This window comes from Capra hircus, chromosome 1 (assembly GCF_001704415.2).
Source record: "Capra hircus breed San Clemente chromosome 1, ASM170441v1, whole genome shotgun sequence".
NCBI lineage: Eukaryota > Metazoa > Chordata > Mammalia > Artiodactyla > Bovidae > Capra > Capra hircus.
In genome coordinates, this window is record NC_030808.1 from 126,757,951 (window position 1) to 127,001,743 (window position 243,793).

At 40.3% G+C, this 243,793-nt stretch overlaps 1 protein-coding gene and 1 pseudogene across 2 annotated transcripts; one reads left to right on the plus strand and one right to left on the minus strand.

Annotated features, from left to right (window-relative positions):
• Positions 111,993-236,245, minus strand: RASA2 (RAS p21 protein activator 2). 2 transcript variants are annotated; one of them, XM_018049720.1, is made up of 24 exons: positions 236,033-236,245; positions 208,735-208,852; positions 203,821-203,924; positions 194,403-194,497; positions 184,827-184,903; positions 165,147-165,230; positions 163,480-163,552; positions 159,986-160,062; positions 158,042-158,143; positions 147,838-147,994; positions 145,175-145,323; positions 142,961-143,075; positions 142,396-142,470; positions 141,831-141,954; positions 138,913-139,019; positions 135,452-135,535; positions 134,918-134,995; positions 130,814-130,887; positions 130,174-130,280; positions 119,338-119,420; positions 118,274-118,482; positions 117,464-117,567; positions 116,931-117,120; positions 111,993-115,069 (listed from the first exon to the last, which is right to left on the minus strand). In XM_018049720.1, exons 1-24 carry the CDS (start codon positions 236,163-236,165, stop codon positions 115,042-115,044), a joined length of 2,547 nt encoding a protein of 848 aa, XP_017905209.1. In that variant the 5' UTR covers positions 236,166-236,245; the 3' UTR covers positions 111,993-115,041. The 2 variants fall into 2 exon arrangements, with proteins under 2 accessions (XP_017905209.1, XP_017905201.1); XM_018049712.1 differs by having other exon boundaries at positions 130,171-130,280.
• On the plus strand, positions 240,774-241,406 carry LOC102188634 (annotated as a pseudogene).

Below are 243,793 nucleotides of genomic sequence, written 5' to 3' on the forward strand. Positions count from 1 at the left end.
TGTCACCCTCATTCAGTGCTCACCAAATGAATATGTGCTCTTCTTATCTGTGTCTTATGTAAGGAGAAACTGAGGCACAGTGAGGGTAACCGACCTGCCCAAGGTCACCTGAAAAGCAGCAGGTTTCCACAGAGAATTTTGGTTTCATTTTAATTGCCCAATCTATGCTTTTTATCCCTGCAACATGTACAGTTTAACAAACCCAATTTATCATCAATATATCGATCCATGACACCTCTTCCATTTCCCATGGAGCTGTCTGAAACTCTAATGCAGGTACAGGTTGCAGTAAGCGGAGGTTTCCTCATTTGGGGTAAGATCCCTGTTGTTAGAGATGTTGTCTTTCAGAAAGTGGTTATTATTTCCCAAATTCCTGTTGTTCCCAACCATAGATATATTTATGAAAGAAGATTTTTTTCTTTTCTGGATAAAGATCATGACTTCCTTCAAGTTATAAGCTTCACATGCACAAGAGCCCCAGAGAAGAATTCCACTTGTTTTTACTAAGACCTCTTTGTGAAACCCACATTTTAGAAAATGATAAGCATGATAAGACTAACGCTATTCTGAACTTTCATAAAAGAGTCTTATCAAATTTTAGAACTTGAAAAGGGCTTGGTTACAGTGATACTTGGTTACAAGCAATATTTTTCCAGGCACATCTCGTTGTCCATGGAAATAGATAGAATCCATATGGATACATGGCATTCGTATTCAGTTTTTAGCCTGTGAAGAAATGAACAGGAAATCATAATTAGAAAAAAAGAAAAAGGAAGTTCAACTTCATACAGTAGAGAGGAAGCATATGTAAATCATTATCCGCCCTAAGAGGCAGAATGCTGAAGACTGAAGAATTGGTGCTTTTGAACTGTGGTGCTAGAGAAGACTCTTGAGAGTCCTTTGGACAGCAAGGTGATCAAACCAATCAATCCTAAAGGAAATAACCCTGAATATTTGTTGGAAGGACTGATGTTGAAGCTGAAGCCCCAATATTTATTTTGGCCATCTGAGGAGAAGAGCCAACTCACTGGAAAAGACCCTGATGTTGGGAAAGATTGAAGGCAGAGGGAGAGGGGGTCTCAAAGGATGAAATAGTTGGATGACGTCATCGTCTCAATGGGCATGAGTCTGAGCAAACTCTGGGAGATGGTGAAGGACAGGGAAGCCTGGCGTGCTGTAGCCCATGGGGTCACAGAGTCAGACACAACTTACTGACTGAACAACAAAAAGAGGCAACACAGCACAGCTTCATAAAGAATTTAGATAAATTCACCGCTTCAGACCCACAGCAGGCTGACGGGAACCAGAATGTGTGTGTGTGTGTGTGTGTGTGTGTGTGTGTGTATGTGTGTTGGGGTTGGTGGGGAAAGTTCAAAGAGAGAAGGCAGAGTTTGCACTAATCTGTGAGAGAACTGTGCTGTTCTCCTCCTTCTTGTCCTACAGTTATCATCCATCAGGGTGCAATGATGGCTTAGGGGAGTGTGGCTTCGAACTCAAATGCTCATGCTCTCAGGAAGCCCATGCGCTGCTCACCGCACCATCTACCCCAACAGAGAACCCAGGCTCCATACAGTGCCCCCTGGTGGCTGCTACTCGCATAGATAGCCAAAAGCATACCTTTTTCTTCTTTTTATGGGTAATACTAGATTTCTTGCTGTTTTTCCAAATAGATCTGAAGGTGTCTGAAGAGATCTGGGGAGTGACTGTAATTTTTAAAACTGGCAGTTTACCTGAGAGGAGGAAGAACATAATAGTGATGGGTAGGCTATCTCACAATTCCATGATGGACTGGGTCTTAGCATTCTGAGCAGGGCATCCTCCCACATTTTATTAACTGGGCAACTTTCCTTTTACCTAATACCTTTTCCTTATATCTCCTTGATGTGAGTGATCATAATAATTTCTGTAATAATTTCTTGTACTAGTCCTTTCTTTTTCTATTCCACTGTCATATCCTTTACCTGGATCATTCTAGTTGCCTTCTAACTAGTCCTAACCTCAGACTTCCACAATCCCAAGTCCATCCTGGACCGTTTCCAGATTAATCATCCAAAAGCAAAATTCTGATCTTTTAGTTCATCAGCTTTGATAACATTATTGACTCTCTGTCTTTAGCAGATATCTCTTATTTGTGCTTGCCAAGCCTCCACTGTGGCTTCTTGGTGGAACAGAACATTGAGTTTCCTTTGGGGTTCCACTCCCCCGCCCTCCAGGGTTGGGTATATAACTCAGACCTGGCCGATTCATGCATTTCTTCTCCCTGGCAGTGACTGGTCAATGGCTGTACATGTAGCTTGTGGTGGTCCAATGAATGTGAAGAGAAAGGATCTTTCTTAAGATTAAACAGGCAGAATGTAAACTCCTGGCTAGTGCTTCCCTACTTGCCACTGTGCGGAAAGAATCTGCCTAAGAATAAAGTCAGCCTAGAAGCAGGACTTCCAGGAGGTGGGAGTAGATGGCATCATTTGAATCCCTGACTCTAAGGGAAACTGTAAGCTAGAACCAACTCTGGACTTTCCATTATATGAGCCAATAAAATTCTTTTGTAATGAAATCACTTTGAATTGATTTCATATAACTTAAAACCAAGATTTCTCACTGATTTTCCTATCTAGACCTGCGATATTGGTGGCATTGGTAAAGAACCTGCCTGCCAATGCAAGTAGACTTAAGAGATGTGGGTTCAGTCCCTGGGTCAGAAAGATCCCCTGGAGGAGGGCATGGCAACCCACTCAAGTATTTTTGCCTGGAGAATCCCACGGACAGAGGACCCTGGCAGGCTGCAATCCATAGGGTCGCAGAGAGTCTGACATGACTGAAGTAACTTAGCATGCACACATTATGATTTATAAGAAATATATTTGGTCATTCAGGTGACCAAATATATATGAGAAATATACATTTCTTGTGGTATTTGTCCATGGTTCCTGGCTCACAGCTCCCACAACCCTTGGAATTTCCTGAGAGATAAGAGTAATGGGAATAGCTTGTATTATATTTGGTCTCAAGTCCTGAAAACCGTTCAAAGCCATCAAGGTGAAATTAGTGTCTTTTTATTCATAACAGGCCCCTTCTTACCACGGGCTGGGGCTATGTTAATAAAGTCACTTTCAGAAATTCCCTAAAGAGTGGGACTGCTTGCCAAGGGAACCAACCTGGATTGGAGCTTTGGAAATTTCAGTCTCTGATTTCCAGGGAGGGGAGGCTGGTGGTTAATGGCCACCAATGGCCAACAATTTAACCAACCATGCCTATGTGATGTGGAGAAGGCAATGGCAACCCACTCCAGTACTCTAGCTTGGAAAATCCCGTGGGCAGAGGAGCCTGGTAGGCTGCAGTCCATGGGGTCGCGAAGAGTCGGACACGACTGAATTGACTTAGCAGCAGCCGCAGCCTATGTGATGAAGCCTTCGTAAGAACCAAAAGGATGAGGTTCAGAGAGTGTTTAAGCTGGGGAAACAGGATGCTTCCATGTGTCACTGTGCTGGGTACCAGACTCCAGGAGGACAGAAGCACCTTTGGGACCTCACCCTGTGTACGTCTTCAGCTGGCTGTTGATGCATAGCCTTTAATGTCCTTTGCAATAAACTGACAATTCGTGAGTAAACTGGTTTCCTGTATCCTAATTGAACCTAAGGAGGGGCTCGTGAGAGACTCTGATTTATAGTCAGTTGGTCAGAAGTACAAGTAACAAAGGGCTTCCCAGGTGGCACTAGTGGTCGAGAACCCGCCTGCAATGCAGGAGACGTAAGAGACAAGGGTTCTATCCTTGGGTCGGGACGATGCCCTGGAGGAGGATACGGCAACCCACCCCAGTATTCTTGCCTGGAGAAACCCCGTGGACAGAGGAGCCTGGCAGGCTACAGTCCACAGGGTCACAAAGAGTTGGACACAACTGAAGTGACTCAGCACAGCAGCACGGCACACAGGTAACCACCTGGATTTGAACTGAGGTTGAAACTTGAAGATGTCTTTAGAAGAGTGGGATGAGGTCAGGCTGGGCACAGTAAAGGGTGGTGCAGGGCAAGGGGCTTGGAACTGTAAGGCAGTATGGTTTATAATTTCAGGACTTGGAAAGGGCCAGAACCTGGGTCACTGAGGGTCTGGGTGGTGACAATGTGCCTGGGAGAGAAAGGAGTCAGTATCCTGGCTGGATGATTTCCCCTGGTAATCGATGGTTATCGGTACTTGGGTCCTTTCATACTATGGCTCATAGGGAAAATCAGGGTGCGTGTTAATGTGGTGGGGGTCTGCTCTGATGCCCCGCAGTGGGGTTTGTCCAGGACAAAATCTAAGGTAATCATCTTCCAGGGGCATGCCTGTATTGGAAGAGCATGCAGTAGCCCCTTGTATTTCCTAGGTCTATTTTTTAGTTAATTGATTTAATTAATTAAAACTTTAAACTGAGTAACTTAAAAATTAAAAGTCAATTTAAAATTTAATTAATTTTGCTGTGTTGAGTCTTAGTTGTGGCTTGCGGGGTCTTCCTTGCACCAAGTGGGATCTTTCGTTGCAGTGCACAGACTCGCTAGTTGTGGCGTGGGGTCTTGGTTGCACTGTGGCATGTGGGATCATAGTTCCCCAACCAGGGATCCAACCTGAGTCCCCTGTGTTGGAAGGTAGATTCTTAACCATGGGACCACCAGGGAAGTCCCTTCTTGGGTCCACTTTGGCCCAGGAGTGTGTCTTCTACGTTCCCTGTTAGAGCAGGTTATACAGATGCGCGTCTGCTAGGTGACTCGAGGGGCCATGCCGAATGTCTAATAAAGAGCCTGGTTTCTCACTTGGGCCACTCTGAAGGGGTCGCTGGCTTCAAGGGCCTTTGACAAAGGACTGGCTGACTGATCTATAGCAATCTAAGAGTCTGAGGCAAAGACAGCCACCTCCCTGCTTGATCTCTTTGCTCCTCTTCTAAAAGAACTTTTTTTTTAAGTGTAAAAATGTACCCAGCTATTAAAAAAATCTATTTTCCAGTCCTCCTGGGCATTAAGTGTGGGCATGTGACATACTTCTCACCAACTAGACGTAAGCAGAACTATTCCTGGGGATTTCAGAGATTTTCCTCATATAGGTGTCCACAATTTCTCCTTGTCCCTTCCTTCTTTTGGTGTGGAATAGAAATGGGAGGCTACAGGTGAAGCAGCCACTTTGCAACCACGAGGATAAACCTTGAGGATAACCTTGCTGAGGTTAATGGTGAAGAAAGAGAGGGAACCTGGGATGTGAATGACATGGTGGAGTGTCTCTTACCTCCCCTGTCTACCTTATTAAACCACTGTAGCTGGTTCTTTTCCACACAGCCAAGCATCATCTCAATAGGTGTGAATCATAGTCATGGAGAGAAACAAAACTCAGAGTTTAAAAGAAAGAAACAGGATAGGTCCAAAGTAGAGGAAAACAAGGTCTTCAATAGGAGAAGAAGGTCCAACGTCATGATCACTGAGAAAGGCAGGAGAGTGTGGGATTCATGGCTCTGGCTGAAAAGAGTTATGGGGGTTGGAGACCATTCAAAATAGGGCCAGCAGTATGGTTTGGGGGCCAGCCTGAAGCCTCAGAGTGTTGGTATAGCACCCAAACCCACAAAAGACTGTCATGTTCCCTGAACATATTTTTGGTCATCAATTTCTTCTCCTTATAAAGTTCTACCCATTCTTCAATGCTCCAAGTCCTTAGCAGAAGCTGAGATGACTTAAGATGGTATTAGATACTGAGATGGAATTATATAATGGTGACTGGCATGATGAGAAAGCTATGCCCTGTTCAATTCTCTAAAAATATTTCAGTCAAAATAATACATACATATAACTAAATAATTAAGTATCTATTTGAAATAGTCCCCTTAATTTCTTTTATTTCTCACATAGCTATCATTATTTCTTTCAAAATACTTGAGCATTTCGAATCTCCTATTAATTCAGTTTTTAATGCAATATTCCCCCTTTTTAAAGTCCTCCATTTTTCTGACCTCAACCATCATCTGGGACTCCCTTTTCTACAGTTCTTCTGATTTCTGCATTCTGTATTCTTTGTCTATGTGATTTATTCCCTCACTTTGCTCCAGTATATCCTCTGGAAGCTTTCTGAGAATGGATACAGAGGAGGTACAGAGTTTGAGTCCTTTCAAGCTACAAACATCTCTAGTTTCCACTCACACTTGGTTAGGAGTTAGGAATGTGTAGAGTTCTCACGGAGTTGTCATGGCAGAGCTCCTTTGCCTCTAGTTTTCAGTTACGAAGTCTATGATTTTCCTGGCTTCCAGTCCTTTGTAGGCAATCTTTCTTTCTCTTCTTATATAGTGTTGCGTGTGCTAGTCACTCAGTCGTGTCCAACTCTTTACGACCCCATGGTCTGTCCATGGAGTTCTCTAGGCAAGGATACTGAAGTGGGTTGCCATTCCCTTCTCCAGGGGATCTTCCTGACCCAGGGATCGAACCTGGGTCTCCTGCACTGCAGGCAAATTCTTTACCAGGTGAGCTAGCAGGGAAGCCCTGTATGTTGTTAGGATCTACCTTTTATTCCTAGCATTCTGCAAGCCATGATTGTCATGCACTCTGCTGAGCACTCAGTGGGCTCTTTCAATATGCAGATTTATGTCCCTTGGTTCTGGGAAAGTTCTTGGTTTATTCCTTTGATAATTCCCTTCTCTCACTTCTTTCTTTTCTTTCTGAAATTATGAGTTAGCTACTGGTGCTCTTAGACTGATCCTCTCGCTCATATTTTCTCACCAATTTTTCATCTCCCTATTTTTTGGTCTACTTTTGAAGACTTTCTTGACTTCATTTTTCAACATTTGTTTGAAGTTTTTATTTTCACTTTCTAAGAACCTTTTTTTTTCTAATCTTTTTTCATAGCATCCTGTTCTTGTTTCATAGATGCAAGATTTTCTGTTTCACCGAGAGTGTTATAACTTATTTCTTCTTAAAGTTTTTCACATAGTCTCTATATCTTCAGGGCTCTTTTATTCTCTTTGTTTCAGGCATGGTTTCCTGTGTTGGAGATTCTGAGATTTCTGTTCACAGTGAAGCAAGAGGCATCCAAAGGCTGATGGGAAACTCCTGTGTATGTACAGGGCTTCTTTGAATGGTGAGGGAGTGTCCAGCTCTCAGCATCTGGAGTTCCTTTCTTTGGGGCTGTTCAGTTTTTCAAAGAATACCCCAGTCTTCTACATGCCTATCAGCCTTCTGGAAGCAAGGCAGACAAAGATAGCTTGGGTGAAGAGAAAGCCTGAATCCCAGATGTTCAATGTATAGAATTTTCCTTACTCCTCCTATTTCTAGCTTCTCACCTCAAGCTCATTGCTGGGTGTCCTGGGACTGTTGAAAGGCTGTTTCATTTGTCCAGAGAAAACTCCCTAAGTGTTCTCTTTGCTTCTACTCTTGCCCCACCGCCACCCCCACCCCGAATCTGTTTCAATTTAGAGCTGGAATGATCCTGTTAAAATGTGGGTCAGATCAGGTCACAACTCAGCTTAAAATTCTCAGGTGCTTTTCCATCTCAATAGAGTTAAAAACTAAAGTTCTTGTAATTGTCTAGAAGGCCCCCCACCCTCCAAACTTACTTCTTGGAATTGTTACCTTATTGCCTTCCCGTTCTCTCTCACCCCATTCCAGCCCTGCTGGCTGCCTTTCTGGCACTGGAACACACCAGGTAGGCGCCTGCTTTATGGCCACTGTGCTTGCTACTCATTTACCTGGAATGTGCATCTCACAGATATTTACATGGCTTGCTCACTTCCTCCTTTGGGTCTTTATTCAAATGTCTTTTTCCCCTGGCAGCCTCCAGCCCCTGACATATACACACTATCACCTTTTCTTGCTTTATTTTTCTTTGAAGTATAATCTCCATATGATACACAATCATATTTTCCTTCTTTTTGAAGTAGCTGATTTAATGTCTGTCATTCTCCACTAGGAAGTAAGCCCCATGAAGGCAGGAATTCATTGCTTAATTACCAGCATTGAGAATAGGGCCTGGCACACAAAAGGCATTTAATAAATGTATGTGAAAGAAATAAGTATGAATAAATAAACAAAGTGATCCTGAAGTATTCTGGTTCTTTTTTAAAGAAAATATTAGTCAAAAAACAGTGCTGTGAGATGTGGATAGAGACTTGTCTTTCTGTTAAATTTTTTTAAAACACATGAAGTTGATGTTTCTGAGGAAACATTGTTATTGCGTATATTCCATCGTTAAAATAGGTCATTAAGAACTCCTTGGCTGGCAAATAAATAGCCTTAGGCTATTAATTTGGATTTCATGAGAGAAGGAGAATTAGAATTAAAAATTAGCTTAATAACTTATTAATTACAAGAACGCAGAAGCAATCAGAAGAACATTAGTTCTCTAACCAGTAATATTACTAATTGCTTTTAATGTTTAAAATGATGTCATATTAGGGCTAAATGTCAAGATATTTTCCCTGTAGAATCCACCCAAGTAACCTTGGTTTGAAGAGTCTTTTCTGGTATTCAAACTAACAAATCTGATTGAACTTCTCCAGCAGAAATATCTCATAATTATTTGGTTCAGAAGATGAATGCATTCAAACTATTCATATGTACACTACATTTGGGAAAAGCTGATTTCTTGAATTAGAAGGGACATTTTAATGCTTTTTAAATGAATATTTTCAAGCAGGTATTTCATGATCATCTTCCTACTTATGCAAATTGAACCATTTACCAAGCAAGCACTATGTTTTGCAGCTCCAAATACATACTCAGTGATAATTATTTTCCATCAACCATCTGAGACCACCCATCATTAGCACCCACTGCAGCCTTATAATGTCTTCTGGCGCAGTGTGTAATGAGAAAGTTGCTACAGTGCCAAGAAAAAGCAAATGAAATCATTAACCTGCCTTCTGTTTATTAAGCCTAAATTAAAGTTAAATTTAAATTAATTTTAACAGAATAAATCTGTTTAGTTTAAATTCAACTTAAATGGACTAGGAAGTAGATGTTCTGTTTCTCTGAAAATAAAGGGATGATCTTAAAATCCTGGAATCATTTGATTGACTGTTAAATGGCAATGCAGTAATTTCAGTTTAAAAATGACAGTGGGAAAAAAAAGTGACAGTGAAGTAAACAGTAATATTATAATTCTCTCTAAAGCTGCCGGTGTTAAAAAAAAAAAAAAACCTGCTGTGTGGAATTATGTCATGTCTCTAATAAGACTTTTATTGTAAAAATGATAGAAGACTGGATGCTTATATCATTTCATTCTCTCCACATAATCTACCAGATAGTGTACCAAGATGTGTCCCGTGTTTTATTAACACTGAGTTTGGATTTTCAAATGTGTCTATGCTGTCTTTCATTGAGCTTTATTGAAAATGACCTGTCTTTGTACACACTGCTATTTTTAAAATGGATAACCAATAAAAAACCTACTGTATAGCACATGGAACTCTGCTCAATGTTATGTGACAGCCTGGATGGGAGGGGGATTTGGGGGAGAATGGACATACATGTATGGCTGAGTCCCTTCACTGTTCATCTGAAATTATCACAACATTGCTAATAAGCTATACCCCAGTGCAAAATGTTTTGGTGTTACAAAAAAAGAGATAAATACAATTTAAAAATAAAATGACCTTTCCTCATTTTTCCACCAGCAGTAAGAGCGGCTATCATTAATTCTGGACATGTGTATAGTGAAGGAGAGGACAGGTGTGGCCAGTGCTAAACAGCTGGTTCAATATGTGAGCCTTTCACTTTCAAAGGATTTTTGTTGTTGCTCAGTGGTCCAGTTGTGTCCAACTCTTTGCGACTCTATGGACTGCAGCCCACCAGGCCTCCCTGTCCCTCACCATCTCCCGAAGTTTGCCTAAGTTCATGTCCATTGCATTGGTGATGCCATCCAGCCATCTCATTCTCTGATGCCCTCTTCTCCTTTTGCCCTCAATCTTTCCCAGTATCAGGGACTTTTCCAATGAATCAGCTGTTTACTGCAGATGACCAAAATATTGGAGCTTCAGCTTTAGCATCAGTTCTTCCAATGAGTATTCAGGGTTGATTTCCCTTAAGACTGACTGGTTTGATCTGCTTGCCATCCAAGGAGCCCTCAGGAGTCTTCTCCAGCACCATAGTTCAAAGGCATCAATTCTTTGGCATGCTGTCTTCTTTATGGTCCAGTTCTCACAACTGTACATGACCACTGGGAAGACCATAGCCTTGACTGTGTAGACCTTTGTTGGCAGAGTAAATGTCTCTTCTTTTCAATATACTGTCTAGGTTTTTCATAGCTATCCTGCCAAGAAGCAAATGACTTCTGATTTCATGGCTGCAGTCACCATCTGCAGTGGTTTTAGAGTCCAAGAAGAGGAAGTCTGTCACTACTTCCACCTTTTCCCCCTCTATTTGCCATGAAGTGATGGGGCTGGATGCCACGATCTTAGTTTTTTTAATATTTAGTTTTAAGCTGACTCTTTCACTTTCCTCCTTCACCCTCATCAAGGGTTCTTTAGTCCCTCCTCGCTTTCTGCCATTAGAGTGGTATCATCTGCATATCTGAAGCTGTTGATGTTTCTCCTGTCTATCTTGATACCAGCTTGTAACTCATCCAGCCTGGCATTTCTCATGATGTGCTCAGCATATAGGTTCAATAAACAGGGTGACAGCAGACAGCTCTGTCATACTTGTTTCTCAATCTTGAACCAGTCAGTTGTTCCAACAGGGTTCTAACTGTTGCTTCTTGACCCCATACAGGTTTCTTAGGAGATGGGTAAGGCAGTCTGATATTCCCATCTCTTTTAGAGCTTTCCACAGTTTATTATGATCCACACAGTTAAAGGCTTTGGCATAGTCGATGAAAGAGATGTAGATGTTTTTCTGGAATTCCCTAGCTTTCTCTATGATCCAGCGAATGTTGGCAATTTGATCTCTGGTTCCTCTGCCTTTTCTAAACCTTGCTTGCACATCTGGAATTTCTTAGTTTGCATAATGCTGAAGCCTAGCATGCAAGATTTTAAACATAACCTTACTAGCATGGGAGATGAATGCAACTGTCTGATGGTTAGAACATTCTTTAGTACTACCCTTCTTGGGAACTGGGATGAAGCTTGACCTTTTCCAGGCCTGTGGCCACTGCTGGGTCTTCCAGATTTGCTAACATAATGAATGCAACACCTTGATGACATCATCCATTAGGGTTTTGAAGAGCTCTACTGGAATTTCATCACATCCACTAGCTTTATCAACAGCAGTGCTTCCTAAGGCCCACTTGACTTCACTCCACAATGTCTGGCTCTGGATTACAAAAGGATTACATGATAAAAAAATACCCTAATGCTCTCTCTGTACCTATCACACTCGAGCCATTCTTTGATGATCCAGGAAGCACATCAGAATCTTATGAGGGCTGTTACTTTAGTTTTCCGGTTGATACCTGGAGAAATCTTTGCAGGTCAGGTTGGGAGAAAGAATAGAGAACAGGAGACAAGTCCTCAGAGAATAGGTGAGGATAAGAATACAGGGCTTCCCTGGTGACTCAGATGGTAAAGAATCTGTCTGCAATGCGGGAGACCCAGGTTCGATCCGTAGGGAAGATCCCCTGGAGAAGGGAATGGCAACCCACTCTGGTATTCTTGTTTGGAGAATTCATGGACAGAGGAGCCTGGTGGGCTACAGTACATGGGGTCACAAAGAGTCAGACACGACTGAGTGACTAACACTTTCACTTTTCAAGAGCACAGGAGAAAAGAAAGAGCAATAGCGAAAATTTCGTTTCAACAACATTTATCACCTAGATCAAAGACTACATATCACATCCTAAGAGCACTTGAACTTAATGCAAATCACAGGCCACACGATGGTGGCCAGCCTGTGACAGCCAGTTATTCAGTGGAAAAAGTGGAGCAAGTTGTGAGTGGTGCAGCATTTGGGAAGGAGTGGATGTGGACAGGTGAAGGGAAACACAGACTGCAAACACCTACCTGTCTTTCTGGCTCTCAGTGCTTCAAGTAGGTCAACAGCAGCCTTTTCTCCCAGGGCATTGTTTCCAAGGTCAATCTCTTCTAAGTGGGCAGAGTATTTGATCAGGCTGACCAGAGAAAGTGACAAAACAAAATGGTGTGGTACCAAGCATGGTTACGCAAAGAAACGCAATCCAGTTATTTTGGAGTGTGCTCTTTTTTCTTCTTTTTTAAGGTTCTCTCCACCGCCCCCTCCTCTCCCTCCCAAAGATGCGGCACTGACCCAGTTTGAAACTGAAGACATCCTGAATACAGTTTCCCCCTCAATTTAATCTCTCTAGCTTGGGTGCCTTTCCTAAGTAAGCTGGTATGATAAGGATTTTAGTTGCCTTCAATATTCCATGCATTTATTTATTCAAAAGATACGGCATGTTATTGCACAGTGCATCTCAGTCTTTTAGATTTTACACACCAGTAAAAGGTCAGATAACTGGGGGGCGGGGGGGGGGGGACAGACAAGCATCACTTTGGCAACTTTTGGTATGTCTAATAACTTTCACCTAGAACAATATAGAAGAACATATATTTTAATATAAAATTAGGAAGAGTACAGTCTCACAATAAAGGAAAATTTATTTTTAAATTGAGTTTTTGAAAACGTTTATTTATTTGGTTGTATTGGGTCTTGGTTGCGGCGTGCAGGGTCTTCCGTTGAGGCACACAGAGCCTCTAGCTGTGGTGCGTGGGTTCAGTACTTGCAGCGTGTGGGCTCTCTAGTTGTGGAACATGGGCTCCAGAGCACATGGGCTCAGTAGCTGCAGCGCATGGGTTTAGCTGCTGTGTAGCCTGTAGGATCTTAGCTCTCCCACCAGGGACTGAACCTGTATCCCCAGCATTGCAAGGTGGATTCCTAACCACTGGACCACCAGGGAAGCCCCCAAGGTTAGCTTTTTAAATGAAGTAAGGTTAGCTTTGTGAAAAATGAACACTCTACCTATCTTTATGTTTCTAGTCTCTTTGAGGATCGTTGAAACTTCATTCATTTCCTGGCCTTGGCCTCCCACGTGGACTTCGAGAATCTCTGGCATTGTAAGTGAGCATGGAATCTGGGTGAGGTCCTAGGTTCTGAAGTCCTAGGCTCTGGATCAGCTTTTATGTTTTGTCAGCTCTGTGATCATGGGCAGGCCACATGCCGCATTGGGTCTTATCTTCCTCATCTGTAAATTTGGCCTCAAAAGGGTGAGTTTGCCTATTTCACAAAGTTGTGAAAGATAGAACGAAGCCACTTTTATGAAAGCATCTTCCAAAATGCAATACCAGTGATGCTATTAATTCTGGGAGCATAGTTACTAAGTGCACATTAAGTGCCTGACATTGCAGGGGCTAAAAGCAATTTAACACATGGTCTTGGGACTTCCCTGGGATTCTGGTGAATAAGAATCCCCTTCAGCTGCCAATGCAGGGAACACAGGTTTGACCCCTGATCCAGGAAGATTCCACACGCCATGGAGCAACTAAGCCCATGTGCCACAACTACTGAGCATGTGCTCCTCAACGATAGAAGCCACCATGGTGAGAAGCCCGCACGCTGCAACCAGAGAGTAGTTCCCACTTGCTGTAACTAGAGAAAGCAGGAAGGAAGACCCAGCACAGCCAAAAATAAATCAATAAGTAAATAAATAAAATAAAAACAACCCATGGCCTGTGCTCTGAAAGAAATTATCATAACTATCAATAAAACAACTTTAAGCCTTTACCATGTGCTGGGGATATGAAATTTCAGTTAGGGTCAGTAGTGAATACAAAGCCATTCTCTTGTTTCCTGTACACATTTTCTATTGATTGAGGAGCCAGAATTCAAAGCCAGGGCTGAATGGCCCTGCCAGACTCTGCCTCTCGAATATCTCACTCCCAAGAAAACAGTCCGCCTAATCAGGACTTGACAAGCTTTGGCTTCCTGAACTGCCTGACTGTGTCCAGTTCCTTCAGAGAAGATGAGGGAGAGCTGGGATGCCTCAAGGAGGAAACGGAGAAAGAGAAGCACCAAAGGAGAATGGAGGGTGTCGAAGACAAATTTTACAACTCAACCATTCTATATCTAGGTCTGATTCCGGATGCCGTGGATTTAACCACTATGCTACACAGGCCTCACAAGAGCTTTGGATTTACGGAGCACTCACTATGCATCAGATGTGATCATGGCCACCCACATGTTTAAGTACTGTGCTTGGCACAAAGGGGCGTTCCAAGGGTATGAGTAGGGCTGAAAGCCAGCCAAGGTCTGTTTGCCAAGTCCTGGGCATGAAGCATAGACCTGGAAGGGATAACTTCCTCTGACTCATTGGTGAGAGGAAGTGCCTTTTAATTCCTCTACCCAAAGGGGCTCTTTTTCTAACTCATATAGAGGTGCTAGTTGGAGCCTTAGGCACTATATTTAGCACCTCCTATATGATCTCATTTACCCTACAACAATCTCTTTAGTTAGACATTGTTATCATCCCCGATTTTACAAATGAGGGACTGAAATACAGAGAAGTTATTTAACTTGCCTGAGATTAAACTGTGACGCAGGGATGTGAACGTAGGCAGTTTGCTTGAAAATAACCATGAAGTATGATTCAAATATACCAAGAAAATGTTTTAATTTTCAGTAGTTCTTAATATTTACCATTTAAAAGAGAGAACAAAGAGATCTAAGTATTTAGTGTCTGAACTTAAAAAAAAACATGCAAAAGGAATTCCTGGTCCTGGTGCACATTGTTAAGTTGTATGAATAACCCTGTCACACACGGCCAGCAGCTGCACAGGACCCTGTGCTCAGAAGGGCTCCTCACTTGGTTTAGTGCTCTGCCATCCTCTTGAAATTCTTAATAATATTTGAACAAGGGCCCATGAGTTTCCGTTTGCATGGGGTCCCTGCAAATTCTGTAGTCAGTTCCTGTTGTCATGTTTAGTGTGGTCAGAGCAGAAAGTAAAATCTGACAGTCAGCTTTAAGTAATTGTATTGTTCGGTCAGCCCTGTAGACCACTGTTAGAGGAATCCTGGTCAGAGGGAGGTGTGGTTCATGAGATGGGGAATGAGCAGGGTTCCTGCAGGCAAAGCAGCATTTGAGTTTCTGCCTTGAAGTCAAATCCTCTGATACTGCCTGTTGGGGAAGGCTTAAGCAGCAGAGCTCAGTAAAGACTTATTACACATAAAAGGCATGATATCTCTTGACCCTGGATCAGTTAATCTGAAGGTGAGGCTAGACCCAGGTGCTACCAAGGGTGCATAGTGCCAGCAGGCAGGCAGTTGGTTAGTGCCCCATAATCTCCATCACCAAATCTTACCCCAACATAAATGCATATGCATAAGCCACTCCAAGTGAACATTTAATTAAGCAGACCCATGGAGCTGATTTTGCTAGCAGGCCCCCTGGCAAGTCCCTTGCCTCCTCATTCATCCACTGAGCTCCTCCTTTGTAAATCCCCAGGACATTCAATGATAAAAGGTGAGGAGCCATAAGTCTGTTCTCCAAAGTGCTCCTGGAGCCTGTTTGCTCATCCTCCAACTTGCTCTAGAGCTGGCCCAGAACTGGACTTGCCAGAGTGCGGGTGGAGGGTTGTGAAGATGGTGCTTCTACTTCCAGGGCACCAGCCTGTCAGAACCCGCAGAGGTGAAGAAGGAGAATGAGTGTTAGACGTGCAGCTGTAGAAATAGGCAGGGGAGCTATCCTTGAGGCGACTATGCAGCTCACTTCAGAAGTCACACCAGAAAATAACCCATGAGATAGAGTGAGGATAAAAAGCCCCAGAGAAGAGGAATGATACAAAGGCCATGGATATTAAGTTTGGGCTAAGCTGTCTTTATGAGTTGATGTTGTAGGTCACTAGAGAAGTAAAGAGAAAGTCTTAAAAGCAGCTAAAGAAAAAGACAAATTATGTTCAAGAGAAAAAAGATAAAAGTAACTGCAGACTTCTTTTCAGAAACAATGCAAGCAGAAGACAGTGGAGCAACATCTTGAAAGTATTAACTGTCAGCCAAGTATTCTATATCCAGGAAAAAAAGTCTTGAAAAATGAAGGCAAACATACCACACATACTAAAACTCAGAGAAGTCACCACAAGTAGGTCAGGACTAGAAGAAATCTATAAAGAAAGTCCTTCAGATAAAAGGAAAATGATACTAGTGTTGTCTTTGGCAACACATATACTAAAATTGGAACAATAGAGGTTAGCATGGCCCCTGCACAAAGATGAGGCACAAATACATAAAATGTTTAAAAAACAGGGAAAATGATACTAGAGAGAAATTTGGATACATCCAAAGGAATGAAGAAGACTAGAAATGGTAAACATGTGAATAACTGCTTAAAACAAATATAATCATAATATGTTTGGGGATTTATAACATTTATAGTAGTAAAATATATGATAGCAGTAAAACAAAGAATGAGAGGGAATGGAAATGTACTGTTGTAAGATTCTTAAACTATGAGTGAAATCATATATTATTTGAAGGTAAATTGTGATAAACTAAAATGAATAGTGTTAACATTTGAGCAACCACTAAAAAAGAAAATATAGCTAAAGGAACAATAAAAGAGATAAAAATAGAATTATAAATATTACTCAACCCCCAAACAGGCAGAAACATAGTTTAAATTGAACAAAAAAAATGAGAAAAAAAATAACATGATTGTATGTTAAAATCTAGTCATATTGATAATCATATTAAATATAGTTGTCTAGATAAAAAACAGTTAAAAGACAGAGATTGTCCAAATAGGTTTTTTAAAAATGTTTCTTGGAAGGAAAGCTGTGACAAACCTAGACAGTGTATTAAAAAGCAGAGACATCACTTTGCCAACAAACGTCCATATAGTTAAAGCTATGGTTTTTCCAGTAGTTATGTACGGATGTAAGAGCTGGATCATAAAGAAGGCTGAGCACCAAAGAATTGATGCTTTTGAATTGTAGTGCTGGAGGACTTTAAGAGTCCCGTGTTGTTTATAAGAATTTAGATTAAAAATATAGATAGGCAAAAAGTAAAAGGACAGAGACAGATATATCATGCTGCTGCTGCTGCTAAGTCACTTCAGTCGTGTCCGACTCTGTGTGACCCCATAGACGGCAGCGCACCAGGCTCCCCCGTCCCTGGGATTCTCCAGGCAAGAACACTGGAGTGGGTGGCCATTTCCTTCTCCAATGCATGAAAGTGAAAAGTGAAAGTGAAGTTGCTCAGTCGTGTCCGATTCTTAGCAACCCCATGGACTGCAGCCCACCAGGCTTCTCTGCCCATGGGATTCTCCAGGCAAGAGTACTGGAGTGGGGTGCCATTGCCTTCTCCAATATATCATGCTAATATCAATCAAAAGAAGATTGGAGTGGATATATTAATATTAGTCAAGTTAGATTTCAGAGACGGGAATAAGACCAGAGATAAGAGAAAAATATTACTAGGGATTTCATAATGATAATGAGGGTCAATTCTGCAAGAGACTTAAGAACCCTGAAAGTTCAAGCACCTAATAACAGTGATTCAAAATTCATAAAGTAAAATTGATTAAACCGCAAGGAGATATTTGTTGTTGTTCAGTCTCTAAGTCATGTCCGACTCTTTGCAATCTCATAGACTGCAGCATGCTAGGCTCCTCTGTCCTCCACTATCTCCTGGAGTTTGCTCAAATTCATGTTCATTGAGTCGGTGATGCTATCTAACCATCTTATCCTCTGCTGTTCTATTCTCCTTTTGCCTTCAATGTTTCCCAGCATCAGGGGCTTTTCCAATGAATCAGCTCTGTGTATCGGGTGGCCAAAGTACTGGAGCTTCAGCATCAGTCTTTCCAATGAATATTCAGGGTTGATTTCCTAGAGAATTGACTGGTCTGACCTCCTTGAAGTCCAAGGGACTCTTAAGAGTCCTCCAGCACCACAATTCAAAAGCATCAATTCTTTGGCGCTCAGCCTTTATGATCCAGCTCATACATCCATACATAACTACTGGAAAAACCATAGCTTTAACTATATAGACCCTTGTTGGCAAAGTGATGTCTCTGCTTTTTAATACACTGTCTAGGTTTGTCACAGCTTTCCTTCCAAGGAACAAGTGTCTTTTAATCTTGTGGCTGCAGACACTGTCTGCAGTGATTTTGGAGCCCAAGAGAAAAAAATCTGTCACTGTTTCCACTTTTCTCCCTTCTGTTTGCCATAAAGTGATGGAACCAGATGCCCAGATCTTAGCTTTTATTAATGTTGAGTTTCAAGCCATCTTTTTCACTGTCCTCTTTCAGCCTCATCAAGAGGCTCTTTAGTTCCTCTTCACTTTCTACCGTTAAAGTGTATCATCTGCATATCTAAGATTGTTGATATTTCTTCCAGCAATCTTGATTCCACCTTGTGATTCATCCAGCCTCGCATTTTGTATGATGTTCTCTGCAAATAAGTTAAATGAACAGGGTGACAATATACAACCTTGTGGTACTCCTTTCCCATTTTAAACCAGTCAGTTGTTTCATGTCCAGTTCTAACTGTTCCTTCTTGACCCACATATAGGTTTCTCACAACACAGATAAGGTGGTCTGGTACTCCCATGTCTTTAAGAATTCTCCAGTTTGTTGTGATCCACACAGTCAAAGGCTTATCACAGTCAATGACACAGAAGTAGATGTTTTTCTGGAACTTCCTTGCTTTCTTAATGATCCAAGGAATGTTGGCAATTTGATCTCTGATTCCTCCGCCACTTTGAAGCCCAGCTTGCACATCTGGAAGTTCTTGGTTCACACATTGCTCAAGCCTAGCTTGAAGGATTTTGAGCATAACCTTGCTAGCATATGAAATGAGCACAATTGTATGGTAGTATGAACATTCTTTGACATTGTCCTTCTTTGGTATTGGAACAAAAACTGACCTTTTTCAGTACTTTGGCCACTGCCGAGCTTTCCAAATTTGCTGATATATTGATATTTAAAAAATCACAATTATCTCTATCTCAATAATTGATAGAGCAAGTTAACAGAAAATTTGTAAAGATATAGCAGACGTTACAACACTTGAGCAACACTGCTGACCAGCTTGACCTAACTGATATTTATGGAATATTTTCCTCCAATAATAGCAGAGTACACATTCTTTTCAAGCGCACATGGAAGATTTACGAAAATTGATCATAAATTTTGATCAATTGGGCCATAAAACTGGTATGTTTTCCATCCACAGCAGAATTTACTTAGAAATCAACCAAAGAAAAATATATGAAAATTTAACAAATATGTGAAAACTAAACAGCACTCTTCTAAATAATCCATAGGTCAAAGAAGAAATCAAGAGGGCAATTAGAAAGTAGCTTGAGTTGAATGACAATAAAGATACAATATATCAAAATTTGTAGGATGCAACAAAAGAATACTTCAGTTCAGCCCCTAGGTTGTGTCCGACTCATTGAGACCCCATGAGTTGCAGCATGTCAGGCCTTCCTGTCCATCACCAACTCCTGGAGTTTACCCAAACTCTTGTCCATTGAGTCGGTGATGCCATCCAACCATCTCATCCTCCATCATCCCCTTCTCCTTCTGCCCTCAATCTTTCCCAGCATCAAGGTCTTTTCAAATGAGTCAGCTCTTCTCATCAGGTGGCCAAAGTATTGGAGTTTCAGCTTCAACATCAGTCCTTCTGATGAACACCCAAGATTGGTCTCCTTTAGGATGGACTGGTTGGATCTCCTTGCAGTCCAAGGGACTCTCAAGAGTCTTCTCCCATACCTCAGTTCAAAAGCATCAATTCTTTGGCACTCAGCTTTCTCACGCAGAGTTTCTGTCCAACTCTCACATCCATACTTGACTACTGGAAAAACCATAGCCTTGACTATACAGACCTTTGTTGGCAAAGTAATGTCTGCTTTTTAATATGCTATCTAGGTTGGTAATAACTTTTCTTCCAAGGAGTAAGCGTCTTTTAATTTCATGGCTGCAGTCACTATCTGCAGTGATTTTGGAGCCCAGAAAAAAAGTCAGCCACTCTTTCCACTGTTTCCCCATCTATTTCCCATGAAGTGATGGGATCAGATGCCATTATCTTAGTTCTCTGAATGTTGAGCTTTAAGCCAAATTTTTCACTCTCCTCTTTCACGTTCATCAAGAGGCTCTTTAGTTCTTCTTCACTTTCTGCCATAAGGGTGGTGTCATCTGCATATCTGGGGTTATTGATATTTCTCCCGGCAACCTTGATTCCAGCTTGTGCTTCTGCCAGCCCAGCGTTTCTCATGATGTATTCTGCATATAAGTTAAATAAAGCAGGGTGACAATATACAGCCTTGACATACTCCTTTCCCGATTTGGAACCAATCTGTTGTTCCATATCCAGTCCTAACTGTTGCTTCCTGACCTGCATGCAGATTTCTCAAGAGGCAGGTCAGGTGGTCTGCTTTTCCCGTCTCTGTCAGAACTTTCCACAGTTTATTGTGATCCACACAGTCAAAGGCTTTGGCATATTCAATAAAGCAGAAATAGTTGTTTTTCTGGAACTCTTTTGCTTTTTCAATGATCCAGCAGATGTTGGCAATTTGATCTTTGGTTCTTCTGCCTTTTCTAAATCCAGCTTGAACATCTGGAAGTTCACAGTTCATGTATTGCTGAAGGCTTGCTTGGAGAATTTTGAGCATTACTTTACTAGCGTGTGAGATGAATGTAACTGTGCAGTAGTTTGAGCATTCTTTGGCATTGCCTTTCTTTGGGATTGGGATGAAAACTGACCTTTTCCAGTCCCGTGGCCACTGCTGAGTTTTCCAAATTTGCTGGCATATTGAGTATACTTAGCATTAATATAAATATTTATATTAGAATTAAAAAGGTTTAAAGTCAATAACTTAAACTTCTACCTTAATAAACTAGAAAGAGAGGGGAGCATATTATACCCAAGGTAAGCAGGATAAAAGAAATGATAAAAAAGAATAAATCAAGGAAATTAAATAAAGATTAACATTAGAAAAAGCCAGAAGTTGTTTTTTGTAAAGATCAATAAAACTGACAAATTTCCAATCAGATTAATTGGAAAGGAGAAAACAAATCAACAATCTCAAACATGGAAGAAGAGATATCACTACAGATTCTACATGAAAAAGATTATAAGAAAAGATATGAATAACTTGATACCAATAAATTTGAAAACTTAAATGACATGAACAAATTTCTTGAAAAGACACAAAGTTTTACTCAAAAAAGAAAAATCAGAATAGCAGTCTGTCAATTAAAAAATTGAAGTTGTAGTTTAAATATCTTTCCATAAAGAAGAAAGTCCAGATATCTTCATCACTGAATTCTAGCAAATATTTAGAGATGAAATAATGCCAATTCTACACAACTTATTTCATTAAGTAGAAGAGGAAGAAACACTTCCTACTCATTCTGTGAGGCCAGAATTACCCTGATCCCCAATCCCAGCTGAAGACATTACAAGAAAAGTATAGACTAACATCCTTCATGAACATAAATACAAAAGTTATTTTCTTTTTTTAATTAAAAACATATTTTCATTGCTGTACATGGGCTTTTCTCCAGTTGCGGTGAGCAGGGGCTGGTCTTTGCCACAGCATAAGGGCTTCTCATCATGGTGGCCTCTCTTTTTGCGGAGCACGTGCCCTAGAGTGTGGGCTCAGTAGTTATGGCACATGGGCTTAGCTGCCCCATAGAACACGGAATCTTCCCAGACCAGGGATTGAACCTGTTGTCTCCTGCATTGGCAGGCAGATTCTTAACCACTAGAGCGCCAGGGAAGTCCAATGCAAAAACGGCTTAACAAAATGTTAGCAATACACTCAAAGGATAATACATTAGCAATATAGTAAATCTAGTGTTGTATTATGGGTTAACAAAACTGTTTATTAATATATTTACTATAAACAATACTAGCAAAGTTATCCAAGTTGTAAATCTTCTCATCCTTCCTGAATAAGGAAATACATTAGAGAAGGAATTTATTACTTTATAAATAGGGACTTCCCTGGTGGTTCAGTGGTTAAGAATTAGCCTGCCAACACAGCGGATGTGGGTTGGCTCCTTCGTCTGGGAACCAACATCCCATGGGGCAACTAAACCCCTGCACCACAACTTCTGAGACTGAGCTCTAGAGCCTGTAAATCACAACTATTGAAGCCTGTGCACAGCAACGAAGAGTGACTGCAGACAAAAATAAATAAATATACAAATAATTATTTTTTAAAAATAGCCTTCAATCAAGCCCTCAAGCCCCAAATCTTGGCTAGGCTCTATTGCCCTTGATTGCCCCAAGATGCTACAAATACTGATGTCCTAAGATGGTGTAGCCTAGAGCCAATCCAGAAAGCTTTCCCACAGGGCTACACATGCTCACTTACGGCTTGGCCTACTGGGTATGCATTTTCAGGAGAGTGGACAGGGAGACAATCAAGGATGGGAAGGTAAAAGGGGCAAGGAAATATTCTGTTTTCTAGAAGCTTCCAAGAATAGCTCTCCTTTTAAGTAGGTTGGGACAACTTTGTAATCAAACACAAAGGAATATTCACTCTTGAGTAGGCTGCCTTTCTTCCTCATGCCACATTGCTTAGATTTACATTATATCCTGACCATAGAGAAGAAAAATCTGGGAGTCATACCTCTTGCCTTTCCTTAGTTGTCAACTTTTTAAAATGGGGCTTCTAATGAGGTCTTCAAGACCCATTGAGGGCTAACATATAACTATCTGCCATGCCATTTTTATGATTTCAGGCCTTTCCACAGATCAGGTACCAATGACAAGATGGATCACTGCTTTCCTCTCAGCTGAAAACCTCACCTGGCACCACTAACAAGCTGTAATTAAATGACTGTCCCCATGATTTAACCCAAGCACCTCGTTTTGGAAGGTGAACAAATAAAGAATTTTAGTTTTCTACTCACCATGTTAGTATTTGAGTGAATTCCAACAAGTCATTTTCTCCTTCTTTTCCCTTTCCATCTATGCCATTATCTGCCAAATACAACTTCACTAACCAAGGACCAGTTTCAATCAAATCTTTAATTTCTTTCTTGATTCCTGTAGAAAGATCAGAGTATTTGATTATTTTTAGACAATAGTTCTCCCATTTCACCACCTTTTTTGATTTTAATTTTTAAGATTATACTGATCTAACTTGTGTCGGAGAAGGCAATGGCAACCCACTCCAGTGTTCTTGCCTGGAGAATCCCAGGGACGGGGAAGCCTGGTGGGCTGCCGTCTGTGGGGTCGCACAGAGTCGCACATTACTGAAGCGACTTAGCAGCAACTTGTGTGAGTAGATGCATTTAGCAACATAGTCAAGGAGATGCATATAACTTAAGAAGTCCTTTAAAAAATAATCATAATATCCTTTTTCTTTATAACAGCAAGCTCTCTATGAACGAAAAATCTCATTTAAGATTTAAATTGTTGCCTTTACTTTGGCTAAAGAGAAAATCAACGTCTCTGGAAATTTTTCAGTAGAAGGTGTTGTCTGTTGATTCTGGAGAAGTGGTAGCCCTTTTATCAGGTTGGTGAAAACATAACTGCAGTTTTGGACCATAAATTTTAAGTCATTATAACTAGGCTCAAACACATCTTTATTAACAAAATAGGAACCATGATAAAATCAACACATTTTTGCCAACGAGAAATAAGTTTGCTCATTCCTGTAGCATAAAAATCTGTGCCTCAGGATTTGATGAACTCTTTCTTGGAAAGCATCTTCTATCTCCTGCTGGTTGTGGAAGCATTTGCCCTGCAAAAAGTTGTCTAGATGCTTGAAGAAGTGGTAGTCGGTTGGCGAGAGGTCAGGTGACTATGGAGGATGAAGCAAAACCTCGTGGCCCAATTTGTTCAATGTTTGAAGCATTGGTTGTGCAACATTTGGTTGGGCATTTTCGTGAAGAACTGGGCCCTTTCTGTTGACCAGTGCCATTTTGCAAGGGTTGCAGCTTTTGGTGTATCTCTTCGATTTGCTGAGCATACTTCTCAGCTGGGATTCAGACAGCGGTAGTGGATCAGACAGGCAGCAGACCACCAAACAGTGACCATGACCGTTCTTTGGGTGCAGGTTTGGTTTTGGCAAGTGCTTTGGAGCTGCTTCTTGGTCCAACCACTGATGTAGTCATTGCTGATTGTATACGATCCACTTTTCGTCACGCATCACAATCCCATTGAGAAACGGTTCATTATTGTTGTGTAGAATAAGGGATGACTCTTCAAAATGATGACGTTTTGATTTGTAGTCAGCTCATGAGGCACCAACTTATCAAGCTTTTTCACCTTTCAAATTTGCTTCAAATGCTGAATGACTGTGTAGAATGGTTGACGCTGAGTTCTTTGACAATTTCTCATGTAGTTGTAAGAGGATCAGCTTCGATGGTCCTCTCGGTCGCTGTCAATTTCCAATGGCCAGTCACTATGTTCCTCATCTTCAAGGCTCTCGTCTCCTTTGCAAAAGTTCTTGAATACTGTATGTTAGTGGTTCCTGAGCCAAATGTGTTGTTGATGTTGTGACTTGTCTCCGCTACTTTATGATTCATTTTGAACTTGAATAAGAAAATCATTCAAATTTGTTTTTTGTCTAACATAATTTCCATAGTCTAAAATAAATATAAAATGAACAGCTAGTAATAAGTCATTGGCAAATAAACAAAAAGAAAGAAATACACATTAAAATGATGTATAACATAACCACATTTATTTAAGAATGTATTCCAATATGAACTGGCAAATTTCAACAATGTAAAACTGAAATTACTTTTGCACCAACTTCATACAAGGATTCAGCCCTCTAAAAGAGCCTGCAAAGTTATCACATTTTTTGAGTTCTAGAAGGACAAATTTGGAGGAAGAACCATCCTGCCTGAGTTCAGTGGTCCTGGAGCCTGGTTCACCCTCCTTCTATACAGCTTTCACAAAATCCACATTTTGGGGGGATATTTAATTTTTATTGGAGTGCAGTTGATTCACAGTATCATATTCACATTTGACTTATAAGTTTAGGAGTTTGGTAAAGGAAAAAAAAAAAACAGGCAGGAGATGGAGAAAGAGAAAAGAGTTACAGATATAATGCTGGTTTATCCACTCATAAGTGTGAGATGAAAGAGCTAAATCTCCAGTTAGGAAGCTGATCGCTTTCCCTGGGGCCTCCAAGAGTTTGTAGGTAAGCTTTGTATGCACCGTGACCTTGGGAATCACAGCCAACTACTTCACGAGAGGCTTGACTAAACACCAGTGACCTGTTCCAAAGTCAGGAAGAAAATGCATGGAACTTAGGGATAACATATATCTATATATTGTTTTGTGTTGGCAGTTCAAAGGATTATAAAGGCTCATTTAGGGACTTTCCTGGTGGTCTGGTGGTTAAGACCCTGTGCTTCCAATGCAGGGGGTATGGGTTGGATCCCTGGTGGGGAAACTAAGATTCCCACATGCCACCTGACCGAAAAAAAAGAATGAATGAATAAACAAAAAGGGAGATTTTAAAGGCTTATTTAAGGAATTTCCTGGCACTCTAGTGGTTAGGACTCAGTGTTTTCATTGCCATGGCCTGGGGTTCAATTCCTAGTCAGGAACTAAGATCCCACAAGCTGGGCATCCAAAAAAAAAAAAAAAAAAAGCTCATTTAGCTACACACTAATTTTGCCTGACATACTGACTTTAGAATCTAACCTCAGGGCTGGATGAGACCCTTCTGTTCTTGAATTCATTCAGCTTTCAACAAATATTTTTGACCTCCTATTATGTGCCAGCCACAGTTCTAGCTGCTGGGAATTTAAGTAAGTAAGTAAGCGAAGTCACTCAGCCGTGTCTGACTCTTTGCAACCCCGTGGACTGTAGCCTGCCAGGCTCCTGTGTCCATGGGATTCTCCAGGCAAGAATACTGGAGTGGGGTACCATTGCCTTCTCCAGGGGATCTTCCCGACCCAAGGATGGAACCCGGGTCTCCCGCATTGGAGGCAGCTGCTTTAACCTTTGAGCCACCAGGGAAGATTCCTTCCCTGGGAATTTAACTGGGAGCAGAAGAGACAGAACTTCCTGCCCTCTTGAAGCTGAGGCAGTACATTACCTAGTGTGTGGGAAGAGCAAGGAAGAGAAGATAGTGGATGATAACTCAGGGTACATTTTCAAGTCATGAAAGATAACTGACCTTTTAGGGAAACATGACAAATTTGGACATTGGATCATTCTAGCTTGCCAATTTAAAAATAAAAGCATGCTTTTAGAAAAGATCCAATTGGTTTATTTGGAAATGAATGTAATCTGCTGAGTTACTAAAGGAAATAGGATTTATTTTCCTTCAAAACATAGTTGGAGGGATGGCAACTAGCCTATCCTTTAGTTTTACTGAAGATGAGCCTGACTGGTCCACACCTCATTTGTCCTTACATTCAGGGTATGAGAATGATCGCTAATGACAGGCATTATGAATAATATAACAGTGCCAATGTCCTAGCACAGTATCCGGCACACCATAGGTATTTAATAACTGTTTCTTGAATAAATGATTGAATCAATGAATAAGTGTAATCATGTTGTAGAAAATTTTATCTCACCATTCATTGTATTTCCAAGCCTGGTGTATGTAGTTAATAATGCCTTGAGACAACTTGTGAACATGAACAAAGTATGATTTTTCTGGTTTTGATATCTCTTCACAAATATAAATGCCTTTGAGAAGTTAACTACCCAGAATGATTAACAATGTGGATACTGATTGCAGGTGGCACTCATTTCTGTTTGCCCCCTCCTGGCATGCCAGAAAGCAGCAGTGAGGAAGCATGAGGCCAAAGGGGCCAAGGCCAAAGGCCAAATTCCTGTGCAGCTGCTCTGCTTTGCAAGGAAAGAAATGAAATGGTCTCAGCCAGTCATCATTCTGCACTGAGCCAGCATGGCATAAATGTGTGCAGTTGGAGAGGAAGGAGGCTCCCAAGCTTGTGATTGTCCTGGTCCAGCTTGCATCCCCATGGATAAAACAATCCAAATCTCACTCCAACTGGTAAGAGAGGTCATAATGTCATCTGGGCCCATGAAAAATAACCAGTTTAGAAAGGGCTAGTCCAAGGCACTCTCCAGAATTTAGACCTCTAGGGAGTCCCATATGCCCTGTTAGAGGGTAGGAAGGCTAATGCTGCCTTAGGTCAGGGACTTCCTGCTCCAAGACCCTAACTAAATTTCAAGCAGAATCAAATTCTCTTCTTTGAATGGGAAACAAATTTCTTGGAGTAAGAGTGAGTCCATGCTCAGCTCCTGGTAATATTTGATCCACCCCAGCTGTATTCACTCCAACCTAGTTTTACCTAATCTTACACTTTTTAAATAAAAACAAGCTCACCAACCATGACCACTGTAATTGACCCTCCTCTGTCTCAGAGACCTTAATAGTGGAATAGCGATGCCTGCTGTGCCTGCGACAGAGTGGTGTGCTGAAATAAGAATCTCCAGGTTTGAAACCTCTCTGAAAAATGCTGTGTGACTCCCCAGAAAGTCTCTTAACTTCTCTGAACCTAAATGTCCCCATTGCTGACATATAGATCATAATTCTCATACCCTGGGCTTTCCAGTTGGCACTAGTGGTAAAGAACCTGCCTGCCAACGCCGGAGACATAGAGACGTAGGTTCGATCCCTGGGTTGGGAAGATCCCTTAGAGGAGGGCATGGCAACCCACTCCAGTATTCTTCCTGGAGAATCCCATGGACAGAGGAGCCTGGCGGGCTACAGTCCATAGGGTTGCAAAGAGACACAACTGAAGTGACTTAGAACACACAAACATACTCATCTTCTAAATGCATTGTGAAAACTGACTGGGAAGCATGGTGGAATAAGATTGCAGGGTCATGTAGTGCACAGCAAATATTACTGCCTCACTTTCCAGCTTCATTTCTGGACTGTGTATCATTGAAATCCTGGGATGGGTCCAATCTGATGGAGAACCTCCAGGTATAAAATGTCCTCACTTCTGCCAGTGCCTCCCCGAGGATCAGATACATGTTTCTGACAACTGCATGCCTCACCAGGGAGCCATACCACAGATCCAATGTAGACTTGCCCTGCCTTGAGCTTCCTCCCATTTTCTCTTCAATTAATCTCTGAGATTCCCCAGCTATTCCTGATTTCAGAACCTTTCTTATGCTCTCACTGCTGCTGCTACTAAGTCGCTTCAGTCGTGTCCGACTCTGTGCGACCCCATAGACAGCAGCCCACCAGGCTCGCCCGTCCCTGGGATTCTCCAGGCAAGAACACTGGAGTGGGTTGCCATTTCCTTCTCCAATGCATGAAAGTGAAAAGTGAAAGTGAAATCACTCAGTCCTGTCTGACCCTTAGCGACCCCATGGACTGCAGCCTACCAGGCTCCTCCGTCCATGGGATTTTCCAGGCAAGAGTACTGGAGTGGGCTGCCATCGCCTTCTCCAACCACCCTCACTAGGTCCTGTCAATTCTCCTTCCTAAATATATCTAGACTCTATATTTCCATCACTGCAGTCTGTTCTGCCTTCTATCTTCTTTTGCCTGATCTACCGTAAAAACCTCTAAACTAGTCTCCCATTGTCCCAATGTCCACCTCTAAAACAAGTGCTGCAAAGCTGCTGGAGGTTCTTTTTAAAAATCCAGCTCTTATTATGTCACTGTCTTGTTTCAAATGCATCATGGCTCCCCCTCTGCACACAGAAGAAAGTCCTGTTCCTTAACAACATTTGTGGCTTTTGGCCATATGTGTCCACTGGCCTCCAGCCCTCTCCCCATGATCACTCTGCAGTGAATGTCACACTTTCCAGATGCTGGACACTCCAGGCACTTCACCCCCTGAGCCTTTTCTCACCCAGTTCCCTTTGCCTAGAATGCTCTCTCTTTCACAGTTGATGAACCTCTTCTCATTCCTTCCAGCTGCTGTGCTGTGCTGTGCTAAGTCGCTTCAGCTGTGTCCGACTCTTTGTGACCCTGTGCACTGTAGCTTGCCAGGCTCCTCTGTCCGTGGACTTCTCCAGGCAAGAATACTAGAGTGGGCTGCCATGTCTTCCTCCAGGGCATCTTCCCCACCCAGGGATCAAACCTGTGTCTCTTTCTTCTCCTGCTTTGGCAGGCAGGTTCTTTACCACTAGCACCACCTGGGAAGCCTCATTCCATCCAGAGAGAGCTCTGTTTCCCATATGAGCCCACACCCAAAGATCAAGTGTAAATTTTCATGGAGCCAGAAACTCCCATCTGGCCTCTTCTGAGACCAGCAGGTGGGTATCACACATTCTGGTGGGCATCAGAATGTAAACCATTACTCAATGTTCATCTGTGGATGCCAGGTCCCGGTAGGACCTTCTTGAAGTTGGCTTTTGTTTTTTAACTTATTAAAACAGCTTCTTTCCATCAACAAGGAGCATGTGTGATTTTCCGTGTATTACCAGAGGTTTATCAGCCAGAATATAAATCCTATTGATTGCAGGACTTAAGGAAGCAAAGTGTAATTAGTGTTGGGTGATTCACACCTTGGACCTTGGAATCTGTCCACAAATATTCCATTGTCTAGCTATCACTCAGGATAAAATCTTGAGTAAAACAATTTCTGGATTATAACCAGTAATTTCCTGACTTGGAACTAATAAAGCTGTTTTGAAGATTACATCTTGACTTTTGAACTTGACCCTTGCATTCGTTAAAGCCACTAGCATTCCTATGCTCTGTGGCAATGATATAAACACTAATAGTTTATTTGGGGAAGTGAATTTGCCACCTGAGTGACTTTAGTACTGTAGTAAGGGTCTGTCTGGAATAGAAAATGGCAACCTACTCCAGTATTCTTGCCTGGAAAATTTCATGGATAGAGGAGCCTGGTGGGCTACAGTCCATAGGGGTGCAAAGAATCGGATACAACTGAAAGCACATGCAAGCTTGGGGACTGAGCATGTGTCAGATTTTGCTCCCTGAACACATCTAAGCCATATGCTGGGGCTCCCAGTTCTAAATCCTTGAGAGTTAAGACAATCCTGGAAACTATGGTGTGGGGCTTGGGTTGGGAAATAGAGCAGACCCGGGGGACAGAGCACTCCTAAGTCCTTGCTGGGTCTTCTGAACTTTGAGGGCCTTGAGGTGACATGACAAGTCAAGCTGAATGGGGCACAGGGAAGCTGTCTTATCTTCAGATGGCTGTTTCTGATGACCTCTCAGTGATTTTCAGTGTTCAGCCATCCTCTGGCTCCTTATGGACCTGACAAGTGTGTGGCTAGGGTGGGCCAAGCCAGACCTCACCCACGTGAGTGCTGGTGTTGTCAAGTTCCTGTAATCATTCATTTGGAAGGAATAGAAAGGGTGTCAGGCTTCTGAATGGGGTATTGACTCGTATAGTAGAGTTCAACTTTCCAAGCAGCAGACCAAAAGCCTCTTGTCCACAAAGGGCCGAGCATAAAAATAGTTTGGCTGTTTCCAATTGGGACCAAATGGAAACCATCTGGACTCCTCATCCAGGAGGTTGATGTTAATCAGCTCAATCTGACTCTTATTTTGAAACATGTAGAACTCTTCTACCAAAGACCAAACTCATCCTCAGACAAATAAACACCTTATGACTGTGAAAGTAATTGTCCAGTATAGGAAGCTGTTTTTTAATTTGCTTTGTGAAGTCTGGATAGCATGGAAATGCTCTACTTTGACAAGAGGCTAGAAAGTAAATAAATATTAGATACAAAGTGGTTTCTATTGATTCCAGGCACAGAATTCCTTGGGAGACAAAAGACTTTAATGGTTCCCATTGCCTATTGGATTAAGTCCAAACTCTTGGCCTGGCATGCAATCCTCCTAATGTGACCCACCCCTCTTGCCATGTCTACCCTCTCATGTACTCTTGTTCCAGCTAAGATTATAGGCTTGTGGCTTGCATTGCTTTTTTTTTTTACTTTTAAAATTTATTTATTTGTGTGTGTGCTGAGCCTTCATCACCGCTGTATGGGCTCTTCTCTGGTTGTGGTGAGCGGGGGCTCCTCCCTAGTTTCGGTGCCTGGGCTTCTCACTGCCGTAGCTTCTCTTGCTGCAGAGCACGGCCGTGGAGCGCGAGGGCTTCAGTTGTGGTTCCTGGGCCCCAAAGCACAGGCTCAGTAGCTGTGGTGCACAGGTTTAGTTCTTTCTCCGAATATGGGATCTTCCTGGATCAGGGATTGAACCCATGTCTCCTGCATCGGCAGGTGGATTCTTTACCCCTGTGAGTTGCCAGGGAAGTCCTGCATTGTTTTTTAGTTAAAAAATTTTTTTAATAGTGCTAGTGGATTTTGGAAAATCTATTAAAGAGGGAAAGAGGAAGAGGAAAGAGGAAGGAGGAAGAGAAGGAGGAGGAGCGCCATACTCGGTTATCATTTGTTTTAGACAGTTGCCATTTGGGAATATTTTCAACCAAGAACGCTCTCAGAAGAGTTGGCTGGGGTTCCTCTGGGGATGAGGAGGGTCAGTGTGTCCAAGCCAGGTCGCCGTCCAGAGGACAGTCCTTACACTGGGCTGGATGACATCTGAGGGGATAGGACTTGAGCTGAGTCACTGTTCAGCAGAGACTGTATTCACATCAGACAACAGAGCCAGGGCCTGATTAATGTTCTGACTTTACCTTTTCATCTGGCTTTTTTAGATCACTAAATTATACATCCCATCCCTCTAGGCTGTCACAGAGTGCCAGGCTGGGCTTCCTGTGTTAATCAGCAGCTTCCTGCTAGTTGGCTATTCTTCACATGATAGTATATATATGTCAATGCTGCTCTCAATTTGCCCTATCCACGCCTTCCCCTGCTATGTCCAGCAGACTGTTTTTCTAGATTCCATATATATGTGTGTGCGTGTGTATTAATATACAATATTCATTTTTCTCTTTCTGACTTACTTCACTCTGGATAACAGGCTCTAGGGTCATCCACCTCACTACAACTGACTCAAATTTGTTCCTTTTTATGGCCGAGTAATATTCCATCGTATATATGTATGACAGCCTCTTTATCCATTCATCTGTCGATGGACATCTAGGCTGCTTCCGTGTCCTGGCTATTGCGAATAGCACTGCAATAAACATTGGGGTGCATGTGCCATTTTGGATTGCGGTTTTCTCAAGGTATATGCTCCATTTCTACCTCTAAGGAATGAACATAGGAAAAGAGTTTCCAACCTGAATATATCAGGCCTGCTGTTTATTGCAGAATATTCCCATAATTTTTTTTTTTTTTGGACTTGTTGAATGTGGCAGAGTCAGATTCCTCTGGTGGTTATAGTTCTGGTGGGTATGGCTAAGCTGTTCAGTACTAGGTTTATATGAAGCCATCAGACACTTTTTCTCCCCTTGAGTTTTTCTCTCTGTTTGGGGTAATTACTTTAGTAATTACACACAGCCTATGAAAGGAGGAAGTGATTTACAAGATGAAGGAAGTAAGAGGAACAGTTTAAACAACCAAAAATACCTTTTTTTCTCTTCTTCCCTGAGGTAGGTTTCACTGTTACAGCCCTGGATGACTCTGTAATCTGGTTCAAAGGTGAACTTCCTCTTTGGCTGGCTGTATGAAAAAAATTAAAAGATTAAAAAAATAATAATTAAATGTTGCATGCATGGATTTTTGACCCTTTTTAATATCATTTATTGCCTTCATTTTATGTATACTTTGGGCAGTCATAAAAGAGAATTATCTTACCCACTGACTTCACTTCTGTCCTATCTTTTTGATGTTTCTCCCCTCAAAGCCTTGAAGAAAGCATGCAATCAGGCAGCACCTGAAGAACCAACCTGAGGGCCGTGTGTAAATCTTCTTTCAGTTCCACAGTTGCCCTCTATACCAGTGGCTCCATTCTCAGGAATTAGTAAGAACGTAGCAGAGAACACATTTTTGGCATATTTAAATACGTATACTGGAGACAACCCTAGTGGCCCAGTGGTTAAGAATCCAATTTCCAAAGCCAGGGACACAGGTTTGATTCCTGGTCCAGAAAGATTCCACATGCCGTGGAGAAACTAAGCCCATTCACTACAACTAGTGAGCCTGTGCACCCTAGAGCTCCACAGTTTCTCAAGGGAAGCCACTGCAATGAGATGCCCTCACACTGCAACTAGAGAGTAACCACCACCTGCTGCAGCCAGAGAAAGCCTACACGCAGCAGCAGAGACCTGGCACAGTCAAAAATAAAAATAAATAAATGGATACAATTATGAAATAAATAAGTATACATTCTGATGTATTATCATCCTAGGGTCATTCTGGACCCTTCTTTCCCTCTCTCTCTCACCCCACATCCCATCCACCAGAAGCAGTGTAGACGTAGAGCATCGTCTGCTGCCGTCCTTGTTACACCTGGGTGGAACCCTCTCGCCTCTCACCCCCGCCGCTCATCTGAGTGACAACAGCCTCCCAGAAGGTCTCTGTGCCCCCACCCACACCAAGTCTGTTTGCCACACAGACTGAGTGGTCCTTCTCCAACCTAAGTCCCGACTCAGTCCTGATTCCTCTGTGCTTTCCTAGCTAACAAGGCAGGCACGTGACTCCTGGCCCCTGGGACTGCCCAGGCACCTGCTGCTCCTTGTGTGCAGGCCTTGGGGTGTTCCTGGAACACTCCTCATTTATCTGCAGGCTTGCTTCCTCCCCTCCTGTGTCTGTTCACAAAGGCCACCTCTTCAAGGAAGCCTGTACTCAACCGTCTATTTAAAGTCACTCTAGGGACTTCCCTGGTGGTCCAGGGGTTAAGAATCTGCCTTGCAATGCAGGTGATGCAGGTTCGATTCCTGGTCGGGAGATTAAGATCCCACATGCCAGGGGTTAACTAAGCTCCTGCGTTACAACTACTGAGTCCACACACTCTGAAGCTCATGTGACACAATGAAAGATCACGCAACAAAGATCCTGAGTTCTGCAACTAAGACCCAACACAGCCAAATAAATAAATGCTAAGATAAAACTAAAGTCACTAAATTCACATGCCTTTCGGCCCTATAATTCCACTTCTAAGAATTTTCCGTATTGCTATATTTGCACCTGAAACTGTGTGTGTGTGTGTGTGTGTGTGTGTTAGCAAACTATAAAGCTATTTGCATTTGAGGATAAAAATAAAATAAAATCACACCCCAACCATTTTTTCCTTCCCCAGGTTCCCAAACTTACTTACCTTGATTGTTTTTTTCCTTTTTTCCACAGCAGTTATCATCTTATAGTAAACTATAGCTGGTATACATTTGTTATGCTTTTTAAGAGTTGTCTGAGTCCCCCTTCCCCTCATACACACACACGTAGACAAGCACACTGTGTTCCCAGCCCTCTCCTCAGGGGCAGGGATCTTTGTTTTATGCTCTAATGTGTGTAAGGAAAGACACAGGTGAATACACACACATACATATGAAGAAGGAAGGAAGGAGCGTTATTCCTAAAATTGCACTTTATACATTATAACAAGTAATTAAGAAAGCAAACTTGTCATTGGATAGTGAGGCAGTCATGCCTCCTTGGTGGTCGGCAGCAGAAAGCTTCTGTGCCCACCTCTGGCAAGAAGCTACTAGGAGCCTGGGAGCAGCTGACAGAGCAGGAAAGGAAATCAAACATTTGGGCCTTACGAAGCATTGTCCTCTAGACAGTTTTGCCTTCAGTAACATCCTAGACGGAAATGGAAAAGTTATAAACAATCTTGTAACCTTTTAGTTCGGTATCTACACTTGTTCATCATAAGTTTTTAAAATTTCAAAGGATGAAATTTCTAACACATAGAAAATATTGACATTTAAAAATAAAATCTAGGGTGAGGAGAGGGATAAATTAGGAGTTTGGGATTAACATATACATACTACTATATATAAAATAGATAACCAAGAACCTCCTGTATAGTACAGGAAACTATAATAAATATTTTGTAATAACCTATTAAGGAAAAAAAATCTGAAAAAATTATATATGTATATGTAACTGAATCACTTTACAGGATTCCATTTTTTCCTGTGTTTTTACTGGTATTGTCATTTTAATAATTCGATAGAATTTTATATTTGAAAGTCATTTATTGGTCATCCTAGAATACTTCTTTGTAAAAAAAAAAGCTTCATTTACAAATATTTAAATTTTAAAAGTTTGCTGTGATCATAAGCCTCTAAAGTATTAAAAAGTCTTCTGTAGTTATTACTCAATGTTTCAGTTCAGTTCAGTCGTTCAGTCGTGTCCGAATCTTTGCGACTCCGTGAATCGCAGCACGCCAGGCCTCCCTGTCCATCACCAACTCCCGGAGTTCACTGAAACTCACGTCCATCAAGTCGGTGATGCCGTCCAGCCAACTCATCCTCTGTCGTCCCCTTTTCCTCCTGCCCCCAAACCCTCCCAGCATCAGAGTCTTTTCCAATGAGTCAACTCTTCGCCTGAGGTGGCCAAAGTACTGGAGCTTCAGCTTTAGCATCATTCCTTCCAAAGAACACCCAGGGCTGATCTCCTTTAGGATGGACTGGTTGGATCTCCTTGCAGTCCAAGGGACTCTCAAGAGTCTTCTCCAACACCACAGTTCAAAAGCATCAATTCTTCGGCACTCAGCCTTCTTCACAGTCCAACTCTCACATCCATACGTGACTATTGGAAAAACCATAGCCTTGACTAGACGGACCTTTGTTGGCAAAGTAATGTCTCTGCTTTTCAATATGCTATCTAGGTTGGTCATAATTTTCCTTCCAAGGAGTAAGCATCTTTTAATTTCATGGCTGCAGTCACCATCTGCAGTGATTTTGGAGCCCCCCAAAATAAAGTCTGACACTGTTTCCACTGTTTCCCCACCTATTTCCCATGAAGTGATGGGACCAGATGCCATGATCTTAGTTTTCTGAATGTTGAGCTTTAAGCTAACCTTTTCGCTCTCCTCTTTCACTTTCACCAAGAGGCTTTTTAGTTCCTCTTCACTTTCTGCCATAAGGGTGGTGTCATCTGCATACCTGAGGTGATTGATATTTCTCCTGGCAATCTTGATTCCAGCTTGTGTTTCTTCCAGCCCAGTGTCTCTCATGATGTACTCTGCATATAAGTTAAATAAGCAGGGTGACAATATACAGCCTTGATGTATTCCTTTTCCTATTTGGAACCAGTCTGTTGTTCCATGTCCAGTTCTAACTGTTGCTTCCTGACCTGCATACAGGTTTCTCAAGAGGCAGGTCAGGTGGTCTGGTATTCCCATCTCTTGCAGAATTTTCCACAGTTTATTGTTATCCACACAGTATGCAATTGATGAATACAATATATTTATTTATTTTAATCAATCCTAAAAATAAAATTTTACTGGCCGCTTCTCTCAAAGAGATGGATGGTGCTGTTTTATTTATTTTTATAATTAACTCATGTATTTGTTAAAGAATATCACTGCTAAAATGAAGTAGACTTCAGCATCAGTGCTTTTTCTCCTTTTTATTGCTGTAGTTGTAACTGCTGAGAAATCTTATTCATATGGATGGGAATGGAATAATAGGATTGGCAGGTTTACTCTCTCTTGTCCTCCAAATACAGGACACCCAGTTCAATTTAAATGTCAGATAAACAAAGAATAATCATTTTAAGTGTATCCAAAACATTGCATGGAACATACTTATAGTTAATTATTTCCATCTAAAATTCAAATAAATCCCAAGAGTTTTATCACAGCAGTATTATTCAATTCTTTGAACTCCTGTGTGTGTGTCAATCGCTCAGTCACTTCTGACTCTTTGCAGCCCCATGGACTGTAGCCCACCAGGCTCCTCTGTCCACAGGGTTTTTCAGGCAAGAATACTGGAGTGGGTTGCCATTTCCTCCTCCAGGTGATGTTCTTGACCAAGGGATGGAACCTGCATCCCCTGTGTCTCCTGCATTGCAGGGGGATTCTTTACCTGCTGAGCCATCAGGGAAGCCCTTGAACTCCTGATAGGCTAAAAATTATATAGTGATTGACCAAAAAAAATTCTTTTAATGATCTCTCTGTTTATAACTGAAGTCTTCCTTCAATTTTGTTAAAAGCAAAAATTGGAAGCCATGTGACCTGTAAAACATGATTCATTGCTGAGTTATTAGAGTCATTCATTTTTAAAAAAAAACACTCACACTCATATTTTGAACTATCTCTGTTTCTGAACCCTAGGGGAGATGCTCTGCTCAGATACTTGATGGGGGACAGGTGTGCCTTTCTTTCACAAAGTAGAATGATGACTGTGACCAGTGATACCAACCACAGGTACTGGGTCATTATGAAGGGTGAGAATCTGGACATTTTAAGAAACCATCCACATTCCCACAAACATTGCTACTGGGAAGTTTGTGTATACTCTTTGTCTTAATGTGTTTGGGCTGTTATAACAGAACACCATAGACTGGGTGGCTTATAAACAATAATTATTTTTCACAGTTCGGAAGAGGCTGGGAAGTCCAAGATCCAGATACCAGTAGATTCAGTGTCTGGTGAGAGCCTGCGTCCTGGTTCACAGATGGCTGTCTTCTTGCCATAATCCCACAAGGTGAAACAGTAAGGGAACTCTGGGGTCTCTCTCTTTATTTTTGGCTGCGCTGGGTCGTCAGTGGGCTTCCCTTATGGCTCAGCTGGTAAAGAATCTGCCTGCAATGCGGAAGACCTGCGTTCGATCCTTGGGTTGGGAAGATCCCCTGGAGAAGGGAAAGGCTACCCACTCCAGTATTCTGGCCTGGAGAATTCCACGGACTGCACAGTCCAGGGGGCCTGTGTACAGGTTTTCTCTAGTTGCAGAGAGCAGGGGCTACTCTCTAATTGCAATGCTTTCGCTTCTCATCCTGGTGGCTTCTCTTGGTGTGGAGCATAGACTCTAGAGCACACGGGCTTCATCAGTTGCAGCTCGTGGGCTCAGTTGCCCTGCAGCATGTGGAATCTTTCCGTGTCTCCTGCATTGGCAGGTGGATTTTTAACCACTCGGCCACCAGGGAAGCCCACGATTAGTGTGCTTGTCAGAAACCAGACAGCTTGCTCTGTCTGCCTTCACACACCTAGGAAAGGCCCTGTGAGGACAAAGCAAGAGGGGGGCCATCAGCTGGCCAGGAAGAGAGCTCTTATCTGGAACCAAAGCAGTTGTAACAGATGACCACAAACTTAGTGGCTTAAAATAGTACATGTGTATCATTTTACAGTTCTGGGGATCAGAGTCCAAAATGGCTCCTATAGGCAAAGTCAAGGTGTCAGTGGACCTGCATTCCTTTCGGAGGCTCTGAAAAGAACTCGTTTCCTTGTCCCTTCTAGCTCCTACAGGCCACCAGGGCTTATGAACCCTACCTCACGTCACTCCAACCTCTCCTTCCATTGTCACACTTCCTTCTAACTGCCTGCCTCCCTCTTACAACGATCTTTTGGCCATGTGAGCAAACATAGTCACAGGTTCTGAAGATTAGGACAAAGACATTTTTGGGGACCTGTTATTCTGTCCACACACATTCTAAGGAAGAAGAATCTCCATGGATCACTGGGAAGGTCACCTTTAATTGCAAAACAAAGGTTCCATCTTTTCAGTTCAGTTCAGTTGCTCAGTCGTGTCTGACTCTTTGCGACCCCATGAATTGCAGCACACCAGGCCTCCCTGTCTATCACCAACCCCCGGAGTTTACTCAGACTCACGTCCATCGAGTCAGTGATGCCATCCAGCTATCTCATCCTCTGTCATCCCCTTCTCCTCCTGCCCCCCAATCCCTCCCAGCCCCAAATGAACCTAGGACCAAGTTTCCCACAGCTTACCTTGGAGCAGTTGAGGGAGGTTCCTGGTGTCTGGTGAGGAAGTGGCCAGTTGGTCTTTCCCCTGCATCTCTGCATACTCTGCCAGGGGTCTGAGGAGACCCAGAGCTCCAGAACATTGCAGGTAATTGCCACCGAGGTGTAGCTCACTGGGGAAGGGGCGAAATACACTGTTCATTAGACATTTTTTCCGCTCTGTCAAATTTAGATTTGAGGTCTTCACCTCATAAAATAATAGACCTAGTTACAAAATAATACATAAATAATCATAATAAATAATAATAGACCATGTCATAAAAAATAGACCTAGTAACCGCATCAGCTGGCCAAAATGTGCATTTAGCACAACACCCTTGATTCTCAAACATAACTAAAGGATCTTTCTATTATAATTAAGAAAAGAAAAACAAAATAACGAGAGGAGAAAAAATGATGAAAAACATAATAAAAAATCTAAGACCTCATGGGTTAGCAGGCTCTGTACGTAAGTGTTTATATAACTCAAGACACAACAGTGGCAAGATGTGACTGGGCAGGGGTAGCAGGGAGCAGGGGACCCTCTCACCGAATGGCACTGTGGCATACGATGGAGCCCAGCCTCGGTCCATTCTGTGGCCCCAGACCACAGTAGCGCAGACTGAGGCTTTGAAGCCTTTCGTTGTTCTCCAGGCCTGAGAGAATACTCTCAATTTCTTCATGTGTAAATCTAAAAAGAAATGATAGGAACTTTAAAATGTATGTTACCCATTGGATTATTAATGTTAAATACTTCCAAGGCAGTGAGCAGCACTTTTGCTGGTCCTCAGTTTAGGCTTCCTGGGCTAGGGCTGGCTGTGGGGGCGGGCTGGGATGATTGAGGGGGGCAGCCTGCAAGTGGAGGAAAGGGGACCCAGAGTCTGCCTCCTGGGCAAAGAGAGCAGAGGACCGTTTGAAGTACCCATTTAAGGGAGCAGATGGAGAGCAAGTTGTGAATCCTGAAGATGAGAGAGGTGGCCCAGTTGGCAGTCTGGGAAGACTCAGTGGTACCAGGACTCTATAAGGAGAATCCTCTTAAGCCATGTCCACAGCAGGTTCAGGAAAGTTCAACCTCTCAGCCTTCCTTGGCCCTGAGGTCCTCTTGCCTTAATCTGCACAATCTCTAGAGTTTCAAAGTGAAATCACACCCATCATCTCATTCATGCCAGCAACAGCCTCTGGGGGTAGGTAGGGATTAGGTCAAGAAACTGAGGCCCAGCAACACGTTTGGGGAATTTGCAAAGTCAAGGCTTGAACTTTAAAATAAAGTGAGAACTTGCCTGGTGGCACAGGGCTTGCCAGGCGGCTCAGATGGTTAAGAATCTGCCTGCAACATGGGAGACCTGGGTTGGATCCCTGGGCTGGGAAGATCCTCTGGTGGAGAGTATGGCAACCCACTCCAGTATTTTTGCCTGGAGTATCCCATGGGCAGAGGAGCCTGGCAGGCTACAGTCCATGGGGTCACAGAGTCAGACATGACTGAATGACTAAACTCATACATACTCCCTGGTGGCACAGTGGATAAGAATGTACTAATGCAGGGGACACGAGTTCAATCCCTGGTCCAAAAAGATCCCACATGCCACAGAACAGCTAGTGAAGCCCACATGCCCAGAGCCCATGCTCTGCAGCCACCGTGATGAGAAGCCCCTGCCCATCAATGAAGAGTAGCCCTTGCTCTCCCCAATTAGAGAAAGCCCTCACAAAAGAAATGAAGACCTAGCACAGCCAAAAATAAAAATAAATAAAAATTTTAAAAAGTGAAGTGAACAGTACTGACAGAAATAACTTGAAAATTTATAAATGTATTCAACAAATAATTATTGAGGACCACAGTGGCTGAGGGGATGCGCTGTGTATGAGAAAGAGGGGCATCCTGCCTGTTGGACTTCATAGTCTATCAGGGAAGACGCTGAGGACGGAGCTCCAGTCCTCAGAGGGCAGTGACCTGCAATCTGTCCATGTTCAGGTCTCGGTGCAGACTCCCAGCTACCCAGCCCTGACAGCTCTAGGTGTCTTAGCAGCAGCAGTATTTCCACTGACAATTGAAACAAGCTGTTTCTTAAAGATGGGAGTTCCTTCTTTCTTCCCCGCAGTGCAGGTCCCTGGGTCCAGCATAGCAACTGGAGTCTAGAGGGTCTCCTAGCAGTGGGGTTGGTTCTCCTTGGTCCATTTTGGGAACTCTGTGGCTGCTCCTGAATCACTGTATGGTGTCCCGAGGACCCTGTCCTTCTGCTGCCCTGAATTAGGAGACCCTAAGGCTCCTGGTGGCTCAGTGGTAAAGAATCTGCCCGCAATGCAGGAGACATAAGAGATACAGGTTCGATCCCTGGGTCAGGAAGGTCCCCTGGAGGAGAGCATGGTAGCCCACTTCAGTATTCTTGCCTAGAGAATCCCACAGACAGAGAAGCCTTGCCAGGCTACAGTCTGTAGGTTTGCACAGAGTCAGACGTGACTGAATTGACAGCACAAGGCTCCTCCCAGCATTTCAGAAACGTGGAGAATCTCCACGGAATACTGACTTTCCCCAGCTTGTGCTGATGGACTTGTTCTCTGTCACCACCAGGGCCCTAGTAAGATCCCAGTCCTTTAATGGGGTCTTTGCATCACTGAGGTACCACTTCTCAGGCATGACTTCACAGCCCAACTGGCCTTTTGAGTACAGGGCACCACCTGGCTCCATGGCAAGAGTCACAGAATCATAGACTTGGGAAGTGGAAGAGATCAGCTCATAGATCAGAGAGATGGCACGACCAACCCCAGATCACATAAGCAGTTTGAACTCTTTTATGGATTGTAAATTAAGACCCCAGTAATCTAGTATCATCGATCAAAGGTGGATTCTGAATCAGACACCTGAATTTACATCTAGTCTCCATCCCTAAGAACCAAATGGCCTTGAACAAGCCAGTTAATCCCCCTGAGTTTTTCCTAACCTATAGTCAAGGGTTAGAAACAGTATATATCTATCATTATACATCATACATCTCTATGTAATGGTATATATTTATACATATCTACTGTTGGGAGAAAAAAATGAGAAAATCCATGTACTGTGCTTGGCATGCAGTAATAACCATTAGCAGGTATTGTTGTTATTTGTATTATTGACCTTGACCTCCCCTGACCACTCGGAGTCCAGCCCTCTGAAGGACTTGCTCTGCTCTTGTCTGGCACCATACCTTTCCTCCCACCTTCTCTCCTAGTGAACACTGACCATCTCTATGCAACTGCAGTTTCCCTTATCCAAACTACTGCTAAAATGTATATCAACAACTTCTGTGATATTCAGACTTTCCGCCTTGTGCTTTACATAATCAAGAGCATGTTTCCTTCCTCTATACACTGAGGACTCCCTTGAACAGTGGCAGTGCCTTAAGTACACTTATATCTTCCTTAGCAACAAGCACCATGCCTTGTACAAACTAGCCTTTGACAAATATTTGTTGAAAGAATAAACAAATGACTAGAGACTCTTTTTGAGAACCCTAACATTTACTAGGAACATGAACTCTAAGGAAGCTTTAGGTGTCCTTTGCAGCAATGACTTGATTAGACACAAGGAACTAGGACATTTCCCTCCCCTGACTTTGCCTCCCCCAGCTGCCAGCGGGGTCGGGGGAAGGCGTGGGGAACTTTGAAGGATCTGCATTCCAGCCTTACTTGCAGTAGTCGAGGACAAGAACATGCAGACTGCTGAGACGCAAAGCCTGCCCAAGCCTCCCCAGAGACCATGGATCCATCTTGCAGTCAATGAGTTCCAGGGTGGTAAACGGGCAGCGGGTGTGCCCCTTCGATTCTAGAAGCAAAGCCTGGGAATGCAAGGTTAAAAGTGCAGACACAATGAAAACAAACATGACCTGTGTTTGTTCTTTTATATTCGAGTTTATTCTTCATTTAACTTTTAAACACTACTATGGTTGAATATGATCTGTGTTTTTATAAATTACTTCAAAGTCACTTATGTTAATTATTCAATATTTTGGCCTCTAAGATAACTTTCTAGTTACCCAAAGAGAAAGTGGCATGAAAACAAAATAATTTCCATTTAAAATGAAGACTCACTAGGAATTCCCTGGCTGTCCAGTGGTTAGGACTCCATGCTTTCACTGCCAAGGTTTCAATCCCTGGTTGGGGGACTAAGATCCCACAAGCCGCTTGGCATGGCAAAATAAATAAATAAATAAATATTTAAAATGAAAGATAAAATGAAGACTCATTGAAGAATTGCACAGGAAACATCAAACTTTATGATGAGAGAAAATATACGGTAGTACAATATAAGCACAAGTCTAAGGCAAGGTCATTTCTTGCTATAACAAAGGATCCCAATGATAGCGAAATTCCAAACTGATGGGAAAAAGTATTTAAAGCTAAAAAACATGAAAGCTGCCTTTTTAGCAATTAGAATCACCACGACCTGAGGATTCCCTCAATTCAGAATTTAAGCCTGAAAGTGACTTTGGTAAGGTTTGGAGCATGTAGGGTTTTGTGAGGTAATGACATGTGGGTCAGAGACAGGATTCCAAATTACAGCTTGGTTGAGAATAAAAGAGCCCTTGCGATCTTAACTACAGAGCTGGTGCCTGAGGCTTCTTTAATGAGAGAAAGTCTAGTTTGAGTGCTGGATCAGATTTCTCAAGCTGTATTTCTGACAGAGGAGGCCATGTGGCACATCCCTGCTGATGTCAATGTTGGTCTGTGCAAAATAAACTCTGGACCAGGTCCTAAAGATCTCAACCAGTGGTTTGCAGGGTCACCCGCCCTGCTGTGGGCAAGACCATGGCTGTCTGATAGAATTTCTCAGCAGCCTTCAGCTGACCAAGAAAGTGAAAAAGTAAAAATGTTAGTTGCTCAGCTGTGTTCAACTCTTTGTGATCCCATGGACTATAACCCCCCAGGCTCCTCTGTCCATGGGATTCTCCAGGTAAGAATACTGGAATGGGCAGCCATTCTCTTCTCCAGGGGATCTTCCCCACTCAGGCATCAAACTCAGGAATCTCCTGCATTGTAGGCAAATTCTTTACTGTCTGAGCCACCAGGGAAGCCTGTAGATTACCAAGAGGGCTACATTTTAAGGAACTGCTAAGGGTCACTTTTAACATGCATGAATAGCATTCTCTTTCCAATTTGAATGGACTGAGCCTCTGAATAAAAAAAAAAAAAGAAAAATTCTGTTTATATATTTAAAATATCTTTTTAAAAGTTCATTTTAAAAGTATAGTCAAAAACATAAAATTTACCATTTTAATAACTTTTAAGTGTACAACTCCGTGGCTTTAAGTGTATTCACACTGTTGTGCAAGCCCCATCACCATTCCTCTCCTGAATGTTTTCCATCTGTCAAAACTGAAACTCTGTACCCATTCAACAAAAGCTCCCATTGTCCCCAGCCCCCAGCCCCTGGCAACTGCCAATTCTACTGTCTGCTCTATGAATTTGACTACTCTAGGTACCTCATATAAGTGAAACAGTATCTTTTTGTTTCTGACTTATTTCACTCACTTCAAGGTTCATCCATGTTGTAGCATGTGTCAGAATTTCCTTCCTGTTTAAGGCTGGATAATATCCCACTGTATGTATATACCATGTTTTGTTTACCCATTGGTCTGTCGGTAGATACTCAGTTTGCTTCCATCTTTGGCTATTGTGAATAATGCTGCTATGAATATGAATGTATCAATATCTCTTTGAGACCCTTCTTTTAATTCCCTTGGGTACGTACTCAGAAGTGGAATTGCTGGATGACATAGTAGTTCTATTTTTAATTTTTGGAGGAGCCGCCATACTATTTTCCATAGTGGCACCATTTTACATTTCCATCAATAGTGCATAAGGGTTCCAGTTTCTCTGCATCCTCATCAACACTTTATTTTCTGCTTTTTTGAATAGTAACCATCCTAGTTGACATGGAGTGGTATCTCATGGTGGTTTTGATTTGCATTTCTCTAATGATTGATTGGAGAAGGCGATGGCACCCCACTCCAGTACTCTTGTCTGGAAAATTCCATGGACGGAGGAGCCTGGTGGGCTGCAGTCCATTGGGTCGTTAAGAGTCGGACACGACTGAGCGACTTCACTTTCACTTACTCTCATGCATTGGAGAAGGAAATGGCAACCCACTCCAGTGTTCTTGCCTGGAGAATCCCAGGGACAGGCGAGCCTGGTGGGCTGCCGTCTATGGGGTTGCACAGAGTCGGACACGACTGAAGTGACTTAGCAGCAGCAGTAGCAATGATTGATGGTGTTGAAAATCTTTTCAGGTTCTTCTTGGTCATTTGTATATCTTCTTCAGAGAATGTCTATTCAAGTCCTTTGACCATTTTAAAATCAGGTTGCTTATTTTTTGTTGTTGAGTTACATGAGTTCTTTATACATTCTGGATATTAACCCCTTATCAGATATATGCTTTGCAGTTATTTTCTCCCTTTTCACTCGGTTGATTGTGTCCTTTGAAGCACAGAAGTTTTTCATTTTTATGAGGTCCAATTCACTTAACGAGTGTGTATGTTGCTTGTGCTTTCAGTGTATATCTAAGAAATCATTGCCAAATCTAACATTTTGAAGCTTTTCTTCTATGCATTTTTCTAAGAGTTTTAAACATGTCTTTTTAAAATGTGTTGATTGACAGGCAGGTTAGGGAGGAATACCCAAAGGTCAATGAATGAGAAGAAAATGACCCAGAGAGGTATGCAGGGCACTGAAGCCAGCTTTCCCTTTGACAGCATCATTAAAGTAGTATATTTGAGCTTTGATTTTAATGGATCATACAGTCCAGGGGACAAGGTGAGCAGTCCAACAGGAAATCCTGAATAGAGGTGTGGCTCAAAACATAAAGTGGATTGTAGTGCTATGTCCCTAGAGTAACAAAGAACTAGAAATAAACCCAACTCTTCCCTTCCCCAAAGGATCCCAGGGAAAATGGCCCATCTCAAACTGAGTATATGGAAAAAAAATACATCCCCTGAGAACTCACAAAACTAGCCTTAGCACAGGTCTGCAACTTGAATTAACATCACCAGAATGGTTCAAAGAAACCTTGAAAGTGAAAGTGTTAGTCACTCAGTAACGTCTGATTCTTTCCATCCCATGGACTGTAGCCTGCCAGGCTTCTCTATCCATGGAATTCTCCAGGTTAGAATACTGGAGTAGGTCGTCATTCATTTCTCCAGGGGATTTTCCCAACCCAGAGACTGAACCTAGGTCTCCTGCATTGCAGGCAGATTCTTTTCCATCTGAGCCACCAGGGAAGCCCCAAAGAAACCTTAGATTAAGAACTTAATTTCGGGACTTCCCTGGCAGTACAGTAGTTAAGACTGCATTTCCACTGCAGGGGACACAAGTTCAATCCTTGGTTGGGAAACGAATCCCAAATGCCATGTGGCACAGCCAAAAAAAAAAAAAAAAAAACCAAAGGGAGAAAAAAAAGACCAATTTAACAGCTCTGAGTGTGTGGCAGAAAAAACTGTGAATCTTCTCTGGAGAGAGCTATCTGCAAATCAGAGCTCAAGGAATTGCCATAACTATTTTTGTCCCCACAAAATATGAATTTACAGTAAAAAAAAAAAAAAAAGAAATCACAAAAACATATAAAGGAATGTCCTCATAAGTACGAACCAGTAGAAGCAAGAGTCAGAAATGTCAGACTCCAAAATAATTCAGATAATTGGAATTATTAGACACAGATTATAAGTTTAAACATTCAGAGAAATAAGGGACTTTCAAAAAGGCTAGAAACCAGAAAAATTAGTGTTTTTTATGTTCTGTTTGAGTTTTTCTCCACTCCAGAATCATGATTCTGGTGTTGTCCCATACTATCTTCTAGAAACCTTATTGTTTTGCCTTAAATAATATATAATCCATCTGAATTGATTCTGGGGTATGATGTGAAGTAGAAATCAAGCTTCTTTATCTCCCATATTGTGTATTTTAGCTTATCTTTTTGTCCTCAGTGAAAGGATTTACCTGAATTACCTGATTTGCCCTTGCCAGAAGTAAAGTCCTATATATAACTTATGACTCACTATAAAGGAAGTTCAATATAAAAAGTAATAATATTTAATCTATAAGTGTGTTTTCAACAAACCATCATTCAAGAATGAAGGCCATGTGTTATACAATAGCAGTCAAAATTAATAAACATGGAGAAATCTTGACAACATAATGTGAGTAAAAGAGGAAGTCATAAAACCACACACAAAGTACAATTCACGTAGGTAAGTAGAAACATACATGCATATGTAATAAAAGCATAAAAACATGCATGGGGTTGAAACACATCAACCCTAGGCTAGTGGTACCTCTGGGAAGTAGATGGGGAAGAAGGAGAAAGATGGCACTTTAGCTCTTGTATTTGTAAATGTCTTCGATATCCATTCCTTAAAAAGTATATTATGCAACGATGAGTACATAGATGTCAGTTCTATTATTTTTTGCACTTTTATATGTCTGAAATATTTCACTAAAAATACTTTAAAAAACGAATACTTTGGAGCATATCAGTCAACAACCAAATAAACTATAGCTGGAACACATGATAATATGCTTACATTCAATTTTAAGGTTAAATGGAGAGCTATTTTTAAAATGCATGACTCACAAGTCTGGCCATCTCTTGGTTGCTCAGTTGAAAGCCCCAGATGCAGATCTCTCTCCCCAGCATGTAACACTCATCCTGAACAGTCATGAGCAAAGGTTCCAAGGAAATTGGTAGGATGCCTGGTGGGGAGTCATCAGGTCTTACCAGCACAAACTAGAATGTTAAAAAAAACTACAGGTGGGCATCATAAACGGAGGTTCATGTATCCAAATATGTAGAGAAAGAATAGCATCATTAGACAACATTAGAAGGACATTACTTATTAACTTTGGATCAAGTGTGCATTGGGGTGATAGTTCAACACAAACTTAGGGAGTTCCTGCCTAAGCTTCATGAAAAGTCCCTCAAGGCAGAGATTTTTCCAGCAGGTTACTGTCCATACTGGGTCAGGAAATCAATTTAGTGGGTTGTTACCAGCTTTTTCTTTATTTCTTTAATGAAACAGAAAAGAAGGGAAATTATCTGAGTATATAAGGATCTGAGTATGCAGTAAGGAATAACTGTTTCATGACACTTTTATTTTAGTGATGTTCAAAATCAAAATGGAGACCCAACCAAAGCAACCCAACATAAACAGCTCTTAGGGTCATACTGATTCCAGTACTTATATACTGGGTCATAATGTTAATTATATTTCTGATGGTGATTGTAATTAAAAATATTTGGAAAATACTGCTGACATGATTATACATTTGAATAAAATTTATGATTAACCCTATGATTAAGTAGTGCAGCCTAATTATAAATCTACAACAGGAAAAAATGAATTAGGCCAATGCAGGAGACACAGGAGACTTGGGTTCGATCCCTGGGTCAGGAAGATCCCCCGGAGGAGGGCACTGTAACCCATTCCAGTATTCCTGCCTGGAGAATCCCATGGACAGAGGAGCCTGGTGGGCTACAGTCCATGGAATTGCAGAGTCGGACCCGACTAAAGCGACTGAGCATGCGCATGAGCGCAGGTCGGGAAGAGGAGAAGCGGAGAGTGAAAGCCTGAAGGAACATAGTGGGGGCGTGCAGCTGCCCTGAGAATGGGAGTTCAGAAAGAGAGAGAGATTTAGACAGCAGCTGTGGGAGGGTCTCTCTGTGGAGGGTGCAATGTAATCACCCTCCCAACTCCAGAAACATTCAGGAAAAATATGGGTGGAATGGATTTGTGTCAAAGTCTTAAGTAATGATATTTAAAGTACCCATCTCTATCTAATTATTTTGTTTAATTTGTTGTCTTGCTTAACACTCAGCATTTTATGAAATCAGTAGGTATGTGGTTATTAAAACACAGGCTGTCTTTCTGGGCTGGTGATAGAGAAGCTGCGAAGCTGGATCGTCCGTCTTTGGGTGCCAGGCTCCCCCTTCTGGTCTCTCAGGAGCCCCTTCCTGAGCTGACCAGTTATGCTGGCCTCTCTTCCTCCCCGCTGACATTCAACTAGTAGATTTAATCTCAGAAAAGATGCGACATCAGGTTTTTTCCCCCTGAAATCCAAATGATATACTCTCTTACTCCAAGTGAGATGAGAGGGGTTGCGGGTATTTGCAGGTCTGGCCTGATGGCTTGGACGCATATGATGTCAAGACAAGGAGACATTTTGGAGGGTCGGGAATGCCGGGGAGGGAGGTTCTGCAATGATGACTAAAGGGATGCTTTCGAGCTGGACTCTCCAGACATAGAGTGGGAGGAGGGGCAGGCTGGCCGTTCCAGAGATGAAGGGGGGTGAGAACAGGCAGAGCTGCTCAGGATGAAGGACGGGAATGGGGCAGACTGGGAGGGAGGTGTGGGAAGGTAGGAGGAGCGCCGAGCAGACTTTGGTGCCAGGGTCAGGCTCTGGATGGCATGCAGGCAGGAACGCAGAGCGGGAGACCCCACCAATTCTGGGCTTGAAGGGATTGAGGAACCATGTTCCTTGGTTCCCTGAGAGGATACACTCACCTTCCTGAGAATCCGTTCATGGTTGATGCTGGCTTTCAAGTCCCTTTTGATGGCTGGACACACAGACGTCTGAGTCTGTACACAACTCTTCTCGTATGTTTTCAGGAACTTTTGAAGAGCGGAAACAATGGGCAGGGGTGCTCCTTTAGTTTTTCGTTTTTCTTGCCTTTCTCTTGGCATTGTTTCATAGTGTTAGATTCCACTTGGATTCTGAAAACTGTAACTTGCCCTGAAACCCAACACACATATCTTTTTAAGAAGGAGATCACACTTTCCTCACTAAAAATGAGCAAATATTGCTGCACATCTTCTCTGAAAATCATAAAGTACTTCACTAATCCTAAAATGAGAGTGGAGAATCAGAGCAGAAAATTTCAATTTGCAAGGACTATACTCATGGAAATGGATTCTTTCTTTTAGATTGTTTAAAACGGGGAAGTTCATGGAATTCAATTATAAAGGAACACAATTAACATTAATAGTGGGCTCTAAATACTTCCATGTTCATATTGATTTAAAAGTGGCATAATTTTCTTTTAGACATAATTCCTGCCAGGCAGTAATTATAGTGGTTAAGAATGTGGGCTTTGGAAGGTAACAGACTTGGATTTTAGTCTTATCTCCACTACTTGATTTACTGTGTGGCCTTAGAGAAATTATAAACTCTTCAAGCCTCCATTTCCCAATCTGTAAAATGGGTGATGGTGTCATAAAGGTTAAATGAGATGAGTTTATAAAGCACTACATAATGCCTGGCATGTAGTGATGAGGAAACATTTTTATTATTATTGATGTTATTATTATTACTGATGTTATTTTTATTCTGCTGGCTGCAAGAATCAGTTCTAATTTTTGTCAGTGGGATTGCTGGATCATATGGAATTTTTCGTTTTTTAAGGAACCTCTATGCTGTTTTCCATAGTGGCTGCACCAATTTACATTCCCACCAACAGTGTAGGAGGGTTCCCTTTTCTCCACACCTTCTGTATCACTTATTAATTTGTAGCACAAATTTTTGTTTTATATATTTTGGCACTATGGTATTAATATTGCTGCTGCTGCTAAGTCGCTTCAGTCGTGTCCAACTCTGTGCGACCCCATAGATGGCAGCCCACCAGGCTCCCCCGTCCCTGGGATTCTCCAGGCAAGAACACTGGAGTGGGTACTTACAAATTTAGAACTGATAAATTTTCCTAGGAGATGTACTCTTTTGACATTACTTAACGTCCCTTTTTGTCTCTAGAAATGCTTCATGTCTCAGAGTCACAGATCCCAAAATATACTGAGATGCGTGGAGGCACTGCACACTTATAGGGCACTTGGGGATATTTTAAATTTTCAAGGGAAAGTTAGCGTCATCTGTTAGGTACCATACGAACTACTGGGGGTAGTTCACATTTTCAATTTAGGTCATACTTGCATTAGTATCCTATTGCTAGAAATTAGCCCATCACAAGTGAAAAACATTCTAAAAAGGGAGAGTAAACCCAGTAGAATGTAGAGACACAGGTACTGGGGTAAGGGAAAATCATATTCTTAATAGCTCTGGTTGGGACTTTATCTAATCCATGTAAGCCATCACTAGGATGACCAACTGTCTCAGGACTTTAAGTGCTAAAACCAGGAAAATACTGGGCAAACCAAAATGGCTCTTCACCCTACCACTCACCCGACCCATGGCCAGCACCCAGTTGTAGCTCCAGCATTCTGCTCATAGCTCTGCTCCAGCAGCTCCTGCAGAGCAACCAGACTTGGCAGCTACCCAAAACCTACTTTTCATCTTGGGGCTGGTCTAACTTCTTCTTTTACATGGAAAAAAACAAGGCCCAGGAAGGGAGAGAAGGGATTTGCTCTGGCTGAAAACAGAACTGAGTGTACTGATTTCCAAGATCATTAAAAAAATTTTATTGGCATCTAGTTGCTTTACAAAGTTGTGTTAGTTTCTACTGTACAGCAAAGTGAATCACGTTCAATCAGCTATATATATATATATCCCCTCTTTTTTGGATTAGGAAATCCCATTTAGGTTACCACCAGGCACTGAGTTCCCTGTGCCATACAGTAGGTTCTCGTTAGTTATTTTATTTTATACATAGTAGTGTATATGTGTCTGTCAGGAAGCACTTAACAGGAGGCTTCCTGTTGCTGTTTTGGATCTGTCAGGAATTCTCTGTTCCTTATTAATTCCTGAATATTCAGGAATTAAGAGGAGAGGCAAGCCTCTCCTGGGGGCTGAGGAATCCAGGCATTTCCTTCATTAGTTTTTCCGTACAGTGATAAGTATCCTCTTCCTTTTTATGAACCATATGGTAAAAGTGATTATTTACAACTCGCTCTCTCTTTAATATGGATCGCCTATGTTTTGTAAGTCTGCAATTTTAATCTTTATCTTTGCAGAGAATAACTACAGTATATATGCCCACACTATGTTGATTAAAACACCTTTGCTCCATCAGAGCTTTGGTCCCTGTGTCTTGCTTTCTTTCTCTCTCTCTCTCAGGCTATTTCTTTGGAGCACAGAGGTCCTCTGTGTTCACTTTCCCGCCCGGGCTTCTAAGACCCTCTCGAGAAGGTGCTCTGTGCTTTCACCCCATCGAGAAGGCGCCTGAGGCCTTTGTGAACAGAGCAAGCCCCGTGCAGGGGCTTTATTGGCTTTCTGCATAAACCAAGGAATCAGTTCAGTTCAGTTCAGTCGCTCAGTCGTGTCCGACTCTTTCCGACCCCATGAATCGCAGCACGCCAGGCCTCCCTGTCCATCACCAACTCCCGGGGTTCACTCAGATTCACGTCCATCAAGTCAGTGATGCCATCTAGCCATCTCATCCTCTGTCGTCCCCTTCTCCTCCTGCCCCCAATCCCTCCCAGCATCACAGTCTTTTCCAATGAGTCAACTCTTCGCATGAGGTGGCCAAAGTACTGGAGTTTTAGCTTTAGCATCATTCCTTCCAAAGAAATCCCAGGGCTGATATCCTTCAGAATGGACTAGTTGGATCTCCTTGCAGTCCAAGGGACTCTCAAGAGTCTTCTCCAACACCACAGTTCAAAAGCATCAATTCTTCGGCGCTCAGCCTTCTTCACAGTCCAACTCTCACATCCATACATGACTACTGGAAAAACCATAGCCTCGACTAGACGGACCTTAGTCGGCAAAGTAATGTCTCTGCTTTTGAGTATGCTATCTAGGTTGATCATAGCTTTCCTTCCAAGGAGTAAGCATCTTTTAATTTCATGGCTTCAGTCACCATCTGCAGTGATTTTGGAGCCCCAAAAAATAAAGTCTGACACTGTTTCCCCATCTATTTCCCATGAAGTGATGGGACTGGATGCCATGATCTTCATTTTCTGAATGTTGAGCTTTAAGCCAACTTTTTCACTCTCCTCTTTCACTTTCATCAAGAGGCTTCTTTCTCTCTCCTTTACTTTCTTATCGGTCGACTCCGGACCACCAGGTTCCAGCCAGTGATTCAGCAGTAAAGTATCTGCCTGCAATGCAAGAGCCGCAGGAGACTTAGGTTTGATCCCTGGGTTAGGAAATTCCCCTGGAGGAGGGCATGGCTACCCATTCCAGTATTCTTGCCTGGAGAATCCCATGGACAGAGGAACCTGGCAGGGTATTCCATGGGGTTCCAAGAGTCAGACACGACTGAAGTGACTTAGCATGCACACAGTGTATATATGTCAATCCCAATCTCCCAGTTCCTCCCACCTCCCTCTCCCCCTTGGTATCTACACACTTGTTTTCCTACTTCTGCTTTCTAAATAAGAAGGTTTATAGCAATTTTTTCGAATTCCCCACACATAAATATGTGGTATTTGTTTTTCTCTTTCTGACCTACTTCACTCTGGATGACAGTCTCTAGGTCCATCCATGCTAAGACCATTTTTGGAAAGCATCTCGAGTGCTGCTTGTGTGTGACAGCATTGTGTGTGAAGTCGCTCAGTTGTGTCCTACTCTTTGCAACCCTGTGGACTGTAGCCCACCAGGCTCCTCTATCCACGGGATTCTCCAAGCAAGAATACTGGAGTGGGTTGCCATTTCCTTCTCCAGGGGAATCTTCCCAACCCAGGGATTGAACCCAGGTCTCCCATATTAGAGGCAGACGCTTTAACCTCTGAGCCACCAGGGAAACCTATCATCAGGCAATTGGCAAACACTGCATAGCACCATGGGAGACTGTGTGGGTGGGGAGGGGGTGGCCCAGGTCACCGGAACAGGTTTTAATCCTGTTTCTGTCCATTACTAGCAGGGTGATCGTGGGTAATCAACTTCTCTTCCTTGAACCTCATTTTCTTCATCTGTAAACATGGTGGGAATATTAACTCTTTGACATTTGTGAGGATTATATGAGATAACAATTGTGAAGAATTTTTTCATCAGTAAGATGGAGATGATGGTGACAAAGAAGTGTTATGAGGAATAAAGAGTTAGTACATGACAAATGCTGAGAACAGAACCTGACACAGAGCGGATGCTAAGGAGGGAACCTGAGGCATACTGAGTTTAGGTGATTTGCCTAAGGGCAGACACTGGTAAATGGTGTAGTTGGGATTCACATTTAGACAATCTAGATCCACAGCCCCAATTTGTAACCACTTGTACCATTTGTTAGAAACTGTTATGTATTGAATGTTTTCACCTCCCCTCCCCCTCAAATTCAAATGGTGAATCCCCAGTGTGGTGATATGGGTCCTTTGGAAGGTAATTACGGTTAGATAAGGTCATGAGGGTGGGGCCCTAAAGAAGGGATTAAGAAGAAGACACCAGAGCTCATCTCCAACCCATCTACCCCCAAGCTGTTGAATCGGCCATCACCTACAAACCAAGGGGGGCTGCCCTGGTGGCTCAGATGGTTAAGAATCTGCCTGCAGTGCAGAAGACCTGGGTTCAATCCCTCAGTTGGGAAGATCCCCTGGAGAAGGGAATGGCTATTCACTCCAGTATTCTTGCCTGGAGAATTCCATGGACAGAGGAGCCCTGTGACCATGGGGTCACAAAGAGTCAGACACAGTTGAGCGACTAACACTTTCTTTCCTTTACAAACCAAGAGAACAGGCTTCAAAATGAAATCTATCTTATTAGTATTTTCATCTTGGATTTCCTGTAGAACTTGGATTTCACTGTAGAACTTGGATTTCACAGCCTGTAGAACTGTGAAAAACAGATTTCTGTTGTCATTGGTATTCTATTATGGAAATGGCAATCCACTCCAGTACTATTGCCTGGAAAATCCCATAGACAGAGGAGCCTGGTAGGCTGCAGTCCATGGGTCTCAAAGAGTCAGACACAACTGAATGACTTCACTTCAAGCTGACTAAGATGGTACTATCCAATATTGTTTGTTCAGTCGCCAAGTCATGTCTGACTCTTTGTGACCCCATGGACTGCAGCATGTCAGGCTTGCCTAGCCCTTACCATTTCCAGAGTTTGCCCAAGTTCATGCCCATTTAATTGATGATGCCATCCAACCGTCTCATCCTCTGTCACACTCTTCTCCTTCGGTCTTCAATCTTTCTCAGCATCAGGGTCTTTTCTAAATGAGTCCACTCTTTGCATCAGGTGGCCAAAGTATTGGAGCTTCAGCTTCAGCATCAGTATTTCCAGTAAGTATTCAGAACTGATTTCCTTTACGATTGACTGGTTTGATCTGCTTGATGTGCACAGGACTCTCAAAAGTCTTCTCCAGCACCACAGTTTGAAAGCATCAATTCTTCGGCATTCAGCCTTCTTTATGGTCCAACTCACATCTGTACATGACTAGCCTTGACTGTTTGGATTTTGTCGGCAAAGTAATGTCTGCTTTTTAACCCACTGTCTAGGTTTGTCATAGCTTTCCTGCCAAGAAGCAATCATCTTCTAATTTCATGGCTGTGGTCACCATCTGCAGTGATTTCAAAGCCTAAGAGGAGGAAATCTGTCACTGCTTCCACCTTTTCCCCTTCTATTTGCCATGAAGTGATGAGACTGGGTGCCATGATCTTAGTTTTTTTAATATCAAAATTTAAGCTGATTTTTTCACTCTACTCTTTCACCCTCATCAAGAGGCTCTTTAGTTTCTCTTCTGCTATTAGAGTGGTTTCATCTCATACCTGAGGTTGTTTTTACTTCTCTAGGCAATCTTGATTCAAGCTTGTAATTAGGGGAGGGAATGGCAAACCACTCCAGTATACTTACCACGAGAACCCCACTATACAGTACTACTGTTCACAATATCAAGTATTTCTCATGAGCCTCTTCTGGGTATATACACATATATTCGATAAATATTCTACTTAGACCCTCTTAAATCTTGAGTTTTTCACTTTCTATTTTAGTATGAGTATTTCTTTCTGTCATTTCTATAAGTGTGTGGCCCAGGTTAGCAATTACCTAGGTGATTGGCTGGTATGTTAATGAATATTTATTGGAGTTTTCAGGAGTGGATACCCCATGGATGCTAGATTTTCTCATCTTGTCTGGTTGTGATTCTCCTGGAAATGAAAAGTGGGGATGGGGGGTGAGCGGGTGAGAGTAGGGGCCTGAGGGTTTTGCTGTCTGGAGAACATTTCTGAGTTCCCTGACCACCCAGCTCCAGCAGCGTCTGGCCGAATACATGGAGAGGCCTGGAGGGGCTGCCTTTTGCTGCCTTCTTCAAAACCCCTGATGCATATTTCAAAAGATCCCGGGAAGAATTTCCACTACCCACCGATGCCGGAAATCCCTACCCTGGGGATGTCTGGGTGGGGAGGCCTGTGTCCCTGGGGGGAGAGGCGCAAACCAAGCCCAGGTCCCAGCGTGCCTGGAGCACCTAATCCCGGTTCGGAGTGCCGGAGCAACCTCGCCCTCACCCCGCGCGCTGCTGGCACCTGGCCCGCGCCCCGCACTCACTCACGCGCCGGCTCCCTGCCTCCCTCCACCGCCGCCGGGTGGCTTCCCGCGTCCGGTGTGCACCATGGAGACGGCTGCCCGGGGGCGGTAGCGGCTAGGGGCGGAGGCCGGAGGAAATCGGTGACCCGCGGGGGCCAGAGCGCCAGGAGGAGAGGAGGAACAACAGGAGGAGGGAAAGAGGAGCAGCAGGAAATAGCGTTCCAGGGTTCGCGGGGGCTCTGCCCGAGACCGGGAGAACTCCAGGTGCCCTTGCTGCGGATCTGGGTCCTGGCAGCTGATGGCGCTGCAAGGGACGAGGTCTAGGAGGGAACAGAGCAGGGGACCCGTGTCTCTAGTTATCAGTGGGGCATTGGGGGCGAGGAGCAGACGTCTCCAAAGAGTAGATGCCTCGGCCTATTTCCCTCCCGAGCGATGTCAGCTGTGGACCCTACCGGAGCCCCTAACTGGGTTTTTCAAAGAAACCGAGTTATAAATGGTGGTTACAGCCCACAGCAATAAGCAGAAACCAAGGTGAGAGGACTGGCCTGCGCACTAGTGAGGTTTCCTTTTGCGACATTTTGTCTCCCCGCTCCCAGGAGGAAGGGGGCGCCAGGATAAAGGAGGCCGCTCAGGGGCTGGGCCTGGGAGTTTTTCTGGGGAAAATGGAGGACAGAGGTGCAAAGCAGTTGGAGCTTTGGGAAGAAGTGGTTGGGGGATGAAAAGGGTTGTTTTTTTTTTTTTTTTTTTTTTTTTTTCAAGATTTTGGTTTTTTTCTTTTTGTTTGTGCCCTATGAGTTGCGGTATCTTCCCCTACCAGGGATTGAACCCATGTTCTCTGCAGTAGAAGCATGGAATCCTAACCACTGGACGGCCAGGAAAGTCCCAGAAAAGAGATTTTTAAGATTTCTTGCTGTGGGCAGTGGCTTTGGGGCTTGCAAATGTAAGGCCCCCAAATAAAGCTATGCCCCAATCCTGGAAACCTATGAATATGGTACCTTACATGGCAAAAGGGACTTTGTAGATGTGATTAAAGTTATAGACCTTGAGATGGGACTGCTATCCTGCTATTCCCTGGGTGGGGCCAATCTAAGTCTGAGAACTTGAAGTAGGGAAACTTTCGCTGCTGTGCTAGAGATGAGTGATGAAAAGAAATGTCAGAGAGATGTAATGAGAAGCACTCAACTGGCTGTTGCTGGGTTTAAAGATGGTAAAAGAGCCAAGGAATGTGGGCAGTTTCTAGGGGCTCAGAAGAAGTGGAAATGAATTCTCTCAAACCCGCATAGAAGAACTCAGCTGTCCTGACTCCTCGCTTCTAGTCCAGTGATACCCATCCAGGACTTTGACCTCCAGAACTATCAGATAATAAGTTATCTGTATCTATCTGTTTATCTGTGTCTCTCACGTAGGGTATAGAATAGGCTCTTAGTAAATGTTTAATGAAACAATAAACAATGAAATAAATTGGATTAAACAAATTCATAGTAAACGGCAAGTGGAAAATAGTCCCACAACTCCTCCACACTGACTATTTTTAAGTGTATATTTTAAACCCAAATGGATCTAAGTAGGCCCAAAGTAAAACTGAAGCTGTGGGGAAGGTCAAGAAAGGCAGGGAGAGATTCTGTTTGGACAGATTGGACTGTCCAGTGAGCTGCCCCCTAAAAGTTGTCACCCCTAGGTCATTTCTGCTCTGTGCTGCCTCTTCCTTTCCCCTGCTGGGCCCTAGTCCAGGCTTCCTACAATGTAGCCAGAAGGACAGTGCGAGAAGAGGAGTCTGGAGTGGGATGAGAGAGTGCACTTACATTTCATAGACCAGGACCCAAAAGCAGATGCTTAGGAAACAGAAAATGATCAGGAAGGTCAGAGCCCATGAGGACAGGACAGAGAAAAGTCAGAACCTAGACAGGCCATCAGAGAGGAGATGAGGAGTCCCTGTGCACAGTGGGCAGGTTTGTAACAGACATGTAACACTAGGATTAGGATCAGCTGCGAGTGTCAGAAACCCATTAACGCTGGTTGGAAAAATATAGAAATTAATTTCCCTTTCATGTTAATGAAACTTAATGGGTAAACAGTCCAGAGCTGCTATTGAAGGCCCAAGATCATGAAGAATCCAGGCTCCTTCTACTTTATTACTCTGCCATCTTCAGTGTGACTTTCACCACATGGCCCCAAATGGGTGCTGAGCTCCAGCCAATTTTGTTCCTATTTCAGATATAAGGAAGGAAAACTGGACAAAGAAGGACACTTTCTCCCCTTTAAGGACATTTCCCAGAAATCGAGCCTTCTATTCCACTAGCCAGACCTATGGACATGATTGTGAGCTGTGGTATGCTCAGTTGCTTCAGTTGTGTCTGACTCTTTGCGACCGTATGGACCGTAGCCCACCAGGCTCATACCTAGGGCAAAGGAGGCTGGGAAAGATGGGCTTTGTTCCAGGCAGACATGAGCCCAGTGAAAAATGAGAACTTCTGTTATTTACAGAAGAAGGGAAAGACGGATATTGGGAGATAACTAGCAACCTGAGTCACAGCAGCTATTACCTGCCAGGACCACAAGGATGGCTGGGGCAGTGGGTGCGATGGGCACGAGTTTGAGAATATTCTATGGATTCCTCGTACACCCAGCATCTGTGAGTCAGGGCAGCCCAGAGCTCATTTCACAGTTGTTAACATTTTAGGGTGTGACTCACCAGGGCTGAATTACAGGACATGCGAAACGTGTTTTGAGCTCCTGCAAAGCTGGGAGACAACAACAGAAAATGCAAGGACAGAATTTGGTATTTCATGTTTTAAGAAAAACCCTAGCAAAATAGTTTTGGGAAAAGTCAGAACTTTGTTGAACTTCTTTATCTGTTTTTTGCAGTGTAATGTTTTGGTTTTCTATTTATGCATAGGAAGAGGGTAGATGTTCATGATCTTTTTGGTTCTCAGAGCCCTGATCAGACCTTAAGAATCAACACTGAGGGATTTCCCTGGTGGTCCAATAGCTAAGACTCTGCGGTCCCAAGGCAGGGGGCCCTGGTTCGATCCCTGGTCAGGGAACTGATCCCATATGCCATAAGTAAAGATCACATGTGCCACAACTAAAAAAAGATCCTGCAACCAAATAAATTAAACAAAATAAATACTAAACCCCCAAAAAACTACAAAAAAGAATCACTCCATAATCATGATTTGCTCCCCATTGACTCTAGCAACTGGAATCTTAGAAGGGCTTTGAGATGAATTTGGCTTTTTGGGGAGAGAGGCTGTTCTGCCATAGAGGAGGAAACCCAGGAGACCTGATGATGGAAAAGAAAAAAGAAAAGGAGAAAGAAAGAGGGAGAGTGAGGAGAGGAAGGAAGTGATGCAAAGGACGGTGTGAGGTGAGAGGGGGCAGAACAGCTCAGGGGCAGTCCACCCCAGAGGAAGTGGTTTATAAATGTCTCCACAACTATATCTACTCCTCCCTTCAAAAGGCAGAACCTAATCACTCTTTCCTTGAGTGTGAGTTGGAGTTAGTGACTCAGCTTCTAACAAATAAAATATGACAGAAGCGATGGTGTGCGACCAGGTCATAAAAGGCATCATGACACCCTCCTTGTCTCTTCCTTGTCTTCTCTAGGAGAAGCCAGTTACTACTTGGTAAGCAGTCCTGGGAAAGGCCCCCAACCTAGGGCTGTGTGAATGAGATGTCCTGAGAGTGGATCCTTCAAGCCCATTTAAGCCTTCAAGTCCTATAGCCTTATGAGCAACTCTGAGCCAGAACCACCCAGCCAAGTTGCTCCCAGAATCTCAACTCTCAGAAATTGTATGTAATCATAAACATTTGCTGTATTAAGCCATTACATTTTGGAGTAATTTCCTCCATCTCCACTATATAACTAACACACCTAAGTACTTCTCAATAAAAGATGGTTTACAGGGTGCATGACTCAGCCACTGGTGAGCGGGGAACATCCACTCTCTATTTCCACCTTGCTGACTAAACTCAATTTTGGCCTATTTGTTAGTAAGCCAGGCATCTCTTCTTTCCTCAGCTATTTATAAGGCCTCCTCAGACAACCATTTTGCCTTTTTGCATTTCTTTTTCTTGGGGATGGTTTTGATCCCTGTCTCCTGTACAATGTCATGAACCTCCATCCATAGTTCTTCAGGCACTCTATCAGATCTAATCCCTTGAATCTATTAGTCACTTCCACTGTATAATCATAAGGGGCTTGATTTAGGTCATACCTGAATGGTCTAATGATTTTCCCTACTTTCTTCAATTTAAGTCTGAATTTTGCAATAAGGAGTTCATGATCTGAGCCACAGTTAGCTCCCAGTCTTATTTTTGCTGACTGTATAGAGCTTCTCCATCTTTGGCTGCAAAGAATATAAGCAATCTGATTTCAGTATTGACCACCTGATGATGCCCATGTGTAGAGTCATCTCTTGTGTTGTTGGAGGAGGGTGCTTGCTATGACCAGTGAGTTCTCTTGGCAAAACTCTGTTAGACTTTGCCCTGCTTCATTTTGTACTCCAAGGCCAAATTTGCCTGTTATTCCAGGTATGTCTTGACTTCCTACTTTTGCATTCCAGTCTCCTCTGATGAAAAGGACATCTTTGTGTGTGTGTGTGTGTGTGTGTGTGTGTGTGTATGTGTTAGTTCTAGAAGGTCTTGTAGGTCATCAAAGAACCATTCAACTTCAGCTTCTTCAGCATTCCTGGTTGGGGCATAGACTTGGATTACTGTGATAGGGAATAGTCTGCCTTGGAAAGGAACAGAGGGTCATTCTGTCATTTGCACCTAAGTACTGCATTTTGGACTCTTGCTGACTATGAGGGCTACTCCATTTCTTCTATGGGATTCTTGCCCACAGTAGTAGATATAATGGTCATCTGAGTTAAATTTGCCCATTCCAGTCCATTTTAGTTCACTGATTCCTAAAATGTTGACATTCACTCTTGCTGTATCCTGTTTGACCACTTCTAATTTACCTTGATTCATGGACCTAGCATTGCAGGTTCCTACGCAATATTGTTATTTACAGCATTGACATTTACTTCTATCACCAGTCACATCCACAACTGGGCTTTGTTTTTGCTTTGGCTCCGTCTCTTCATTCTTTCTGGAGTTATTTCTCCACTGATCTCCAGTAGCATATTGGGCACCTACCAACCTGGAGAGTTCATTTCCCAGTGTCATATCTTTTTTCCTTTTCATACTGTTCATGGGGTTCTTGAGGCAATAATACTGAAGTGGTTTGCCATTCCCTTCTCCAGTGGACCACATCTTGTCAGAACTCTCCACCATGACCATCTGTCTTAGGTGGCCCTAACACACCATGGCTCATAGTTTCATTGAGTTAGACAAGGCTGTGATCCATGTGATCAGTTTGGTTAGTTTTCTGTGATTGTAGTTTTCATTCTTTCTGCCCTCTGATGGATAAGGATAAGAGGCTTATGGAAGCTTCCTGATGGGAGAGACTGACTGTGGGGGAAACTGGGTCTTGTTCTGATGGATAGGGCTGTGCTCAGTAAATCTTTAATTCAATTTTCTGTTGATGGGTGGGGCTGTGTTCCCTCCCTGTTGTTTGGCTTGAGGACAAACTATGGTAGGGGTAATGAAGGCTCTATATTGTCACCCTGCTTATTTAATTTATATGCAGAGTGCATCATGTGAAATGCCAGGCTGGATGAAGCACAAGCTGGAATCAAGATTGGCCAGAGATATATCAATAACCTCAGATATGCAGATGACACCACCGTTATGGCAGAAAGTGAAGAGGAACTAAAGAGCCTCTTGATGAAAGTGAAAGAGGAGAGTGAAAAAGTTGGCTTAAAACTCAACATTCAGAAAACTAAGATCGTGGCACCTGGTCCCATCACTTCATAGTAAATAGATGGGGACACAATGGAAACAGTGTCAGACTTTATTTTCTTGGGCTCCAAAATCACTGCAGATGGTGACTGCAGCCATGAATTTAAAACACATTTGCTCCTTGGAAGAGAAGCTATGACACACCTAGCTAGCATATTAAAAAGCAGAGACGTTACTTTGCCAACAAAGGTCCGTCTAGTAAAAGCTATGGTTTTTGCAGTAGTCATGGATGGATGTGAGAGTTGGATCATAAAGAAAACTGAGTGCCAAAGAATTGATCCTTTTGAACTGTGGTGTTGGAGAAGACTCTTGAGAGTCACTGGATGGCAAGGAGATCCAACCAGTCCATTCTGAAGGAGATCAGTCCTGACTATTCATTGGAAGGACTGATGCTGAAGCTGAAACTCTAATACTTTGGTCACCTGATGTGAAGAACTGACCTCACTGGAAAAGAACCTGATGCTTTCCAGATCAGAAAGATTGAAGGCAGGAGGAGAAGCGGACGGCAGAGGATGAGATGATTGGATGACATCACCGACTCAATGGACATGAGTTTGAGCAAGCTCTGGGAGTTGGTGATGGACGGTGAAGCCTGGCATGGTGCAGTCCATGGGGTCGCAAAGAGTCATACACAATTGAATGACTGAACTGAACTGAACTAGTAAGCCAGGCTAGGAAAACAACATCCCTGGTGTTACTTGGATATGGGGTAACCATGTGACATTGCAATGCTGGGTAAGACTGAAACAGAAGTTAATAGATGAGGCTTCCCAGAAAGCTCTTCAAACAGGTAGACCCAAGTCGTATGAGTGTTTGTCTTTTGTTCTTCCGTTTCTTCTCACTCAGAATACGGTCATCACACTGAAGGTGAAGCTGCTGTCTTGTATATCACCTCCAGACATCAACCGCAGCCTGGATAGCTGAGAAGATGGATGGAAAGAGTCAGGTCTCTGATAGCATCGTGGAGCCACTGAACCCATCCAGGTTGACCACCTCTGGGTTCTCATTACATAAGGAAAGGGACCCCTGGTTTAGTTAAGGCAAAGCTGATCAGATTTCTGTTACCCCCAAGCACAACGGGAATTGCTGGAAACAGGAACTCCTTGATTGATGCATCTTCAGAGAATGTGAAAACATTCAATTACATGATGAAAAAAGGGTGCAGTGAGCAGGTTTCACAGTTTTGATTGGGATCATTTTATTTAGAAGTTTTATTGTTGACCCCTCTCTGAAAGCACATAGTCACTGTTGTGAAGAGAATAGGGATTGCAGAGGCAAGAAATGATGACATAATCTCTTTGAGTTCTCAAGAAGAACGTGGGGTTTTAAACCAAAAACGTGAAAGCCAAGCCAGTCCTGCTGACAGCCAGACTGTTGGTTTTCCCACCTGCATGGCAGCGATGTTCAGGCAAGCCCCCCACCCTCCAAAACGTTTGGAAGGAGACTGAGCAAGGCCATTCTCTAAACACAAGAGTGACTGACCGACCCCCCTCTTCTGAGAAATCTGACTGCTACCTCATCAGTTACAATCAAGTCTAGTGCCCCCTGTTTTCTAGATAACATTAGATGTTCAATTACCAAAATGCTCTGTTCTTGACAGCGTCTGGCTAGGACTGCCCCCCACCTTCCTCACGCCGCCTAAGAATCACTCAGCATCTGAGAATCACTCAGCACTGGGTGGTCCTGTGAGAAGTCCCTCCCAGCTCCCCTCTCTTGAGCCCCTGGGCCCATCCTCTCCTGCAAGCCCAGTAAATCTACTATCTTTATCTTTGACTGCAGGCGAGCACCTGGTAATCTTTGTTCAGCTGACTTGAATAGATCACCTGAAAGCCAAAGTTATAAGCCCCTACCACCTCTAGTAGGGCTTCCCAGGTGGCTCAGCGGTGAAGAATCTGCCTATCAATGCAGGAGGTGCAGGAGACACAGGTTCAGTCCCTGGGTCAGGAAGATCCCTTGGAGGAGGAAATGGCAACCCACTCTAGTATTCTTGCCTGAAAAATCCTGTGGACAGAGGAGCATGGTGGGCCACAGTCCATGGGGTTGCAAAGAGTCAGACACGACTGAGTGACTGAGCGTGCGTGCACACACACACACACACACACACACACACACACATACACACCCTCTAGTGGTCCAAAGAGAGGTTCAGGAATGGGTGCCAAGAGCTCGCGGCAGCATCCTCGGGACTGGAGCTGTTGTAGCTTTGTCTACACCTGTGTGTTCTTCCAGCACTGACTGGAGGCGTAAGAAAAAGAGCAGAGACGGCCACCACCACCTTCCCCAGCCCTCGTCCCCTCCAGAGTTCTGGGGAAGCTCCCCTCTCCTGTTTGTTCTCATCAGTCAGTCCTGACTGGGTCCATGTGGAAAAAAGACAAAATGTTCAGGGGAGAAACGGTGAGGCCCTTGCACCAGGCAGGGAAGCTGGGAGGTTCTTAGAGGAGGTTTTCCTGGGTTGGGCAGGCCTGAAGTTCATCAGCATTAGATATAGGAGGTTCACTGAGCCCTGGCCTTCCAGTCATTTTCAGGTGTTTCTGAAACGTGATCTGATCAGAAAAGACATCCCAAATGAAGATTGTAACTAAAAGGGTCAAGGAATATTTTCCAGTGAGAGATTCCATGGAGGCTTCAAATAGTCTTTGAAGGTGAGCAGGATAACGATTAAAAAAAACTAAGTCTTCAATGGAGGCTATATCAGTGCCTCTCAACGTTGTCTACACATTAGAATCAGCTGGAGGGTCAAAAGAATGCCCATGCCTGGGACCCTACCCCAGACCAATCATGCTAGAATCCGTCAACCTAGGAGACAATAAGAAGCCCCGGGAAGTTCCTTTTGTGCCACTTTCTCTCCTTGTGGAATACTTACCAACTCTTTTGTCCCATCAGCCTTAGGGATCTTCACTCTTAGAAAGTCTGAACGTTGAGTGTAAAGGAATGCTTCTCAAAGCTTGAGACCAACCTCACCCCTCCTTTCCTGGGTGGGATGCCACTAGGCTGTCTTACACCAAGTCCAGTCATGGCTCGCTTCGCCAAATGGAGATGAACAAACACCAATTTTGAGTTGTAAGTTTGCCTATCAAATTAGCAGTGATTTTTAAAGAAAGCTCTTCCTCCTTGGGTGACTCAGTGTTGAGAAGTTTGCAGTAAGAATGTGTCTCACTGTTGTCATGGGAGTGTGAATTAGATCTCTTCTGGAGTGAGATTTGTGTGTATGTATCAATAATTTAGAAGTTCCCCACTTAGGATCCTACTCTAGGAAATCATTTATATTTAGATTGTAGGAACTAGAATGCTTTCAGCTGCCAGCAGCCGGAGATTCAGTTAATACAGCAACTGTAGTCCGATGTTTATTGATCATGTAACAAGAAGTCTGGGCTTCCCAGGTGTCACTAGTGGTAAAGAACCTGTCTGCTAATGCAGGAGAAATAAGGTTCCCTGGAAGAGGGCATGACAATCCTCTTGAGTATTCTTGCCTGGAGAATCCCATTAACAGAGGAGCCTTGTGGGCTACGGTCCATTACATCACAGAGTCAGACACGACTGAAGCAACTTGGCGCTCGGGCAACAAAAAGTCTGGTGGAAAGAAGTCCCAGAGTTGATTTGGTGTATCCATGAAGTAAGAAAGGACCTCAGAGCTTTCTTTTCCCATTCTGCAATCCAGTTTGTCTTCTCTCCTGATGGTGGCGCTATCAGCTGTTTGCAACTCAAAGTTCCTGTTCTTAATGACGGTGGCCAAGCAGAAAAGAAGACAGAAGGGGGAAAACAGACTTTCTTCAAGAAATGCTTTCCCAGAAGCCTCTGAAACACTTACCTTCTAATTTCATTGTTCAAAATAGGACAACATGCCTGCCCCTCAGACATATCGTTAACAAAGGGACTGAGGTCGCCATGATGGATGTGCCTGCCGGCACAACATCAGGGTACGTTTGGAAGGGAAGGAAGGCGAGTGATTTCTGGGTGAGAAGCCAACAGTGTCTGTCACCGGAAATAAAAATTTTCATACAATATGTTTGATGTAGAGTTATTCATAAATATTAAGAAATGGAAACTGTGGGGTTATGAAATTACAATGTATTTGTTTGGATGAAGGAACTACTAAAACTAAGGCATAAAAGCTGGCTTCTAATCATTTCTGTCTGACTTCAAACCCACTATGTCAGCTGCTACTTCCTCCTTGGGTTTAACAAAAGCATTCACAACAATAGAAGCAAAAGCAATAAAAAAATCTTCCAAAACATGTTAGGTTTCTTAATAAAAAACAGCCAATGCAATATGATACCCCCATTCTTCAAGGGTGAGGGTTAGACAAGGGGTTCCTGACATCCTTAGCCCAACTGTCAGTTTTGAGAGATTAGTAGACTCTTCTGAAATTCTTTGCCTGATTCTTGCTGAGAGACCAAAAACAGATAAAAGTTAAAACAATGTCAGCTTATGTTTCCGTGGCTTCTGCCTGCCTTACTAGGTCGCTCATAATGTAATTCAAACACCAAAGACCTTCAGTCAAGCCCCCGGGTATGTGAAAAACACTGATTAAAGAAAAGGAATTTCTGGAGGATTTAGATAATGGTAACATGATTTTCTTCCAGATGCTCAAGCTGGTTTTAGAAAAGGCAGAGGAACCAGAGACCAAATTGCCAACATCCGCTGGATCATGGAAAAAGCAAGAGAGTTCCAGGAAAACATCTATTTCTGCTTTATTGACTATGCCAAAGCCTTTGACTGTGTGGATCACAATAAGCTGTGGAAAATTCTGAAAGAGATGGGAACACCAGACCCCCTGACCTGCCTCTTGAGAAACCTATATGCAGGTCAGGAAGCAATAGTTAGAACTGGACATGGAACAACAGACTGGTTCCAAATAGGAAATGGAGTACGTCAAGGCTGTATATTGTCACCCTGCTTATTTAACTTATATGCAAAGTACATCCTGAGAAACGCTGGGCTGGAAGAAGCACAAGCTGGAATCAAGATTGCCGGGAGAAATATCAGAATATGGCATAAAGTGAAGAGGAACTAAAAAGCCTCTTGATGAAAGTGAAAGAGGAGAGTGAAAAAGTTGGCTTAAAGCTCAACATTCAGAAAACGAAGATCATGGCATCTGGTCCCATCACTTCATGGGAAATGGATGAGGAAACAGTGGAAACAGTGTCAGACTTTATGTTTTTGGGCTTCAAAGTCACTGCAGGTGGTGATTGCAGCCATGAAATTAAAAGACGCTTACTCCTTAGAAGGAGGGTTATGACCAATAGATAGTATATTGAAAAGCAGAGATATTAGTTTGCCAACAAAGGTCCGTCTAGTCAAGGCTATGGTTTTTCCTGTGGTCATGTATGGATGTGAGAATTGGACTGTGAAGAAAGCTGAGCACCGAAGGATTGATGCTTTTGAGCTGTGGTGTTGGAGAAGACTCTTGAGAGTCCCTTGGACTGCAAGGAGATCTGGTTGGATCTAAAGGAGATCAGTCCTGGGGGTTCATTGGAAGGAATGATGCTAAAGCTGAAACTCCAGTACTCTGGCCACCTCATGCGAAGAGTTGACTCATTGGAAAAGACTCTGATGCTGGGAAGGATTGGGGGCAGGAGGAGAAGGGGACAACAGAGGATGAGATGGCTGGATGGCATCACTGACTCAATGGACATCAGTTTGAGTGAACTCCAGGAGTTGGTGATGGACAGGGAGGCCTGGCGTGCTGCGATTCATGGGGTCGCAAAGAGTCAGACACGACTGAGCGACTGAACTGAACTGAACATGGTTTTCTAACAATAATGGAAGATAATTATCAAAGTTGAAGGGATTCTTGTGGGTCTTTACCTCAGGCGCTCTCTACGGATGGGTCTGCCCATTCTGTTCTGTATGGACCGACTTGTTGTGAATGTGGCAAACCCTATTGGCCTATTACTTGCCTTCCAGAACTGTACTATCCCCCTTCCCTCTTTTAGTTTTTCTACCAGAGAACAGAAAGGGGTGTCAAGGGAAAGCTAGATGCCAATTTAGTTATTTTGTTAATTAATACGTCTGGCTATATTTTTGCTGGGGAAGAAAAATTGCTACCTTTCTCTGGCACTGTGATGTGGTTAGATGTGAAGTATCTAAAATCTAGGCAGATCTCAAAATTCAGTGTCTTTTCTTCTCAAAGCCACCCTTATGTTTACACAGAATAACCATAACATTTTTCTTGGGCTTTGCAAAGGCCACCACAAGCTCATTCTGTTTGCTTTGTAAGAAGGGTGCACGGTGAGAGACCTGCAGTCTGACGGGATGGGGGAATCTCACCACCTTGAGGATGGATGGACCCACGCTTGTCATGGTTACCTGACTATTTCACACTTGTTTCACAGTCTCATTTATTTCGGAGATTCAATTTTCCATTTATGGGTGCCAGGTTTGTGGGTGGCTTGGAAAACAACAGCAAGAACAATAAAAACAACCATTTTGTCTTCAGTCTAATAGCAAAAATGGACATGTGGCATGGACACCCTCGTGAAAGCAGGGTCTGTGTTCCTGGGCAGTTCCTCCTCGAGGTCTCTCATGCCACCCCTACCTCACCCCAACTTTGGAAATCTAGCCTTGCTAACGTGGATGCTTGTCTCTCTCTGGAAACTCCTAGTCGCTCTTCAAGGCTCCATTCAAAGTTTTCTTCCATCTGGAGGGGCTCCCCAAATCTCCCAGGCAGATTTTTTTTTATTGGAGTATAATTGCTTTATAATGTTATGTTAGTTTCAGCTACACACCAGAGTAAGTCAGCTATATGTATACATGTATCCTCTCCTTGAACCTCTGTCAAGCTTCCCACTAGCTTTCTAAATAGATCAGTTCAGTCAGTTCAGTCACTCAGTCATGTCCAACTCTTTGCAACCCCATGGACTGCAGTATGCCAGGCTTCCCTGTCCATCACCGATTCTTGGAGCTTGCTCAGACTCATGTCCGTCGAGCCAGTGATGCCATCTATTCTAAATAGATATACGGTGTATATACGTCAGTCCTCTTCTCCCAGTCTGTCTCACCCTCCTCTTTGCCTCTGTTTCCACTTACCTGTTCTCTACAACTGAGTCTCTATTCTTGCCCTGCAAACAAGCTCATCTTTACCATCTTTCTGGATTCCACCTACATGCATTAATATAAATATTTGTTTTTCTCTTTCTGACTTGCCTCACTCTGTATGACAGACTCCAGGTCCCTCCATATCACTTAATGATCCAGTTTCATTCCTTTTTATGACTGATATTCCATCATTATATATGTACCACATTTTCTTTATCCATTCCTCTGTTAATGGACATTTAGGTTGCTTCCATGTTCCTAGGCAGAATTGACACCTCTCTCTTCTTGGTGCTCTTGGAGCATTAATACCCACCTACGTTGAAATGGGATGATTTGATTTTCTGTTTTCTTGACTGTGCTTCACGTCTTCCAGAGGCAAGATAGTGTCTCAGGAAACAAAGCAGGATGATACTGTCTATGAAAGTGAGTGAAAGTGAAGTCACTCAGTCGTGTCTGATTCTTTGTGACCCCATGGACTGTAGCCTACCAGGCTCCTCCATCCATAGGATTTTCCAGGCAAGAGTACTGGAGTGGGCTGCTATTTCCTTCTCCAGGGGATCTTCCCAACCCAGGGATCGAACCTGGGTTTCCTGCATTGGAGGCAGACGCTTTACCGTCTGAGCCACCAGGAAAGTCACTAAAGATAGTGTCTACTTCATTTTAAGTCAATTTCTGATTAAAAATTATGAAATATTTTCAACATATAGTAGAACATGTATATATGTGTATATACAATAGAATATATATATATAACACATATATGATAATAATAATAATAATAAATTTGTGTAGCTAACCTTCATTTAAGTGCCGAGACTAGGACACCCTCCCATGGGCCCCTCCCTTTGTCTTTTCATCCTGAAGTAACCCCTATTCTCAAGTATGTATTATTCCCTTGTTTTTCTTTATAGATTTACAACATATGTATACATCTTGTGAAAAAATGCCTGTTGTCCCCAGTTGTTTGGTTGGGGATTTAAAACTTTGCCCGTTTAGTGACTGGAAAACAGTATTTTGTTGCAGTTTTAATTTGCATTTTCACAGTTACTAATGAGGTGAAACTCATAAACCATGCTGAGGTGTAATTAAATGTGTTTATTTGTCATTTGAGTCTCCTTTTTAGTGGAAACTTGTTCTTGTCTTTATTTTGCTACAGGGTTGTTTTCTTTATCTTATTGATTTCTTCTTATATTTGGATACTAAGTCCTTGTCAGTTATTTGTATTGAGAACATATTCTCCTAGCCTATCATTTGGCTTTTCAGTTTCTTAATGACTTTTTCAGATGAACTCAACTTCCTGATTTTAGTGTGGTTTATTTTGTCAATCATTTCCTTTTTTGGTTGACATTTTTGTATGGTGTGTTTTTAAAAAAATACTTTGTCTGCACCGGGTCTTAGTTGCGGCATGCAGGAACTTTATTTGTGGTGTGTGAACGCTTAGTTGCAGATGTGGGAATCCAGTTCCCTGGGTCAGACCTGGGACCCCTGAGTTGGGAGCACAGAGTCTTGGTCACTGGACCAAGACAGCAGGGAGGTCCCTGTGCTGTGTTTAAAAATCCTTTCCCAATTGGTCTTAAAGATACTCTGTACTTTCTTTTAAAATCATTAGAGTTTAGCCTTTCATATTTAACAGTTTATCAAGAAAAGCAATAAAACAATAAAAACAATAAAGTGGACAAAAGGACACCTAACTGATCCTAGCGCTATCAGTTGGAAAGTCATCCTCTCCTTGCTGACCTGTGGTTCCTCTATCACGTGTCACCCCCTTATGTGGGGCTCTGCTTATGGGCCTTTGTTTCTGGTCCTTTGGTATAGTTTTCTGTCCCTGGGCCAATACTATACCATTACTAGAGTTTGATAGTAACTTATATTTCCTGACAAGGCAGGTTCCCCCCCCCCCCATATTTAGGAAAACTTTGGCTATTTTTGGCCATTTCCTCGTTCAAATACATTTTAAAATTAGCTGTGCAAGTTCCATGAAAAGCTCTGTTAGGATTTTGATGAGCACTGCATCAAATCTAAAAGATTAACTTGGGGATGACGAATGCTTTTGTGATATGGGGTCTTCCTATCAATAAACATGTGTCTTGATCTTGTCTCATTGTCTGTGGTGAGAACTCTCTAGCGTTTTGGACAGCCCACTTCCCTTTTCTTTAGCTCACACCAGGACTACACCCTCCTCCAGCTTTCCTAAGGGTGATGGGGCCCATGGATGGGTTCTGAACAATGAAATGAGAGCAGAGACTGCCTTGTGCCACACTGCCAGGCCTGGCCCTCCTCTGGGATCCTCCTCCCTTTGACTATTCCCCTTACTGTAGAGGGGTGCAGGGGATCATGAAGAGGATTCTGAGGCCCCAGGAAACAGAAGGCCACAAATTAGAAGAATCTGGTCCCCCAGTCCCTGTGTGGAAGTCTTCCCACTGAATACCCACACTGAACTTTGGGGAGAGCAAGAAAACAAAAAAACAAAAACAACCCTTCTATTGTGTTATACCATCCAGAGTTTGAAGTTTGTTAGAATTGTTCAGTTCAAGTCAGTCGCTCAGTTGTGTCCGACTCTTTGCGACCCCATGGACTGCAGCACGCCAGGCTTCCCTGTCCATTGCCAACTCCTGGAGCCTACTCAAACTCATGTCCATCGTGTCAGTGATGCCGTCCAACCATCTCATCTTCTGTCATCCCCTTCTCCTCCTGCCTTCAATCTTTCCCAGCATCAGGGTCTTTTCAGATGAGTTGGTTCTTCACATCAGGTACTCAAATTATTGGAGTTTCAGCTTCAGCATCAGTCCTTCCAATGAATAGTCAGGAGTGATTTCCTTTAGGATGGACTGGTTGGATCTCCTTGCAGTCCAAGGGACTCTCAAGAGTCTTCTCCAACACCACACTTCAAAAGCATCAATTCTTCAGTGCTCAGCTTTCTTTATAGTCCAACTCTCACATCCATACATGACTACTGGAAAAGCCATAGCTTTGACTAGATGGACCTTTGTTGGTAAAGTAATGTCTCTGCTTTTTAATATGTTGTCTAAGTGTGTCATGGCTTTTCTTCCAAGGAGTAAGCATCTTTTAAATTCATGGCTGCAGTCACCATCTGCAGTGATTTTGGAGCCCCCCATAATAAAGTCTGACACTGTTTCCACTGTTTCCCCATCTATTTGCCATGAAGTGATGGGACCAGATGCCATGATCTTCGTTTTCTGAATGTTGAGCTTTAGGCCAACTTTTTCACTCTCCTCTTTCACTTTCATCAAGAGGCTCTTTAGTTCTTCTTTGCTTTCTGCCAGAAGGGTGGTTCATCTGCATAACTAAGGTTATTGATATTTCTCCTGGCAATCTTGATTCCAGCTCATGCTTCATCCAGACCAGCATTTCACATGATGTATTCTGCACATAAGTTAAATAAGCAGGGTGACAATATGCAGACTTGACGTGCTCCTTTCCTGATTTGGAACCAGTTTGTTGTTCCATGTCCAGTTCTAACTGTTGCTTCTTGATCTGCATACAGATTTCTCAGGAGGCAGGTCAAGTGGTCTTGTATTCCCATCTCTTTAAGAATTTTCCACAGTTTGTTGTGATCCACACAGTCAAAGGCTTTGGCTTTAGTTTATACTAATGATCTCCCAATTACACTACACAATTTGTTTCCATAAATCTGTCTTTTGTTAGATTTCTTCTTTAGGTATATTATCAGTTTTATTGCAGTTATATGTGGTATTTTATAAAAAAATATTTTTCCCCCAATATTACTAGTATGCAGAAATACAATTAGTGTTTCTATGTGACCTGTGTCCAACAACCTTGACCAGATCTCTTATTAATTCCACTAATTTGGTGTAGAGTTTTGTGCTTTTCTATAAAGACTATCACCTGATTTAATGCCAGTTTGGTTTTTTTCCCTTTCCATCTATTATTTCTTATTATTTTCTTATTTGTACTAGTGAGGACCTATTTAACACTGATTAGTTATGAGAACAAGCTTTTCACATTCCATTTTTTTTACGCTTTCAGTGTTTCATCATTGAGAATGGTATTTGCCATAGTATTTTAGGGACATTCTTCATCGGGGTCCTAGCTTTTTATAGTTTTATTTAATCATTATCCAGTGCTTTTCCTGTCCATATTTGAGATGATCAATACTTTCCTTCTTTAGTCTGTGCATGTGGTCAATTGCATGAATGTATTTTCTAATGTTAAAAACCAGACACCAGGCCCCAAATGCAGTCAGTCATGCTAAGCCCCATGTTACCAAACTAAGACTTACTTATAGTTTCTGGCTCTCCCAGAATTACAGTCTTAAACCAGTCAGTGAGGAATCACCTGATTAGCATTAGTTAGGTCATCTACCTGACTGGACTCTTTTTTTTTTTTTTTCTGACTGGGCTCTTGCTATCCCCTAAAGGAAAAAGACCTTGAAATAACCAGCCTGCTTTTAGCCTAGTATGATTACCTTGTTCCTGCCCTCTTCTGCCTAGTCTCTCATATTGTATAGCTCCCTGGAGCTCCTTTCCTTCTGCTAATGGATGCTGCTTCATGAATCATTGAATAAAGCCAATAAAATCTTCAAAATTTATTCAGTTGGATTTTGATTTTGGATTATAATATTTAACCAACTTGGTCTGAGATAAGCCCAACTTGGTCATGTTGTATTATATTTGCTGATCAATAACTGGTCTGTTGCCACTCTATTTAGGATTTTGTATATACATTCATGGGCAAGACTATCTCTGAGTTCTTTTCTTGCTTCTTGCTGGGTATCAAAAGTATGTTGCCTTTATACAATGAGTTGGAGAGTTAAGGCTTCCAGGGGAACTTTAGGGCCCTCTACCCAGAGTCAAGGCCACATCGGCAAGTTTTCTTGCTACCACCCTTTGGGGGATAGATGTTTCCATGGATTTGTTGTTGTTGTTGTTTAGTTGCTAAGTCACGTCGAACTCTTTTGTGACCTCCTGGACTGTAGCACACCAGGCTTCTCTGTCCTTGGGATTTCCCAGACAAGAGTACTGGAGTGGGTTCCCATTTCCTCCTCCAGGAGATTTTCCCATCCCTGGGATCGAGCCTGCATCCCCTGCATCGGCAGGCAGATTCTTTACCACTGAGCCACCAGGGAAACCGCCTTCATTAAGGATCTTTAAGGCACCAGCTTTGAGACTCTAAGTGCTGACTTCCTCTTGCCAGGGCCTCGCACGGTGTTTCTGCCCTTCTCCCTGAGTCTTGAACACCGAGTCCTTCTGTGCAGGATTTTACTGATGCCTTAGTGCAGTCATGCTTTAGCATTAGTTGGCTTTCTTAGTTTAGTTTTGTATTCTCTCGTAATTCTGACTTCTGAGGTTTTCTCTTAATTTCATGTCAACTTAGCCACAAATTTTAAAATATTTAAAATATATATATATATGTCCCCAGAGTATTAGGTGTTTTATGGTGGGAAGGTTTGGTGTCATCCAGCCTACCATATTGCTCTATGTGGGAGGGTTTTTTAAAATTAATTTTTAAAAACAATTTTTGAAGCCTAGGTATTATAATCACATATTTCTAAATTCAAAGGTACAAGAGTATACAGTGAAAAGTCAGTCTCACCCTTTGCTTCCCCCATTTTCTCCAGCCAATGTTAAATTTTTCTTACATAGTCTTTCAAAGAAATTCTATGCATAGAGAAACAAATATGTTTATACAAATGATAGCATACTGAATCCACTGTTCTATATGTTGTTTTTTCTTTAACCTAATATTAAATTTTGGTTAGTTTTGAGAGGTTTAACAGGTAGCAAGACCAGAGGTCCTCAGGCAGCAGGAGTAAATAAACTGCAAGTGGCAGACGTTTTTTCTCCCCCTTCTCTACACAAAATTACATGAGGCTTCTTTTAATTCTGTGTTGATAACACGTGGTTCCCTTTCTCAAACCTTGAGTGAACCAAAGCATTTTTCTTATGAAACTATGTATTTGCTTTGAAATCTGCCTTTTGGTTCTACGTAAGACTAACCTTTTTTTCTTTTCTCAAATCTTTGGCTGATAATGGCTTGACAAACCAGTATTCATGTCAATTGTTTTATGGCTGGGAGGTGCCATTCCATCTCAGAAATGCATATTCTGGGAGAAGGGCCTGAGGAGAAGGGCCCCTCAGCCTTGAGGTGTTTCCCTTATCTGATTAGCAGCTTGCTAACAGACCTAAAAAGTGAAGTCGTTTAGTCCTGTCCAACTCTTTGTGACCCCATGGATTATAGCCTACCACGCTCCTCCATCCATGGGATTTTCCAGGCAAGAGTGCTGGAGTGGGTTGCCATTTCCTTCCCCTAAAATGCCTTGCTAAAAACTAACAAAGGGGCACTCTTTCTGTCCCCTTCTGATGTCTTTGTCAGAAGCTTTCCGTATCTCTTTTATACTTTAATAAAATTTTGCTATACAACAAGCTCCGAGTAGTCAAGCCTTGTCTCTGGCCCCAGATTGAAATCTTCTCCTCTGGAGGTTACGAATCTTGGTGTAACACAAAGCTTGCAACCACAGCCTTTCAGTTTCATACTACATAAAAGTCTTTCCCATTAAAATTCTTACATAGACATAACACTTTTTAAAATTTTTATTTTTTTTATTAAAGGATAATTGCTTTACAGAATTTTATTGTTTTCTGTCAAACCTCAACATAAATCAACCATAGGTATACATATATCACCTCCCTTTTGAATCTCCCTCTCATCTCCCTCCCCATCCCACCCCTCTAGGTTGATACAGAGCCCCTGTTTGAGTTTCCTGAGCGATACAGCAAATTCCTGTTGGCTATCTATTTTACATATGGTAATGTAAGTCTCCACGTTACTCTTTCCATACATCTCACCCTCTCCCCACGTCCATGTCTACTCTCTAGGTCTGTTTCTCCATTGCTGCCCTGCAAATAAATACTGCAGTACCATTTTTCTAGATTCCGTTTTCTAGATTTCTAGACTAATGCACAGTCTATATATGCATTAGATTACGATAGTTATCCTTCTCTTTCTGACTTCACTCTGTATAATAGGTTCTAGGTTCATCCACCTCATTAGAACTGACTCAGATGTATTCCTTTTTACGGCTACGTAATATTCCATTGTCTATGCTGCTGCTGCTACGAAGTCGCTTCAGTCGTGTCCAATTCTGTGCAACCCCATGGACAGCAGCCTACCAGGCTCCTCGGTCCACGGGATTCTCTAGGCAAGAATACTGGAGTGGGTTGCCATGTCCTTCTCCATCCATTGTCTGTATGTACCACTAATTCTTTATCCATACATCTGTCGATGGACATCTAGGTTGCTTCCATGGTATAGCTACTATACATAGTGCTGCAATGAACAATGGGATACATGTGTCTTTTTCAATCTTTGTTTCCTCAGGGTATATGCCTAGGAGTGGGATTGCTGGGTCATATGGTGGTTTTATTCCTAGTTTTTTAAGGAATCTCTATACCATCTTCCATAGTGGCTGTATCAATTTACATTCCCAGCAACAGTGCAAGAGCATTGCCTTTTCTCCACACCCTCTCCAGCATTTATTGTTTGTAGACTTTTTGATGATGACCATTCTGACCAGTGTGAGGTGATATCTTATTGTAGTTTTGATTTGCGTTTCTCTAATAATGAGCGATGTTGAGCATCTTTTCATGTGCTTGTTAGCCATCTGTATGTCTTTGGAGAAATGTCTGTTTAGGTTTTTTTTCCCAGTTTTTGATTGGGTTGTCTGTTTTTCTGGTATTGAGTTGTATGAATTGCTTGTATATTTTGCAAATTAATCCTTTGTCTATTATTTCATTTGCTATTGTTTTCATCCATTCTGAGGGTTGTCTTTTCACCTTGCTTACAGTTTCCTTTGCTGTGCAAAAGCTTTTAAATTTAATCAGGTCCCACATGTTTACTTTTGTTTTTATTTCCATTACTCTAGGAGGTGGGTCATAGAACATCTTGCTTTGATTTATGTCATTGAGTGTTCTGCCTATGTTTTGCTCTAAGAGTTTTATAGTTTCTGGTCTTACATTTAGGTGTTTAATCCATTTTGAGTTTATCTTTGTGTATGGTGTTAGGAAGTGTTCTAATTTCATTCTTTTATATGTAGCTGTCCAGTTTTCCCAGCACCATTTATTGAAGAGGCTGTCTTTGCCCTATTGTATATTTTTGCCTCCTTTGTCAAAAATAAGGTACCCATAAGTGCATGGGTTTATTTCTGGGCTTTCTATCTTGTTCCATTGGTCTATAGTTTTGTTTTTGTGGCAGTACCATGCTGTCTTGATGACTGTAGCTTTGTAGTATAATCTGAAGTCAGGAAGGTTGATTCCTCCAGCTCCATTCTTTTTTCTCAAGGCTGCTTTGGCTGTTTGGGGTCTTTTGTGTATCCATATGAATTGTGAAATTTTTCGTTCTGGTTCTGTGAAAAATGCCACTGATAATTTGGTAGGGATCGCATTGAATCTGTAGATCATGTTTGGTAGTATAGTCATTTTCACAGTACTGAGTCTTCCTACCCAGGACATGGAATATTTCTCTGTCTGTTTATATCATCTTTGATTTCTTTCATCAGTGTCTTACAATTTTCTGTGCACAGTTCTTTTGTCTCCTTAGGTAAGTCTGTTCTTAGATATTTAATTCTTTTTGTTGCAGTGGTGAATGGGATTGAGTCCTTAACTTATCTTTCTGAATTTTCATTGTTAGTGTATAGAAATGCAAGTGATTTCTGTGTATTGATTTTGTATCCTGCAACTTTGCTAAATTCACCAACTAGCTCTAGTAATTTTCTGATACTATCTTTAGGGTTTTCTATGTATAGTATCATGTCATCTGCAAACAGTGACAGTTTTACTTCTTCTTTTCTGATCTGGATTTCTTTTATTTCTTTTTCTTCTCTGATTGCTGTAGCTAGGACTTCCAGAACTATGTTGAATAATAGTGGTGAAAGTGGACACCGTTGTCTTGTTCCTGATCTTAGGGGGATGCTTTCAGTTTTTCATCATTGAGAATAAGTTTGCTGTAGGCTTATCATACTATGTTGAGGTAGACTATGCCCATTTTTTGAGTTTTAATCATAAATAGGTGCTGTATTTTGTCAAAGGCTTTTTTCTGCATCTATTGAGATTATCATATGGTTTTTATCTTCCAATTTGTTAATATAGCATATCACATTGATTTGTATATATCAAAGAACACTTGCATCCCTGGAATAAACCTAACTTGATCATGGTGTATGATCAAGTTGTGTTGCTGAGTTCTGTTTGCTAAAATTTTCTTGAGGATTTTTGTATCTATGTTCATCAGTGATATTGGCCTGTGGTTTTCTTTTTGTGTTTTGTCTTTGTCTGGGTTTGGTATCAGGGTGATAGTGGCCTCACAGAATGAGTTTGGAAGTGTTCCTTCCTCTACAATTTTTTGAAAGAGTTTTAGAAAGATAGGCATTAGCTCTTCTCTAAATGTTTGATAGAATTCTCTTGTGAAGCCATTTGGTCCTGGGCATTTGTTTTTTGGGAGATTTTTGATCACAGCTTCAATTTCAGTGCTTTTAATTGGGTTGTTCATAATTTCTGTTTCTTCCTGGTTCAGTCTTGGAAGGCTGAACATTTCTAAGAATCTGTCCATTTCTTCTGGGTTATCTATTTTATTGCCATATAGTTGTCCGTAATAGTCTCTTATAATCCTTTCTGTTTCTGCATTGTCTGTTGTAACCTCTCCTTTTTCATTTCTAATCTTGTTGATTTGATTCATCTCTCTTTTTTTCTTGAAGAGTCTGGCTAAAGTTTGTCAATTTTGTTTATCTTCTCAAAAAACCAGTTTTTAGTTTTATTAATCTTTAGTATTGTTTCTTTCATTTCTTTTTCATTTACTTCTTCTCAGATCGCTATGATTTCTTCCCTTCTACTCATTTTGGTGTTTTTTTGTTCTTTTTCCAGTTGTTTTAGGTGTAAAGCTAGGTTGTCTATTCGATGTGTTTCTTGTTTCTTGGGTAGGATTGTGTTGCTATAAACCTCCCTCTTAGAACTGCTTCTGCTGCATCCCATAGGTTTTGAGTTGTCATGTTTTCATTGTCATTTGTTTCTATAAATTTTTTTATTTCCCTTTTGATTTCTTCAGTAACTTGTTGGTTGTTTAGAAGTGTGTTGTTTAATCTCCATGTGTTTGTGTTTCTCACAATTTTTTCTTGTAATTGATATCTAGTTTCATAGTGTTGTGATCGGAGAAGATGCTTGATACGATTTCAATTTTCTTAAAGTTACTGAGGTATGATTTGTGACCCGAAATGTGGTCTGGGTCATATTCCGTGTGCACTTGAAATATTCCATGTGCACTTGAGAAGAAGGTGTATTCTTCTGCCTTTGGAGGGAATGTCCTGAAGATATCAATGAGATCTGTCTCATCTAATGCATAATTTACAGCTTGTATTTCCTTATTTTCTGTTTTGATGATCTGTCCATTGCTGTGAGTGGGGTGTTAAAGTCTCCTACTATTATTGTATTACTGTCAACTTCTCCTTTTATGCTTGTTAGTGTTTGTCTTATGTATTGTGGTGCTCCTACATTGGGTGCATAGATATTTACAATTGTTATGTCTTCCTCTTGGATTGATCCCTTGATCATTATGTAATGTCCTTTCTTATCTCTTGTAATCTTCTTTTTTTATAAGGTCTATTTTATCTGATATGAGGATTGATCCTCCAGCTTTGTTTTGCTTCCCATTTGCATGGAATATAGTTTTCCATCCTCTCACTTTCAGTCTATATGTCTTGAGGTCTCAAGTGGGTTTCTTATAGACAGGATATATATGGGTCCTGTTTTTGTATCTGTTCAGCCAGTCTGTGTCTCTTTGTTGGAGCATATAATCCATTTATATTGAAAGTAATTATTGAGATGTGTGTTCCTATTGCCATTTTCTTAATTGTTTGGGTTGATTTTGAGGATCTTTTTTCTTCTCTTGTATTTCTTGACTATATAAGCCCCTTTAACATTTGTTGTAAAGCTGGTTTGGTGGTACTGAATTCTCTTAACTTTTGCTTGTCTGAAAAGCTTTTTATTTCTCCATCAATTTTGAACGAGATCCTTGCTGGGTACAGTAATTTGGTTGCAAATTTTTCCCTTTCAATACTTTAAATATATCCTGCCATTCCCTTCTGGCCTGTAGAGTTTCTGTTGAAAGATCAGCTGTTAAGCGTATGTTACTTGTATATTACTTGTTGCTTCTCTCTTGCAGCTTTTAATATTCTTTCTTTCTGTTTAGTCTTTGTTAGTTTGATTAGTATGTGTCTTGGTGTGTTTCTCCTTGGGTTTATTCTGTATGGGACTCTTTGTTCCTCTTGGACTCGATTGACTATTTCCTTTTCCATTTGGGGAAATTTTCAACTATAATCTCTTCAAAATTTTTCTCATACCCTTTCTTTTTCTCTTCTTCTTCTGGTACCCCTATAATTTGAATGTTGGTGTGTTTGATATTGTCCCAGAGGTCTCTGAGACTATCCTCAGTTCTTTTCATTCTTTTTAGTTTACACTGCTCTTCAGAACTTATTTCCACCATTTTATCTTTCAGCTCACTGAATTGTTACTCTGCTTTAGATATTCTGCTATTGATTCCTTCTAGAGTATTTTTAATTTCAGTAATTCTACTGTTTGATTTTTCATATTTATTCTTTAATTCTTCTAGGTTTTTGTTAATTGATTCTTGCATTTTCTCCATTTTGTTTGCAGCGTTTTTGATCATCTTGTCTTTCATTATTCTGAATTATTTTTCAGGTAATTTGCCTATTTCCTCTTCATTTATTTGGACTTCTGTGTTTCTAATTTGTTCCTTCACTTTTATAGTATTTCTCTGCCTTTTCATTATTTTTTTAAAAAACTTATTGTGTTTGAGGTCTCATTTTCCCAGGCTTCAAGGAAAGTTGAATTCTTACCTTGGACAAGGTTGAATTCTTTCTTCCTTTTGGTTTCTGCCCTCCTAAAATTGGTCCAGTGGTTTGCGTAAGCCCTGTATAGGGTGAGATTTGTGCTGAGTTTTTGTTTGTTGTTTGTTTTTCCTCTGATGGACAAGGCTGAGTGAGGTGGTAATCCTGTCTGCTGATGACTGGGTTTGTATTTTTGTCTTGTCTGTTGTTTAGATGACGTGTCCTGTGCAGAGTGCTGCTACTGGTGGTTGGGTGATGTTCACACTATTTGATACTCCCTAGGATTAATTCTCTGGTGGTCTAGAGTCTTGGAGTCAGTGCTCCCACTCCAAAAGCTCAGGGCTTGATCTCTGGTCAGAAACAAAGATTCCACAAGTGGCATTAAGTGAGATTAAACAAATATCCAAAAATGAGAAGCCAAAAATGAACTCCAGATAAATGGCCAAATAAATCAGGCAAATAATAATTAAAATAATGGAATATACATGTACACATATACACCCATGAGCAAAGTCAAAACAGTCCAACAAAAATAAAGTACAGTAGATTGGCCCAGCAAACAAAGGAAATAAAAAATTATATTTACCAGTTAAGAACGAAACTAAATATAGCACAAACTGGAAAACAAAACTAAAGCAATGTGCCAAGTGGGGAATAAAGCAGTGAAAACAAAACATGCTAAATATTCTAAATGTGCTGTTCAGTTCAGTTTAGTTCAGTCACAGTTGTGTCCGACTCTTTGCAACCCCATGGACTGTAGCATGCCAGACTTCCCTGTTCATCACCAACTCCTGGAGCCTACTCAAACTCATGTCCAATGCGTCAGTGATGCCATCCAACCATCTCATCTTCTGTCATCCTCTTCTCCTCCTGCTCTCAATCTTTCCCAGCATCAGTCTTTTCAAATGAGTCAGTTCTTTGCATCAGGTGGCCAAAGTATTGGAGCTTCAGCTTCAGCATCAGTCCTTTCAATGAATAGTCAGGACTGATTTCCTTTAGGATTGACTGGTTGGATCTTCTTGCACTACAAGGGACTCTCAAGAGTCTTCTCCAACACCACAGTTCAAAAGCATCAATTCTTTGGTGCTCAGCTTTCTTTATAGTCCAACTCTCACATCCATACATGACCACTGGAAAAACCATAGCTTTGACTAGATGGACCTCTATTGGCAAAGTAATGTCTCTGCTTTTTAATATGCTGTCTAGGTTGGTCATAACTTCTTCCAAAGAGCAAGCATCTTTTAATTTCATGGCTGCAGTCACCATCTGCAGTGATTTTGAAGCTTAAAAAATAAAGTCTGTCACTGTTTCCATTGTTTCCCCATCTATTTCCCATGAAGTGATAGGATGCCATGATCTTAGTTTTCTGAATGTTGAGTTTAAACCAACTTTTTTACTCTCCTCTTTCATTTTCACCAAGAGGCTCTTTAGTTCTTCTTTGCTTTCTGCCATAAGGGTGGTGTCATCTGCATATCTGAGGTTATTGATATTTCTCCCGACAATCTTGATTCCAGCTTGTGCTTCATCCAGACCATGATGTACTCTGCATATAAGTTAAATAAGTAGGGTGACAATATACAGCCTTGATGTACTCCTTTCCTGATTTGGAACCAGCCTTTTTTTCTATGTCCAGTTCTAACTGCTGCTTCTTGATCTGCATGCAGATTTCTCAAGAGGCAGGTCAGGTGGTCTGATATTCCCATCTCTTTCAGAATTTTCCAGTTTGTTGTGATCCACACAAAGGCTTTTGGCATAGTCAATAAAGCAGAAGTAGATGTTTTTCTGGAACTCTCTTGCTTTTTCAGTGATTCGACAGATGTTGGCAATTTGATCTCTGTTTCCTCTAAGGCAGCTCGAACATCTGGAAGTTCATGGTTCACGTACTGTTGAAGCCTGGCTTGGAGAATTTTGAACATTACTTTGCTAGCGTGTGAGATGAATGCAATTGTGCAGTAGTTTGAGCATTCATTGGCATTGCCTGTCTTTAGGATCAGAATGAAAACTGAACTTATGCAGTCCTGTGGCCACTGTAGAGTTTTCCAAATTTTCTGGCATATTGAGTGCAGCACTTTCACAGCATCATCTTTTAGAATTTGAAATAGCTCAACTGGACTTCCATCACCTCCACCAGCTTTGTTCATAGTGATGCTTCCTAAGGCCCACTTAACTTTGCATTCCAAGATGTCTGGCTCTAGGTGAGTGATCACACCATTGGGATTATCTGGGTTGTGAAGATGTTTTTTGTACAGTTCTTCTGTGTATTCTTGCCACCTCTTCTTAATATCTTCTGCTTCTGTTGGATGCATTTCTGTCCTTTATCGAGCCCATCTTTGCATGAAATGTTCCCTTGGCATCTCTAATTTCCTTGAAAAGGAAAAAAAGAAAAGAAAGAAAGAATAGACATGCAAAGTTAGAGGTATAAGAAGAAGATTTATATACATTAAAGATTAACTGCAAGGGGAAAAGAACAGCAGGAAAGACAAGCAAAGGAATATATGTAGAACAAATATAATAGGTTTTAAAAAATTAAAAATTAAAATTATAAAAAAGAGAAAAGAAAAGAAAAGAAAAAAAAAGATGAAAGAAAAAACAGAAAAAAAGGAAAAACACCTCAGAACTGTAAAAGCCCAACGTAGAGGCAGAGATTTATTACAATAAAAATTATGGCTGAATATACACATATACATATACATCCATCGGAGAAGGCAATAGCACCCCACTCCAGTACTCTTGCCTGGAGAATCCCATGGATGGAGGAGCCTGGTAGGCTACAGTCCATGGGGTTGCTAAGAGTCGGATACGACTGAGCGACTTCACTTTCACTTTTCACTTTCATGCATTGGAGGAGGAAATGGCACCCACTCTAGTGTTCTTGCCTGGAGAATCCCAGGGACAGAGGAGTCTGTTGGGTGCCATCTAGGGGGTCACACAGAGTCGGACACGACTGACGTGACTTAGCAGTAGCATATATGTCCATAAGCAAAATCAAAACATTCCAACAAAAATAAAGTACAAAAATTGACCCAGTGAACAAAGAAAATAAAAAATTATATCTACCAGAACAAAACTAACTAAACAAACTGCAAACAAAACTAAAGCAAGGTGCCAATTGGGTAATAAAGCAATGAAAATAAAACTAACAAATATGTTGAGAGGCAAAGAGAGAATGCAAAGAAGAAAAGGATAGGCAAAGTTAAATAGAGGTAGGTAAAGAAGACTTATATATGTTAAAGATTAACTGCAAGGAGAAAAGAACAGTAGGAAAACAAAGGAATACATGTAGGAAAAAGTAACATTAGTTTTAAAAAATTAAAATTAAAAAAAAAGAGAAAGAAAGGAAAATTCCACAGAACTGAAAAAGCCCAACAAGTCAAAACATAAAAATAATAAATGTTTTTCTTGAGTTACTGCTGTCAGAGTCCTTTCCCTCGCTGGGAGTCACAGTCCACCTCACTTCCCTAGGATGCCCCCAAACACTGTGCTGATCTCTGGACCTGCTGTGGGGGCAGCTCAGATTCTACTCTGGTTCTACTCTGTTCTTGCCTCCAAAGTCCACAGCTATCAGAACTAGCGTGTTTTCTTTTGTGGGAGCTCTCAATGACCTTTTATATATTCCACAGCCACAGAGGCTGCCTAGTTGACCATGTGGATTTAATCTGCAGCTTGTACAGCTGGTGGGAAGATTTTGGGTCTTCTTCCTTAGCCACACTGCCCCTGGGTTTCAATTGTGGTTTTATCTCCACCTCTGCATGTGGGTCATCCACTGGGGTTTGCTCCTGCGGCTGCCCTGGAGGACTTTGGTTTGCCCCTGTGAGGCCCAGGTGTGAAGGTGATGCAGCTGCTTGGGTCACAGGGGTTCTGGCAGCACCAGATACTCAGGGGAGTTGGTGGCTAGGGCAACAGGAAATATGGTGCTCTAGAAGGGTATGGCAACCAGTTTTGGCCAATACACTCCAGTATTCTTGCCTGGAGAACCGCCCTCCCTGATAAGCCTGGCAGGCCACAGTCTACAGGATTGCAAAGAGTCGGACATGACCAAAGCGACCCTGCGTGCATAGACATAACACTATTTTTGCCTGTGGCAGCTCTGCCCCAGTGAGCCCTGAGCATGAAGGTGGCTCAGCTGCTTGGCTTGTGGGGACCCTGCTGGTGCCAAGTGTGTAGGGACACAGACTGTCTCCACTGCAGGAGTTATGGCCCTATCAGAGTCTTTTTTTTGAGCATCTTTTAGCTGGTGTTCAGAAGGCCTCTTCAGCCAGTCTTTCTCTGCAGCTGTGCCTGTTCAGGCACTTAGAGGGCTCCCTTGCCTGGGGTCCTTCTCTGTTGTTCGGCACATCAGGCACATAGAGGGGCAGCCCTGGCTGGGGCCCTACTCTGTAGATCAGCGGGTCAGGCACTTAAAGGGGCACCCTGGGTGAGGTCCTATGCTATAGTTCAGTGCATCAGGCCTTTGATGGACCAGCCTCTCTATTGTTCAGCTGCTTTGCTGGCGTGTGAGGTGAGAAATGTTATGGTGATGGCTCCACCGTCTTTGTGTGACTAGCAGTATTGCCTTGCTTCCATGGCTGCCTGGCTTTTCTCTGCCAGCATTTCCCATCACGATCTCCTCCCTCACCTCCCCTTGATCTGTCTCTCCACAGGCAACAGCAGCCCTTGCTCTGGGATTGCTTCACCATCCTGAAACTCCAGCTCCCAACTGCTGCACCTTCCAGGGGTCCCTCGTCCCCGTCCGGGGTATGTATGGCTGCAGCAAGGACTGTCTGATTCTCATTCCATTTAGGCTGCCACAGATCAGTTGTTTCACTCTCAGCTTTGTTTCTCCTCTGACTCAGACAATTGCCTCCTGTGGGGATCGGACCCCTGCTTCAGTTCCCCCACCCGTGGAGGGCAGGTCCAGTCTTACTAACACTCCTGTTTTCCCCACTGGTTCCTTTGTCCTACCGAGTTTTGCATGGGTCTATATATTCTTTTCCGCTGGTCAGGTACTCCTGTCTGCTCTCAACTGGTGCTCTGCATGCACTTCTGTGTCTGAAGGTGTACTCCTGATGTGTCCGTGGAGAGAGATGTACTCCTTGTCCGCCTACTCCTCTGCCATCTTTTTCTTCATTCAATAACACTTTTTTTGAATAGACTTGGTGGATATTTAGGATTTAGGATGTTCATTGTCTTCTGCCCTTTCGCGTGGGGCTACAGAGAAAAACCTTGTACATAAGATTTCATGCTCATGTCTATCTATAGATTCTTAGGACAAATGTCTGAGTGAAACTTGCTTTGTCAGTGGGGATGTATATTCATAATTTGATTGACATTGCTGAATTACCCTCTGTATCAAATAATTCTTACAGCAATTTCTAAAAGTAATTGTTTCTTTACACTCTCGTGAATATGGTATAAGACTTTAGAATTCTTTTTCAAACTGGTAGGTGGAATATGGTACCTTGTAGTTTGTTGATGAAAAATCAAATAACAATCAAGCTATGAAAAAGGAAAGAGAATTTTGAGTCAGACCAAGGTTTCCGACCCAGGAAACAGGTTCTCATCCATGGATCAAGAGTTAGAGATGCAGTTTTATACATATTTGAAATGAAGAAATTATGTATCATTCTGATAGGTTAGCATTGTGTACACAATTCATCAATTTTTTTTTGTTGTTGTCAATAATGCATGTACAGACAAGCCTTTGGGCAATGCAACCCCTTATTTCAGATGAAAAAGAAATACATTAATCATAGAATTATAATGCTGGCACATGAAGAAAGGGGCCAACTTTTTCTCAAAGGTTGATTTCATTCTCCTGCTTTGAGGAGGTCTGGTTAACATATAATATAGATGCACACTGAGCATTGGGAAAGGCCTCCCACAAAGAGAGTATGTCATTTCTTTCCCCTTTCTTTCTTTGATCGTCCTGCCATAGAAAATTTATGGTATTCCTCATCAAGTTTTAATTTGTATTTTTTATTACATGTGAGATTAAGCATTTCTTCATATATAAAAAAGCCATATTTCCCTTTCTGTGAACCTACTGTACATATCTTTTTATTATTTTTTTCATTTTTTTCTTATTTTGGTGTTTATATTGATTTCTAGAAGCTCATTATATATCAGGGGAGATGGAATATTTTTATTCTAAGTAATTAGCAGACCTTTGGCAGATACCATCTGCTCCCCAAAATGTGTACTGAGCTAATTGTTCAAAGCAATTTCTGTTGTATTGATTGTGATCAAATATAACATATGCCATGTGTTACTATTTTCCCTCTACAACATGAATGATATGGTACCTTTTAGGAAAACCTAGAACATACCAACAAACAAATCCACCACTCAGTATTTCATAAGATACTTTTCATAGGCATAGAGGCATGCTTTTAAGGCTGTGTAATAGTCGAAGTGTGCGAATCCTTGGGGAAATGACTACACCCAACAAAGGAATTTTATGGGTGTCCTAGTCAGGCTCTCATAGAAGGCAAACCCATTGCAGCTAGTGAGAGGGAAAAGGCCTACAGGGATGAAGACCGAGTGCAAAGTGGTGCCATCCTGAGCAGTGCAGTTCTGTGGATGTTGATGGCTCCAGAACTGGCAGGGAGGAACCAGGAAATTCAACTGTCAATTTTTTGGTCCCCCGCACTTCCAGGTAGTGGCTGTCAGGGCAGCAGTTCCTGGGGAGCCGATCCCAGGCTCTGAAGCATGTATGTCATCTGAGGTGAGAGGGGGTGGAGGTGTAGAGTCTCAGGGGGTTCTGGCATCCTGGCTTGAAGGAGGCCAATCCAGAGAACAGCCTGCGCGCTGGAGCTGAGACGAGGTGACAACAGCGTGGCTGAGGTCTTTACTGAGAAAGCAGCTGAGGGCCTAGAAGGCAGGTGGGAAGCACGGACTTCATAGATTCCTGGCCACTAGTGTGTCAATGTGTGACTTTCAAGTTTCAGTCCAAGCTGACCCACCGTCATCCCAGGGAGAAGCTCCTACAGCAGGAGTTGGCAAACTTTTTCTGTAAAAAGCCAGACAGTAAATATTTTAGGCTTGCGGGCCATCATCTCTGTTGAAACAACTCAACTCTGCCATTGGAGTGCGAAAGCAGCAACCACAGATATGTAAATGAACAAACATGCATGTGCTCTAAGAAAACTTTCTTCATGACACTGAAATTCAACTGATATGTCGTGAAATATTCTTTTTCTTTTAACTTTTAAAAACCATTTAAAAATGTATAGGAAAGCTACTATCAACAAAAACAGAAAATATGTGTCGGCAAAGATGTGGAAACATTGAAACCTTTGAGCACTGTTGGTGAGAATGTAAACTGGTGCAGCCACTTCAGCAAACAGTTTGGAGCTTCCTCAAAAAATTAGAAGTAGAGCTATCATATATATAATACAGTAATCAACTTTCAGGTATTTATCTAAAAAAAGTGAAAATACTAATTCAAAAAAATGTATGTACCCCCATGGTCATTGAAGCATTATTTATAACAGACAAGACATGGAAATAATGTGTCCATTGTTGGATGAATGGATAAAGAAAATGTGATATTTATATACAGTTATCTATATATACACAATAGAATAATATTCAGCTATAAAAAGGAATGAAATCTTGCTATTTGCAACAACATGAATGAACTTGAGAGCATTATGTTAAACGAAATAAGTCAAACAGAGAGAGACAAATACTGTATGATCACACTTACATGTGGCATCTAGAAGAAAAAAACAAACTCAAGCTCATGCAGAACAACTGGAGGTTGCCAGAGGCAGGGGATGAGAGGAGGGGGAAATGGATAAAGGGGGTACGGTTATAAAATAAGTAAGTCATGGAGATGTGCTTCCCTGGTGCCTCAGATGGTAAAGAATCCACCTGCAGTGCCGGAGACCTGGTCAATCCCTGGGTTGGGAAGACCCCCTGGAGGAGGGCATGGCAACCCACTTCAGTGGAGAAGCTTCCTGCCTGGAGAATCCCCATAGACAGGGGAGCCTGGCAGGCTATATAGTCCATGGGGTCACAAAGAGTCAGACACGACTGAGTGACTAAGCACATGTAAAGTACAGCATGGTGACTGTGGTGGATAGTATGTACTACGTATTCGACGGCTGCTAAGAGAATAGATCTAAAGGTTCTCATCATAAGAAAAAAATTTGTAACTACATATGGTGACAGAAGTTAGCCAGACTTATGATGATCGTTTTGCCATGTGTGTATTGACTAATTCAAGTTATACACTTGAAACAATATAACGTTATATGTCAATTATATTTCAATATAAGTAAATAAATAAAATGGTGAGCCACTAAGGAAAACAATGTGGTAGTTCCTTAAAAAATTAAAAATAGAATTACATACACATACGTGTGTGTGTGTGTGTGTGAGCTCAGTCACTCCGTTCTGTCTGACTTTTTGTGACCCCATGGACTGTAGCCCACAGGCTCCTCTGTTTATGGAATTTTCTTGGCAAGAATACTGAAATGGGTGCTGGGCTGTGCTTAGTTGCTCAGTCGTGTCTGATTCTCTGCAACCCCATGGACTGTAGCCTTCCAGGCTCCTCTGTCCATGGGGATTTGACATGCAAGAATACTGGAATGGGTAGATCCTTCTCCAGAGGATCTTCCCAATGCAGGGATCGAACTTGGGTCTCCCACATTGAAGGTGGTTCTTTACTGTCTGAGCCACCAGGGAAGCCCAATCCTCCCTAATTCAGATAAAAAATCCCATATGGCAAATAATTTAAAATATCATCCATAAGGAAGAGGGTAGATGAATAATCTTCATTTCGTAGTGAGTGTAAGAAAAATGTGCTAATTTATTGAAAAGCAGAAATAAACTTTGACACATGCTCTGCAAACATCACCATGGAGAGATCCTTACAAACTTTTCCCTAAACCCGGTGGCCTTCCTCCTCAAGGACGAAAGAGGTAATGCTGTCGAGCCTTTCTCTGTTCTGAGCTGGGATGTGGATGATCTGCCTCAAATCATCAGAGCGTCTTTCCTCTTCTGCTTCTCTTTCTGCTATTTTTGGAGGCCACTATAAGTTACCAGCTATCTTTTTGGTTCCTTGACAGATAGCATGGTTTTCCATAAAAAGCTCATTGCAGACCGATATAAAGTGATGGCTAAGCAAGTGACTATAATACATCAACTGCATGAAATATTACACATCTCTTTAAAGAATAAATGAGAAGTCCATGTAACAGGATGGAAAACGTTGCTCCACTGGTCTAAATAGAAAATAGAACAGTCAGTGACAGATGGACAGAGTGACTCCAGCTATGTTAAATCTGTGCACACACCCCCTGGACTGGAAGGGACTCAGGGAGTTAAAACGGCCATGCAAGCATTTGGTGGATATGAAATTTGGGTCCACGAATGTGAAAAGAACAAGTGTTCCACATACAAAGTGTTCTGAGTTCACATTCTGGCTCTTACACTTCTTAGCTTAGTCATTTGGGACACAAGCTCATCTACTCTTGAGTCTCAACATCAGAGAAGAGGAATAATTAGGGACTTCCCTGGTGGTCCAGAGGCTAAGATTCCACGCTTCCAATGCAGGGGGCCCAGGTTCTATCCCTGGTCAGGGAACTAGATTGAACATGCCTCAATTGAAAAAGATCCTGCATGCTGCAATGAAGATTAAAGATCCCATGTGCCACAACTAAGACCTGGTGTAGCCAAATAAATAAAAATAAATATTTAAAAAGAAATTATTAAAAAAAGAAAGGAACAATTAAGTATGTGGTACCTAATAGGTTCAATAAGCAGTAGGAATTACCTTTACAGGAGAAGAAATTTTCAAGTGTTGTTACCAAGTGATTATAATAATTTTAAAGACTGAAAGATTTCTGATTAATGGTAGTTTATTTTCCTTGTAGAAAGTTTAAGAAGTACACACAAATAAATAAATACCCGTTTCAAATCCTGAATCTGCTTGCCGCTCCTTAGGATGTCAGGCATCTCCCTTAGTCTGCTCTTCTGTAAATTGAGTCCAATAACTATTCACAAGGTTCAGTTCAGTTCAGTTCAGTCGCTCAGCCGTGTCCGACTCTTTGCAACCCCATGAATTGCAGCACGCCAGGCCTCCCTGTCCATCACCAACACCCGGAGTTCACCCAAAGTCATGTCCATCGAGTCAGTGATGCCATCCAGCCATCTCATCCTGTTGTCCCCTTTTCCTCCTGCCCCCAATCCCTCCCAGCATCAGAGTCTTTTTCAATGAGTCAACTCTTCCCATGAGGTGGCCAGAGTACTAGAGTTTCAGCTTTAGCATCATTCCTTCCAAAGAACACCCAGGACTGATCTCCTTTAGAATGGACTGGTTGGATCTCCTCGCAGTCCAAGGGACTCTCAAGAGTCTTCTCCAACACCACAGTTCAAAAGCATCAATTCTTCGGTGCTCAGCTTTCTTTATAGTCCAACTTGTACATCCATACATGTGAGAGAGTCATTTCCTAGGCAGGTTGATAAGAATAGGGTTCCCCAAGGAGAGAGGGGTCTGGAATTCTCAAGGAGGAAGAAAGGACAAACATTTTTTCCTTCTCTACATTCCTTAGGATTATACAACAATAATGTATCCTGCCTGAGGACAGTCTCTGGATTAAACCTTCTGGCTAATTCTGTTTCTTAAAATGTAAATTATGGGAGTAGATCTGGTGAGGTCCTTACAACCTCCAGACATTCTTTGGATTCATTGGAGAGTATATAACTTCATTGCTAACACTAGCAAGCAGGTACTCTTACTGCCCCCTTTTGATGCCTATGTCAGAAGCTTTCTCTATCTCCTTTATACTTGAATAAAACTTTATTACACAAAAGCTCTGAGCAATCAAGCCTCATCTTTGGCCTCGACTTGAATTCTTCTCCTCTGGGGCCAAGAATCCCGATGTCTTTGCGTTATTCAACAACAATCTTTCACATGACTACTGGAAAAACCATAGCCTTGACTAGACGGACCTTTGTTGGCAAAGTAATGCCTCTGCTTTTTAATATACTATCTAGGTTGGTTTGAAGAGGAGCTAAAAAGCCTCTTGATGAAAGTGAAAGAGGAGAGTGAAAAAGCTGGCTTAAAGCTCAACATTCAGAAAACGAAGATCATGGCATCCGGTCCCATCACTTCATGGGAAATAGATAGGGAAACAGTAGAAACAGTGACAGACTTTATTTTTTTGGGCTCCAAAATCACTGCAGATGGTGACTGCAGCCATGAAATTAAAAGACGCCTACTCCTTGGAAGAAAAGTTATGACCAACCTAGATAGCATATTCAAAAGCAGAGACATTACTTTGCCGACTAAGGTCCGTCTAGTCAAGGCTATGGTTTTTCCGGTGGTCATGTATGGATGTGAGAGTTGGACTGTGAAGAAGGCTGAGCGCTAAAGAATTGATGCGTTTGAACTGTGGTATTAGAGAAGACTCTTGAGGGTCCCTTGGACTGCAAGGAGATCCAACCAGTCCACTCTGAAGGGGATCAACCCTGGGATTTCTTTTGAAGGAATGATGCTAAAGCTGAAGCTCCAGTACTTTGGTCACCTCATGTGAAGAGTTGACTCATTGGAAAAGACTCTGATGCTGGAACAGATTGGGGGCAGGAGGAGAAGGGGATGACCGAGGATGAGATGGCTGGATGGCATCATGGACTCGATGGATGTGAGTCTGAGTGAACTCTGGGAGATGGTGATAGACAGGGAGGCCTGGCGTGCTGCAATTCATGGGGTTGCAAAGAGTCGGACACGACTGAGCAACTGAACTGAACTGAACTGAAGGTTGGTTATAACTTTCCTTCCAAGGAATAAGCGTCTTTCAATTTCATGGCTGCAATCACCATCTGCAGTGATTCTGGAGCCCAAAAATAAAGTCTGACACTGTTTCCACTGTTTCCCCATCTATTTCTCATGAAGTGATGGGACCAGATGCCATGATCTTCGTTTTCTGAATGTTGAGCTTTAAGCCAACTGTTTCACTCTCCTCTTTCACTTTCATCAAGAGGCTTTTTAGTTCCTCTTCACTTTCTTCCATAAGAGTGGTGTCATCTGCATATCTGAGGTGATTGATATTTCTCCCGGCAATCTTGATTCCAGCTTGTGTTTCTTCCAGTCCAGCGTTTCTCATGATGTACTCTGCATAGAAGTTAAATAAGCAGGGTGACAATATACAGCCTTGACACACTCCTTTTCCTATTTGAACCAGTCTGTTGTTCCATGTCCAGTTCTAACTGCTGCTTCCTGACCTGCATATAGGTTTCTCAAGAGGCAGGTCAGATGGTCTGGTATTCCCATCTCTTTCAGAATTTTCCACAGTTTATTGTTATCCACACAGTCAAAGGCTTTGGCATAGTCAATAAAGCAGAAATAGATGTTTTTCTGGAACTCTCTTGCTTTTTCCATGATCCAGCGGATGTTGGCAATTTGATCTCTGGTTCCTCTGCCTTTTCTAAAACCAGCTTGAACATCTAGAAGTTCACGGTTCACATATTGCTAAAGCCTGGCTTGGAGAATTTTGAGTATTACTTTACTAGTGTGTGAGATGAGTACAATTGTGTGGTAGTTTGAGCAATCTTTAGCATTGTCTCCCTTTGGAATTGGAATGAAAACTGACCTTTTCCAGTCCTGTGGCCACTGCTGAGTTTCCCAAATTTGCTGACATACTCAGTGCAGCACTTTCATAGCATCTTCTTTCAGGATTTGAAATAACTCAACTGGAATTCCATCATCTCCACTAGCTTTGTTCGTAGTGATGTTTTCTAAGGCCAACTTCACTTCACATTCCAGGACGTCTGGCTCTAAGTGAGTGGTCACACCATCGTGATTATCTTGGTCGTAAAGATCTTTTTTGTACAGTTCTTATGTGTATTCTTGCCACCTCTTCTTAATATCTTCTGCTTCTGTTAAGTCCATACCATTTCTGTCCTTTATCAAGCCCATCTTTGCATGAAATGTTCCCTTGGTATCTCTAATTTTCTTGAAGAAATCTCTAATCTTTCCCATTCTGTTGTTTTCTTCTATTTCTTTGCATTGATTGCTGAAGAAGGCTTTCTTATCTCTTCTTGCTATTCTTTGGAACTCTGCATTCAGATGCTTATATCTTTCGTTTTCTCCTTTGCTTTTTGCCTCTCTTCTTTTCACAGCTATTTGTAAGTCCTCCCCAGACAGCCATTTTGCTTTTTTGCCTTTCTTTTCCATGGGGATGGTCTTGATCCCTGTCTCCTGTACAATGTCACGAACCTCATTCCATAGTTCATCAGGCACTCTATCTATCAGATCTAGGCCCTTAAATCTATTTCTCACTTCCACTGTGTAATCATAAGGGATTTGATTTAGGTCATACCTGAATGGTCTAGCGGTTTTCCCTGCTTTCTTCAATTTAAGTCTGAATTTGGTAATAAGGAGTTCATGATCTGAGCAACAGTCAGCTCCTGGTCTTGTTTTTGTTGACTGTATAGAGCTTCTCCATATTTTGTTGCAGAGAATATAATCAATCTGATTTTGGTGTTGACCATCTGGTGATGTCCATGTGTAGAGTCTTCTCTTGTGTTGTTGGAAGAGGGTGTTTGCTATGACCAGTGCATTTTCTTGGCAAAACTCTATTAGTCTTTGCCCTGCTTCATTCCACATTCCAAGGCCAAATTTGCCTGTTACTCCAGGTGTTTCTTGACTTCCTACTTTTGCATTCCAGTCCCCTATAATGAAAAGGACATCTTTTTTAGGTGTTAGTTCTAAAAGGTCTTGTAGGTCTTCATAGAATCATTCAACTTCAGCTTCTTCAGCGTTCTCAAGGTTGCATGAGCATTAAATAAGGTAATGTACAACGATCAGCCTGGCAGACAAAAAATGCTCAGATTATTGATGATTAATAGCACAGTTGCTATGAAAGAGATATATTTCTTCATTCCCCTGCCCCACAGACTCATAAACACTTGTTCCATTTGTCCTGAAATACCTACTCTCTCTCTCTTTAAAAAATATCTATTTAATTTATTTGGCTGCACCAGGTCTTGGTTACAGCATACAGGATCTTCAGTCTTCAGCATATGAACTCCTAGTTGAAGCATGTGGGGTCTAGTTCCCTGAGCAGGGGTTTAACATGAGCCCCCTGCATTGGGAAAGCAGAGTCTTAGCCACTTGACCACCAGGAAAGGCCCCTCATTATTTCTCTTGATGTCAACAAGAATCTATTTCCAGTTTAGTCAGAAAGAGGAGGGACTCTAGCAGAAATGTGACCAGTTTCTCCAAGAAACAGTCAAAATTGCCAACCCATATATTTTAAAATTTCACTGACATTTAACTGGCATATAATAAACAGTATATCTTCAAGCATATAATTTGATAAATTTTGACATATGTAAATTGTTCGTGAGACCAGCACCCCAGTGGAGAGGGTGAAGGGATCCAGCCCTCACCAACGTTTCTTTGTGGCTTTGTGAACCTCCCCTAGTCCCCTTCCCCTCCCCCTCCCCCAGATAACCACTGGTCTGCGTTTTGTCATGTAGATTAGTTTGCGCTTTCTAGAATTGTATACGAATATATCACACAGCACATTATCTCTTATGCCTGGCTTCATTTGCTCAAGATGGCAACTTTGTTGGCTGTATTGGTTGTTCATGTTTTTATTTTGCTGAGTAGGGAGTACTCCATCTCTGGGACAGACATATCACAGCTTCGTTTTCCATTTACCTGTTAATGAAGGTAACAATGTTGAAGACAACAATTTCAGTTGTCTCCATTTTTTGGCTATTACACATAAAGCATTCCAATCCCAAAGAAGAACAATGCCAAAAATGCTCAAATTACCGCATGATTGCACTTATCTCACACACTAGCAAAGTAATGTTCAAAATTGCCGGCGACGGAATGAAACACCAACACTGCAGAGTGGTTTAAATCTTTATATTTTAACACTCGCTTCTTACAGCTGCTTTATTTTATATCCCTTGCACAACAACCTACAGGGCAAGCTGCCAAGCACTGCGATTCAGAGACTATACAGTGCGCAGGCGCAGGGCGAGATAACCTTTACCTTGGCTTATTTACTGCAGCTAAGACTTTGTTTTGGGGAACTTACTTATCAACTTAGAATCCGTTTTGTCCCAAGGTCTGTTCCTTTTGAGGAATCAGAGAAACATCCTTGTGTGCAAGCAATGTTCTTTTCGCATGGGAACAAACAGGATTCTTAGCTGAACATCTCGTTTGCAAGAATGTTCAGCTCAGGTTGAGAGTCTCGTTTGCAAGCACTTCTCAACCTTCCTTAAACCTAGTTCCCTACACTGGGCAGAACATCTCGTTTGCAAGAATGTTCAGCCCTGGTTGAGAGTCTCGTTTGCAAGTACTTCTCAACCTTCTTTAAACCTAGTTCCCTACACAAAATTCTCCAAGCCAGACTTCAACAGTATGTGAACCATGAACTTCCAGATGTTCAAGCTGGATTTAGAAAAGGCAGAGGAACCAGAGATCTAATTTCCAACATCCGCTGGATCATTGAAAAAGCAAGAGAGTTCCAGAAAAACATCTACTTCTGCTTTATTGACTATGCCAAAAGCCTTTGACTGTGTGGATCACAACAAACTGTGGAAAATTCTTAAAGAGATGGGCATACCAGACCACTGACCTGCCTCTTGAGAAATCTGTGTCCCGGTCAAGAAGCAACAGTTAGAACTGGACATGAAACAACAGACTGGTTCCAAATAGGAAAAGGAGTATATCAAGGCTGTATATTGTCACCCTGCTTATTTAAATTATATGCAGAGTACATATGTGAAATGCTGGTCTAGATGAAACACAAGCTGGAATCAAGATTGCCAGGAGAAATATTAATAATCTCAGATATGCAGATAACACCACCCTATGGCAGAAAGCAAAGAAGAACTGAAGAGCCTCTTGATGAAAGTGAAAGAGAAGAGTGAAAAAGTTGGCTTAAAGCTCAACATTCAGAAAACTAAGATCATGGTATCCAGTCCCATCACTTCATGGCAAATAGATGGGGAAATAGTCGAAACAGTGTCTGACTTTATTTTTGGGGGGCTCCAAAATCACTGCAGATGGTGACTGCAGTCATGAAATTAAAAGACTCTTGCTCCTTGGAAGGAAAGTTATGGCCAACCTAGACAGCATATTAAAAAGCAGAGGCATTACTTTGCCAACAAAGGTCCATCTAGTCAAAGCTATGGTTTTTCCAGTGGTCATGTATGGATGTGAGAGTTGGACTGTGAAGAAAACTGAGCGCCGAAGAATTGATGCTTTTGAAGTGTGGTGTTGGAGAAGACACTTGAGAGTCCCTTGGACTGCAAGGAGATCCAACCAGTCAATCCTAAAGGAAATCAGGCCTGAATATTCATTGGAAGGACTGATGGTGAAGCTGAAACTCTTTGGCCGCCTGATGCAAAGAACCGACTTGTTGGAAAAGACCCTGATGCTGGGAAAGATTGAAGGCGGGAAGAGAAGAGAATGACAATGAGTTGGTTGGATGGCATGAATGACTGGATGGACATGAGGTTGAGTAAACTCCGGGAGCTGGTGATGGACAGGGAAGCCTGAGGTGCTGCAGTTCATGGGGTTGCAAAGAGTCGGACACACCTGAGCGACTGAACTGAACTGACATGTCTCTGTGTAAACATATGGTTTTGTTTCTCTCAATCCAATCTTAAAAATCATTCTTATCTCCAATGCCACACATGTCCAGCTTTATTCTCAAGGATATAGAGTCAGAGAAGGCACCTTGTCTTTGGGTTTGACTTTGCTCATGTGTTTAATAGGCCTTAACCATCACAGGTCACAGGGGCCCCATTTTCTCTTACATTTAGTGCGTGAGCCCTGTGGGTCAGCAGGAATTTTAGGCAGGAGGTTTATGGTGATCACTGTAGGGATCCATACTCAAGGATTTCCCTGAGAGCCTAGCTCCAGACAAGGTCAGAGGTCTGAGTCTGCAGTACATCTGGCTTCTCAGCTCTACCATGAGGCCAAGAAACAAGGCGAAACTGAGCACAGAAAAGGCAGTGTGATTTGAGATTGCTGGGCCAGGCACCCTCTGTCAGGACTGCTTGCCTTCCCCCACTGACTTGATCTTGCTTTTTATTGAGAAGCAAGATGCCTGGAGTGACATGACTTAGGAACAAATGGGACACATTGGGATCTTTTAACCAGAAGGAAATGTCTACATTATTTACCAATTAACTCCTTGCTCCTCCTCAGGGGCAGTGCTTTAGCTCCAGGGTTCTATAATCACGTACGAAATATTTCCACTATCATGATGCTCATCCAAAAATAAATAAATATCAGCGCCCCCACTGATGTTTCCTTATTTGCTGAAGGAAAAAGAAGATAAACACAGTTATTGTGACTCATAATATTTATGTAAAAGGCACCACACTAGTGCCTTCCTAAGTACTCCCAACAATAATATTTTGGAAACTTTAATTTTTTATCTCTGGTGGCTCCACACTAATTTGATTCAGCTTCAGGCTTTCCCCCCCAATGTTAACACCTAAGTAAGTCAGAGAGCATTGGGGTATCACCTGGTGCTTCTAGGAATAGCTTCTGCCCCCAGATGTGGAGGCTGGTTTCCCCTCTACATGGAGTTGACAGCACTTGACTCTGTGCAGAGCAGCTCCTGATGGCTAAATCAGGGACTCTCCAACTTGAGTTAACTGTCAGAATCTCCTGGAAGGCAGGTTGACCAGATGGCTGGGCTCTGCCCCAGAGCTCTGACTCAGCAGGTCTGGCAGGGAAGGGTCTGAGCATTTGTATTTCTATTAAGTTTCCAGGTGATATTGATGCTACTGGTCCTGAGTCCTCACTTTGAAAACCACTAGTCTAATGTTTCTCTTTCTTTCCAAAGTTCCCCAAAATGTTAACTCACAGCTGGGGAACTGACTTGCAGAGCCCTGAGAAGAGGTGTTCCTCCCTCCCCTAGCGATTTGTGCTTAAGTGGGAGGATTAGTGGGGAGAGATAAGAAGCTGGTTCCCAGGCCTGGATAAAGGGGGTTTGTCTGAAGGGGCTCAAAAGTCTGACTGGTCCCTGACCACGTTCTAGAAGGTCCCCAGAAATGGTCACTCCCTGAGGAGAGGTTTATCCTGGACTCTCTCTGGCCATCTGAAGTGCACGGTGTCTGAGCCAGAGAGAGGAGGGACCCTGAGGCCTGAGCCTTGGGCCCTAGTCCGTCCCTCTGCCCCAGAGTGTGTCCACAGACTGGGCAGGAAGCTCCGTTAGTGAGCCAGGCCAATGCATATATATGTTGGGAACGTGTCATGTTGGGGAGTCCAGCCCCCCTGAGATCTAGGTTTGTGTGGGAGTAAGAGGCTTGCCAGGTGGGCTCACTGAGGATCTGGCAGGCAGGTGTGGGGAACCACAGCTTGAGGGTAGGGGTGACTCAGGCCCCATCTCAGCTCAGTGCCCTGTGTCTGGGCTCAGCAAATGAGGTGTGTGTCTAGCCCTTAGGGTGCTGTGTTGACCTAAGTGCTCTAGGTCCCAGCGCTGCCACCTTGGCCCACCTGTCTCCCTGGATTCTGGCCCAGGCTCCTGACCACAGATTTTGATAGCACCTCTTTATCCTGGCTGTGGTCCGCACTCCCCCAGGTGCACACAAACCTCCGATGGACACACTCCTGGTCTGTCTGAAGTTAGACACCCCGGAGGTGGATCCTTGCTGCTTCCGTGTCTCCTCGTCCGGCTTCCAGATTCCTGGTCCCTGGTGACCCCTCTGGGTCCCTCCCACTCAGAGGCTGGGCAGCGGGCTGGGCCGCATCCTACCTCTTGCTTCTTGGTAGGAGGGGACTCGCTGCCACTGAGGCTCTCTTCCATCTGTTTTCAAGTCCTGAGGCCTTGAGTTCCAGCTCCACCCACTGGTCTAGTGAGCAGGACAGCTCTGGGCCCACACTTTCCTCCCTGGGCAGATCCCTCAGCCTCTCAGGATGCAGACTCTGCCGTGGTGTCAGGACTGTTGTGAGGATTCCCTAAGAGACTGCTCAGAACACGCGTGGTAGGGCCTCCTTGGTCTCTTCCCCCACTTATAGCACTGTGGTCCACTTTGACCCCGGTGTCCAGCACTGAAACCTTGCCCCCTGGTTGGCAATCTGGAGCATGGGCTGGATGCCAGGGAGACGTGGGCATCAAGACAGAATCCAGTGAGGCTGAAAGGGCGGTCAGAGCTCTCTCCCCCAGGTTGTAAAAGTTCAGATGATGCAGAAATCTGAAAAATGGTAGAACATGCTCTGAAAATACAATTCCTGGATATAAAGACTCCACAGAGAGGGCTTTTAGTCTGGAAGGGACCAGGGGACTGAGGGAGCCATTCTACTCTGAGGAAGCACTAATTCTGGTGACACCCCCCCAGGAAGATCATCTTTTCCCTTAGAGTTTAAGGGGGTCCTGGCCCTCTCCCTCAGCTATGGGGCCTCACACTACACGGATTCTTTGTGTGTATACATGTGCACGCTCAGTTGCTTGGTTGTGTCTGATTATGACTGTAGTTCACCAGGCTCCTGTAGTCCATGGAATTTTTCAGGCAAGAATACTGGAGTGGAATGCCATGCCCTCCTCCAGGGGATCTTCCCAACTCAGGGATTGAACCCGGATCTCTTGTGTCTTCTGCATTGGCAGGCAGCTTCTTTACCACTAGCTCCACCTGCGCTGATGCTTTATGTTTCAAATGGGGAAGAACAAAGAGTAAGCGGGTGGCCCCTTGCATGGATTGGATTTAGGGACCCAGAGGACAGTAGCCATCCTGACACGGGTGTCATCCTTTATCACTGACCACAGGCTTTTGGCCCCGATGGAAGCAGCGCACTTGCTCTCCAGTCTCTGGAGGAGGCAATGGGGGCTGATGCCAGCTGGGGACCTGCCTTAAGGGCGCAGGCTGGCAAGCAATGGAGCCAGGCTCTGGGATGCACACACAGCAGCCTGGATTGCTAGTCCCGCGCTCCTTCATCTCAGGAAGAATATCCGATTCCATCATCAGAGTGAGGCCTGGGTGAGTGGGTCTCTTCCGCCATAGATTTGAAATTAGGAGCTGCCGAGGGAAGAGTATTTCTTCCTGGAGTATTTCTTCCTGTGGACTGTCCTCTAGAGGCATGCGGAGAAGCCGTGGCTGCCACACAGAATATGGAAATACCTCATGGAACCTGCTTACACTAAAAAATTCATTGTAGTTTCACTAAAATCCCAACTTGGATTTCCTGTCTTTCCTCCCCTCCCTCCCTCCTTCCTTCCTTCCCTTGGTGAACATCTTGTTTTTGGAGAAGTCTGGTAGGCACTTGGGTCTGCAGCTGCATGAGCTGGGAGACTCTGGGCCATGAGCCCACGGCAGTGAGTGCAGAGACGGAAGCCCCCCTGCCCTGGGGGAGTCCCTGTCATCAGCATCAGTGATCCGGGGAGATTTCCTCTGGACCCTCAAGGACAGAAGCCTGACTCAAAGGACAAAGGAAGCTTCTCTGTCACTTAGTTGGAAGCGTCTTCAGGGGCATCCCAGGGGGCTGCCAGGGCCCTTCCGTAGGGCAAATGGGGGATGGGGACACAGGTAGCCCTCACTTGGCATCTCCCAGCCCCCACCTGTTTGTGTCCCTGTGGAAGGAACAGGCCTTCTTGGTAGCATGGGTCAGGACCTTTGGGTCCCAAATGCCGCTGCCTGTGGACAAGAGCATCATCAGGGGTACCCGTGAGGCTGAAGTCTGGGAGGAGAGCTCCAGGCACTTGGTTGGGGTGGTGGGAAGGGGGAGGGGTGGTTGCCTGATGCCCTGATCTGTTAAGATAAGGGGCTTATAGTTCAGACAGAACAAGGTGATATCCCCTTCAGAGAGAACCTGAGGGGTTGAAAGACGTGTCATCATGGTTTTGGGCCACTCTCTTGAGACTGAGGCGTCGCAGTCTTAATGATAACATCTGTTTAGAAATGTATTGTGTGCCTAGTTCAGCAGAGGACACAATCACTCAGACCCCCAAGAACTGACCTGTGTGGCATTTGAATAATTTTAAGAATTTATTTAAGCAAAAGTCAATCCAGATGGGGCTGCACCAAACCAGAAGAGGTTAAGATGGCTCTGCAGATGGGAGCCAGGGAAAGACTCTCATGTCAAGTGCAGAAGTGAAGAAAGGACACTGATTTGTGATCCCTAAAAGCCTGGTTGGCTGTTTCTTATTCGTCATTCTTAGCATTGTCAGGACGCTGAGGCCTTTACAGTCTTGGATTTTGGTTTGTTTATGTGGGTGCCGCGGCATTGGAGTCACCTAGATATAACCGACTCCTTGTTTAATTAACACCTTGGTGGGTTTTTCCTACACCAGACTGTTTCATTTGTAAGTCAGCTGTTTCAGTAATGCATGTGTGCATGCATGCTAAGTCGCTTCAGTCATGTCTGAATCTGTGCCACCCTATGGACCGTAGCCCGCCAGACTCCTTTGTCCATGGGATTCTCCAGGCAAGAACACCGGAGTGGGTTGCCATGCCCTCCTCCAGGGGATCTTCGCAACCCAGGGATCAAACCTGCATCTCCTGCATTGGTAGGCAGCTTCTTTACCACCGAGCCACCTGGGAAGGCCATTAATTCTTTAAAGGATGATAATACAAATATAGGGTCTAACAGGGTCTGCGCTGCTGGTTTGGTTCATAATCATAGAGCTTTGGGTGAGAACTGGGAATATTCTGCCAGGAAAGGGCCATGAAGGAACTGAATTATTGACAGTTAGTTGAGGTAGTGGGTGTGTGGGAGGGACCCCAGGGGTTGCCTGGGTATTGAACTTGTAGAAGAACCTCAGGTAACTCTGCTCCAGTCTTTGACTTGCTTGGGCTCCTGGGTTTAGCAGAGGGCTTAGTGCATAGCAAGGGCCCAATACCTTGTTCTTGAAGGTACTTTTACATTTTACATGTGTAGGGAAACCAAAACCCCAAGGGGTTATCTGACCAAGATCATGAAGGTTGTTTCCAGTTGACTTGTTGTCTTTCTACCACAGCCCTTGCTTCTCCATCAGCCACAGAACGTCATTCATTCACGGAATATGTATTCGGTCTTCTTCATCTAAAGGGCAAGAAGCTGTGGGTACAGTGGAGGTCCTCCTTATCCTTGGAATCACTGACCATCTAGTGAGGAAGATGCAATAATACATAAACTACATGCTGTACTTACTAAGTGATTTAAATGGACTGGCTTTCAGCTCTCACTAACATGAACACAGCTGACTCTCTGAGAAGCCAGGTAACACCCAGAAACGAAGACATGGGGCCAGAGTGTGGGGTCTGCACCCACCACCCGTCCAGTGTGCTGCCAGCTCCCAGCTGTTTCCTCGTTCCCCTCTGAGGGGACCAGAGCCTCCTGTTAGGGGGATTAGCTTTGCAAAACCTCTCCTTCAGCAAGTTCATGTTATAAAACCTTCTTTTAACAGGATTCTTCTTGCAGCCCTATTTTGGGAGGCACCTCCAAGAACTGTTGTCCTGATGTGGGTTCAGCATCATGTCACCGGAGCAGCTTTCCTGGGTCACAGTCACCGCGTGTTCATCTACTCCCAGCTCAGACCCAGGAAGTCTCACCCCCTGAGCGCTATGGTTCTGCCTGGGTGCCCACTCCCCTCCTGCCTGGTCCCTCCTTCCCATGTCCACTTCAGGGTCACCAGGAGCTCCCACCAGCCTGGGGCAGGCTGTCCATTCTGTCCTTGGGAGGCTTCCGTGGTGTCAAGTGGATGAAACAAAAGGTACCTGTGGGGCCTCCCTCATGTCTCACAGCCGCCAGGTCTCACCTATTGTCCTTGTTTATTTAGATGGGCCCAGGGGTGCTCTGGAGAAGGAAATGGCACCCCACTCCAGTACTCTTCCCTGGAAAACCCCATGGACGGAGGAGCCTGGTAGGCTGCAGTCCATGGGGTCACTAAGAGTCGGACACGACTGCGCGACTTCACTTTCACTTTTCACTCTCCTGCATTGGAGAAAGAAATGGCAACCCACTCCAGTGTTCTTGCCTGGAGAATCCCAGGGACGGGGGAGCCTGGTGGGCTGCAGTCTCTGGGGTCGCACAGAGTTGGACATGACTGAAGTGACTCAGCAGCAGCAGCAGCAGGGGTGCTCAGGGCCTGTGGGATCTCCTGGTTCCCATCCCATCCCAGCACTGCCCACAGGTGAGTCACTAAGCAACTCTGTGCTGGCTGCAAAGAGAGGCTGCTCATTCACATGCCCCTCCTGTGTACAGGGTCTCTTGGGCAGGCGTCTCCCAGGATATGGAGCTCACCTGGGCCGGCACCCAGCTGCCCACGGGGCTCCAGTGGGCAGGCCCCTTCCAGAGGCTAGGACTCACCTGGGCAGCTCACAGGGCTCTTCTGGGCAGGCCCCTTCCAGGGCCCGGGGCCCTCCTGGGCGGGGACCCCAGCCTGAGTCAGCGCAAAGGAACCATGCACAGAGTCCTTCAGCAGAGCACCCCCAACCCACCTGCTGGTCAGCGCTGACCCCCGAGCACCTCAGAGCAGGACCCGAACTAAGAAGCAGCAGCTCCTGGCCAGGTCTGTGACCCCAGGCTTCACTCTGGGCAGCCTCCCTCCTCTGGCTCTTCCAGAGGCTTACACTGCCCTGGGGCACCAGGCCTCTGTCTCCACCCTCCCCCCTACCCCGCCCCTTACTCTCTTGACTCCTGGGATTCTCTCCCGAGGAGTGGGTATTCTGGAAGTTGCCTCCCACTTGTGGGCCAGGTAAAATGATTAGAAAACAAGCCAGAGGTGCAGATCACGTTCCTCCTGGCCCTCAGAACCCCACACTCATTCCTTGGAGCAGGCCAGCACAACAAAACCCATTTTCTGCCACCCTGAGCCGCTGACGGGTGACAGTTGGCCGACCTGGGCAGCCTTACTGGGCCGGCCAGCCCTTCCCAGGTGTGCCTCCCCAGGACTGCGAACACCGCCTCCAGGCAGCAAGAGCATCTCCGGGTGCTCCTCAAGCCACACTTGCTGGCCCGTCAGCCGTGGATGGGGGTGGTGAGGGCCCCTGACTGTGAGTGTGGCCTGTCTGAGAGGGCCTCTCAGGAGCTGCCTGGCTGCCACCTGCCAAGGAAGAAGAGGATGTCTTGCCTGCACCTGCTTCTGGAAGTTCTTGACAGACAGAGGTGAGGAAAGGAAAAAAGCAGTGGGGGCGGGGGCGCAAGAAAGGAGGGGTAGCCCAGACAGGCAAACAGAAAATTTCCAGAACACCCAGGCCAGGACCATCCGTGCGGCCTGCGATTCAGCATGCGGGCTGTCACTGGTGGTGCTCCAAGCCGTTTCCTCCAGCCGTTAAGGTCCTTGCACATATTCGGGTGTTTTACCAGAAAGGGGGGATAAACTTCAAGAGCCACTAATTTGGGGGTCAGGTAATGTTTAATCAGAGACGCCTCCACACATGTACCAGCTTTCTCCCTGTGGGGGGCTGCTGGCCCACATGGGAGAAAGTACCAGAACTCTGACCAACTGCAGAACTCTTCTCCTCAGCATAGCAAGTTATCCCGATTGGGTTTTCATCTGCGTAACTGCCTGCTTATTCTTTTCAAAAAATATTCACGCTGTACCAGGTCTTAGTTGTGGCATGCGGGATCTTTGATTGTGGCATGCACACTCTTAGTCATGGCATATGGGATCCAGTTCCCCAACCAGGGACTGAACAGGGTCCCCCTCATTGGAAACGTGGAGTCTCAGCTAGTGGACCACCAAGGAAGTCCTGCCTGCTTCTTAATTAGTGATCTGAATCGTGACGTTGAAGGTTCTCAATCAGGAGACTGAAATGCTGCCAGAAGTCTGTAGGGCAGGGTCTGTGTGTGTGGCTATCTTGTGGCTTTTTATGACAAATGACAACAAGCTGGGGTTTTTAAAACAACAGGAATTCATCCTCCCCCAGCTCTGGAGACCAGACATCTGAATCAAGGTGTGGGCAGGGCCATGCTTTCTCAGGAGGCTCCAGGGAATGTTCCTTCTTGCCTCTACCAGATTCTGGGGGCTGTGGGCATCTCTGGGCTTGTGGCGACCTCCCTCCCAACTCCATCTTCTTGCGGCTTCTCTCTTGGGCTCTCCTCTTCTGTCTCATATAAGGACACTGTCATTGGATTTGGGCCACCCTCATCCAGGATGACCTCTTCTCAGCTTCTTCACTAAGTCTGCAATGACCCTTTGTTTCAAGTAGGGTCCCTTCATACGTTCTGGGGGACACACCTTTTGGGGCCACCATTCAACCCACTGTCTTTGTAATAAAAGAACCCTGGCATGTTGGGAGATGACTGAGGCCTGTATAACCTGGCATGGCAGCAGCCATGTAGGTGGAGCTCTGGGGAGATTGAGGACCCTGGAGACATGACAGGGTGTCAAGGCCTTGTGGGGTGAGTAGCCAGGCTACTTCCCAGCTCACCTGTGGTTTTTTCACTTTGATGGTGGCACAGTGTTGGCCTTACCACTGGCTTCTGTTTGTTTTTAAGCAGTCGGATTATCAGTCTTTCTGTGTGGCTTTTCGATTTTTGACATTATTTGTAAAAACCTTCCCTATTCTGATAATATAACAATTGTTATACCTTGAATTCTTTTAGGAGAAGACAATGGCACCCCACACCAGTACTCTTGCCTGGAAAATCCTATGGACAGAGGAGCCTGGTAGGCTGCAGTCCATGGGGTCATGAAGAGTCGGACACGACTGAGTAACCTCACTTTCACCTTTTACTTTCATGCACTGGGGAAGGAAATGGCAATCCACTCCAGTGTTCTTGCCTGGAGAATCCCAGGGAACGGGGAGCCTGATGGGCTGCCGTCTCTGTGGTCGCACAGAGTCGGACACGACTGAAGTGACTTAGCAGCAGCAGCAGAGTTCTTTTAAAATTGTTATGTTCTTGGTTTTTGGTTTCACATCTTTGGTCGAGCTGGAGTGTGTGTGTGTGTGTGAGTGTGTGTATGTGTGTGTGTATCACATGTGAGATAGAACTTTTTCTCCTAGACAATTACAATTTTCTCAATACCAGTCAGTGAAAGATCCCTCTTTACCCAACTATCTGAGATATTAATCTTTTACTAAAATCATGTATGTTTGGAGGTTTATGTATGACGTTTTTGTTTTGTTCGTTTGAGAATCCATGAATCTAGATGGAGTTCAAAGACAGAATCAGCTTTATTTTTGCTCACCTGAGAATCCATGTATCACAGCAATTCCAAAGCATGTCTTTTCACACTTGAGATCTTTGAACCAGGAGACATCTAATAGGTCATAGATTAATTCGTTTGACATCAGAGAAAGTTTCCTCTAGCTGCTGGTGTCCTTTCTCAGGTTCCCTTAGCTGTTCAGAGTTCTCTGTGTTTCCATACAAATGTCAGGATGGTTGTTCGGTCTCTGTGAAAAATGCCATTGGAATTCTGTTAAAAATTGCACTGAAAGTATATATTCTTTTGGGTGGAATGGACATTTTAGCACTACTGATTCTTTTTCATCCACAAACACAGGATATCATTCCATTTATTTGCATCTTCGATTTCATCAATGTCTCAATATTTTCAGTGTGCAGGTATTTCAAGTCCTTGGTTAAATTTATTCCGTGGTATTTTGTTCTTTTTGATGCAGTTGCAAACTGATTTTCTCTTTCTGATGGTTTGTCATAGGTGTTTAGAAACGCAGTTGATTTTTGTGTGTTGATTTGGTAACTTTACTGAATTCATAGATTAGTTCTAATAGTTTGTTGTTGGAATAATGCGGAAAATTGGAAATGTTAGAGTTCACTCTTTCTGTCACACCCTGGTCGTCTGCAATATGGAAGACACAGCAGCTCCTAATATAACCTCTCACAGTTCCTGTCAGTTACACGGACTCCTAGGAGAGTGGTGATGTTTCTTTGTGTGAACTGCAAGTGGGTAAGGCTTGTTTTTCCCTATAACATGATGTTTTCTGGTGTGGTACTGACATGGGGTTTTGGAATGTTACTGACTTCCCAGTAATTTCAAACATAAAACTTGCATTAGCAAAAGAAAGTACTTTTATCTGCATGATTTATTGATTTTTAATGTGATTACAAATTCTTTATAAGACAAATTCTTTTTCTCCCACTTTGAGGCTCATCTTTTGGGTTTTGAATTTGGTATCCCTAAGTAAAAATTTTTAGTTGTAGACAGTACATGTTATTAATTCCCCCCTCCCTTTTCTGTGTGGGCTTTTCATGCTGTACATTAAAAGTCGAAGCTCCTGACCTATGTGACCAAACCCATGGCCATGTTTATTTTCTATGATGTTTATATTTTTAAATGTGTCTGTGGACAATTTTGAGTGATTTTAGGTGTGAGTTGTAAACTTTGTATGTACGTTCATTTCATTGTTTCTAATTGTTCTAGAACTCTTTGAGAAGTCATGGGATATTGGCCTCCATCCCTTTGAATTCCCAAAGTATAATAGATTCAGCACGACTGACAGCAGGGATCTTGGCCTCCACGGAACTGTTGAGTGGGTGAGGCCTGCATTTCACAATTGGCCAGCAGAGGGCGATAAGCCTGCCTCTCTTAGCAGTGCAGGACCTGCCTGACCTGCCCCCAGATTTGGCTCTGTGCACAGCTGACAGGAGGGCTCCCTAGGTGGCGCTAGTGGTAAAAAACCCACCTGTCGATGCAGGAAACCTGAGAGAGGGAGTCTGCGTCTTGGGCCAGGAACATCCCCTGGAGGAAGAAATGACAACCCACTCCAGTGTTCCTGCCTTGAGAATCCTGTGGACAGAGGAGCCTGGTGGGCTGCAGTCCATGGGGTTGCAAAGAGTCAGACATAACTGAGGTGACTTAGCACAGATGACAGGACATGCCAGGGATTTGGTTTCAGGACAATTCAGAGCTGGAACCACATTTAGTGGATCTCAGTTTCTTCAGGACCTGCTGTAAGGTTATGCCATGGAGAAAAAGTGATGAAAAGTTGGGGAGAATCTTCTGTATGTGGCTGACTGCTGGGGGTCTGTCATTAGAGGACTCAGCAAAGGGAGGGCTTGATGTGCATAGCTGTGTGTTTAGTTTTGTGTGCAAAGCAGACGATGTGCAGTGTCCTTTGGCTTGTGATGTTCCATTTTCCAAGTGATTTATTGAGGGACATATCCTTAGGGAGAGTTGGACCATAAAGAAAGTTGAGTGCTGAAGAATTAATGCTTTTGAATTGTGGTGCTAGAGAAGACTCTTGAGAGTCCCTTGGACTGCAAGGGATCAAACTAGTCAATCCTAAAGGAAATCAACCCTGAATATTCATTGGAAGGACTGATGTTGAAGCTCCAACACTTTGGCCACCTGATGGAAGAAGTGACTCACTGGAAAAGACCCTGATGCTGGGAAGGATGGAAGGCAAAAAAGGAAGGGGGCAGCAGAGGATGAGACGGTTAGACAGCATCACTGACTCAATGGACATGCGTTTAACCAAATTCCAGTAGAGGGAAGCCTGGTGAGCTGCAGTCCACGGGGTTGTGGAGTTGGACATGACTTAAGTGACCAACAATATTCTTTGGCTACTCTATGTCCTTTATATGGCAGCTTTGTCATAAATTAACTGACCATATATTTGTGGGTTTATTCCTGGGTGCTCTCTTCCTCTGGCCCATGCACCTCTTGTACCATTTCTACACTGTCTTATTTCTGTAGCTTCAGAATATGAAGTCAAGGACAGTTTCCTCCAGCTGCTGGTCTCCTTTGTCAGGCTCCCCTTGGCTGTTTGGGGTCCTCTGTGTTCCATATGAACCTCACATGATTCAACCCAATCTCCAACTGCTTCCTATGCCTGTGAGACTTCTCTCAGCCAGAGCAATCTGAAAAAGCCAAGTCCACCATGTCACTCCACTGCTCAAAAACCTCCCTCATTGCAGATCTTACCAGTCCCTCTTACCCCTTTTGTTCTGGCCACACTCATCTCCTTGCCGTTTTTGAGATGGGAGGATCTTTCCCTACATTTCTGTAAGACTCCCTTTCCTCATCTTCCTCAGATCTTGGTTCAAATGTAAGCTTCCTAGTAAGGTCTTGCTGGAGAATCTTAGAATTCTAAGTTTATTTTAAACTTAGAATAAACCTAAGTTTATTTTTAAAATATTTACTCATTTACTTATTTGGCTGTGCTGGGTCTTACTTTTGGCACACGGGATCTTTGATCTTCATTGTGGCGTGTGGGGTCTTTCATTGAGGGATGCAATCTTTTAGTGGGAGCAGGTGGGATCTAGTTCTCTGACCAGGGATTGAACCCATGTCCCTTGCATTGGGAAAGCAGTCTTAGCCACAAGACCACTAAGGAAGCTCCTAATTTTAAACTGTATCCCAGCCCTTCCAGCCCCATACACAGCTGTCTCCCTTCCCTGCTTTACTTTGCTCCATAATACTTCTCACCATCTGACACATTTTACCTCTTCGTCTAATCTGCCTTCTCTCCTCAGAATGCAAGCTGCAAGGAGGCAGCGGTTGTGGAAGGAGGCAGCGGTTGTGGCTGTATTCTTACCCGACACCAACTTCTGATGTAGAGTTTAAGAGACTGGGGAGACTTAGAATTCATGTTAGCCCATATTGCAGTGTTTCCAAAACTTAAAAACGCCTCATATTAACACAAATATCACAGGCTCCATACTGCAAAGGGCCTCTGGACGAAAACTACACATTTGTATGGGTCTCACCTACAGATTTGTATGGGTCAAGATTTTGCTGAGATTTTTCTGTAGTATGAACTACAAAAACAGGTGTTTGCACTTTCAAGTGTACAAATTTTATTGACTATGCCTTTTCAAACTATGTCTGAGCCCTCTATCGCCTCAGGGAGATTGTGACATGCCTCTTGAAGCATCCCTCAGTCTGCCCTGCACCAAGTCTGTCTAAAATGATGGGTGCTTTTTTAACAGTGCAGTGGGGCCTTCTCAGTTCTGGGTGGAGTTGAGAATATGTGTTAAATTTGGAAAACAATGTTGTCTACTCTAGACAGGACTTTTGATGAGCAAAAACTCCATGTATCTACTGGAGTTAGACCATGTCAAAAAGTAGATCAATACAAAGAAAGCACAAAAGCTTTGATAGTATGAAATAAAGACAATTTGACACAACGCAGAAAACTAAATAAATCCAAATAGGGCTTTAAGCAGGTTACACCTTCTCTGCTAATTTAATACCTAGACACAAGCTTAAAACATGGCACCAAATGGCTCACCAAACTAAGATGTCACATGGCAAAACGATAAGCCAGAGTGAGACTTTCAGCCACAAGAGTCTAAACCTCAGGTGAGGATGTGAATGAGGAATGAGACCCACGGTCTCTGGACACGGGTCAGTTTATTTCTAAAGTACATCACGTATACCCAAGGCAGGTGTTCTGTGAAGGACCACACTGGCCATTGAGCCTTAGGGTAGCAGGGAAACTCACTGGCAACTGCAACAGGAAGGGACTCTGCTTGGCCTCAGGTGGCTCTTATTTTGGAATCATGACACTTGAAAAGGGAAACCCACCAAAAATATGGTCTCCTCTATCTGAAGAACTAAGCTTGTATCGTGAATAAAACTTGCATAGAACCTCTTGATGTTTCTATTCTAAGGTCTCTTTTTTTTTAAATGACGAGTCTATAGATGCCCATTATATCCAGCTGACTGATGTTGAGTGTTGAGTTCAACTATGTCCTTACCAATTTTTCTAAGGTCTGTTCTAATACATGGGCTCGTGTGCGAGTCTGGTATTTCAATAAAAATAAGATGCTTAAGAGATTCAGAACCTTATTCCTTCATCTTTACCAACCTGCAGTTCCTCTCGAGTTGCAGGGGCTAGGTCTTATCAAGGTTAGTTTAGAAATAATAAACAAAGCTGCTGAAAGCATCTGCCTACAATGCGGGAGACCTGGGTTGAGAAGATCTCCTGGAGAAGGAAATGGCAACCCACTCCAGTATGCTTGCCTGGAAAATTCCATGGATGGAGGAGCCTGGTGGGCTATAGTCCATGGGGTCGCAAAGAGTAGGACACAACTGAGCGACTTCAATGACAATGATGAGGGTAGTAATGGGGAAGATCCTGGCTCCTTTCACTGGGGGCACAAGTCAGCTCTAAGCTATGGACTCAGATGAGTGGAGTATACTCCCACACACTGGACATGCACGGCTCTTCGGAATGACGGGTCCTGCACAGCACCTGCACACGGCAGGCCCTCAAGACAAGTCTGCTGAATGAACAAACAAGGACCTCGGTCCAAACAAACAGCCCGATAAATGCCGCAGGTTTCTGCACCCTTTTCAGATGGCTTGCTCTTCTGTTATTGAGGACTCCTCACTTGCTATTCCCTTCCTAATAGGTGAGTTACGGTCATTCTTAAATGAGCAGAGATTCTAACATCAGTGAGAAAGTGAGGGCACACAGAGAGTGGACAGGCTTCTTGTAATTTATTTGTTATTTCCAAGCGACAGCTACAAAAGTTTTTAATTTTTATAATACTCTTGATAAGAAAATAAAATTTAAATAAAAATACATTCTCAACAATACAACATGGCTACACGAATTCACTACATTAAGTTTTGATAACTTACATTTTCAAACTGGACACTGTAAAAACCAATATTTACTAGCAACATATTAATTTCCAAGTTAATAAAAATGGAAGCAGATAATATCAATCGAGACTGGTAATTTAACTCTAGAATGAGTTCTGTAGTTTTCACATACTGTAAGGACACCTAAAAGGCTTTGTAGCTTTTTGTCTTTACAGGATGTACCGTTAGAACAAATTAAAGGTGCTTTTACTTAAAATGACATCTGTCTTCTAAAACCTGGCATGAATGAGTCTTTCTGAAAAATGAATGAAATTAGGCTTCAGAAACAGAAACAAAAGCTACATCATTCATCACCCTTTTTTTTTTTTGTACAATAAGCAAAGCCTTGTTTTAACACTTAAATCATTACCCGTGATATAATAAACATATTTCTTTGGCAAAGAAAATAGTTCAATTTGATAAATTATATTCCTGGGAGTAAAAAAATGTTGCTATTGCCTATTATCATATTAAATGAATATTGAAAAACAAAGCTACACAAAGAACAAACAAGGACAACAAGACAAGCGATGCACACCACAATTTCAAATGATGGAAATGGCTAAACTAAGAACCAAATTGGCATTTATGGCAAGAGTTTCTCCATATCATTCTTTGCTTTCTTTCTCGGGGTTTTCAGGGCTTTAGGGTAAAGTGAGCTGCCATGTATTTTTCAAGTTTGGGAAAGGGAGAGAAAGCAGATCGGGTAGTAAAAATCGAAGTACTCCTAAGTAACAGCGCAGGAATGAGGCCCTTGGAAGCAAGTAAAAGTACCTCGGTTATCTGTGGGTCCCACTGACATGGTCTCTTATTTCAGAAGACTTTCAAAGAAAATTTCACTTCACATTACTTGTTTTTAGGCTGTGCCAAGGTGGTTAATTCCAGTCAAACTGGCTGTTTAAGAGTGAAGAAAAGAACTAGTAACTGAATTCTTTTCAAATTCTCAGTTACATATTCAGACAGCCTTGGTCCCTTTGAGAACACTACGATCTTTAAAAACAGTCATAACTTGGTATTATGTTACCAAGGGCGTGATATTAGAAATGTCAGAATATAAGTCAAGCAGCCACTGGAGAGCAATGAGTGGTACCTGGCAATGCTCACACGGCCTTTCCAGGCGGACATTCAGAGACTCTGAAAAGGAAATTTCAATCTGAATAAAATTCAACAGTGAGAAATGGATTAAATGGTAAAATTCTTTCACACTGATGAATCAGTGGAGTTTATGGAATCTACAAGCTCATAAAATTTAAAAGACTTTTTCAAACTTGTCTTTAAAATGGGCCAGGAATAACTTAATGCAGACTAGGAGTGATCCTTAAATAAAACTAACTGATTTTTACAAGACCTTTAGAGAAATACATTGCTTAGTTATAATCATTTATGGAACTTTGATTGTTTGCCAGTGGTCTTTAAAAATAATTACCCAGTAATGTTATAATTTAAAAACAATTACTCACCAATAACATAATTGGCAAAGTGTATCCTGAAATATAGCTTATGCTCAGGGAAAACAAAAAAGCACTACTAGCTAGACTTACATTAATAAGTCACAGTTTTAAACAGAAATATGTAAAATACTCCAAGGTTCAAAGTACCACATTTAGAAAATGTTTTGAATTTAAAAACACATAATAAGAGTACCATGGTTTTTAATACTGATGAAGCAAAGTGTATCCCTCTTAACTTCAAGGTGGCAACTTGCTTCGATTGCTTATTTACAGTTATGATTTTTAGGATAAAGGTAAATTATTAGAGAAAAACAGGATTTAAACAGTTGCTTGCCCAGTTCCATTTGGCTAGCAGGCAATAAGGAAACAGCAGTGAAATATAAACATTTTCAAGAAAGCATTACTTCTAGACTTAAACACTGATCATTCAACTGATCATAAAGGTTAGATACCATGGAGTATCTGAAGTATAATCTGGGGTCGCCCAGATGAGTAAAGTGCGCCGAGTGACTGTCCTCGAGTAGGATCTCACCCTCACGTGGGGAGGAGGGTGTCCCGTGGTGGTGGCCCTTATAATGATGGAGCAACGAGTGAGGTCGAGTGATTGTACCACCACCTGTTCCCACTGCTTACTTTCTCTTCTTTTTCAGAAGCGAAGTCCTTAGAAGTCACAACCACCTGAACTCTCAAATCAAAAATATAAGTACCTGATGTTTAAACGGTGAAAAAAAATTTAGTGGTCTGGTTTTATTTCATCGGCCATCACTCATCCCACACGTGAACAAGATGCAGACAACAGTACCTGTTCCCTGATTTCTGCTATCTGAGCTCTGTCTGCATCTCGAAATGAGTAAAAGGTCCACCGACTTTCAAGGGTGCTGTGGTAGTTTTCTAAAGTTTTTGTCACTGTCCCTAATGTAATGTGTAATGGCCGATGGGCCAAAGGAGATCTTTTTTGTTTTTGTTTTTTTTTGAAGAGGAAGGGTCTAGATGAACTAAACGGAAAGCTCTGAATAGTCATGGGTTGAAATTTTCCTAGTAAAACACAATGTTGGCAGTATAGAGCAGGCACTAATGGTAGTGAAAAGTCCACAGAACACGGAGTGTTACAAGAAGAGATGGTTTCTTGCTATGGAGGAGTTCTCCTTTTGTTATAAAGCTTCTTTAGGAAGAGTCTTTCTATTAAAAAGAAGTTGCAGAAACATGGCTTTCGACACATAAGATATGAAGGGAATCCTGGGTTTTAAATTCTCTAGTGAAACATCACACCAGAATTTCCAAACAGTTGGTTTCAATTATTAAATATTAAATACAGCGTGAATGCAGGTGACAGTGAAGCCGATGTTCATTCTTAAATACTATGAACAAAATACATGATGAATTGAAAAACTCCAACTAAAATATCTTCCAGTTCTTCTGAATCAATTGGCCAAACTCTAAAATATTTTCCCGATTGGATTTTCCCTAGAAAATAATAAAAATAATTTTTCAAACATTGAAAAAATAATTGTAAAAAGTAACAAATTATCTCATAGCATTCAGTATCTGTAATTTTCTCTTGCCAAGTCCTATTTCACTGATTTAGCAAGCTTTTTGTGACTACCCAGTAAATGTCAGGCACTGTTTTAGAAGCTATGGACACAGAGGTGAAGAAAAATGACAAAACCCTTGGCCCTGTGGAGCCTATATTCTGCTACAGAAAAAATAAGATAAACAAAATATTTAGCACAAGAAAGAGTGGTAGGTTTTAAGAGAGAAAAATACAACTGGAAGGGGTATAGTGTGTGTGGGTGCGGTGGGGGGAGAATACTAGTTAGGAAGGATGCCAAGCACTGGCTAGAACCTCATATGGAAACCTGCCATGGCTCCAAGAACACTGGATTACTTTACTGTTGGAAGAGAACAAAATATACTAATGTAGAAAAGACAGTAACAGGATGCTTACAGTAACCTTTTCAGTGTGCTGAGCCTTCCATCTAGGCAGAACACAAATATTTATACCTGTCAAACTGATTTTCATTGTTTATAAAACACAATTAAAACGATCCATCCACATAAGTTTAAAAAAATACTTAAAATGGTTGGGGCCAAGATTCAAAGCCCCCTTATTCATCAGCTCTATGGCCTCCCTGACAGCTCAGTTGGTAAAGAATCCGCCTACAATGCGGGAGACCTGGGTTCAATCCCTACGTTGGGACGATCCCCTAGAGAAGAGAAAGGCTACCCACTCCAGTATTTTGGCCTGGAGAACTCCACGGACTCTATAATCCATGGGGTCGCAAAGAGTCAGATATGACTGAACAATTTAAAAAAAAATGACCTTGGGCAAGGCACTTCACTTCCCTGGGCCTTAGTTTCTCTAGCTGTGAAATGGGAATATAACTGTGCTGGGCTGGTGTGAGGATCGATGAGAGTGTGCACATCGTGGCAGACATTTATCTGCTGGTCCAAGAACCACCCCTTCCTATCTACCTCTGTGCAAACAGAAGCTTGATTCTAGTGCTGGTGCTGGGCAGCCCCATGGTTCAGGGGAAGCCAGGGTAACTTTAGACAAGGTTTCTTTCCTTTTGAGGAAGAAATAGCTCTTTCTGCCTCTAGACCTATTATTATAAATGTGAACTACTGCAGTCCAGCTGTGACCATAAGGGCACCCGCCTGAGGAAGACAGAAATCATCTTGTTGAAGATGGTTGAGTGGCTGGATTGTTCTTGATGACAGTGTTGAGCTGAACTAGCTAAATGTAGAAATCAGGACTTATAATTTGCGAGATTAAACACTTTCCTATTATTTAAGCCATTGGAATTTTCTGTTACTTGCTGCTAAAAAAAATCTAATTGATGGAATGTAAAGTACTTGGCATAGTGTCTAGCGGTAAGGAGGAAGGTCCTTAATAACTGCTGTTGCTGTTTCTATCAGTGTCCATCTGCCTCTGAGATGTATCCAAAGCATCAATTAAAAATACTTCTAGCACTTTCAAAGCTAATTTTTTTTTGTACTTAGGATGTATAAAGGTACTGTGACAGATAAAGAAGAGGATCAGTAAAAATCAAAACAAGAAACTACTAAGTTTTCAATTCAATGATTAAATTGAAATATAACACTGAAAGTGACGATAAGGTACTGCCCCAACACAATGAATGATGCTAGAACTGAGAAAGATCCCTGCAGGAGTGACTCAGGAGATTCCTGCACAAGAGAAAGGTTCTAAGATGGTCTTGAGAGATAAAGGTAGGCAGGAGACCTGCACTTCAGGTGTGAGTAGAGGGTAGCAGAGGAAAGCTCAAACTACGTTCAAAAAAGTCTAAAGTATCTTAACAGGACTTACTTGCTCCCGTATTTCGCACTACTTGATCTTTTCTTCCTATACTTTTCATGAGGTTCATCTAGCTTCTCTATGACACTTTTTATTTGTTGAATTGTCTTGAAGGTTGTTACAGAATCCTCAATTACAAAGTTGGAATAGTCATCAGGCTCTTTCTGTGGTCCTTGATAGACTGCTATAGTTCCACAAGCCTCTACAAGAAGAAATGAAATCTCTGATCAGACAACTAAACTCATGAAGCATAATCTGTAATATAAATAAGAACTTTTCAAGAGGGGCTCAAGCTGGGAAAAGCTCCCTTGGATATGCACAGACAACCAAAATCCATACATTTTATTAATTATGATAATTACATTTATGCAAAAACAATATTTTTACTTAAAGAACTACCTTTGGGAGTTTGTCAGCTTCCATATAGGTAACATTTTGATAAATCTATGAGTATCTTTTGACTTTAAGATAATGCCAAAGCAACACTTCATGAACTGGTAATGAAGGATCATGGTTATATAAAAGAATTTTAATTATATACTTACCTTCCATTTTTTGCAGCTTAAGTAAACTGAGGGTGAAAAGGGAATAAATTCTTTCTGTTTCTCTGTCTTCATCAATATCTATTTGGATGTCTGCAGGGACACCTCTGTGTAAAAATGAAATAAAAGACACTGGAAAAATATAATTTTGTTAACATGCTAGAGACTTCTGACGGTTTGAGACTGAAAACAGAAACACAGAATTTTGTAAAAGGAACCTTAGGAATCTAGTCTAACGTGCTAATTAAATAGAACGAGATCCTTAGGTTTGGTCATTATGCAACTATACTCAAAAGGAAGAGGATTTTAAAGTGCAATCATTTTCATTACCTATGCTTCATCATATTACTTCGTAAGTCTGTAAAGCTATCATAGCTGTTCCATGCAATTACAACAAGAATGCTAGGCCCTTCTTCCTCAATACCTTGCTCAAGTTTGCACATCTATTTAAACACTGCCCTCCTTTTTTTGACTTGTGAAATCACAATTTATTGAGAACATTTTCATCACCCCAAAAGAATCTCTGTATTAAGTACTCCCCATTGTTCCCTCCCTCGAATCCCTCACAACTGCTAATCTACTTTGTCTCCATCAATTTACCTATGCTGGATACTTCATGTAAGTGTTATCCTAAAGTACATGGCCTTTGTGTCGGACTTCTTTTAGCATGTTTTTCTGGCTTCTTTTCAGCATGTTTTCAAGATGCATCCATGCATGTATCAGGATATCATTCCTTTTTATGGACGAATAATATTCCATTGTATGAATACAGCACATTTAAGACACTGCCTTTTTAATCAAAAAGAAACTTACGCAGTACATGGCTTGCAGCCAAGAGCATTTTCACTGGTCTCCAGACAGCAGAGCCAGCTTCCGTTTAGATACGCGGAGGGGTGGTAAGAGCTGAGTCTGTTCTGATTGCATCGGCTCACCCTGCAGAGCACATCTATCCATTCATTAGCTTCTACACAATTATTTGCCTGGACATAGAGTGGTTTCTCCGTGTGTATCACTTGGAACATCTTCACAGACAATTAAGACAAAAAGTTAGTAACAGTCTAAAAATCAAACACAGTACAAAACACAAGAAGGCACATAACAGAAATACGGTTTGCACGGCTAGGTAACTGTCGCTCAGGTGTATCATAAACTGGTATGTCCCCAGGACTGTTTGAGTTACATGGTACTAAACAGTACAACAGAATATAATTTTTAGAAACTACACGAGTCCTAGGAAAGGGGCTATCATACAAATAGGAAGAAAGGGAAAGAATTTCAGACAGAGGAAAACCAATGGGTAAAGAGAGCAGTGGGAAAATAGAAACAAGGAAATCATCTTGGTTACTTGAGTGCACTGGTATCTATTGGTATGTACTGACGGGCAGCAGAGGATTAGGCTGCACAGACAGGCTGGGACTATATTCTGAAGGTCAAGCTGAGAAATTTGATAAAACTCAAGTATTGAGAGAAGTTGTTTAGTCACTCAGTTGTTTCCGACTCTTGTGACCCCATGGACTGCAGCCCACCAGGCTCCTCTGTCCATGGGATTTCCCAGGCAAGGATACTGGAGATGGTTGCCATTCCCTTCTCCAGGGGATCTTCCCAACCCATGGATCGAACCTGCATCTACTGCACTGGCAGGTGAATTCTTTACCACTGACCCCACTGAGTAAAGAATTCTTAACTGAAAAAAGTATCTTTAACTTAATAGGTGAGGTGGACTATACAAAGCATCAACACTAATGGACAATTTTAAACAGAGTTCCAGCTACCAATTATAAGATGTTAAATGATTAAAAACAAATACTAAACCTCTTTTAAAATTTTCAGCTAAGTAATAGTATGCAGTTTAAAAAACTTTAAATTATATAACTTACATTTTTCTTGTTGAAAGAGCTCTCTTCCAGTTTTTCCACAGCAAGAATGTTTTTCACTGGAATTGTGTAAATAGCATCTTTGCCTAAATTATAAAAGAAGTAAGATAAAATAATTTTCATCAGAGTTATAAAGGTGAAAGGTTAACTCTATATGGTTTAAGATCATTCTCTTGACGGTGGGTGTGTAAGTAAGCTACAGATTTCTAAATGGTGCATAATAAATATGTTTTATGGACCAAATGAATTTTCATTGTTTTCCACAATGTGGCTTCCTCTTTATTTAATTAAAATTAAAATTAGGAAATAAATTTGATCTCTGTAGAAAACAAAAATGTTACTGTACTTTGTAACATTAATTATATAGAGACTGAATAAATACGTAATTAACAATAAAGGCCTACTCAAAACTTGCTGAGACATGGAATTTTCTTTCATGGAGTTATTATATAAACAAAGAATCTGACTGTACCTAAGTGGGTTTTTCTGCTTCTCCAACCTAAGGAACTAACCCTCAAAACAATTACTTGAAACTGAAAAATTGTTCATTACTGTTGCATACTGTCTGGTCAGCTGACTAGAGCTACCAAATTTACTTTAAGAGATACAGGGAATGAAAGTAAAAATTTTATTTGGTAGAGTGAATCATTAACCTAATTTAAGAATTTGGAAATTTGTTTGCTAAAGGGGCTCCATAATAGCATGAGGCTACGATGCATTTCAACTTAAAATTTACTTGAATAAAATACAATTCATATAGTCATAGAAACTAAGCAAATATAATCATGAACTTTTCTGGTCATTTACATATAAAACGTGGTTCTTAGAAAATGAAAGCTTTGCTTCCCTCCTCCCAACAAACTTCAGTTTAATGACTTGTGGGCTCAAGTGCTGAAGGTGAAGATCTTTTATATTATTCATGGATTAATGTACAGCTTTTGGGTTACAGACACTAAAAAGGTTTTCTTTATTGAACAGAGAGATTAACAAAGAGTACTTGCTAAGCTTAGTTCCTGCTGTAAAATCTAAAATATGTGTAATTCAAGCAGATGTGTGATATACAATATATTTTAAAGTCACTTAATTTAGCTATCATGTTTATCCTATACCAGACACTGTCCTAACCACTTGGGATAGAGCAGTGAATAAAACATATAAAGCCCCTAATGAAGTTTGTATTTAGGTCTGGAAAGACTGACGAAGGACAAATATTAGGTAGAGATAAATGCAGTAAAGATAGCAACATAAAGTGACGTGACAGGAAGTAATTGGGACGTTACTTTAAGTCAGGCAGTTAGGGAAAACTTTTCTGAGGAAACGACATTTAAATTCAACAATTACAAATTATATATACATGGGAAAATAGGAAAAGACTATCAGCGGTCTCCTGGAAGCAGACAAGATCAAATTCATGAAGGGGCGAGGGGAGGCGAGGAGGAAGGAAGCTGAAAGAAGCCACAGCCGGAGCCGCATGGAGGAAAAGACACATTTGCAAAAGGAGGGCTGGTCAGAAGAGCTTCAAGCCAGAGTCACTGGACATAGAGAGCTGGGGGGTGAGGGGTGGGGCATACTTAGATGTCTATCAGGATGACTAAGTGGTAAGCTGCATTTGGAGCAGCTGAGTCAATTAGGTCCTCACATACTGCCCCCCTCAACCCGCCTGTACTAAGCAACAGTCCACAGAGGCACAGTCCCAGGTTGAAGCAGTGAAGATGCATACTGGCTGGAAAGTGGGGTAGCCACAGGCTGCTGACGGTGCCCATGCCAGGGGACGAGCACCAGCACCCCTGCCTGTCAGCAGCTCATCCTGTCCCTCCCTCTAAACCCCCCCCCCCCATGAGCTACGACCCTCAGGCAGGTGAATGCACAAAAATGAGCAAATTGCCAAAAAAAAATCACCAAACAGATGAGGAAAATCAGCACCCTGAAGGAAACACATACAACAAAGAGAATAACATTGGAGGAGATCGGGGGTGTAACAAATGAGGGGGCAGAGGAGACATGCCTTTGGGTACCAATCTACATGGGGCACCACAGAGTCCAGAGAACTTAAAAATTGTGCAGGAAGTAGATTTTGTAGATTTTCAACAACTCTTTAGATTTGCTGAATAGACAAAGCATGCCCACATCCTAGAATTGCTGTGTTTGTTCATTTCTGGACAAATTATATCACAGCAGACAGGGAGAAAATGCACTGTTCCCAGGCACACATGACATTATTATTATTAGAGTTAACTGAAATTAACTGAAGTTGCTAATGTTAACTTGAATGAATTGCAAAGTGAATCAGTAAAACAGAAGATTGTACTGAGGACTCTCCAAATATACAGTACAAAAGGACAGAGGAAAGTAAAGATAAGAGAGCCATGATGGATGAATTTAGTTTTGAGATCAGCAGCAATAAGCATTCCAGAAACAACTGAGTTGTTCAGAAGAAAAGTACCAATGAAAATGTCCAAGAATAAAGATAGAAATCTTCAGACTGAAAGGACCCATCAAGTGCTGATCAAAGAATGGAAGTGTAGGAAGAAAGAAAGGTAACACTTAGACACTGGGCAGTAGAATATTAGAGCTTGAACGTTAAAGAAAGTCCAGAGGGTTTCCAAGGAGAAGAATCAAGACTAAGACTAACATCAAAATCCTTACCACCAACAATGAATGAGTGCAGTCGCTCAGTCGTGTCCGACTCTTTGCGACCCCATGGACTGTAGCCCACCAGGCTCCTCCATCCATGGAATTTTCTAGGCAACAGTACTGGAGTGGGTTGCCATTTCCTTCTCCAGGGGATCTTCTCGATGCGGGGATCGAACCTGGGTATCCCGCATTACGGGCAGACGCCTTACTATCTGAGCCACCACAAAATCTCACCAACAATGGAAACTAGTAAATCGTGGAGAAATATCTTAAAAATCTTACAGGAAATGATTTTAAATCCGGTCTAACATCATTCACGTGTAAGGGTAAAATACTTTTTCCAATATGTAAGAACTCTGAAAATTTATCAGCCCTAAAGCTATATGGAATAATTCCTTGAGGACATAACTCCTGCAAAATAAGTAAGAATCCAGGAAAAAGACAAATATGTTAATATTAGAAATAGTGTTGGGCAAAGACATCAGAAAAACTGCCAAGAATGGTTAGAAAAGGGCTTCTCAGGTGGCACTAGTGGTAAACAACCTGCCTGCCAACGCAGGAGAGGTAAGAGACGTGGGTTCAATCTCTGGGTTGGGAAGATTCCCTGGAGGAGGGCATGGCAACCCACTCCAGTATTCTTGCCATGGACATAGGAGCCTGGTGGCAAATTCCATGCACAGCATGGTTCACAGGGTTGCAAATGGATACGACTGAAGCAACTTAGCACACATGCATGGTTAGAAAAAAATGATGAAAACATAAAAAGGTAAAAGAAACAGAAACTAGTACTAAAATTAAGATGACTTCATTAGGTAGTGTTAGGAAAAATAAATTTGAAAATATGCTATGTTCCTTCTCAGCTTGAATGGAGACGGTGATTAACTGCAGAAAATAAGATGAACATGTAAATTTAAACCTATCTGTTAACATTTTAAAAGCAGAAACAGAATGTCCACATTCTTTCACTAGATAAGACAGAGTGAATATGTGTGGGACTGATTATTCCAATTAAATTGCAGGAAAAAAAAATCCCAACAAACAGAAGAGCTTAATAAACACAAAACAAAACATTGGTTACAGTAATCACAATAAATGTGAGGGTATTAAGTTTCCCTATTAAATGCCAAATCCAGTTTTAGTTAAAAATCACCATCACCTTCTCAAAAAGTTAAACATAAAGTTAGTTACTATATGACTCACTGATTTCACTCCTAGATACAGACCCAAGAGAAGTGAAAATATATGTCTACACAAAAACGTGTATGTGAATGTTCACAGCAGCATTGTTCATAATAATAAAAAACTGGAAACAATTTAAAGGTACATCAACTGATAAATTGGTAAAATCTGGAATATATCCAATGAAATATTATTCAGCCATAAAGTACTGATTCATGCCACATCACAGATGAATTCTGAAAACATCATGCTAAGTGAAAGAAGGCAGTCACAAAAGGCTGCGTGCTGATGCGTGCTAAGTCGCTTCGGTCATGTCTGACTCTGTATGCCTCTATAGACTGTAGCCCTCCAGGCTTCTCTGTCCATGAGATTCTCCAGGCAAGAATACTGGAGTGGGTTGCCATGCCCTCCTCCAGGGGATCTTTCCAACCCAGGGATCTTACCCACGTCTCCTATGTCGCCTGCGTTGGCAGGAAAGTTCTTTACCACTAGGGAGATGAGAAAGCCCAAAACCTGGGAAGCCCAAAAGGTTACTCTTTAAGTCCATTTACATGAAATGTCCAGTAGAGGCAAATCCAGAGAGACAAAAAGCAGATTTGTGTTTGCCAGGGGCTGGGAGAAGGAAGGACAGGGCAGTGACTGTTAATGGGTACAGGTTTTCTTTCTAGGGGGATGAAAATGTTCTGTAGCCAGTGGCGACTGCATAACTTTGTGAATATACTGAAAATGAATTATATACTTTCAATAGGTGAATTTTACAGTATATGAATTCTATTTCCATTAAAAAAAATTACTACCCCAAGAAAAACAGAAGTCCAGCTAGACACTGGTCCTAAGGAACATAGCTGAAATAAAGTAACTATTAATCTTTTCTTTGGTAGTAGTATACTGAGGTTGCATACTTCTATTCCTCAGAAAATAAGTATAAGACTGGGGAAATTATTAAAAACAACCACTTCAGGGTGCTGGAAAATAACCAAATGCAAGTAAAAATCTGAGAAGTGTTCATCCATGAGCAATCGCTATAGCTTAGGTTAAAAACTGTGGATTTATTGTCTTCCAGGGAGGAGTTGTTTCCATAACTCCTCAGTTCAGTGAAAACTCACAGCTTTACTGGCTGAAGGTTGCAGATTCAGCCTAAGGGTGAGATTTTAGAAACTACAGAGCTATAGAAAGGCTGAGATCATAAACAGACCACATCCCTGGCTGACTGCTAAAGATGCCTGTATGTGGATCGTCCCAGAGCCTGGCAAAAGTGGAAAGCTTGCGGAGACTTGTGAATTTGCTGTGCCTTTGAATATATTCTGATTCAAAAACAGCACAGGTGATAAAAGGTAGACGACTTACTGATTTCAGGCATTTGAGCTCTATGATCAAATCACTGATTGACCACTAAGCTAAGAAAGCTCAGGTGAGACCCCTAGGGAGGCAGCTAGGATTAGGGAATAAAACAAAATCTGAGTAAAGACAATAGCAGCTACACAATGAGAGAGAGAGAATGAGAGACAGACAGACAGACACACACACACACACACACAACAGACACTGCAGTTTGAATCTAGGCAAGCCTTCAGAAGAACAGAATCCAGACACACTATAATTTATTACATACAATGTTTAGTTTTTAACCAAAAAAATAAGATGTGAAAAACAGAAAACTGTGACCCATACTTGGGAAAGACAGTAGCCAACAACCTGAGTCTGAGTGGGCTCAAATGCTGAAATTATTCTATTAGCAAGCAAAGCCATTATTATAAATGTTTAAATAATTTAAGGAAAATATGCTAAAGATGACTGAACAAATGTGGACTTTAAAGAGGAGAACAGAAACTATAAAAAGAATCAAACAGAAATTTTAGAGCTAAAAAGCACAATAAATGGAATGAGAAATTCATCACATTTAGCTAAAAAGACTTGAGATGGTAAATAAGTCAATGAATGTAAATAGAAATTATCCAAGCTAAAGAACAAAGATAAACAATGAAGACAAATGAACTGAGTCTCACAGAGACCTGTGAAACGGTCTCAAGCATGCCTGGATAAGTATAATTTGAGTCCTAAGAAGGAGAAAAAATGGACAGAAATAAGTAAAAAAACTTTTTTAAGCTGGTGAAAACCCTTAGCTTATGGCTTAAAGAAACTCAAATCCCAATAACCTATTGAAAAATTTCAACTGCCAAGCAATACATTTTATGCCCATTATTGGAACAAAAAAAAAAAGAAGGAGCAATGACAGAAAGGGGGAAATATGGAAAAGTCTTTAATGAAGTTCAATTTATCTTGAAAAATGTTCAGTGCATTTAACAGCCTAAGAAATCATTGCATACTCCATGGTTGCAAAGATATTCTCTTATGCTTGATCTTGAATTATATTTTGTGTGTACTATGACATAAGATGAAGTTCACTTTCTGTGTTTACCCAGTTGTTCCTACACCATTTGTTGAAAATACATTCCTTTCCCAATTGAACTGTCTTGACACTTCTGTCAAAACTAAACTGACCATATGTATGGGTGTCTTTCTGGACTCTTGACTGTTCACCTTTATCTTTTACGTCAAAATCTCAGACTTGAATATTGTAGCTTAGTCCTTCAACTGTGTTTATTTTTTTTCAACACTGCTTCAGCCATCGTAAGTCCTCTGTTCCCCCACTGACATTAATTTTAGAATCAATTTGTCAATTTTTACCAAAAAAACCTTGTAGATTTGTAGTGGGACTGTGTTAAAATCAAGACGAATTCGAGAAGTGACTTCTTAAAAAATATTGAACCTTCAAATCCACAAACATGACACATTAAAGAAAAAAATACTCCAGAGCCCTGCGTATCAAAATGTGTGCTCAGTCCCTAAGTTGTGTCCAGCTCTGTCACAACCCCATGGCCTGTAGCCCACAAGGCTCCCCTCTGTCCATGGGATTCTTCAGGCAAGAATATTGGAACAGGTTGCCATTTCTTCCTCCAGGGGATCTTCCTGACCCAGGGATCGAACCTGCATCTCCTGCATTGGCAGGCGGATACTTTACCACTGAGACATCTGGGAAGCCCCGTGTGTCAAGACAGGAGCAGGTAAAAAACAAGTATTGAGATTTGTGTTTAAAACATCATGAAAACTTCTTTTATACTGTCCATAGATTATATGAGCTAGAACACAGATAGCATATGGAAACTGTGTAGGCTCTACATACATAACTGTGTATAAAAGGTCATCCCCAAGTAGACAAGATCTAATCAAATTTGGAGAACACATATGGGATTTCAGAGATGAATTTGTTCATCATATATTATTAGTAAGCTTGGTGGAAATTTTAGAAAGTGGTTCTTAATTCAGAAAACAGCATATCTGGAAGACATGGTGTTCTCTGAAGAATACCATTTATTACAAATTAATAATAAACGCCTAATGATAGTAGTAAAAACATGGTCCTTACAGACCGAGGATTGTAAAAGACTGGGGTGAAAGACATAAAAGCAATGACCACACAGTGTGACAAAAGTTACCACTAATACGCTAACGAAATACAGTAAGAGAATACTCAACTGAACTAGCTGGAGCTTTATGAAAATGACTTCCATAAAGAGTGACATTGGATCTGAGGCTTAAAGGACAACAAATTACACAGGTAAAGAAGGAAAGAAAGATTTCTAGACAGAGCAAATGCAAAAACATGAATGTAAAAGAGCACAACTGAAAGGAACTTCAAGAGTCAACCTGGCAAAGCGACATATGGAGAACGCAAAAGATGAGGCTGCACCGACGAGATGGGAAAAGGCTGCAACGAGGATCACATTTGATTACAGCAGACAACCAGAAGAACTACCTGTAGAAGATGACCACTTACAGTAGAGCAACATCAAGCCATAATCACAGGCACACAGATCCCCCCAAAACTGTCAAGGTAACCATGGTGACAGCTGGATGAACGCCCTATGACATTCATTTACCACATGTCAGTTCTGTGATATTGAAGATTAGTCGCTTACTATTACTTAAGTGGGCATCAAATTTTAACTTATTTGAGAAAAACCCTTAAAACTGAGGAAATTCTAATTATTTTTCTAGTAAATTGGAAAAAGAATCTTATTATTTGATTCTAAGTGACAGAAATACTTCATTCAGAATATTAGTGTCCAGTAGGAGTAAACAGTGGAAGACTCAATGATTTAAAGCTATGTTACAGAATAACTGGGAGGCACTCTTTGAAATACCAAAGTCAGAAAGTGTAATAAGAAACTATCTAACTAGCAGTCTTAGCTATGCAGAAAATTGCAAGGAACCAGGAAGTAAGCAAAACGTTTGCTGAGCAACCAAAGGGAGAATCCAAAGCCTATGTATTTTATTCACAGAGGAAAGTCCTGAAATGTTCAGTCAAAGCCTTTTAATCATACACATAATTTTAACAAACACAGTACCTACATCCTTACTCACAGTATATTAGCAGTAAAAATGGAATTGGGGGTAATAGATGGGAATGAGATGTTACATTACCATTCACTGACAGCACAAGAAATTTAAGGTGACAGCCTGAACATAAAGGGGATAATGAAAAACTGCATAAAGCAAACACATGAACACAAAATAGCACAGCAGTCCAAGGCATGTAGCTGGGAAGAAACAGCTGCACACATCCATAAGCAGCCCTGAAAACACCACTACATCAGAGTACTAAATGATCATTAACATTATCAATGAGAGCCCCAAGTCATCTAGAAAATGTTAACTTACGTTCAATGAATTCTTTTTTAGAAGGCAGGAAAGCATGTAATACATTTTGGAAAAATCCAACAAAACAGTTAAAAACAAAAAGCATGGATGCTTAGAACTGTAGGCTTTGGTAAATAATCTCTAAACTTCATGTAACAGAGCTCATTTCTCCAATACCATTCCAACATGTTAAATTTCTTAAGGCCTGAAAATAATGGAACTTCTAATGTGTCTATTCTATAGCTTAGACCAATCTAATCATTCTACAGAATTTTATCCTCATAAGATCACTGGATAGAACACAAGTTCCTGAGAACTGTGCATAGCCTCTGGATCTATGAACTTCCTGAAATTATATGTGAGACTTTGTGTCTCTTGTGCGTACATCCATTTTTTTCTAGAGGAAAAGGATCTGAAACTATCATCTGATTTCTAAAGTCTTAAAGCAAAGACTTCAGAGTACTGGTTTAGATTAGAAAATACTTTAAATGAGGAGAAAACAGCCAATTTATTCATAGAAAATGACTAACTTATGAAAACATAATCAGCATATTATACCAGCTATTACTAAAATGTTACTATATATGTGAGAGCATTTATATAGTATTCAATTTAAACTATAACCACTAAAACTTTAAGAAACGTGTAGCTTAAAGAATACTGTCTGGAAGTGCAGGGATGCAGCCTGTTGATCTTTAGTCATTAGAATATTCATATTCCACAACAAAATATCTAGGTGCCTAAAAATATAGTGCATCTGGCTTCATATGTCTTACTACTGTATTTGGACATATTTGGTCATTCTGGCTAAAGATTCTAAGGAATTATGAAACAAAATTTCTTTTCACTTTCCTCCTTAAGAATCTCCACTGAATCACCCATGCTTAACTGAAACGACATTCTCTTGAAAGTATCTTATGTCTGGTGTTTATCATTTCAGAATTTATACCAAGCACTCACTCCTGACCTAACAGATTTGACAGATTAACCAAGACTCCATTTCCTGTGAAACATCCTGAGTGATGCTCATGAGGCACTGAATCCTTGTGGCTGCTAGGGTTCTATTAAGCTTGTACCCTTTGATTTCCACTGGTTAGGCTGTTTTGATTACAGAGTCTGTTAGGTTTGTTCCCAGACTTTATGCCATTTTTCCATGCTGTAATTATAATTTACTTAACATTATGTAAAGTGACACAGTAAGTGTTACACAGTAAGTGACACCAAGAGGCATATATTTATCTGAAAATCAGGCACTCTGAAAAGCTTTTCAAAAAAGGAGACCAGCACCCACACAAATCAAGTTGATTTATATGGGTGTGAGACAGTGGCAAAAGCTTAGGGTAACTATCGTGACTCTAAGAGGATTCTATAATTGGATCACTTTTCAAGTATTTATTAATAATTTCCAGCTTCACTTTGGAGAAATCAACCAAGAAAAGATCTTGGCTCTCTATCAAAAGACGAGTAAACAAACATAACTACTTAAGCTACGCATGCATCTTTTGTTGTTGTTGTTTTAAAGTGATTCTTGCTTTAACTGACCTTTTTGGCTAAGTGAACGCTTTGGGTCCTGATCACTTCCAACAGAAGGGAGTTTACTGTATGTGACCTATGATCAAGATACTAAGTTCTTGCCAAGATATCAGAGGCTAGTGGCCTTTTATGGATAATGCTTTACCCCAAAGGAATACACTCAAAAGGCAGAGATGATAAGCATTATGTCAGTCCACTGAGGGACAAACTTTGCCTCTCCGAAACTCTCAAATCACACTATAGGAAGATGGCTTTCTTTACTCAGAAAGACAATTTGTGCCTTTTCAGGAGGCAAATTACTAGAATGTTCATCTTAAGAGTTAGCCGGGATAATATAAATGAATGAATGTTTTAACTGAATAGGAAACACTGTCTATGGTATAACTGTGGGAATTTCTGGCAAACTACTGAAACACTCTCATTTATTAGAAACTGATTCTTACCAATCTGATTCTGGAAGTTAAAGAAACCTGTAAGTTCTAAAATATCTAACTGTTGTTCCTTATATACTAATTAAAAAAAATGGATTTACCATGGAGTTTTAGAAAACAGAGCATACTGTAGGAATACCATTTTTAGTAACACAAGACAGTCAATGTAAGAGAAAAAATGTTATTTACATGGTGTCATTAGTCACATATTTATTATATTTTTAGCGTGTATGCATCACTGTGAGAAACCATAAGCTATTAACGTTAGTAAAAAGGTTCACTAGTCACATTGAGCAGCGGAAAAAGACATCTTCACTGGGAATCAGGAGGAGACCCCACAGAAAAGCGTAAACACAACTACCTGGCTGCTTGTGGTAGGTGAGCTCTCTGCTTGTTAAGCAGAACCACCGTTTCTTGAAATTCTTTTTTCCAATCCGAGTTCTTCCCTGAGCTCTTTTATACATCTCACTGCCAAAACAACAGATGTAAACATTTAGCTACAAATATTAAGAGTTAATCCAAAACAACAACAAAAAAATTGGCACAGTCATTTCCTCTTTTAATTTTAAATGACATGAACAGTTGTCAAAGACTGTATTATGTAGATGAAACGTCTTTGCCATCTATAACTGCTACGATTTATTTTGGCCATACTAAGGGAATAAAATCTTCAAATAACTTAATATTTACAACTGTCCTATCCAAAACTAAAAAGGCCAAATGAGTAATTTTCCCCTTTAACTTCCAATGAAAACACTGAGACTGAACAATGCTGTTACTTTTTTTTCAAAGTACTCTAACACCCATACTTTCACTATTTTTGAAAACAACTCTCGCGCTGTATGGAAAGAAGTCATGTCCGTATGGCATGAAGTTAATAGGATAGTGAGGGTGAATTACCCAACAAAACCCAGTCTTCTTCACTTCTGCACCCATGCTCTTTGTACTTACTTACTGTCTATACTGAAATACGACTTTAATATCTAGTTTCATTAAATTACCCTTCTTTCAGGTGCACAGGCTCACTTGTACCACTGGACTCTTTAGTTTCAGTAGATGAAATTTCATCCAAGAACTAAATGAAGAAAGGGGCAAATGTTACACTTTGTGGTAAGGTACTTCATAAATTTAATCAGTGTCAGACAGATAATATAGTGAAGTTCTTTATTAAGGAACAAAGCAAAACACATATTTAATTGTAGAGGAAGACCCCAAAATACATACAATAGGTATTCTAAAAAGCTTATCCTTAAAGTTACTTAAAACCCAGAATATGTGTCCCTATAGAAATAACTCAACCCACAATCCCTTAACTGCAACTCTGAAACCTATAAAGTTCTGAGTACGCAGACCTTTTTGCTTCTGATTTACAGTAAACTCATTTACAGTAACAACGTAAACTGGGGAAAGGCTATTTAAAGCCTGTATTTATCCTACTTAGAGTGGATATTCACTACAACGCTACATAAACATTCATATGTTTGATTATGGGATGTTATCCTGTGATCCCCTATAATATATAGCATATACCTATTATCCTTCGAAAGTCTGAAAAACTGAATTCTGAAATACTTCTGTTCCCAAAGATTTTTGATACAGGTTGTGAACCTCTATTTTGGGTCATGGATCATCAAACTACAGCTCAGCAGGACAAATTCAACTGGGTTTTGTAAGGCCCACAAGTAAAGAACATTTTTAAAATTTTTAAAGGGTTGTAAAATCATAGAGAAATATGCAGCACTGCCTTTACGTGGCCATCAGTCTGTATTTACTCACTGGCCCTTACAGAAAAGTTTGAGGGCTTTTATTACACATAATTGACTTCAGCCCTCAGAGCTAATATTTCAGTTTCTGACTAAAGTATAATTTGGGTTCTCTGGAACAACCTGGAAATCTAATAACCATTTAGAAACTTCCTATGGAAAATGTGAGAAAGTGGTGGCTCAAGAAAATCTGGAGTACCCAAATCCAGCAATGGCAAACCACCCAATGATGAGCATTCAGCTCCATGAATATGTTACCTCAACTGGTCAAGAGATTCCTGACACATGGCCTTCTCTTCATAGGAGAGGAGAATTTGGGGTTCAGGGACAATTCCCGTTCTTAGAAAAGACTCCTATTTTGCCCCATAAGTGAACTATTTGTTTAGTCCTTGTTTCTTCCTTTATACTTTTCTGTGTTGTCCCGCTTAGGGTTTTAAAACAAAAACAAAGCACATTCCAGTAAGGATGACAGAGAATAATCTAAGGTAGAATTTGTGGGCACAGTCATTCTCTCCTAAGACTGTCTATAGATTGCCCGTGAGAATCTCCATTTGTGGTATTTTCCAGTATGATGTTTACTTCAAGTTCGCTGGAAGAAATCTTAGTAAGTGAAAGAACAAGGACAGAGTTTCTTCTGAATCATATGTGGGCGACAAAGAACAAGTACTGAAGGGAACTAAAGAAGTGTCCTACTGCATCTTCAGTTCTCACAAATGCGCCATGCACTAACGGAGTGAGAAAGAATTACTTGAATATTTTAATTCTTAGTGTTTGCCTGTGGGCACTACTTTTCTTATTTAATATTTATTTATAGTTATTAAATTTATTACTTGTTATACTGTTAAGGAATATGAGGTAAACCTAGTTATACAAAGCGGAAGGAAACATAATAACTAAGGTGGACTCTAGGCAGGGAGAATACAGGCCTCACCTTGCTCAGGGCCATTCTGTCTACAACTTTGGTCCTGGCATAATCAAAGTACTTCTTTTTATTCTTGAAAACTTTGTAGGTTTGGACACTAAATTATATGGTCAACCTGTTTATAGACCTATTCTGGTATTCTTCCTAGACTTTGTGGAAATTAAGTATAGCATTCAGAGTTATAAACTATTCTCTTCTGGAGCAGTGACCAATGTCACTAGTGAGAGCACCACTAATTAAATGAGAAATTGGGTTTCATAAGCTTCTGCAATTCCTAGTGCTGCAAATATCTAGATTTAGCCAGTAAATAATAAAGAAAATTCATATATCAGGGCAAAATATCCTATACAAATCTGAGACAGGAGATGTACCACAGTGATAGTTCATGGGAACATGAGTGGGTGACTCAGAGCAGATCATGAGCAGACTAAACTGGTACCCTTAAATACTTTCTCCACTGACATTACCCACTACACACATTCTGATGATTGTATCAGGAAAAAGAAATCAGATGCTGCCAGAGGTTGGGTCATGGAAATGGAAAAACAGCCCCCAAACAAAAGACAGTACATTATAATCTTGCCAACAGAAGTCTGCCTACACTGTCCCACAACTGTTTCAACAATGTCCTAAAAATAAAAAAGCCAGCTTGTTCTTTGCATATTCTTTTTTTTTGTTTTGTTTTGTTTTTTAGTATGTTTTTTTTAAAGGGGACATGTGAGTTATCTTTTTCCCTTTTAAATTATTTATTTATTTTCCTTTTTGGATGTGCTGGGTCTTTGCTGCTGCATGTGGGCTCTCTTCGGTTGTGGTGTGTGGCCTTCTCGTGGCAGTGGCTTCTCCTGTGGCGGAGAGTAGGCTCTAAGCACATGGGCGTTACTAGCTACAGCATGCAGAAAAGTAGTTATGGCTTGTGGGCTATAGGGCGTGCAGGCGTCAGGAGCTGTGGCATGTGAGCTTAGTTGTTCCGCAGCACATGGAATCTTCTCAGACCAGGGATTGAGCCTGTGTCCCCCACACTGGCAGGCAGATTCTCACCCACTGTACCACTCTGCATATTGTTTTGAAAGACTTCTTCCTCAAAAGCATTCAATCACTGCTTAAATATATATATATATTTTTTTTTTGGTGGGGGGGGGCTGAACTTACATTGTTATTCTAGACGAAAAAGTTCCAACTGGCTTTAATTTTTTAAATAATCATTTTCATTCATGAGTCTTTGTAAGAATTTTTAAAGTACACACACAAAAATACAAACAAAATGTGCTCTTCAACAAAATATATTCTTGGCTGCTGCAGCTGCTGCTAAGTTGCTTCAGTCGTGTCCGACTCTGTGCAACCCCATAGATGGCAGACCACCAGGCTCCCCCGTCCCTGGGAATCTCCGGGCAAGAACACTGGAGTTGGGTTGCCATGTCCTTCTCCAGTGCATGAAAGTGAAAAGTGAAAGTGAAGTTGCTCAGTCGTGTCCGACTCTTAGCGACCCCTTGGCAGTCACCAGTGAAGCACACTACAGAACTTGAATGCAATCTTTAAAATCTGACCTTGTTAGTTTGGATTCATTAAGTGAGAATTGTGAAAAATAAGATAATACTTTCTTCAAGCTAAGCTTAGATATACTTCAAAATAACTTTTCTTTACAAATTTTTAGGGTTTTATAACAATGGCGTATTTGTTTGGGATGACTCAGAACTAAAGGCTCAAGAAACTAAAAATTTCTCAAAACACTCTCAGCTGCTAAGTATAGCAACTGTGGTTTGTTGTAGGCCTTTTGTTAGGATATGATATACTGTAGGCTTTCATACATATTAAATTAACTTTCCTCAGGTTACTAACCACAAGCCTATACTGTATATGAGATATTCAATAATTCATATATTTTTTCCCCGTGTCAATTAAGTGCCCACTTTATACCAGGTACCATTAAGCCTTTCTCCCGAGACCAGAGATCCTCAATCAGAGGCAATTTTGTTCCTCAGGGGACTTTTGGCAATGCTTAGAGACAGACATTTTTAGTTGTAAAAACTGGGACTATGCTACTTGCATCTAATAGTAGAGGCTAGCCCTGCTGCTAAACATTTTACAACGCACAAAAAAGCCCCTCATAGTCAGGAATTACCCAACCAAATTGTCAACGGTGCTGCTGTTAAGAAATCTTAACTCTAGATATTTATAATTAGTGTTACTAAAAACACTGGCAATAGTAGCTATTGCTAAAACTCATTTAGGCATTTCCATAGCTTAAAAATCCATAGTTATGTATGGAGGGAGAATGGCAGAAAAAGATAGCCTTTTTATATGTGACAGATAGTTTAAATGTATTTTTTTAAACTGGGGATTGATTCCTAGGAACAATATAAAATGTTATTTCCCTAATGCTATTTGATAAGTTAATATTTCCAGAGTAAAACAATCATTACCTTTTTAACTGCCGTAATATATCCTTCTTCTTGAAACATTTTGAAAAATTCACACATGAATGTCTCTTTGAAACTTGACTAAAAAAAAAAAACACAGACACAGAACTTATATATGTTAAGTAGAGAACTAAGAATAAGGAATATAATGGGCTGTATTTTTAAGTTTAGGATTAGGGCCTAAAGGGGTTCAATCATATATTTCAAAAGAGTTATGGGGTTTGGAGCTGAAGATTTCTCTCAAGAGCTGCCGGATGATTACGGCACAAAAAGATAACGACAAGGCTCTTACATCTGCTAACTAGACTCTCTACCCCATCTTAGACACATCAGTTTAAACGAAACTGTCTTCTTCAACAGGTGACTAAGATAAGAGATTTAAAAGACAACTATCGCATCTCTCTCTATATATATATACAGTTTTTTGCTTTTGCTTCGTTTTTAATTTGGAAGGGAGTGAGCAGTGAGGGAGCAGGGATCATAGGGTTTAACAACGTTTAGAAGTATGAACACAAAACAATACAAAGTAACACTCACCTTGCTTTTGGACAGACTCCCCCAGCTTCCCAAAGTCTGAATAGTTTTTGAGATGAGAGTTAATGTTCTGATTGTCTGTGGATCCTAAAGAACATAGAAAAGACACAAAAAGTCTTGTTAGGTTTTCAAGGAATAGAATTTGTGTAAAAAGTAGAACAGAGTGAATGGGCTACACTGCTCTAAAAACAGTGCCTCAAAAATGTTTATTCAAACCAGTTAAAATAAAGCAAAAGATGGGCACAACTCATTGGACTAAGGAATTAAAAGACTAAAGAAGCCGTATGTAATCTACAATCCCTCCTGAAGTAAATATATCTAATGACATGTTACTTTGGAAAGTCATAATTTAATCAATTATTTTTTAGGGAGGGGTACAGTATGGTAGATGGGACTACCTAAAAAAATTTTATTTACTTTTGGAATGTCAATGGCATCTACTTCTTTCTACTTTATGACTTAAAGTGGCAATTTCCAAATTTTTGTACTCAGCCCACTTGTAAGCATATTCAATAATCTTATGGCTTCTGTAATCAACTGTTTTCACCATGGAAGCAAAGACCTAACTTCAGCTTAGGAAATGAGAAATCATTCAGTTCATGTACGATTTTAGCAGAAAGTAACTATTTCAGTCTATAATCCAAGGTGTTTTCCAGGGCTGTCTGCTAGAAAGAAGTAAATATAACTAAAACTGACCAAATAGTGTTCCATAACAAATCCTTGCTGCTTCCTTTTTTTTTTTTTTAATTGAGGTATAATTTACATACAGTGAAATGAACAAATTTTAAATGTATATAGTCTGGTCAGTTTTCACACATCCATACATTTTGTATAACTAATTCCTCTATCACTATATAAAACATCTTTTTTGTTCTGGAGATTCAGATAAACAATATCTGCCATCAAAAGACATATTCAGGAAAATTTAGATATAGAAATGCTTTTGTAAACTAAAGTGGTTGATATTCCTTAATATTTTAGTATCACCACACTGAAAATAGTGACTGTGAAGTGAAGAGATGGCTAAGGATATAAGGCAATTCTGAAAAAGAAGGAATATCTGAGATATGCTAGTTATGATATACTTATGAAATAGTTACACACCTTAATTATGGTTATTCAGAAAACATTTTAGCTACAACATCCAGGATTCCATTATATCTATAAAAGGTCCCTCCAATTCTCTGCCTTTGAAGAATATAAAATTCTTCACAATCTGCTAACAAGCTGAATTTAAACTGAATTTCATCAAGACTTCCTTGCTCAAGCTTGGGTAAAACTGCATTCATCTACTTATTCCTTAATCTTTTTCAATTGGATTTTCTTCCTTTCTCCTCTACTAAAATTGACTTCTCAAAATTCAAAGACCTTCTAAACGGTGGTTCTCCTCTTCAGTCACTCTGACTTTCACTACTGGTCCTGACAACGTCATCACTCTCAGGTCACCAGGATTATTCCATGCTCTCAATTTCTACAGCATGAACCGTCTGTGCTGCTCACCTGGTGCTAGATTTATGCTTGCAGTTTTAGACTGTGTCTTATGTGTTTGCCTTATTTCCCCAATTAGAAGGAAAGGTTCATTTAAAAACAAACAATAAAGTTACATGACAGTATGAAGCAGTCCTTCCGGCATACTGATTAGAAAGGTGACCTAAAATACAGAGTCTGTGATTAGAAGGATTTTACTGCAACCCATCTGTTACAGGGATGTGCAAATCCAAGTCTGAATACAAGGCAAGGTCACATGTTCAGAGGTAGGAGTTCTGTTTATGTCCAGAATGCCATCACGCTTTCTCTGCTCCAAAGCCCTGTACAGCTTCAAGTAACAGAACCACAGAAAAGACAGCCCTATTAACAAAAGGACACTGGTCCACTGCAGCTACTCACAGATCATTCATTCTTTGACAAGAAAAGGTGTGTTACTACCACAGCAGTGTGGTTATACTCAATTCTCAAGTTAAATGAGTGGCCAGTGTGTAGTTGCTAAGAGGAGAGGTGGCCTTCAGAGCCCAGTTTGACTACAAAACCTCTGTGTCTCCCCTACACTGTATTAGCAAGTTTCCTTCCTTCCTTAGGGGAAGGTGTATCTTCCTTCCTTAGGGGAAGGTGTATCTTCCTCATCAATGCCTCTCCAGGGCTGAGCACAGCATTGAATATACTGCAGGTGTTCACACACCTGACCTGCTAAGAGGCAGTAAGCAACGGGGGTAAGCTCATAGTCTGGGAGGACTGAATGGGTCAGAATTCTCATTTAATCCAGTTCAAACTGAGTGAGATCAAATCGTAATATTTTAATTGTAGTCATACAATTCCTAAAGAAGTTCTTGAATTGTGGTTTTCTAATCTATAAATGGGGCTTCCCTTGTGGCTTAGCTGGTAAAAAATCCTCCTGCAATGTGGGAGACCTAGGTTCGATCCCTGGGTTGGGAAGATCCCCTGGAGAAGGGAAAGGCTACTCACTCCAGTATTCTGGCCTAGAGAATCCCATGAACTGTATAGTCCATGGGGTCGTAAAGAGTAGGACATGACTGAGCACCTTTTACTTTATCTATAAATGAAGATTATAACAGAACCTACCTCATAAGGTTACCGGGAGAACTAAGTTACAACATGTAAAGTACTTAGGCCAAGGTGTAGTGCAAATCAAGCACTAAATAAATGTTGGCTTTTATTATTATTACTTGCTACAAAAATCAGCAAAAAAACAATTAGATAAGATTATAAAATGTTTGGAACATAAAAGGTTACAGACTTAGCAAAAATATACTGTATGAGAAGGAAAAAGAAACAGCAAAATTAAAGAGTTTTAAATGTTTAAGACGGGGAACCTGGCGTGCTGCAATCCATGGGGCTGCAAAGAGTTGGACACAACTTAGTGACTAAACAACAAAATGTTAAGAAACATGTCAATCTACATAGTGTTGATTAAGATTTAAGTAAATATGACTTTAGAACAAAAAGATTATATGCCTTAAGTTTTAAATCTCTACATTTATAATATCTCAGGTGAATAAAAAGTAAATATGGAGATACCAAATTACATTCCAATGAGTTTCTACACCTTTCAGAAATGAGCCTCTTCAAGTGTCTGTGAGATTTAAAGATATCTGCAAGATTAAATCTACAACTAACGGAAGAAAAAAAAGACAACCCTGTTGTAAAGAAATTTACAAATGTACACAACAGCAGAGGGAAAAGATGATGAGCTCTCTTCCTACCCATCACCAAGCTGCAACTAGTACCAACACTGTGTTACTCATGTCTAAGTATCTTTTAACCACAAAAATAATGGGACTTTCAGCCTTTTCTGAAAGAATGAAATGGCTAAGGAAAATAACCAGTTATATTTAAGTACTGGTTATAAGAAAGCACAGCCAAGTGCAGCTGGCCTGTTATTTTGTTTTTTCTTATTTTAATGAAAATAAACAAAAATGGAATAAAGCTTTGAAAAGAACACCACTTACTGGATGATGAGGTCGCAAATGAAAAGTATGAGGTGATACTACTGCTACAGCAAAGAAACGAAGAAATACAAAGCTGCTCACTGCAGAATACTGAACATGAGGGTCATCTGCAGGAAAAAAATGGTGAAATGTCATGCACAAAACACTGAATTACAAAACGAAGATGACAAAAAGTACTGGAAAAAAGCATGTAAACTTAATAGGAGATAAATATAACCTGGCTAGTAAGAACTGAGTTGATGAAATGATAGTAATGGTTATGACCAAATTAAAGGGAAAAAATCCTATGACTAAAAAAATGAAACTTGAAAAAAAATAGTAAGAAATAACAAAGAAAATGAAAGGCAAAGCTGCTAGGTTGTGAGAAATACTTTAATTTGGAAAAATACCTCTTTCCTCATCTATAAGAAGAAACTCCTGAAATTACAACAACAAAAATAAAAGTATCTAGTACTATCCAGTACTCTTGCCTGGAAACTCCCATGGACGAAGGAGCCTGGAAGGCTGCAGTCCATGGGGTCGCTAAGAGTCGGACACGACTGAGCGGCTTCACTTTCACTTTTCACTTTCATGCATTGGACTAGGAAATGGCACCCCACTCCAGTGTTCTTGCCTGGAGAATCCCAGGGACGGGGGAGCCTGGTGGGCTGCCGTCTATGGGGTCGCACAGAGTCGGACACGACCGAAGCGACTTAGCAGCAGCAGCAGCAGCAGCAGCAGCAGTACTATCCAGTGGTAATACTGAAGCCCCTAAGACTAGGAGAGGAGACTCTTCAGTTTCGGGATACTGTTTCAGTTCCCCCTCAGAAATCTTGATAAAATCAAAGGCTGTATAACAAAAATAATCAGAAATCTTTACTTTCAAAAATCTGCCAATATTACCTATAAAAATGCTGATGAACTGAAGACCACTTGTGGCTTTGATCCCTCAGCTACAGCTTTCCTTTCAGACTGGAGTCAACACTTAACACAACAGTCAATGAGATGGCAGAGACGCAGGTGGTGAGGTAAACAATGTCTGCATTTGGTGTTAGTAACTCTTCTGAGCCACTCAGCATGTAGTCACCAAGTCATTTACTGTGTAATTCTTTACATAATAATATACCAATATACTTTATGGGCTTCCCTAGTGGCTCATTGGTAAAGAATCCGCTTGCAATGCAGGAGACCTGGGTTTGATCCCTGGGTTGGGAAGATATCCCCTGGAGGAGGGCATGGCAACCCACTCCAGTACTCATGCCTGGAGAATCCCCATGGACAGAGGAGCCTGGTGGGCTGCAGGCCATGGGGTCGCAAAGAGTTGGACATGACTGAGCAACTAAGTACAATATACTTTATAGTGATATAATAACATTTGCTTCTGTGACTGCTTCCTCCCCGTTCCCCACCCATCTTTCCAGGATAGTTAAGCACAAATGAGAAAATAATGCAAATATTTTATGAGAACAAAACTATCACTACTGGGGTCTATAGAGAATATGAAGACACGTTAATATTTCAGGCCAACAAAGAGATAGTTAAGGAAATACATTTACATTTATTTAAAAAATCATAAAAATGTATTTTAGATTATCCATATAAACAAGAATTAAACAGCTAATGCATATTGAAGGTCAAAATCCCTGGGTAGACTACAGTGATTAGTAACACACTGGAGTGGGTTGGGCCCAGGTTTGAGACCCAGCATGCCTGCTGGCCATGTCACGGGCCATTTGGCAAATCACTTGACTTCCCTAAACCTACGTTTCATTAACTGATGAAGGAGAACGTCCCTGCCTCATGTGGTGGTGTGCAGGTGAGAGAGGAGCTAATTCAGGCTAGCACTGTCCTGCTCACTAAGCCCTCAACATGGTTATTATGGTCTAACTCACTATTTAAAAATAAAATCTCAGCACTTCACCCTTCTATATTTTAACGTCTCTGCCCCCCACTCCTGCCCCCGATATTTATTACAAAGTCTGGGTTTAGTATGCTTATTTCAAGCCAACTGTTTACAGCCTTACTGTAATTAGCAAAGACGTCTAGGGTTGAATTTATCTACCTGTTAGGTAAAAAAGTCAGGCTCACTTCAGCTTTGGTTAAGTTAGTGGAGGGGCAGATAACTGCAAACACCTGTGTGCACATGCAGACTTGAAAAATATGATAAAGTAGCAAAATCGCTTCAGATGGTTACAGAAATAAACTTATAGTTTCACACAGCTGGCTAAGACTGATAATTTCAGTAGCTGCCTTATCTCCTTTACCCTCCTTCCATTACAAGCAGATTAGGAAAGAGCCATAGTAAATAAGTTTATTTACCTATCAGAGATGCATATAAACAGAATAATTCCAAGTATTGACAACCAGAGGTAGCAACTATTAATTTTATGAAATGCTTCTAAGCAAAGCTTGGACACAGCTGCTCTTGCAAAATGAAAGCATGCCAGTTATTGATATATGTACCTCAAAATTCTAGGTATATTGCAACAGAGATGTTTCTAATGTCTAAAGTCATTTCTGTAAAAACCGCTCACCAATAAAACCTTAGCATTCTCAAACTGTCAAATCTAGTCAGTTGTATGGAACTAAAAATTCTCACTATTTTGAATGCATGCAAGTGGAAAATAGAGCTGGCACAAATGACAAAGGTGTTTTTATCTATCATATTTAATAGTCTTATAAGCACCCAGTATAAATGTTTACTTATATAATAGGTAGTTTGAAATCTCTGCCTTTCTTAAAAATAGTGGTGATTTTGATTGGCATATAAAAAGTTGCCATTAAATTAAATCATATATTTCATTAATAAGCTAGAACTATTTTTAAAAACAAAAAAAACTGTACTTAAAACCTTAAACCTTTTACATAAACCAAATACATAAGTCTACAGAAAATCATACAGTAAAAGATGGCATATTTTAGTAAAACAAGGCACTTACTAGGAAATCTTTGAGTAGCCATTTGCCTTAGAGAATAAAAGATATCACACATTACAGTGGGGCAGCTCATACTTGATTTGACAATTGTACTGAACAATTTGTCTACATAGTAGCGCAGATTCTCCTGCAGGGTTTAAAAAGGTGAACATTAAGATTTTTACTTTTATACATCTTCAATACCCTTCGTGGAAAAAAATGCAGTGAAAATGAGATATACTAGTCTATCCAGTATATTCTAAAGCTTTGCTTCCCTTCTCTAAATTCATTCAGTGAAAGGACAATTTGCATCCTGACCACATTTAATAAGTCAGATTTAGACTAGTTAGATATAAGAGGTGAATGTATAGAAGAAAACTCACAGGAAGCCACAAAGAGTAAAACGATACAAAGAGAAATCAGGGAAATAGCATTCTGAAAACTAAACGGAGGGAATGATGCTAATAGTATGGGCATCATGTAAGTAAAAGCACTGCTTCCCTCCAAACAGCATTACTACAACACAATGAGAGAGAGATACACCATTAAGACCAATTTTACCACAGTTGTAAAGATAGCAAAAGCTTACCTTATTATTTTCTACATTATCTCCCTCTTTCAATTTGATAGGATCAATTTCACAGGATTTTGAGGATTCACATATCTGGAAAACAGGTAATTTTTCATTTAATGCTCTTTTCTAAATAATTTGGAAAAAGGAAACATTCATAGTGGCCAAAAAGTCTTTTTGGGTTTTCAATTAACAGCATAAGGAAAGTTTCTGGCTAATCCAATAACTGTTATTTTTCTGATCATACAAAATAATTATAAAAATTTAAACTATAATCAAGTTTAAAACCCTCATCCAGAGATAATGTATACACCTAAAGAACTATACCAAAAAAACTTTCACATATTTGAAACTCTAGCTACAATAAATCTGGTAAGGAATAAATAATTATGTAGGGTACATTATAATGCACATTCAACTAAAAATACATTAAAGGAAAAGTAAATCATCTATTTCACTTTAGTGTTCAGCCTTATGTTTTCAGGAATGTATGAATGGATATGTCATTCATATCACCAGATCACTTGATGGAAGAGACACTATAAGAATGACAAAATATTATTATCTGAGGTATATTCTGTACCTCATCTAGAATAGGTTTTAATGTTACTTTCAGGTAGTGCCCTCCCACTATTTTCATCATCTCATCCAGGCATCGAGTAGCCAAGGAGTTTCCTCTAAAAATTGTGTTTGCATCTCTGAAATACAAACAGAAACAAGGTAAAATCAAGTGCAATAAACAAAGGCTGTGAAATCAATAACAAGGCATTTGACTTTGATCATGTACACAATTTTAGTAATTTTTACCAACCGTTTAAAAGTTTGCTACTCTAAGGATTTTCACACTTACAAAAATCCCTTAACAAAAATATAAAAAAACAAGCTAACAAGAAAAGCAACCTGTATTCGAACTACAAAAGTAGTATGTGTCTCTAAAACAAGTGTTAGACTTGATAGGAACGGGAAGCCATCTGATTGCTTTTAATATCACACCTGTATCAGTTCAGTTCAGTTCAGTTGCTAAGTCGTGCCCGACTCTGCGACCCCGTGAATTGCAGCATGCCAGGCCTCCCTCTCCATCACCAACACCCAGAGTTCACTCAAACTCATGTCCATCGAGTCAGTGATGCCATCCAGCCACCTCATCCTCTGTCGTCCCCTTCTCCTCCTGCCCCCAATCCCTCCCAGCATCAGAGTCTTTTCCAATGAGTCAAATCTTCACATGAGGTGGCCAAAGTGTTGGAGTTTTAGCTTCAGCATCATTCTTTCCAAAGAACACCCAGGACCGATCTCCTTGCAGTCCAAGGGACTCTCAAGAGTCTTCCCCAACAGTTCAAAAGCATCAATTCTTCGGCACTCAGCTTTCTTTATAATCCAACTCTCACACCCATACATGACTACTGGAAAAACCACAGCCTTGACTACATGGACATTTGTTGGCAAAGTAATGTCTTTGCTTTTTAATATGCTATCTAGGTTGATTATAACTTTCCTTCCAAGGAGTAAGTGTCTTTTAATTTCATGGCTCCAATCACCATCTGCAGTGATTGCGGAGCCCAACAAAATAAAGTCTGACACTGTTTCCCCATCTATTTGCCATGAAGTGATGGGACCAGATGCCATGATCTTCATTTTCTGAATGTTGAGCTTTAAGCCAGCTTTTGCACTCTCCTCTTTCACTTTCATCAAGAGGCTTTTTAGTTAGTCTTCACTTTCTGCCATAAGGGTGGTGTCATCTGCATATCTGAGGTTATTGATATTTATCCCATCAAACTTAATTCCAGCTTGTGCTTCTTCCAGCCCAACATTTCTCATGATGTACTCTGCACAGAAGTTAAATAAGCAGGGTGACGTACTCCTTGACGTACTCCTTTTCCTATTTGGAACCAGTCTGTTGTTCCATGTCCAGTTCTAACTGTTGCTTCCTGACCTGCATATATTTCTCAAGAGGCAGGTCAGGTGGTCTGGTATTTCCATCTCTTTCAGAATTTTCCACAGTTTCTTGTCATCCACACAGTCAAAGGCTTTGGCATAGTCAATAAAGCAGAAATAGATGTTTTTCTGGAACTCTCTTGCTTTTTCCATGATCCAGCGGATGTTGGCAATTTGATCTCTGGTTCCTCTGCCTTTTCTAAAACCAGCTTGAACATCTGGAAGTTCATGGTTCATGTATTGCTGAAGCGTGGCTTGGAGATTTTGAGCATTACTTTACTAGCGTGTGAGATGAGTGCAATTGTGCAGCAGTATGACCATTCTTTGGCATTGCCTTTCTTTGGGATTGGAATGAAAACTGACCTTTTCCAGTCCTGTGGCAGCTGCTGAGTTTTCCAAATTTGCTGGCATATTGAGTGCAGCACTTTCACAGCATCATCTTTCAGGATGTGAAAGAGCTCAACTGGAATTCCATCACCTCCACTAGCCTTGCTTGTAGTGATGCACATGTGCATATCAGGGTGATATATATATATATATAAAAATAATGGATAAGGGGAAAAAAATCTGTCCTAGTCTTTTATTTGTGACACGTGAATCATTACAATGACAAAGCAAAGATTAGGAACAGGAAATTTTGACACCAAGTGGGGAAAAAAAACTTCATTAATTATTAACTCTACGGTTGGTGGACACTGCTTGTTAACTTAAACAACTGCCTTTCATTACTTGCTACGTAGTCCTTTTAGACCTCTCTACAGAAAGGCTGGTCAATATAAAAGAACTGAGATTGTGAAAAATTTTGTTAAATTAAGGCCCAATTTCAGTGGCACATAATTAACACTTAATAAAATAAAACTCTTACTGTGTTTCCTTCAAGTCTAATTCTGCCACTGCAGTGGCAAAAGGAACAAGTTTATCATGGTGGAGCAGCAGTCGTACAAGGGGCAAAACAGCATCATTTTTATCTCGACATATTTCACCCAAAATGTAAGCAGCTGAGGCAGATATTGGCTAGAATACAGAAAGGTGGAAAACAAGCACAAAATCAGAGAAGCATGATTAAATGTTCAATCACTATCCATTAACAAGTAATTCAAATATGCTCATTAACTATAATTATTATATAGTATAATATTTAATTTTTAAACTTTTTTTAAAAAAACTTTTTATTTTGTACTGGGGTATAGCTGATTAACAAACAATGTTGTGATAGTGTCAGGGGAACAGCAAAGGGACTCAGCCATACATATACATGCACCCAATTTCCCTCAAACTCCTCTCCCATCCCGGCTGGCACATAACACTGATGAAAATAATTTTCTAATTTTTTATCAGAGATGAAATTTGGACCAGATATTGGTATATAGTACTCTGGTTCAAATAAAACACACAAAAACATACATACACATAGAGTATGCGTGTGTATATCTAGACACACATATCAGTTCAGTTCAGTTGCTCAGTTGTATCCGACTCTGAGAACCCATGGACTGTAGCACGCCAGGCCTCCCTGTCTATCACCAACCCCCGGAGTTCACTCAAACCCATGTCCATTGTGTTGGCGATGCCATCCAACCATCTCATCCTCTTTTGTCCCATTCTCCTACTGCCTTCAATCTTCCCCAGCATCAGGGCTTATCCAATGAATCAGTTCTTAGTATCAGGTGGCCTAAGTATTGGAGTTTCAGCTTCAACATCAGTCCTTCCAATGAATACTCAGGACTGATCTCCTTTAGGATGGACTGGTTGGATCTCCTTGCAGTCCAAGGGACTCTCAAGAGTCTTCTCCAATACCACACTTCAAAAGCATCAATTCTTTGGCGCTCAGCTTTCGTCACAGTCCAACTCTCACACCCATACATGACCACTGGAAAAACCATAGCCTTGACTAGACGGACCTTTGTTGGCAAAGTAATGTCTCTGCTTTTTAATATACTATCTAGGCTGGTCATAACTTTCCTTCCAAGGAGTAAGTGTCTTTTAATTTCATGGCTGTAGTCACCATCCACAGTGATTTTGGAGCCCCCACAAAAATAAAGTCAGCCACTGTTTCCACTGTTTCCCCATCTATTTGCCATGAAGTGTTGGGACTGGATGCCATGATCTTAGTTTCCTGAATGTTGAGCTTTAAGCCAACTTTTTCACTCTCCACTTTCACTTTCATCAAGAGGCCTTTTAGTTCATTTTCTGCCATAGGGTGGTGTCATCTGCATACCTGAGGTTATTGATATTTCTCCCGGCAATCTTGGTTCCAGCTTGTGCTTCTTCCAGCCCAGAGTTTCTCATGATATACTCTGCATATAAGTTAAATAAGCAGGGTGACAATACACAGCCTTGACGCACTCCTTTTCCTATTTGGAACCAGTCTGTTGTTCCATGTCCAGTCCTAAATGTTGCTTCCTGACCTGCATATAGGTTTCTCAAGAGGCAGGTCAGGTGGTCTGGTACTCCCATCTCTTTCAGAATTTTCCACAGTTTCTTGTCATCCACACAGTCAAAGGCTTTGGCACAGTCAATAAAGCAGAAACAGACGTTTTCCTGGAACTCTTGCTTTTTCGATGATCCAATGGACATTGTCAATTTGATCTCTGGTTCCTCTGCCTTTTCTAAAACCAGCTTGAACATCTGGAAGTTCACAGTTCACGTATTACTGAAGCCTGGCTTGCAGAATTCTGAGCATTACTTTGCTAGCGTGTGAGATAAGTGCAACTGTGCGGTGTTTGAGCATTCTTTGGCATTGCCTTTCTTTGGGATTGGAATGCAAACTGATCTTTTCCAGTCCTGTGGCCACTGCTGAGTTTCCCAAATTTGCTGACATACTCAGTGCAGCAGTTTCACAGCATCATCTCTTAGGATTTGAAAGAGCTCAACTGGAATTCCATCACCTCCACTAGCTTTGTTCGTAGTGATGCTTCCTAAGGTCCACTTGACTTCACATTCCAGGATGTCTGGCTCTAGGTGAGTGATTACACCATCGTGATTATCTGGGTCATGAAGATCTTTTTTGTATAGTTCTTCTGTGTAGTCTTTCCACCTCTTCTTGATATTTTCTGCTTCTGTTAGGTCCATACCATTTCTGTCGTTTATTGAACCTATTTTTGCATGAAATGTTCCCTTGGTATCTCTAATTTTCTTGAAGAGATCTGTAATCTTTCCCACTCTATTGTTTTGCTCTATTTCTTTGCACTGATCACTGAAGAAGGCTTTCCTATCTCACATACATATAGTTTTAATAAAATTTGATACTCTGAAATCTTTTTCTCATCATTTATAGAATTATTTTAGCCTTTTCATATTGGGCTTCACAAGAGGTTCAGTTGGGAAAGAATCTGCCTGCAATGTGGGAGACCTGGGTTTGTTCCCTGGGTTGGGAAGATCCCCTGGAGAATGGAACGCTACCCACTCCAGTAATCTGGCCTGGAAAATTCCACGGACTTCCCTATAGTCCACGGGGTCACAAAGAGCTGGACACAACTGAGCAACTTTCACAGGACTATTAAGTAACACATAAGATTTTTAAAGTACCTGAACATCTGGTGATTTTAGCAGCAGTGTTTTTAAAGGACCATAGTACTCTGAAGGAAGCACATAGTCTTCTGTATAACATATATTTAATCGAAGGGACCCCAGGTCATCAGTTTTAGATGACTTGTTTCCATTGTCTCTTGGTTGTAGCAAGTACCTAAAGAAAAAATACAATCAATTCTATGCAATGATAATGTACATCAAAGCTAGAGAGATAATTAAACAACTAAGCTATAAAAAAAAAAAATCAGAAAAGTCAGCATTTAATGTTAGGATAATTCATTAAGTAGCAGAGTATTAATTTTCAGAGGCTAAGCAGTGGCTGTAAATGGAACTAGAAAACTAAATATAGATTTTTATCCAGGAAACAAAAAAAGAATAGATAATACAAAAGTCAAGATCTCAAAAGGACTGAGTAAGAGTTTGATTAGCCTGCAGGTTAGGAAAAATATTATAAAAGATTGAAAATCCAATGTATTATCAAAAATAACACTTTACTAACTAAATTTAAGAAAGATACATTTGGTTAAAATAGATAAGACACACTATAAGAAAATGTAAGTGATCTCATTTTAAAGTAAATGCTATATTGTAAAAATTTGAACTTATTTTTTAAGAGTAAGTGGTTGAAGTTTTATAAAGAGTTTTTTATATTATTAAAGGATTAGCACTGCAATTATATTGAAAACAATTTCAGCTGCAAAAATCGGATTCACATGAATTTGTAGGACCAAAACCAGAAATCTAAGTTAAAGACTATTTGTCATGGAAATTTAAAACTCATACAAAAGTAAGAAGAGCAAAATACTGAACTTCTATGTACTCATCATCTAACGTTACTGATTATCAGTTCAAAGCCATTATTGTTTTAGCCACATCTCTACTCACTCCTCCCATCCCACTTATTCATTATTATTTTAAAGCAATGTACAGGTGTTTTCTAATTTCATCTATAAATATTTTGGTATATATAACTATAGACATTAAAAACTTCTCAAATTTACCATTATCCACTCAGTATTCAAATTCTCCCGAACTTACTGAACAGTTTTCTAATAGTCTATTCAAATCCAAGTTCACAGACTGTAATTGGCTGATGGATTCAAACAATTAAGAAATCAGATAATTTATCTATAGAATTTTCCAGTCTTGGGACTATGTTAACTCTATCTCCCATGGTATCATTTAACATATTCTTCTGTCTCCTCTTATTTCCTGTACACTGGAGTATATTGGATACTGGAGTATATCTAGGGGCTTGGTTGATTAAGATTTTATATTCTGGTAGGAATACACTGATAGTATTGTGTAGTTACACCAGGAGGCACTAATGTTATTGTTTTCTCCTTTTTGTGATATTACCAATTATTGATGATCACTGCCAAGAGTCATTAATCTGCACAGGTTTCAAAATGAAAACTATAATTCTATCATTCTTCCTTCAATCATTAGCCAGAATGCATTTTTTTTTAAATTTTTTAATTTTTATTTTTACTTTACTTTACAATACTGTATTGGTTTTGCCATACTTTGACATGAGTTCGCCACAGGTGTACATGAGTTCCCAATCCTGAACCCCGCTCCCACCTCCCACCCCATATCATCTCTCTGGATCATCCCATGCACCAGCCCCAAGCGTCCTGTATTGAACACAGACTGGCAATTCATTTCTTACATGATAGTATACATGTTTCAATGCCATTCTCCCAAATCATCCCACCCTCTCCTTCTCCCTCAGAGTCCAAAAGTCTGTTCTACACATCTGTGTCTCTTTTGCTGTCTCACATACAGGGTCATCATTACCATCTTTCTAAATTCCATATATATGTGTTAGTATACTGTATTGGTGTTTTTCTTTCTGGCTTACTTCACTCTGTATAATCGGCTCCAGTTTCATCCATCTCATTAGAACGGATTCAAATGTATTCTTTTTAATGGCTGAGTAATACTCCATTGTGCTTTTTATAAGGAAGTCAGTAGTTCTGATATTTACTTCTGACATTTACCACTTATGTCCTCCCCTAATACACTAACTTGATTAAAAATAGGAGAGGAGGTTTCAACAGAATACTAGCTTTGAGAAGGATATGATAAAGATAAATGAGAACAGAGAATTAACCAAGCAACATTTAAAAAATGAAGGAACGGTAATATAAGGAGAAGAAATTATATAGAAATTATAGCATTACCCACAAAAAAGGAATTCCTGTTTCAGAAAACCAAGCTTCAGAACTTCTACTCTCTGATTTGAGAATAATGATGTAAATAATTTGCCTATGGAAATAACTGGAAATAAGCCTGTTAGCAAAGATGACTCGAAGTGCCTCTGACGGAAGTCCAGGTGGCAGATCCCCAATCACTCTGACGTGGGCATCACTTTGGTCAGTTCCCACGGTGTAGCATGTATGTGTACAGTGCACTGTAATATGTTCTGTAGCTCTGCAAATTCAGATACCAAGTTCAATCAGCAGACCTAGAAGTGAATCTGAATCGCAATGACGGAGCAGAGACTAATATGTTTAAAATAGCAGGCCAATTACTAAATTTATGGAAAGAAATACTGCTGACAAGCAAACAACATGGGTTTGAACTACACAATTCCTGGAACCAATCCCCCACGAATACAGAGGGAAGACTGTAAGTAAGACTGTACCGCATTCGAGTGGCAAAGCTACCTGTACCTTATTGTGACTGATATATTTTGGAAATGTTAATTCACAAAACTAGGGAGAAGAGTGATACTATAACAAGCAACACCCTCACCATCAACCCCATGCATTTATCACCTGGCTTAACTATTATCACCATTTTCCACAGTGTTTCATCTAAATCTCTCACTTCAACTAATATATTTTTTACCTGTTAACTTATAGTTTTTTATCTTTGGTCAATACATTTTTTTACCTACTGGCAAGCTATTTGGAAAGCCAAATTATCTGTCAGAAGGTGTGCTGTGGTGAGTATAGGGACATAACACAGAGATTTATGGAATCATGTGTGGATCACAATAAACTGTGGAAAATTCTGAAAGAGATGGGAATACCAGACCACCTGACCTGCCTCTTGAGAAACCTATATGCAGGTTAGGAAGCAACAGTTAAAACTGGACATGGAACAACAGACTGGTTCCAAATAGGAAAAGGAGTACGTCAAGGCTATATATTGTCACCCTGCTTATTTAACTTATATGCAGAGTACATCCTGAGAAATGCTGGACTGGAAGAAGCACAAGCTGGAACCAAGATTGCCAGGAGAAATATCAATAACCTCAGATATGCAGATGACACCACCCTTATGGCAGAAAGTGAAGACGAACTAAAAAGCCTCTTGATGAAAGTGAAAGAGGAGAGTGAAAAGTTGGCTTAAAGCTCAACATTCAGAAAACGAAGATCATGGCATCTGGTCCCATCACTTCATGGGAAATAGATGGGGAAACAGTGGAAACAGTGTCAGACTTTATTTTGTTGGGCTCCACAATCACTGCGGATGGTGACTGCAGCCATGAAATTAAAAGACACTTACTCCTTGGAAGGAAAGTTATGACCAACCTAGATAGCATATTGAAAAGCAGAGACATTACTTTGCCAACAAAGGTCCATCTAGTCAAGGCTATGGTTTTTCCAGTGGTCACGTATGGATGTGAGAGTTGGACTGTGAAGAAAGCTGAGCGCCAAAGAACTGATGCTTTTGAACTGTGGTGTTGGAGAAGACTCTTGAGAGTCCCTTGGACTGCAAAGAGATCCAACCAGTCCATTTGAAGGAGATCAGTCCTGGGATTTCTTTGGAGGGAACGATGCTGAAGCTGAAACTCCAGTACTTTGGCCACCTCATGTGAAGAGCTGACTCACTGGAAAGACTCTGATGTTGGGAGGGATTGGCGGCAGGAGGAGAAAGGGACGACCGAGGATGAGATGGCTAGATGGCATCACTGACTTGATGGACGTGAGTCTGAGTGAACTCCGGGAGTTGATGATGGACAGGGAGGCCTGGCATGCTGCGATTCATGGGGTCACAAAGAGTTGGACATGACTGAGCGACTGAACTGAACTGAATCTCTCAGCTAAGACAACTTTGCCAAGGAAAGAACAATGCTTCTAGAACAGATTGCTCTTACCCCGTGACTGGGCTTGAATGGGCAGTACTCACCCATGTTTGCCTTTTTTACTGTTCTAGATTAACTGCCCCTTCTATTCTAACTCCTGTTTTCCATATATAGTAGAAAAAGATTACTTGTATAACATGGGAAATAGATGGGGAAACAGTGGAAACAGTGTCAGACTTTATTTTTTGGGCTCCACAATCACTGCAGATGGTGACTGCAGCCATGAAATTAAAAGATGCTTACTCCTTGGAAGAAAAGTTATGACCAACCTAGATAGCATATTCAAAAGCAGAGACATTACTTTGCCGACTAAGATTCGTCTAGTTAAGGCTATGGTTTGGACGTGACTCTGAGTGAACTCCGGGAGTTGGTGATGCACAGGGAGGCCTGGCGTGCTGCGATTCATGGGGTCGCAAAGAGTCGGACACGACTGAGTGACTGAACTGAACTGAAATGTATTACAGTTACAACCTGCTTCTGCCTCCCAGGGACTGTACCTACCCACCCTAAACAGTATCCTCACACTCTTAATCAGGTTTACAGACTCTATTTTGGTTTGTTCTATAGAAATTATCCTCAGAGTGTATTATTCCCTTATCTGGGGGAATAATTGCTGGGGGAAGGAATACCTTATCCTTCCGGTATTCTCATAAAACTACAAAATATCCACAAAATAGGTCTATAGTCCTAACATGGAACTTTCTTTGCAGAGGGATTCAGGCAGTGATATGACAGTTATTGATTTTTATGTATACACTGTTTTAGGGTGCTCAGGAACTCCAGAAGGGCTCTCTCCGGACACTCTTTTTAAACTTGTCTCCTTGGGTTTCTTTGGCAGGAATGGGAAATTCCTATGGACAAAGTATTTCATCCATGTCTACTAGAACAAAATACAGAATTACAAAACTGTCCTACCCATTCCTTGAAAAGATCTTTTTTTTTTTTTTTCAAATGAGAAGGGATCACTCACTTGATTTATTTTTTAATAATATTAAAAGGGACACTTAAATATTTGCTGGCAACTTAAAACAGAGAATATTTTTGAGTCTTAAACATATTCAAAAGCATTTAGGTGAAAAGTACTAACTTATTATAGCACACTGGTTAAGAGCACAAACTTTGGAGTCAAAAGAATTTGGTCCAAATTCCAGCTCTGCAACCTTGGGCAAACTGCTCAATCTCTCTGTGCTTGTTTCTTCATCTGTTACATAAGGAGTAAAAATAGTATCTAAATGATTAATCCTTATAAAAACCCTAAGGAGGTTATATAAGTAGAGCACTTAGAATAGTGCTTTGCACACAGTAAATGTGATTTATAAAACATTTATATACATATAACTGTTACCACTTAAAATATATTAAATAACTAAAGATGAAAAATGTATATAATTATGTAAATGTGGTTGTTTTAAAATATTGTTACAAAAAGCTCAATTTCAACCATCTGAAGGATCCCTTGTGAATTAATCAATCTTGTATGAATGAGAGTTAAAGAGAAAAACCTCATGATTTGTTACATCGAGGGTATTTGGTGTGTCTAAGGTCTAGGGATACAAAAAAAATCTCAAGTATATTTTTCTTTAGTTTTTAAATGAGCTGTTTCAGTTTGAAAGAATAAGGGACAGAAATTAAAAAAGAAGTTATTAACTGAAAAGGGCACTCAGTTGCTCACTTTTTTTTTTTTCAATTTATAGTTAGGCATAAAAGCAATTCTAATGATCTCAAGAGTCAGCCTTTTAAAAGAAAAAAAAAGTCAGCATTTGAAAGTTTTAACAAGGTCTGTACAATTAAAATTGAGGTATGTAGACAAAGACTACCATTATTTGTGAATAATGCTGCCTAAGCTGGAAAATAACTGTTCAGAGGCAGCTTTTCCAATACGTGAATGTCACTTCTGGTTCCAGAAAGATAATCACTATCAATGGATTTTTACCAAAGACAGGTGGCAAAACTAGCAAACTAGAAAACCAATTCATCTTAAGTAAATATTAATCCAGTTTTAAATTTGTATAAAGTGCTTATGTTGAAAAAAAGACCTCCAACCATGTGCTTTATTTCTATTCGAATTTTACTCTCAAAATTAAAAAATTATAACATGAAAAGATCTTTGCATCAATTTTCTTAATGTTCATTTTGGATCATCTAGGAGGAAATGATTGTACCAATATGTACAATCACACAAAGGTCTCGCACATATTAAGTTCTCTGACGAAATGCAAATCAAAACCACAATGAGGTACCATTTCACACCAGTCAGAATGGCTGCGATCCAAAAGTCTGCAAGCAATAAATGCTGGAGAGGGTGTGGAGAAAAGGGAACCCTCTTACATTGTTGGTGGGAATGCAAACTAGTACAGCCACTATGGAAAACAGTGTGGAGATTCCTTAAAAATTTGCAAATAGAACTACCTTATGACCCAGCAATCCCACTGCTGGGCATACACAACGAGGAAACCAGAATTGAAAGAGACACATGTACCCCAATGTTCATCGCAGCACTGTTTATAATAGCCAGGACATGGAAGCAGCCTAGATATCCATCAGTAGATGAATGGATAAGAAAGCTGCGGTACATATACACAATGGAGTATTACTCAGCCACTAAAAAGAATACATTTGAATCAGTTCTAATGAGATGGATGAAACTGGAGCCGATTATACAGAGTGAAGTAAGCCAGAAAGAAAAACACCAATACAGTATACTAACACATATATATGGAATTTAGAGAGATGGTAATGATAATCCTGTATGTGAGACAGCAAAAGAGACACAGATGTATAGAACGGACTTTTGGACTCTGAGGGAGAGGGAGAGGGTGGGATGATTTGGGAGAATGGCACTGAAACATGTATACTACCATGTAAGAAACGAATTGCCAGTCTGTGTTCGATGCAGGATACAGGACGCTTGGGGCTGGTGCGTGGGGATGATCCAGAGAGATGATATGGGGTGGGAGGTGAGAGGAGGGTTCAGGATTGGGAACTCTTGTATACCCATGGCGGATTCATGTCAATGTATGGCAAAACCAATACAGTATTGTAAAGTAAAATAAAGTAAAAATAAAAATTATGAAAAAAAAATAAGTTCTCTGACACCAGGTTACTGGTAAAATAAGAGAACTATATTAGCACTAAGGTTCTCTTCATTTATACCATTCCACACCAACGGAGTACTGGTACCAAAGGAAAAAAAAAAAAGATGAAGAAATTCTGTAGGTACTGATGCAGAATAATGGTGATGACAGCAGCGGTAACTATGCTGAGTGTGAGAGATACCCATGGTCACAGCACTTATTTTACGTGAAACCAATTCATCCTCTAATGTTGGGAAGCAGGTATTAAGTGTACCACCCCCATTCCATAGCCAAAGAAAATAAAGGCATTCAGGTGGAACACCTTGTCAGGGATCACCCAGGTAGTTAATGACAGAGATGGGATTTGAACCACAGTAGTCTGATTCTAGAGTCCATACTTTTAACCACTATAAAAAGTCGACAAATACTTAATGAAGTTCTACTAAATTGCTAACTGAAAAAAAGGTATAGAACATGATACAATATGTGTCCATTCATGTAAAGAAGATGGAAGATGGATTTGCCTGTATTTACATAAAATATTTCCAGGAACTCAAAACAGGGGGTGCCTCGGAAGAGGTTAGCTACAGGACAGGGGCAGGAGGTAAGACTTTTATCTTCTGAACTGTGAACCATGTGAATGAGTTCTGTTGTTTACATATGTGAAAGTTAAAACTAGCTAATAGCGACACTAACGAGCTAATCCTAACACTTAAACAGAAGTTTCAGAATAAAGAATACACACTGTCACTAAGGAACTGACTAGTTAACAAAGGAAAGGGAAAGTAACTGAATCATGTCATAATTTGAGAACAAAATTGAAACCACAAAAGATCAGTTTTCAGGGGACATGCCTGGTGGTCCAGTGGCTAAGACTCCATGTTCCCAATGCCAGGGGCCTGGGTTCCATACTTGGTCAGAGAACTAGATCCCACATGCCACAACCAAGATCCAGCACAGCCAAATAGATAAAAATAATAAATATTTTTTGGAAAAAAAAAAAATCAGTTTTCAGGAAAAGACTCTAATAGTAAATGCTAAATAGAAATAATGTGGAAAGGGAAAGCAAACGAATACTTCTCAAACAACAGAATTATATTACTGATAATTATTCTCTTTTCTACTATTAAGATTAGAAAAAATACACTTGAAATCCTGAAGGTAAAGCTTTTTGAGTTTTCATTTAGTTATTAACAACCCCACAAGGGGACGCTGCAGTTCTACAACTGACAAAGGAGAATGTGTTTTAATCTGACTTAAAAGGAAATTGCATTCACATTTTTATATTTCCTCACATATAGGGAAGTGTAAATGAATGAGCAGGATGTTTCTATTTCATGCTGCATAAATTTTAACACATACTTCTGGCATGTTACCTTTAACATATACTGGCCAAAAATAAATCTACAGGAATAAAATTAATTTCTGTTAGTGCTTATATATCCTGACTTGGTAGTTCGACAAACTGTTGCCAAATTTGGAGGGCCTGTTTGGAGACATCTTATTTAAAATACAGGCTATAATGGCACATTTCAAGTTCACTTGGAGAAGCCTCGGGAGGCACAACAACTTACGTGTTATTTTGTACCAAGTAGCATGCTATGGACTTCCTCGGTGGCTCAGTGGTAAGTCTGCAATGCAGGAGCCACAGGATCTCTAGGTCAGGAGATCCCCTGGAGGAGGGCATGGGAACCCACTCTAGTATTTTTGCCTGGAGAAGCCCATGGACAGAAGAGCCTGGTGGGCTATAGTCCACAGGGTTGCACAGAGTCAGACACGAATGAAGTAACTTGGCACGCATGGCGTATCACTTTAAAGGCAATGAGCTGAGTTCAGAAATTTTCATTTAAAAAATGTATGCTAACTTTATATAAGATGGTAGAAATTTGGCAGGAGGGAATGACAAGCCTCAAATGTTAATAAAAAAAATGCCCAAGTTTCCTCCCCCCACCCCCTGCCCCATCTATGGACACGTTCTGGAAGTTACAACATATAAAATGCCACCATAAAGACTAATCTTAGATCTGCATTAGCAAAAGGTAAAAAAATAAAATAAAAATTTTGAGACTACACAGACCAAAGTGAAGAATGCCTGATGGCAGGCACTCAGGAGAGGCAGGATCCTGCAGACAAATGAGACTGCTGCCCACAGTAAGAAACATTGAACACTTGGTTTCAAGTCCTCTTCCAGGCAACTGAAGCTGAGCACTAAAAGGGGGCCTTACAAGGCAAATGAGAAGGCATGTTGTTTTATACTCAGTTGAAACCCAAGTTTAGCATGAGGGCTACTGGGCAACCTACTGGAGGGGAGAGGACATACCTGCTTTTATGTGCTGTAGACAGGAAAAAAAGCAATAGTTTCACACTGATTTTGCTAAGGAAACTAACATCAGTTTAATGTCTGAACATTAACATGAATTTAATGTCGTTATAAGAAGTCAAGAAAAGGTTTAATACTGTAGCCAATACTGAGCCACCAGAACCCTTGAAAAGCTCATTAACTGAGCTCAACATCTAGATCCCAGACGTTAAGAAAATAACACCAGAGCCATTCACAGTACATTTCAATAGGGTTTGGGGAAGAAAAATCACTGGTGAGATTCCATTAACAGCTGAATCTCTACAATAAACCCTTTGCTTTCAAACATTCGCAATTCCCATGCCTGTTAATAAAGTTTCTGAACTACAGATGTTGATCTGTGATCAAACTTTCTCTCACAAGAGTAACTCTTATGTAATGTTTGAAATGTTCTACATTTTTTCTTCAGAGTTAAGATTAAGTTTTTGAACAGGAAAATATTCTAGACAATTCAGTTCTTTTATCTCAGTACCAGAGGGCAAGTCATAAAACAAAAATAATTGTACTTGTATTCCTGCAACAATAAATTAATGGCCACATCAGTGTTAATGACTTTGGGCTTATCCATTCAAAACTTAAAATATACTTAAAAGAACCATTTATTTGCACAAACAGTGCATGAAAGGGGTTGACCTACTATGTAGTTCACTACAGTATCTGTCTTCTTACCAGGCTTGATGAGAGGCATCATTTCTTAATACGTTCACAGGAACCTTAATTTCACCGAGGAAAACATCTTGGACCAGGTTTCCATTGTTCCACAAGTCGATCCTGAAAATTTTAAAATTGGCTTGATTTTTTTGCAAACAATGTGTAAGAGAACAAACATGACCAAATAGCTTCAAACTATTACAATTTGTATTACAGCATTAATTTAAGGTTCTGAGTACTTTTGCCATAAGCACCTTTGCCACAGACACCTTTCCCTCAAGCATTTTTGCCACAAACATTTTCACCACATAACTAACTGGTTATAAGGCAATTCTGTCATAAAAAGATAAAATAAATAAATAAAAGAGAGACATTTAAAAAGACACAAACATAAAAAATAAAATTAAAAAGACTTCATTGCAAAATATAAAATTTTAATACATTCAAAATATGTATAAATTCATGGCAATAATTCACAAATAACTGATTTTATTTTGTGGGCTGTACCTAAACACTTGTCTTCTAAGTCTTTCGTTCACAGTATTTTACACATTGTTTTTGTTTTTGCTTACTGATTGGTCTCCTCATCCGGCATTACACTGTTTTGCTAAAATTTCTTCCTTTGTTAAAAGAGATGTCCATTTCCAAACACTACTTGCTTCTGAGCTTTGTACTGCGTTGGGAAAGCCATCCACACTGTTGTTCATTCTTGGCACAGTGTCCCATGTCTATTGACAGATGTTTCAAAGTTCTACGGGAAATGTGGGTTCAACTCTATGCCTCTGAGGCCCTCAGACTCTCCTCCAATGTGGTGTCTTTCAAAATAAGAAACCAACTCCTGGGGCAAATCATTGCCACCTGTCTGATCAATAAAGCTATCAATTACATAGATAACTAGAGGAAACACTAATGCAGTTCAACCAGTTGAAATCAAACTGTCAACCAGTTATTTTATTTTTCACAGCAAAGTTGACTTATAGCCAATTAGTTATGTGGTGAAAATGTCTGTGGCAAAGATGTTTACAGTAAAGGTGCTTATGGCAAAGATGCTTATGGTGAAAGTACCAGACAAGTAATTTCACATGCTTAAAAATAACAGATGTTAGCACCGTCATACACCTCACTAGCTAAACTAAGAAAGCAGAATACTACCGTAGTTTTCCTTAAAAGCACAGAATTTAACTATCTTAAATAATTTAAAAGAAAGTACTTCAGTTTCTTAGTTCCAAAATCTAGGTTTTATTTTAACCTGTAGAAATAAGGACTACAGAATTACATTTTTGAATTTGAGAAAAGAAACCAACACAAGACTACAGTTTCTTTCTCAAAACCAGTTAATATGTAAAGATACGTGATTTTAAAAAAATACATTACCTGGTCATTCCAAACATGTGATTAATACACCCTTCAGATGAACACACTGTTAACACCACACCTATACATGCATATACAAAACTTACACCTCCCAAACAGCATAGATATTTAAGACCTAGGAAATAGCACAAACTTCAAACACATGCACCTGTTGGGTTATCTTACAAGACTTCTTACCTCACTGAAATTTCTGTTAGACAGCAGATATGTTAAGAAGAATAAAAAAATTATTTCTAAATTGGCTAGTATATAATTACTTTTCTATATATTCTTTGCATCCATTATGTTATGATTTAAAATTTTAAGGAGCAATTATATTTGGGAAAAACTAAAAATATAAATAGGTAAAAATAAGGTCATTTAAAAAATAGATACACCTTGACTACTTCTGCAAAGAAATCAGATTTTGAGAAGATAATTTGGATTTAAATTAGAAGATAATTTAAATTAAAATGTACATTCCTCTAAGTTTCACTGATGAACTTGCTAAAGAGAATTCTGTTAAGCCTGAGTCATCTTTTTCAGTTAAATTTAGGATTTTTCTTTTGGCACAGAAAACAGCAACTCTGTAAAATCCAATTCACATACCTAATTTCCAGCTTTTCAATGTCCTCCTCTTCTACTTGGAACTGGGACTTTCTGGTGTAACTACTGGATCTCGTCACCTATAAACAAAACAGTTTAGTAAAAAAATTTTTAATATCTTTTTCCTACACAAACTTTAAAAAACCATCCCTAAAGTGTTTATGTTTTTTATAAACAGAAGAAAATGCCCACGTAATATCTGACCCCAAATCTAAATATACAAACAGCTATGGAAGTAGCAGAGAGAGGTAAAGATAAGGTGGTAAATAAAACATCAAAATCAACTTTACCTCCATACCCTTCCTTATCGACTGAATATGTAGGAACACTGGGTTCTCTGGCTCATATGTATCTGTTGGTGACTCAGAGTAAAAGTGTTCTATTTCAGTGAAACTGCATAAGCTAGGAACTGTTTGAAGACTTTCCCACATTTCTCAAGATAACAATGCCACCCTCACACTTCCTTCTCACATTTTTACTGAAAATATCAAGGCCATTGGCAGAACTTCCTCAACTACTGTCCACCTGAACACGTCCGTTCCCATAGAGGCCTGTTGACTGGATGACTTTTCTCATCCTTTTCTGAATCAGAGGGTGAGATGATCCTCCTCTTTTCTGAGACAGCTCCACCCCCACATGGTATGCAGTAAACATGCAGTCAGCATTCGATCTATTTTAATTGCAGCTTTCTTGACCATACTGTTCACCTCATTCAAGTCTAAGAAAAATTCTCCCCCCCTTAAATTATGGTCTTCCTATCTCTTTCCTTTCACAGACAAGTATCTCAAAACTGCTACCCATTCTTACAGCCTCCGCTTCCTCACCACCCACTCACTACAGTAACTCCTTATAATCTGGCTTCCTCATAGATCACCCTCCTAAAACCCCTCTCTTAATCATCAAGTCTGATGATGAAATTCTGAGTTCTCACCTTCCATGACCCCTTTATCTGAACGAGTGACCATACAAACATCCTCCATTTTCCCAGAGATATTCTCTTCTCTGAGTTTACCCAGCATGATCCAGGCTACATTCTGCTCTCCTTGCTTCTACCTCTGCCATTACTTCTTCCTCAGAACATACACACATGGGTTTTCTCCAGGGTTTTATATTTTATTTTGCTCTAAGCTACACAGGGCTGTACAGTTAACAAAGTGCTTTCATATTCATTATCTTCTGTGTTCATCAGAACACTGCTCTGAGGCAGGCAGGGCTAGATTTATTATCCTCATCTTGAAAATGAGGAAGCTAAAGTACAGACATTAAGAAACACATTCAAAGTCAAATATTTAATATGTGGCAGAACTTAGCTGGTTCACTTCTCTCCTTTCTTGCATACCTCTACACCCTTGGCTTGCTTTCTTGACTCACTGTAAGCAATTCTTGAATCTTTATCTACAGTGATCACCCATGTTAGTCATGAACTATGGGAGGATTTCACATGTCAGAGCTCAAGCTCATTATGCCCCACACTGAACCACTTGTTTTCCTTCTTAACTTTTCCAGATTTGAAATCATGAGGACAACATCTGACTCCTCCTTTTATCTTTTCTTCTGTAACCAATTTGTTATCTTGCCATTTGTAGTTTCTCATCTTTCTCTTCCGCCCTGTTTCCATATTACTCTCTCGAGTCAGACTCTTCCCCCGCTTTTGCTTTTTCCTTTTTTAAAAAAAACACCTAGATTACAACAGTCTCTTGATCTCTGTTCTCTCTCATAGCCATCTGGCCCACAGATCATGGTTAATTCTTCTCAAAATACTTCATTACTCTTGTTATCTCTGGGCTCAACAATATTCAATGTCCAATACTCCAACCTGCTCTCAAGGTCTTTCATTAGTTGGTCCTACTTTATCTTTCTAAGCTTAACTCCCTTTATTCCCTTTCAGTCAAATCACTACTTGCTACTCTTTGGACATAACTTTCTGTTTCTATGTCTTTGTTCAAAATATTCCATCTCTAATACTCTTTCCTCTGGCTTAACTCAGCGGCAGCAGAGCTCCCCAGCATCTGCTATTGCATGTCTGCATGCGTGTGCATGCTTTCGGTCTCTTACTCTAGCTAGAGAACAGAGACTGAACTTTTATCTTTATAATAAACTCAACAAAAGGGCCCTTCAAATGAATGTTTTGAGGCTTCATATGCATGCTTGCATATACCAAACAGGTCAGGTCTTGACTTTCAAAGGACATTTTGCCCCTTCTTGGATTTTTTTCAAGCTAGATGTAATAGCCATTTTTAAATATGGAACAACTGAATTAAGTAAGTCCTTGGCTGGAAAATGGAAAAATCTCACACTGGTACATTTTCTTTTTTTTTTTTTTCTGCCTCGCCTCCACCCTCACAATTCTTCCTGCTTCAATTCTGGCCTTTCTTCAACTGTGTTCCTTTATTAAAGCACAGTAATCAGGCATGGCTAGATGTGCCCTCACTCTCTTCACTTCGAAATATCAAAAAAAAAAAAAAACCATGTAAAAAGAAAGGAAAGGCACAAAATGTAACTTAAAAAAAAATCTTTCCTACATGTTAATTTCAACTGCAACCTATCCTATGGGCAGAACACAATCTTTTAGAATAGAGCTTACTTTTGTTTTTTCCTGTAGTTTTTAAATATGAAAAAGGATTTATTTAACAATGCTCCATATTATGGAGAAGGCAATGGCACCCCACTCCAGTACTTTTTCCTGGAAAATCCCATGGTCAGAGGAGCCTGGTGGGCTGCAGTCTACGGGGTCACTAGAGTCAGACACGACTGAGCGACTTCACTTTCACTTTTCACTTTCATGCATTGAAGAAGGAAATGGCAACCCACTCCAGTATTCTTGCCTGGAAAATCCCATGGACGGCGGAGCCTTGTGGGCTGCCGTCTATGGGGTCGCACAGAGTCAGACACGACTGAAGCGACTTGGCAGCAGCAGCAGCAGCTCCATAATAAGGAACTTCAAAGCCCTGTATTTTGGGTAACTTCAAAGCAGTTGAAGTTCTCTATGAAAATAAGCATGTCTCCTTAGAGTGATTTAGGTAAAAAGAAGTTAATAACAAGGCCTTCATCATATCATACTTTATAATCTCAAAGCATTTTCACATTTGAACCTCATAAAAACTCTATGACTTAGGTTGGGATGCTACTGCTCTGACAAAATTATCCTTTCACAAGAAATCTGAGTCTCTCATGTAGTGATCTGTTCAAACTCAACTGGGACTAGAACCCAGATCTAACTAGTGGATATTGCACTTACTTCACTAATGGCTTTCAAGGAGTATTTTGCCAAAGAGTCCTGGGGGGGCTGGATAAGGTGGGGTTCTGTGTGAAGGCGGGTGTGATACCAAGGCTGACTGAAGAATGGGTGTGGTCCTAGACCTCCCCCTCCTCAAATTAATCAGAGCTCTGCCTTCGTTTTCTGCACTGGGCCTCCACTGTGTCACACCACGGACTCATAGTTTTCAGGAAAAAAAAATGCTTAGTTGTATTAACATTTAAAGAAAACAAAAAGTTACCTCAAAATAAAAGATTTCATTAAACTGCGGATTGCTCGTTTTCTTCTTTACTTTTGTCTTCTTTTGGTCATTCCTGTTCCAATGTGGTAGAGTTTTACCTTGTAGAACTTAACAGTACACAATTATAAAACATGCTATTTCCAACCAGGGAGCCAGGCCTCTTTTCTGTTTAACTGTTAGGATGACTCAGGGAAGGCAGTAGCTTTAAATAGTACTTGAGGGAAAAAACTGATGTGTCTCTAAAAACTCAAATCAAAGAAGACACAAATTTTGTATATGTGATATATGCCAAGATTTTATTATTCCATGGCTATATTAGATTGACTGACAAAGTTTCCTTCAGGGGTTTTTAAATAACACATTCTATTATATAAGCAACTCAAAATAAATGGCAGAAGGAAGACAATGAGATTCAAATACCTTATTCTATGTTGAAAAATACCTCAGAACACATTTAACTCAGTTTACCTCTTGGACTTTGGCTACAATGTGGCTTAAAAAAAAAAAAAAACTTTTTATTTTGAAATAATTGGAGATGCAGAGGAGGTTGCAAAGAAATGTACAGGGAAGTCCCATGGAGACTTTTACCAGCTCCCCAACAGTAACATCCTTCACAACCACAGCACAGTATCAAAACCAATAGCGACTTTTTAAAACAAACTCGGATGCTAAACAGTTTCTATCTGTACATTACTAAGCATTTACACTAAAGAATCTGTTGGGTACTAATTATAAACAAGAACAAAAACCAAGAACAATTCCACTAAACACTTGAAACATGGAGAACTAAATCCCTTTGACAGCATGAATGTTATACGACTGAGTATCTGCTTTTAAATGTAAAACCATCTACACTAATAATAGGATACTATTGCTTGAGAACCCAGTAAGTACGAGGTATGGTGCTTTACATACCATAGGGACAAATACATTTTTCAAAGTGACTTACTGGTTATTTTCTTAAAAATAAGATACATAGTGAGCTTGGGGCTGGGAAGAAGCAGTACATGTCTGTGTATGTATATATATGTTTCTGTCTGGCACTATTATGCTCTTTGTTTCTTGATTCTAAGCCTTCAAGTTGAAATTTCAACTAGTCAGGCTCTGAAAGAAACCATAATGAAATTATAAAATAGAAAATACTAAAAATTGCTATAGATTTTCTATAAATTATCGTAAGTAATTTAAATCAATGATGCAGTGTGCTTCACCATGTTCTGGAATTCTCTCTGAACAGCACAGGTGGCACAAGCAGAAAAGGTATTTTTAGTCCTGACTTGCTTTCTAGATAAAAATATTGAAACTTCCTTGCTATTTTGAGCTAATATTTCTTAAAACAGGATTCTACCTGCAATAAAATCTAAGACATTTGAAAATAAGAAGGCTGATGGTGAAAGAAGGTCAAGTTCATGTTTTAAAGTACATTTTAAATACTATAAAAGAGGTTGCTCCCCATGGCCTAAGAGTCTGGTAGATTTGAAATGGCACTTGTTTTCCTTCATAAAAGAAGAGTTGGCTATTTGCAAGTGTATAACAGAACTGAAGATTTTTCTTTCAAAAAGCATTCATTAGTCTATTTCATAAATAGATATTTAATACGTTCTCTTAGAAACTTAATATTGTAATTATTAAACTTAAAAATCTAATACTAATTCAATAAACATTACCTGGAAGGGCCCACTAGAGAAACTGTTGCATAAGGGTCACAGCTTTGTCCATTTATGAGAGGCAACCCATGGCACGCCTTGACACTAAGGAAGAATAAGAGAAAATTAACATTATTATACTCAAGTTAAATAACATAAAACATTAGCTTTAAATACAAGTTATAAAGTCAAAGGGTTAAAACTGATTTTCACATGTCTATAGTTGTATGCCTATATACCACTTATCCCAAACATATGCATGCATGCACTTATTTTTTTTGGATTTTTTTGAATAGTATAATTGCTTTACAATGTTGTGTTAGTTTCTGCTGTACAACATGAATCGGCTATACATATACATATATTCCCTCCCCCGTGAACCTACCACCCCTCCAACCCCCACTCCTCTAGGCCATCACAAAGCACTGAGCTGAGCTCCCGGAACTCATTTACTTATGCTATACTTCCAAAAGAGGACTAGACCACCACAATTAGTACTGAGACTACCAAGTAATATTTAGCACACAAAGCATATCCAACAAGGTACATGCTGTGGTTTGCTAATACATCAAACTGACTGTGGCTTCTAAAAAGGAAAAGAAAAGGGTGTGAACCTTAAAGGAGAAACTACAAACCAAGTCAAATCTGTAGCATCATATCCTCTGCTGAAGCATGAATGAGAAACAAGGAAACAACTGTGGTTTCCACTTAAAATCTGATTCATAAATAAACAGCAAGCCACATACAGTCCTGCAGCCTTTTATTCTGACTCTCAATAACAGCTCCTGCATCATTCTGCAGAAAATGATTTAGGCCATAAAAACCAAGATCATCTCACCTACTCCATGGATAATGGTTACTGGTATTTACAAAGAACACTGAATCTGACTTAATGACCTGCTCCTCAAATTTTCTCTTTACTGAGGTTCACAAATTCAGTTGACCATCTAAGGGTGTACGTTTCCCAGTGCCTACAATAAACTCATGAGTGTTGGTGAAAAGCATTCTTGGCTGAAAGATGTGAGCTACTGAACAACATTCTAATTTCTCTCTACAACCCACAGATCATATATGTGGGTGAAGTGCAAATGGTATGCTGCCAAGTAAAGAAAGAAATAATAATATGACTAATTTCTATTAAATTGGGTATCAAAAATCAAATTAAAAAACTTTCTGAAACTAACTGATGAAAAGTACAGGTCAAGACAACAATTCTGGTTATTAATGTCAGGCTTGGGTATAGTCATATTTTCCCACTGTACATACTGTTTGAAATGTATACTTCTTAGGCTAAGTCTCAAAATGATACCTGATTTTTACATAGTATTTGCAGTTTACTATTTATTTGCACAGAATGCACCTAATTCTCACAACTGTCTTTGAGAAAGGTATAATCATGTCATTTTAAAGAGGAAAGTAAGGCTAAAAAATTTATGTGAGAAAATAACAAAATAATGCTAAAGAGGTAATACAACTTGTAAGAAGTAGGCTGAGACTCAACTTCTACTTTCTTAACTCCATTTCTAAAGTTCAAAGTCCTCCTACATTCCCACTGTGCCGGAATAAACTGTATTTGCTTGGCCACAAAGTTTGTTCGGGTTTTTCCGTAACACAATATGGAAAAACCCGAGCAAACTTTGGGGCAACCCATACTTTCTTCATAATACCAAACTTATCTGATGTAAACACTAATTATGAGAAATCTTAATTATAAAAACTCACTATAATTTTATGAAGTATGAAAACAATGAGAAAAATGCTTTTCAGTATACAAAGACTTCGACAAGAATATTCACAAACCAAAAAAACACCCGTAACCCAAAAATATGAGTCTATAAAAATCTTCAGAAGTACTCTTCAATAATTTTAAAATGGAAGTATAAAAATTAGGTTTTCTGACAAACAAGTAGTAGTATTAAATACAGACTATCTTACTTGCTACATATATTATGAAATATTTTCCTAATTAACTACGCTTCTAACTGGTAAATCAAACAACTTCACATCGTAAACCATGAGTTAAAATTAATGTTAAAATAACCTTACTACACCAAATTATCTTGTATTTTATTTATATATGACATACAAAGCATTAGATAATGACACATTTTCTAGAAATTACAAAGGAAAATAAATTTAGTCCAAACTTCTTTATAGTACAGAATGATTTGATTCTTTGCCTAGGATTTTTTTTTTAAACTAAAAGACAAATATTAACTTCTACATATATTAAGAAGAGGTGGCAAGAATACACATAAGAACTATACAAAAAAGATCTTCACAACCCAGATAATCATGATGGTGTGATCACCAACCTAGAGCCAGACATTCTGGAATGCAAAGTCAAGTCAATGGGCGTTAGGAAGCATGACTACAAACAAAGCTAGTGCAGGTGATGGAATTCCAGTTGAACTATTTCAGATCCTAAAAGATGATGCTGTGAAAGTGCTGCACTCAATATGCCAGCAAATTTGGAAAACTCAGCAGTGGCCACAGGACTGCAAAATGTCAGTTTTCATTCCAATCCCAAAGAAAGGCAATGCCAGAGAATATTCAAACTGCCATACAATTGCACCTATCTCACACACTAGTAAAGTAATGCTCAAAATTCAAGCCATGCTTCAACAATATGTGAACCATGAACTTCCCGATGTTCAAGCTGGATTTAGAAAAGGCAGAGGAACTAGAGATCAAATTGCCAACATGCTTTGGATCATCAAAAAAGCAACAGAGTTTCAGAAAAACATCAACTTCTGCTCTGCTTTATTGACTATGCCAAAGCCTTTGACTGTGTGGACCACAACAAACTCTTTGGGAATATAAGACCACCTGAACTGCCTCCTGGAAAATCTGTACACAGGTCAAGAAGCAACAGTTAGAACTGGACATGGAACAACAGACTGGTTCCAAATAGGGAAAGGAGTATGTCAAGGCTGTATACTGTCACTCTGCTTATTTAACTTATATGCAGAGTACCTCATGTGAACTGATGGGCTGGATGAAGTACAAGCTGGAATCAAGATTTCCAGGAGAAATATCAATAACCTCAGATATGCAGATGACACCACTCTTATGGCAGAAAGCAAAGAACTAAAGAGCCTCTTAATGAAAGTGAAAGAAGAAAGTAAAAAAGCTGGCTTAAAACTCAACATTCGGAAAACTAAGATCATGGCACTCAGTCTCATCACTTCATGGCAAATAGATAGGGAAACAATAGAAACAGTAAGAGACTTTATTTTGGGGAGGCTCCAAAATCACTGCAGATGGTGACTACAGCCATGAAATTAAAATACACTTGCTCTTTGGAAGAAAAGCTATGACCAACTTAGACAGCATATTAAAAAGCAGAGACATTCCTTTGCCAACAAAGGTCTGTTTAGTCAAAGGTATGGTTTTTCTAGTAGTCATTTATGAATGTGAGAGTTGGACTATAAAGAAAGCTGAGCACCAAAGATTTGATGCTTTTGAACTGTGGTGTTGGAGAAGACTCTTGAGAGTCACTTGGATTGCAAGGAGATTCAACCAGTCCATCCTAAAGGAAATCAGTCCTGAATATTCATTGGAAGGACTGATGCTAAAGATGAACTCCAATACCCTGGCCACCTGATGCAAAGAACTGACTCACTGGAAAAGACCCTAATGCTGGGAAAGATTGAAGGCAGGAAGAGAAGGGGATGACAGAGGATGAGACGGTGGATGGCATCACGGACTCAAAGGGTATGAGTTTGAGTAGGCTCCGGGAGTTGGTGATGGACAGGGAGGCCTGGCGTGCTGCAGTCCATGGCGTCGCAGAGTCAGACACGACTGAGTGACTGAACTGACATACAAGAGTATGCAGTAGTACAGGGAGTTAACAGGGAACACATTTATCCTCCCACTTCAATAGCTTTAAAAAAAAAAGCATAATTACCAGAAGTTCAGGACAGTAATCTCGAGGGGATAATAAACAAGGTGAGCCCTCTAACTGTCCCAGGCTACTGCTAGATGGTCTCCTTGAGAAGAAAGAGAGGGGCTGTCAGTTGAGGAAGGCCAAGGTGACTAGAGTTCCCAGGACAGGGTACTGGAGGAAACAGAACTGCACAGAGTGAAAGAAATCACCAGAGAGCTAGAAAAGTACCCACACCACCTGCCCATCCCCAGTCTTCAGCTGAGTGCTGATAAGCACATACCTGTGAGGAAACTGTATGTGCTGATAAGCATATACATGTGAGGCGGAGGTGGGGGGGGTAGTTAGAAAAGAATAGAGGGGACAATTCCTGAAGCCTACAAATGACTATCAAGAGATCCCATGGGCATGGTAAAAAGCTGGTAATTTATGGGTGCTGGCATCAGTAGTGGGAAAATACTAGCCACAGGCTAAACGGCCATTCTGGTTCCAGCTAACAAAGCTTAAATGCAAACCATAAATGAATCACACTGTTTCCAAATAATTTAAGTCTTCAAGTATATTGGTAAGAATACAAAAGTATCCAGCAACTCCACAATGTCTAGCATCCAACAGAAAATAACTAGAAACATAAAAAAGTCAAGAAAATATAACCCAGGATGGAAAAAAGCCAAATCAATAGTAACAGATCCAGAAATAACACAGATGACAGAGTCAGTAGATGAGGACATGGAAAAAGTTATGACTACATTTCATATGTTTGGTAGAAACACAGAAGACATTAAAATCTGAACGTCTACAAGTTCTGATATGAAAAATACTGAGTGGGATTAATAGAAGGTTAGAAATGGCAGAAGAAAAGATTAGTAAACATGAAGGTAGAGTAACAGACACATTATACAGATATGTAAATGGTCTAAACATGTCAACTAAAAAGCAAAAATTTTCAGATGGGGCAAAAAAAATTATACTCTGTCTTTAAGAAATTCTTTTAAATATAAGACAAAAATAAAAGTAAAAAACAGAAAAATATATACCATGCTAATACTAACTAAAGGAAAGCTGAATCAATGAGTAATGACAATCCAAATATCCATTAGCAAGGGTCTAGCTGAATAAATTATGGTAAATCTATACAATGGAATTCTACATAGTTGTCAAAAGAATGGAGTAAATATCTATTCTCTAATTACACTGATTATGGAGAGATCTTCAGTATATATTCTTAAGTGAAGAAAGAAGTTACATTCTATATATAGGTCTTTAGTTTCTTTAGGTGGATGTATTCCTAAGTATTTAATTCTTTTCGTTGCAATGGTGAATGGAATTGTTTCCTTAATTTCTCTATTTTCTCATTATTAGTGTATAGGAATGCAAGGGATTTCTGTGTGTTGATTTTATATCTTGCAACTTTGCTATATTCATTGATTAGCTCTAGTAATTTTCACACTGAAACATGTGTAATATCATATAAGAAACGAATCGCCAGTCCAGGTTCGATACAGGATGCTTGGGGCTGGAGCCCTGGGAAGACTCGGAGGGATGGTACGGGGAGGGAAGTGGGAAGGGGGTTCAGGATGGGGAACACGCGTACGCCTGTGGCGGATTCATGTTGATGTGTGGCAGAACCAATACCATGTTGTAAAGTAAAAAATAAAAAGAAGCAGTGAAGTGATTAAAAAAAAAAGAAGTTACAGAACTCTATACTTTGTATAAGAATGGAATGGGAAACATTAATATATTTTTATTTACAACAATATATGTGCATAAATTTATTTGCTTGTATTTGTAAAAATACTGACAAGACTAAAATTTGGGAATGGGGACTTATTCAGATATATCTGACACAGTTTTGAATCTGCAAACATAGAAAACTTTTATATTTCCAAAGTGAAAATAAACTTAGAGAATTAGTTCAAAAGACTGCTACTGCTGCTGCTGCTGCTGCTAAGTAGCTTCAGTTGTGTCTGACTCTGTGCGACCCCATAGATGGCAGCCCACCAGGCTCCCCCATCCCTGGGATTCTCCAGGCAAGGACAGTGGAGTAGGTTGCCATTTCCTTCTCCAATGCATGAAAGTGAAAAGTGAAAGTGAAGTTGCTCAGTCGTGTCCGACTCTTCACGACCCCATGGACTGCAGCCTACCAGGCTCCTCCATCCATGGGATTTTCCAGGCAAGAGTACTGGAGTGGGGTGCCATTGCCTTCTCTGTCAAAAGACTAGAGCACAGTATTTGATTCTAATCCTTAGTGATATATAGTCTTAGAACAAATAGAACAGTTAAGACTTCTAAAACTTCAATCAATAACCTAATCATCAGTGGTAATACTGGTATTATTATTTTCAATCTACTGTCTCTATTTTATAAGATAATGTAAATAATCATATTGTTAAGTATATAATGTTATGGATTAAGATTTTCAATGTAAGAGGAAAGAAATACAAGTATAAAATCAAAGTTGGACTAAAAATCTTCTAGTATTAAATTTAAATTACAAACATGAAAAAAGGAAGAAAGCAAGTGAACCAACCAGCCAGGGAGCCAGAGTGGGTGTATTAATATCAAACTAGATTTCATAATGAAGAATATTACCAATATTAGAATAAAGAGGGATATTCTATAATAACAAGTTCAATTTATCAAGCAGACATAAAAATACAGTATAAAACAAAACAAACACACTCCAGGCCCAGACAGCTTCATTGGTGAATTTTTACACTAATCATGTAAAAAATAAATTACATGAGTTCTATAAAAACTTGGAAAACTGAAGAGGAGAGACTATTTCCCAGTTCATCCAAAGCGACTGTTAATATCCTGATTACAAAACCAAAGACATTATAAGAAAACTACAGACTAATATCTTTCATGAATAGAGACGCAAAAATCCTTAACAAAAGTTCAGCAAATCAAAGCCAGCAATAGGTAACAATATTAGCACAACATTGACCAAGTGGATGTGGTTTAAACATTCAATCAGTCAACAAAATTCACCATTTTAACAGATAAAAACAAAAAATAAGTGTTAAGATCACCTGAATATCCATCTCTGGTAAAAATTCTCAGCAAACTAGGAACAAAGGGGGAATTTTCTCAACCTGATGATGGATACCTAACACTGTACTTGGTGGTAAAAAACTGAAAAATTACCCCCTAAGATAAGTAACAAGACAAGAATGTTTGTTCTCACTTCTATTCAACATTGTACTGGAGTTTCTGGCCAGTACCATGAAGGAAGAAACAGACTGAAAAGGAAGAAGTAAAGCCGTCTATTCACAGATGACATAACTGACTGTGTACAACACTGAATAGAACCTATTTTTAAAAAGCTAGTAGAATTAATAAGTGAATGTAAAAGGGCTGCAGGATATAAAACAACTTCCATATACTAGCAACAACCATATATTCACTTTGTCTCAATTTTCTCTCCTGAGGTTCTTTACCTCAGTCCGTTTCTCTAAAATAAAAATTACTGCCTGGACTTCAAGTCACTTTGCACCTATCTAATTTTTCTATTTTCTCTCCTAATTTCTTGACCTCCTATTCACTCCTCCCTTTACTGAAATCCAGTTTTTTCTGTTTTTCATTCCATGGAAACTCTCCTCATTAAGGTCCCCTGAGTGTCAAACGCTATCCATATTTTTCAGGGATATTCCCACTGGATTTCTTGGCGGCATGCAATATTTCTGATCACTCTCTCTTTGAAACTCTCTTCTCTCTTGGTTTCCTTGACCCTAACTTCCTTTGTAGCACCTATCTGTATGCTTCAGGTTTTTCTAATTCTAACTGCTGGAAAAAACTGAAAGTGTTAGCTGCTCAGTCGTGTCTGACTCTTTGTGACCCCATGAACTGCAGCCTGCCATGCTCCTCTGTCTATGAGATTTCCCAGGCAAGAATACTGCAGTGAGTTGCCATTCCTTTCTCAAGACGATGGAGATCATCTCGACCCAGGGACTGAACCCAGGTCTCCTGCACTGGCATTGGCAAGTGGATTCTTTACCATCTGAACCACCAGGGAAGCCCTCTACTACTGGATTTGCTAGCAACTGCTCTCTTTATGCTACATAACCTCCCTTAACCCTACTACAATCTATCACATCTATTCTTATGGCCACAACTACTATCAACAATACACTTGTATATGAGATCTCACCACAGAGTTAAAGATTTCTGTATCTGAATGTCTGATGGAAATCCCTACATAGATGTTCAAGAGCAGCTAAAACTCAACTCACTACCATCTATTAAAGAAGCTCCTTCTCCAGTATTTTCTCTTTGTTGTATATACCATCACCACCCCTGTATAACACAGCTAGAAATCTAGGAGCCATACTGGAATAATTCCTCCTTCTTCCTCACTTTCTATTATCTAATCAATCAACATGTTTCAGTGATTCTACTCTCTAAATATTACTTCATCTGGCCTCTTTTCTCGTATCTGCAACTATTGCTCTGGCACAGAATCCACTCTCACTTGGATCTCATAAAGTAAATCCAATGACCCTTCATTGTTATCGTTCAGTCGCTAAGTTATGCTCAACTCTTTGCGACTCCATGGACTACAGCACGCCAGGCTCCTCTGTCTTCCACTATCTCCTGGAGTTTGCTCAAATTCATATCCTCTGAGTTGGTGATGCTATCTAACCATCTTCTACTGCTCCCTTCTCCTCTTGCCTTCAATCTTTCCTAGCATCAGGGTCTTTGCCATTGAGTCAGCTCTTCGCATCAGGTGGCCAAATTATTGGAGCATCAGCTTCAGCAACAGTCCTTCCAGCGAGTATTAAGGATTGATTTCCCTTAGGATTGACTGGTTGGTTTGATCTCTTTGCAGTCAAACGGATTCTCAAGAGTCTTCTCCAACATCAGCGTAATATCCTTCAAGTTCACCCCCTAGTTTCTGTACTTACTGCTGTCACAAATCTGATCTTTCTAAAATGCAAATCAGGAGCTCGCTTTGGCAGCACCAGATACAAATCTGTCCATTCTCTACTGTCTAAAACCTTCCAATAGTTCCATAAGCTCCTAAGTTTTATAAGTTCATATGGTACATAAGAGCCTCTAAGAACTAGCTCCAGACTATTTCATCAATTTCTGATCAATCTCTGACTCAATGTTCATATATCAGGCAACATCAAACTGCTTTTAATTATATACACATACAAAATACCATGCTGTTTCTTGACTTCATATTTTTGTTTGTATTATTCTTTTCCTTTTGGAAAAAAACACTTTTTCTAGGCAAGCTACTTTCTATTCATCCATTAAGAAGTCAAATGTTAACCTTTCTTCATTTATCTGTTTTAAAATTTATTTAGTGCCTGGTTAAGTGCCAGATGCTGAGGCCATGAAGTGAGTAAGACAAACACTGCCCCTGCCCTCATGGAGCTTAGAGTCTACCTGAAGATGACAAGCAATAACTAAAAAATAATAATAACTACAAACAGTGGCAAGTGCTATGGAAGACAAAGAATAGGGTACCCTATTTTAGGATAAGTGACATTTAAGTTGAAACTTAAAAAAGACAAGAATGAACCAACTAGAGGAAGAATGGGCATAAGGACATTTCCGGCAAAAGGAAAGGCAGATTCACATCTCTGAGCTAGAAGAGTAATGTCACACTCAAGGAACTGGGAGAACAAGCATGTTCATAGGAAGTATGCAACAAAACAAGATCAAAAGGCAGGGGAGGTCGCTGGATCTATGGGCCATGGTAAGGAGCCTGAATTTTATTCTAAATAAATGCACTGCAAACTCAAGTGTCTGAGCAGGGGACTGCCATGATCTAGTTTATGTTCCAAAAGACTGCTCTGGGCTGCTTACAAACAAAATGGACTGCTGACTAGAAGAAGAGTTAAAAGATTATTGAAATAGTCAAGGTAAGAAATGATTCATGGTTTGAAATAAGGAAATGTCAGTAGATGTTTATTAAAAATTAGAAAATTCAAGAAAAAATTTTATAGAACCAATGAAAACAATCCTATCTGTGGTGGGGTAGAGGAGAAAAATTTTAAGTTACTCCAGATTTCTGGCTTGATCAATCGGGTGGACAGTGGTACTATCTGCTAATGCTGTGGGGAAGAGTTAGATATTAACAGATATAAAAGTCAAGATTGCAGCTTTAAATGTGTTAAATGTGTGTGCTGTGAGACATCAGAGTGGAAGGCAAAAAAGGCAGGTGGACAATGAGTCTGGAGTTAGAAAAAAAGATCTGGGTTGAATGCACAAGCTGTAGACAATTTTTCAAACTTTTTATTTTGAATTAATTTTTGACTTTCAAAAAGCTGTTAAATATTTGGAGTTCCTGTATACCCATCACCCATTGTTAACATTTTGTGTAATCAGAGTAGAATTATAGAAACAAAAAAGTCATTGATACGATGTTAGTTAATAATAAAGTTAACTAGTCTACAGACCTCAGTTAAATGTCACCAATGTCCTCTTCCTGGCACATGATGCAACACAGGATCTCAAACTGCATTTAGCTTGTCATGTCCACTTAGTCTCCTCTATCCAAAATGGTTCTCTGCTCCATGATCTTGACAGTACTGGCCAGTTATTTTATAAAATATTCCTTAAATTGAATTTGTCTGATGTTTGCTTATGATTAGACTAAGGTTATGCATCTTGGTATCCTTCTTAATGCAACTTACAGGAGGTATTGAATGTCTCATTATTGGTGACATTAGTTTTGAGCACTCAGTTAAGATGGGGATTCCCAGGTGATACAATAGGAAAGAACCTGTCTGCCAAGCAGGAGACCTGAGAGCCAGGTTTGATCCCTGGGATGGGAAGATACCCTGGAGGAGGAAATGGCAACCAGCTCCAATATTGTTGCCTGGACAATTCCATGGACAGAGGAGCCTGGGGTTGCAAAGTGTCAGACACAAGTGAGTACCACCACGGGGTAAGATGGTACATACCTATCAGACATCTTACAGTGTTATTCTTTGAGACTATGCATATATGCTGTCTGTCATTACACTTATGCCCATATTGTAGTACTTGCTAATAGTGATTTATTTCTATAATTTGTCCTATATTCACAAATAAGGAAAAGCAGTCCTTTCTCTACCATGTACTTAATTGTTACATCAGCACTAGCTCACTGACATTTACTTTACAGACTTTAATCTATTATTATCATTATTCACTTTGATGCTCAAATTGTCCCAGACTTGGTTATTTGGAGCTCTTTCTAACTGACTTCAACACCCTTTCTACATGCCCTCATTATTTTTTGAGCAATTCCTTACTTTCTGACTCCATAGAAGCTCTAGGCTCATCTTTTATATTTTTCTCTGTTTCAGTGACTCTCAAACAAGTCACTACTTTAAAAAAAAATTCACCTTCTTTTTACTGGAGCATGTCTAATAGGCAGCCAGTAGCCACATGTGGCTATTTAAATTTTAATTAATTAAAATTAGACAAAACTTAAAATTTAGTTCTTCAGCTGCACTAGTCGTATTTCAAGTTTTCAATTAGCCACACAGTTACTGGCCACCAAAATGAACAATTAAGACAAAAGACATTTTCATAATTACAGAAAAATCTAGTGTACAATCCTGACTGGAGAATGTTATTTAGAATCAAGTATATAGGAAGTAAGCACATTCATTGCTACTGGGATGACACTGCCTACAGTGAATAGAGCTGGTACGCACACATGCATGCACACGCATGCACGCACACATACATCCCCCTCATATCTATTAGACAACCTTACTTTGAGAACTCTGCCTTCAAAGGAGAGCAGATAAACAGGGATGGTAGTGGGAAAGGGGAGTGGAGACGAGGCCTGGGAACACGTCTTTTAGAATGCAAGATCCTAGAACATGTTTATACTCTACTGAGAATAACCTAAAAGAGCAGATAACACTGATGAAACAGAAGAAGGGATAAATGAAAGAGCAAAGTCCTTTAGTAGGATAACGACAGAGAACCCAGAGCTCAAACGGAAGAACTCACTCACAACAAGAGAAGGGGCACTGCATCTACTAAGCGTTACGGATAATGAGATGGAGGCCAATCCGGGTTTGCAGATTTGGATTCAGGAGGCTGTGACCAATTTACAGTTTGCAGAGATGGAGAATCTCACAGGTATAATGAGAAGCATAGTAAAACTCCACATTAATTGTCAAGTACCCATGTGAGGTTTGTGACCATGAATTTAATTAGTCTTTCTGTGTGATTTTTCTCTAGCAATATTCAGGTGCACACTGAACACAAAGGAAGAGGTTGAGTTCATTCATATTAAAGGGATGAAGAGAAGGGCAGGGGAGTTTAGGGAACCTGTAAGAAAATAACTATAGTGACAGATCATGGAAAAAGGCCTAGAAGAAAGTAAAATAGGAGAAGGAAAGAATGTGGGAAAGATCAGTGGATGGAAGTCTTATTGAAGTTCAAGAAATGCTACAACAGGGAGCTTTCTAGGCCTGGAGAGTAATGGCAACTACTGGGATATGAAACTTTCCACAGACCTCTCCCCAGAACTGTTAAGTTCAGCAAGGAGCGCAAAGAAAACAGCACAGAAAGCTGTGAACATCACTGAAAAAAAGAAAATACCACAAACTTCCAAATACCTCTAAAGCTGAGAAATCAGCAATAAACCCCACAAAGCTACTACTGGAGTTCCATTGTTCTATGGACGTTGAGTATGGACAGTGAAGGCTTAACTGAAAAAGACAAGGAAGGAAAGAATGCAGATCAATATATGTCCACATACAGACCTGTTTGTGAATATTTATAGCAGTTTTCTTTATAACAGCCTCAAATGGGAAACAATTCAAATATCCATCAACTGGTGAATGTGTAAACAAATTCCATACAAAGGAATACTATTCTTAAATAAAAAGAAATGAACTGGCTTCCAATTCTAGGACAAGATGGAGTAGATGCGTACCTCCCTCTTCTTCCCATCAAGCATGGCTAAAAGCCCGGGATGTTGAACAAACATAATAAAACTAAGCAGTGAAGAGAAGAAGGCAAGTCAATCAAAGATCTTGGAAACCAACAAAATTGGGACTCAGCAGTGAATTCCCTAGGTTTTCTTATTATCCCTTATATATCCCAGACTGAGTACCAGAGAAGCTACCAACCCAGAAGTACCAATGGGAAGAGACAAAAAATGCCTAGAGAAAAGCCAGCTTTCTCTAGCCAGCTTAGCAAGATAGAAGCCATTTTTAGACAATAACCATCTATTCCAGTTAAACACCATGATAAACACTGGCTCTACCCTCACACCCCCATCAACAAAGGCCTAAAGTTGAGGTGAGAACCTAGACTTTGACCTCTGACAAGCTGTAATGAGCCCTTCTTCCTGTGGAGTCAGTAGAGACCACGTGAGGAACATGGATTTCCATCGCCACCAAGTCTAACCACTCCTCCCCCTCCAGGTCAGGGTGGCATCAGAGAAGGCTGAGCGGGAAAGTTAGACTTTCACCACTCTGTAGGTGTAACTGACTCCTCCCAACCAGGATATCACTGGAGGCCACAGGGAACAGTAATAAGGTACTCCTCCCTGTCCCAGTCAGAGTGGTAACAGGAAGAAGCAAAGGCGAGCCTGAACCAGCTCTCATTCAGCAGTTTCAAGGAACTCTTCTCCTTCCTCCAGGGGTATCAACAGCAGTTGACTCAGGAACCTGGGCTTCTATTTCTACATGATAATAATGAATAGGAACTCCTCTTCCCCCACCAGCAGAGAGTCAGAGTCTGGTAAGATTCAGAGTCTCATTACATAATTCCCAAAATGTACAGGATAGAACTGGAAACCATACAATCTCCAGCTTGAATGAGAAAAGACAATCAGGATGACAACACTGAGATAACATGGATGCTGAACTTATCTGATAGAAAATGTGAAAGCAGGCATCATAAAAATGACTCAATGAGCAATTATGAACACATCTGAAATAAATGAAAACATAGAAAGTTTCAGCAAAAAAAAAAAGTCTTACCAAAGAAATAAAGAAGAACCAAGTAGACATTTTAGGACTTAAAAATACCATAACCAAAATAAAAATAACTCCACAGATGAGTCCAAGAGTAGAACAGACAGAACAAAGAATCAGTGAGCTTAAAGAAATAACCTAATAGGAACAACAGAGGGAAAACAGATCAGAAAAAAAAAGAGAGGGGATGGTGGGCAGAGCCTCAGGTATGTATGGGATAATAACAGATCTAACATTCAAGCCACTGGAGTCTCAAAAGGACAGGGGAGAAATCTAGCAGGGCTGATAAACGTAACAAGAAAAAATGGCTAAAAATTTCCTAATCTGGCAAAAGATATGAGCATGTAGGTTCAAGAAGCTGAGCAGGATGTTTGGGAACGCATGTAAGAATTAAAGATTTTAAAATTTAAAAAAAAATAAAAAAATTAAAAAAAAAAAAAAAAAAAAGAAAAAGAAGCTGAGCAGGATAAACCCAAACAAATCTACAGTCAAACTATAACACTTAGACTATAACACAAGACAAAGAAAAAAATCTTGGAAGTATCCAGAGAGAAACATAGGAAAATCTGTATAGGAAAAACAATTTGAATGATAGTGGATTTCTCATCAAAAATCATGGAGGCCAAAAGGAAATAGTACATTTTTCATGTGCTGAGGAAAAAAAAAAAGAACTATCAACCAAGAATTCTATGTTCAGTGAAATATCCTTTAGGAATGAAGAAAAAAAATCAAGACATTTTCACACAATGAAAAACTAAAAGAAAGTGTAACCAGTAGACCTATCCTAAAAATAATGGTAAGAGGAAATTCTCTAAACATAAAAGACAGTGATAAAAGAAGGGATCCTGAAATGACAGGAAGGAAAAAATATGGAAAGAGCAAATATGTAACTAAATACAAGAGACTTAGAATTCTCTTCTTTTCTAAATTGTGTTAGATAGCTGAAAGACTAACACTGATGGAGGTTCTTACTGTTGTACAATAAATACTTCAATTATATTACAAATGGTATAGGGTTAAAAGAAGGTAAGGTTTCTACATTTTATTCTCACTGACAAAATGTCAACACTAGTAGACTATAAGTTACACATGTACAATGTAAAACCTAAAGCAAACACTTAAAAAAACTAAACAAAGAGATACAGTGTAGATTTTTAAAAAATTATAGATGGCTAAAAGTGTTCAAGCAACTTACAGGAAAAAGAAAATAGGGGACAGAAAATAAAAAATAAAATGGCAGATTTAAGCCTGGTAGATTTAAGCACTAAAGAATTGATGCTTTTGAACTGTGGTGTTGGAGAAGACTCTTGAGAGTCCCTTGGACTGCAAGGAGATCCAACCAGTCCATCCTAAAGGAAATCAGTCCTGAATATTCACTGGAAGGACTGATGTTGAAGCTGAAACTCCAATACTTTGGCCACCTGATGTGAAGAACTGACTCACTGGAAAATACCCTGATGCTGGGAAAGACTGAAGGCAGGAGAAGTGGACAACAGAGGATGAGATGGTTGGATGGCATCAACAACTTGATGGACATGAGTTTGAGCAAGCTCTAGGAGTTGGTGATGGACAGGGGGGCCTGGTGTGCTGCAGTCCATGGCGTCACAAAGAGTGAGACACAACTGAGCGATTGAACTGAACAGAACTGAAGCCTAACATCAGTAATTATATTAAAAGTAAGTGGTATAAATTCACTAAATAAAAGACAGAAATTGGCCAAACAGATTTTAAAAACTGTGCACAAAAACTGGCTGGATCTGACTGGGGAAAAAGCCAACCTCAAATGTTACATATTATAAGAGTCCATTTACATAACATTTTTGAAATGACAAAATTTTAGATATGGAGACAGATCAGATGTTGCAAGATTAGAGATGGTGGTAGGGGAAGTGTGGGTGTGACTATAAAGGGCTAGCATAAGAGAGATATTTACAGTGATAGAATCATGTCATATCTTGATTGTGGTGGTGGTTATACAAATCTACACATGATAAAATGATAAAATGTATACTCTGCAGTGTTAATTTTCTGGTTTTTATATTGTATTTATAGTTATGTAAGATGTAACCACTAAGGGAAACTAAGTGAAGGGTACCAAGGACCTCTCTGTACTTTGTAATTTCCTGTAAAAAAAAAATCAAACTGCCAGAGTTTAAAACCAGACTCCACTCTTTCTGTATGAACTTGGACTTATTTAACCAATCTGTGCATTGTTTCATCACCTGTAAAACAAGGACAACAGTATCTACGAATAAGTTATGACACAAAATAAAAAATACCTAAAAAAAGGATGAAATACTGATATATAATATGGATATATCTTAAAAAGCAGTATACTAAGTAAAAGACACGAGATTATATATTATATAAATCTGTTCATATAACATTCTGTAAAAGGCAAAAAATACAGGGAGAGAAACCAGATCATAGATGCCTGAAAGCAAAAGTCACTCAGTCGTGTCTGACTCTTTCCAACCCCATGGACTATACAGTCCATGAAATTCTCCAGGCCAGAATACCCATTGGAGTGGGCAGACTTTTCCTTCTCCAGGGGATCTTCCCAACCCAGGGATCGAACCCAAGTCTCCCTCATTGCAGGTGGATTCTATACCAACTGAGCTATCAGGGAAGCCCCTATGGTTGCCTAGAGTTGGATATAAGGAGATGGGAATTTAACACATCTCTGAGTAATGCCTTTTGGTATAGTTTTGACTTCTGAAGTCATCCAGATATTCTACATATTCAAAAAATAAAAGTAAACCAACAAGGATGGGGAAAAACATTAAACTAAATACAAACAAACCAAATCAATCCACTTAACTGTATTTCACGTATACAACATAACCAAACTGAATAGAGTTGAGAATAGTGCAAGGTGGACTAATCCAAATACCTTCACTATATGCTCTCGGTCTAGAAGAAAAACTATACACAAATCTTAACTGTTTTCAGTAGGCAAATCCAAATTGAGGAATATCTAAAAAAAAATAACTGGCCTCTATCTTCAAAAATTTCAGTACCACGAAAGACAAAAAATGATAAAGACTGCTGACTACAGGTTAAGGAGATTAGAGACATTACAACTAAATGTAACACATGATCTTGGACCGTATACTTTTTTGGAGAGAAAAAGATGTCTAAAGGACATTACTGGAACAGTTGACAAAAGTAAAATGTAGTAACTGTAAAGTACTGAAATATAAAAGCTATAGATAATACTTTTACTGTAACAATGTTAAACTTCCTAAATTCAAAAACTGTAATAGAGTACATTTAAATATTATATTTATACTATTTATAATAGTGTCATTATTCTTAGAAAACACATACTGATAATATAAGGATTATGGTATGTGCAACCTTCTTTAAAAGAGTTCAGAAGAAATTAACTAAGTAAGTAATATATATAGTATTTTATGTGTGTGTAGACTCCAGTACTCTTGCCTGGAAAATCCCATGGATGGAGGAGCCTAGTGGGCTTCAGTCCATGGGGTCACTAAGAGTTGGACACGACTGAGCAACTTCACTTTCACTTTTCACTTTCATGCATTGGAGAAAGAAATGGCAACCCACTCCAGTGTTCTTGCCTGGAGAATCCCAGGGACGGGGGAGCCTGATGGGCTGCCGTCTATGGGGTCGCACAGAGTCGGACACGACTGAAGCAACTTAGCAGCAGCAGCAGCAGCAGCAGACATATATAAGTACATAATATAAATATATATTTATACAGAAAGAGAAAACATCAAAGGAGCTGGGGTTTTTTTTTTTTTTAGGAGAATAGTCTGGAGCAGCAGTATAGTATATGTGTGGCTCAGTCATGCCTGACTTTGACTTCATGGACTGTAGCCCATCAGGCTCCTCTGTCCATGGGATTTTCCAGGCAAGAATACTGGAGTGAGCTGCCATTTCCTCCTCCAGGAGATCTTCCTGACCCAGGGATGGAACGCAAGTCTCTTGCATGTCCTGCATTGGCAGGTGGATTCTTTACCACTGCGCCACCTGGGAAGCCTGTTAGGAGCAGCAGTAGGAGAGTATTACTGACCCTGCTCCCTGGCCCATAGAATACATAGCCTCAGACTGAGAAGGCAAAAGGAACCAGAGATCAAACTGCCAACATCTGCTGGATCATTGAAAAGGCAAGAGTTCCAAAAAAACATCCTCTTCTGCTTTACTGACTATGCCAAAGCCTTTGACTATATGGATCACAACAAACTGTGGAAAATTCTGAAAGAGATGGGAATACCAGACCACCTGACCTGCCTCTTGAGAAACCTATATGCAGGTCAGGAAGCAACAGTTAGAACTGGACATGGAACAACAGACTGGTTCCAAATAGGAAAAGGAGTACATCAAGGCTGTATATTGTCACCCTGCTTATTTAATTTATATGCAGAGTACATCATGAGAAATGCTGGGCTGGATGAAGCACAAGCTGGAATCAAGATTGCCAGGAGAAATATCAATAGCCTCAGATATGCAGATGATACCACCCTTATGGCAGAAAATGAAGAACTAAAGAGCCTCTTGATGAAAGTGAAAGAGGAGAGTGAAAAAGCTGGCTTAAAGCTCAACATTCAGAAAATGAAGATCATGGCATCTGGTCCCATCACTTCATGGCAAATAGATGGGGAAACAATGGAAACACTGACAAGCTTTATATTGGGGGGGTCCAAAATCACTGCAGATGGTGACTGCAGCCATGAAATTAAAAGACGCTTGCTCCTTGGAAGAAAAGCTATGACACATCTAGACCGCATATTAAAAAGCAGAGACATTACTTTGCCGACTAAGGTCCGTCTAGTCAAGGCTATGGTTTTTCCTGTGGTCATGTATGGATGTGAGAGTTGGACTGTAAAGAAAGCTGAGCGCCGAAGAACTGATGCTTTTGAACTGTGGTGTTGGAGAACTCGAGAGTTCCTTGGACTGCAAGGAGATCTAACCAGTCCATCCTAAAGGAAATCAGTCCTGAATATTCACTGGAAGGACTGATGTTGAAGCTGAAACTCCAACACTTTGGCCACCTGATGCAAAGAACTGATTCATTGGATAAGACCCTGATGCTGGGAAAGATTGAAAGGTGAGAGGAGAAGGGGATCACAGAGGATGAGATGGTTGAATGGCATCACCAACTCAATGCACATGAGTTTGAGTAAGCTTGGGGAATTAGTGATAGATAGGGAAGCCTGGCGTGCTGCAATCCATGGGGTCACAAAGAGTTAGGCACGACTGAGCAACTGAACTAAGAAGGCAGCAGAGGGAACAGTACTTCAGGGGATATTCACTACATATCAGTTAAGACATAGAGAAAACATTCAGAAGTCAGGGATATTCAGTTGTTTATTGACAGCCCAGAGGAAGGGTTTTGGACAGAGGGAAAAGGCTGGAACAGATTTACTGAACAGTTAGAAGATTAGAGTCTGGGTGATAAAAATGAGTTGAGAGCAAAAGTGTAAAAAAGGAATTCAAAGCAGGTAAGAATCAACACTGGTAATCTCAAGGTACATAATGCCCTGCTGGGTTTTATCTATTGGAGTTTCTAGAGGCCATCTACTAGGAAGCTTTTCCAACTCCTTCCTGTTTGTTAGGCTATACACATGTTTATCTGTGATCCTATGAAAACACCCTACATCTATCATTTAACACACATTAAATAAATTATTAGTTGAATGAATTAATGACATATATAACCTGAGTAGACTAGATGTGAGAAAATGAACTAGAAAACAAATTAATAAAGGAATAACATAGCAGAGTTCATTTCTTAAAAGAAGATTTTGAAGTATTTAAAATAAGGAGTTGACTTAAGAGTCAAAGAATACAAAATGGAGAATTATTTCTAGTTGATTTTGGCAAAAGAAATATGCTTACTGCACAACAAGCTGCTGGCACACAGTTCCATTTTCTGTTATCAGTTCATTCAGTTTTAATTCAAGGTGAACTTTACCCTATAAAGACAAAAAAAAAATCACAAATTGAGAAATCTATTTTACTGACAAAATATTAAGTAAAGGTATATTCTTTTTTTAAAAAAACTTCTTATTTTGTATTAGGGTATAGCAGATAAACAATGTTGTGGTAGTTTCTGGTGAAGAGCAAAGGGATTCAGCCATACATATACACGCATCCATTCTTCTCTCAATTCCCCCCAATCCAGGCTGGCACATAACACTGAACAGAGTTCCACGTGCTATAAAGGTATGTTCTTTTTCAAATGGCAGTCATAACATTTAGTTATCCACTAACTAAATTTTAGTGATCCTTAGCACATGGCTTTGTCTACATCAAGTACATGTTAAATGACTTATAACCAACAATGCAGATCAAAATCTGAGAGATAAGCAGTCAAATGCTTATACTGAACATGATATTCAAATCTAAGAATTCTATTCCCTATTCAACAAATATTTATTTATCTCAATTATCATGAATTAGGAAGATAACACACATTTTAGGAAAATTTGAATTGAGCAAATTCAAGACACAGAATGTTTTGTCCAGAAAAAGATAAGTATAAAGATAGTATCATACAAATTTAAACAATAAAAGTAACTTAAAACTGGTAAGATTCAATTTGTCACACTTACTTTTCTCAAATAATTAAGATTTATGGAATATTTACTATATTTTAGGAGACACTGTAGGAGTAGGTAGGAATCTACATAAGTATAAAATAAAGTCATTGGGAATTCCCTGGTAGGCCAGTGGTTAAGATTCTATGCTGTCTCTGCTCAGGGCCCAGGTTCAATCCCTGGTCAGGGAAGTTACTACTTATAAGAACTTACAATCTAGTTGGATAGACAATAAACAGGCGAAGAACACTGATGAAAACATAGGATGCTAAGAATGAAAATAAGGGCTACTTTCGGACTTTTAAAAAATTTAGTATTGTAAGTTTAAAGCAAACTATCAACTTCTCAAGAAACAAAGGCTTAGGAACAATATAATCCAGGACTTGATTATTTCCACCCTGCCATCAGGGATGAGCAATTCTAAACTGGTAATGAGCAATTCAGCACTGGTTAAGAATTGGTGCTAGATTACCTCCACCCAACTGACATGACAAACTGTCACACTGCCAAGTGAAGATTTCAAGGGTGTGATATCTAGAGACTAATGATGTAAGTAATTTCATCAGAGGATGAAAAGTTTATTATCTAGTTACTATTCTTCTTTGAAACAAGCCTTTAGACATATGCAGAAATCTAACCTGAATCAGCCTATTTTTAATGGGCATATTTTATACAAGAGAGATTCTGAGGTTCACTGACCATAAAGCTCAAGGGATTGAGCAATAAGCATTGATGTATCTCAACATAAAAGTCTGCATAAGAAAGTTAAGCTCTAAAAAACAAAGGCATCAGTTGCCATAAAATCAGCAGTTAGGTGGAATTGGAACTAGATCTAGCAAACCTTCCACTAAAAACCTAGATATAAATTATTTATAAAATCATATGTGATTTATAAAACAGGTCTTTCATTCATCAGGCATTTAATATTCACGCCCCTACTATTCAAGAGTGATCTTGAGAAGGTCCATGATACGTTGTAATTTATGACTCAACGAAAATTCTGAATCCTAGTTTGCTGTCACACCAGCATCTGTGTCACTTGACTCATGAGTGAGCCTAGCCAACTGCATCAACATTTACATCTCAAAGCAGTTGTACCATTTTAACATATATGCGTTTTATGGTAGAAACTGTATACTAACAAGGCACTCCCAAATGCTTCTCAGAAAATGTCTAGGATCTACTCTATTTTAAAAACAATAAAAACTATTAATAAAGAGTAGAATAACAGTATAATAATTTCACTGACAATATCATGCACTGTATCAAATGTACTGAACACTGTATCAAGTCAAGACTAGAAATAAAGAAGATATTTAATGGGGTTCTACCAGGAATCATTGCCATTGAGTCAGAGGCTACCTAATATGTTCATTACTTCCACTGGCTGTTAAACAGAACATTCTTTTGGTATTAGTCAACAATAACATAATTACGTATTAACCTGGTCAAAAAAAGAGTGGAGAGCGAGCAAGGAGACACAAGATACATACTACTAGGGTGGAACACTAAAATTAAAAAGCATTATGAACTGAACTAAGGAAACTAATTTCTAAACTGTAAGTACTACCCTCATTATATACTTTAACATGGAAATATACATATATATATATGATACTTAGTAAAAGAAACAAATCACAAAATAGGGTATATAGTTCAAAGTTAATTTGTAAAAATAAAACATACTACATATATTGCTATATAAAATTACTACAAAGCTCCCTACCAAAACATTGATCAAACTTTGGTTGGTAGGATTTCAAGTTCATCTAGATTTTTAAAGTTTCTACTACCAATCAATGTGTTTTGCTTTCTAGTAAAAAAAGAAAATGAACAGAAAGTTTTAAAAATTATTTGAAGGTCCATTTGAAAACACTTAAGAAAAATCTGGTATTCCCTACTATATTCACCTGCAAGTTCAGTTTTACTTACATCTGTCACCATTTTATAAATATGGAGAGTATTAAAACAAGTTTATTTGGGGCTGGGAGGGGGGAAAGTGAAGTTACTCAGTTGTGTCCAACTCTTCGCTACCCCATGGACTGTAGCCTACCAGGCTTCTCCACCCATGGGATTTTCCAGGGAAGAGTACTGGAGTCGGTTGCCATTTCCTTCTCCAGGGGATCTTCCCAACCCAGGGATTGAACCCAGGTCTCCAGCATTGTAGGCAGACGCTTTACCCTCTGAGCCACCAGGTTTCAGTAAAACATTATGAGTTCAGCAAAACAGTTCCTAGTTTCCTTTGAAGCCAGGGACAGTGGCTAAGGATAGCCATAAGATAGAGTTCTAGCCAATGAGGTGTAAACAGAAGCTGCCGGTAGAGCAACCACAGAAGCTGCTGGAAGGGACTCTCTAACTTCAGCAGTGGCCTGAGAGGCTAAAAAGCTTACTCAGAACTTTCTATAATCTCATGCTGGAAATGATAAAAGCAGGAGCCCAGGGCCCACCAAGATAGAGAGGCCCTTGTAAACACCCAGGCTTTCTGCTGGAATCTTTGAAGGCCTATGCTTGAGCAGGAAAGGTGAACAACATAGATCAGCCTTACAGTGAGTGAAATCTAGCCTGGAATCAGCCAAATCCCTAACTGGGTTAAAGAGATCAGCCTCTAGCCTAACCACATGCCAAAAGCAAATTTTTCTGGAGGGAGGAAAAAATATCCAGAGCTTCAAATTATCTCTAAAATATTTCATATTTCAATATCCAGCATTCCATCAAAAATTTTGAAACATGCCATTAGACCAAACACCAACCCCCACTCCACGAAACCCAAAAAATCAAAACCTGACAGAGAGGATCAGATTCGTAAGAGACATAGACAATGGATTTAACTGACATAGAGTTTGGTTTGGAGGTTTTTTGAGATAGATAGAAAATGAAATGAAAAACTGAGCAAATACCCGGAAATGATAAAATATGTCAAATGAAAAATTTAGAATTAAGCAATAAAATAACCAAAATGAACATGTATTTAACCACAGATTAGCCATAGCTGAAAAGAGGACTGGTGAAGTAGATGATAGATTAGTCAGAGAGGAAGAGTGCATAAGAGACATATGAGACATAGTAAAATGGTCTATTATTCATGTAACTGAAGTCCCAGAAGAGAAGAGAAAGAACAAACAAGGGGAAAAATGGAAAGAGATAATTGCCTGGAATTTTCCTAAACTGAAGACAGACATCAAGGCACAGAAAGCAAGAGCCCCTAGGAACACCCAAGGAGGATAAATATAAAGAAAACCACATGTAGGCAGGGCATAGTAAAACTGATGAAAACAGAAGATAAAGAATCCTAAGGCGACTAAAAATAACAGGGACGGTACTCACAAAGAAGTAACTGTAAGATGCTGACAAGAAACTATATCTGGTGATAAATGTGCAGTGTGATTTGACCCACCATAGCTTTCTTATTATCCATCCTCATAAGGAAGGTTCAATAACAAAATAATATACCCTTTATATATGAGGAAATAATGGAAGATCAAATATCTGATCATCTTCTATATTCTCATTTAAAAACAAATCAAATTCTTAGAGGGCATTATTCTATATATATTTCAGAGCACTAATCATGGTAGGTTGATATAAGCAACTATACCACATTAATATGTATAAGCAGCATACTTAGAAGCTTATATTACTCTGGTACTATCTGAGGATTTATATTCTAACTTTATTTCAGCTACTATTATAAAAATTTCACATAGAAAAATCTGAGATTATTTTAATTTTATAGTGTATATATTCTCATACCATATCGTAGCTATTACACGAATTTTTGCATAGTTTGGGAAAGTCAAATGAACACAGGTATTTGGGCAAAACACAATACATGCACTTAAAAACTGCATGGGTCTTTAGTTTTCAATCACAAAACACTAAATTTTAACAATAATCTCACAGAACTCAGTAATTTTCAACTGATGAAAATTTTTCTTCATCTGAAGGAAACTTCTAGATTTCTGGTCAATGTTCTTTTATATAATAATTAATTCTATGAATCATTTTGGACACAGCTGCCTATCTGATGAAAAAACAAAGGCTGTACTTAATTATCTTCTATTTACAGATGGATTTGTTTTCTCTTTAAAAATTATTTATTTTGATCTAGAATGACTCATTCCTTTTATTAGTCCATGTTTACAAATTTACAGATGCAGTTTTTAAAATACCTACATACTCATTATGTCTTAACTGGACATGTTTAAACGAATCCTAATGTATGCATTATTTGCTATAATCACTGTACTTTTAAATTTTTATTTTTAAAAATGTTTTCTATAAATTTATAACAAAAAACATACACATAGTTGCATATAAGAATACATTGTTATTGCATTTTTTTAATGCTTGTTTTAAATAGGGCAGAAGCCATATTACCACCCCCACACACACCAAAAAAAACCCTACAAAACGACCAATAACTTATGGCATGATCCAGAAATTCAAGATAAGCTTGTTGGTAAAGACTTATTAACTAAGCAATTACAGCAAAAGGATGTGACTGACACTGCATCTGGGTTTACTGCTTGTACAAGTTGTGTTGAGACAAATACCCTTAATTAATGAGAACACCAACTTCTCCATATATACGATTTGGTTTAATCAGTCATATCAAATATAAAAGCATACTTTTTAATCATAATGCCTGAAAAATAAAGAAAGAAAAATACTTAAAGAGTCTGTGGTGAACTCCAGGACCAAACAGCTTTAAAAGCATGGCTGCAGATCACCTTAGCCAAAAGAGAACTTATAGGAAGGGGTACCAACACAACACCTAACTTTGTTTAGGTGGCAAAGAATACAGAGAAACGACACCAAATGAAGTAAGATGATAACCAGGACCAGAAATTAAGGAAGAACATGCTTCATAAAACAGGGAGCAGTCAACAATACCAAAAGCTGCTGAAAGACCATGTAAGAAGAGGACTGAAAAATGACCACCAGACCCAGTAACACAGAAACATTAGTGAAAGCTGTCCATGCATTCCCTCCAACCCACGGTGGGGTCTGAAGGCAGGTTAGAGTAGGTTGAGAAAAGAATAGTTCAAGCCACAGAGGAATGCTGCAAAACAAAACAAAACAAAATAAGGAAAAACAAAAGTATAGAAAAATGCACTCATGAAATATTATTTATCTTGAATGTTTGAAAAGAAAACTGAAAAAAAATTAACATTAACAGCAATTAATAAAGCATCTGGGAAACAATTCAAGGTAAGGGGTTAAGTGTTCTTAGCAATTTTTGAATTGTTTTGATATAAAACCCATCTTACTACTAAGGGAGCTTCTTATTTGAGGGCTAAATTATGTTTCTGCATGTTACTTCCCTAGAACTTTAGCACTGAAAGGAATCCTATCTACTGAAGAATGAGTGAAGTTCTCATGCACAGTTGAAGATCCTTAGGCAACAATAACTTAGCAACTCTTTTGGGTACAAATACCAATTGGAGCCAGGAAATCAAGTATCTCCCTTGAAGCAGATATCAATCATTTCCTCAACCCTTAACCCTTTCCTTATAGGACAAGCCCCAAAACTTTACTCCCCAATCATATCAAATTACACTGCAGTGGGCTAACCCAAATCTGCCATATTTTCTCTCTAAACTGTGACAGAGAACTGAGTCAGACCTTAGAGGTCTTAGGGTGAGGGGTCTAAGGGCCTGACTACAGCCCTTAGCGTGACAGGGCCATATGGTCAAACAGGCTTAAAGACTGATATGGTATTTTTTTAGTTGTCAATAAGAAATTAGAGTGGGTTTATGGAGAGAAGCAGAAGGGAGAGACATGTAGTCTCATCAGATATATAAAAGGAATACAATGGAATCCCATCATTAAATCATTTTTTTCTTTCTCCTTCATTTTGCAAAGTGAATAGTTATTAAAACTAGAAGGGAAACAGAAAACAGTAACTATTCACTTTACAAAATAAAAGGGAAAGAAAAAAACAGTATTTAAATAATAAGCACTTATACTCAAATGAGCACAATGAACACATGAGTAGGGAGAAATGCATCAGTGGGTTTCATTCCTGTGTCCCTTCTGCAGTACCTACTGCTGTATTGAGAGAAAGTCTATGCAGTATATATTTATTTGCCATGGTGCCGAATGCAAGCCAGCTATTTTATGCACCAGTCAACCAAAAAAAATAAACCACCCAATATTTTAGTGTACTTTATGAAAAATTAAAAACAATATTTTAGTGTACTTTATGAGAAACCTCAAAAACCATTTTGACTATGTGAACTGTATCTGGTCTGTTATAGTAAGAACCTGCAGCTCCTCTGTAACTGCCTGACAACGTTCTAGCTCTCATTGGTCATATTAAAGTTCCTATAATCATACTCCAAGGAGCTCCCTAGGAACTGTCTATCATCTTTCCCTTTTTCTTTGAGCTAATTTGGTACACTTCAGTGCCTTATACTCAGATTTTCCTAAGTGATTCTCCTAATAATCTGTTGGAATCTTTTTCTGACCAACAGTACAGAAAAGTGAAAGGCAGTAAGAAGTGTGGTTAGGAATTTAAGAATCAGATAAGCTCTTTATAGGAATCATGGCTCCACCACTTGATAGTTTTGTAACTTTGCAGACATCATTTAACCTCTATGAGTCCATTTTCCACATCTGTAAAATGGACATAATGCTATCTACAACTCACAATGCTAATCTGAAGATTAAGTTAAATAATATATATTAAGTCCTTAGTACTGTGCATGGTATATGCTGTTCTAATTACTAATGGCAATTATTAGCTTAAATTCCTGCTGAACTCAACCTGTCTCATTGCTTTCTCCTAAGGCTTCACCAATTGCTCTTATTTCCATGACATTTTTATGAAATTCTGTAAAATTTAAGCAAGAAACAAATTAACAAAATAGAATTTGTATGAATCAAGCTGCTTTTCTATCTTTCTCAGACTCACAAGGTTAATTTAATATTCCGAGATCTGTTTTGGGGCCAAACAATATTTTCAATATACACATTAATGTGACCAGTGTTATGCATCCCTCCCAACCACTGAAATACTCTTCCTTCTAAAATTTATTTTAAATAGTGAGTGGATCTTACAAAGTAACTATCATTTAAGACAAAAGAACTGTAAAGGTTAATAACTCATGGTCATGAAAATAATTCACAGCAAATAAAACATATAACAATATCTAACAGTTAAATGCTATTTGCAGATTTTCATGTTTTGGACATACCATTAAATATACACCATCAAATAAAAAGTCTGTTTCCCAGTACTGATCTCTAATACCATCTCCAATAATTATATAAAGAGTATTCTACAGAAATAACTAACTTTGGAGAGCTGGGTCCCTTAAATCCTTTAACAGATCACATTAGTCATAAGAATAACACTGGACTTTAATAAGCTACATTTTAAAATAATCCTCAAACTTCCTTTTAGACCAATTCTCAAAGTCTTTTCCATATCTTTCTTTTTTTGTTACACCTATTAAAGAGAAAGATAAGCACTTCAAAACGTTCGTGTCTACCTTCTGGTAAAGGCGTATCAGGGAAATGAACACCTGACTGACTAGTGGTAAACAGACATTTTACATCTGTATAGCTATTAACAGCTTCTGAAGTACTCTTAAAGGTGTTTCACTTAATTCTCATAATCATTTGAGTCAACATGGTAACTTTCATTCCCATTTTACAGAAATAAAATTCAAGGTCAGTAAAATAACCACATATGAAAATTAGGACCTACATTTTTACACTTCAAGTTTAAAACCCTTTCCATATCATCACATTGCCTCCCACCTGGATCATTTACCAAATAGTATAACTGGGATAAGAATAAGAGTTATTGTCAAATGTAAAGAAAAGAACATTAAAATGGGATAGACTGAGGAAAGGAAAAAAGTTTCAATTATATTTTATACTTAAGAAGGCATTTTAGCAAAAAATACTTAATTTTTTGAGAATTTAATCAAACAGAATGCTTGAGAGGTTATGAGGAAACAGAGACACGGGCACTTTATTTGCAAACATCTGTGGGTGTGCGTGCAGTACTTTTTTTCTTGCCTTAAACTTCAGTTTGAGTCACAGTGGCAAATTATAACTTCTTTTCAGAGAGGAAGAATTCTGCTTGCAGTTATGCCCTTGGGAAACAATTTCACAATCCTTACCATATTTTTATAAATAAACAAGGTTACCAGAAAAAAAGAAAAAAAGGATTCCCTTTAGATAGAAATAACAATTTCGAAGAGCAGCTCACACTTTTCAGAAACAAATACAAAGTTAAGCTACACAGCTGAACATATTTCTTTAACTCACACACAGAATCTTTACGATCTCTCATTTTGGCAAGAGGAAAGATCTCTTATTTAAAGCAACAGCTTTGAAAAGAGTAATGATATCCTTTCAAATAAAAAGAAAGGTGAACAACAGGAAACACAGTGGGTACGAAGGCTCTCCATGGTGGGCTTAGGCACGGTTTGAATGAATAACACTGGCCCAAATCTAGTTTATTCCAGAGTAAAGAGAGCATCCTGATCAGAACAGACGAAATCACACAGTTCTAAGGATTCTCCTCTGAGTTAACAAAACATATCTTTTTCATTAAAACTTCTTCCTCATCTAAAAAAATTACTGATTTGCTACTGTGACTCAAACAAAAGAACTAAGGCAGGGAAACAAATGTCCTCCTAATACACACCCTCCAAACACATACACATACATTATTCTTGATTTCATGTGGCAAGGCATTTTCTTCCAGTTATATGTTACCAGAGATGTATACTGCATGGTGCCAGAATTTAAAATAAGTATGAGAAGCTCTCTCTGTACGAACGAGTATAATCAGTTCATTTTTCACTTCTTTTCTGTGAGTGACAATCTCTTCCATCACTTATTCCTTAATATTTACCTGAACCTCTGAATTGGAATCAACAGGCTGTAGCGAAAACCAAGTTTCTTTGCCACTGTGGTTACACAAGTCTTCTTTTTTGATGGCTACTTTTCCTATAATAAATAAGTAAAACAATGAGGAAACATATTTTCTATAATCATCAGCACCATTACATATAATACATTAAAAAAAACATTTTAAAATAATTTTTATCTGCTGATACCAAAATCCATTTTTATAAAGCAGTTTCTGTATTTTAAAGAATGAAAAGGTGCCTCATTTTCCTCTACCACTTGACTGACCCTTCTCTGAGCCATTCTGAATTAGGGGATTAGACCAAAACCCAGTCGTATTTATATACAATTGCACTTTTCAGTACTTATTCAGATTCACTTTTTTACCCAGAGTACATTCAGTATAACAAGCAATGTACAATGATTGTACAATGATAGTGCAAACTAATCCTCCCAATTCTTTAACACTATGAATAAACTGTGTTTTGTCTACACAGACATATCTGCACTTAATAAGAGTTTATAAGCTCCAATAAGAGAATAGAAAATAACAATATCATATGGTCATTAATAATTTTGAAAACTGACTTGAAATTATGAGTAAAATAATTTTACTGAAAATTTGATTTTATCAAAACATTGCAAACACTGCCTTATGTTGCTTCAATGCATTTAAAAAAAAAAAAAAAATCAAAGCAGTTCCCTAAAGAGTTTCTATGTCTCAGAAACAGACACAGAGCAAAGAACAAAGTAGTATGAGAGGAAGAAACAGAAATGTTCTTATTATAATGGAGTATTTGCCATGTTGGTTACAAAGCATTTCCTTCCTCAATTCAAGTTTTAAGAAGTAGATGGTTTTGCATATGACTGACAATTTACTCCAACATTCAACACAAAAACTTCAACAAAGGATATACGTTAAAGTAAAAAATAGCTCACTTTCTTTGATTTTACCAAATAAAAATTTTCATTTAAGTGCCCAAATTATACTTCATATCCTTTCACTTATGACCTAGCTTGGTCTTTCAGTTCAACATTTGAAAACTTATGGAAAACAGTAAAAAAAAAAAAATGTTTTCTGTCAAGATATATCAATTTTAGTGTATCAAGTGGAAAGAAAAGACATAACAAGAAAGCAAACGCAGAAAAATTGTCTTTAAAATTTTATTCTGGAATTAGATTAGTAGTAATGGTTGCACAACTCTGTGAATATATGTAAAACCATGGCACTACATGCTTTAGAAGGGTAAGTTCTATGGCATGTATATAACACATCTATAAAGCTATTAATTAAAAAGTAACCATATAGACCCTATTCGACAATTTCCGGGATTTTTAGTTTTATACATAATTTATGAATATGTATGTAAGTGTACATATGTGTGCATGTACAATACATCCAAACATCACTAAAGCAAGCCCTCAACTTAAAAAAAAGGCTTTTTAGGGGCTTCCCTGGTGGCTCAGCAGTAAAGAATCCACCTGCAACGCAGGAGCCGCAGGAAGACACAGGTTTGATCCCTAGGTTGGGAAGAACCCCTGGAGGAGGGCACGGCAACCCACGCCCATTAAAAAAAAAAGTTTTTTGGGAAATGTACTGGTTTGATGGATTCATTTACTCATTGAACAAATAATCACAATGACACTATATTTTAAATGGCAAGCTGATTTCCAGAATTCTTCAACCAAAGTCTGCTGCTGCTGCTGCTGCTGCTAAGTCGCTTCAGTCGTGTCCGACTCTGTGCGACCCCAGAGACAGCAGCCCAGCCAGCTCCCCCGTCCCTGGGATTCTCCAGGCAAGAACACTGGAGTGGGCTGCCATTTCCTAGTCCAATGCATGAAAGTGAAAAGTGAAAGTGAAGTCGCTCAGTCGTGTCCAACTCTTTGCAATCCCATGGACTGCAGCCCACCAGGCTCCTCCGTCCATGGGATTTTCCAGGCAAGAGTACTACTTAACCAATAATGCTTCTAAAAACTAGAGTAGAAATTTAAGAAATACCTGTTCTATTTATGACTCACAACACAGATCAGTGGAAACACATCTTTGTTACAAGTGCCTAACCAAAAGTTAGTTCAAAGGCTAAAAAAAAAAAAAGCCCGGAAGCAAGGACCCTCTTCTCTTACTTCACGTCTCATGTGTCCATGGTACTCACTGTCACAAAAGAATTGAACGGTTCATATCCTCTGGGAGAAAAACCCTTTTCTGACTAGCTGTATAAATAAGCCATTTGTTGTTAAGTTGAGAAAAACCTGCAATTTTATTCCCAGCTCTTACTCTTATCAAGTTCCTTTTAAGATATCAATTTGTAAAATGTAAAGATTTGGTTGCATGAGACTAATCAGTCCAAAGAAGCAGAGAAGAGCATAGGATCTCAAGAAGTCAAAGAAACTGACAAAGCATGACAGAAAAACAAAGAAAAATATTTGAAGTCATTAGGTATTAGGATACCAGCCAACACATTCAGCATTTCATTGGGCAATATAACACTTGAAAAAGAAATGTCATCAGCCCTAGAGAATCAAACAGGACAGAGAGGAGTTACGAAGGGAAGGAGGGAAGGTAAATAAATAAATGAATGAATGAGAAAGGTTGGAGGGTAAAGGAGAAGGGAATTCAGAGAAGGAAGAAAGGAACAGGGAGAGGAGGAACAAGTTTCTGAAATACAAGTAAGACCTAAAAAATCGTTCCTCATTCTTGTTGTGAGCTATCCTTAGTTAAACAAGTTAGACAGCAGCTATTAAATACAAAATGTAAGCAGCCTGATTATAGTGGAATGAGCACCGAACTGAAAAGAAAAGCCAAAATTTATTGAATATCTACGGGGGAGTAAACATTCTTACACATGTTGTTTAATCTTCGTAACAATCTTGGGGGGTAGATGGTATAGTACAGATGAGGAAAGCTGAATGATACTAAAACCTGCACACTAACGAGTGCTAGAGCCCGATTTCAAAACCAAGGTGCTCCTGTTCAGGTTCTTCCAACAGACACTAATTCTCAGCTGACTGTCAATTGTTACTTATTAGCTCTGTGATCTTGGGGGATTTATTTAAACTCTACATCTCATTTACCTCCTCTGTAACAACATTCAGTTCCAATGATCTTGAAAGCTTATTCTGTGCATCCTTATGGTCTCCAACAGTGTTTTAATGTTTACTATTTTAAACAAAGGTAACTCATTATTTCACTAGCTATGAGATCAGCAACATCAAAAATAAACAAATAACCCCCAGTGCTTCACACTAGGTATGTCTGGAAACCATGTTTCTTGACACAACTTTGAGGACCTGGGCTCTTTTGAAAATAACTTTTATCCAGTCCTATTCTCTATCTGACAGCTAATTTATGTCTTTGGGAAACACTGTTTACTTAAGGAAGTATATGGTAAAATCATGTATAATTTATGGAGTAGTCATTTCAACAGTTTGCTTAAACTGGGAAAAATCTCTTAGGAATAGAACTTTTGACTAAACATTTGCTTGGCTCTAAAACTCAAAAAAATAAAATTAAAATAAACAAGTAAATAATTAACCAGTCAACCCAGGAACCAAATACAAAACACATTATTTAAAGGTACTATTTCATTTCCCCACTATACTGACAAACTCGTAGACAGAAAAAGTTTAGACCAGATATACACACATTTATATACCAGATGCTATATCAGTTTCTTAAAATCAGACAAGGAGAGAAAACACAAAAAGAAATGAAGGAACTGTGGACACAGAAACCATCTTTGTTGGTCTCTAAGTAAATATATATATATATTCTTAGCTTTCCAGTACCACTTACTTCTAGGCAGCATTTTCTTACCATCCATAAAAACTGTGTTCTACTAGGGCCCCGTTTTTAGATATAACATATTCTTAGAAATTTCATCCTGATACAGATCACTAACTGGCAACATCCTGATGGCCTTGTTCCTACTTGATTACTAGTAGAAATGATGAAAGGGTAGATAAATGTAGGGATAAGTGTGACTTCCTATATAAGATGAAAAAAAACCAGAGGACTGAACAAATTCTGGCCGTAACAGTAACAGGCAACACTTAGGTACCTTAGTGTACAGGGTTTAGAATGATTCCTTTTGGTCTCCGTGGCAGACTGGTATATTAATGGCTTTCAAAAAATCATACTTCCCTGGTCTGTGCCATTGTGTTGTCTCCTCCAGCACTGACTCTGAGTGTGGCTATGCCACTTACTTTTGCCAATGGATACAAATGTAATGCCAGTAGTACAAATGTACAAATGTACATACAAATGTAATGGATGCAAATGTAACGCCAGTAGTCTTAATACCCATCTGCAGTGGGACTTGCCCTCAACATCATTTGGAGGGGCAGCACATGCCAGCACCAGCCGTCAGACACATGGATCAGATCATTCAGCCCAGTCAATTAAGTAACTGCATGTTAGTGACTCCAGGTAAGACCAGCAGAAGAGCCACCCCACTGAGCTTGGCCCAAACTGATGACCTGCAGGATCATGAGCAAATACAGGATTGCTAAATTAAGCCTCTAAGTATTAGGGTGATTTGTTATGTAGCAATAGATAACTGATACAGTTCCTATGCAAACAGACACAAAAGTGTAGCCTTAAGCTATTTAAACAGTAGGTTTGACCTAAGAGCTAAGTAAGTGCCAGCAGAAATGACAATTCTAATGTTGAAAAACACATTAGCTGTCTTAAACCCAACCTCATTTTACAGGTGAACGAGGCCTAAGAAGGTCCAGTGACTTGCTTAAGGTCACAAAGCCAGTGAGTGGTAAGAATCATAAATGGAATTCAGGTCTCTGATATCCTAGTGAAATTCTCTTACAACATTCTGAATCAAGAGGTAAGAAATACAAGTTAACCAGTCTACCATTCTACCATGGTTCAATTGTTTGAGCCTAGATCCCTCTGAAAACTAAAATAATTAGAAAATATACATTAGGAGGTAAAATGTATATGTTTAATATTACTAGGATCCTTACTGGAAATGGAATTTTTTTCTTAACAAAAAGTTTTTCTCTTCTCTTCTTCTCCCTTTTTAAGGGAAGAAGACACTATATCATAGGACAACACATCACACAATAAAAGACTTTCAAAGCCTTACTTTTACAATTTCCTATCTTTTTGTAACATGGTTCCTAGGTCTCAAGTTTTCAATTAATCTATAATCAGTTTTCATCCTAACTGTTCTGGCATATAAAGGTTTCTAACAAAAAATTATGCCCCATATTAATAACAGTTGTTACTTCCAGGAAGGGGACCGGGGGTGGGGTGGGCAGTCAGTGACCAAAATTAATTGTCTGTAATATTGTAACTAAAAATTTTACAAAAAGAAAAATATTCTTTTTTTTTAAAGGAATAACAACTTTATTCGGAAAGGCGGCAAACTAAGAAGATGGCAGACTAGCATCTCAAAATAACATCTAATCAGGGTTTAGATGCCAGTTTCTTTTTTAAAATTAGTTAACTGATTTATTTATTTTTGGCTGCACTGGATCTTTTGCTGCACACAGGCTTTCCTTCACTTTAGTTGCAGCAAGCAGGGGCTACTCTCTAGCTACGGAGCACAGGCTTCTCAGTGCATTGGCTTCTGTTGTGGAGCTGGAACTCAGGCTCTAGAGTCTGTGGGCTCAGCAGTTGTGGCACATGTGCTTAGCTGCTCTGAGGCACATGGGATCTTCCAGGACCAGGGATCAAACCCATGTCCCCTGCACTGGCAGGCAGGTTCTTAAACCCTGGACCACCAGAAAAGTTCTCCATATATCATCGAACAATTAAAAATAAAAAACAAATAAGCTCTTAAAGCTATCCAACCAGTACACATTCTTAGATCCTCTGAAGTTAAAAAGATGGTTCTCTCAACTCTAGCTCAAATTTAATTCCCAGAAAATGCTATGGTACTATTTAGGCTACAACTGGGCAAAGACTTATAAAATAAGTGAAAATATCAAGATTACCTTCCAATTTTAAAGGCTACATATGTCCTTTGTTTACTTTAATAAAAGAAAAAACAAAAATTTCTACATTTAGTGAAGATTTTTTTTTTACAGTTCCTACAGCAAGTTATGACCTTCTGATACCACTCCACAAAAGACTGATTTTTACTTTAAAAAATAAATTTTAAAAAAAAGCAATTTTTGGAAATAATTATAAACCTCAACTAAAGGCCTTTTCAAGAAATACTATATGATGACTATGAGTAAACAGATAATGAAAATTACAAAACATTTTCTTAAAAAGTCACAGCAGTCAATCAAAGATACACACTCTCTCAAGTGTTGTTAATAATCACCAAAAGCCTCTATCAAATCTTGTCTTTCCGTTAAGAGATCTTCTTGCTTTCCCTCCTCTCTCTCTTCCAATCTTCCTGATACACTTATCAATCTTCACTAAGGCCTCATTTCCCCTGTAAGCCTCCAGAAGTGCTCCTAGGGCAATTTCATTCATTCCGACAGAGGCTTCAAGTTTCACATAATGCTAATGATTCTCAATATCACATCTCCAAACATCAAATTCAGATCTTTTCTGTGAGCTTCAGATCTGTGTTTCCAACAATCAACAAACATGTCCACCAAGATGCTCCCCAGGTAATGCAAGTTTAACCTATTTGTAACCAAAGTCATCCTCTCCCTTTCTCATCCTGAATGCTCTTTATCTCAGTTAATGACAGCTATTAAAACAAGATTATTTTTAACTCTTTCCTTTCTTATATCCCCCCTTTATTTCCTCAGTCCCTAAATCCCATGTGAAGCTATTCCTTTGAAGGACATTCCCTCATCTGCATTTCTACTGCCATTGCCCTATTCATCTCATCTGATAACAGCCTCTTTGATGGCCTCCCTGCCTCTAATCTCTATTCTAAAACATAAATCATACATGATATATTTAAAGCAGATTTTTCATACTTTAAAAATATGTGTATATATAGTTATATATATGTATGCTAAGTCGCTTCAGTCGTGTCCTACTCTGTGTGACCCCACAGACGGCAGCCCACCAGGCTCCCCAGTCCCTGGGATTCTCCAGGCAAAAACACTGGAGTGGGTTGCCATTTCCTTCTCCAAAGCATGAAAGTGAAAAGTGAAAGGGAAGTCACTCAGTCGTGTCCGACTCTTCACGACCCCAAGGACTGCAGCCCACCAGGCTCCTCCATCCATGGGATTTTCCAGGCAAGAGTACTGGAGTGGGGTGCCATCGCCTTCTCTGATATATATGTATACACATTTTAAATATGTAATCTATGGACACTGAGTTTATTATTGTTCAGACCACAGGAAGTTGTTAAAATACACAAGTATATTTGTATATACAGTTACACGTAATTTTTAAAAGGTTCCTGATTCTTAAAAGGTTAAATTGTCTACAGAGTAAAGTCCAAATTCCTTAGCACGGCTTTAAGTGTCCATCACAACTTGGTCCAATTTACATTCCCAGATTCACGTTCTACCAACCTTGGCGTAAGTAATTTACATATATCAGCAGATACACCACAAATACGACTCACCTTTTCTTCTCTGCTTCTGCTAATCCCTATTATCTTGAAACTTCTTTCTTTTCCTACCTAGGTAGTCTCTGTTAATTCTTCACCAAACAATTAACTCTTCTTTCCTCTATGCTCCCAAGTAATTTGTTCCTACCTCCAGCACAGACCTTATTAAATATATTAGTGTTAATCAGCCAGATAACCTGGGAGCAACTTGAAATTTATTCACCTTAATATTCCCACCTTTTGTATACCATAGACAAGTGTTTAAGGATGGAGCCTTGGGATGATCTATAATTAAGGGTTTGCTGGACAGAGAAAAGTCTACATATAAGTAAAGAAGAAGTCAGAAGGAAGATAATTAGGAAAATACAATATTATTATACTGCCTTTTCCTTGGCTTTCAACAAGTTGAATAAGCAATCCAAAGAGTCTAATGTGACACAGAGGCAGATGAGGTCTGAAAACTATGAAATGCCTTCTGCGACAGAAGAAAAGTATTTGCTATGCATATAGTTGACAAAAGTTAACGTATTTATCAAATATGGAGGCATAAGAATAAATAAAATTCCACCCAAAAGAAAAATAAGCAAAAGAACTAATTCACAGAAGAAAAATGTAAAAGACCAATAAACATATAAAAATTCCTCAAATTCACTAGTAATCAGAAAATACAGGTTTTAAAAAATCAAGTATTACTTTCACTGATCAAGTCAGAAAAAAAATTTTCAATAATATCCAAGAACAACAAATTTTCAGTGATAATTTCCAAGGTACAGTGAAATGATTATGCCCATGTCATGTTTGAGGGAATGTAAATTAAGTCAAAGAGGGAAAAAAAATGAATAAACAATACAGTATAATAATTAAAAGGATGAAGTAAAGAATGAGAAGACACAAATCATTAACTGTAGCTATTCTTAGGCAGAATCATTACCAGTACCTTAAAACATGTAATAATTTTAGAATTAAGAAAAAATATTACTGTTTTTAAAAAGGTACTTTTAAATGATTTTGGTAAACTTCAAAAATGAAGTCAGATTACAGTGATCTAAAAAGAAAATAAGTAGTAAGCAGAAAGATATAAATCACTTGTTCAGGAGTTCAACAGTAAAAGCAGAAACAAATTAGATGGTAGTCAAGAGGTCAAAGTTAAATAAAGCTTAATCATTTAAACTGCAGGTGATGAGCATATTTGAAACTGGAAAGGAGAGATGGAGATGATGAAATTGAGGACACTAAAGAGAGAAAGTAATGCGTGTAAATGAAAGACCTCTACCTGTTATTCAGAGACAGTGGTGCAAAGGCCACAAATGTGACACATATGTGGCCAGTTAGTTCTGTCCAAGTTGATGCTCACGGATTGTACCTCAGGAAATTATTCAAGAAACAGAGTTACTGGTCACCAATACAGCCAGAGAGAAAACATGTGATCAGATTAAAGTGAATTATTATTACTTCTATTAGGAACACTTCAAAAACAGCTGTTCTGTGGTAAGGATCAAATACTATGATCTTTGTATAAAAACATTCTTTGAATCATTCAATGATTCTTGTACTGATCATTCACCAAATTTAAGGCACTCTGGGAGTGACAGTCTCTGCCTTCATAAATATATATATTCAACCAGCACATCTAGATGTTAAACAACAAACTGATGAACAAGTATAATGAATCCTACAGAAAAGGGACCCATCAGGCATTATAGGAATATATGGCACCATGACTAGAGGGAAAATGGTCATGTCAATTCCCTGACAAAGTGTCGCCCAAGTTGAGCATACAAATTAAAAGTCAGATCTGCAAATGTACATGAAGTCTAGAGGGAAGGATTAGAAGTTTGAGAGTATATTATTCTGTTGTTTTCAATACTTTATACTTAGAAAAAGAATGAATATGAACACCAATGTTGTGATTAAAAGATAATTATGAATGGTACATACCTATACGAAGGTCTCTTTGTAAAACATTCTTATCATAAACATAGAAAGACAAATACTGGAAAGTTCTTGGAATCTCAAAATAAAATTCTTCACTGAAAAATGGGCTAGAGAGAAAAGAGGGAAAGCTCATTAAATTTAAACTCAACAGTGTCCTCATATGGTTTAACAAATTAAACCATAAAGAAAAATATCAAGAATTCCAAAATAATTCTCTATACTAAGTTTCAAGTAAGCCCTGTACAAACTAAGCTGAATTTCTGAAAGGACCTTGACTGCCGGGTTGGGCTCGGAACAAACAGATTTTCTGGAGTCCTGTGGGCAGAAGATCCAGTAATTGCCTGAGGTCATGCTCACCTTAAAGTGGACACAGTTGAGAGCTGAGGACAGTGTCATTCACACTATTATCTCAAAAATATGCAAATCACAATAATATATAATACCTAAACTGAATATGGTTATGTAAAATGTTCTTTAAAACATAATTTTAAAAACTAAATTAGGTTATTTTTAATCAGCTTTATTGAGGTACAAACCATATAACATGTAACTTAAAGTACAGAGGTTACTGACTTGTGGTAAATTTCCAAACCTGTGTAGCATCCATCCCAATCAAAATATAGGAACATTCTAACTCCCCAAAAAGTTCCCTCTTGTTTCTCTGCAGTTACTCCATCATACCTGCCACAGGCAACCAGTGATCTGATTTCCGTCATTAAAGATCTATTGTAAGATTTCCTATAAATGAAATCAAATAATATGTACACTTGCATCCAGCTTCTTTCACTCAGTTTAATACCTATGAGATTATTTTCCATTTTGCTGCATATATCTTTAGTTCATTTCTTCTAATTGTTGGGACAACAGAATATTGAATTGTTGAATACTGACTGCTGAATATTCCACAGTCTATTCTCCTAGTAATGTCATCTGAGCTGTTTCCAGTTCAGGCTATCAAAAATAAGGCGGCTATGAACATTTTTATAAAGCTCTTTAATGCTTTCAGTTCTTTTGGAGAGGTAACTAAAAATAGAATTGCTGAGTTAAAAGGTAGGTGAATTTTTTAATTTATGAGAAACTGTCAGACTGTTTCCAATGTGGCTATACTATTTTACACTCCTACCAGCAATGTATGACAGCTCCAGCTGTTCCACATCATATTCAACTTTTGCTACGCTAAGTTTTTTTAAATTAGCTACTCTACAACATTATAACTCAACTATACATCAATTAAAAGTCATTTTGAAAAAAAATTAGCTATTCCAGTGAATGACATGATAAATGCTTATACCTATGTAATCTCTACCCTAATCAAGATAAAGAACATTCCATCTCCCTAGAAAGTTCCCATGCGTACTCATTCCCTCCATACTGTCATGGGAACCAGTGATCCGATTTCTATCATGACACATTATGTTCAAGATGCATAGAGACAGAAATATACAAACTATATTTCCTTTATGAATAAGGATGTTGAATATCTTTTCATGTGCTTGTTGCCCATTTGTATATAGGAACTGTTGGAGTCTCCGCCACATGTTTTAAAAGATTTGTCTGCTTTCTCATTGGGTTTTTTGTTTTTTTTTAATAAATTCTGGACACAAGTCCTTTGTCAGAACATTTTATACCAGGTGTGGCCTGCCATTTCATTTTATTGACAGTATCTGTTAAAGGGCAGAAGGCTCTGATTTTGACAAAATCCAATTTATTATTTCTCCTCTTTTATGATTGATGCTTTTGGCACCTAAGTAAAGAATCTTTGCCTTCCCCCAAATTGCTAAGATTTTCTCCTACGAAACAGCTTTTCTAAGCTCACTGTAAAAATGCTATTTTGATATTTAAATTCTCCTACTAAGACATGAATCTCTGAAACACGAGTCAACATCCTTTATCAAGAGTACCTCTTTCCTGGTAATGTTTAAAGAATTAAAAAGGTATTTTTAAAATGTCACCATAAATTACAATCGCTTCAGGATGTCACAACTTAAAAAGAAGATGAAATGCAAACTAAACGTCTCTTGTGCTGTGCTGTGCTTAGTCGCTCAGTTGTGTGCGACTCTTTGCCACCCCATGGACTGTAGCCCTCCAGGCTCCTCTGTCCATGGGGATTCTCCAGATAAGAATACTGGAGTGGGTTGCCATGCCCTCCCCCAGGGGATCTTCCCAACCCAGGAATTAAACCGGAGCCTCTGGCATTGCAGGAGGATTCTTTACTAGCTGAGCTACCAGGGAAGCCCAAATGACTCTTAAAGAAGTCATTTCTGACCCTATCCAGTAAACAGTTGACTCAGCTTCTCAGTTATCACAAAACCTGGTCAACTTCTGTCAATATATTTTTCACTTCAAATTCTTCACTACAACTACACTTCAAATTGTAACCAAAATAAACTTTTAAAAATTGGTCTGTCAAAATAATCTTTTTAATTAGTCTCAACATAGAAGTTAATATAAAACAACTGTTAGGCAAAGACGTGTAGGTATTTTTCTCCTTTTTGTCACTTTATAAAAAAATTATAAAATTGATAATTTCCTTTATATATCATGTATCCACTCTCAAATACTATTTTTAAAACACATTCTAAAGCCAAATAAGAACAAGATGAAAATTATTCACTAAGTCACCTGTATCACTGTATCATCACAATCTCAACAACCTAATCCCCACATCTGGGTGCCCACGTCTTTATTTTAAAAATAAGTTAACTAATCAATCCATTTGAGAAAAGTTTTCAACAAGGTTGGTGAGGAGCCATGACAAGACTTACACTCTACTGTTGCCACTGACCTATGATTATGCGTATCACTCCCAAGGAAATTCCTGGTGGGGGAAGAGAAGCACAAGGTACGAAAAGTATTGCTACTCGGTGTGTTTATAGATCTCCTACTTCTCAAAAGGATTGAGACAGAGATTTAGGAGTTATGGGTTTCATATGTGACTCCTACTTACCTGCTATGAAATTTTATAACCAGACTACCTGTAAGAACTGTAATATTCAGAACCCGTAACAGATCTAAATGATATCTACTGTCTTTTGACTTAACAGCTTATCACAATATTCAGAAGAGTAGAAACACTGAAACGAAAGCAAGGTGAGCAAGGGTTCATACTACAGATTCTTTCACCCTGTTTCGCAAGAATGCTAGGAGGCACCTAGAATCCAAAAAACATCTAGTCTAATTGTATTGGAATGACCTAAGGTAACCATTGACAGCCTTAAAATAGCTTCCAAGTGGCTATGAATCTAGAAAAATAACTTAAGGTGGACAGGTAGCTCAGCTGGTAAAGACTCCGCCTGCAGTGCTGGAGACCCCGGTTTGATTTCTGGGTCAGGAAGATCCCCTGGAGAAGGGACAGGCCACCCACTCTAGTATTCTTGAGCTTCCCTGGTGGCTCAGTCAGTAAAGAATCCACCTGCAATGCGGGAGACCTGGGTTCAATCCCTGGGTGGGGAAAATGCCCTGGAGGAGGGCATGGCAACCCACTCCAGTATTCTTGCCTTGGAGAATCCCCATGGACAGAGGAGCCTGGTGGGCCACAGTCCATGGAGTGGCAAAGAGTTGGGCATGACTGAGCGACTGAGCAGCAGCAGCAGTAACAACAACTGGTTTTATCATTTTCCCCAACACAAATACCTGGCAAGGCAAGGGTTTAAAACAAAAAGTAAGCTAATTTTAGTTTCTCATTTACGAGGCTATGTAGTAGAAACTAAACAAGTATTCAACTTATTGAAAATTACTAGTTTTATATATCACTGATTTTTATGTGATACGTAATCAACATACATTAAGAAACAAACAGTTTCAGGTTCCAATCTCAGTTTTGCTTCTAACTTCCTTTATTGAATGTGCAAGTTATTCAGTCTTTTGGTGACTCAGTTTCATCATTTATGTAAATTACAGAATTCTAATAAAACATGGCAGGTGATTTATGATTAAATATGTGAAGTATATTCAAATCTTCTTGGGCTACTAAATATTTCATCCATCATACGTTCATTCCAACAACTCCTGATTCCCTTATTTTAACTTTTATCTCTGGACAAGACTGTATCCCTCCAGCACAGCTCTGCACTAGAATTATATCCACAAACACTATTAAAGGGAAGAGGTGGCACATTTCAATTTTATGAATTAGAATTTACTATGATACTCTTGCAGTGCTACTACACTTCCAAAAAATGAGAAATCTACCTAAGAGCTCGTTCCAGTACAGTGCTCTACTTAGTTAAGTGACTTGTATAAACGTTAAGGGATAATTTATTTTCAAGAAAAATAAAATTATGATGTATTTGAGAAAATTTCAAATACGTGGGCAAAATTTAGCCTAGAGAAAAACACTGAGGTATTGGTGGTTGTTTTCAAAAACTTCAAAGACTATCATGTGAAAGATGGATTAAACTTGTTTCCCATATATCCAATGACAGAATTAGGAACAATTAAAAGGAAGATACATTTCTGAGGCAATGAAAAGCCACATGAAAGCAAGTACTGCATCCATCTTGTTTTCGTGGATGTATGAATAAATAGCGCCCAGCAAGTTCTTGGCATACAGTAGGTTTTCCTTTTGATAGACATTAACCAACTAAATCTAAGAGCTTTCCAAGAGTCAGAATAGTTTTAAGACCTAACAGGCTGCTTAGGAGGCAGTGAAATCCTTGGTCACTGGAACATTAAGCAAATGCCAGATGACGACTTGTCAAAAATAATTGTCAGGAGGAACTAAGCATAATGGATTTAGTCCAGCTCAATGAACATTAAGGCTCCTTCAAACTCTGAGATTCTGTAATTCAGAAACTAAAAGGAAAATAAAAGTTTCAGATGAAGAAAGACTTCTTGATGATAACAGTCAGGAAAACATATAAAAGTTATCATTCAATATATATCATATTAGTGATAATTTACTAATTTTTTACAAACCTTAAAGATTTTTCAACAACTTGGGTACGATAAACTTCTTCCTGGTCCAAATTTATGGTGCAGAAACAATCTCTCATCTTGTTGGGTCCAAGATATGGCAATAAATTTTTCGCTTCACCTGTTGGCACAAAAATTAAAACTGGTGTTAAATATCACCAGCTGCTTCATGCTAAACTTTATATGGGATGCATTAAATGAAAAAGAACATATAAGATATAGCACAGAAAATAGTATTAGTGATTACAGAAAGATAATAAACTTGCTGTAAAATAGTCTGGTGAGACAGAGGGGAGGAGCTGTGTGTAAAGAGGCATGTGAGATCATGTTATACCACTGGATCCCTGGTCCCAGGAAAGAGCAATGCCCCCGACTTGTGCTCTCATCCCATCCCACTGGCAAGACCCCAAGGACTTGTCTCCACAACTAATCCCTCTTTCCTGTATCATTAATTGTCCTCTCTACTGGATCATTACCATCAGGTCATAAATAAACTCTGGTATTTCCCAAGTGTAAAAACAGCACAAAAAAGAAAAAAATCTCCTTTGATTCCACCTCCCCCTCATGACATCATTCCATTTCTAGCAAACTTTCACAGCAAAACTTCTCAAAAGCAAACATCTACAGTCACTGTTTCTAATTCCACACCTTCCATTCATTCTTCCATCCAATCAGCTTTTAACTCCATGACGACAATGAAGCTGCTCTAGGCAGGGTCACCAATGCTTTTCATATTGCCAAACGCAAGGACATTGCTCTGTCCTCATCATACCTGATCTGGCAGCACTGTTTAATGTAAGTGAAGGCTAACATCTCTCCTTAAAACTCATTTTTTTCTTGGCTTCGACAACACAGTATTTCTAGCTCTCTTCCTACATCACTGGCCCCCTGCTGACTTCTTTCCCGCCTCCCCTCTAAATGTTGCAGTGCCTCAGGGCTCAGTTCTGGGCCACCTTGTCTTCTTTCCCTAAGCAAATTCCTTCAGTATATGGTGTTAATGCCCGTGCCTCTCAGAGGCCTGAGGTCATTTCCAGGCCTGATTTCTCCTCCTCAACACCAGACGTGAATATTCAACTGCCTCTTCCAGTAGAGTTCTCAAATTTTATAAGTCCCAGACAAACCATCTGACTTCCTCCCCTAAAACCCAGTTTTCCCCAGTCTACCACCATCTTCCTCTCTTTCTCTCACCTGCTCCCCATACTTCTCACTCCCACATCCAGTCCATCAGTAAATCCAGCAGAACTCCATAATAAATCCCAAATGAAACCACTTCTCCTTGCCTTCATCAGTATAATCCTACAATTCACTCTTCAGCAAGGAGTGTGATCTTTTAAACACAATATTCAGATCAATCACTCCCCTACTCCAATACCATCTGACTTCACCGGGGTTTCCCAGTGGCTCAGAGGGTAAAGAATCCACCAGGAATTCAGGAGACGCAGGTTTGCTCCCTGAGTTGGGAAGATCCCCTGGAGGAGGAAACAGCAACCCACACCAGTATTCTTGCCTGAAAAATCTTGTGGACAGGGTCACAAAGAATCAGAATCAGATTCTTCCTGAGCAACTAAACAGAGGACAGAAGTCAATCCATTTCTAAATTCTCTTGGTCTATCCAGCCCCACTCAACTGTCCTCTCTTTGACCTATTCTCCTTCCACTCTCCCCAGTGTTCACCCTCTTTCCATTCATCAACCATGTCAAACTTGTTCAAGCTTAGGACCTCTGTCTGGAGTCCTCCAACCCATCTTCATATGGCTGTCTCTCTTCCTCTCATTCAGGTCTCAGCGCAAATGCCACTTCCTCAGAGAAACCCATCCGTACTATTCTATCTACAATAAATAATCCTGCTGCTGCTGCTGCTGCTGCTAAGTTGCTTCAGTCGTGTCTGACTCTGTGCGATCCCTTAGATGGCAGCCCATCAGGCTCCACCATCCCTGGGATTCTCCAGGCAAGAACACTGGAGCGATTTCCTTCTCCAATGCATGAAAAGTGAAAAGTGAAAGTGAAGTCGCTCAGCTGTCTCCGACTCTTAGCGACCCCATGGACTGACCCCATGGACTGCAGCCTACCAGGTTCCTCCGTCCATGGGATTTTCCTGCTATTGTATTCTATTTCTCTGTTTTCTTGATAGCATTTACAACTATCTGAAACTCTTCATTTTTATATCTGATTCCCTCATTCTTAGGGAGTTCTTAGCTACCTCATTTCAGGATCTCAAATAGTGACTGTCAACTATTGAGAAATATGTGCTGAATGAATATTAAAGAATCAAGTAAGACTAGTTTTGAAGTTCTTGTGAGAAGCGGGTGCTGAAATCAGACACCACTGTATTAGGAAAAAAGGTGGTAGGCATTAGGGAAAGAGCATTTCCCTGAGAATCATGAAACTAAGCTTTCCGTATTACCTTTGGTACTAAGTGGCCAAATGGCTTCAGACAAACCTGGGAAGAACAAGTTTTCCTGACAAAAGTCTGGGCTGGATAAACTCAGGTCTCTTTCTGCTTACCAACTTTAAAACCAAAGGCCATTTGAACCAATTTATTTTAAAGAAGTCTATCAGAAACTTAAGTACCTGTGAAAAACTCAATACACAAATGATTTTTAATTAAAATTAGAAAAATCAGGGAAAAGTCCCTCAGAGCCATCTGGGAGGTTGTCTCTCCTGCTTAACTCCTGAGTAAGTCCACTGAATAAAACATACTTCTCAAAAATTAAAAGTAAAATTAAGTAAAATTAGAAAAATCACTGGAAGAGCACCAGTAAGATACTGTTATTTAGTTCATCACTGAGAGATTAGAAAAAAAATCAAGTTACCATGTCACAGAATAAACATATTCATTTCAAGTCAAAATAAAGGAATCTAATCTTTTAAAAGACCCTAAATTGCCCAATATGGGTTGGCCTTTACAAATTCACTAGCTTCCTAAAAGACAAAAATAATGTATACCTGAATTTGTATCCATCCATCCTCCTCTTCCTCAAATGATTACACGTCCGTCCCTATTATCCACAGCTCATCCCTCGACTGTGTTCTCTCATCCCCGTTTCCTCCCTCTCTCTAGCACACTGCCCAACAATTTCATTTTCATTATTTTCGACCTTCTCCTTTAAGTCTTTTCTTTTTTGCCTCCCTCTGTACAATCCAGAGGGTTTGAGGGTTTTTTTTTTTTTTTAGCAGAAAATCCACCTAGGTCACCATAAAGGGCTTGCAATGTAAACAAATTTGGAATTAAAATCATAATAAACATGCTCCATATCTAATGAGGGAATGCGGAATACTAAATCATTGCCCTTGAACATGTTGCTATTTCATTCACACCGGCGCAACTTGAGAAACTACACTGTATAAATGTACACATATTCCGCTACCCATCTTTTTAAGAGGGAAACGGGATTATTTTCTCTGCAGAATCCAATGAAAGTGACAGTATTAGATATTTACTCAGAACAAGTAAAAATTCAAATTCTACAGAATATATAAAATATAAAATGCGCTCAACATCACTTCATAGAAAAGTTGTCATAATCTTTGAATATCTGTCCCTGCTGTTCAAAATAAAGTAAAATCATCTAATCAATGCTAGATCACCAATCAACCACACTAATATGTTAAGTCAACTTTCGAGTCTTTAAACTGTACCTCCAAACTACAGCAGTAACTGGCATTAATCAAAATAATTAATTGCCAAATTATTTTACAAAATCGAAAGTGTAGTAACTAATGGTTAGAGAATTCACAAAAATAATGTTGCACTCCATATATTTCTAAACAAAAAGATTATTTTAACAGCACACTCTTTATATTAAGCTACACACAAAGAAATGAGGAACTTGAGAAGCTTATACTTGTCCTGCATATGATATTTTCACAGAGTCTCACTGGTTCTAGTAAATTATTGTATATAAATAAGTGCATTGGTCAAAAAATAAACAAACAAAAAAACTACTGCTCCTTAAAAGGCAAGTGTCTGGAAAACTTATTCTATAATCTCTGCTCCAATTCTTCCCCTCCTACTCACAGCCTGAATCTGCAATTTGGCTTCTGAACCTATTTCTTTACTATAACTCCTAAGAACACTAATAATATTTGTTGTTGTTTAGTCACTAAATCAGGTCCGACTCTTTGCCACTGAGCCACCTGGGAAGCTCTATTAATAATACTGTGTGTGTGGTTGTGTGTGTTCAGTCGCTCAGTTGGGTCCAACTCTTTGCGACCCCATGGACTGTAGCCTGCCAGGCTCCTCTGTCCATGGAAGTTCCCAGGCAAGAATACTAGAGTGGGGTGCCATTTCCTTCCCCAGGGGATCTTCTTGACCCAGGGATCGAACCCACAACTCCCACACTGGCAGGCAGATTCCTTACCACGGAGCCACCTCTGCGGTAATAATGTCAGGAAACTCTGGGCATACACAGACCATTAAATTCATCATACAGGTGGAGAACCAATTTCAGCTATTTTTTAATGTTTCATTATAAAACAATAAAAATATACTAAAATACAAACACTTATAAGCTTCTCAACATTATTTCATGGTATTACTTGTAATCTTTCTCAATTTATCTGCAGCCTACTTGGTGATGGCTGGCCTTCAGGAAAATCAGGGTCTGTATCTGTGGTAGATATGGTGGGTCAGTATGACTTCCTGTACTGCAGAGACTAGAAAGCTAAAAACTACATTTCCCAGCCTCTCGTGCAGTTAGGGTTGTGGCTGTGATTTAAATTCCATCAATTAGATGCACTCTGGAAATCTGGAGGACAAAAGAGAATGGAGGTGGCATTTAGGTTGCTTCTACTAGTAAGCACTGTCATGGAGATGCCCAGGTTTTCTATAGCAGCACTTGCTGCAGTCCTGGTATCCAGTCACAGGTTTCACAGGTATCAGGAAGGACACACAGTATCCATTCTGTCACACAGGTCGTGTGCGTGACAGCAGCAGCACGAGCCAGCAGCAGTGACAACCGTTTACTTGTCGCCGGCTGTTTCCTAACAGTGGCAGATTTCTGATCATGGCACAGGTGACAAGGTTCTAAAGACTAGCAGCTAAAAGTTACAATTTCCTAATTTTTCAGGCACCTTTCTGATCCTAAAAGAGGTGGTAACCCCCTTCATGGCCCCAATGCAATGTGGCTTTTGAATATTGTTTTTGAAAGTTTAAGGGCTTCCCAGATGGTGCCCATGGTAAAGAACCTGCTTGCCAATGCAGGAGACGTAAGAGATATGGGTTCAATCCCTGGGTTAGGAAGATCCCCTGGAGAAGGAAATGGCAACCCACTCCACTATTTTTGCTGGAGAGTCCCATGGACAGAGGAGCCTGGCAGGCTACAGTCCTTAGGGTCACAAAGAGTCAGGACACAACTAAAGCGACTGAGCACTTAAAAGTTTTACTAAAGTCTGTTCCTTCAGTCTTTCCAACAATTCTATGTAAGTCACTTAAAATCTTTTATTAAATCTCTTTCTGCTTACACTAGCTAGAGTTGATTCTGTAACCTAATCCTGACTAGCTTCTTTTCTTATCCTTTCTACCTTTCCTAACAAATCAAAAAAGCCCATTTCATATTACTGGTCATCAGAGCTTGGTAAATCTTTCAGCTATTAATAGATGTGACTATCTGGATCAAACATGGACTCAGAAATTATAAAGTAATATCTCACTGACAACGACTTTTGTGTTCCATTAGACAGTGAGTTGAACAGCACAGCACACCCAAAAGGTGAAAAAGTGTCAACTTGAAAAGGGAGAAGGATAGATCCTGACTCTCTGCATGGTTGTTACTATCTGCTTTCAGAGAACACTTCTGCATTTCCTATTGTAGCATTTAGATGTGGTTTTTAAACAGTATGTACTAACACAAAAATAGAAATATATATCAGTGGAACAGGACAGAAAACCCAGAAATAAGCCCATGCACCCACCGCCAATTAACCTCTGACAAAGGAGGCAAGACTACCCAATGTTGGAAAGACAGTCTCTTCATAAATGGTGCTGGGAAAACTGGACAGCCAAATGTAAAAAAGTAAAATTAAATCATTCCTTATCTCTACACAGTTCAGTGGCTCAGTCGTGTCCGACTCCTTGCGACCCCATGAATCGCAGCACGCCAGGCCTCCCTGTCCATCACCAACTCCCGGAGTTCACTCAAGCTCACATCCATCAAATCAGTGATGCCATCCAGCCATCTCATCCTCGGTCATCCCCTTCTCCTCCTGCCTCCAATCCCTCCCAGCATCAGAGTCTTTTCCAATGAGTCAATTCTTCGCATGAGGTGGCCAAAGTACTAGAGTTTCAGCTTTAGCATCATTCCTTCCAAAGAACACCAGGGCTGATCTCCTTTAGAATGGACTAGTTGGATTTCTTTGCAGTCCAAGGGACTCTCAACAGTCGTCTCTGACACCACAGTTCAAAAGCATCAATTCTTCAGCGCTCAGCCTTCTTCACAGTCCAACTCTCACATCCATACACAACTACTGGAAAAACCATAGCCCTGACTAGACGGACCTTTGTTGGCAAAGTAATGTCTCTGCTTTTCAATATGCTATCTAGGTTGGTCGTAACTTTCCTTCCAAGGAGTAAGCGTCTTTTAATTTCATGGCTGCAGTCACCATCTGCAGTGATTCTGGAGCCCCCAAAAATAAAGTCTGACAGTTTCCACTGTTTCCCCATCTATTTCCCATGAAGTGATGGGACTAGAACAAAAATAAGCTCAAAATGGATTAAAGACCTACACAGACACTATAAAACTCCTTGAGAAAAACACAGGCAGAACACTCTCTGACATAAATCACAGCAATATCTTTTTCAATCCATCTCCCAGAATAATGGAAATAAAAACAAAAATAAACAAATGGGACCTACTTAAGCTCAAAAGCTTTTGCACAGCAAAGGCAACAATAAACAAAGCGAAAAGACATCCCACAGACTGGGAGAAATATGTGCAAAAGATGTGATTGATAAGGAATTAGTCTCCAAAATTTACAAATAGCTTATGATGCTTAACAGTATCAAAACAAACAGCCCACTTAAAAACGGGCAAAAAACCTGAAGACACATTTCTCCAAAGAGGACATACAAACGGACAATAGGCACATGAAAAGCTGCTCAATATTGCTAGTTATTAGAGAAATGCAAATCAAATATTTGCATTTGATTTGTGCAAATTGGTGTGAGGTATTACCTCACACCAGTCAGAATGGCTATCAGCAAAAAATCCACAAACAATAAATGCTGGAGAGGGTGCGGAGAGACGGAAACCCTCCTACACTGTTGGTGGGAATGTAAATGACTACAGCCACTGTGGAGAACAGTATGAGAGGTTCCTTAAAAAAAAACAAAAATAGAGCTACCATATGACCATACGCAATCCCACTCCTGGGCATATATCCAGACAAAAGCATGATCCGAAAGGATACATGCATCCCAATGTTCATTCCATCACTGTTTACAACAGTCAAGACATGGAAGCAACCTAAATGTCCATCAACAGAGGACTGGATAAAGAAGATGTGGTGCACATATACAGTGGAATATTACTCAGCCATTAAAAAGAATGAAAAGTGCCATCTGCACCAACATGGATGGACGAGACAGTGTCATACTGAGTGAAGTCAGTCAGAAAGAAAAGGGAAAATATCGTATGACATCCCTTATATTTGGAATATAAAAAGAAATTATACAAATGAACTTATTTACAAAACAGAAAGAGACTCACAGACTTAGAAAATGAACTTATGGTTGCCTGGGGAGAAGGGATAGCTGGGAGGTTTGAGAAGGTCATGTACACACTGCTATGTTCAAAATGGGGAACCAACAAGGACCTATTTTATAGCACATGGAGCTATACTCAATATTATGTGCCAGCATGGATGGGAGGGGGGGTTCAGGGTAGAATGGATACATGTATATGTATGTCTGAGCCCCTTTGCTGTTCACCTAAAACTACCACAACATTGTTAATCAGCTATATCCTAATACAAAATAAAAACTTTGAAGACAAATGTGATTTTTAAAACATACTTGATAATACAATATCATGTCTCCATGAATTTGGAACTCTCCAGTTCTCAATATCTGAACCATGTGCACTATTTTGTGTACCTCCATCTTATCCTTAAATCTACACATCCTATTTTAACTCTATTAAGAGTAAAGTGTTCAAGACATTCAATAAATTGCTAAGATACAACACTTGAGCAAGATAGCTGAAGTAATGGAAATAATTTTTACCTGCATTTGAATGAAAGTAGGAGATGTTTTTAGCTTAGTCTTCATTTTAAAAACTTTGTGCATATACAAAGGTAGGAACTTGTCCTATAAAGGCAGATGTATTATTGGCCCCACAGCAAACAGTATAGATCTGATTACATTTAGAAGTGTCGCTATTTCCTTCAACAAGGAATCAATTAACAGGAGGCCTATTACTGACAAACAACTGTTCCTCTATGAAGAAAGGAGCCTGGCCTTCAAGCACAACATCTTTTACTCTGTAACAAGACCATTTCTTGTTGAATTCATAACTGGTACTCTTTAAGAGGGCTTCCCTGGTGGCTCAGTGGTAAAGAACTGGTCTGCTAATGCAGGAGACGACAGTTTGATCCCTGGTCAGGCAGATTCCCTGGAGAAAAAAATGGTTACCCACTCCAGTATTCTTGCTTGGGAAATTCCATGGACAGAAGGAGTTTTGTGGGCTACATTCAGTCCATGGGGTCACAAAAGAGTAGGACATGCTTAGCAACTAAACAATAGCTCTTTAAGAGCTTTTCTAGTCTACATGCCTTACAACGTAACTGTTAACCAAATTAAAACAAAAAACCAAACCTTCTCTCTTAAAGCAAGGGTTTTAGAGATGAACTAATTCTCCACCGGGCATTTAAAACTTCTTCTCCCTCACAGATGGGCTGCAAGTATGCCAAGAACACCTTCACGTGACAGACACATCCCTGGTTTTGTCCAACCATAAAATGAAATAGCCGCCTGTCCATTCATGTGATAGTAATTGTTTCCCTGCATCACTGAAATCTTATAACATCAAATACAGAGTATATAATAAAATGGTATATTTAGCTTGGATCCCCATCCTTCAGACTCTTGCTAGTTCCTTTTTTTAAATATGTTACATACCACTCCTGCTCAAGCCTTCAGTGGTTCCACACTACCTACCACTGCCCGCCTTGCAGGATAAAATCTAAAATTCCTTAATCTGGCATAAAAATGCTTCATGATCTGGCACCATCTACTTACTATTTAATCATAGCCCTACAAGTTATGCTCCAGCAGTACTGCACTTTTAGTTCCTTGAAAACACTGTATTCTCTCATGCCTCTGAACGTTTACAATGCTATTTTCACTGCATGGGATGCTCTCACCTGATCTTTTTCCCCACAAAGCTCTGCTTAAGGCATCTCTGTACAATCTTCCCTCAACTCCTACGTAGTCATGTCACCTTTTCCTCTCTTTCCTACTGCAATGTATCTGTACTTCGACTATAAGGATCATATTGTATTGCACCAGTTCTGTTTCATTTAACAAATATTTATTAAGTCCCTACAGGATGCCAGGCACCTTTCTAAATACTGGGAATATAACAATGAATAAAAAATATAGGTCTTTGCCCACATGGAACCACTGTACAATCTAGACAGTGGAAATAAACATCATAAACTCTTAACCAAGTATATAATATTTATTGCCATGGAAGAAAATAAGGTGAAGAGACTTAGGGAGTGCCACGCCCAGAGGGGAGAGAGAGGGAGGACAGCAATGCTATTTTATACAGGGAATCGAGGAACGCCTTTATATGGAGATACTCGAGATATCTGAAAGAGGTCAATGAGGGAATGAGTCATGCAGATACCTAGGGAAAGACACAAGCAGAAACAATAAAATATGCAAAGGCCCTGACAGAGGATAATTTGGCATAATGAAGGAACAGCAAGGAGGCCAGTATGGCTGTAAAACAATAAACAAGGTAGGAAGGAGGAAACAGTAAGAGATGAGATAGGAGTGGGGAAGGAAGCAGGTTAAATAGGGTCTTGTGGCCAATGGAAAGTCTTAGGCTTTCTTGAATGAGATGGGAAGTTATTGAAGGATTATGGGCAGAAGAATGGCATGATCTAACTTTGTTAGAAAAGGGTGGAAGCCGGAAGCTGGACAGGAGGCTACTGTAATAATTTCGATTACAGTTAACTTAGACCAGACAGGCAGTCTTGGCATGCAAAGAAGTGGCCAACTGGTCGTAGAATTTGAAGATAAAGCCAACAGGATTACTGATATTTGGGATGTGGGTGGGTGTAAGAGGAAAGGGGGTCAAGGATCACTTCTTAGAGAGTTTCAGCCAGAGCAGCTGGATGAAGAGAGATGCCACTTCCAGAGCAAAGAGTTCCTTGTTGGGAAAGAGAGGATACTAAGTCTGAGATGCCTTTAAATATCCAAGTGCAGATGTGTAGCAGGCAAGGAAGTGCTGGCTAGAGATAGAACCTGAGAATCATTAGCAAGCACATAGTATTTCTCAAACCATAAGACTATCCACGATTATAAGAACAGTAAATATGGAAAAAAGAGAAGAGATTTGACGACTGAGCCTCAGAGATCTCCATCATTTTGCGTTAGTAGAGTCAAGAAGGAACCAGCAAATGAGACTGCTGTATGTCTCTTTGCTGAATATAAACTGACCAAACCAATTTTTAGCACCATGCTTAGCTTATAACAGATAATGAAATATCTACTGTGTATGTTTATAACTTTAGCATGAGCAAAGAAGAGGTTCTAACACCACATCACAAATTATAAAAGTGCAAATAAACTTTTTTTATGTTTGCTATAAGCTGATCCATGTCAGTTGCTCCAAAGGTTTAAAAAGAAAATGTCTCCTGTATAGTTACCGAAAGCACTAAATTTCAAAATCTCCACAGTGCTAAAACAGAGACATCATATTGAAAATAAACAAAACACTCCTGAGATACACACATTCATTTACTGAGTGCCTACTAAGATAGTAAGGATACATGAGTGCGAAAAACACACAAAAACCGTGTCCACACTGAGCTAATAAGATGGACAGATAAAAAATAAATAAAATGGTATGTTAGTATTAAGAAGGAACAGGTACCACATGAAATGGCAGAGGGAAGGGTGCCAAGGAAGGCTCCACCCACAAGGTAACTTCTGCATAAATATCTGAAGAAAAAGGGAAGCCAAGTAAGCATTTTATAGAACACAGCTTTTAGTCATTGGCAAAAAGTAAACAATTTAAACCAAGAAGATAAACACTACTGGAAATCAAAACTGATAACCTAGATTAACAGAAATAGAAAGATGGCCAACTCTATGTGTACAAGATCAGTGATTCTATACAAAGGTCAAAGGGTATAAATACAGATCCTACCATATAATTTTACCTAGAACTAGAATTCCAAGTATCAAGGTACTGGGAGAGATTCCAGTGTATATGCTTCTGGGCATGAATGCAAGTATGCACATATGTGTTTATGTGTATGTTTTGCAGGGACTATGTGCACCATTTATATCTATAGGTCTGTATGTGTGTTTCTGTGTCCTAGAGGGAGACATTACTGGGATAAGAAAGAATAGAAGACAAATATTTCTCAAGCAGTTGCATGCTCCGAGACAATACTAAACATTTTCTAAAATATCCCATTTGGTTGGTACAACAACCTTTGACATAAGCATTACTCTTAAATTGGAAAAAAAATCATAGTTACACTGACAGTACAGTGAATTGACAAAAATCAAATTCCAAAGCCTAGTCTTTCCATTGCTATTCATGTCTTTCTGAACAAAGAAGTGCCTAGAGGAACAGACAGCTAATCCTTTCTGAAACTATCCTAAGAGATCCTGTAGGATCTCCAATCTATTGCAAAGAATACCTTAAGCACAGAAATAAAAGAGGTTCAGAATGCAAATAACTCCCAAGAGAAACTGCAAAGGGCCTTATCTGCAGTGGGAGGAAAGCTGAATCATAATAATAGTTTCCATTTATCAAATACTTACATTACACACACACACAGATGATGTTTTTTAGGGACTTCACATGTACGTCACTTAATCTTCATAATAACGTCTTCCAAGTAATTTTTAATAGAGAAATTGGGGACAGAAGGATAACACTGGAGGGGTAAGGCGTAACAGGAACAAGCTCAGGAGGTGGAAACAGGAGGAGCACCTTCAAGAAGAAAGCAGTTAACAGTACAAACTGACTCAAGCAGAGAGATGAAAGGGGAGTAGAAAGGACGCAGCTGTAAAAGGAAGGTGGCACTGCACAGAGCCTGTAATGTCAAGCCAAGGAGTTCTAATCTCATTCAGCAAGCAACAGCGTCACTGCAAGTTTCTGTGCGATCAAATCCATGCTTCAGGAAAATCACTGACAGTTACAGGGCCTAAATTAAGGTAACAAAGGGGCAATGGAGGAAAAAGAAATATGGAAGAGATACTACAGAGGGAAAATCCAGAATTTGCCCAGATTCAGGATATGATGTTCTAATAACTGGAGTATCAACCTAAACAGAGGATTAGAACTTTAGATGGGGGGAAGATATAAAAATATACAAACATCATTTATGTACTCAACCAAAAAATGGAGTGAAGGAATCAAATGTACACTTAAAAACATAAGTTTCGGTGTACACAAGCTTAGAATAAAACACTATTATACCACCTAGTTAGAGATACAATTTTTTTTCTTTTTGGCCATACCATGCAGGATATGAGATCTTAGTTCCCCAACCAGGAATCAAACCTGTGCCTCCTGCAGTGGAAGCACAGAGTCCTAATCATTGGACTACAGGGATGTCTCAAGACAATCCTATGTAATGTTAACATACAAGGTCTTTCAATTTTCATATAAAGTTTAATTTTAACTTTACCAGTAAGACAAAAGTTGAAAATAATTCTGAAAACATCTACAGTACTGGCATAGTACAGCAGATTAAATTCATTTTGGAGACAGGAGTTTCAGTGTTAGTTTTGTACTTAATACTCTGCATGTCCTAGTCTCAACCTCCTGTGTAAAAAGAAGTCATTATAACGCTTCAAGGGCTACTGTGGCCATCAGCAGAGGGAAGGGAAGTGAAGTGAAAGTCGCTAAGTCGTGTCCAACTCCTTGTGACCCCATGGACTATATAGTCCATGGAATTCTCCAGGCCAGAATACTGAAATGGGAAGCCATTCCTTTCTCCAGGGGATCTTCCCAACCCAGGGATTGATCCCAGGCCTCCTGCACTGCAGGTGGATTCTTTACCAGCTAAGCCACCGGGGAAGCCCAGCTCAGGTGAAGCACTTACCATAATGCCTAGAACAAAATAAACACTCAGTAAACAGTAACTAGCAGTGCCCTTCCCTGGTTACAGATTCCTAAGAAATAGCATCTGTACACAATTCCCTTCACTCAAGCTATTAGGTCTGACCAAAGATTACCTGTAATTTAACAACTGGACACACCAGAGGAGCTCATTTTTTTAATGAAACTTTTATTTCAGAAATAATACATTTCTACTGGAAGAAACTGATGCAAAAACACCTGGCCTTTCTGCATCTCAGGCTCCAAATCTCTAAAATGAGATGCCTGAACTCTTTCAGATGGAGGGGGAGGGCAAAAATTGGGGGTCAGCCAGCCAGAGATTTGTTTGGCTTGCACAGTGTTAGGAAAAATGTAGCCAACATCTAGAATTGGAAGAGTTAATAATAAATAAATCCACATTTCTGGTTTCTCTTTAACAATCAGAGTCCTGGCAATGAGGTTCTGAATGGAAACTGTAGACAGATACTCTTGAAATCCTAACAATCCCTACCTGGCTTTCCTTCACTATGCCTGGTGGTCTCTGCAGACTGGAGTTTACAACTCCTTAACTAGTTAATCTTCTAAGTTCCCCTAACTTTAAGATCCTGAAAAGCTGTAAAAAGAGCACATGGCAACACTGATTTCAAATGTTTTTAGATATTGCTACCCTTGACCAGTTTAGCCTGATAAACACTACAAGAACTAGATATACATTTATATTAATTGTTCATCAGGAAAACTATGAACATAAACTTTACCAATTATTACTTCTACTCACGTTACAGCCAGCACTTAACTGAGCAAAATGTGCCAGGCAGTATGCCAAGTCATCCAATCTTTTCATAACCACTCTGTAAGATCAGAAAAACTACTACCTCCAATTTATACAAAAGGAAGCTGAAGCTCAGAGAGGTTAGGTGATTACTAGAAAAGCAGCAGAAAATTCATGCTTTCAACATGCTACATTTTCATTTACCATTCAACCAATTTCTATGTACCTAATCTAATAAATATTTTCTACAGAATAAAGAAATCTGAGACAAGAGCTCTCTCATTCATTTCTCTTTACAGCTTTCCAAGGAGAACAGAAGAGAAAAACTGCCAAAAAAGACCTTTCGAATGAATGGTTTCACAGTCACCCTCTTCAGAGTATGTCAGACTGCCCCAGGTGTACAGTAACCAACAAGGAGGTGGGGTGCCCAAGAACTGTTGCTTTTGTTTCGTTGCTAAGCCACGTCCAACTCTTGCAACCCCATGGACTGTAGCCTGCCAGGCCCCTCTGTCCATGGGATTCTCTAGGCAAGAACACTGGATGGATTGCCATTTCCTTCTCCAGGGGATATTCCCGACCTTGGGATTGAACCCAAGTCTCCTGCATTGGCAGGTGGATTTTTTACGACTGAGCCACCTTGGAAGCTCACCTAAGAACTACCGAAGAGAGACAAATATTACATAGCTATTACTTCCCTCATCTTTAGTTGTCACTTTAAAAGCACGACTGAAGAGATAGACATTTATACTTGTGATATTATTCACGCAGAGAATGAGTCACAAATAGGCATATGGAGACTGCTGGAATATCTAGTGAGCAGGGCTTTCCAGTGTATAAAATTAACATGATCAGAGAACTGGATTGTCAAGCAGCTTTTCTCACTCTCAGTAAATGAAAAATTACTTAAAAAAAAAAAAAGTCATCTGAGATTCTATAATCCTATTCAACTGGCAACCTTAAAAAATCAACACATTACATAATTACCATCAGAAATCTGATTCGACCTAAGAATGGCCATTATGATATTAACCTGGGACCTGGAAGTTAAATAAATAGAGAATAATTGAGTGTCACGAACACTGCACTCCTGCTCCATCATGGAAATAAGGTTCTGTGCAATTACCAGGAAAACACAAACAAGGTAACAGCACTGAGCAAGCACCTGAGTGGGCAAAAGACTCCCAGGATCCAGCATAGTTCAGGTGGTGAGCCAAGAACTGCTTGGTGGTTTTAATACCTGAACAATTCTTGACAAGGCAGAAAGCCAAGGTTAAAGCATGAATTCCATGGCAACTCCTCGAAATGTCCTAGTAGGCAAGATGCAGCTCTTCAGTGTGAAAATCTACAGAATGTAATTAGAGTGTTTTACACAAGTCATGTGCATAATAATTATCATACAGTTATCTATATTGCTATCATATTAATCACCTCTGACTGAAGCTCAGTTTAGAACAAACTACTGTACATGAAAAGACAAGTTTCGCAAGGTACTGCCAGGAAATGTCCATGGGTTATAGAGAGACGTCACCAAGTTGCAGGCAGGATCTTCCTGTGGTTTGCCTTGCCCACTTCTGGTTTCAGTTGTGAACGTGTGCTGATCCCAAAGCTTCTCACAGCCTCCTTCTCGAGCAGCAGCCCAAACTCTGAAGCACATATGGTAGAAAGCTCTCCTAGGATAGACCAGTGGTCCCTATGGCGACATGAATCTTTAGAAGCTTTTGAGCTGACCAAGAGAGCCTCCTATGGCAAGTAAAGTAAAGGCCATAACCAGGTGGTGGCAGAACTAAGGGCTACTTGGACAAGTCATACGTACATGGGATAAGGCTACTATTTCTAGTAACAGCATCCAGGAAGCTAAAATGGGATTCAGTTGTGACCTAGTGATTTAAAAAAAAAAGATATAAAGAAGTTGCACCACACAGGTGCATGTATGTAAGTGTTGTGTTCTAAGAGAACAATTAACATGCAGAAACTCACATGAGCACAGTCAAGCCAATGGAAGAGTAACATTTTTTTGTGATCCTCAAAAAAGAACTAAATATAAATTTTTATAGCATTTCAACATTTTAATTTTATTGACTATCCATTACTTTAGACAGAAACCAATCTAGGGATAATTATCAACTTCTTGACAAAAGAAATGTACTCATCAGCTCTTCCCAATATGCCATGACAGGCAACCTGACAGAGAAAAAGACATGGACTTTGATGTCTTAAATACCTTCTGAATACCTGGCTCTGCCCCACTCAGCCCTGAGCAAATAACCTTTCTGTGTGCTCCTTTGCTAAAACTGGAATTAAGCACAAATTTCTTCATGAAATTGAATTAATGAAACAATTTACAAAATATCCTGGAAAGCGCCTGGAAAAGAGTAAATAATAAATATTAGTCCATTTCCCCCATCCACTAAGAAAATTTTTTTATAAAGTAAAACTGTCCAAATTAAAAATGAAAAGGTTCTGTAACACTCACACACATGTTAAAGTATTTTAAGGGATTGGAATTATTGTTTTTACTACATTCCTCTGAAACACTGAATTTTTTAAATGGCAACTTTCTGAATGCAAACAACTGCTGAAAACAAGCAGAGCAAATAGGAATTCACTATATTATTCTTACAGTTTTGTGGGTGTGAAGTTGTATCAGTTACCAAAAAACTTCAGAGAAAAATTGTCTTTATGTGCACTCAAAATATCATCCAACCTAACTCTTGAGAGTCCCTTGTACTGCAAGGAGATACACCAGTCCATTCTGAAGGAGATCAGCCCTGGGTGTTCTTTGGAAGGAATGATGCTAAAGCTGAAACTCCAGTACTCTGGCCACCTCATGGGAAGAGGTGACTCATTGGAAATGACTCTGACGCTGGGAGGGATTGGGGGCAGGAGAAGAAGGGGACGACAGAGAATGAGATGGCTGGATGGCATCACTGACTCGATGGACATGAGTCTGAGTGAACTCCGGGAGTTGGTGATGGACAGGGAGGCCTGGCGTGCTGCAGTCCATGGGGTCGCAAAGAGTCGGACATGACTGAGCGACTGAACTGAACTGACTGAACCTTTGGTTACTGTTTTGCAGACAGAATACTCTGCACCAGTTAAAGGAAGAGAGGCTCTTACAGCATAAGATTGATACTAAATCAAATTCATTTATACAAATAGTCATTTTTTGATAACATAGCTTATACATAAATATACTTCCTAGAAAAGTAAATCATTATAAGGCCAATTCCCTTTGTCCACTACTAACAACCAATGGTGTTCATCTTTTCAAACATCTTTCTGTCCTTTTTACCATATACATATAAAGAAGATAAGATACATATAACTATACATATCACCCTAATGACAGGCTTCTTTTTCCCACAATAATACTTCTTGAAGTTCTTTCCTTTCACACTATAGATACATCTCATTCTTTTTAGCTGTTATAAAATATGTATATGAATATACTATTTAGTCATTTTTCTACTGATGGACACTTAAGTTGCCTCTGTTTTGTTTTACCAACAAGGTAACAATAAACATCTTTGTATACACCTCTTCTGCAAATGTGTTTCTGTAGGGCAGATATGCAGAAGTAGAAACATATAGGGTGTGCTGTGCTGTGTATACTTAGTCACTCAGTCATGTCTAACTCTTTGTGAGTCCACAGACTGTAGCCCTCCGTGTTCCTCTGTCCATGGGGATTCTCCAGGCAATAATACTGGTGTGGGTTGCATGCCCTCCTCCAGAGGGTGGGAGGAGGATCGAACCCAGGTCTCCTGCATTGCAGGTGGATTCTTTACCATCTAAGCCACCAGGGAAGCCCAAGAATATTGGAGTGGGTAGCCTATCCCTTCTCCAGTGGATATTCCTGACCCAGGAATCAACCAGGGTCTCCTGCATTGCAGGCAGATTCTTTACCAGCTGAGCTACCAGGGAAGCCCAATACATATTTAAATTTTTAACCGGTATTGGAAAAATGCTCTCCAACACTGCTTTCCAATTTAAACTCAAGCAACAGTGAAGAAAGTACCTGTTTTCTTAAACTTTCACCAAATACTGCATTAATGAGCTTTTGTTTTTTTTTTTTTTTCACAAACTGATGACTTTTTAAAATTTTATTTCCCTGATTAATTTTTGTTAAACCTTTCCAGTATTTTCTTGTGTTTATGGCCTTTTGTATCTTTTCTGTGGAATGCCTATTTATATCCTTTATTTTTCTAATGGCCTTTTCCTTTTAAAAATTTGGATGAACTTTTTATATATTCTGGATATGAACAAATAGGGAGTATAGATAGTAGGTTAAGAGGAACAGAGCCAGTCCGCCCAGGGCTCACTAGCTGACAGATCTTGGCAAGTTATTTAAGTTTAGCTATTCCATGCCTCAGTTTCCTCATCTGTAAAAATGGGGATAATAACTGTACTTACAGTCATCATGAGGGTTAAGTTAGTTGAAATACTTAAAGTGCTTTAAAACAGTGCTTGGTCATTATGTAGTGGCTGACCTAGAGGGATGCTGTGGGGAGGGAGGTGGGAGGGGGGTTCATGTTTGGGAACACATGTACACCCGTGGTGGATTCATGTCAATGTATGGCAAAACCAATACAGTAAAGTAAAATAAAGTAAAAAAAAAATTAAAAAAAAAAAAACAACCAAAGACAAAACCAAAGAAAATTTCCAATTTGATACATCACTTGGGTATCATGGTAGATTATTTCACACAAAAAATGTCATCAACTATCTATCTATTTCAAATTTACATACTTTGCCACTCCTCTCATCAGGAGGTGGATTCCATTTCTCCACCCCTGAATCTGAGATGTCCCTGTAACTTACTTTGACCAACAGAATGTGGTGTGACAACATGGCAGGCCTTAGGAGGCTTTGTAAAAAGAAAAAAATATATAAAGAAAGAAAAATAAATAAATAAAACAGTGCTTGGCACACAGGTTAAGTGTTATATAAGAGTTTTCTCTTTGTCTGTAGAATTTGTTGCAAATATCTACTCCCAATCTATTGTTTACGTTTTAGTTCCTGTTTATAGTAAGTCTTCACTTAATTTTCCTCAAACAGTTCTTTTTCCATCTCTATTCTAATATCAGAAATTATTTAAGTAGACGAAACCAACAAGACCCCCCTTATTGTATGTCACAACCAACTTCTCCTCAAGAATACAAGCAGACATCAGCCAAGACATCTAAATTTTAAAAAATCTTTCCACTAAAAAAAATTAACTTCCTTAGTAGCATAATTCCCACAAATTAGTAGGAAGATGGATAATTCAGCAGGAAAAAAGGCAAACCAAATCAACACCAAAAAATGGAAATAAAAATGACTCTTAAAAATATGAAGAGATTCTCAACTTTGTTTTAGAAGTGCAAATTAAAACTAAAAATCAGCGTTCCTTCTCATGTAACAGACAAGTAAAGATCAAGCAGTTTTAAAATACACACTATGGGGGTATAAAGAAATAGGCATTCCTACATTGCTGATGGGAGCAAAAATCATTAGTTTCTATGAAAAGCAATTTGGCACTGTCTTTTCAAAAAAAATTTTTTTTTTTTTTGAATTTTAAAATCTTTAATTCTTACATGCGTTCCCAACGCACATACCACTCAATTCACCAACTTAATATCTAGGAATTTATCCTATAGACACATGAAATCATATTAAAAATAACATACCTATTTATTTATTAATAAACATATATTTTAAAAAATATTTAAAATAACATAATTATTTATTCAGTAAAGTTTGTAATAGCAAAGATCAGAAAAAATCTAAATGTCCATCAATAGGGGACTGGCTATATTAACTGTGGTGTATTGAGATGATGAACTTTTATGCAGCTGTTAAAAAAACGAGGTAGTTTCCCTCATCTCCACCCCTTCTCCCGTGTGTGTGTATGTGTGAGATATATATATATATATATCTCACATATATGTGGGGCTTCCCAGGTGACTCAGTGGTAAAGAACTTGGCTTGCTAATGTAGAAGACATACGAGACGCCGGTTCCATTCCTGGGTTGGGAAGATCCGCTAGAGCAAAAATTCTTACAGTATTCTTGTCTGGGAAATCTCAAGTTCAGAGGAGCATGGCGGGCTACAGTCCATGGGTCACAGAGTGGGGCAGGACTGAACACACAGGCAAAGCAAATCATATATATGTACACACATATATATACACACACACATTTATTTGTAAAAAATCTTCAGATTACCATCAAGTATAAAAAAGCAAGATGCAAACCATGTGTATATTTTTCTGTGATGTGTACATTGGTGAGAGAGAGATACTAATACTCATACATTTAAGTGTAAGTGCCTAAATAAACTCTGTATGGATCCACAAGAAACTGGTAACACTTGCTTCCGGGAAGGGAATGGCTAGAGGATAAAAGTGAAAAGAGTTAACTTTTTAATGTATACCATTACTTACCTTTTGAATACGGTACCAAGTATTTGTACTATCTAATCAAATAAAAGGAAGACATTTAAAAACAATCAATTGAAAACCTCCCTGTGCTCACACTGACATTTCTACTGGTATCTTTTAAACGGTCACACACAGCAGGTTGCTATCATTCAGGTAGTGGGTGGCTAGTCTGTTCAATGGGTAAAAGCAGAGGGTCACCATTCTAGCTGCCCACCTCTGCAGAATGTTTTAAACCTACAGATGTCCAAGCACCACCCAGAGATTCTGAGTTAGTAGGTCTGGAGTAAAGCCTGCGCATCAGAATTTTTTTAAGTTCACAGGTGACACTGATGGACAGTCACATCTGAAAACAACTGAGTTCAGAGCATGACACAAACAGGTAAACATCCAGGCTCAACTCTACTTAAATTACAAACACAGTTTCACTGTTAACCCTAACCACTTCACACGGTTCTTAAAAAGGAACAGATGAGAATGTGTAGATGGTTCAGTGAAAATCTGTACTACTTCTGGATATTATCATTAGACAGGAAGTGTCATCTTCATCCACTAAACACAGTACTTTTGCAACATTCATACTAATGAGTTCATCCTATGTAGCATTTTAGCAAAAACTGATGGCAGTGGACTAACACCCAGCAGTCCATTAATGGAGTTTTTGAGTGTCAACTTCTTCATTTGTAAAGTGAAAGGACTGAACAAGATATGTTCTCTACTTCCCCCACCTAACCTTCTATAATTCTCTAAGAATACAGGTGTCTAAAAGAAACTATCACTTTAGGATAAACTAGTAAGAACCTTTTCTCATCTCATGGGCTTAGGCCCATTTCATAGTCTAGTAGGCTAGGGTCCTCAAAGAAACTCAGATATGCATTGAGTACTGCTGAATAAAGTAACAGTCACAGAAAAAAAAAAAAATTGTTAGGATTCAAACAATCTTATCTAGTAAATCTTAAATAAGTTTTTAAAAATACTAAATATCATACACAGTAAGTATACTAAATACATTTAAGCACTAAAATAAAAGCACCTGATGTGCTATCTTAAACTAAATGGTTCAAGTTAAAACGCAACAATCAAAGACTCAGTGCTGGAAGGGACGTGAAAGACCACATCCAGCCCTCTCATTTTGCAAGTAAGAAAACAGAAGCTTAGCAAAGTTAAAGAATTTGCCCAAACTCATTCCGTCATTAATGATATTCTTAGAACTAAGTTCACAGTAACAAATTTACCAAGTACTGTACACTGGTGTTTGCATGAGTTGTACTAGTATAACCTTATAAAGTGTAATTATTTTAGCTAGGGATTTTTGATGACAATGACATACAAATCTAAAGAGTATCACAGAAATTTCTTAATATACATAAAAGTTTCTTGATTTATATTAACTGATTACAACAAAACTGTTAGCAGCTCTCAAAAGCACAAAGAATTTCATTAGTATAGCAGGTAAAACATAATCTGCTATTATAGTCAAATAATTTCATAAAGCACATTAACAAGAAATAGGATTAGCATCTACGATTAAAGGATAAAGCAATAGTTTTATTTTAGCTACATTAGTTCCACAGTCTCTTAAGAGTCTATTCAAAGAGTCCTAAGTTAAAAAAGAAAAATTCTATGAACTCATTGAGGTTTACCTCCTGTCTTCCTCAGAGCAAATGATTAGCAGACCGCTCTGTGAACTTTTACAAAGAACCCTTTTCTCTCATTTCTATCCATCTGAAAGATGGATTCTTCCTCCATCGTAAATAACTCATCATCTCATTTTAAATTTCTGACAATAATGAGTTCTTGGCATGAACAAACCCTTTTTAACCTCTTTCTACTAACTTATTAAATAACTCATCTCATTTCAAATATCTGATAATAAATTCTCAGCATGAATAAACTCTTTTTAATCTCTCCTCAATTCTATTGCATGGTCAATAAATTGTCTTAGGTTTGTATTTTATTACCAAAAAAATTAAACCTGCCATGTAAAAACATCTAATGTGTAAAGTGGGATTATGAGATTTTTCTGTTACAGGGTCAGGACCAATTAGTAACAATATTCATGGAATACAGTCAGGTAACAATATTCAATCCCCTAATAACAAGCAATCTGAGCATTTAGAAAAATTTAATACTTTTCCTAATGAGGTAACTTTGGCAACAGTTCAAACCTAAGGTCACCTGGCACTGTGATTTTGAAAGGGATGAACTTCCTGCCATAGGCCCATGTAGTTTTCTTTTAATAACTTTCTAGTTTGCTTAGCTGTAAAATTTACAGAACACTTTCATGTCTCGCATGTATCTAAAATCTCCCTCAGGATAATATAGAGAAGTAAGGCATTTTCTAAAGGCCAATTTTGTTCTAGGCACCATGCTGACACCTGGATAGTTTAAAAAAAAAAGAGAACATGAACAAGAATGAATTCTACCTTGGAAGAATTCACAGTCTAATGGAGGAAATAAATGATTTCTGTAAAATGTGCTGTAATAAGGAAATCAACAACAAACTGTGATCCCCCAACAGTACAAAGGCCTAACACAGTCTCTCCAGGAATGAAGGTAGCAATGCTCCCCCAAAAGGCTCTGGCTAGGAGATCACATGGAGAAAGCTTCTGAAGGATGAACAGGGGTTCCCTGACATAAATATGGGGTGGAGGAAAGGGAAGGCACTCCCGAGCAGAGGGAACAACAAGTAAAAATGCCTAGTGATGAGGAATTTATTTCCATTTTAAAGATGACAAAGGTAAGTGAGCTGCCTAAAGTCACATGAATAACAACTAACAATGTATGAAACAGAATTCAGGACTCTTGATTTTAATCAGCTTTGTACATCAGGAAATGCCAGCACATATTGTACCAAAACATAAAATAAACATTAGTTGTTATTTATTACTTTACTCCTTCCTAAGAGATGGTCCAAGTCTGATTCACCTCCTTGGGAGGAGAAAGAGAAATGATCAGAGAAGGGGTTTTATTTAATCCTCAAATCAATCCTGTGAGATAGAGGTGTTTTTATTATCCCCACTTTACACACAAGAATACAGAGATACACAGAGGTTAACAAAAGTCAGAAATTAAGTGCAGAATCAAACCTAGGCGACTCACTTGACCAAGCATCTAAATACAAGCACTTAACTAGACCCCACACATCCTACTCTGTCAAACAGTCCTAGGTCATGCTTCATCTGAAGATACCAGGGAGAACATGTAAGTTCTGGGACACATCACGGTCCCACAGATCTCATACTGTACCACACATCTCAATATTCACACAGATCCTCACTGGCTCCCTTATCAATCTGGTCTCCCTCGAGCAGGTAAATCCATGCATAAGGCGGTGTGGGTTCTTTGAGCAACATTTTTGCAACATGATTTAACGGATGAGAGCAAACTTAACAAAAAGTACTAACCAGAAAGGAGGACATCACACAATAAGAGCATCAAGCCTGAGAGTATAAAGGAGAAAGCCCTAATCCCCATCTTTCACTTATGTATGCTGTTTTTAGAGGGCTGGGGCCAAAGTGCTTCTAGAAGTCTAACATACCAGTCACTCACTACACAGGAGTTCAGATGAAAGGATGGAGTCTGGAGTACAACCTTAACTTTCCTGTATCAAAGGTTCATACAACTACTCTAGGACATCCAACAACCAAACCTGCACGCTGATTATTAATATTTGGAGCTGCCATGGTTTCCTACTGCACTAATATGACCTCAGGCAACTGGGGATCAGCATATAAGCTCAAATACTATAGCACCCTGGATTTGCAAATGTAAGTTGACTGTTGGAGAGTGACCACAAAATGTCATTTCACCTTGAGGAGTATGTGGGAAATGTGTGTGAAAATTAAATGGGATATGGGAAAATTAATAAATACTGGAATGAAATGTCTAAAGATCCATGGAATCGTCCAGGCAAGAAAAATGGAGTAGGTTATCATGCCCTCCTCCAGGGGATCTTCCTGACCCAGAGATGGAACCAGCAACTCCTAAATTGCAGGAGCAATTCGCGGGAATTGCTGAGCCACTGGGAAAGCCCCATAAATATATACATACATACGTATATATGTGTGTGTGTGTATGTGTGTATGTATATATACAAACCCATTCCTCCTCACTTTATGCTGGCACAATTTGGAGTTGAAGGGTCCAAGTCCAGGAAAAAGGACATTTTCTTTCAGGCGCACTTTCAGACCTATGAATCTCCAATTCCCCAAGTCAGAGACTCTCAATCAGCAGTCTGCAATCTGCCAGCATATCTCCAGGCCAGTGGCTCCAAGGTCTCCTAGCACTGTGAAGAGAGCTGACAAGCTCACCCCCACCCCCAAGCTGCTTAATATCTGCATTGTCAGAACCACTATCATCCCATTTCTGTGACTTTAGCACCTGCTAATAATGACTCTTCCAGCCCCCCAGCCCCCAACCTGCAAAACCCACATGTCAGTTTCAGGGAAACAGAAAACTGCACCTCTTCACAGGTTCTGAAGGTCAACCAACCAGCTAAAAGGGGGGCAAAGAAAAAAAGAGGGAAATAGAGAGAACCTTCATAAATAAGTATCCTAATACCTTTTTTCTATGCAACAGACATGCCATGACCTGAGCTATAGGCTGAGCAATTCAAAAAGCAAGAAACTGACTTGAGATAACAGATGTAATACTTTAACTATGGCTAAAGAGGTAATAGCATTCTGGGCAATAAGATGTTCAATCTCCAAGTCTGGGGAGTAGAGCTGCTCTCTCCCATAGAAACAAAGTTGTGGTTTTTTTATTTGTAGGCTAGAGTTTCACTCACAATGTTATCATTTACTGTGCTACCTTTGCCATGGAGGAGGTGAGAATGGGATGCCGGGCAGCTAACTCCTGGAAAACGGCCCAACTCTCAACTCCAAGACATGTGTATATGTAGTTCCATGGTATAATCTGCAGCTATATAAATCAGCAAGGCTCCAATAGATGTTGCCTAACATCGAGTGCCACTAAAAAATATAAAGCAGTGAAAATGTGAAAAACTACATCAAGAGAGGTGCTCTATCCATACATTTATGCTGCTGCTGCTAAGTCGCTTCAGTCGTGTCCAACTCTGCGACCCCATAGACGGCAGCCCACCAGGCTACTCCATCCCTGGGATTCTCCAGGCAAGAACACTGGAGTGGGTTGCCATTTCCTTCTCCAATGCAGGAAAGTGAAAAGTCAAAGTGAAGTCACTCAGTCATGTCTGACTCTTAGCAACCCCATGGACTGCAGCCTACCAGGCTTCTCTGTCCATGGGATTTTCCAGGCAGAAGTACTGGAGTGGGTCACCATTGCCTTCTCCAACCCATTCATTTACAGTTTTCCCAAATATTAGATTTATGAAATATTAAGCATAATGCTTAATTTGAATACTGAAAACATTTTATATCCTAGAAGGTTATGTTGGGAACTCAGATACTGACAAGATCTTCTCTGCTGTCATTTTTTCCAGGTTTTAAGAACTGTACTCTCTTAAGAACCGCAGGACTATTTGTGGAAATAAAAAGGTGAGAGAATTTAAGATGTCTGCTTCTGAGGTTTAACAAAATCCTAAATTCTTGAAAAGGGGAGCAACTTGAAAAAATAAAGTGGGGGAATTTAAGCTCAATTAATAGTATCACTATAAGGAAGGAGGAAAATTTTACACCCTGTTCAAGAAAGAGCGTTGTTAACCATATTATAGCAATTTGATTTTCTTCAAGGCAAAAAATACTCATGACTAAGGGCTATTTAAATGAAATATGAAGCATGTTTCCAATCTGAGGATACAGAATCAAGGAAGCAAAGCTAATTATCGACCAAAGCAAAAATATGCTGTATTTGATATAAATTACAAATAGCCCCCCACCAAAAAGCGTTTCTTCTGAATAAACTATGAAAAAAACCTGACAATCGAAAGCCAAACGGTCATTAAAAAAAAAAGTCCAAATGATTGAACTCAAATAGTCTGTCTATAGAAATACTCGGGGCCTCTAAGTAAAAATGTGAAGGCAAGTAGGTTGGCTTACTCACAAACAATTAAATGCATGAGAAAGAAAGGAATTAAGTGGGTTAAGTGAGGGCTGGATGACTGTGTTTTGAGACCTGCTCACAGGAAGCCACTACATCCTGCCTCTAGAACCTGTCAGTCACGCTGTCTCTCGATTCAAGTCCCCGCCGCAGCGAGGTGGGGCGAGTACAGGTGTCCGGCCCCTGCCCCTCCCGGCACGCTCACTCTCGAGCACCCGTGCTGCCGCTCGAGTCCCGGGGCGTATCTCTTCCTCCAGCTCTGGGCGCCTTCTCCAACCTCGAGAACCCAGAAAAACAGGCAGCCCCCTCCCCTCCGGCCAGCCCCACTTCCACGCCTTCCTCCTCCGGCCGCGCCCCCCGGTAATTACCGCCCGGCTCCCACCACGGTGCCGCTCCCGACGCCCTCGGCCGCCTGGAGGCCTGCGTCGGAGGACAGCCGGAAGCTCCTCACGCCCCCGGCCCGCGCCCCCGGCCGCACCCCGGGCCGGGGCGTCCCCTCTTCCAGGCCGCGTCCCAAAGCCAAGCCCCTCGCGCGGGCGCTACCCCCAGCACCGCCCCCCCCCCATCCCGGTCCCTGGCAAATTCCCCGGACAGGGGCAGCCTCAGCCCACGCCGCCCCGTCTGAGCGACGCCTCCCCCAACACACCCCCCACTTCCAGCCTCTCGTGCCGGCCCTCCTCCCGGCCCCCGGCCAGGCCCCTCTCGGCCCCGCGGTCCCGGCGCCGCCACCCCCGCGCGCCCGCCGCCCCCTCAGCCCCGCGGCCGCCGTCGCAGCCGGGTGGGTTCCCTCACCCCGGCCCCCGCTTACAGATCTTGCCCCGCAGGCTCTGCAGCACTCGGACCTCACGACTGTCCTCGCCCCCGGCCGCTGGCTCTGCCGTCGCAGTCGGAGCCGGCGCCTCGGAAAAACCCGCAAGAGCATCAGGCGCCGCCGCCGCCATGGTGCCGCCCGGCCTGTGCCGCAGCTCCGCCGCCTGCGTAGCCCGGCGAGGCGGAGCCCAGCCCGCGGCCTCCGCGAGCGCGAGCGGCGCGCCTGGCTCCGCCCCGGGACCTCGGCCTGGCTAGCCCCGCCCCGCCCCGCCCCGCCCCGCCCCCGCCCCACCCGCGGCCCCACAGTCACCGCCCCCGCTCCGCCGAACCCGGACAGCCCGGCGGGAACCCACCTCGTGCGTTTCCTCGGCTTGGCCTTGTAAAAGCCTACACTCTAGCCAAGTGTGGCTCCAAGTCGTGGCTGTGAGCGGCCTTAAAACCCCAATGAGAAAACCCCAGCCCTCCCGAGATTCGCCAGACCCTTCTGGGAATTGGTTTCCGTAACTACCCCGCCCCCCGCCCCCGCCCCATCAGCGGATTTATACATCTAACGCTCAAGGGAAATACCTGCGGAAAGAACATAGAATGGAATTTGACAGTTGCCAGTGCACCTCAACGCTACCTTTTTCAAAAGGAGCCGAGGTGCCTTAGAGACTCCCCCACTTCCCTAGTGATAGCCACATGCCCTCACCCTCAAGCTGGACCACACAGAGAGAAATTCTTACTTTTAAGTAAGAACACTGTTTACTCTGCGAAAGCTGGTTCAAAAAAAGGTCCATACTTCCCATCACAACCTGAGTGCAGTGCCTGAGACCCTCCCGAAGAGGAATTTTGAAGAGCCTCTACCACCACTTGGGTATTTTGAAAACAAAGAGCAAAGAAGGGTTCCATTCCCCACACCCCAGCCCAGAAGTGATCTGTTTGAAAAGTTGATTGACACTAGGAAGCTCGTAAATCTTTGACTAGTTGTTAGCTTTTTTTCAAGGGAACTTTTTTGCAGTGAGTAAACTGCATGAATAATAGCCTGGTATGTGAGGAGGAAGATGATTTCCTAGTCTTGAGGTTAACTGCACTGTCCTAAGAAGGAAGAAACTGTGACTTAACAGGGCAGGGTAGGGTTGTTTTCTAGGGCAACAATAGCAATCAGTCAGGCTGCCAACAAATATTTTTTGAGGGTCAGATTTTAACAATAGATACCTTCAGAGACTGCACAATGTCAGGGTGAAGACAGCCCCAGCCCTCCAGCTGCTCAGTCTGGGAGGAGACGCAGAAAAGGACAGAGGCACTGGGAGAAAAGAATTAAGATGATTAAACTGGAGAGTCAGGGAAGGCTGTCCTGGGAAATGAGCTGAGGGATGAACTGAAGACAGGGAGAAGCAGAAAGGTGCCAAGGAGCAGAAGCCACCTGTGCAAAGGCTGGACAGCCAGAGAGAATGGCCTTGGTATGTGTCTGTGGCCTAGGAGTGACACTTTAAATTCTGCGTGGGTTGCCAGTGACCTCTATGTGATTTTTACACATGTTGGAGAAAATGAACCTGCTTCCTCTTGTATGAATGTTTTGCTGTCATTTCAAACAATAAACCCTAAACTTAATTCCCTATCTTCATTTGCAGATCTGAGTTCACAGCCATATTGTGTTATCTGGACTGGAAACAGACTCTTTTTTGAATCCCTTATCCCCATACAGGTTTCATTAGCCTCATACTTCTGACTCTGCTGAAATCTCTTCTCTCTCTTCCTTCCTTTGCATTCCCCGTCATTGTCCTTATTAAAACCATCCTGTCCTCATTTGAGTAGTGTCAACATGTTACAGTGTTTGTGTGTGTTTTCAAAAAGAAGGAGCTTATGAGACAAACTTGGGTTGGAGACTAATTCTATCACTTTTACATGTGTGACGTTTGGAAAGTTATGCAACCTTTCTGAACCTGTTTTTTTAACAATAAAATGGAAATTTCTGTACTTATTCTTCCTTCTTCAAAGGGTGATTCTCAGGATTAAATCATCACTGAGAATGTGTGTGTGAAGCATCTAATGGAATGCTGGGCACAAAGTAGGCTTAACTCAGTAAGCTTTTAGAATAGATATCCCATCCTCCTCCTTCCTACACACCACTTAATCTTTTTAAAACAAAAATTGGAGTTTGTCACTTGTCTGCTCAAAAAAGCATTTCAATGGCTTCATTCATCCCTTCAGCCTGCAGCAAGCTACACTACAGGTCATAAAGAGTACTAGAAATGATGAAGGGTAAAGTTCAAATTCCTTGAGCGAGTCTTCAGGGTTGGTCCTGGACCTGGCCTACCTGCATCTCTCACCGCACTGAGCCACTTTTCCAACCAGCCTGACACTTTTAGTACAGTTCTTCCTCCTTCCTGACCGAATGCTGCCCCATCCATCTCTTTTTGTTCTCTCAGAAAGAGGTTCTCGTGGACAGAGTTTCTGATTTGTACCTGTTTGTGGCATTGATCATTTTCTACCTGGTGATTTGTTACCTGTGTACTTGTTTATCTCTTCTTCTAGGTTCATTTTTTTTTAACTCTCCCAATAAATATCTTTTGAATGAATGACTTGAATCATATTAGCTCAGTTATTCCTCCACTCTGCAAACTTGAAATGTTCCTGTTTGGGAAATTCTGATTTGTATTTATTATTCCTTTTCATACCCGTCCAAATAGTTAAGATAAGAATGGGACACCTTAATAACAATCTGTAATTTTAAATTCAAGGCTAGTTTTCCAAGGTTTCTTCCTTTCTTTAAAATATTGTCTGTACAGATTCTCTTAATTTTCTGTCTTTCCCAAGTTTAACCCCAAGTGCATAGCTCTATCACTAAACTGTTTGAAAACAATTTTACAGAAGTGTAAAATTCCCTCTTTCCCTCCCAGGCAGACTTCCTGTTGCAGATTTCAGAATTATCATACTATTTCACTAAAACTCAGAAACTCCATTTTTTTCTCCATCTGAAAGTAGTCCTAAATTACTCTATTTCAAACATTTAAGGACATTAATATTCTTTTGCTAGTACTGGTCTGCTTTGCAGAGATTTTTAGCAGAGTCAGCGTTTCCTTAATGTAAAATATTTGGGAAATAAGTTTCTGTCAAGACTCAAAAGATTTACTCACTATGCCAAGAAGCCTGTTGTATCCCCCTCCCTTAATGGCCCTTGCATTGTGTTTTAAATTCAACTACAGTTCCTCTCATTTCTTCATGGTGTTTAGTAACTGGAACAATATTGCATCATACACAAACTTGCCCTTCACTTCCTTCCTCAAATTATTAATGAATGTGTTTAAAGGCCCTCACTCCTATCTCTACCCCCTCCATTCACTACTCTGCCCTTTCCTATTTCTTCACAAGTTTTTAACCCATTCAGTCATTTCGCCATAAGTTGGCTGGCATCATGGTGGCTAAAGTAGGGGAACTCATTAAGAATATGTCCTGCAGCTAGGAACTAATCCCCAAATAGAGGAGTGTTTTGAGTCAGCACCCACCAACCCATAATATAAGGGCAATATATAAGGGCAACCCAGCAATATAAAGGCTACCTCCTGGCCCTGAGTTAGTTATTTGCATTCTTTCTGGTGAGTCATGGGGAAAAGAACTGTGCTTGTTTTTAATATTGAAATGTAGTTCATTTCCATAGGGCTGTACACCCATTAGGCAGAATTAGTGGAGAGGCAAATTCCTTTGGTCATTGATGACTTGCTTTCCTATTCATCTCACTTGTATCTCAAGTATTATGCACTGGTTACATTGTACAACTTGCCTCTAAATGCAACTGGCCTTTTTCTTTTTGATAAGTTACAGTGGTGAAAGGTGAAGTAATACCTTTAACATTCAGAATATTTTGCAGAATATTCAGAACGTACTTTTAACAGTTTACCTAAAGATCAAACAGGGCCATAACAGGGATGTGTTAAAAAAACACATGTCAATTTTTATCCCAAAACCTCTAGCTCCTCTATTAAAAATATTCTCGTGTTTGCCCAGCTTCCAGAACAGGAACTTGAAGGCCAGAATGTTGGAGCATGGCACAGTCTATGCCCTTAAGCCTGCCTGACTCCAGTCATTTCTTAGCCTCCTTCCTTTTAAACTGTGATGGTATATCCACTCCGTCTCCACTGCGGACAGTGACTTTTCTTGTCATTTTATTTTTTACAAAGTCTTTACTGAATTTTTTACATTATCTTCTTCTTCTTCTTCTTTTTTTAATGTTTTGGGTTTTGTGGCCAGGAGGCATGTGGGATCTTACTTTCCCAACAAGGATCGAACCTGAGTCCCCAGCATTGGAAGGCCAAGTCTTAAACATGGGACTGCCAGGGAAGTCCCTTCCTGTCATTTTAGACTGATACAACAATGGGTCTGAAAAGAAAATTGGAAAGTTGAACAATCATGCACTTGTCTCATCTCCTACTCTGTACTCAAGAAATTTCTATATTTGTCTGGGTATATTTGTCCATTCACCCTGAACACTAGAAGCATGCTCTATCCAGTTGGCAAGACCCAGAGCAGGACCCAGCTGATTTTCAAGGTCTTCTGAGGCCAAGAACTTTGTCACTTGCCTGCGTGGTACACATTTGAGTTTGTACCTCCAGCGGTCATCAAAGAAAGATAGGACTTTTCCACCCCCTCTGCCACTGCCCCCCATCTCACTCCAGTGTTTCTCCGGCAGCGGTGCACTAGCTCTGAGCTCTGTGCTCCTACTAAACTAGCACCACCAAGGCGTCCCTCCAGTTGCTACCATGACAATCTACCAGGACCTCATCAGCCATGATGAGATGTTTTTCAGACATCGGCAAGATCTAGAAAGTCGCAGACAGGTTATGTCTGGAGGGGTGGGGAAGATGGTCAGTAGGACGGAGGGTAACATTGATGACAGGCTCATTGGCAGAAATGCCTCCGCTGAAGGCCCAGAGGGCAAAGGAACCAAAAGTACAGTAAGTAATCATTGGTGTCGATGATTGTCACGAACCATCACTTCTAGGAAACCAGCTTCACAAAAGAAGCCTACAAGAAGGCCATCAAAGATTACATGAAGTCAATCAAAGGGAAATTTGAAAAACAGAGACTAGAAGGAAGAAGTAAAACCTTTTATGACAAGGACTGCAGAAAAAATCAAGTACATCCTTGCTGATTTCAAACACTATCAGTTCTTTACCAGTGAAAAAGATCCAGATGGCAGGGTTGCTCTGATGGACTACCCTGAGGATGATGCGACACCATAGATGATTTTTTTTAAGGATGGCTTAGAAATGCAAAATGTTAGCAAATTTGACACTGACTTTGGATCTCTCACCATGATCATAACTGTCTGGCTGCTGCTTTTCATCCACGCAACACCAGGACTTAGACAAAGGAGACTGATGTCATCTTAAGTTCTTCATTTGTTTTGAACGTTGATTTGTTTGGAGCAGAGGCATTGTTTTTGAGGGGAAAAAATCATATCATGTAGGTTATTTAAAAATAAAATGGATTTAAACTCAAAAAAAAAAAAAAGAAAGAAAGAAAGAAAGAAAAAGGGTGGGGCTGGAGACCCAGCAGGCTCTACTCATGGCAGGTTAAAGATCGACGTGTCACCTGCTGGGAGCTGTGAGAGAATAATGCGGTGGGGCTTCGGTACATGATACCCTTGAGTTCTTCCAAACCCTAAGAAAGGAGAAAAGGAGACTTGGGTAGCAGTAGAAAGGAGCCGTGGAGAAGAGCTGGCAACCCACTCCAGTATTCTTGCCTGGAGAATCCCCATGGACAGAGGAGCCTGGTGGGCTAGAGTTCGTGGGATCACAAAGTCAGGCGTGACTGGAGCGATTGAGCGCACAGAAAGGATCTGGCTATAGAACTGGCCCAAAGCTTCCTCTGGAGCAAAGCTCGGTGGTAGAGAGATTCAATAACAAAGGAACTCTTCTGAAAAATGTCTCTATCTTCTGGCAAAACACGGAACTAATAATGCCCTGTATTGAGCCAGTCTCTTCGTAAGACCCACACAGGTTGATATACTTGTTGCTTATCGTTGCTTTTGTGGTTGTAGTTATTCTGCATCTCTTAGCACAGGATGGTTTAAAAAGCCCCGCAGGTCAGACAGCTAGTAAATAGGATACCGTGGGGCAGGAACTGATGCAGCTCTGGCCACAGTGCACGCTCCCAGTCACACCACTCCAGGGCCATCCGAGGAAGATACATCTCCCACTGGGCAGTTCTCTCAGTGGTGAAAGTTTGGGAGACCCTGGTTCTGAAAGGCAGTCAGTCACTCCTGATGGTGAGAATAACTTCTGAGCAGCTCTGCACGGTGTTTTGGAGGTGAAAAAGCTGTTTGGGCATTTAATCCCAAAACAGCAACACCAGCTCCAGAAAAGAACCCTTAGGAGAATCTTATCTGAACAAAGAAGGGAACAGGAGACAAAAATGACTCCAGAAAGAAAGGACCTGACTGGAGAAGTGCGTGCATGCTAAGTTGCTTTAGTTGTGTCCAACTCTGTGTGACCCTATGGACCATAGCTCAACAGGCTCCCCTGTCCATGTGATTCTCCAGGAAAGAATACTGGAGTGGGTTGCCATGCCCTTTTCCAGGGGATCTTCCCAACCCAGGGAAAGAACCTGCGTTTCTTCTATCTCTTGCACCAGTAGGCAAGTTCTTTACCAGTAGCGCCACCTGGGAAGCCCAGTTGGAGGAATAGGAGCTAGTAATTCCTGCCTGCACTGGCCATTTTATTGCATAAGCTGAATCCTGTGTGTACAAAACAATTTTATTTCTGATTCCAAGTGCTTTTCTCCCTACTCTGGGTCTCCTTCTCTTTCAACCCTGGGTGAAGTGTCATACAGGTTCTGCTGCTTGTCTGGTCACTTTTAGTGACCCAAAATGTCTCATGACAGTAATCTAAGTGTCTAGTTCAAACTAATAATCAAAACTTCTCACTTTAGTATCAAGCCTTCTTCTTCTGCCCTGATTTAGACCTGTCCCAGGCTGGATGTGAAGAGTGGACTCACTGGAAAAGATCCCGATGCTGGGAAAGATTGAAGGCAAAAGGAGAAGGGGGCAACAGAGGATGAGCTGATTAGGTAACATCACAGACTTCAGTGGACATGAATTTGAGCAAACTCTGGGAGATGGTGGAGGACAAAAGAGCCTGGTGTGCTACAGTCTACAGAGTGGCAAAGAGTTGGCTTAGTGACTGAATGACAACAGGCTGGAAGGTTGTCGAGAGGAGGGTGGATGAGTTTAACTTCTTGCCTTTTTCCTGAGCTCCTTTTGCACTCAGTGTGGTTGCTGACTCCTTAGGGATAGGCGGGGTCCAGGGGAAGGGGTATGGAGAATGATCCGGTCTTAGATGACCTGTCCTGGCGTGATGTGGCACTGTGGCTCTCCGTATCTGATGATGCTCAAAGCAGCCTCTTTCTTTCGTGGACCACTCAGGTGACTTTCTTGGAGATTCTGTTCTGAATCTCAACTCTGGCCATGTCTCCTCCAGCCAACAGCTGATAACACCAAACATTTGGCCCCTAGATTTCCTCAGCCCCCTTCTCTGCTGGGTCAATCCCCACACCCCCAACTTTGGATGAATCCCTTAAAAGAGATGTCTCTGATCAATCCCTCCTGGGAATCATGTGCCCTTTCAGTAGACAGAAGCTCCCTTCCACTGCACCTCATCCCAGTTCCCTCCTTCTCCCTCGCTCTGCAACCTTAGGGCAGTAGCCTCAGCCTCCTGCCTTTAGACTTTTCAGCTCTGTCACATTGCATCCCCCAGGTGCAATGAAGCATCACTTGGAG

Excerpts from the sequence above, each read along its gene's own strand:
- RASA2 (XM_018049712.1), bottom strand. The coding sequence starts at position 236,165 with ATGGCGGCGGCGGCGCCTGATGCTCTTGCGGGTTTTTCCGAGGCGCCG. Across the intron at positions 141,955-142,395 it reads ATAATGTAGAAAATAATAAG|GAGAATCTGCGCTACTATGT; the intron begins GTAAGCTTTTGC and ends TAAACCCTGCAG. Across the intron at positions 118,483-119,337 it reads GCTCTTTCAACAAGAAAAAT|ATGTTCCAAGTGATACACAC; the intron begins GTAAGTTATATA and ends TTGTCTGTGAAG.